This window comes from Ictidomys tridecemlineatus, unplaced genomic scaffold (genome assembly GCF_052094955.1).
Source record: "Ictidomys tridecemlineatus isolate mIctTri1 unplaced genomic scaffold, mIctTri1.hap1 Scaffold_261, whole genome shotgun sequence".
NCBI classification, from domain to species: domain Eukaryota; kingdom Metazoa; phylum Chordata; class Mammalia; order Rodentia; family Sciuridae; genus Ictidomys; species Ictidomys tridecemlineatus.
In genome coordinates this window covers 34,351-292,163 of record NW_027522274.1, presented here as the reverse complement: position 1 = coordinate 292,163, position 257,813 = coordinate 34,351, and the positions used below count along the sequence as shown (strand labels likewise).

Sequence of the window (257,813 nt, the reverse complement as noted above, 5' to 3'; positions counted from 1 at the left end):
GGACTCCAACAGCTTCAAAAGTGAGGTCGCCAACTGACTCAGGCTTCTCTGTGCAGATTCCAGCCAGGAGCGCATCTGGATCCACCAGGACTCTCCTCTCCCCCACCTGCCAGAGACATCAGAGACTCTCTTCCCTCAGACACTTCCCCCTGCCCTGCTCTTCTCTGCCATAGCCGAGATGGTTCTTAATAAATTTGTTTCTCATGAATTGAATGATAAGATTGACGTTCCAATGATTTATTTAAAAAACAAACATGTTTAAAGTAGGAGGAGGAAGAGAAAAAGAGGGAGGCCTCAGGGCAAGGAAGGAGTCCAGCAGCCATCATGCTGCCCAAGGCCTGGACTGTTCAGTGTAAATAGAGACCCCTGCCCCTTGAGCCAAGGCACAGTGGGACTCAAACACCTTGGGCCAGTGTAAATGGGGACTCTCTTGCCTTAAGTCTGTTTGAGCTGATCGCTTTGGCTGTGAAGAATCCTGTTTGTGGGCATCAGGGTGGGTGGCAGCCCTTGGAGAAGACACATGTGTCAAGGCACTGGAGACTCCAGAGTGTTCTGTAGCATCATCTCCATGTTCCCATTTGCACGCAAGGGAGAGGTGGGTCAGTGGGCAGGGGTGGGCCTTCCAGCACCAGTGACTGGGTGCTTCGCCACATGCCATGCAGCCTCTGTAGCCCAAGTCTCCTCTTGGTCACTGCTAGAGGTCCCTGAGTTTGAGCACCCGGGATTTGGGGACTGGAGATGTTAAACCATCCCAGGGTTGCTACTTACATCAAAGCCAAGTGCACTCACATGGAATTGCTCTTCTCTTTGGGTTCTAGGGACTCTGAATTTTGTCAAGTGAAGTGCACATCAACAAAGAGAAACCCTCAGGTCAGTCAGGATGGGAGGCTTCGTGCACCTTTAAGCCCTGGCATCTCCACAGGGCTGAGACTGGCACAGCTGCTCTAGCAGTTTCTTCCTACCCTTCCCTTTAGTGGGCAGAGATGGATACCTTACAAACAAACAAACAAGAAAAGTTTGTGCCATTTGTCCTATTAAATGTTTGCCATTTCCTAGGAGCGCCTCTAGACTTGTAACATTATGAGCAGCTTAGAAGTTTCTAAAAAGTAAAGTCTTTGAATAGTTTTCTAAACAAAAAGAAGAGCATGGAAAATGCCCCTAAGGTTAATCCCCTTCCCAGCTTGAGGCAGGACACACTGTGTGCAGCCTGGAAAGGGAAGAGTTTGGATCCAGCCTTGCCCTTGGGACTGGATTGTCTAATTGCTGCCTGAAGGTTCTGGGAGGCAGGAGAGGCATGATGAGGGGAATGGGGCAGTGTGCTTAAGGAGGAAGCTCAGGGCCAGGCTCTCAGAAGGACAGCCACAGTGGATATGCAGGAAGTCTGAGGAGGGAAGGGAGGCAGGGTAGAGGAGGAATGCCTTTGCCCACCTTGTATGCCTTTGTCTGGGAGGTGGAAAGGAAGGGTTTCCTGGTCTCTCTTCTTGTAGACCTGGTGCTGGGCAGGGCTGGGACTTGTCTGATAGGTTTTCTCTCTGTTGCCCCTACAAGGAGAAACTGTCCTTCTTATGGTGCACATGGTAACAGTTCCTGTCTGAGAGGTGGGAAAAAGAAGGGCTGTTTTACTTACTGCATTATACAGTTATGTGAAGGCTGAGCCCCTTCATACTGAGACCCTGCCAACAAGTAGTCTAAAACCATGGGCTCCATTCCTACAGCCAACACTCACTTGCCCACCATTGTCCCTAAATGCCTGTTCTCCCTGAGGCCTCCTTTGGTTCACCACTTCCTCAGCCTCTTCTTGCCTGCTGCTGACAAGTGCAGCCAAGAGAGAATGGGCGTTTGGGTCAGTGCCATGTCCACAAGTCAGAGGAGTTCATGGTTAGCTGTCCAGAAACCCAGAAGTGGCAACCATCTTCACAGACCCTGAATAGAAGTAGGCCTCAGTGTGCTCAATGAGAGCAAGACTGTGGCCCTGGGAGTCATTGTGCTTAGGTCATCCAAGAGACCCAATGTAAGTGAGCCTGTAGACTGATCAGCAGCATTTGCTCAAAGCAAAAAACAGAAGAAAGTTTTGTGTTGTTGTTTCCCCTGCTGCTGCTGCTGCTGGTACTGCTGCTGCTGCTACTGCTGCTGCTGCTGATATTCTTAATAAATAAAGCTTCAGTGACCTGAGACGGCCTAACATTAGTGTCATCAGAGATCCCAAATGAGAGCTTGGAGTATGGCACATAAAATAAGTATGTCTCAATTTTCCAAATGTGATGAAAGACATGAATCTACAGATTAAAACAGTCTAGCAAATCTCAGTAGGAGAAACTCGATGATTCCATGCCCAGGTACATGGAGAACTCTAACCAACCATGGATGGAGGAAAACACTTGAGTCATCCAGAAGAAAACAATAGCTTATTAACAGATATGGAACCATTGAAGTGACTGTGGAATTCTTATCCCAACTTATGCAAGACTGAAGGCGGTAAAAAATAATATTTTTGAAGTACTCAAAGGAAAAACATAGTAAAAATCAAAATTTTTCATTTGGAAAAAATTCTTCAGGAATGATAGTAAAATAAATGTAATTTCATAGAGAGAAAAGCTAGGGGACTAGGAAAAGGTGATAGGACAGATGTATAGTTGCTGTATGGATTGGTGCAGAATAATTATAGGACCAAATTCAACACCTAATGATAAAATTTCTCAGGGAAGTAGGACCAAGGAGTGTTATGGATTAAATTCTATCCCCAGAAGACAGGTGTAGGTTCAAAACTCCACACCTAAGGACAAGTTTCTCCCCCCACCCCCAGAATTGTCATTATTATGGTATGATTACCTAAGATGAGGTCCTTAGGGGCTAGCTTGAGTTCAGCCTGGCTTGGGTCCTTACAAGCAGAGCAGGGCAAGGTTTGATTCAGTGTGACTTATGTCGTTCTATGGCTCTCTTCTCTTCTGTTCAGTTGATACATGTGATGAAACATTTAAATTTCTGTACCTCTCACTGTGGCTATGTCCTATAGTTATTTCTTGTGGTTCCCACTGGGAGTTCCATTTAATAGGAGAAAGGAACACCACCCTGATGCAAATCTGCAGCAGGGCAACTTCGGTAGTGTAGAGAATGCTGCTGCTGTGCCTCTCCATCCCCACCCCTCAGCTGGTGATGTCACAATGTTACATGCAGATGCACTATGTGTTCAATACCATACAACACTGTTGGGGTTTTCTGTTACATTATTATCTTCCATCTTGTAGAAAAGAAAAAGTGGCACTAGCTTTTATAATGTCACAAATTTGCTTTACCAGAGATCTTTCTGCCTTCATGGAGATCTGAGTTCCTAATTCAGTGTCCTGCAGGTTGACTTGAAAGACTCTCCTCTCACAGGGCACATGTAGTGGCAACCAACTCCCTGGGATCTTTATAAATTTCTGTTTCTCACAAATGTATACTAAAATCGAGTTCCAAAGATTAACAAAAAGTTGGTTTCAAAAATATTTTCCCACTTTTCCCTCAGGATGGGGCAACATGTGGAACCTCAGGAAAGCTAAGCAGGGATCCAGTTTCCTGAGCAGACTCTTTTGCCAATATTATTGTTAACTAAACCTCACTGCATTCCCTCAGGATTGGGTGGCAATATTATGTTTTGATGGAAATGTAGAACAGATGGAGGAAAGGTAAAATAAAATCTTACCTTTCACAATGAAGATCGAGGAATGTTCTTTTTTTATGTTTGTTTGTTTGTTTGTTTTTTGTGTGGGTTTTTTTTTTTTTTTTTTGGTGGTGCTAGGGATTGAACCCAGGGCCTTGTGCATGCAAGGCAAGTACTCTACCAACTTAGATATATCCCCTGCCCCAGGAATGTTCTTTTATCCCAGATTTGCAGTGGTCTGTAAATCCAGGATAAAGGACTGGGGGTCTGTAGGAGTGGGGAGGTCTAGCCAGCTGGCTCTCGGCCAGGCCTCCAGAGGCTTTGCTGAGCTGAGGGCAGAGGCCCAGGGCCTGGTCCCTATGTCAACCTGTAGCTGCCTTACGAGTCCTGCTGTTTGGGAAAGCCTTAGGCACCCCCAGTAAAGGTCCTTCTACTCCCATTGCATGAAGAAGAGGTGCCAAGCCAGAGCTATCACCTCTGGATGGGCTTTTCTGAGTCACTCCAGCTGGGGTGATCAGGTACCCCATAGTCCACCCTGAAGGTAACGGGCTCCCTCTAGGCCAACACCCTCTTTCGGTGCTCTTACCTGCCCACTATTCTTGACAGTTATGGTTTTAGGTTATTTAAACAAACAGAAGAATAAAGCCAACCACAAGAGTAATCCTGAATCTAATGAGAATCATAATTCAAAATGAGCATTTTCCCCTCTTGGAAGTTCAGTTACTTTGCAGATGAGAGGCAGACACTGGTGGCCCAGTGGTAGGGCACCTCAAGACAGATGCACCGGGGGCCCCTGTCTGGCCCTGGCCTCTTCTCCTGTCCAACCTATCAGTCCTCCTCTGCCCTCCCCAACATTCCCAAATGTGAGTTTTGAGGGATGTGAAGACTCTTTAGGCACAGAGCCCTGCCCCATGCACAAACAGCATTGCTCATCATTTTTTTTTTTCTTAACTTCAGCCCATAAACTTCCTCAAAGACAGCTCCTGGGACTACAGCATCAAAATGCCTTTTACCCATGAGTGCTATTCCTCAGAACATCCTTCCTCTTCCTGGTGTTTCAGCAGGTTGCTCACAGCAGCGTTCTCACCTGCTGCCTCCTGGTCCTAGCCCCACAGACAGAGGGACCTTAGGAAACTCCCTGGGACATCCATTCCTGTGCCTCAAATCCTTCTTCAGCTCCCAGAACCTAGAGCAACAATGCCGAACACTCAGCTGTACAGAATCACCAGGAGCTTTGAAAGGTCCATGCTTGAACCCCACCCAAAAATCAGACTTTGAGGGGCAGGCAAAAAAGCTCTTAGGTAATTAAAATGTGCAGCCTGAACTGGACATGTGCCACATACCTGTGATCACAGCTACTCAGGAGGCTGAGGCAGGAGGATCACAAGTTCAAGGCCAGCCTCAAAATTTAGCAGGACTCTATCTCAAAATAAAACATTAAAAGGGCTGGGATGTAGCACAGGGATAGAGCACCCATGGGTTGAATTCCTAGTATGAAAAAGAAGTAAAAATCAGTCGGGGTTTAAGACTACTGGGCTAAAAGGTAAAGGTGAGAGGGCAATGCCTCTCTCCAGAAGTAGGCTGATAGCCAGGAGGAACACAGAATTGACCCATCACCACTTGTCAACCCCCAGGAGAGATCAGGCATGTTACCAGCTGCTGAGACCAGTAGGAGAGAGATATTTGGGTTCAGGATATTCACATGGTCTCAAAGTATACCAATGAAAGGGAAAGGGACCCTTTCTGTTAGAGAGATTCAGCTGGTCTGTCCTAGCCAAGGTGTTAAACCCAGAACCACTAATGCTGGGACAACCTCATGTCACCTGCCCCTTGAGGTTGATACAGAGGAGACACCACCATCTGTAAAAATTTTTGCCAAAGATGTTTGACCTGAATCTACAATGAGGTTTTCATACTCCAGAACAGCACTTTTCTCAAAAGGTTCTGTGATGAAGTAAGATTTAGGATGTTGAAAACAGCTGTGGTCGTTTCCTGCAGGACTCATCAGGTCTTGGATGCCCTGGGGGACATGGGGATTCTCCAAGGAAGGGTTGCAGGGTGAGCACAGGATTTCCTAAACAGTTCCCAAGAATTTTTTTTTTAACCAGATAATTTTTCTTCCCAAATAGCTTCTGTTGATACTGATCTAAGTTCATCTCATTGCTTTACAGACGGGAAAATGAGGTCCAGTATGGCGAGTGATCATACTTAGGGCTCTGTGGGGTATTAGGAGTGGAGCTGGGGTTAGAACCCATTCCTCTACCATCTCAAAGGGAATGGAAAATGGTGTTGGGTGTTTCCCGATGGCTTTTGAAATAGGAGGGGGCAGATACTGGCAACTAATTGGTGGCCCAACTTGTTTCTCCAGTGGATACAGGTCCCACTCCACCCATTACATGGCGGCCACTCTGCAAGCCCCGAGTTGTGTGCATGACTCCTCCTTCAGCCTGGCTGCCTATGAAGCTCTAGAAATGAGGACATGTGTATGCACGGAGGTATGGTCCTATTAGCCTGCAGTGCCAGGGCTTTGTGCGGGCAAAGAAATGAATGGGACAGCTTGGCACCAAAGCCACCCACAGGCATGAAGAAGAGAAGAGTATCCCTGTCCTGCCTAGGAAATGCTTCATTTATCCTAGCAAATTAAGTAGATGTAGTCCCACTTCTCAAAGAAAGCTCTTCACTTTCTGTGCTTGTGGAAAAGATAGTGAATAGAAAATGTTTCTCAGCGAAGAACAGGCCCATGGCAGGCTAGATGAGGCTGTTTGCATGGTTTGCTATTTCAAGCCCTGGAAACATAGTCTTCAGGCTTCAGTGACTAAAAAAAGAAGCCCCAAACCATACAAATAATCATCATCCATCCACTAACCATGTGCCCATTCACTCATCTGTACATGCAAGAAAAATATGCAAGGAATTGTACAAGCATTGGTCTGCTGATACATGCATAACCACCTGCTGTCTGGAATCAAAAGTCCTGGCTTGTGGCATTTGCCAATTTCTGTGGTATAATATAATTTACCAATGTGGTGTCACCATCATGGAGATGGGAGAAGGTGCATGGTAGTGCACTTGGACTTGAACATGTAGTGTTCCCACAACAGATAACTTCAAGAGGACAGAGAACAAAATGCACTAAAGTAACTATGGTGAGTCTTGGATATTGATTACCTTTGTTTTTAAGAGAATTTATTTACTCAAAAATTTATACAATGCAATTTGTAATAGCGCTTGTTTTTAACAAGATGGAAAGATTCCCATAGAATGAGCAGCCAGCTCTCCCAAGCCACCATGAGCCATTTCCAGTACACAGTCCATGTGGGCACAAGCCAGGAAGCTGTTCTTCACTTGAGCAGATGTGAAGAGGTGATCAAGTGATTAGTGAGTCGCTCCCTGTACATCCACAGTGGGGGAGACAGCCGCCTAATCTGTGTCTAAAGCATACAGTTTAAAATGACATCTTCAGTTGTATTGCAAACATGTCCCAAGAATCATTTCAATCCTTACTTTATTTTCCAGGACCACAGGATTCGATTAAGTACTGCCTCCTTCTTGAACTACTTTCTTCTCTTGGCTCCTCTGAGCCCCTCACTCTTTTCCTCTGTTAGCTAAAAACAGATTGATATCCAGGTCAAAGGAAATAGCATCCATGTGGGGAAAAAGCATTACAGTTGTGGCACACTGAATCAAGGCAGCTCCAAAGAGTGGCCCCTGTGGCAACTGCAGATCTTTACAGGAGACAAGAGTCCACACTAGTTGTTTCAGGAGGCAATTCAGTGGCTGGGCAGAAATCCTGAATTGTAAACCTGTTCTGGTGGGTGATTTGGTGAAGGTACTCCCAACTGTGACCAAGTCTTCTGGATCATTGCTGTATCTCTGGTACCCAGAACCATGTTTGGTACTTAGTAGGAACTCAATAAACACTTCTTGAGGGATACAATACTTTGGGGCTAGAAGTCCTCTGCCCTAGTGTAAGTTATTTGCCACGTAAATATCTCTGCCTCTCTAAGCCTCAGTTTCCCCGTTATGTACTGTGGCAATAGTTCTTTTCCCTTCTATTTTATTGTTGGTCGCTGCTGTAAGGTAAGCCAAAGTCATGCAGGTGAGACCCTTCCATAGTGCTTGTTTTGAGCAGTAAAGTCCTGTGAACAAACAGAGGTCAGGAGAACCACTCTTTTTCCACTGCTCCCTCACCCCCGTCACCCCCACTGACCCCAAGAGGCCTGGACAGGAGGAGGGGGGCTGGGGTTGCTAACCTTACCCCGAGTAAAGGGCGCACTGCCATGTGTACAGCAAGAAGCAGGGGCCTGTTCCTCAAGAGGGCTGTGGTGTTTCTGGATGCCTTTTTAAGGAGAAATCACAGCACATTCTGACTGTGGTCAACGTCCTGGATAGGTCAGGATAGTTTCTTGTTCATTTTGCTAAGGTCATTCATCTTCTTCCTTTTTAAGAATCAACTGTAATTTTTAAAGAATATTGTATTGCGCTTTCAAAAGCTCCTTTTATTAAACGCTTCCTTTTCAGGGTTGTGGCCCAGCCACAAGTGTGTGGTTTCATCTGGGAACTGACCAGCCCAGAGGCAGACCAGCCCTCCCACCTCTGTGTCCTTGTTTGCCTTTGAGGTACCAGGAGTGCTTTCTGTGGTGTGTTTTATAGGAACTGAGATGACTAGGGAAAGAGAGGGTGATGGAGGATGGAAAGCCTTCACAGCGTCTGCTCCCACAGTTATTTACAGAGGAGCAGGAAGCTGGGGCCTGAACAGTCACAGGGGCAGGAAGTAAAGGTTTCCCAATGGGCTATGCAGAGGATGGGTGGGAGGTGGGTTTAGAGACGTAGCATCTCGAGCTCCTCCTTCTCTCTGCTCCTCTTTCAGGAGGCCCCGAGGCCTCTGTGGCACACCTCCAATTGCCCCTGGGCACTTCTCCAGGGCCAACTGCACTCCAAGGATCCCCCACCTGGGCCACACTCATCTGGGATAACAGTACATTTTAGGGCACCTTCTAGTCAGATACTGGGAATTTTATGGGCAAAACAATCACCTAGGAGACAGTCAAGTTCCAGGAATTTATTAAGCTAGATGAGAAGAAAAATGTGACTGCAGAGATATCCCTTAGTGGGGACAGGGCGCCCTTCCTACCTTCAGTGTCTGTTTCTGGGCCTCCATCCATACACCCCAAATTTGCCCTAATGCTACATTCTCTCAATTGCCCAGGGTCCTCACTCCTCCCTCCTTTGCCCCTTCCTGGGGCATCTTACGAGGAGGGTGATTCCGGGCCTGACCCCACTCTTCCCTCTAGCTCCTGCTAAGTCTACTGTGACCCCTTCTCTCCTGATACCAAGGCATAGTCTCCTCTTATTCAACTAGTCAAACAAAAAGTTATCAAGTGCCCATGATGTGCCAAGCAGTGTGGGCTGGTGCTGGAAGCACAGAGATGCCACCATTCCTGCCTTCAAGAGTGCCTGGGGGATGTGGGGAAAATGGTTCATTCATACACTGCTGGTAGGACTGCAAATTGGTGCAACCATTCTGGAAAGTAGTATGGAGATGCCTTAGAAAACTTAGAATGGAACCCCCACTTGACCCAGCTAGCCCACTCCCCAGTATATACTCAAAGGACTTAAAATCAGAATACTACAGGGACACAACCACCTCAATGTTTATAGCAGCTCAATTTACAATAGCTAAGCTATACAATCAACCTTGATGTCCTTCAACAGATGAATGGATAAAGAAAATGTGATATATATATATATATATATATATATATACATATACACACACACACATACATACATACATATAATGGAATATCATCATTTAGCCATAAACATAAAGAAGAATAAAATTATGGCATTTGCCAGTAAATTGATGGAACTGGATATTATCATGCTAAATGAAGTAAACCAAAGGCTAAATGTTCTCTCTGATATGCAGATGCTAACACATAATAAGGGGGTGGGAAGAATAGAAGTTCATTGGATTAGACAAAGGGGAATGAAGGGAAGGGATGGGGAATGGTAATAGGAAGGACAGTGGAGTGAGTAGGACATAGCTTTCCCATGTTCATGTATGAACACACCACCAGTGAAACCCCACGTCATGTACAACCACAAGAATGGGAAGGTGTACTCTGTGTGTGTATAATACCTCCAAATACCCTCTACTGTCATGTGTATCTAAAAAGAACAACAACACAAAATACCCTGAGCAGCAGGGGTGGGGCTGAGGGCGGCGGATTTCGCCAGCTTCTGGGCACCTATGTCGACACCTATGTCGCCCACACAAACCCTGGGCCCTGGAGCCTGGGGAGGCTCCAGGCAGCACGAGTGCAGCAGTCAGGATGGAATGTAAGTCGGGGCCACTTGTGCTCCTTGCCAGGAGGCCCCACGGAGCACCTCCTTGCTACCAATGTCACCACCCTGTTCTCTCCTCAACACTCTTCCTATAGCCTCTCATGTGCTCAAACCTCACTCACGACCCTTCTTAAAACAGGCCCTGACACTTTTCCCAAGCCTCATGGCCTCCGGCAGGCCAGAGACCATAGGGTGGTACTGGCCACCAGTCCCAGAGCCCCATGTTCCAGGCCTCTCACTCCCTCAGGAGGTGTCCATCATCCCACTGTTTTATCTTACAAGAAATCCTTGACAGAAGAGATTCTCCACCACACTTAAGGGGACACACAAGGTGGCACAGGGGACAGAAAGGGACTCCCAACACCAGCTGAAGGCTTCGAGCTGGGGCCCCACAGAAGAGCAGGCGGTGGAAAGGAGGTGGAGACAGGAAGGGCGGGCTGCAGAGGCTCTGGGCACATCCAGGGAAGGCACTTTGGGAAGTGCAAGGACTGGGCTGTTGTTCCTGAATCCTCAAGGGCCACTGCCTAGGTCTGAATTCAGCTTGCTCTCTGCACAGGTGCAGGTGAAGGTGCCCACACAGACTTGAGTCGGGGGTGGGGGGTGCTCTCTTCCCTTCACACAATTCCCACGTTCTTTCTATTAGTACCAAGACATCCCATCCCAAGACTTCAACCCTCCTGCAGGACCAACAACCTACAACTCCTAGTCCAGATGCCCCAGCCTGAGAAGACTCAGGGCCACCACCCAGGCCCCATCTTGTCTCACCCAAACCATGCCTGTGTGGGCTGATTCCCTGCAACATGAGGATGCTGACTGTGTATAGAGGTTTGTTTCCCCCTCCGTGTTGAACTGCAGGCTCTGACTGACTCCTTTCTGTTGTAGAAGAGGCCAGCAAGGGCCAGAGGTGAGAGTGACTTGCTCACAACAAGTTATTGGCAAGGCAGGTTTCAGAATCCTAGTGGCTGCAGTCCCACCGGAGCCTGGACAGAACACAGCTCACATTTATCTACAGAGTTCAGGTAACTTCCTCATTCCCAGAACACAGTACCTCCCTGTGTGGAGTTGGGAATCTAGGTGTGGGAGAGAGACTCAGAGGTCAATTCAAGGACACACAACCATGCTGTCTCTCACAGGGGCACATTTGGGGGCTTCTCATCATGTCCTCAAGGAGACATCCTTCACCCTAGTGTGAATCGGGGGTACCCCTTTCAGTGGACACTTGGCTCCCGCTCAGAGCCCTTGCCCAGGCAGTGAGACCTCCTCGCCATGTAGGATGTGTCATCAGGATGGAGATGGTCCACACTTGTCACCACTATAACTCCAGAATGAATCCAACCAATGCTCGGGGCTGTCACAACTGGGATACCAACTTGAATTCTCTCCCTCTAAATCTGTGCTCTTTCCATGAAATCCAGCCCCCATCCCCACTGAACAGAGGGTAGCCCTGGAGGAGGTTCACAACACTGGCATCATTCCCGGAAACAGCAGGGCTCTTAGCCCAGGGAGAACACAGGTCACCTGCCACCAAGGGGGCTGAAGCCCTGTCCTTCTTGCTGAGCAGCATCCCTATAGCCTGTCTTTGTGTCCAGAGCCATCACAGAATCACTGTGGACCTGTGGGCTCTGGAAGGAATCCAGTTTTTGAGTGAAGGGACAGAAGGGAAGGATCTTGTTTCCTGCAAACAGCAGATGACCTTCCCTGGGGCTACCAATGGGTCAGCCTGACACCATGGGGCACGCTGGGCTGTAGCAGTCTGGGCAGGGTCAACATGGCAGGCCTACACAAGGAGCTCAGGTAAGGACTCTCCCGCTCTGGGGCGGGGTTACTAAGAAGCCCCAAAGAGGTCAGAGTAGAAGCAGGAAATGCCCCGGGCTAAAGGCCTTTGAGGGGAGAGTGGTTCAGAGGGAAGCCAAAGAGGACAATACAGAGGGGGCTGTGGGCAGCCGGGCCTGCAGGGACAGGGCTCCTGTAGTGGACACTGTGGTGTGCTACCCAGAACCCCATCAGGATGGGACCTTGATGCCCTGAACTGTTGGCTGCTGATGGCTCAGAGTGAAGTTCTAAGGATTATCCTGGCTGAAGCCCAAACCCTGAGGCCAACGGATGCCCAGTGACTGGACAGGCGAGTGTTAAAGGCCTTGAGGATCCTCATAGCCCGAGTCATACCCAGAGTCTAGATGAAACAGAGCTCATATTTCCACAGAGCTCAGGTAAGGTCCTCATTCCTCATTGCAAATCTATCCCAGCTCCCTGAGTGGGATGGGCTGAGGCCTGTGTTGGACTCCTGCACAGCTCTCTGCCTGACCCTGCTTCCCTCCCCTCCCACAGCACTTCCTGGGACACTCCTGCACACGCATCCCCATCTCAGAGTCCACCCACTGGCAACAGCAGAAACCCAGCAGGGGGAGGTGGGAGTGGGGTGGGTGCCAGCAAGACAGTGGGAGCCCTAGCTGGGACCTTTCAAAGCTTGTGGGGTGGCAAGAGGCCCCTGGGGAGGGCGACAGGGCTGGGAGGAGAGGTGGAAGTGGAAAGCCACCAAAGAGAACTTCCTGCACAAAGAGGGCTACCTGCTTCCCAGGCAGCGCACCTTGCCAGCCCAGGCCCTCTATATACGTCCAGTGGGAAGCCTCGGCCTCAGCTCTACACCTGTGCAAAGCTATTCTGGGCTCTGGGAACAACCTGGGCTGGACTGGGCTGGGCTGGATGGGAGACGAGCCTCCTGGCTTTGCCTGAATGTGGGTGAGGGGTGCCCTGAGTGAGAGCAGGGTACCCTGATGCATGAACACCAGGGTGGGGCCCAATGACTAGGGCACTCCCTGGCTGACCACAGGGCTTTCACAAAGGTTCTGGAATCAGAGGCCTGTGGCACTGGGGACCAGCCAGGGTGTGAGGGAGCGAGGGTGTTCTAGGGGCTCCAAGGTGCTTTCATATGGGTTACCCCTCCTTCCACTCACAGCAGCTCTGGGAGCACAGCGAGCCTTGGAGCCAAGTGGGTTCTCCCAGGGGGTGTTCCGTTGGCCCAGGGCATCCAGTGAAGACTGAGGACTGGAAGAGAGTCTTGCCTTCCCGTCCAGCCTCTTCACACAGAGCATAATAGCAATCACACAGAGGCAGTTTTAGCTGGGGTCACATGCTTTGGAGGACAATGATCATGGCCCACAGATGAACAAGAGCACAGGCACAAAGAGAGAGCAGTGGTTCATGCTGGGGAAGGTGGAGAGGGGGTTGCCACTCAGCAGCTGGCACCTGGGTCAAACCTAGCTCAAAAATAGAAGCACCTGTATCCACCTACCTTGTGATCGGGCAGTTTTGCTCCTACAACATGAAGAACTTCTCACCGGGGTCATGAAGAGCCAGGACAAGGATGATGGGGCTGGGGTGAGGGCGTGGGCCAGAGGTTTGGGCGTCCATCTACCTGAGCAAGGTAGGGGAAGAAGGGGAGGGCGTTGGAATGGGGAAGCAGAACTGTGGGGGTCTGACAGGCGGTACTTGAGTGGGGAAGGAGGGAGCCTCAGGCATTACCTAGATCAAAACACGAGGACTCCAAACAAGAGTGCCACGCTGAGAACACAGAAGGGTACACAGTCACACATTGGAATGATGGTCTGCTGGGGGCTGGGAGTGGGATGCAGTAAGAAAAGGGAATAAATAATAACAATGGAGGTGCTCACAGGAGACAGTGGTGTGCCATTAATTTGTTTCTGTTGAGGGGCCAGAAAGGCTCCCAGGCCCCATGCCCACGTGATCCTACACAGGCCAGTGCCCAGTGTCAGCAGCAAAGGCCTGTGGGGCTCAGGGTGGGGCTGGAGCTATGTCTGCCTTTCAGGAAGGAGCTCAGTGCGCCAAAGGAGCACACACTGGAGAACCCACCTGGCTCCAGGGCTTGCTGCGCTCCCAGCAAGTACCTCTAGGAAAGTACCTTGAAGCCCCTAGAACACCCTTGCTTGGCCACAAAGGCATGCAGAGCCCCTCTGGCTCTGACACTGTGTGGTTTTCAGCTGGCTGCTGAGTGTCTGCATAGGGGGGTCCTCTTCCCTTCAGAATGGGGATACAAGTAGACATTCTGTGGGCGCTGAGCTCACCCCCATGGCCAGCAGCCTGCACTTCGCTCTAGAAAGTTTTTCTGCCCTGCACAAGCTACTCAGAGAATGGTTGATCGGGTGCTACTTGGCGTGTCCTGTAGAGCAGCTCTCCTGATCTCTCTGGGAAGGCCTTGGGACTCAGCCATTTTCCAGGTGTGTCCTAAGGGCTGTGAGTCTGTATACCAAGAAGCTCCACCTGGGAGGCCCGGAGAGCTGGGCACATGGCCAAAAGCTAAGACAAGACTGCAGCTGGCACAGCTACCAACTGACCATAAGTGGAGGGGCTGGGGCCCTTGGAGGGAAGCTCATTTTCTGCGGGGTCCATATAGCCCTCTAGAGCTAGTCTGCACCCCTCACTTTGCTTGTCCAGAATGTTGTGGGGTTTGGGGGCACGCTGTGGGCATTGACAATAAATTTCATGTGAGTTTTAGTGTGCATGGGCAAAAACTCCAAGTTGGTGAATGTTGGGCTGAGGTCTGCAGGGTTTCTGAGATCTTGACTCCCTACTACAGCATGGATGAACCCCGTTGTGCTGCTCCAAACAGAGCTGGGGGTAGAGGTGCTGCTCAGAGACCTGGTCAATCAGTTACTCCCACCACCTTCGTTTTACAAAGAAAAACCTAGGCCTAGAGCCGAGAAGCGTTTATCCAAGGACCCGCTGAAAAATTACCCATGAGCTGAGGCAGCTTAGCCCCTGACCGCTTAAGACACACTCGATAGGCTACCGGTGAGCTGTGGTCGCCTTTGACCTCTGCATCCCCAGACCTCTGCAGAGTGAGGTGGCTAAAGAGAACAGTGGACAGCCTCCAAGCAAGTACCTGGCCAGGCACTGGGCTTAGGGAGATGCTACCAGCACATTGTATGAGCCCCAGATGCCTGTCATTTCTTATTTTTAAAGAATATTTTAAGTAATAATTATCAGAATTCTTCTTACTTCTCTGCATTATTTTGTCACTTACCAAGTTCTTATATATCTCTTTTCTCCTACAACCTTCCTTTGAGCCCATGAAGAGCCCCAGCGCCCTGCTTATTACCTAAGTCTAAAAATGGGTACGATGTGAACTTGCTTGTCCAAGATGGCTCAGCTAGTGAGAACAGAGGGTGGATTCAGAGATGGGTGCCTGTCTCAGGAGTGTGGCTCTCTCCACTACACCACACTGCCTGCTTGGAGATGTCTGACCTGCCAAATCCAGACTTAGCCCAATTTCTGGGCCTCCCAAACTAAGATCAGCCAGTAAGAGTTTAAAATTAGCAAAGGTTCGGCTTTTATTCAAAGCAGGGACCAAGCCCCAGCTGCCCCAGCACCTGGTGTGCACTAGGTCATGAGCCCACTGCACCAACATGTTATTCTGTGGCTTGAGGAAATGCTGTTGATGGGGAGGCTGTCATCTGCCTGGCTTGACACACAAAAATAAACCTCAACAACCAGCCCACAAGCTTTCCAAAGGCCATTATCACTTGTGGAGTGGACCTTGTGTACACACAAAAGATGACAGTATCTGCAAGATGAAAGCAGGCTCTGGAGCTGCTATTATTAGATTACTTTTATTTAGAGAAACAGGGCATCCATTGGGAAAGTTGAGGACTCAGAGCCTTCTTGACCTAGATTATGTTTTCTTAGGTCAGCCACAGCCAATCACAAGCTGAAAAAAGGTCAGCACTACTACTTGCCTTAATTGCAGAGGAGTGTAGATAAAAGTGTGTGGCATTAGATTAATATTCATTATTAAAACACAAAATATAGATGAAGATTAAAAGTAACTTAATATTAGTACCCAGAAATATTCTCTTTTCAGACTTTTGTTCTTTTCATGAAAACCACTCAATAGTGAAAGTGTTCATGAAACAAATTAAGTACAGTGCAATTAATTACGTTTGCATTACACTTGTTCCAACAGGACCCCATGCAGGAACCAGCACTCCAAGATTTGTCAACTGTGTCTTTGCTGGGTTTCCTCTGGTGTGTGATTTTGTCATTCACCACAGGGGGTACAGCCACTGGGGACAGAGGAGAGGGATCTCAAAAGTAAGTAGGCGATGCTGTTGGGCTTCTGATCATTTTTAACAACAAGTTTATTAATTTTCTTTGCAATAACAAGAGATACTCATAGCTTTAGAAATACTTTAATTATTGAAATTACTGCAGAAAAATCCTTGATTATTGTTACTCCAAAATTTTCTAGCCTTTAATCCACTTTCCTCCCGACACTGAGAGTTTTTTTTCTGTTGTTATTTTTTTAATTGTGATATTTGAAACACATGGCTTTTTAGGAGTTCAACTAATGAACTACAGCAGAACAGGCTTGACCTCTCGTCTCTTTTACACATACTGAGTTTAATGTGTGTGCTTATCTGTTATGTATACAAACTCATACCGATATTTTAAAAATTACATAGATTTATGTAATTTCCAAAATAAAGGCTCATGTCATATAAATCTTATATTTTCCATCTATTTTTACTCAATAGTACACTGTAAGCATTTCCTGATGCATTAAATATTCCTTCAAATATGATTTTTAATAAAGTCTTCCATTATGTGACCACAGCATACATTATCTATTTCCTTATTCAATATTTTAAGTGGCTTCCAGGCTTTTTCATGTTGTGTGTGACTCTAGCCCTGTCTCTTACATTTTCTTACAGTCAATTTCAGAATCAGAACCACCTTCCTGAGGTTTTCATGAGTATAATCAACAGCATATATAAATCCCCCTCATACAGTGCTTTGCTCACAGCAGGCGCTCAATAACTGGTAGCTATAAATAGGAAATCAAGTAACCACTGACTGTGCCACTGCAGAGGGCTGGGGAGGCCATGCTCCCCTCATCCACTCAGGGCTCAATGGAATGGGGAAGGTGGGGCTGGGAAGCTAGAGGCAGGGGTGGGGAGTGAGGGTGGTCCTGGGGGTGGGGGTGGGGTTGCTCCCAGGAGCAGACAGACCCATCAGTACCTAGAATGAAATCATTCTGCATTTTGAACCCAACAGACACCTACCTCCCTGATGCCCTCAGACACGCCCTCTCTTTGGTCTTAGAGACCAGCTGTGAGGCTGCAACACCTAATCAGGTGAAGAGGGGACCTGAATGATATTGATGGCACTCCTCCTTCAGAAGCTTCATGTGGCTGAATACTGTTTGGAGAACAAACAACATGAACCACCGTGTTCTCAAAGATTATTTATTAGCTATTCTCATCCATGATGCAAAAAAATTAAAATGTAAACAAAATTAAAATAAGATGAAAATCCTACAATATTTCTTGCCCAAGGACATCAGCTCAAGTACAAAATGGGACCCCAGGGCCTTCATGTCTGCAGCTGACCTACAGTAGAAGCCCTCACAAGAAGAAAGACAACCACACTGTAATGTCTGCTCAGGTACAGGGTCTGGTGTGGCATGACAGAAAAGTACAGTGATTTTTTTTAAACAGAGACTAGAATAATTAGAAGCCTATGAGCAACACCCCTTCAGAGCCCACTCAGGTGCCCCTGGGAACTGCTGGGCTATTCTTTGGAATGAGTCTTCCCAGGCCTGATGATTGCACTGCATGTCCTTGGGGTGGCCAGTCTCTGTTCTTTGATAGTGGACTTGACTTCCTAGTACAATCAGGTCTCCTGGAGTTGGTTTGGATGGATAGGCGACAATGGAATTCTCGGATGTTACCGGGGGATAAAGCTTTAAATGGTACAGCAAGGAAATTTTTAGGTGGGCCCCAGCTGGCCTTGGAGGCCTTCCTCAGAAAGGTGGCAATCTTGCAGCCTGTGCCATGCCACGTGAGTGTCTTGAGGGAGCACACAGCTCCTGAGGTCAGGACATGGAAGGTCAGGCCTCCTTCGGAAGCTTCAGCTCTGGACTGCTTGTTAAAACCCTGGCTCATTCATCCAGAGCTCAGTGGGAACCACAGTGGTATTGTTTATTCTTTCTAATAAAATAGAGGCCTGCCAATTTAAATTTATATTTGGTCCAAGAAAGGCAGTTTCTCAAAGGATTCTGGCTCCTTGAGGACCTGGGCACCATTTTCTTTCCTTCCCTCTCTTCATATGCTGTTCCCAGCCTACAGGAAGATGTCTATGTGTGCATACTTCTTGATGCCTGGTCCCCTGAAGGAAGAAGGTCCTGAGCACCAGCAATGCAAAGGCCAGTCTTCATGGGGTGGCCTCAGGACAGTGACCAGCTAGGTGAGAGATCTGCAATGCCATGATCCTGGAGGATGTCTCTGCAGAGTCTTTCCAGGGGGTGATACTTCCCTGGGGCCTGCCCCAGAGCAGAAGCAGGCGGTGCAAATGCACCTAGTCGTCCAGGATGGGGGTGTTGCAGTTCCCGTGGTAGATCTTGACGTGGCCCTCGCAGTGGAAGTAAGCGTCAAAGACGTCGCTGTAGCCATGGTCCCTCCACCAGGTGCACAGCTGCCGGTTCCAGGTACAGTCCAGCACATGGAAGAGCTCGGGGTGCTCCATGCCGATCGTGGTAAAGAAGTCCTGGTCCCCGAGGTGGCCGCGGAAGTGGTACTTGCTGGCTAGCTGCTGCACGTGCGTGGGCTCCACCAGGTGGCTGTAGAGCGGGGACTGGCGCATGGCCTCCAGGCTCAGCAGCATCACCCCACTGTTGAAGCCAGGGAGCCCATCGGGGGGGAGGGGCCCCCACCCTGGTCGTGGGGTTCTCATGGCGGAACTGCCAGAATGTGTGCCTGTGGAGGGGAAAGGAGAGACTTAGCCCCATGGAGGTGAGTCTGCCTGTTAGCCCTGCTGTCTGTCTCAGGGCATTCGAGACTCGAAATCTACTTCCCACCACCAATGAGTGCAGAGCAAGTCTGACCCCAGGTCCCCGACTCTAACCCTCACGCTGTTCTACCATCTATGCCACCTCAGGAGGATGATGTTGGCGTAATCATCTTCATTGTCCTCGCCATACACCTGTACAGATTTAGCACGTGCTAGGCACTATAATACCTTAGCTTATTTGCTCCCCACAACAACCCTAAGAGATGAGGGCTCTATGAGATGACACATCACTTCATAGTTGAAGAAAATGAGGCACAGAGAGGTTATATAACTTTCTCAAAGTCACACAGCTGGGAAATAGCAGAATTAGGGGCTAAATCCTATCATCTTCTGGCTCAAAGTCAATATTCTTCAGATGGTAACGGCAAAGGAAGAACTTTCTACCTTTATCTGTGATCTTAAAGAGGAAGAAGGTAGAAAGGAGGAGAGCTCCTGAATGGTGAGCTGTAAAGATATAGGAAGTCAATCTCAGGCTGAAAGAAATCAATTTTCTGCTTTGGAATAACCCTTATTCAGGGAGATCCAAAGTCTACCATATCTGAGAGGCTGGGCAAGAGCCAGGGACTTGAGACCGCTCTGGACACACACCTATGAGTTAGGGTGAAGCAGCTATAGAGAGCCAAGTGGGCCTTGGCTAACTGGGAGGATATGTCACTTCAATGTCAATCTCCATGTCAGATTTAGAAATCCAGTCTAGGCTCATGGTGTGTTAGAGCCAGAGGGACCTGTCTACGTCCTCCATCCAAACGCTTCCTTTTGGAGGAGGGAAGAAAGAGCTAGAAATCTCCTTTTGAGTAACATGGTTACAGTGCTGGCCACTCTGGTTTCCAGCCTCCTTGGTGTCAAGGACTTGTGTGGTGCAAGAGTGGGCAAGAGAGGGCTGGGGAGCTGAGCCCACGCCACAGAGCGGAGGCCAAGCAGCACAGCCCTGCCTTGGATGAAGGAGCAGAGCTAGAGGCCTGCTGTGGGCAGCGAGGGGCAGGGCTAGACCTGGGTCCTCAGAGTAGGGAAGGTATCAAAGCCTCATCCACCTGTTCCCCAGTCTGCAAATGCCACCCCTCTGCCTCTTGCAGAGATACTGACCCCAACCAATGGCAGGACAGGATCTGGGTGGTGACATGTAAGGCCTGGTGGAAATCAAACAGAGCCCAGCCCAGGGCACCTGCTGCAGGGCCATTCTCCAGATCCAGAGCACTTGTCCTGTTGGGGAAGAGACAAGCCTTCCTTGTGGCCTCGCATAGCACAAAGGGAGCCCAGCATTTGATCCTGGTGAGGGAAAAGCTTTCCCTCAGGACACTCACAGGCAGAACACTCAGTCCATTGTTTGAGCTCAGCCATAATCAGTCTGTGAGTGGAGCAGGGCGCTGGCACCTGCCTGCTGATAACAGCTGCCCTGGAAAACATAAGCTGCTAGAGCACACTGAGATGCCATGGTCCTTCCAGCCACAGGAGCCTGCGGTGGCAGGATCCCAGTGCTGGGATGCAGTCTGGCAACTGCTTGTTCATTTTGCCATACTTCCTCCAAGCGGTTAATCTCAAGCTAGGATTCTCCCAGGCAGATCTAAGCCACTGCAGCATGGCAGAGGAGGGACCCTCCACCCAGGGTGCACCCCCACCAACTCGCTCACTCACCTTTCAGGTGCATCTACCAGAGAGGAAGCAGGGAAGCAAGAAGCAGGTCCCGCCGTCCTTCCTTCCACCCACCCTACCCTCTCCTCTCTTCCCTCCCAGAGGACCCAGAAGAGGGCAGAGCTGGTCCAGCTCCAGGGCCAGGCACAGCAGGGCCTCAGGAAAGACAAAGTGACTGACAAGGGGCAAAGGAAAGTAGGTGTGGGTGAGATAGCACAGGGGAGCAGGACGAGGACATGGTCTTACCACGGCCGAGCCTGTGGTTTCACTGAGCACTCCATCTCCCACAGAGAGGGTACTAAGGGACTTCAGCCCTTCACCAAGCTGGGGGCAGGCAGGCCGCCCATAGCCCTGGGCACCTGCCAACCTCTAGCCAAGACTGGCAGCCTCCTCACACCTTCCCTGCCAGCAGAAGAAGTGATTAAAGGGTGACCTGCTGGGCTCAGGAGGGGAGCCAGATGCTGAGGGAGGAGGACAGAACATCCTCTGAGTGGAGGCCACAACCCTGGTGGCTCTCTGGGAACATGAAGCCCAGTGTGGCCATACAGGCAGCACCAAGAGGCATTTTATAACAAAGGGCCAGGCCTGGGGCATCAGCACATTATGAACTATCAGGAGCAAAAGAGGGAAAGGAAATTGGAAATCCAAATTTCCCAGCGTGTTTGCCGAAGCAGAAACAGCCTGAAAAGGAACTGATGATTCTCGAAGCACAAAATGATGGTTCACAGTGTTCCAACCATCCTAAGCGAACCACAAGAACACAGGGCATGGAGCACTCTGGGGAATGGCAGGTGCTCTGTCCTTTATGCCAGCTGCTTCTCTTGCCTGAGCCACACTGGCTCAGGCTCGGGAGAACGACATGATATGGGGATGGGCAAGGGCCAGAGCTCATGCAAGGAGTGCTGCAGTTACGCCACGGGGCTGTGGGCACTGGCCTTGCAAGGCGTTGCCACAGCTCCTCACTTCAGAGTCAGAGGGCAGCAAAGCCTGCTGACATTCTTCCCAGACACTGCTGTCTGCACTGAACAGAGAGAGAACAGAGGTCCTCGGTGTGTCTGAGCCAGAGATTCTAATCTCCAAGGTCCCCTTATTTCTGACCGCCTCAGAACCCACAGGCTAATGTTCTAAGGAACGGCACTTGGATTTCAATCTCATTTCTGAATTTGGCTGGCACAGCCTGAGGCTAGGGGCACTAGGGATGAGACCATCAGGGGATACAGCTATCACTGGCACTTCACGGCTCAGGGGGCAGATCCAAGAGCTGCTCCGAGACAGGTCACAGGGGCCTGGGTCTGACCACATATATTCATGGGCACTGCCAGTGGCACACTCTGAGGCTGCAGGAAACCTCTGTATGAGTGTGGGTACCTGGTTCTGAATCCTGGAGCTGCCAGGATTTCTTTGTTTAACTTCCCGTGCCCAGACCTAGCCACTTGGCCCTAATAGTGTAAACTCTGTGGCTTGTTCCCATCCTCCATGGTCACCTGAAGAGGCACAGCACAAGGGACAAGATTCCTCCCCCTCCTTGGAAATCATCTTAACTAATAATCATTTTAAAAGACCATTAAGACTAATGAACCAGCCTTCATGAAGAAAACCCATCTTAATGGAAAGGGTATTTGAAATAATTTTGAAAAGCAAGTCACTTCCTCCTTTGAATCTTTCCCTGATGATCACAGTCACTGCGATCAGGGCTCCCACCAGAGGCCCTGGGCAGAGAATCTAATACCCATGATCCCCAGGAAAGAGCACAGGTTTCCCACCACCCTCAGTCACAGGCCACTTGCCTCTGACTTTTCATGACTTACTCCTCATGTGGTCTTTCTTGGACCCTGAGGCTCAAGAGTGACCCCACTGTCACTTCCAAGAAGGCAGAAGCAAGAATGGGAACACATGCTGAGCCCAAACAGTCTGCCTGAAAGTCCACAGGAAGGTTCTAGAAGGCTGTGCTGACTCAGGCTGGCTTTAGACTATAGGCAAAGAAGACTCGATGTTAGGCCTGAGATGCACAAGCGCCACACCAAATGTGGCACGGTGCCTTGCTGGGGCTTCCCCACAGGGGTTCTCCAGCCCTGAGTGCAGGTCTCTAGGGAGCAGGAGGCTGGCCCTCCCCTGGAGGAAGCTTGCTGCCTGCATGCTCTCTAATCAGGAAAGCCTGGAAACTGGGAACCTTATTTTCCCTGTGCCCACACATCTCTTCCAGGTCCAATGAGCTCTGTTTACCTTGGAAGGCCCCCATTTTCCAGTCCTTAAGATGAAAGGCCAGGAGTAAAAGGTGATGCTCAGTGGCTGTCCCATGTTCCATCTACCTCAGGTCCTGTGACCTGGGCATACTGGTTCAGATGCCCTCAGGATGCCCTTCTAGCTGGCTAGGTGACAGAGGCTAATTCCTGGGTCCTCCTGAGTAAAGGCTAAGTCAACCTTAGGTATGGACCCTTCCCTGTGATGAAGAAACCTGCTCTGTGATGTCAACCAGGAGAGAACATGGACTTCCTAAAGCTGTCCATTTCCCTCGGGCAAAGAGTCACAGCTGACCTGTGTTAGGATATATTGATAGTGGGGCCTGAAGCAGACTTAGGTGTCCTATTCTGCTGGACAGAGGGTAAGAAATATTCCTGAAGTCACTGGGCTATTCAGTGATAAGACTCAAGGGACCCCTCACAGAAGCACAATCTACCTGAGCGTGGAGAAACCAAGAGATGCCTGATTCACATTCCCATTTAACAAATAAGGAAATTTAGGTTAAATGGCCCTGCCAATAGTTCATTTGTGGACAAACATAATGGATTTGCCTATAGGGACCCCATATTCCCAGGCAAACCCTTTATGCTTGTCCACATTTCCTATACTCAGAAAAGGCAACTGTAACCACCAACACCAACACTATCAACACCACCACCACCACCACCACCACCATCACCACCATCACCATCAACAACACCAACACCACTACCATAACCACTACCACCACCAGCACCACTCCTTGCTCTCAAAACAGGCCCCATGGCAAGTGAGGCAGCGCTCAGAAGGCTTTCCCACCCTGCAGGATGGCCCCCTCCACCTCACACATTCCCAGCTGGAAGGAGTGTGTGCCCAAATGACAGAGCTGGCATGGGGTGGCAGAAGGAAAGGACAGCTGGTGGGGCACGTGCCTGCCCTTATCTGTAGAACCTTGGAAGAGACATGTGGGTGGCAAGCACCAGTTCTGTTTGCAGGCCAGCAACTGAGTTTCCAAACTACAAAATCCCTCACAGAAAGACAGAGGGGTCAGCAAGCCCTCTGCTTCCCAGGCTGAAGGGCCCCTGGGTGGAGCTGGGGCCAGGAGCTTGGTGTTAAAACCAGGAGGTCTGGCAGGAGAATAGAGTAAGTCTGGGGGACAGAGACACAACAGACAAGCTGCAGGGGTTCATAAGCTTCCTCTAGGCCCTCCCTACCCCTCTCACCCCTCAAGAAGGACAGCCTCCATTCCAGCCTCCACAGGGCCTCTCTCTGCACTGGAGATTCTCTGCCTCTCTCTGCACTACAAGATTCCCTGTTCTGCACACTCCTGGCATCTCTGTGCCACCTGCCCAGCCTGGGAGTGGGGATTCAGGGAAGAGACAGAACCTGGAGAAAGTCTGAGGGAGAGGGTGAGTGCTGTCTGCTGATTGATAGGATTAACATCCATCCACACACAGGCTCAGAACCGACTACGGTCAGCCCAGGGGTTGGAAGGCAATTGTATGCATTCCCAAAATCTGTGTCTTGGAACTTTGTCCCATCAGGGCTTTTGGCTGGGGAGGGAGATTTGAACAGGGCACTGGAGTGCAGCTAATACAAGAGCCGAGTTTTCTAGAGAGCCACCTCCAGCATCAGCAGAGTGGGCACTTCCTTTTCCCCACAAATCCACCCAGCTCTCTGGGGTAGTGTGCTCAGGCGCCAAAGCAAAGTCAGCTCCAAAGGCAGGCACTTACCTCCTCCTGCTTCTGGTGCTGCAAATTCAAGATAGTGGGGCCCTGGGAGGAACCTGCTGCTGTTGCCCTGGCATCTGGCATCTCTGGCCCCTTCACAGGGATGCTCCCTATGTGCAGGTGTCTTTGTGTCCATAGACCTCTTTTTATAAAGACACCAATCATTGGATTAGAGGCCACTTTACTTCAGAATAAACCTGTCTTCATTATATCTGTGATGACCCTACTCCTTCTAGAGTACCAGGGGTCAGAACCTGAGCATACAGAATTCTGGGGAACACAATTCAACCCATACCATGGCAGCAATGAAGACAGAGAAAAACATCACAGCTCACCTTCAACTCATTGCCACACTGGAGGACACTGGTGGGGTCCAAAGCTGGCAAATTTCCTGCCAGCTGAGAGAATGAGTCATGATGGGCCTGGCAGCCCTGTCTAGGAGGGTGTCAGAAGGAGGCAGGCACCCATGGCTGAAGAAGGAAAAGGCAGAGCAGCTCGGAAATGTGGGCCTCAGGTAGTGGCATGGGACAGCCAGCAGGCAGATGTCCAGAGCCCACACGGTAACAGGTCCTTGTTCTATGAGACACACAGGAGCAACCAGAGGACCCTCAAGGAAAGGAGGGATCAGTTACCAACCCCTGAGCATTCACCAGAGCACCTCTATGCCCAGCAGATAGAGGCGTGAGAACACCCTGTACCCCAGAGATGCTGACAGTCAAACAGGGAGATAAGATGCCCCACGTGAACTCCCCACAGTGGGACATCTTCAATCCGGAACCTAGAAGCCTGGAGTGGGCCACCAGGCCTACAGGTAACATGGGGGTGGGGGTGAGGATGGGGTGATATCCCCCATAGGTCAGCAGTGGGCCTCTAGAAGCAGAGGAGTGCATGGCGCTGGGGTTGTGACTCAGTGGTAGAGTGCTTGCCCCTCACTTGTGAGGCACTGGGTTAGATCCTCAGCACCACATAAAAATAAATAAACAAAATGAAGTTATTAAAAAAAAAGAAGCAGCAGAGGACTGCAGACTATGTCTACCTGTGCCCATAGGGAGAGTGGCCTTGCCTGTCACTGTGGGTACTCAGCCACAGAAGGGCCGATGCTACAAATAGGCCTGCCTGCCAGGCTCCTCTCGGGGTGTGGTGGCACCTCAGCAACCAGCTTCTGTCCACCCAGCCAGTTTGGAGGTTTCTGTTTCATCATATCTTCCTGCCCTGGGAGTCTGGCATGATAAAGGTGACCTACATTGTCTGTGGTTCCCCAAACTGCACCTGCTATGAGCAATCTATCTCTGTGGGAATAGAAACTACCATGGTGCTAGAATCCTGGAGGGCAAAGAGGCCTGACAGAAGACCTGACCTGCTATAAGATGGCACTCCAAGTACCAGTGATCCTCCTCTTCTCCAGAGCCCTGTGGTCAGCCTCAGGCCTTCCCAGGGCCAGGCCCAGCCAGAGCCCTGAGCTGCTGCTCCCGGTGGCCCTTAGGAGGTGTCACCTTCCTTCAAAGTTTCAGGCCTTTGGAGTAGGCTTGTCTCCTTGTGAACAGCTCCCCATGCCTGGCCTGCCTGGGCATCTTGGTCACTCAGATGTCTTCCCACACCTGTCCCGGGAGCTGTGGGGCCTGGGGAATTCACTGTCATCAATCTCACACACAGCTGCAGTGCAAAGAGGTGCCAAGCTGGGCTAGGCTCTGGGTGGGCTGCATGGGGAGGACCTGGGGAGAGATGGAGAGCAGTGGCTTCCTTCAAGGTGGACAGAGCTAAAAACAGCAAAGGCTGGGAGGAGGAGGTCTGGGCAGGGGGCAAGGGGAATGTCCCATTCAGTCTCTATTGGTGCCAGCAAGAAGAATAGTGATATGAAAAAGTTCAGGTCACTAGCAGATTATAAAGCAGATATGACAGAATTCTGGAGAGTTCTGATATTCAGCAGGTGAAAGAAGAGGATCCAAGAAAGATATATGGCCTTGGTATACCCCACCCACCTGTCCCTTACACTGACAACCTACATGGCTGGTACAGACTCAGGCTTGGGGTTCTTTTTCTGCTATGGGGATCTTGGAGGAACCACAGGGCCACATGGACCTTCCAGCTGGACCTGCAGGCCCCAGTGTGCCCATTCCAACTATTTTTCACCTAGCTCTGTGACCCAGGTACCTGGTAGAGGTACCTCCAGCCAGCCTTCCTCTCCCACTCCTCATCCTCTTCCAAAATAGTTCTTCTCTAGGCCTTCTCTACTGGATGATGCCTTTGAAAGCCTTGCACTGGTGATACAAATTGCCTATTTTGGAGAAGTGGCTGCAATTCCATGCAGAGAAAGCAGAAGCCAAAGCCAGTCATCGGCTGGGTGAGCACCGTGGCCAGGATCGCCATCCTCAAGGTGGTGACACAAGATCCAGATTCTGCAGCAGCAGGCCAATGACACAGAGGAGAGGTAGGCAGTAGAATAAAGGTGGCTGGGGAACAGGATGAGGCTGAGGCAGCCTCCTCGCACCATAGGGCTCATCTTATTGAAGGGGAGCTGACCTGTGCCCAGAGGTGCCTGGCTATCATCCTGCAAAAGCTGGAGAAGCAAAAAAGCTGCTGATGAGAGTGAGAGGCCCGAAAGTTAGTGAAAACTGGGACCTCAAAGATGAGGAAAGGATGGAACCACTGGAAATCCAACTCAAAGAGGCTGAGCATACCACAGAGAAACAGTCAGAAGTGTGAAGAGGTGGCTCTTACTTAGCGATTACTGAAGGAGACTTGGAACACATGGAGGAATGAGATGAGCTGTCAGAGTCCCATTGCCCAGAGATAGATGAGCAGATCAGATTGATGGACCAGAGCCTGAAGTGTGTGGGTGATGCTGAAGGAAAGGACTCTCAAAAGGAAGACAAGTGCGAGCAGAGAAAGATTCTTACTGATTCTTACCTCCTCAAGGAGGCAGAGACCTGTGCTGAGTTTGCTGAGAAAACTGGAAAAGACAACTGATGATTTGAAAGATAAGCCAAAGTGCACCAAAGAGGAGACCTCTGTACACAGAGGATGCTGGGCCAGACTGCTTGACCTGAATGAGAGCCAGAGCTCCAGGTCCTGCTGCTCCTGACTCTGAGCTTGACCTGCCTGAAACCAGCCAGCCCAAGCTGACCTTGACTGAGGACTGATCTTCAACAGGAAGGCTGCTTTCTCTTTTCAGCAGTCCTCTTATTCCAAACCCCTTGTCTCTTTCACCAAAATGTCTCTGCCTTTTCCCAGAGATTCCAGCTGGGCTAGAGGCTAAAAGCCTTCAGAAAAAGGGAATGAGCACCATGCCAAGTGACTTTAAAAGCATGTTGTGATGTCCACATTTTGTAATTGCATTTTTTTAATTGTAATAGCAATCATCTATGAACCATTCCAAATAATTCCACAGCTCTGAGGCAGCAAGCTCATTCCTTTCTCATTTTTGGAAGGTAACTTTCCAGCCTAATCCATATTGTTCTTTCCATAGGATAGAAAAGGTATGGGCCAAACACAGCCCAGGGAAAGACTCTGCTATGGGAAACCTCATTACTGTGCATGAAATACCAGCCAAACCAGAAAGGCCAGGACAAGTTAGCCGAAGACCAAAACCTACACTCTTCAGGTATGTTTTTTGGTTTTTGAATTGGCTTTAAGGTATTTTTAGAAAACTTTATTTTTATTTTTCACTTTTTCCATCAGAAATGAATAAACTAAGAAGGGGAGATTTCTGCAACTTTGCAAAATTTATTTATTTATTTATTTTGTGGTGCTGGGAATTGAACTCAGGGTCTGGCATGTGTTAGGCAAGGGATCTACCACTGAGCTAGATCTCAGACCAAATTTTTTTCCCATTTCTACCCTCTTCCCAACTACTCACAGAAGGGATCATGGGCCTCTCAATGTGGAGGTGACTGCTAAATTGCTCTTCTGCTGTCTTGAAAGAAAGGCTGTTTTTGCCACTGACTTGGCTATGAAGCTCATCTCATCACCCTTGTCTGCCTCTGAAGCTGCCGTCCCATTCTGCCATCTCATTGTGTTTGTTCAATGTTTATGTACAACATTTTAAAATTTTATATTAACTTGAAACTTTGCTTTTTGGGGGTTGGGATATGCTGGCAGTATGCTGACCTTTCAAAGTTTCTTTCCCCACCAACTCCACTCTGAGCTGAGGTTTCTGTGAGGCCTGCAGGTACACATTCTGAAGCTTACTGGTTTAATGTACTCTACTTTGTTGTAGTCTCTTCAGGACAGTTAGGAGAAAGAGAAACCAATAGTGTTTTGATGCTGAATGTTGACGAGTGTCCTTTTGAAATAAAGAACCAGTTCCTCCAAAACAAATAAACAAACCAAAAAAACAAGTTGCCCATTTTAAAATTAAAAACAAAATGGTTTGTTTTGGCTCACAGTTCTAGAGGCATAAGGTCTAGGGACCTCATATGGTGATGGCCGTATTGCAGAGAGTCCCAAGGTGCTGCAGAACATCACATAGCAGGAGACAGGGAGCACCTGTGTGCATGGAAATGGCCCACTCTGCCTCTCATTCAAAAGCTCTGATTGTGCAGAATGACACATCAGCGAGCACCAAGGACCTCAATCCCCCATCCACAATAGAAAGTAACCCTGCTGCAGTCTCCTTGGTCCCCAGGGATGCACATGACCCCACTCTCCAGGTGTCCACAGCTGCCTTCCCACCATCCATCACAGCCCTGAAGCTATAGTGTGGCACCTCCTTGCCCATCATTGCTACTCACCACCCACATCCTCTTCCTCTGCCCCAGCTGTAAGGACACCTCTGCTCCTTCCCTTACCTTGGCCACAGGTCTTCAAACCCCATTTTAGCTATACACTGAGCCCTCCATAAATCTTGTCCCCAGAGGCATCCTGCTTCAGTGATGAGGAGCTAAGACAGATCTCTCTGTGTCAGCAACACCCCATCCTTACTCTCTGAAACTTTCTCATGGACCCCTTGGGACTCTGGGCCCACTTCTTCCTATTTTCTGCACCAGCAGATGCTCCTGGATCTTCCTGGCTTCCTCTCTGGTCTAGCTGGCCTGAGGACCTCACCACAAGCTGGAAGCTAAAGAGGGTGAGAACTTGACAATGTGCAGGAGGTCACAGTGACCTTCGGCAGAGGTGGCCAGTAATGACCAAGAGGCCATGTATATTGTACTGGGAGCACATGAAAAGCAGGGAACAGATACAGGGAAGGCAGATGGCATCACTTTGTAAACAGAGGTCAAAGGGGAAAAAAGGAATGTACACACCAGAGAAGGACAGACAGAGACGTATTGGGGGAAAGAGCAGGAATGATAACAGTGATGGTTAATATTTAGTGAACACTTATCATATGCCAGGCCCTGTTTGAATACCTAACTGCAAGAACTCTAATATTTGAATGACCAAATAAGGTCAGTCTCATGGTCTCTAGCTTCTAGTGAGGAAACTGAGGCAGTAAGAAAACATCAGCTCTAAGATCAGGAAAAGCAGAGGAGCCAGGCAGAGGAGGTGCCAAGAAGAGGGGTACCCTGGGGCACATCTGAAGTTAGGGATAGTGAGACCCTCAGGAGAGTGAGAGGTGAAAGATGAGCTGGGGTGTGAACAGGCTTTGAGGAAGAGAGAATCAGGTGCAAGGGTCTCTGGGTAATACTACCAGAAATCAATAACGAATGAATAAAAGGGTTCTCCGGAGTACTGAGGGCATGAGTGGGGGGTAATGGGTTGATAACTGGAATGTCCCTCATTCATCTTTATGTTTTACTGCATCTGAATGACAAAAGTTACCTTAGAACTGTTGGTTTCAAATGGATAGACTAATGAATGAATGAATGAATGAACAAAGGACTCAGAAATTCTAACACTAGAGGGTAAAAACATAAAAGAGGAGAATGTTGAAGAAAGTGCTAGAATAATAATTTAGAAAGGCAGCTAAGGAGCTGAGTGTGGCAGCCAAACCTATAATCCTAGCTACTTGGCAGGCTGAGACAGAAAGATCACAAGTTCAAGGGCAGCCTGAGAAACTTAATGAGAACATGTCTCAAAATTTAAATAAATGCATAAATAGGACTGGGGGTATAGCTTAATGGTAGAGCATCCCTGGGTTCAATGCCCAGAACTAAGAAAGAAAGAAATCATCGAGAGGAGAAAAGGAAGAAGGAAGGGCGGAAAGAAAGAAGAAAGGTAGAAGGAAAGAAGGAAACAAGAAAGGCAGTTGGGGAGAGGAGCACGTGCTCCTGGTCTGTCTGGAGAGCTGATGAGGGGTCTTCACTAGAGGAAGCCTGGCCTCTCACAAAGTGAGGACAGAGAAGGTGAGGCAGAGGAGCTGGCCCCAAGAGCCCTGGAATCCCTGTCTATATATAGTCAGATGCTCAGTGTGACAGAGACTAGGCATGAAGAAGCCCAAATGGAACCTGACCCAGGCAGGCCTAACCCTTTGGACATTACCCTTCCTGGCACCAGCCGGAAGACGCCCAGCCTGCTCCCACCAGGGCTTTTATGTTACTGTCAGGCAGCAGCTCAATTCTGACGGGAGCAGTGAAGACCTGTGAGCACTTGGGCAGGCCTGGGGCGCAGGCCCCAGCTCAGTGCCCTGGCCCTGTCCTTCCCTGAGTTTAGGCTAAGGGGAGGGATACTAGTCAGAGTGAAGATAAAGTCAGAGAGTCACCTTCAGAACTGGCTCACTGCTTCCAACAGCCCCACGGCACTAGAGGTCACAGGAGAGAGTGCCTGGAACTCACGGTGGAGTGTTTTCCGGGACAGCGAGCAGAACGCAGCAGGAGCGGTAAAGGTGGTCAGGGAGGGGTGTGTGGAATTTAACCTTGTGTCCCCATTTGAACTCAATTCATCCATACCAACACCCTTCACCCTCATAGATGGGGGTGTTCCACCCAAGAGCCAAAGGGTGTGGGGTGTCCTGGTGGGACTCCCTGGGCACAAAAGCACAGGATGGCATGGTGCTGAAGCAAGGGCAAGCAGGCTGTGGCGAAGTGTGTGGCTTTTCAGGCCCAGAAAAACATCTGAGCAACCTTCCACTCCATCTAAGCAGAACTCCACCTTGGGCTGCCTCTACTTGCTGTCCTGAACATCTGTGGCATGGGTCTCAGTCAAGGTAAAAAGAGTAATTGTCGTGCTGACCCCAAACTGAAGATCTCCTACTTGTCAGGCAAGAGCAAAGCACTGCAGGGTAGAGTGATAGGCCAGACCCAGGTCCTGCTGGCAAGAGTCTGTCAAGGGCAGTCCTTCCTAGACATGCCATGGGTGAGTGGGATCCTTGGGGTCTTGTTAAATGCCAATTCCTGTCCAGAAGCTGCATCTCTGACAAGCTCCCTGGGAATGGCAAGGTCACTACCAGAGGACCCTATCAGGGGAAAAAAGAGACTCTTATCATTTTTATGAAGAGATAAAGATTACAAGACTAACAATGACATCATTTCATTCTGAAAATGACCATAAAATAGGTAGTATAGCAACTTGCACATTTTATACTAATTCCGTGTTCATGCTTGATTCTATGCTAATGCTTGCTGTACCTTCTCACTTTGTGAAGCCCTAGGCAGGCCCCTGGGGAGATGCTTCCTGAAAGCAGCATGCTCATGAGTGCCAGGAGGGCCCAGCATCATCTCCTTCCATTGCCAGAGATCCGCAATCAGCTGGGGTGCTGGGGAAGGAAGGGCAAGGAGGAAGGTATGTGTTAGATTCCAACTGCATGGAAAGAAAGTACTTGGGCTGGGGATGTAGCTCAAGCGGTAGCACACTCGCCTGGCATGTGTGCGGCCCTGGTTCGATTCTCAGCACCACATACAAACAAAGATGTTGAGTCCGCCAAGAACTAAAAAAAATAAATATTAAAAAATTCTCTTTCTCTCTCTCTCTAAAAAAAAAAAAAAAGAATGTAGGTTCTGGGGCTGGAGAAGTGGAGCAAGCAGTAACGCACTCACCTGGCATGCGCGGGGCGCTGTATTCTATCCTCAGCACCACATAAAAATAAAATAAAGATGTTGTATCCACTGAAAACTAAAAAACAAATATTAAAAAATTCTCTCTCTCTCTCTCTTTCTCTCTCTCTCTCTCTCTCTCTCTCTCTCTCTCTTTAAAGAAAAAAAAAGAATTTAGGTTCTGGGTGTAGGTGGTCCCAGACCAGGGCTCACATCCTGATCCTCTGCTTATTACGCTGGAAAATGTACTAAAACTCTCTGTGCTTCTAGCTTCTCAACTATAAAGTTTATACAAGGTCACTGGAGGATTTTATGAGGTAATGCAGGTGAAATGCCCAACACATCTGGATGAGATCATGGAAGCCACAGATGCATCAAATTCATTGAGAAACAGTTTTGAATAGCTATCTCATACACACACACATACACACACACACACACACACACACACACCTTGCCCTCTCAGCAGGCACAGCCTGCACACCCACCAGCAAAGTGACTTTGGCCAAGTCACTTCCCCTCAGGGGCCTCAGTTGCTGTTCCTGTTCAAGGGGCTCAAGGATCCTTTTCAGTTCTGATATCCTCTGGTTCTGTCAGGATTAGGGTTTGCCAGTCATGAAGCTTGCAGGGTAAACTTCAAGGGAACATAATGATTACTGAACTCCAGAGATAGGTCTCTTTTGCATGCCACCAGCATGCAAGTACAATACAGGTTTTGGTGTGTTTTGTTTTGCTTTTAGTTACTTGCTTTGTCAACATTTGTCAACAAAGTCCCATACTTGTCCAGTGTTGTGCATGTGGTTTTTAATAAGACCCTCAGCCACATGCTGGTGTGTCAGGGCAACACCCTGGAGGTCACTATACTGGCTCATTTTTGTAGAGTCCTAAGTTTAGTCCACTGTGTCTGTAGGAACAGGTTTCAGGAAATAAGGGTGGACTGGTCCAGGTTTTCCACCTCCATCCTTCTCTCCCTGGAGGTCTTGTTGGATGGTGGCTCACACCTGCCATTTTTACCTCACTATCTGGGAAGCTGGGCAGGAACAGGAGGAAGGGACAGGCAGTTTAGGAATGGTTCCTGTCTCTCCAGAACTTCCTTCTTTGTTATTCTGGCATAAAAAGACAACACTGTGGGAGTGGAAGTCAAAGCAACAGATAGAAAGAAAGACCTCTCCCTACATGTCCTAAGCCAGGGAGCACACTGTCCTACTACTTACAGCAGAGCTATGGACACCTGCCCTCCCCAGGTCACAGGTGGCATGGGTGGCACAGACACTGGCCTCAGCTAGGAAGCCCAGCCCCCCTCCCACCCACATGGAGATGATCCCTGGGGCCTCTACTCAGGTGTCCCAGCACCACACACCTCTCTCCTTACTCACTCCTTCTCTAAGTCAAGACCATCCAGACACACAAGTCAAAAGTAAGTTTGTTCACAGCCTGTTGTGAACCAAGCCCTGTGCCTGAAACAAGGAAGGTCGGGAGTCCAGTGGCCTGCGCTCCTGTACTCAACTTCAAATGCATCACCTCAACCCCTCCGGGCCGCCATTATGGCCAGAATTACTGCCAACTTACAGATGAGGGCTTAAGTAATATGTTCAGGGTCACACAGCCCTCCTGTGAGGCCAGGCCCAGAGGGAAGGTTGCAGGGAAGGAAGAAGTGGCCCTCCAGCTTGGCATTTTGCTTCAGGGGGCACAGCAATGTGAAGCATCTACAGGGTGAGCTCTTGCTAGGTTCAGAGCTGGAGTGAGAAATGACTTCAGAGAATGGTTTCACTGAGGGCTTTTCTTCTCAGGGAAGTTCAGCTAGTGGAAAAGAAAACAAGAGATGGATCTAAATTTCACCAGGACAGTTCCAACACCAAGAAGGATGTGGCAGGGTTGGGGGACAGCAGGTGGCCAGTGTGCTCTCTGTCCCAGGAGCAGGTGGAGGTACAAAGCCACTTCCAGGCCCTGCCCTGCCCCACATCCCAAACCTTACAGCTGAAGAAATCTGCAGAGGTCATCTGTGAACACAGAGAATAGAAGCAACTTGTGCAAGGACACCCAGCTAGGACCCAACAGGGCGTGCCCACGTACACACGTGCGCACACACGCAGACATACAGGCACTCTCACCACGGCCCCACAAAGACTGCCTGTGGCCTTTCTCATACAAGTCAGGCAGCAGCTTCAGCTTGTTTTGTCTCATGTTTTCCAGGTTTTTTCAGAGGAAAATCATTCTCTTGTTAAGGTCATGGCACCTCCAATTCTTTCCCTAAAATACTCTGGTCAGCCCTTGCTGATTGCTCCTCACTTGCCATATTCTAATGACTTCAACCAACCAACCAAGAATAGTCTCAGCAAAATGCTCACCATGACCACAATCAAAGGACCCCATAGCCTTTGAAACCAGGCCACAGTAAAACACTCTAGCCCATTAGTGCAATCAGGCCTCAGGGGCTGAGGACACACAGGGCAAGGGATACCAAGGTGGATCACACAGACACTCCTGTGGAGCCCACCCTGGATGGGACAATACAGCTCAATACTCAAAGATGGCACAACTTGGCTCTCAGCAGGAAAATTTCTCTGAGGGGATCCTGGAGAGCAGCTCGTAGAAGTAGAAGCTGAGAGAAAGGGAGGCCAGAATGGCAGCACTCCAGATTCTCTCAAAATGCTGAAACCTCCAAGTGCACTTCCTCTGAGTGGCTGCAGAGTTTCTATATGGATGTGACCTTCTCCCAAACAAAGTTAACACCCACGGGACCTCCAATAGTCACACATTCTAAATCTTGCAGGAGGTCAGTAGGAAGACAAAGAACCACTACTTGAAAGTTCATGTTCTGGACCAAAGAAGGCCTTGTGAGGTCCCCACAGAATGGTTCAAAGGACTGTGGGATTTGGAGTGAGTCTGCCAGCCTCATGGGTGCACCCCTTTCTGACCTCTCTTACCTCTTTGGGATGAAGACTGGCACTGGTGCTAGAGCCCTTGCTGCCCAGCTCCAACTATGCAGTACAGCCAGGGCGAGAGGTGGCGGAGGCTCACCTCCACATGCTCCCACACCACTGAGAATCCAGTCACAGACATGGGCTATGGTGGTGGTTATGAGACCCCATCTGTGTAGGTGACAATCTTAGCTGAGTCCAGGACTGATGCAACAAGACTACTCCTGTGCTCAGGCCCATGCTGCCCGAGACTGGTTAGGGTTTGGTCCAATATCCTCAGTCACTGGCTGTGGCAATGCCTAGCTGCTGTGAGCACAAACCCTGTACTCCACTCAGGAAAAGGCAACCTGCAAGGCCAGCCTCCTCACCTTCCCAGGGCCAGCCTCAAGGTAGGCCCCCCCCCCCCAACACCTCTGCCCTCGACCAGAGGAGGTCAACTCAAGAGGCAAGGAGATCCATTCCTATTTGTCACTTTTTAAACTCACCTCATTCAAGGGCTACCCAGGGCTGTGCACAGGAGAGTAGCTGCTTAAATGCTATTTGCATAAAAAGAGCTCACCTGAGCAGCCTGAAGCTGGCCTCCAGCCCAACAGTCCCCTAGCCTGCCCCACTTGTTGGAGTCCCCAATGGTTAGCTGCACTGAGCCCTGAAGCCTTGCAGCTCAGCTATGCTGTCTCTACTGCTCCCTCCCTCCCTGCTTCACTTTTTCTTTTTAGGGAAGGGGGATGTAGAGAGCCTTTTCTTCCTCTCCCCCACTCCCTTTTTCTTTTTTCTTTTTAGGGAAGGGGGATAAGGAGAAAATGTATAAAATACTCTGTCCTCCTGACAGACCAGCTCAGATCCCAGCCATGCTAGCTCAGGGAGCCACATTACTAGAGGTTTAGGTGAACTGTCTGGTTCAGAAACTACACAACTTAACAGACCTTAAGTCTCAGCTGCTCCCCATCCCTCGCCCCTGGAACTGAGGCCCTTCCTAGGCTCTGAGCATGCCAGTGCGTCTCAGCAGATGCATCAGATCTGTGGGGTAGAGCTGGACCAATTCTATCCAACAAACACACAGGTTAAAGCAGGGCTGTGAAGCTAGAGACCTGGGTTCAAGTCTCAAGACTGCCTTCCTAAAGGAAGACTGTGGCCAATTATGGAAACTATGACTCATGGTCACCTATGAAACTCAGGTGACAATATCTTCTTCAGGGTCCTAGAGAAGCTTACATAAGATAATGTACAGAAAGTGCCAGAGGAGGGAGGGCCTGGCACTTTAACTCATTCAAGAAGTTCACACACCTGTGTGCTGGCTACTGTTCTAGGCCCTAGAAGAAAATACCTATAAGATATGCACACACATTAAACTCAGTATGTGTAAAAGAGACGAGAGGTCAAGACTGTTCTGCTGTAGTTCATTAGTTGAACTCCTAAAAAGCCATGTGTTTCAAATATCACAATTAAAAAAATAACAACAGAAAAAAAACTTTCAGTGCCGGGAGGAAAGTGGATTAAAGGCTAGAAAATTTTGGAGTAACAATAATCAAGGATTGTTCTGCAGTAATTTCAATAATTAAAGTATTTCTAAAGCTATGAGTATCTCTTGTTATTGCAAAGAAAATTAATAAACTCATTGTTAAAAATGATCAGAAGCCCAACAGCATCTCCCACTTACTTTTGAGATCCCTCTCCTCTGTCCCCAGTGGCTGTACCACCTGTGGTGAATGACAAAATCACACACCACAGGAAACCCAGCAAAGCCACATTTGACAAATCTTGGAGGGCTGGTTCCTGCATGGGGTCCTGTTGGAACCAGTGTAATGCCAACTTAATTAATTGCACTGTACTTAATTTGTTTCATGAACACTTTCACTATTGAGTGGTTTTCATGAAAAGAACAAAAGTCTGAAAAGAGAATATTTCTGGGTACTAATATTAAGTTACTTTTAATCTTCATCTACATTTTGTGTTTTTATAATGAATATTAATCTAATGCCACACACTTTTATCTACACTCCTCTGCAATTAAGGCAAGTAGTAGTGCTGACCTTTTTTCAGCTTGTGATTGGCTGTGGCTGACATAAGAAAACATAATCTAGGTCAAGAAGGCTCTGAGTCCTCAACTTTCCCAATGGATGCCCTGTTTCTCTAAATAAAAGTAATCTAATAATAGCAGCTCCAGAGCCTGCTTTCATCTTGCAGATACTGTCATCTTTTGTGTGTACACAAGGTCCACTCCACAAGTGATAATGGCCTTTGGAAAGCTTGTAGGCTGGTTGTTGAGGTTTATTTTTGTGTGTCAAGCCAGGCAGATGACAGCCTCCCCATCAACAGCATTTCCTCAAGCCACAGAATAACATGTTGGTGCAGTGGGCTCCCGACCTAGTGCACACCAGGTGCTGGGGCAGCTGGGGCTTGGTCCCTGCTTTGAATAAAAGCCAAACCTTTGCTAATTTTAAACTCTTACTGGCTGATCTTAGTTTGGGAGGCCCAGAAATTGGGCTAAGTCTGGATTTGGCAGGTCAGACATCTCCAAGCAGGCAGTGTGGTGTAGTGGAGAGAGCCACACTCCTGAGACAGGCACCCATCTCTGAATCCACCCTCTGTTCTCACTAGCTGAGCCATCTTGGACAAGCAAGTTCACATGGTACCCATTTTTAGACTTAGGTAATAAGCAAGGCGCTGGGGCTCTTCATGGGCTCAAAGGAAGTTTGTAGGAGGAAAAGAGATATATAAGAACTTGGTAAGTGACAAAATAATGTAGAGAAGTAAGAAGAATTCTGATAATTATTACTTAAAATATTCTTTTAAAATGAGAAATGACAGGCATCTGGGGCTCATACAATGTGCTGGTAGCATCTCCCTAAGCCCAGTGCCTGGCCAGGTACTTGCTTGGAGGCTGTCCACTATTCTCTTTAGCCACCTCACTCTGCAGAGGTCTGGGGATGCAGAGGTCAAAGGCGACCACAGCTCACCGGTAGCCTATTGAGTGTGTCCTAAGCGGTCAGGGGCTAAGCTGCCTCAGCTCCTGGGTAATTTTTCAGCAGGTCCTTGGATAAACGCTTATCGGCTCTAGGCCTAGGTTTTTCTTTGTAAAACGAAGGTGGTGGGAGTAACTGATTGACCAGGTCTCTGAGCAGCACCTCTACCCCCAGCTCTGTTTGGAGCAGCACAACGGGGTTCATCCATGCTGTAGTAGGGAGTCCAGATCTCAGCAAACCCTGCAGACCTCAGCCCAACATTCACCAACTTGGAGTTTTTGCCCATGCACACTAAAACTCACATGAAATTTATTGTCAATGCCAACAGCGTGCCCCCAAAACCCACAACATTCTGGACAAGCAAAGTGAGGGGTGCAGAGTAGCTCTAGAGGGCTATATGGACCCCGCAGAAAATGAGCTTCCCTCCAAGGGCCCCAGCCTCTCCACTTATGGTCAGTTGGTAGCTGTGCCAGCCGCAGTCTTGTCTTAGCTTTTGGCCATGTGCCCAGCTCTCCGGGCCTCCCAGGCGAGCTTCTTGGTATACAGACTCACAGCCCTTAGGACACACCTGGAGAATGGCTGAGTCCCAAGGCCTTCCCAGAGAGATCAGGGGAGCTGCCCTACAGGACACGCCAAGTAGCACCCAACCAACCATTCTCTGAGTAGCTTGGGCAGGGCAGAAAAACTTTCTAGAGTGAAGTGCAGGCTGCTGGCCATGGGGGTGAGCTCAGCGCCCACAGAATGTCTACGTGTATCCCCATTCTGAGGGGAAGAGGACCCCCCTATGCAGACACTCAGCAGCCAGCTGAAAACCACACAGTGTCAGAGCCAGAGGGGCCTCTGCATGCCTTTGTGGCCAAGCAAGGGTGTTCTAGGGGCTTCAAGGTACTTTCCTAGAGGCACTTGCTGGGAGCGCAGCAAGCCCTGGAGCCAGGTGGGTTCTCCAGTGTGTGCTCCTTTGGCGCACTGAGCTCCTTCCTGAAAGGCAGACATGGCTCCAGCCCCACCCTGAGCCCCACAGGCCTTTGCTGCTGACACTGGGCACTGGCCTGTGTAGGATCACGTGGGCGTGGGGCCTGGGAGCCTTTCTGGCCCCTCAACAGAAACAAATTAATGGCACGCCACTGTCTCCTGTGAGCACCTCCATTGTTATTATTTATTCCCTTTTCTTACTGCATCCCACTCCCAGCCCCCAGCAGACCATCATTCCAATGTGTGACTGTGTACCCTTCTGTGTTCTCAGCGTGGCACTCTTGTTTGGAGTCCTCGTGTTTTGATCTAGGTAATGCCTGAGGCTCCCTCCTTCCCCACTCAAGTACCGCCTGTCAGACCCCCACAGTTCTGCTTCCCCATTCCAACGCCCTCCCCTTCTTCCCCTACCTTGCTCAGGTAGATGGACGCCCAAACCTCTGGACCACACCCTCACCCCAGCCCCATCATCCTTGTCCTGGCTCTTCATGACCCCTGTGAGAAGTTCTTCATGTTGTAGGAGCAAAACTGCCCGATCACAAGGTAGGTGGATACAGGTGCTTCTATTTTTGAGCTAGGTTTGACCCAGGTGCCAGCTGCTGAGTGGCAACCCCCTCTCCACCTTCCCTAGCATGAACCACTGCTCTCTCTTTGTGCCTGTGCTCTTGTTCATCTGTGGGCCATGATCATTGTCCTCCAAAGCATGTGACCCCAGCTAAAACTGCCTCTGTGTGATTGCTATTATGCTCTGTGAGAAGAGGCTGGATGGGAAGGCAAGACTCTCTTCCCGTCCTCAGTCTTCACTGGATGCCCTGGGCCAACAGAACACCCCCTGGGAGAACCCACTTGGCTCCAAGGCTCGCTGTGCTCCCAGGGCTGCTGTGAGTGGAAGGAGGGGTAACCCATATGAAAGCACCTTGGAGCCCCTAGAACACCCTTGCTCCCTCACACCCTGGCTGGTCCCCAGTGCCACAGGCCTCTGATTCCAGAACCTTTGTGAAAGCCCTGTGGTCAGCCAGGGAGTGCCCCAGTCATTGGGCCCCACCCTGGTGTTCATGCATCAGGGTACCCTGCTCTCACTCAGGGCACCCCTCACCCACATTCAGGCAAAGCTAGGAGGCTCGTCTCCCATCCAGCCCAGCCCAGTCCAGCCCAGGTTGTTCCCAGAGCCCAGAATAGCTTTGCACAGGTGTAGAGCTGAGGCCGAGGCTTCCCACTGGACGTATATAGAGGGCCTGGGCTGGCAAGGTGCTCTGCCTGGGAAGAGGTAGCCCTCTTTGTGCAGGAAGTTCTCTTTGGTGGCTTTCCACTTCCACCTCTCCTCCCAGCCCTGTCGCCCTCCCCAGGGGCCTCTTGCCACCCCACAAGCTTTGAAAGGTCCCAGCTAGGGCTCCCACTGTCTTGCTGGCACCCACCCCACTCCCACCTCCCCCTGCTGGGTTTCTGCTGTTGCCAGTGGGTGGACTCTGAGATGGGGATGTGTGTGCAGGAGTGTCCCAGGAAGTGCTGTGGGAGGGGAGGGAAGCAGGGTCAGGCAGAGAGCTGTGCAGGAGTCCAACACAGGCCTCAGCCCATCCCACTCAGGGAGCTGGGATAGATTTGCAATGAGGAATGACACCTTACCTGAGCTCTGTGGAAATATGAGCTCTGTTTCATCTAGACTCTGGGTATGACTCGGGCTATGAGGATCCTCAAGGCCTTTAACACTCGCCTGTCCAGTCACAGGGCATCCGTTGGCCTCAGGGTTTGGGCTTCAGCCAGGATAATCCTTAGAACTTCACTCTGAGCCATCAGCAGCCAACAGTTCAGGGCATCAAGGTCCCATCCTGATGGGGGTCTGGGTAGCACACCACAGTGTCCACTACAGGAGCCCTGCCCCTGCAGGCCCGGCTGCCCACAGCCCCCTCTGTATTGTCCTCTTTGGCTTCCCTCTGAACCACTCTCCCCTCAAAGGCCTTTAGCCCGGGGCATTTCCTGCTTCTACTCTGACCTCTTTGGGGCTTCTTAGCAACCCCGCCCCAGAGCGGGAGAGTCCTTACCTGAGCTCCTTGTGTAGGCCTGCCATGTTGACCCTGCCCAGACTGCTACAGCCCAGCGTGCCCCATGGTGTCAGGCTGACCCATTGGTAGCCCCAGGGAAGGTCATCTGCTGTTTGCAGGAAACAAGATCCTTCCCTTCTGTCCCTTCACTCAAAAACTGGATTCCTTCCAGAGCCTACAGGTCCACAGTGATTCTGTGATGGCTCTGGACACAAAGACAGGCTATAGGGATGCTGCTCAGCAAGAAGGACAGGGCTTCAGCCCCCTTGGTGGCAGGTGACCTGTGTTCTCCCTGGGCTAAGAGCCCTGCTGTTTCCGGGAATGATGCCAGTGTTGTGAACCTCCTCCAGGGCTACCCTCTGCTCAGTGGGGATGGGGGCTGGATTTCATGGAAAGAGCACAGATTTAGAGGGAGAGAATTCAAGTTGGCATCCCAGTTGTGACAGCCCCGAGCATTGGTTGGATTCATTCTGGAGTTATAGTGGTGACGAGTGTGGACCATCTCCATCCTGATGACACATCCTACATGGCGAGGAGGTCTCACTGCCTGGGCAAGGGCTCTGAGCGGGAGCCAAGTGTCCACTGAAAGGGGTACCCCCGATTCACACTAGGGTGAAGGATGTCTCCTTGAGGACATGATGAGAAGCCCCAAATGTGCCCCTGTGAGAGACAGCATGGTTGTGTGTCCTTGAATTGACCTCTGAGTCTCTCTCCCACACCTAGATTCCCAACTCCACACAGGGAGGTACTGTGTTCTGGGAATGAGGAAGTTACCTGAACTCTGTAGATAAATGTGAGCTGTGTTCTGTCCAGGCTCCGGTGGGACTGCAGCCACTAGGATTCTGAAACCTGCCTTGCCAATAACTTGTTGTGAGCAAGTCACTGTCACCTCTGGCCCTTGCTGGCCTCTTCTACAACAGAAAGGAGTCAGTCAGAGCCTGCAGTTCAACACGGAGGGGGAAACAAACCTCTAAACACAGTCAGCATCCTCATGTTGCAGGGAATCAGCCCACACAGGCATGGTTTGGGTGAGACAAGATGGGGCCTGGGTGGTGGCCCTGAGTCTTCTCAGGCTGGGGCATCCGGACCAGGAGTTGTAGGTTGTTGGTCCTGCAGGAGGGTTGAAGTCTTGGGATGGGATGTCTTGGTACTAATAGAAAGAACGTGGGAATTGTGTGAAGGGCAGAGAGCACCCCCCACCCCCGACTCAAGTCTGTGTGGGCACCTTCACCTCCACCTGTGCAGAGAGCAAGCTGAATTCAGACCTAGGCAGTGGCCCTTGAGGATTAAGAAACAACAGCCCAGTCCTTGCACTTCCCAAAGTGCCTTCCCTGGATGTGCCCAGAGCCTCTGCAGCCCGCCCTTCCTGTCTCCACCTCCTTTCCACCGCCTGCTCTTCTGTGGGGCCCCAGCTCGAAGCCTTCAGCTGGTGTTGGGAGTCCCTTTCTGTCCCCTGTGCCACCTTGTGTGTCCCCTTAAGTGTGGTGGAGAATCTCTTCTGTCAAGGATTTCTTGTAAGATAAAACAGTGGGATGATGGACACCTCCTGAGGGAGTGAGAGGCCTGGAACATGGGGCTCTGGGACTGGTGGCCAGTACCACCCTATGGTCTCTGGCCTGCCGGAGGCCATGAGGCTTGGGAAAAGTGTCAGGGCCTGTTTTAAGAAGGGTCGTGAGTGAGGTTTGAGCACATGAGAGGCTATAGGAAGAGTGTTGAGGAGAGAACAGGGTGGTGACATTGGTAGCAAGGAGGTGCTCCGTGGGGCCTCCTGGCAAGGAGCACAAGTGGCCCCGACTTACATTCCATCCTGACTGCTGCACTCATGCTGCCTGGAGCCTCCCCAGGCTCCAGGGCCCAGGGTTTGTGTGGGCGATACCTAACATGGACCAGAAGCCTGTGAAATCCGCCGCCCTCAGCCCCACCCATGCTGCTCAGGGTACTTTTCTGTTGTTGTTCTTTTTAGATACACATGACAGTAGAGGGTATTTGGAGGTATTATACACACACAGAGTACACCTTCCCATTCTTGTGGTTGTACGTGACGTGGGGTTTCACTGGTGGTGTGTTCATACATGAACATGGGAAAGCTATGTCCTACTCACTCCACTGTCCTTCCTATTCCCATTCCCCATCCCTTCCCTTCATTCCCCTTTGTCTAATCCAATGAACTTCTATTCTTCCCACCCCCTTATTATGTGTTAGCATCTGCATATCAGAGAGAACATTTAGCCTTTGGTTTACTTCATTTAGCATGATAATATCCAGTTCCATCAATTTACTGGCAAATGCCATAATTTTATTCTTCTTTATGTTTATGGCTAAATGATGATATTCCATTATATGTATGTATGTGTGTGTGTGTGTGTGTGTGTGTATGTATATATATATATATATATATATATATATATATATATATATCACATTTTCTTTATCCATTCATCTGTTAAAGGACATCAAGGTTGATTGTATAGCTTAGCTATTGTAAATTGAGCTGCTATAAACATTGAGGTGGTTGTGTCCCTGTAGTATTCTGATTTTAAGTCCTTTGAGTATATACTGGGGAGTGGGCTAGCTGGGTCAAGTGGGGGTTCCATTCTAAGTTTTCTAAGGCATCTCCATACTACTTTCCAGAATGGTTGCACCAATTTGCAGTCCTACCAGCAGTGTATGAATGAACCATTTTCCCCACATCCCCCAGGCACTCTTGAAGGCAGGAATGGTGGCATCTCTGTGCTTCCAGCACCAGCCCACACTGCTTGGCACATCATGGGCACTTGTTAACTTTTGGTTTGACTAGTTGAATAAGAGCAGACTATGCCTTGGTATCAGGAGAGAAGGGGTCACAGTAGACTTAGCAGGAGCTAGAGGGAAGAGTGGGGTCAGGCCCGGAATCACCCTCCTCGTAAGATGCCCCAGGAAGGGGCAAAGGAGGGAGGAGTGAGGACCCTGGGCAATTGAGAGAATGTAGCATTAGGGCAAATTTGGGGTGTATGGATGGAGGCCCAGAAACAGACACTGAAGGTAGGAAGGGCGCCCTGTCCCCACTAAGGGATATCTCTGCAGTCACATTTTTCTTCTCATCTAGCTTAATAAATTCCTGGAACTTGACTGTCTCCTAGGTGATTGTTTTGCCCATAAAATTCCCAGTATCTGACTAGAAGGTGCCCTAAAATGTACTGTTATCCCAGATGAGTGGAGCCCAGGTGGGGGATCCTTGGAGTGCAGTTGGCCCTGGAGAAGTGCCCAGGGGCAATTGGAGGTGTGCCACAGAGGCCTCAGGGCCTCCTGAAAGAGGAGCAGAGAGAAGGAGGAGCTCGAGATGCTACGTCTCTAAACCCACCTCCCACCCATCCTCTGCATAGCCCATTGGGAAACCTTTACTTCCTGCCCCTGTGACTGTTCAGGCCCCAGCTTCCTGCTCCTCTGTAAATAACTGTGGGAGCAGACGCTGTGAAAGGCTTTCCATCCTCCATCACCCTCTCTTTCCCTAGTCATCTCAGTTCCTATAAAACATACCACAGAAAGCACTCCTGGTACCTCAAAGGCAAACAAGGACACAGAGGCGGGAGGGCTGGTCTGCCTCTGGGCTGGTCAGTTCCCAGATGAAACCACACACTTGTGGCTGGGCCACAACCCTGAAAAGGAAGCGTTTAATAAAAGGAGCTTTTGAAAGCGCAATACAATATTCTTTAAAAATTACAGTTGATTCTTAAAAAGGAAGAAGATGAATGACCTTAGCAAAATGAACAAGAAACTATCCTGACCTACCCAGGACGTTGACCACAGTCAGAATGTGCTGTGATTTCTCCTTAAAAAGGCATCCAGAAACACCACAGCCCTCTTGAGGGACAGGCCCCTGCTTCTTGCTGTACACATGGCAGTGCGCCCTTTACTCGGGGTAACGTTAGCAACCCCAGCCCCCCTCCTCCTGTCCAGGCCTCTTGGGGTCAGTGGGGGTGACGGGGGTGAGGGAGCAGTGGAAAAAGAGTGGTTCTCCTGACCTCTGTTTGTTCACAGGACTTTACTGCTCAAAACAAGCACTATGGAAGGGTCTCACCTGCATGACTTTGGCTTACCTTACAGCAGCGACCCCCAATAAAATAGAAGGGAAAAGAACTATTGCCACAGTACATAAAGGGGAAACTGAGGCTTAGAGAGGCAGAGATATTTACGTGGCAAATAACTTACACTAGGGCAGAGGACTTCTAGCCCCAAAGTATTGTATCCCTCAAGAAGTGTTTATTGAGTTCCTACTAAGTACCAAACATGGTTCTGGGTACCAGAGATACAGCAATGATCCAGAAGACTTGGTCACAGTTGGGAGTACCTTCACCAAATCACCCACCAGAACAGGTTTGCAATTCAGGATTTCTGCCCAGCCACTGAATTGCCTCCTGAAACTAGTGTGGACTCTTGTCTCCTGTAAAGATCTGCATTTGCCACAGGGGCCACTCTTTGGAGCTGCCTTGATTCAGTGTGCCACAACTGTAATCCTTTTTCCCCACATGGATGCTATTTCCTTTGACCTGGATATCAATCTGTTTTTAGCTAACAGAGGAAAAGAGTGAGGGGCTCAGAGGAGCCAAGAGAAGAAAGTAGTTCAAGAAGGAGGCAGTACTTAATCGAATCCTGTGGTCCTGGAAAATAAAGTAAGGATTGAAATGATTCTTGGGACATGTTTGCAATACAACTGAAGATGTCATTTTAAACTGTATGCTTTAGACACAGATTAGGCGGCTGTCTCCCCCACTGTGGATGTACAGGGAGTGACTCACTAATCACTTGATCACCTCTTCACATCTGCTCAAGTGAAGAACAGCTTCCTGGCTTGTGCCCACATGGACTGTGTACTGGAAATGGCTCATGGTGGCTTGGGAGAGCTGGCTGCTCATTCTCTGGGAATTTTTCCATCTTGTTAAAAACAAGCGCTATTACAAATTGCATTGTATAAATTTTTGAGTAAATAAATTCTCTTAAAAACAAAGGTAATCAATATCCAAGACTCACCATAGTTACTTTAGTGCATTTTGTTCTCTGTCCTCTTGAAGTTATCTGTTGTGGGAACACTACATGTTCAAGTCCAAGTGCACTACCATGCACCTTCTCCCATCTCCATGATGGTGACACCACATTGGTAAATTATATTATACCACAGAAATTGGCAAATGCCACAAGCCAGGACTTTTGATTCCAGACAGCAGGTGGTTATGTATGTATCAGCAGACCACTGCTTGTACAATTCCTTGCATATTTTTCTTGCATGTACAGATGAGTGAATGGGCACATGGTTAGTGGATGGATGATGATTATTTGTATGGTTTGGGGCTTCTTTTTTTAGTCACTGAAGCCTGAAGACTATGTTTCCAGGGCTTGAAATAGCAAACCATGCAAACAGCCTCATCTAGCCTGCCATGGGCCTGTTCTTCGCTGAGAAACATTTTCTATTCACTGTCTTTTCCACAAGCACAGAAAGTGAAGAGCTTGCTTTGAGAAGTGGGACTACATCTACTTAATTTGCTAGGATAAATGAAGCATTTCCTAGGCAGGACAGGGATACTCTTCTCTTCTTCATGCCTGTGGGTGGCTTTGGTGCCAAGCTGTCCCATTCATTTCTTTGCCTGCACGAAGCCCTGGCACTGCAGGCTAATAGGACCATACCTCCGTGCATATACATGTCCTCATTTCTAGAGCTTCATAGGCAGCCAGGCTGAAGGAGGAGTCATGCACACAACTCAGGGCTTGCAGAGTGGCCGCCATGTAATGGGTGGAGTGGGACCTGTATCCACTGGAGAAACAAGTTGGGCCTCCATTTAGTTGCCAGTATCTGCAACCCCTATTTCAAAAGCCATCGGGAAACACCCAACACCATTTTCCATTCCCCTTGAGATGGTAGAGGAATGGGTTCTAACCCCAGCTCCACTCCTAATACCCCACAGAGCCCTAAGTATGTTCACTCGCCATACTGGACCTCATTTTCCGGTCTGTAAAGCAATGAGATGAACTTAGATCAGTATCAACAAAAGCTATTTTGGGAGAAAAATTATCTGGTCAAAAAAAAATTTCTTGGGAACTGTTTAGGAAATCCTGTGCTCACCCTGCAACCCTTCCTTGGAGAATCCCCATGTCCCCCAGGGCATCCAAGACCTGATGAGTCCTTCAGGAAAGGACCACATCTGTTTTCAACATCCTGAAACTTACTTCATCACAGAACCTTTTGAGAAAACTGCTGTTCTGGAGTATGAAAACCTCATTGTAGATTCAGGTCAAACATCTTTGGCAAGAATTTTTACAGATGGTGGTGTCTCCTCTGTATCAACCTCAAGGGGCAGGTGACATGAGGTTGTCCCAGCATTAGTGGTTCTGGGTTTAACACCTTGGCTAGGACAGACCAGCTGAATCTCTCTAACAGAAAGGGTCCCTTTCCCTTTCATTGGTATACTTTGAGACCATGTGAATATCCTGAACCCAAATATCTCTCTCCTACTGGTCTCAGCAGCTGGTAACTTGCCTGATCACTCCTGGGGGTTGACAAGTGGTGATGGGTGAATTCTGTGTTCCTCCTGGCTATCAGCCTACTTCTGGAGAGAGGCATTGCCCTCTCACCTTTACCTTTTAGCCCAGTAGTCTTAAACCCCGACTGATTTTTACTTCTTTTTCATACTAGGAATTCAACCCATGGGTGCTCTATCCCTGTGCTACATCCCCAGCCCTTTTATTGTTTTATTTTGAGATAGAGTCCTGCTAAATTTTGAGGCTGGCCTTGAACTTGTGATCCTCCTGCCTCAGCCTCCTGAGTAGCTGCGATCACAGGTATGTGGCACATGTCCAGTTCAGGCTGCACATTTTAATTACCTAAGAGCTTTTTTTGCCTGCCCCTCAAAGTCTGATTTTTGGGTGGGGTTCAAGCATGGACCTTTCAAAGCTCCTGGTGATTCTGTACAGCTGAGTGTTTGGCATTGTTGCTCTAGGTTCTGGGAGCTGAAGAAGGATTTGAGGCACAGGAATGGATGTCCCGGGGAGTTTCCTAAGGTCCCTCTGTCTGTGGGGCTAGGACCAGGAGGCAGCAGGTGAGAACACTGCTGTGAGCAACCTGCTGAAACACCAGGAAGAGGAAGGATGTTCTGAGGAATAACACTCATGGGTAAAAGGCATTTTGATGCTGTAGTCCCAGGAGCTGTCTTTGAGGAAGTTTATGGGCTGAAGTTAAGAAAAAAAAAAAAATGACGAGCAATGCTGTTTGTGCATGGGGCAGGGCTCTGTGCCTAAAGAGTCTTCACATCCCTCAAAACTCACATTTGGGAATGTTGGGGAGGGCAGAGGAGGACTGATAGGTTGGACAGGAGAAGAGGCCAGGGCCAGATAGGGGCCCCCGGGTGCATCTGTCTTGAGGTGCCCTACCACTGGGCCACCAGTGTCTGCCTCTCATCTGCAAAGTAACTGAACTTCCAAGAGGGGAAAATGGTCATTTTGAATTATGATTCTCATTAGATTCAGGATTACTCTTGTGGTTGGCTTTATTCTGCGGTTTGTTTAAATAACCTAAATACATAACTGTCAAGAATAGTGGGCAGGTAAGAGCACTGAAAGAGTGTGTTGGCCTAGAGGGAGCCCGTTACCTTCAGGGTGGAGTATGGGGTACCTGATCACCCCAGCTGGAGTGACTCAGAAAAGCCCATCCAGAGGTGATAGCTCTGGCTTGGCACCTCTTCTTCATGCAATGGGAGTAGAAGGACCTTTACTGGGGGTGCCTAAGGCTTTCCCAAACAGCAAGACTCGTAAGGCAGCTAGAGGATGACATAGGCACCAGGCCCTGGGCCTCTGCCCTCAGCTCAGCAAAGCCTCTGGAGGCCTGGCCGAGAGCCAGCTGGCTAGACCTCCCCACTCCTACAGACCCCCAGTCCTTTATCCTGGATTTACAGACCACTGCAAATCTGGGATAAAAGAACATTCCTGGGGCAGGGGATATAGCTCAGTTGGTAGAGTACTTGCCTTGCATGCACAAGGCCCTGGGTTCAATCCCTAGCACCACCAAAAAAACAAAAAAAAACCCACAAAAAAAAACCCAAACAGAAAAAAAGAACATTCCTCGTTCTTCATTGTGAATGGTAAGATTTCATTTTAACTTTCCTCCATCTGTTCTACATTTCCATCAAAACATAATATTGCCACCCAACCCTGAGGGAATGCAGTGAGGTTTAGTTAACAATAATATTGGCAAAAGAGTCTGCTCAGGACACTGGATCCCTGCTTAGCTTTCCTGAGGTTCCACATGTTGCCCCATCCTGAGAGATCAAGTGGGAGAATGTTTTTGAAACCAACTTTTTGTTAATCTTTGGAACATCGATTTTAGTATACATTTGTGAGAAACAGAAATTTATAAAGAGCCCAGGGAGTTGGTTGCCACTACATGTGCCCTGTGAGAGGAGAGTCTTTCAAGTCAACCTGCAGGACACTAAATTAGGAACTCAGATCTCCAGGAAGGCAGAAAGATCTCTGGTAAAGCAAATTTGTGACATTATAAAAGCTAGTGCCACGTTTTCTTTTCTACAAGATGGAAGATAATAATGTAACAGAAAACCTCAACAGTGTTGTTTGGTATTGAACACATAGTGCATCTGCATGTAACATTGTGACATCACCAGCTGAGGGGTGGGGATGGAGAGGCACAGCAGCAGCATTCTCTACACTACCGAAGTTGCCCTGCTGCAGATTTGCATCAGGGTGGTGTTCCTTTCTCCTATTAAATGGAACTTCCAGTGGGAACCACAAGAAATAACTATAGGACATAGCCACAGTGAGAGGTACAGAAATTTAAATGTTTCATCACATGTATCAACTGAACAGAAGAGAAGAGAGCCATAGAAAGACATAAGTCACTCTGAATCAAACCTTGCCCTGCTCTGCTTGTAAGGACCCAAGCCAGTCTGAACTCAAGCTACCCCCTAAGGACCTCATCTTAGGTAATCACACCATAATAATGACAATTCTGGGGGTGGGGGGAGAAACTTGTCCTTAGGTGTGGAGTTTTGAACCTACACCTGTCTTCTGGGGATAGAATTTAATCCATAACACTCCTTGGTCCTACTTCCCTGAGAAATTTTATCATTAGGTGTTGAATTTGGTCCTATAATTATTCTGCACCAATCTATACATCTGTCCTATCACCTTTTCCTAGTCCCCTAGATTTTCTCTCTATGAAATTACATTTATTTTACTATCATTCCTGAAGAATTTTTTCCAAATAAAAAATTTTGATTTTTACTATGTTTTTCCTTTGGGTACTTCAAAAATATTATTTTTTTACCGCCTTCAGTCTTGCAGAAGTTTGGATAAGAATTCCACAGTCACTTCAATGGTTCCATATCTGTTAATAAGCTATTGTTTTCTTCTGGATGACTCAAGTGTTTTCCTTCATCCATGGTTGGTTAGAGCTCTCCATGTACCTGGGCATGGAATCATCGAGTTTCTCCTACTGAGGTTTGCTAAGCTGTTTTAATCTGTAGATTCATGTCTTTCATCACATTTGGAAAATTGAGACATACTTATTTTCTGTGTCATACTCCAAGCTCTCATTTGGGATCTCTGATGACACTAATGTTAGGCTGTCTCAGGTCACTGAAGCTTTATTTATTAAGAATAACAGCAGCAGCAGCAGGAGAAACAACAACACAAAACTTTCTTCTGTTTTTTGCTTTGAGCAAATGCTGCTGATCAGTCTACAGGCTCACTTACATTGGGTCTCCTGGATGACCTAAGCACAATGACTCCCAGGGCCACAGTCTTGCTCTCATTGAGCACACTGAGGCCTACTTCTATTCAGGGTCTGTGAAGATGGTTGCCACTTCTGGGTTTCTGGACAGCTAACCATGAACTCCTCTGACTTGTGGACATGGCACTGACCCAAACGCCCATTCTCTCTTGGCTGCACTTGTCAGCAGCAGGCAAGTAGAGGCTGAGGAAGTGGTGAACCAAAGGAGGCCTCAGGGAGAACAGGCATTTAGGGACAATGGTGGGCAAGTGAGTGTTGGCTGTAGGAATGGAGCCCATGGTTTTAGACTACTTGTTGGCAGGGTCTCAGCATGAAGGGGCTCAGCCTTCACATAACTGTATAATGCAGTAAGTAAAACAGCCCTTCTTTTTCCCACCTCTCAGACAGGAACTGTTACCATGTGCACCATAAGAAGGACAGTTTCTCCTTGTAGGGGCAACAGAGAGAAAACCTATCAGACAAGTCCCAGCCCTGCCCAGCACCAGGTCTACAAGAAGAGAGACCAGGAAACCCTTCCTTTCCACCTCCCAGACAAAGGCACACAAGGTGCACCAAAGGCATTCCTCCTCTACCCTGCCTCCCTTCCCTCCTCAGACTTCCTGCATATCCACTGCGGCTGTCCTTCTGAGAGCCTGGCCCTGAGCTTCCTCCTTAAGCACACTGCCCCATTCCCCTCATCATGCCTCTCCTGCCTCCCAGAACCTTCAGGCAGCAATTAGACAATCCAGTCCCAAGGGCAAGGCTGGATCCAAACTCTTCCCTTTCCAGGCTGCACACAGTGTGCCCTGCCTCAAGCTGGGAAGGGGATTAACCTTAGGGGCATTTTCCATGCTCTTCTTTTTGTTTAGAAAACTATTCAAAGACTTTACTTTTTAGAAACTTCTAAGCTGCTCATAATGTTACAAGTCTAGAGGCGCTCCTAGAAAATGGCAAACAATTAATAGGACAAATGGCACAAACTTTTCTTGTTTGTTTGTTTGTAAGGTATCCATATCTGCCCACTAAAGGGAAGGGTAGGAAGAAACTGCTAGAGCAGCTGTGCCAGTCCCAGCCCTGTGGAGATGCCAGGGCTTAAAGGTGCGCGAAGCCTCCCATCCTGACTGACCTGAGGGTTTCTCTTTGTTGATGTGCACTTCACTTGACAAAATTCAGAGTCCCTAGAACCCAAAGAGAAGAGCAATTCCATGTGAGTGCACTTGGCTTTGATGTAAGTAGCAACCCTGGGATGGTTTAACATCTCCAGTCCCCAAATCCCGGGTGCTCAAACTCAGGGACCTCTAGCAGTGACCAAGAGGAGACTTGGGCTACAGAGGCTGCATGGCATGTGGCGAAGCACCCAGTCACTGCTGCTGGAAGGGCCACCCCTGCCCACTGACCCACCTCTCCCTTGCATGCAAATGGGAACATGGAGATGATGCTACAGAACACTCTGGAGTCTCCAGTGCCTTGACACATGTGTCTTCTCCAACGGCTGCCACCCACCCTGATGCCCACAAACAGGATTCTTCACAGCCAAAGCGATCAGATAAACAGACTTAAGGCAAGAGAGTCCCCATTTACACTGGCCCAAGGTGTTTGAGTCCCACCGTGCCTTGGCTCAAGGGGCAGGGGTCTCTATTTACACTGAACAGTCCAGGCCTTGGGCAGCATGATGGCTGCTGGACTCCTCCCTTGCCCTGAGGCCTCCCTCTTTTTCTCTTCCTCCTACTTTAAACATGTTTGTTTTTTAAATAAATCATTGGAACGTCAATCTTATCATTCAATTCATGAGAAACAAATTTATTAAGAACCATCTTGGCTATGGCAGAGAAGAGCAGGGCAGGGGGAAGTGTCTGAGGGAAGAGAGTCTCTGATGTCTCTGGCAGGTGGGGGAGAGAAGAGTCCTGGTGGATCCAGATGCGCTCCTAGCTGGAATCTGCACAGAGAAGCCTGAGTCAGTTGGCGACCTCACTTCTGAAGCTGTTGGAGTCCGATTCCTGACGGTGCTGGCGCCATGAGTCCTGATGCTCCGGCTGGGGGTCTTCTGGCTGTCCATGGGTCTGTCTCATGTGGGCATGTTCCCTGGAACCACTCTATTGTGGAACCTATGGGGTCTGTGTCCTGCGCCCTTTGGAGCCACTCTGTTGCAGAAGGTGGGCCCACAGAAGCACAGCAGGCAGCAGCACAGTTGTTGCAGGAAGGTGGCCATCAGTCTGGTGACACCCCCCTTCAGCCCCTGCTTCTCTCACCAGGCTGCTCTGTGGAGCCACCCTGGGAGGCCAGAGGGTCTTTCTGGGAGGATGGCTTGGAAGGGGGTGTCTTCACATGGAGAAGGTGGAGAGGACAGACAGGCATGCTGGCACATGTGGTGCCCTTCTACCTGGAGGGCGTGGCTTTGTCAGGTGGCTGCTGCTCACAGGGCAAAGCAAGGGCAGGCTCACTGGGGCACTTGTTGGGGTGGATGCTGAAAGGATCCGCCCCGGGGACCTGGCGATGCCCAGCCATCCCATTATGCACAGCCTTGGCCCAGAGCGCACTGGCCGGCCCCTGGATTCTCTGGTGCTGGAGGAGGAGGTAGGTAGCCATGGCCCCATCGAATTGAAGATTTGCCAGGGACAATCAGACTTTGTACGGGTTGTAACCCATGTTGAGCATTAAGGTCATGATGCTGGGGGGTCTGGCCGCTTGGGGAGTGGCTGGCTGGGAGGGCTAGGAAGGTTGGATGAGGAGTCCTCGCCCTGGATAGCCACGGGGTGCCCCATTACCTGCTCTAGGGTGGGCTTCTCCATGGGGTCCACCACCAGGATTTGCTGGATGAGGCTGCGCTCTCCTTATTGGTGAGCACCCTGAATGGTCTTTTTTTCTGTCAACATAAAATAAAGAGTGACGTCCAGGCTCCAGACATCTGCTGGGGGACCCTCGAATTCCTTCCCCTGGATGGCAGAGTGTCCCTGAACTCATCCAGCTTCTGCCCAGGCGTGAAGCTGGTGCTCAGGCCAAAGTCAATGAGCTTGGGGTGGCGCACCCTGGAATCCACCATGAAGTTCTCAGGTTTCAAGTCAAGGTGCACCACGCTCTTCTGGTGGCAATATTGCAGGACGCTCACCATCTCTCTGAACAGCCTGCAGACCTTCACCTCCCTTATGCCACAAGTCAGGGGGATGTGACTCAGGAGCTCTCTTCCATGTGCACGCTCCATGACAAGGTACATGTTGTCCATGGTCTCCATGACCTGGAAGAGATGGATCACGCTTGGGTGTTCCAGGACCTTCAACGAATCCCTTTCGCATAGCAGGGACTTGTCTTCCTCCTTGTTCCACAGAACGTTCACCGCCACCTCGACCCGAGTCAGGAGATGGCAGGGCCAATTTTCTCTGATGGGCTGCCTCACCTTGGGCTCAGAACAATGGAGCTGGCCATGTGTGCTCTCAGACCTCTGACCCATGATCCCCAGGTACACTTTTCCTCCTCTATGTTGTTCTTGTTGGATGTCTTGGCCACAGCAGTGGAGAAACTCATTAAAACACCACCATATGCCACTGCTCCCAGCTTGACAAAAGTACTTGTGTGTGTGTGTGTGTGTGTGTGTGTGTGTGTGTGTGTGTTGGGGATGTGCTTGGAAGTGAACCAGGTCCTTGCACATGCTGGAGAAGCACTCTTAGGGGACACATCCCATCCTATGGGTGGAGCCCATGGCCTAACCGCCTCCTCCAGGCCCACCTCTCAATGCTGTCATGTTGAGGCTGAAGGGTCAACAGGAATTTTGGACAGACACACACATTCCAACCACAGCACCAGACAGACAAGAGCCCAGGGAATTGGTCCCCACCAGATGTCTCCTGTCAGAGAGGGTCTTTCAGGTTGACCCGAAGGACACCAGATTTAAAACTCAGATCTCCAAGAAGACAGAAACATCTCTGGTAAAGCAAATTCATGACAATTAAAACTAGAGCCACTTTTGTTTTCTACAAGATGTAAGAGGTTCGTGTAGCAGAAAACGCCAACTGTGTTCTATGGTACTGAACACACAGTGTCTACACAGGTAACCATTGTGACATCAGCAGCTGAGGGTGTGGGATGGAGAGGCACAGCAGCAGCAGTCTCTACACTACTGAATTTGCCCTGCTGCAGATTCACACCAGGGTCATGTGGTTCTCATGTTAAATGGAACCACAAAGAAAGGGAGCTACAGAGAAACATCTAGAGGACAGACCCCAGTGAGAGGTGCAAATACTAAAGTGTTTCGCCACAAACATCAACTAAACAGGAGAGAAGATGGTCACAGAACAGCTTAAGTTATACTGAATCAAAACTTGCCCTGCTCTCCTTATAAGGAAGAGGCCACACCGAATCAAGAGTCTACCCTGCTCTCCTTGTAAGGACACAAGCCAGACTGAAGCAAGAGTGTACCCTTAGACCCTTATGACCCCATCATAAGTAATTACATCATAATAATGCCACTTCAGAAAAAAAGGAGCTCATCCTTAGGTGTGGAGTTTTGAACCTACGCATGTCTTTGGGGGATATGATTTATTCCATAACATTCTCTGGTCTTACCTGTCAGAGTTCTTATCAATGGGGGTTGAATTTTGCTGCATCATTATTCTAATCAATCCATACCATCATATGTCTTCCTCAGGTTGTCCACAAAGTGCCTTGTGTAGGGACATGTGTATCTACATTCACGATGGAATTGGGTCTGTAAATTTTGGTTTCTTTCATGGTTTTATCCTGGCACCGTCTTTTCTGGGTTCATGGCCAGGTAATGAAAGGTTAATAATCTTGAAAACTGTTTGCTAATCTTGTTCCCAGAATGTGCTGTCCCCAACTGCCAAACTGCAGAATGTACTCGCTTACCCGGTTGCATGCAAACTGCCCACTCTCCCTGACCTGTCAATGATCTTCCCTCCCTGCCCTCTCCAAGGAAAGTATATAAGCTCTGCTTCAGCTGTTCTCGGGGCTCTTTGCTCTATTCAAGTGAGCTCTGAGCCCCAGCATCCTGGACCCCCAATAAACCCCTTGCTGTTGCATGAGACAGTCTCTTGGTGGTCTCTTCCTCCGACGCTCGCCCGACCTTTACAGTAATACCAGCTTCATGAAATACACTGTGAATCATCCCCTCTGCTTCTACTTCCTAGAAATGTTCATATACAGCTCGTATTAACCCTTCTTCAAAGGTGTGGTAGAATTCTAAGTGATGTGGTCTACACCTGAAGACCTTTGTGGAGCTTTTCCTTTTTGGAACTTCATTTCCCTGATGGTCACCCAACCATCTAAATGTTCTTGAGGTAGCTCCTACTTCTCCAGAAATCTTCCACTTCATCCACATTGTACGGGTTTGTACAGTGTCATTGAAGTTATTCTTCGTGTTTATTTTTTTCCTTGTGCTGGTTTTGGGTTTATTTTCATCACTTTTTCTGTTTCTGAAAGGGGTCGTTTAGATTATTGATTTGAGAACTTCTACTTGCCTAATGTAAGTATTTGGTGCTATGAATCTCTAAGCAATGTTTTCATTGCATGTACAAACTTTGATACGACATATTTTAGTTTTTGTTTGGTTCCAGATATTTTTCTTAATTTTCCCTTTAATAGTGAAAACATATCTTAAAGAGCTTAAAAAGATCTTGTATTTACCTGTATATTTGTTATTTGTTTATATTTCTCTTTATCCCTGATGCCCAAGTTTCCTTCCAGTATGATTTTCTGTCTGTCTGAAGGACCAATGATTATTTTAGCTAACAAGTCTGCTGGCTCTTAGCTTTACTTTATAGGAAGATATATTTATTTTTCCTTCCTATCTGAAGAACACTTTTGGTATACGGGACTTTGGTTTTCCTTTGTTTTTTTCTTTGGGCACTTTAAAAATGTCACTTCACTGCCTTCTGTCCTACCTAATTTCTGATAAGAATTCCATAACCACTTAAATGGTTCCCTGTCCGACATTAAGGTATCATTTTCTTCCAGTTGACTTCAAGTGTTTTCCTTTATCCTTGGTTTCTAAGTGTTCTCAATGTGTCTGGGCATGGACTTTTTGGGTTTATCCTACCAAGGTTTGCTGAGCTGTTTAAGTCTACACAATAATGTCTTTCATCACATTTGGAAAATGGAGCCCTAATTTCTTTCTGGGCCATACTCTACCCTCTCATTTTGGATCCCTGATGACATTAACCATAGACCAAGTCACAGGTCCTGAAAGCTCTATTTAGTAAAAGTCACAGCAGCAGCTACAAACTTTCTTCTCTCCATTCTTTGCTTGGAGCAAACTCTCTTGATCCTTCAGGTTCATCTACATGGGGCTTCCTGGGTGCCCACACAGGGCAGCTCTCAGGGCTATGGTCTTGTTCTCACTGATCACTGAGGCCTGCTTCTGTTCAGAGTCTGTGAAGATGGTTGTTACTTCTGGCTTTTGGGACTGCTAACCCTAAGCTCCTCTGAGTTGTGGACTTGCACTGACCCAAACATCCTTCCCACTCTCCCCATGACAAGGTGCCTTGTTGCTATGTCCTCACATATTGGGAGGGGCTCAGTGTTGAACACATTCACTCAAGCCCTGCTTTTGTTTGTTTCATTTTATGTTTTGTGTTTTTTGGACAAACTGGCCATTGACACCAAGGCCTCTGAGTTTCAGAAAAGTCCTCTACAACTAAGGTACTTTCCCAGCACTTTTAATTTTTATTTTTTAAGCAGGTCTCACTCTGTTACTCGGGTGGGCTTCCATATGTGATTCTGGCCTCCTTTCCACCTCGGCTAACACTGTCCCTGCTCAGAACCTATAACTAACACTACTCCTTCCATCAATCAGCAATGGATCTTGGGGACAGTATAACAGTGGCAGATTGGAAAGACACCTTTGGGGTGAATATCAGGTCTGAGGAAAGCATGAGGCATGCTCTGGAGCCTCTCTCCTCTTTTAATTCTGAATTCATAACTTGGTTCAAATTTCTTTTATAACTTTGCCACTGCATTAAGAAATAAGGCCCAACTGTGCACAAAATTTTAAATTAAGGGTCACATCAAATGAGAAAATAGAGGTTATTAAAATGTGCTTTTTAGGAACTAAAATGTCAAAGTAATGAGGAATATTGAATGAGACAAGACTAAATGGGGTATAATTGTCAGCTAAGCAAGTCATTAATTGTCACTTCATGGTAAAAAGCCATAGCACATTTGAGGACAGGCAGAGGAGTCAGCAGAGGGAAAACTCTTTTGTGTGAGAACTGGTTTGTTCTTTCTTTAAAGCTACTGTCGGGATCCCAATCGCCAACTGTGGGACCCCGGAGATCCAGGCCCACTGATTCGTGGGGCCTGCCCTGCGGCTACAGTAGGTGTGGCGCCCCAGGGAAGCCATTAATTAGCAAGCAGGGAGAGGCTCGGCTGCGATCAGGTGGAATCCCACCAGCCAAGCCCTCACTGACCCCCGGGCTGAGTACGGGAGTTTAGACGGGGAAGGAAGCGGTACAGTCCCATCCCCCACAGCGGACACCCCACCAAGGGAATCAGCAGTCAGCATCTTGAACAGCTGATATATCCACCGCCATTCTCCGACAGATCTCAACAACAAAACAGGTGTGTGGCACTCAGCCCATCCCCCATACATCGGGAACTCGCATAAATTCTCTCCTAGGCTTGCCGGGGGAGGGAGAATCAGAGTGAGCCTGCATAAAGACTAGGGGGGAACTAGAGGCACCTGACCTGCAACCCCCCCTACCCATCTGCAGCCAAAAGGAAACCTGTCTAGCTAGAGCTGGGGGAGGGGCAAGCAGGAAAATCCAAAGGACAGAGTGCCTGGGATCCCAATTGCCAACTGTGGGACCCCGGAGATCCAGGCCCACTGATTCGTGAGGCCTGCCCTGCGGCTACAGAAGGCTAGCAGGAGAAACCAGGAGGCTAGAGGCAAGGCCCTCGAGACTGGGCAGCTGGAAATTGCAGGCCCGCCGGCGACAGTTCACCCACTGCCCGCATAGCTGGGCGGTAGGAGAACACCCGGCCGCAGGTGACCGATCACCCGCCCTCGGCCTGTGATACTGGGCGGCTAGAGACCGCCTGCCTGCCGCGACTGGGAGCTGAAATCAAACAGAGACAGTCCAGTCACACCACCTCATCAGGATACCCAGGCAAGGAACTGGGGCCGGTCATAGCAAAGTAGTGTCGTCACTGGAGCTCGGACGTCGGATCTTCCTTCACAGTGGAATCCACGTCAGCAGGCATAGTTTAACAACACTAAGGAGAGGCATCAGAGTAATACAGAACCAAAACAAATCTATAGAAGAGAGTAGAAACACGACAATCAAATAGAGCTGGAAAGCAACGGGGACAACATGAGAAAACAAGGGAAAAAAGGAGTACAAACAATGCAAGACAACTTAATTCTACAAGAGGACATAGAAACATCAGAAGCAGGGATAGGGAAAGAACTCAAGGCATACCTAACTCAAATGGAAAGGAATATTAGAGAAGACATGAGACAGCAAGTCCAAGCAATAAAAATATATTTTGAAAATGAATTAAACAAACAAATTCAAATGGCAAAGAACGAGCTCTACCAGGAGATAGAGATCTTAAAAAAGAATCAAAATATAATCCTAGAATTGCAGGAGACTATAAACCAAATTAAAAACTCAAACGAGAATATTACAAATAGACTTGATCAAGTAGAAGTCAGAACATCAGATAATGAAGACAAGGTTTATCAACTTGAAAAGACTATAGTCAACACAGAAAAGATGCTTAAATCCCATGAACAATCTATTCAAGAGATATGGGATGTCATTAAAAAACCAAATTTGAGAGTCATCGGGATAGAAGAAGGCACAGAGATTCAAACCAAAGGAATGGACAGCATATTAAATGAAATAATTGTAGAAAACTTCCCAGAGATGAAAGATGGAATGGATTGCCAAATCCTGGAAGCCTACAGGACCCCAAACATTCAAAAGTATAATAGACCAACTCCAAGACACATAATTATGAAGATAGCCAACATACAGGACAAGGAGAGAATATTAAAAGCTACCAGAGAAAAGAGACAGATTACATTCAGGGGTAAACCAATTAGGTTAACGACTGATTTCTCAGCACAGACTTTGAAAGCGAGAAGATCCTGGAACAATGTATTTCAAACGCTGAAAAATAATGGATTTCAACCAAGAATACTGTATCCAGCAAAATTGAGCTTCAGATTTGACAACGAAATTAAAATCTTTCACGATAAACAAAAGCTAAAAGAATTTGCAGCAAGAAAACCAGCACTGCAAAGCATTCTGAGCAATATACTACAAGAAGAGGAATTGAAAAATAGTGCCCAAAACTAACAACAAGAGGTATCTCAGTAAAGGAGGAGGAAAATAACCAAAAAAGTAAAACTAGCCAAACTAAAATAAATAAATAAAGAAGCATGACTGGAAGTACAAATCATATATCAATTGTAACTTTAAATGTTAATGGCCTAAACTCACCAATCAAGAGACATAGGCTAGCAACCTGGATCAAAAAAACAAATCCAACAATATGCTGCCTTCAGGAGACTCATATGATAGGAAAAGACATACACAGGCTGAAGGTAAAAGGTTGGGAAAAATCATACCACTCACATGGCCCTCGGAAGCAAGCAGGAGTGGCCATACTCATATCAAATAAAATCAACTTCAAACCTAAGTTAATTAAGAAGGATAAAGAAGGACACTATATACTGTTAAAAGGGACCATCCACCAACAAGACATAACAATTATCAATTTGTATGCACCAAACAATGGAGCTGCAATCTACATAAAACAAACGCTCCTCAAGTTCAAGAGTCAAATAGACCATAACACAATAATTACCGGTGACTTCAACACACCGCTCTCGCCATTAGACAGATCCTCAAGACAAAAGCTGAATAAAGAAACTATAGAACTCAACAGCGCAATCAATAACCTAGACCTAACTGACATATATAGAATATACCAACCATCATCAAGTGGATACACGTTCTTCTCAGCAGCACATGGATCCTACTCAAAAATAGACCATATATTATGCCATAAGGCAAATCTTAGTAAATATAAAAGTGTGGAGATAATACCATGCACCATATCTGACCATAATGGAATGAAATTGGAAATCAATGATAAAAAAAGGAAGGAAAAATCCTACACCACATGGAAAATGAACAATATGTTATTGAATGATCAGTGGGTTACAGAAGACATAAAGGAAGAGATAAAAAAATTCTTAGAGTCAAATGATAATACAGACACAACATACCGGAATCTATGGGACACAATGAAAGCAGTTTTAAGAGGGAAATTCATATCCTGGAGTTCTTTCATCAAAAAAAGAAAAAACCAACAAATAAATGAACTCACACTACACCTCAAAAACCTAGAAAAGGAAGAACAAAACAACAGCAATTGTAGTAGAAGACAAGAAATAATTAAAACTAGAGCAGAAATAAACGAAATTGAAACAAAAAAAACCATTGAAAAAATTGATAAAACTAAAAGTTGGTTCTTTGAAAAAATAAATAAGATAGACAAGCCCTTAGCTATGCTAACAAAAAGAAGAAGAGAGAGAACTCAAATTACTAATATACGGGATGAAAAAGGCAATATCACAACAGACACTACAGAAATACAGAAGATAATTAGAAAGTATTTTGAAACCCTATATTCTAATAAAATAGAAGATAGCGAGGATATCGATAAATTTCTTAAGGCATATGATTTGCCCAGATTGAGACAGGAAGACACACACAATTTAAACAGACCAATAACAAAGGAAGAAATAGAAGAAGCCATCCAAAGTCTACCAACCAAGAAAAGCCCTGGACCTGATGGGTATACAGCGGAGTTCTACAAAACCTTCAAAGAAGAACTAATACCAATACTTTTCAAACTATTTCAAGAAATAGAAAAAGAAGGAGCTCTTCCAAATTCATTCTATGAGGCCAACATCACCCTGATCCCAAAACCAGACAAAGACACTTCAAAGAAAGAAAACTACAGACCAATATCTCTAATGAACTTGGATGCAAAAATTCTCAATAAAATTCTGGCGAATCGAATACAAAAACATATCAGAAAACTTGTGCACCATGATCAAGTAGGATTCATCCCTGGGATGCAAGGCTGGTTCAATATACGGAAATCAATACATGCTATTCACCACATCAATAGGCTTAAAGACAAGAACCATATGATCATCTCGATAGATGCAGAAAAAGCATTTGACAAAATACAACATCCCTTTATGTTCAAAACATTAGAAAAACTAGGGATATCAGGAACTTACCTCAACATTGTAAAAGCTATATATGCTAAACCTCAGGCTAGCATCATCCTAAACGGAGAAAAACTGAAGGCATTCCCTCTAAAATCTGGAACAAGACAGGGATGTCCTCTATCACCACTTCTATTCAATTTAGTTCTCGAAGTACTAGCCAGAGCAATTAGACAGACAAAAGAAATTAAAGGCATAAAAATAGGAAAAGAAGAAATTAAATTATCGCTATTTGCAGATGACATGATAATTTACTTAACAGACCCAAAAGGATCTACAAAGAAGCTGCTAGAGTTAATAAATGAATTCAGCAAAGTGGCAGGATATAAAATCAACACGCACAAATCAAAGGCATTCCTGTATATCAGCAACAAAACCTCTGAAATGGAAATAAGGAAAACCACTCCATTCACAATATCCTCAAAGAAAATAAGATACTTGGGAATCAACCTAACAAAAGAGGTGAAAGATTTATACAATGAAAACTACAGAACCTTAAAGAGAGAGATAGAAGAAGATCTCAGAAGATGGAAAAATGTACCCTGTTCATGGATAGGCAGAACTAACATCATCAAAATGGCGATATTACCCAAAGTTCTCTACAGGTTTAATGCGATGCCAATCAGAATCCCAAAGACATTTCTTGTAGAAATAGATAAAGCAATCATGAAATTCATATGGAAAAACAAAAGACCCAGAATAGCAAAAGCAATTCTAAGCAGGAAGTGTGAATCTGGAGGTATAGCGATACCAGAGCTCAAACTGTACTACAAAGCAATAGTTACAAAAACAGCATGGTACTGGTACCAAAACAGGCAGGTGGACCAATGGTACAGAATAGAGGACACAGAGACTAATCCACAAAGTTACAACTATCTTATATTTGATAAAGGGGCTAAAAACATGCAATGGAGGAAGGATAGCATCTTCAACAAATGGTGCTGGGAAAATTGGAAATCCATATGCAACAAAATGAAATTGAATCCCTTTCTCTCGCCAGCCACAAAAGTTAACTCAAAATGGATCAAGGAGCTAGATATAAAAACAGAGACACTGCGTCTGATAGAAGGAAAAGTTGGCTACGATCTACATATTGTGGGGTCGGGCTCCAAATTCCTTAATAGAACGCCCGTAGCCCAAGAGTTAATGACAAGAATAAACAAATGGGACCTACTTAAACTAAAAAGTTTTTTCTCAGCAAGAGAAACAGTAAGGGCTGGGGATGTGGCTCAAGCGGTAGCGCGCTCGCCTGGCATGCGTGCGGCCCGGGTTCGATCCTCAGCACCACATACCAACAAAGATGTTGTGTCCGCCGAGAACTAAAAAATAAATATTAAAAATTTTCTCTCTCTCTCTCTCCTCTGTCACTCTCTCTTTAAAAAAAAAAAAAAAGAGAAACAGTAAAAGAGGTAAATAGAGAGCCTACATCCTGGGAACAAATTTTTACCCCTCACACCTCAGACAGAGCCCTAATATCCAGAATGTACAAAGAACTCAAAAAATTAAACAATAAGATAACAAATAATCCAATCAACAAATGGGCCAAGGACCTGAACAGACACTTCTCAGAGGAGGACATACAATCAATCCACAAGCACATGAGAAAATGCTCAACATCTCTAGCAATCAGAGAAATGCAAATCAAAACCACCCTAAGATACCATTTCACTCCTGTAAGATTGGCAGCCATTACGAAGTCAAACAACAATAAGTGTTGGCGAGGATGTGGGGAAAAGGGCACACTTGTTCACTGCTGGTGGGACTGCAAAATGGTGAGGCCAATTTGGAAAGCAGTATGGAGATTCCTGGGAAAGCTGGGAATGGATCCACCATTTGACCCAGCTATTGCCCTTCTTGGACTATTCCCTGAGGACCTTAAAAGAGCACACTATACGGATACGGCCACATCAATGATTATAGCAGCACAATTCACAATAGCTAGACTGTGGAACCAACCTAGATGCCCTTCAATAGATGAGTGGATAAAAAAATTGTGGCAGCTATACACAATGGAGTATTATGCAGCACTAAGAAACGACAAAATCATAGAATTTGCAGGGAAATGGATGGCATTAGAGCAGATTATGCTAAGTGAAGCTAGCCAAGCCCTAAAAAACAAATGTCAAATGTCTTCTTTGATATAAAGAGAGCCACTAAGAATAGAACAGGAAGGAAGAGCATGAGGAAAAGACTAACAGTAAACTAAGACGAATGGGGGGAGAGAAAGGAAGAGAGAAGGGAAAACATATGGAAATGGTAGGAGACCTTCAGTGATACACAAAATAATAAGAGGTTATGAGGGGCAAGGGGGTGGGGGGAAAAAAAGGGGAGAGAATTGAACAACAGCAGAGAAGGTAGAGAGGGATGTTGGGAGGGGAGGGGAGGGGAGGGGGGATAGTAGGGGATAGGAAAGGTAGCAGAATACAACAGTCACTAATATGCCATTATGTAAAAATGTGAGTATGTAACAGAAGTGAGTCTGTATTATGTATTTGGGGAGTTCAAAACCCAATTGAGTCGAATGTATGAAAGATGATATGTCTTGAGCTCTGTAATGTTTTGAACAACCAATAAAAAAAAAATAAATAAAAAAAAAATAAAAGATAATGGATGGGGTTGGGGAGCCATTAACATAGAAAACGTTTTTAGATCAGTCCCCTCTGAGAGTCAACATTGATTTAGCACAAAAGTGGTGCTAGAGATTCAACCCAGGGCCTTGAACATGTGAAGCTTATGCTGTATGCACTGAGCTATACCCGCAGCCTGAGAGACAACAGGCTGATGTATTGGAAGGGTCCAGGCATCAATGTGGGCATCTTTACATGAAAAATGTGAATGTGATGTTTGTGTGTGTACATGATGTGTGTATTCATGGTTTGTATGAGGAGTCAGAATATAGAGAACATGTGCAGAAGAACCTTGGATTTCATTCAAAATGTAATAAAAAATCCTTAGTCAAAGTTTTCAATATAGTAATCTGTATAAATCCTATTATTTCCCTGGGAATAGAGGAGTTTACCCAGAGAGATTGTGTCAAAAGAAACAGAATAGAAACAGAATCAAGGTCTGGGCAACTCCCACATCTAGAGAGGAGGTAGTAAAGAGCAAAGTAAGAGAGATGAAAGGACTTGCCAGAGATATTAAGGGAAAAGAAAAGAGTACAGTTTTAGAAGTTGTTGTTTTAAGAAGCAAAAATTTCTCAAATTTTGAATGCTATTTAGAAACTGTGAGAGGAGGACAGAAGAGACAAGGACAATCAGTGGACAGAGGATGTGAAGCCAGATTGGAATGGAAGGTGCAACAATGCAGAAAAATGTGGAACATTTGGAAGTTGGAGTTATGGTTGTATAAAGAATAAAGAGTCTTTTTTGTTGTGCAAAAAAAAAAAAAAAAAAAAAAAAGCTACTGTCGGTCAATTATCTCACAGCCTAACCATCTCAGAGTGAAAAAATCAATATGCACCAAGGCAATTATATTCTGTACATCTTGATACTGAAATGGCAATGAGTTTTCATGGCCCAATTAGCTTTTAACTTAAATCAATAACAGTTTCTATTTTCTTCTGGAATATTTATTTACAACAAAAAATGCAAGCTATTTTGAATTGTTTTGGGGAATCCTCAAAGGATGGGCAGAGAGTCAAATATCAGTGACATGATATTAAAATGTTACTCTGATATTTATTCTTAGGACACAGTTTTCAGAAAGAAAAACTATGTACCTGAAGATAACCACAGGCATCAAAAAACAAATTACAGTTTTGTAAAAAGGGGAACAATTATATATCTGCTCCACCCAGGCTCACACTCCTTGCTGTTCCCATGTGCCATGAGCTTCACATTGCTAAATGCAGCCCTTACCTATCACCAGGATTTGACACAGCTGGTAGCTCTCCCTCCAAAATGGTCAACACCACCCTCCATCCCAGACCAGAAGCTCACTTTGTAAAACAAAGTCACAGTTTCTTCTAAGTACTTTGAGTTTCTTTTCTTACATTTAAATCTTTAATCCATTTTGAGTTGAAGCGGGGCCAGTTATAGGTCCTGAAGCTCTGTTCATTAAAATCACAGCAGCAGCAGCAGCAGCAACAACAACAACAAACTTTCTTCTCTCCATTCTTTGCTTGGAGCAAACTCTCTTGATCCTTCAGGTTCACCTACGTGGGGCTTCCTGGGTGCCCACACAGGGCATCTCTCAGGGCTGCAGTCTTGTTTTCACTGATCACTGAGGCCTGCTTCAGTTCAAAGTCTGTGAAGATGATTGTTACTTCTGGCTTTTTGGACTGCTAACCCTAAGCTCCTCTGAGTTGTGCACTTGCACTGATCCAAACATCCATCCCACTCTCCTCATGACTGACATGAGGGTTTCTAATTCTTTATTTGGGTGAACTTCCCTTTACACAATTCAGAGTCCCAGAACCTAAATAAAAGAGTGGTTGCACATGGGTGCCCTTGGCCATTAGATTAGTTATCAATCCTGAGCCAGTTTAACATCTTCAGTTCCTAAAGCCCATGTGCTCACTCCCTGGGACCTCTAGCAGCCACCAGGAGGAGATTCTGGATACAGAGGCTTCATGGCAGGTGGTGAAGCACCCAGCCACTGCTGGTAGCAGGCCCGCCCCTGCCCACTGACCCACCTTTAATTTCCCTGCACACAGGATGGGGCACAGGATGGGGATGAGGCTACAGAACACTCTGTAATTTCCAATGCCTTGACACATGTGTCTTCTCTAACAGCTGCCACCCACCCTGACACCTCAGGAGGGGCCTGAAGACTGGGAAAGGGAATTGTTTCTAGCTAAAGCTGTTGGTTCAAATGGAATCAAGTCTTCAGTGGCTCAAGGGGACAATCTCAGCATACACTAGGTCAAGGGGAGCGAGTCTCTGTCTACATTGGCTCTAGGACCCATCTACCCTGACTCAAGGTGCATGACTATCAACCCTGAACCGGAGAGGGAGGCATAGTGCTCCAGACCTTGGACTGGGCTCCTTGCCCTTCCTCAGATGCCTTTCTCTCTTTTTTTCCCTTCCTCTTTTTCTAAACCTGACCCACCCTCCCTTCCTTCCTTCCTTCCTTCCTTCCTTCCTTCCTTCCTTCCTCCCTCCCTCCCTCCCTCCCTTCCTTCCTTCCTTCCTTCTTTCCTTCCTTCTTTCCTTCCCCTTTGGAACATCAATTTTGTCATACTGTAAAAATTTCTTTAAAAACTGGAAGTTTGCTGGCAGCTGGATCATCAGCCGGCAGCTGGAAGTTTGCTGGGGCCCCTTTGGCTGTGGCTCTCAACACCCCTCGGCAGGGGTGGCAGGCGTCAGGCCGCCTCTGATGTTCTTTCCTGCTGGGGGTGCTCTGTGCACAGAGGCATGGGGGATGGAGGAGAGAGGCAGAAAGGGGACATCTGATGAGGACTTGGGCCACTTCCACAGAGCCCTGTGTCCATTTGACCACGGGCTATCTTTGGCTGGCCCCTCCTTCTGCCAGACTCCTTTTCCTGCATGATGTGGAGAGGAGGGGACTCTGTGTGGCCTCTGATCTCCTTTTGTTCTGATCATCTGGGGTTCTGACCCAGAGGAATGAAGGTTGGCTTCTCTGAGGCCCTAAGCTAGGAGCGGAGAGAGTCATGCCTCCTCCCCCAGCAGCAGGGAAAGACACTCTGCCTTGGTCCTACCTTTACTTCTCCACCTGGACAGGTATGCCTGACCATGCCCTGGGCTCCTTCACCTGTGATTCTCTTGGCATTTATCTCCCTGTGCGCACCGCCCATCCTTCCATGTCTTTCTGGGCTTGTTCTTAGGTTCCTGCTTCATCCCACTTGGATGTGATACTTTACCGCAAACCCCCCTCTTCCCTCAGCATACACTCCTAATAAGACCTCTTTTGGTCTTGAATAGAGATATTTGGGGTCTGTTCTGATTTCTGCCTCAGACTGAGACCCTTGAGGTATAGGGGCTATCTCTGGTTTTCTCTCGGTAAGGACCTGGCCCTGAGCAGATGCTCAGTGTGTATATTCCAAAGGAACACTAGTGGAATGGGACAAGTTTTAGGACTTCCAGAGTGTGGATGGATTTAAAGCCTTTGTGGGCCTCCTGGTCAGTCTCTGGTGGCACTCTCTCCAGAGCACAAAGAGACTCCATGCTTTCCCAGGGTACTTCATCTCCTGCAGGTACACCCTTCTGAAGACCAGATGGAGGGAAAACGAGTCTCCTTAAATCAAGAAGGGGTGAAGTCCAGAGATGCTGTCTGCAGACAGCCGAAGGCCCACCCTGTTGAGAGCCACAGCAGAAGGGGCCTCAACAAACTTCTAGCTGCCAGCAAACTTCCAGCTGCCGGCTGATGATTGGCTCACAGCGGCCCCAGCAACGTCTAGCTGATTGGCTCCTCTGTGGTGATGCTCATTGGGCTGTTTCCCTGCCCTTTCAGACCATGGAGCTGCTCATTGGGGGACTTCTTTGGCTCCGCCCACGCGACCAGGCCAATCGGCCTCAAGAGCAGGAGGATTGTGGGAGTGGGGGAGGTTTTTTTTTTTTTTGGTGAGAGAGGCTTGTGGGAAGCTGGTGGTGACAGTTGGGCTCTGAGGGTTTTTCCTGAGGAGCTGTTTTGTTTGGCGTGTGGTTCTAAAAATAAAGGTAGTTTCTTTTGACAAGTGGCTCCTGAATTGTGCTCAGCCAGACTGCGGCACCACCGCATTAAGCAGCCATGCTTGTTGGTCCCCAACATTTGTGTTCCCCTCTTCCACAGATTAGTTAGGACATTATTGGCTTGAGACAAGCACTCTGAGTTCAGGACAGCCTGGAGTCACACAAGGTCATAGCAACCAGCTGTCTGTAGTAAACTTGGGGTCTGGGCCAGCTGTACCTCCAAGCACCAGGTCTTGGCCAAAGCCTAGCTACTATGGGAAGGACACTTCTGAAGGTGAAAGAAAAGATATGAAGTAGACATGCATCCAGGCCCTTGTCTTTGTCCCTTTTAAACAGAAGAGGCTAAAACCATCTCCCCACTCCATAAAGATCTACCCTGCCAGGAAGGCAGAGAACACTAGAAACCCCCTGTGGTTTGGATGGCAGCTGTGGGTTTCCTGTAACCTAAACACACATCTCTGAACCTTGAAAGTCAATATTACAGCACTTTCCAGATTAGAAATAAAATGATCAATTTTTTGGTCCAATTAAGGAAGGCTCTCTAGGAATGCAGTGAGGATGGCATCCTCTCTGCTTCTCTTTTAAAGGGTGAAGCCAGCTCCTTCCCTTCAATCCTGGCTGGCTCAAGGTTCACCTCACCAGGTATGTCTGCCTAGGGCCTGTGAACCACTCCCTGGCCCACCTGTCCCTGCTCAGCCTCACCAAACTTCCTTTCCCAGATCTGCTGTTGCTAAGAGGCTCTAAAGACTTCACTTCAGGGGAACCAAAGCCTGCTCCCATAGCCTCGTCTCTCATGCTGGCAGGAGACTCAGGGACTCTGCTGAGGACTTTCTCTGTGACTAAAATCCTAGATTTTTCCTAATTCCCTTTTTTTTTTAACATCTTAACTTTTTATTGAGAATATTTTGATGCCTAAGAAACAGCGAAACACATGTTTAGTTTTGATTGACATCTGCTATATATACAGAAAAGTGTAACCAAGCAGGCAGCTGGAAACATCTGCACAAACCAAACACACCCGTGGAACATATGGCCTTTTAAAAAGTCCCAGTGAATCAAAATAAGATACCAGCCTAACTGTGGGTAATAAATTAGAGCCTGCATTGGGCTCAGCTATCCTTTTGTGAGTTGGAAGGTAGCTTTAGCTGGCTCCCTGAAGCAGAAGAGGAAACACAGCTGAGGAAAGTGTGGCTACCTGGCTCCTAGGTCAGAAGTGACTGGACCCAACCCACCTGCCCCCCTGCCTGTCCTCCAGCACAGCTGACTGTATTGTAGAACCTTCTCTCTGGCCTCCTCAGAGCTGATAAGCCCAGAGTATCATAGCTCTGGGGATAGTGGATGGATGACAGATGGACAAACAGGTGATTAGATGGATGTGTGGGCATGGGGGTGGCAAGGATAGCAAGTCTGTACTTTCCTTCACCTGCAGCTGTCCTTAGAAGGCCTTGCACTGCCCAGTTGAGGACCCTCATTCATGTGGCTTCCTGGGATCAGGCAGCAGACACCACCTCCCTTCCTTGATGAGAACTTCTCCAGTCCACTGGGAGACCAGAGTTCCATCCACCAATTCTCAGGTGATTGGCACACTCACCAGGCTTCTGCTGTCCCTATCCATCACTGGCCTAGAGCTGCTCTATCACTCAGACATCTAACAATGGTAAGGTAAGGACACTAAATCAGAAAGACACAAGTTGCTGGGCTGTAGCTGAGTACTAGAGGCCCTGCAATGCCAGGCATTACCCTTATGTGGCTGGACGGTAGGACACCTGGCAGAGATGTTGGGCCCAGCAGGGGGTGGGGGTGGAGGGGGCAGGGTCCTCTGGGGCTTAGGCCATAACTGTACAGAGGTACTATTGTCCCTCAGGATCCATGGGGATTGGTTCTAGTATTCCCAAGGATCCCCAAATCTGTAGCTACTCAAGACCTTTACAAAAAAATGGTGAAATATTTGGATATAATCCATATAAAATCTCCCATACAGCTTAAATTAACTCTAGGTGACTTATAATACCTAATACAATGTAAATGTTATATAAATAGTAGTTGTACTGTGTTGGCCAGGAAAAATAACTAGGAAAAAAAATCTATAGATGAGCAGTATACACAATTTTTTTTCCCCTCAAAGGTATGTGATTCACAGTTGGTTGAAACTATGGATACAGAACCTGCAGATATGGACAAACAACTCTACTTCAAAACTTCAACATCAGCCTGGACACCCCAGAGCATCTTGACTGACTGCCAGAGATTTGGGGAAAAAGGTCTATCTCTTGTCCCAGGGAGCTTACAGCCCAGCAGATGAGACAGGCTAAGTGCTATTTTGGAGAAGAGTCAATGCTTGGTCTTCATAGGTCAGTCCCTTTGTTCATCTGTCCATGCATGTGTACCAATGGCCAGCTGCCTGTCAGGCCCTGGAAGATGGGTGCAGATGGCTGTGCCCTTAGGATCCCAGCCATAGCTCAGCATCCCCTTTCCTATGGGTTGAGGTGCTGGGTTTGAGATGAATTTTGTCGCAATGATAGTCTTACAAGATCATCTTTTCTAATTTTTCATCTTTTCATGTTTCAGATGAGGAGGCCAAAGTTCACACCAAGGGAAGGGCACCCTTCAGGCCGGAGACACATTTTGGATGGTCTTCAGCAGCCTCCATAGTTCTCTGTGGAACTCCTAGCTCCTGATAGGATCTGATAAGGGTTTTTCAGGACCTTTGCAGGGATCTTCTTAAGAAGTTACATAAGAAATCTTGTGGCCTGTTCTGTTCTAAAGGCCCAGTCACATTGCTGCTAAGTCATGGATTTACCTACCCAAGTTGAAGTGATCTCCTTTCCTTACTACAACCAAGACATTAACTTAAAGGAAAAATGAGATTTTGACATGTCTCTGTGATTGTTCTATGCTTCTGGACACAGAAGAACCTAAGCCTGCTTAAAAGGAGAGGATCAAGAACTTATCAGGTTCTCTGAGCAGCTTTGGGTCCTTCCCATCCTGAGAGGCACTCCACTCTCCAAGTGTCCTGGGGCACTAACATGCCCCTACCCTGGGCCTTTTTCTGCCACATTTGTGTCTATAGGAAAATTCCAAGCTTCTCTGGAGACCATTTTAACTGCTTGGAATCCCGCCCTTTGACCTGTCTGGGCTGGCTCCATCCTGGGAGAAAAGTAAAGTAAGAAAATCTAAATCTGTTTGGTCAGAGGCAGAACATTTATCTTTCAACAGGAAGCTGTGAGGAAGAACAGCAAAGGGGTTTGGAGTGAGAGTGTGGGTTAGCATTGGTCTGGCCCACCAGATGCAGGATGCCGCCTGGCTGTGAGGGGCATTGTGGTCGTGCTGGGCCAGGGCTCTGCTAAGCCCCAGCACTGCATGGGCACCCCTGGGCCCTGTCCTTCTCCCCCAGGACCTCCAAGGCTGTATTGCCCTCTGGACCAGCAAGGGAAACTGATGGCCTTGGCCAGCCTCTCTGGGGCTTGCTAAGTAGAAGAGGAAATGGTCTTCACCACTGAGGCCAGCAAGCTGGCCATCCTCCAGGAAGCTCAGGTTTTCCTCAGGGCTTCCAAGTGGTGTGGGGGTGGCAGTGTGTGGGGGTTACCAAACTCAGGTGTTCCTATGGTATGTCACCTGACCTTTCACGATCCCAAAAGAGAAAGGATCTGGGCCTTGGACATCCCCTTCCTGGGTCACTTGCTGCACCCTTCAAGTCTTTGTCCTAGTCCTGCTTTGACTTTTTGGATTCTGAAGAGCGGTAAGGGTCAGAGGAATCCTTTCCTAAAGCTCAGAGAAACCAGGGGTTCTGGCAAAACCCACTTGCTCATCAGCTGGTGAAAAGGCATGGGTTTCTCTCTGCAGTTCCACACAGGATGTCCACCCTGGCAGGCCCAAGGGGCTCTGAAGCTCTCCCACAGAAAACTGACTGCAAATGCCCTCTTTCCTCCTCCTGCTTCACCCCTCCCTCTCTGGCTGCCTGAGCACTTGGAGTCATTCCACATTTCGCCTATCTTAGTGTGCTCAGCTGCTATAACAAGATACCCCAGGCTGGGAATGTTTGCTCACAGATGCAGTGTCTGGATGTCCAAGATCAAAGTGTCAGTAGACACACTGTCTGGTGAGCCCAGCCTCTGATTCATAAATGGCACCTTCCTGTGATATCTTCATGTGCTGGGAGGGTGAACACACTCCGGTGGGCCTCTTTTACAAGGGCACAAATCTGTCCTTGTGGCTTAATGGCCTTCCAAGGACTCCACTTGTTTGTATGACAAAAATAGGAATTAGATTTCCACAAAGGAATTTTAGAGCAACGCGATATTCAAACCATGGCCTCCTCTTGACATTAAATTAGAATCCAGGTGTATTCGTTAGCTTTCTGTCCCTGTAATAAAATTCCAGGGGCAATTAACTATAAAGAGGACAAAGTTATTTTGGATCATGGTTTGGGAGATTCTAATCCACAGTCAAGTGGCCCCATTGTTCTGCGCCTCCGGTGAGGGCACTGAACGGCAAAGTCAGGCTGCGCAAAAGCTCAGGAGCCCAGAAGCAAAGAAGGAGACTAGAAGAGGAAGAGACTGGGGTCCTAATGTCCCCTTCTAGGGCACATCCCCAAAGACCTACCACCTCCCACTGGGCTGTACCTCCTCTAGTTTCCATCACCTCCCAATAGTGCCAAACTGGGGATCAGTCCTTTAACACATGGGTATTTGGGGGCCACTCATTCAAATTACAGCACCAGGCACTAATCTGATGTCCCACAGACTCTCTTTGAGATCAACCTGTTTTACTTGATTTACTTATATTGATTTCTCTTCATTCATTTCAGGTACTTTGGAAGTGCTGGGCTCTGTGTGCGAGTTAGGTCACAGAGGGAGGAAGGACTCAGGTTGTGGCTATAGGCTCAGCTGCTGTGTGACTGGCACTCCTGCCAGTGGGAGGAGGGGCACCGGAAGGGAGCTCTCACTGTCTGGACGTCAGGCCCACACCTTGCCTATGGGTCAGAATGTGGACAGTTGCAACAGGAAACATGGGCCTCAAAATCATTGTCAGTAGAAACACCATGAAGATGTGGGAAAATAGGATACAATGAGCTCTGTGGGAGCCAGATGGTTTTTAGAAAACGAAGTTCATTCAGGAAGCTTGAAGGGTAACTGAATTAGGTCAACTGGGGAGAAATCAAACAGCAGCAGCCCTGTGGCCAGACCCTGTGCTGAATGCACCACATACATCAAATGAAATCCTCAGAAACCCAATTTGCAGATAAGGAAAGAACATCTCAGGCTTTATGTGTTTTGCCCACGTCACAGAGCTCGGAGCCAGGATTCAAACTCGTGTGCATCTGGCTTCCATGTTTCTGCCAATCATTGCATGGGAAGGAGTCCTTGTCTCTGCCAGCTTCCTTTTAATCAAGGAAGATCAGGCCTTGAATCTAGCCTTCAAACACAGTGATGTTTATTTAGCACTTACCGAGTAGGATAAGACATTACATGTTGGTTGGTCTTCTGGAAACTGTTGGCTATTCCCAGCCAATCTTATCTCATATACTCGTTGAAATCTCAGCCCATATTTGCCTTGCTCACATAATGGTTCTGGAATTGGAGGGAACTGGAAGTCACATGATCGATGTTGTAATTCTGATCTTGTAGAGGATTAGCAGCATGACCTTGGAGGAGTCATTTTTCTCTGTACGAGAAGAAAAGTACCCAGGCATCAGGAGCATGCCCAAGGATGCTCACAGCAGCTCTGAATGAGAGCATGAACAACTGAAGACCACCCAGGATAACAGCAATGAACCATGGTGACCTGTGTGGTGGCCAGCCTCCAAGTTGGTGCTCAGCCACCTCCACCTCTGGTATTCCCCCAGGTGGTAAACCAGGGCCAATCTAAATAATCAATAGCACATGGCAAAAGGAATGGCAGGTCACATTGTCAGGACAATGGCTTCCATCCTGGGATTTTTTTTCTCCTCCTTTCTCTCTAATCACTTGCTCTGGGGAAGCTGCCTTGTCCTGAGCAGTCCTGGAGAGAGCCCATGTGGATAGAGCAGAGTCCACCTGCCACCAGCTATAGGAGGGAGCTGCACCAGGAGTCAAAGTTCTACACAAGCCTCCCAGTGACTGGAGCCTCTTCAGAGGACTCCAGCCCCAGCCCACAGCTCAACTGCAACCTCACCCAAGGCCCTGATCTACAACCACTGGGAGAAGCTGCTCTAGGATTATGGACTCAGAAATGGTGTGAGATGATACACTTTTGTTGTTTTAAGCTGCCAACTTTTTGAGGGGTGATTGGTTACACAGTAATAGATCACTAATACGCCCCATGCTGTAGAGCATTATGTAAAAGTGAAAACAGTGGGCTAGGTCTGGTGTGCTGATAGGGACAGATTTCTAAGATGTTTGGTTAAGAGACAGTAATAATTGCAGAAAAACACATTTAGCCATCTCTCTAATGTCAAATGGCATCACCACTCACTATGTTTTCTATTTATTTATATATGCATATATATATCTAGTTAATAACTCATTATGATATACTAACTATGAACATTAGTTTATCTCAGTAAGGAAGTTGGAGGAGGAAAGAGCAAAAGGAGATTTTTGTTTTCATTCAACATATATTATCATACCTATATCATAATCACACATCATTGATCACATATCAATGAAAATGAAGGAGTATAATAAATATAAAAATAATTTTTATATTCAAAAATTCTATTAACTAAAGGTTTTGACTATATGATTATTGATGTGTCTCAACTCAATGTCTTAGAGTCCTTTTGGAAGAGTCATTTGAATACAAATTAAAAGAATGAGGTAACACATCACCTCTTTGTGGGCAAACATTAAAAGTTTGTTAAGTCAATTATTGGCAAAGATGTAGCTAAATGAGTACCCTCATATCCTGCTGCTGGGAGAATCAATTAAAAATCAATTGAGAAAACTGGTTTGGATGAGACTAAGGCAATATCAACTACAACTCAAAATATAGACTCTGTACCTTGAGGTCTAGTACTTCCACTGGCATGTGTTCATTTTTCTACATAGACACATGCTCTAAATAAGAAAAAGCATCCTTATTTTGAACTGCTAAATTGTGGGGGGTGTAATTTGTAAAAATAGAGATGTGTTTATATAGATGCTATATCATAAGTAACATTCTGTGACATACTCAAGGATGGGCATGGCCCTGAGCTTACAAGTACAAAATTAGAAATACTCAAAATGTCCATAAATAAATAAGTCAGCATATTCTCATACCAGAAATACTATTAAGGTATAAAATAAATGAACTAGACTTATATGTCATAATGCAGAGAAGGCTTTTAAGATTTTTAAGGGCAAACTGCACTGCAGACAGAATGTTACATATGGCATGATCCCCACAGCATCTCATTTCCTAATGCTTCTTTGAAAAATGATAGCAAAAAGGCTGTAAGGGTACAGGCCAAAGACAGAAAGGTGAGTTTCTCCAGAGAAGAGGAGAGAATATAATTGAGGGATTAATTAAAAAGGACTTAACTTTGAGCTGTAATGTTCTAATTTGATTAAATAGAGATAAAGCACCAGTGAGCATTATGTGAGGAATGTTTTGAAGATTCATGTGTCATTAAAAGTTAATTTAGAAATAGCCACTTGTCCACATCAAGAGCTTGGCAGGATGGATATACTCTGGCATTTTGAGATCAGTGTAGCTCAGCTCTCACTGGTTGTGCACCAGAATTACCAGAGCTTTAGGGGGGAAAAATGGTGCTAGTCCTGCCTCCAGCAGGGACTCTGATGTGACTGGTGTTGTGGCCCTGGACTTGATGCCTTTCAAAGGCTCCCCAGGTGATTCCAGCAAACAGCTGGGGCTGAGACCCATGCTGGGACTGGAAAAATGGTTGTGATGGTCAAAATGCAGGTGGCAGAAGGTTGTGCTACCCTGGGCTGGACGCTGGAATAGAAGAGGGCCACAGTGAAATCTGATAAAGTCAACGAGTGGCTAACAGCCCATCTCAGCAGTAGCATCTAGGTTTGGGAAGTGTGTGATCAGGGAAGATGTGAGGGTTGTGACAGCCAGTGAACAACACAGGAACCTCTGACCTGTTGCCACACCTTTCTTGTAGATCTAGTTATTTCCAGATGAGATGCTTCAAAGTTCTACACAGTTGGGGTAATTTTCCAGGTTGTATCTTAACTATTTTTAAACAGACTTTAGAAAATCTTTTGAATTTTGTATTTTAAGATGTGGGGAGTAGGAGGCTGGTCTTTATTGGGCAACCTCCTGTGCCAGAAGGAGCTGGAATTCAGCGGGGTGGGAGGTGCTAGGTGGAGATGAACCCTCTTCAGGGTCTCAGGCTGGGGATAAGTACAATGAACGAAGCTCAAACTCTACAGAAAGCCTTCACTTCAGGCTCAGGGGTGAGAACTGGCTGAAAAGCTTGCTGTTTGTTCTGGAACCAGAGATCAGGAGAGAGGGCCTGCCCCTGGGGAAAAGTCACTCGCCCTTGGAGCTGAGGAAATCACAGGTCTGGTGCACTCATTGCACAGACTGGGGGAAAAGAGGCCAGGGAGATGGGAGGCCAGGTTGGCCTTCACGCCCAGCTCTCTTGATCCCCGAATGGAGGACCCTTGCTACTATTTTGCTATATCCCTGTACTCACCGAACAGATGTCTGTGTTGGCGGAAACTTGTCTCTGGACTTCGGAGAGCCCAGAACTGGAATCATGGCTTCTTGGATCTCCCTTTGGTTTTGCTGGGGAAGATTTCTCATTTTCCATTAGTTAAAAGCTCCCTTCGAGGGCTTGCTCCAGTTTGCCAGCTGCTCACACTTCACGATTCCAAATCATTCTGTTGAATGTATGAATTCTGAACTGGCTTCTACCCCTGAGGCTGGTGCCCAGCACTGCCTCATTTATTGGATGTTGGTGGCCATCTACTGCTCCTTGGGAAGGGAAGGTGGAGGCCGCTCTCACCTGACTAGGGTGTCCAGCTGAGATGAATGGGCTTTATTGCCACGAAACTTACCCGGAGTTGGTGCCACACCCCCATTCTAATGTCAGACCCTGCAGGGACCTAAGGATTGGCCTGTCCAGCCCTGTACATCTAATCATCTTGGGTTGGTCTTGGGAACAATGGCCTGCAGAAATATGATCATGTGTAAAATCATTCACAATAAAATGCTCTTGAGTCATCTTGCTCGGGGAGAGAAATAAATGCTGGGGGAGAGAAATAAATGCTCCTGGCCTAAGATTCTGAGCAGGAGTGACAGGGGCAGCTTGGAGAATTGAAATCACCTGTTCTCCCCGCATCTGATTTCATTGAGTTGGGGCTCAGGCATGGGTAATTTTTGAAAGCGCCTCGTATGACTTTATTAAATAGTCCAGCTGAGAAACTAGGGACTGGGGAAGGAAACAGGAAGGGATCGTTGTGGTCAGTGGATGGAATTAATTATGTTTGCTCAGTTAAGATGCTCTGTAGAGAGGAAAGTGACTTGCTCACAGTTTTGCATATTGTTGGCCAACTAAATTCAAGTTTCAGTTTAATAAAGACCCACGGACCACCTGCCCTGTGCTGAGTATGGATGGAAACTGGGATGTTCGGGCTGTCACTGCAGCCATTCACTAGGGCTAACTCCAATCAAGAGCCAAAGAGAGAAGCAGAAGTCCCTCCCACAGCTCCTGTGGGCCTAGCTCCTACCAGGGCCTCCTCACCTTGCTTCTCCTGCACAGGGCTACAGACCTGAAGAGTTGGGTGTGACTGCCTCCTTTGACCATCCTCTCCTCTGAGAAGCAGGAGAATATGAGAGCAGATTGCATGGGCCTCTGGAAACAGATTGCCAGGTTTGCTCCAGTGCTTCTTGCTGTGTGACCTGGGCATATTACGTAATCTCTCTGTGCTTCAACTTCCTCATCTATAAAATTGGGCTAAATATAGATCACAGGGTTGTGAGGGCTAAGCAAGTGTGCAGTGTGTGCAAGAAGTGCTTAATGCAGATTCTGGCACAAAATATGCACCAGTGAGATTTCAGCTGTTGTCCCTGAGCTTGTGTGCCTTCTGGTTGAAAGGAAGGAAAGTTTCTCTGCAAACTCTCTGTGTCCTAGACTAAGGTAACTAAATCCTGTTATTTGGCACGAACAGTCTGTCCAGCCAGTGGGGCACACGCTGCCTCACTCTTGTCCTTTCCGCCACCTGCTCTCAATGCATCTGGGCCCAGTTCTGCATCTGTGAAGATCTGTGCTCAGCTCTCAGCTACAAACAGATTCCATCTGCAGCCTTTTGTCTGCCTGAGCCCACAGATTCACCTGTCGCCACCTTGAGTTTGTGTTCCAGAAGCATCTTTTTTTTCTTCTTCTTTTTAAAAAATTTGTTCTAATCAGTCAGAAGCATCCTAATCAAGGGCCTCTAAAGAGGTTAAAAAGAGGCTGATAGGATGGGCCCTAATCCAATGTGAAGGGCCCTGATAAGAAGAGGAAACACAACCTAGGGAGAAGGCAGCCCATCTAAAGCTGAGGATAGTCCTCAGGTCCCTTGACCTCAGACTTCCACCCTTTAGAACTGTAAGAAGAGAAAATCCCCTCATTTGTTCAGCCCTGTCTGATTATCTGTTAAGCTTCTGTGGTTTAATAAACCCCTCTGGTGGCGTTTTGTTATGGCAACTGGAGCTGGGACACTTTCCCAGATGGATGCTTTCTAAGGCCCTGTCACTGGATGTCCTTCAATTTCTTTTGTGTCCTCTCAGTTAATTATTGAAAATTGTTTCTGGACATTAGGGGACTCTGCAAGGGGGTGGCGGGTGCTGGAGTTGGGGGTCCACCTCTCCCAGGCTCAGGGACTGGGAAGAATGGGGAAGTAGCTGCTTTTCCAGAAGTGGTGTTGAGTTCGCCCCTTCATCTCAGAGCTGCCCTGATGAGCTGGCTCTCCAAGCGAAAAAGAAATGCTTCACAGCCTACAGCAGGCAGAGAGGGGATGCAGCCTGGTCGCCCAGGCAGGCCATGCTTCCCACCCATGGGTAAAGGGTCAGACTAGCCTCTGTGATTACCAACCAGCTTCTCCGTGTAGGTGGTTCTTCAAGTCCACTCAGCAGCACACCAGGGGCAGGCTGGGCCCTGTGCTGGCCATGAGCTTGCCCAGAGGCCAGCCCCACCATCCTTCCCCACAGCCCACCTACTTGTTGGCAGGACCCTTGCAATTGCAAGTCATAGAAAAATCAAACTAGCGTGGCCAATGAGGAAGGGGTCTACCAATTCACATAACTAGTGAGTTGATAACTAGCTGACTCCTGTAACTAGAAAGTCTGGAAGGGTGCAACTGGTTGAAGACTTGATTGGATTCAAGGGTCCAAAGGACACCATCAACAACCCATTTGTTTATCCTTGTCTCCTCCTCACCTGTTTTCCCCTTCTGTGATTTTATCCTCCAGTAGCTTTCCCTGTGTGATGGCAAAGGGGCTAACAGGAGCTCTAGGCTGATATCTGAATAAGCTCAATGAGAAGATTTGGTGAAGACAGTTTAGCTCTGCTTGGATCATGTGTCAACTTATAAACATTAGTAATATTTGTAATATTTAGAATTATGCTATTATAAGAATGGCAGGGAAGGTACTCTGGCTGCGCCAGAGTCCAGAGTTGCCATGTGCCTTATAGGAGGAAGGAAGGCACTAACCATATGGAATGGACTCCCACTTTCAAGGAAGGATTTCTGTAGCAGGAGGACAAAATTAAAAAAAAAAAAGTGTGGTGGTAGGAAGGATTTGGTCTAGCAAAACCTCAGGCTGTTTGTGGTTTTGGTGTTAAGTTCTTTGAGTTCTTTATATATCCTGGAGATTAGTGATATATCTGATGTGTGTGTGGCAAAAATTTGCTCCCAATATGTAGGCTTTCTCTTTACCTCGTTGATTGTTTCTTTTGCTGAGAAGAAGTTTTTAGTTTAAGTCCATTCCATTTATTAATTCTTGATTTTATTTCTTGTACTTTAGGAGTCTTTTTAAGAAAATCAGGGCCTAATCCAACATGATGGAGATTGGGGCCTACATTTTCCTCTATTAGGTGCAGGGTTTCTGGTCTAATTCCCAAGTCCTTGACGCACTTTGATTTTGTGCATGGTGAGAGAGAGGGCTTTATTTTCATTTCGTTGCATATGGATTTCCGGTTCTCCCAGCACCATTTGTTGAAGAGGCTATCTTTTCTCCAATGTATGTTTTTTTGTGCCTTTGTCTAGTATGAGGATAACTGTATTTATATGGGTTTGTTTCTGTGTTTTTTATTCTGTACCATTGGTCTACATGTCTATTTTGGTGCCAATACCATGCCATTTTTTTTTTACTATAGCTTTGCAGTATAGTTTAATATCTGGTATTGTGATTCCTCCTGTTTCACTCTTCTTGCTAAGGATTGCTATGGCTATTCTGGGTCTCTTATTTTTCCAAATGAATTTCAAGATTGCTTTTTATTTCTATAAGAATGATGATGAGATTTTAATTGGAATCACATTGAGTCTGTATAGCACTTTGGGTAGTATGGCCATTTTGACATTAATAATTTTGCCTATCCAAGAGCATGGGAGATCTTTCCATCTTCTAAAGTCTTATTCAGTTTCTTTTTTAGTATTCCATAGTTTGTATTGTAGAGGTCTTTCATCTCTTTTGTTAAATTGATTCCCAAGTATTTTATTTTTTGAGGCTATTGTGAATGGGGTAGTTTTCCTAATTTCTTTTTCAGATGATTCATCATTGAGGTATATAAATGCATTTGATTTATATACATTCGGTCAACAAATATATGAAAAAAAAAGGTCAACAGCTCTAGTAATTAGATAAACACAAATTAAAACTACTCTAAGATTCCATCTCACTCTAGTCAGAATGGCAGTTATCAAGAAAACAAACCAAAATAAATGTCGGTGAGGATGTGGGGGAAAAGGTACACTCATACACTGCTGGTAGGACTGCAAGTTGGTGAAACCAATCTGGAAAGTAGTATGGAGATTCTTTAGAAAACTTGGACTAGAACCACCATTTGACCCAGCTATCCCTCTCTACCTAGGTCTATACTCAAAGGACTTAAAATAAGCATATTACAGAGACACAACCACATCAATGTTTATAGCAGTTCATTTCACAATAGTTAAACTGTGGAAACAACCTGGATGCCCGTCAATAGATGAATGGATAGAGAAACTGTGGTATATATACCTAATAGAATATTACTCAGCATTAAAAGAGAATAAAATTATGTGCAGGTAAATGAATGGAGTTAGAGAATATCATGCTAAGTGAAGTAAGCCAATCCCCAAAAACCAAAGGCTGAATGTTCTCTCTGATAAGGAAAAATGGAGGAACTTTGATGGGGCAAAGGGAGGCAGAGGTGAGGAAGGGGCATGAGGATAGGAAAGATGGTAGAATGAGATGGACATCATTACCCTAGGTACATGTATGAATGCACATATGGTGTGACGCTACATTGGATACAACCATGGAAATGTAAAGTTGTGCTACAGTTGTGTACAATGAAACAAACTGCATTGTGCTGTCATATTTACCTAATTTAAAACACAAAACAAAAAAAGAAAACCTAAGGCTAGCATGGTCTGCTCCAAACTCAATAGACCCGTTGTTATGATTCTTGTACCACTTGTGACCTTTTTCCATGACCAATGCATGTCATCCCTTCTTCTTGTGCTACAACAGAAATTGACATAAAATTTGATGGTAGACCATGAGCCAAACATCACTGCATTCTCAGTAGAAACACAACTGCCCAAGAGAAATCTGAAAAAAATGTTCAACATTACTAATCCTTAGAGAAATGCAAATTAGAATCATAATGAGATACCCTCTCACACCTATTAGAATGGCTATTATCAAAAAGACAAAACAACCAGTGGCACATTCCTTCATCCCAGTAACTCAGGAGGCTGAGGCGGGAGGATTATAAATTCAAGGTAAACCTCAGCAACTTAGTGAGAACTGATCTCAAAATAAAAAGTAAAAGGTCTCCGGATGGATATCAGGGCTAAAGTACCCCTGGGTTCAACCCCCAGTATAAATAAAAGAAAAAGAAAGAAAGACAAAAGATATTAAGTACTGGTCTGGATGTGGACAAACTAGAATTATTGTACAATGTTTTGGGGAATGTAAGCTAGTACAGTCATTATGGAAATAAGTATGGGAAGTTTCTTTTAAAATTAAAAATAGAGCTCAGTTGGTAGAGTGCTTGCCTTGCATGGAAAGGCCCTGGGTTCAATCCCCAGAAACAAGCAAACAAACAAAAAAATTTCCTATGGTCCAACCATCCCACTACTTGGTATATATCCAAAGGAAACAACATCAGTGTGTTTATAGACATCTGCACCCCATGTTCATTGCAGCAATAGTCTCAGAACCTAGAAATGAGAAAAGCTGTGCCTATCAGTGGGTGAGTTGATACAGAAAATGTGGTTTAGAAATATAAGGGGTCACTATTTAGTCTTTAAAAAAAAATTAGGAAGTCCTGTCCTTTGTGACATTGAATGAGGCCAAAGGACATTTTACTGGGGGAAATAAGCCAGGCATAGGACAACATGTGGAATCTATAAAAGTTGAACTCATAGAAACAGCAGAATGGTGACTGCCAGGGGCCCAGGAGTGGCTGGGCGGTGGATGGGGGAGATTCTGGTCCCAGGAGGCCAAATTACACTTTGATGAGAGGGATGAGTTTAAGGGATCTATTGTACAATAAGATGACTACAGTTAATAATAACATATAATAGAATGAGTACAGTTGATAATGTTATATGCACTTGAAAATGACTCAGAAAGTAGATTTTAAGGGTTCTCACCACCAAAAAGAATATGAAATAACGTATATGTATACATGTTTCAAAATATGTTTTATGCCATAAATATGTACAAATTATTATCATTATGTTATCATCATCATCATCATCAGGGATTGTACCGAGGGTTGCTTAACTATTGAGTCACATTCCCAGCCCATTCTATGTTTTATGTTGAGACAGAAGTATGTCATAAAGCCCACCCTGGAAGTGAGGGAAACTGGGAAGATATTTAGTTGGTAGATTGCTACCTCCTCCCCAAACTGGAGCTCTGTTACAACAAAAAGGAAGAAGTGGAGCTAGGAAAAGTGAGGAGCACTGCCTACTTCCATTAGCACTGGGCCTGAAAGGGGGATAACTAACCATCACCAAACTTCTCCCCATAAACCATATGACATGGTCTCTGTATTAGCTGCTTTCTGTTGCTCTAACAAAATACACAAGAATGGGTACTTTATGAAGAGATGAGGTTTATTTAGCACAGAATCCAACATTTGGCAGCCCCTGAGACTGATCTTTGGTGAGAGTGATCACAACATGGTGAATGGCATCATGGTAATAGGACATGCAAGGGGTAGAGACTGAATGGTCAGAAACTGGGGAGGATGAGTCTTGTTCTCTTTATGACACCCCCTCTCACAGGAACTAACAGGGACCCATGAGAAGTTTATTACTCCCTTCCAAGGGCCTCATCCCCAGTGGCCAAATTACCTCCCACTAGGCCCCACTTCTTGCAGGTTCTACCCCCTCAACACTGCCGCACCCAGGACCTAGCCTCCAGCCTATGAACCTTTGGGGGATAAACTACATGCATCCTCACAAGCTCCAACAAAGCCACATTGTAAGAGCAAGATGTCCCCGTCCAGAAGTGTGTATGTGAGGCCAGGGGAAGGTTGATATCAGTGGGCACAGGAAGCAGCCAGAGCCCCCATTCCGGAACTCTCTGATGTCACACTTGTAGTCATGGTACTCTGGGTGCCAAGCCAGGAGAAGGAGGGGTTGGCTCTCATTTGTTTGAGAGCAGGCATCGCAGCATGACTGTACCAAACGATTTATTGTCCCCACCCCGACCCCCAGCCAGATCCTGGCTATTCTCAAGCCTCTGGGCTTGTTTCACTGTGGCAGCCCTTGTGTCTCTAAGTGCTGTCTTCTTTACATTTCCGTGAGTCTCTGGGCCAGCTGTCAGGTTCTCACCAAGAGACAGAAGGAAAGTGCAGAGGCAGGGAGGTGGAGGGAGGCCAGGAGGGGAAGGAGGATATTTAGTGGGAAGCACAGAGATGTGGGGAGCCTGAGGATTTGGGGGGACTATGGGAGGCTGGTAATGCTGGTGACATTTAGTGGAGGGAATGGGGTCTGTCTCTAGCCTGGATATTCAGATCTGTCCTTAAGGTGTATGGGTCTGACCTCAGGTGAGCCGGGCCTCATGGGGGCTCCGGGTTGCCCCCGACTAGAACTGAGTCTGGCTCTGGTTTCAGAGGCCGAGCACTGGCGCAAGATGGAGAGTGGGCCTACCCAGTGGTCTCCGGACTTCTCTTCCTCCTGAGTTTGTACAGCCTCATTGGCATGAATTTTTCGGACCCAGGAATCTTACACAGAGGTAAGGCCTCAGACTCCTGGGAGAGGGAGGTGGCACCCCAAGGCTGGTGCCTACAGGGGTCATTTGTAAAGGGCTGACCCCACCTGTGGCCTCAGGATTCCTTCTTACCCTGTCACTGTTACTTGGGCCCTGGCACTTCATTTCCCAAACCACTGAAGTGTGAAAAACAGAATCCTGGAGGTTTTCCAGTTGCTTTAGAAGGGAGGACAGGGCAAGAGAGGCAGCAGGCTCTTCCAACCATGCAGTTCCCCCTTCCTCCTTCCCATTTCACACTCGACTCCAAGCACTGATCACTATTCCACAGGGGGAGCTCCATGTGAAGCTCCTGTGCTGGACAGCCCTTCTCTCTGACTGCTGCCCATCTGAGTGGTCAGCTTGCTCAACAGGGACCAGGGTTCCCCTGCCCTCCTCCTCCCCACCTTCTTGATGCCCAGTGATGCTATGGGGCTGCCCTGAGCATCACAGTGATACAAGGGCCTCCTCCACTGCCCACACCTCTCCTCCTGCCAGGCGCCTTCGAGCAGTACCCTGAGACTATATACAATGCACGAGTGAATGGCAGGTTGTACCACATGCCGTGGTGTCCCACGTGTTATTTTCACCGCCCACCCCAAACCTTCCACTGCAAAAGGTGTGACATCTGTGTGGAGGTGAGTGCTCCTCCTGCCTGTCCACTCACCAACCTATCTCCGTGCACCTGGCCAGGACCAGGAACCTCACATCATGAGTGGGCCAAGTGGGGATATCAGACCATGTTCCCAGAGTGCTTCAAGTGGCTATCAGCCACTGTTGGTCACTTATATATGTCATCACCTCTGTGTCTGCACCTGTCCAGGGAGACTGGCCTTGCTTGCACAGGTGCTGACATACAACAGGCATCCCCTCTGTGCGGAGCCTGGTGGAGTCGGGGGAAGAAAGGCAGTGACTGTCCCCTCCCCTGGCTTGCTGATACTAGATCCCCAGCCCTTTAGGCTGACTGCTGCCCTGTCCTGGGGATCTTTGCCCATCTTGGTCTTGTGTCCCAGTTGGAGGGTTTCCTGGGTTCTGAGTGCGTTTCTCTGATGTGCCCACCCTGCTCCGGTTCACAAGTGCAGACAGCCGGTAGTGGAAGGGCATTTTTTCATCCTTTTCCAGTACTTGAGGAAATGGAGGCCCAGAGTTTTTATGTCCTGGTCCACGTGACACCAGGCAGGTCTTGTCTCTAAAGACCTCACTCAGGACAGGTGATCTGATGAGCCATGGGGTCCTAACTGTGCTCTCACCATGGAAATGCCAGGTTCTCGCTGACATGGGAACACTTATGTAAGGTCAAGAGCAGGCGGCCTAGAGGGCTGCGTTAGGGGAGGTCTCAGGATTAGGGGGTGATGGAGGCCAATCCAGAAGGACCCTCAGACCTGTCTCCTCTCCCCTAGGAGTTCGACCACCATTGCAGATGGGTGAATACCTGCGTGGGGCACCGAAACATCCGGCTCTACCTGCTACTCCTCATGTCCCTGTGCCTCTATCTGGGTACCGTCCTGGCCACCTGCGTGGTTTTCATCATACAGAGGAGGAACATGGCGTTTTTGGACAAAATCATGACGTAGCCACACAGTCCCAAGGGCCCACACTGGGAAGAGCTGGTGTGGTGGGGAGGGAGGGGCAAACAGCCCAGTAGGGTCAGGGTGGCAGGGGAGGGGCTGACGTGAGCGGGCCTAGAGGGAGAAGTCACTTGGCAAGACCTGTGAAGGACAGGTGGAAGGCCAGTGGTGTTAGGGACATGGGCCGGATAGGATGCCTGTGGAGTTAAGAATCTAGGGGCCCATAGAGTAGGGTAATAAAAGTTGAAAAGGGACAGGTGGGAGGACAGTGTGGTGGAGGGAGGTTTCCCTTGGTTGTACTGGACTAACTGTCCAGTCCAGGGAGGGAGAGCCATGAGCGGTGCTACCTGGGGCGGGAGGGAAGGAGGGAGCAGTGGGGTCCAAAGCAGGGCCAGGGAGGAGCTCTTCCGTGGCTTCCCTTCTTAGCCTGTGCACAGCATCCTAGTGGCTGTACCCGCTGGGGCCCTCCTGGTCCCGCTCATCCTGCAATTGTTCATCAAGGCAGTGGCAGTGAGCACTGCCAGGCGACCCTATGAGGAGAAGGTAAGTGGTGAGTGCGTGTGCCCTTGGCTGTGTGGAGGCATCTTGCACCTCTTCAATTAGACACTTTGTGCACTTTATCCACTGCCCTTGGCCCTGATGGTACCTCATGAGTCCTTCCAGACCCACCTCTGAAGATGTAGCTCAGATATTTCTATACCCTGGAGCTTGGGTCCATTCTGCCTCCTCAGTGCATTGCATTGAAAGCCTACTGTGTGCTGGGTGTGCTAGGTGGCGGTTATTTGAGGGATGGGTGTAGGGGTGAGTAAGTACATCATGCACTTGTATTGGTAAGCAACCTGCCATCAGAATAACACCCGGAGACACCAGGGACACTCTGAGCAAGGGGTCAGTCCTGAGTGATGTAGCCGACTGGAAGAGACTGGGAGTTTGGCGAAGCCCACGCTGTAGAGGAGAACATGCCACTATCTGTGTCCTAGGTGTGCTTTTGGAGAGGCATACACGAGGGCATTGACTGTGCGAGGTACAATTTTGAAAAAAGGCACAGAAATCTGAAAGTAGGGTGTTAACAGAATGACGAAGAAGTGGATCCTAGTTCAAGCATAAGGTGACATGGGCAATGAGGTTGACCCCATGGGAGTCAAGATTAGAAAGGCCCAGAAAGCCAAGCATGGAATTTTGTTTGGAAGAACTGGAAACCTGGGAGCCATGAAAAATTCTGTGAAAATGTCATTCATTGAGGGGTAATTAGAAACAGTAAATTCACCCTTTTTCATCTATAGTTAGGGATTTTGACAGATGACATTGTGTACTCTCCATCAAGATCAAGGTTAACCAGTTTCACTATCCCAGAAAATCCTTTCATTTCTTGTTGTCATTTTCTCTCCCTGAGTCCTTGTGGTTTTTCTCTTTCCGGAATCATGCATCAATGGTGCTTTGGGCTTTCTAGTCTGGCTTCATTCACTGAGCAGGATGCATTTGAGATTCATCTATGTAGTTGCTCACATCAGTAGTTTATTGTCTTTTGTTTCTTTGTAGTATTGTATTTCCCTACAGACTATTTGTACATTCACCAATTGAAGGATTTTTACTTTGCATCTAGGTTTCGGCAGAATTTTTGTTTTGTTTTTGTACCAGGGATTGAACCCAGAGGTGATTAACCACTGAGCGACAATCCCAGCCTCACCCACCCCCACCCCCAGCACCTTTATGTTTTCTTTTTGAAAAATTTTTAAAATTTTGAGAAAGGGTCTTACTAAGTTGCTTAAGGCCTTCCTAAGTTACTGAGGCTTTGAACTTGTCACCCACTTGCCTTAGCCTCCCAAGCCATTAAAGTCATGGGGAACTGTGCCCAGCCAGTTTCAGGCAGTTATAAATAAAGCTGCTACAACAACCATTGATGCATAGACATGTGGACATAAGTTTTCATTTCTGTTGGGTAAATTGTTAAGGGTGGCATTGCTGAGTCATAAGATAAACATATGGGATGCGTTAGAAAACAACTCTACTGTTTCTATTTTGTACCAGCAATGAATGAGAATTCCAGTTGCTTCACATCCTCACTAGCATTTGACACTGTCATTGGTCACTATTCTTTTTTGTTTTCAAATTTTAGCCTGTCTAATAAATGAGTAGTGGTGTATCACTAGGGCTCCACTCTGTATTTTCCTAATGACTAATGATGTTGAGCATATTTTCGTGTCTTATAAGCCATGGGTATATTGATGGTGAAGTGTTTGCTCCAAACTTTTCCCCATTTTTAAAAAAAACTGTGTTATTTTTTATTGAGTTTTAGGAGTTCTGTATACTGGATTCAGATCTATGTGTTGCAAATCTTTTCTTGCAATTCATGGCTTGATATTTCATTTTCTTCATCACATCTTCCAAAGAGCAGGAGTCCTTAGTGTTGATGTTTTTCCAGCACTGAAGATCGAACCAGGGGTGCTCAACCACTGAGCTTCTTCCCCAGCATTTGTTGTTGTTCACTCTGAATGGAACTTCATGTCCTGTGGAGCAGTTTCATTGCTTTCTTCCCCATCTATCTTTATTGCTTTTTCTTTGAGCATCCACTAGGAATCATAGGAGTGGGCATCTTTACTCTGGGATTCCTTTAGTGTGGCAATCACTTGACTAAAGGCTCTTTCAGGAAGATTGGTGGGCAGCATCAGTGGGAGAGGGGAAGCTGCAGAACCAGATAGCAGAACAGACAGAGGAGCCTGTCTGCTCATCACCTCTCATCCTTTTAGTCACCACCCCACCACTGCCATATTTGGTTCCCTCTCAGCTGTGACTCCTGTGCTTGGCCCTTATTCCTCAGCCCTGTGGTCTGCCTGTCTTCTCCTCTCTCCAGCTTCTAGTATCATCATTGAGTTTGCCTGGCAGCCTGTTCCCTTCCTCTATCCTGTAGTTTTTCCATCCCTAGGTCAGGCCATAGTCCATTGCTCTTCCTCCTCTGCTCAGAGTGAGGCCTTCCAAGTCCAGGATCCCCAAGTCTCAAGGGACCTAAATGTGGTTTGCATTCTAAGATTCACCAGACAGCGCTCCTTTCTATTAATGGCAGCACTAATTTCAGGCACTGATCCCATGTTCCAACTTTCACTCCCACCATTCTCCATTCCCTGTCTGCAACTCCTTCTAGACTCACTTGCTTGGTGGTTGGTGGCAAAGACTCTGGTGAAGACCACATAAGTTCAAATCACAGCTCTAGAACTGAGCAGCAGGGAGACCTGGGGTATGCTACTCAGCCCCTGGTCACTCAATTTCCCTATCTGTAAAACAGGGAATTGTGGGTTAATTCATGTAAACCTCATAGAACAGTGGCTGGTACCAGAGAGTGCCATGTGTGCTGCTGTTACATCACTACCATTCCTTCCCATGGTCATCTTCACATGTTTGTGCTCAGCTTAAATGTCACACAAGTCCCAGCCTTATCATCCCAGGCCTCCACTCCACCTGTTGTACCTTCTGGGCCTTATTTCCTGAAAGAGTTGACCTTGTTCACTAGCTCCCCCTTCACTTCCTGGCCCAAGTCAGCCCAGCCCCTGCTGTCAGGATGATGCTCTCATTAATGGCCAAATTCAGCAGACATCTTCAGACTACTCTTTCTGGTCTAGACACAGCCTCTGAAACCAGAAGTCGCTGTCTCAGCACTTAATTCTCTGGGCTTCTCTTCTGCATGTACCTGGGTGGTGTGAGCTGGGTTGCCTACATGGTTCCCATGATACTCTCTCTCTGCTCTTCCCTTTCCACTCCCCTTGGTGCACAGGGGCTCAGGTTGCAGCAGCTGCCCTCACCCACTGAAAGTAGGTTGGCCATGCTGTTTGCAGGGTGCTTTCCATCCCCAGTGCAGTGACGGGGCTTTGTTTCTTTGCTACTCTGTATTAAACCCAGGGGCACTTTACCACTGAGCTACATTCCCAGTCCCTGCTACTTTTTATTATGAATCAGGATCTCACTAAGTTGCTGAGGCTGGTCTCAAACCTGCCTTAGTTTCCCAAGTCACTGGGATTACAGGTGTGTGCCACCATGCCTGATTGAACAGAAGTATTTTTGATGCCCTGAAATATTTCTGATGGGGGTGCATCTCAGTGGTAGAGTGTGTGCTTAGCTTGTGCAAGGCCCTGAATTCTTCAATCCCCAGCACACAGAGAAAAGACAACTGAATCAATGAGTGAACCATCAATCAGAAGAACCAAAATTTGGGGATAGAAGGAAAGAGGAAAGGAACTGAGAGAAGCCTGGTGCCCTGACCCCCCAGGATAAGGGGAAGAAGGATAGGCAGCAGGAAGTTGGGCAGAAAATGGGGCAAGAAGAAGATGCCGCTGGATTTTGGTCCTGTGGAGTGTGAGGGTGTTTGAGACACAGAATTGGAGCAGAAGCCCCAAGAGTGGAGCCAGTGAGAGAGGCTGGTCTGGGTGCCTCAGAGCTGTTGGATTCCAGTTGTGTGTTATAGGGTTGCATGTGGGGGGAGGATGGTATTCACATTTACTGCTCAGTTCTTAGAAATTTACTATCATTCCTTAAACATTTTCTATACTTTATGTACAATCAATATTTTCTACACATGATATATATCTAATCAAATATTCTTTCTCAAAGTTTAAAGATTCTGTAATTTTTTAATGCTCTGCTATTAATTAATTTATTTCTTCTGGTACTAGGGATTGAACCCACAGGTGCTTTACCACCAAAGCTGCATCCCTAATCCTTGCTCTATTTTGTTTTGAGATAGGGTGTCACTAAATTGTTGAGGGCCTTGCTAAGTTGTTGAGACTGGCCTTGAACTTGGGATCCTCCAGCCTCAAAATCCCAATTTTCTGGGGTTACAGGTGGGTGCCACTGTACCTGGTGGTATACTCATTTCTTAAGTACTGTGAACACCTTAAAGGAGGCAGAACCTCATAGAGGACATTGATTTGAGTTGCTTTTTGGACATATTCCAGAGCTGTTCTGATGTGGAATCATCTTTCCTTGGGGGGAGAAGAGTGTTGAAGATGAAAGTCTTCTTGTGTAGGCCATTGGAGACTTGGGGTGGATAGAGGTGCTGCTGGGCCACTTTCCATTATAACAGAGTATTTGCTACTTAAAGCTCATGAAGTTGGGGTGAAACTCAACCTGGTCTGGAAGGAGGAGTGGTTGAGACTGATGGATGGACTCAGGGGAAAGAGAAAGTAGATTAAGGGAGAGGAGAAGCCAGTCAGAGTCCTGGGAAGGACATGACCTTTGAGCTTGACCTTTCCTGCTTTGTGTACTGAAGGTCTTCGGCTCAGATTTTCTTGGAAAATCTGATTTTTGACTAGGGAAATATGTCTGGGCATCCCCTGCTGCCACTGGTCTCCCAGATAGTGAAACTCAATGAAGGTAGATTTTTAGAAAAATCGAGAGGTAAGAGAGTCAAGTGGGAGTGGGGTGGTGACACGATCTTTGGATCAGTTGAGCAGAACAGCACGAGACAGACCTTAAAAGGTACCTGGAAGGATGAGGTGAGAGGACAGGTGAGGCCAATGGAGACAGAGCAAGGATCCTGCAAAGGGAAGCGCTAGGGAATGAGGAGCCCTGAGAAGGCAGGAGAGGTGGGTGCTGGGTCAGCACTGTCTGGGGACAGCTGCTCACAAGTGGGTCGAGGGAGGTCACACTTCCTGGGAGCCTGGGAAGGCAGGAGGCCCTGGGTCACTCTTGGGCACCCCTGTACCTAGAACCTGGCCACAGGCCCAGGTTGAGCCCTGGATTGACTGACCAACTTAGCCAGGGTCCCTGGGAGATGGCCGTGCCCAGTCCTGCTGATTCTGAGCTCCTCTTCCCCTCCTCATCTCCCTCTAGTATGACAAGGCATTCAATTTGGGCTGCCCAAGAAATTGTTACATCGCACTCTGTGCACCCTTGGGACCTAAGTAAATTGGTAAACCAAGGGCTCAAGTGGTGGACCCTGGGGCTGGTGGTGGGCGGGTGAAGCTGGATCTATTTCCCTGGTCCCTGACCCCAGCTCCCAGCCTTAACACTCCTGTTCCTTTCTTTTGGGGTTTTCCCCAGGGAACTCTGGAAATTTCTGGGAATTTCACTCTTCCTTGGTGTTGTAGGTTCTTGCCCCAAGAAATGTGCTCGAGGGGAATGGCAGCCTAGATAAGGCTCCTGGATGAGAGCCCTGGGCTCTGTGCTTTCCCAGCTGAGGGTGAGAGTGTTCAGGGAGACCAGGCCAAGGTGGGTGGTGACTCCTTGCATTTGGCCTGTTGCTTCCCAGGTACATGTCCGAGGCGGTCTGCATTCAGGTGGACCAGGGGACCAACTGGGAGCCAAAAGAACACCTTAAAGACCTCCTTTGGCCCAGGTGCGCCACTCAGGTCCCCCCAAGGAGTGGCAAGGCTGCACCTGTACAGAAGGTAAGGAGTATCGGGTGTGCTTTGAACCATGAGTGTCTGTGGTTGCACATGTGTTGGGAGAAGCCCCGGATGTATGGCTAGCCCTAAAGCTGAAGCACTTGGAGCATAAGGAGTGGGATTATGGACCTGGAGGGTGCAGGGTCCAGGTCACAGGGCTTCAGAGCACACCCAGGTGTCCCTGGATAGAGAAAGAGAAAAGACTAAAACACACTTTCTGGTTGGCTTTGTGCCAGTCCTTACTTTTTTGGTCCCCAGTTTCCTCATCTATTAATGAGGACTGAGACTAGTCCAGTAGTTTATGTTTTAAAGAAAATTCTGTTTCTTTTATATGTGTGTGTGTATGTGTGTTGTTTGTGTGTATGTGTGTATGTATGTACATGTATAAATAACAGTTGTAGATGGACACATATATTTATTTTATTTGTTTATTTTTATGTGGTGCCATGGATTGAACCTAGTTCCTCATGCATGCTAGGCAAGCACTCTACCCCAGAGCCACAACCCCAGCACTCCAGATTCTTTATTTATGGAAATTTTTGACATACAATGTGAAACATTTGTGTGGAGCATTAGGTGTACAGTGGGGTGGGTAACCCACAGTGCCCCCCATGGTCCCTTGCTGTGATGTGGTGCCAGCTCTCTCCCTTGTCCTGCCTCTAGGCATCCAGGGACTTGACTGTGAGCTGTGGGGTGGAGGATAGGGAGATCCCTCATGTACTGACTCTGATTTTAGCTTTTCATCAGCCCGGTGGTGCATTGGGAGGCTTCCAAGGGAGGATTGGCCTTTTATTCTCCCTTCACACCCAGCAATGCCAGGACAAGCAGCAGAAGTTCATCCCCTGACCCCCATGTGGGGGTCTCTTGTTCCTGTGTCCTCACTCCCCTGTTGAGAGTGCCAAGACCCCCATGTCTGTTATATACACATATTTTGTGCTGCTTCCTATGGCAGCTGTGCCTATGTGTCCTAGGTTCAGGGAAGTGTGGGTGGAGGCTCTGAGGGGCTGGGACAGAGCCCTGCTGGAAGGGGAAGATCCTTGCTCTCTGGAGACTCAAGCTCATGAGCCAACACTGCCTGACTCTTTCCCTTGGGCAAGACATTCAGCATGTCTCTCATCCTTAAATAAGGCAACAGTAATAATCACAGTGACTGACCTGGCTGGCTTCCTGGCAAGGGCTGCAGATGGACAATACCCACCAGCATGGGTAATACCAAGTGCACCAGAAAGGATTCCATATAATAGGAAGGGAACTTGTTTATTATGAGTCCTAATAGGGTAGTAGATTACTCAGAAATTACAAAGTTTCAGTTAAACATGAGTAAGTTTTGGAGATATAATGGTCAATAAGGTTGTTCCAGTTAATTTACTGCACACTTGAAAAGTGATAATACAGTTGGGTACAGGGGTGCCCATCTATAAGCTCAGCTACTCAAGAAACTGAGGCAGGAGGATCACAAGTCAAGGATCAGTAACTTAAAGAGAATTATTTTCTCTATCAAAAAAAGTTTGGGGGATGTATGTCAATGGTAACACACCCCTGAATTCAATCCTAAAATGTGGAAAAGGAAAGAAAAATTGACCATCAGTTTTGTGGGTTTTCTGTTTGTTTGAGGTGGAGTTCCCCATATGTTGGCCAGGCCAGTCTTGAACTTCTGAAGTCAAGCAAACCTCCTATGTCAGTGTGCTGAGTCCTGGAAGGCAGGTGTGCACCACTGGACTGGCTAGAAAAGGGATTGTAAACTGGATTTGGTGGCACATGACTAATTCCAGCAACTCAGGAACTGAGGCACCTTTAGGCCAGCCTCTACAATTAGCAAGACTGTATCTCAAAATAAGAAGAGCTAGGGAAAAAGCCAAGTGGTAGGTTGTCCTTAGGCTCAACCCCCCAGTGCTGGGGGAAAATGTGTGTATACACACATACACACACACACACACACACACATACACTCTCTGTCTCTCTCTCTCACACACACACACACACATAGATATAAAGATATATATATATATATTTCATTATATAGGAGGATTAGGAGATTTTAGATTTCTGCTTTGGGGCTAGTATGAATAAGCATGAAAACTCATGTCCTTGAGCATTCTAGGCAAGAGCTCTACCATTGAGCCACACCAGAGACCTTACATTTAAATTTGGGTTATTTTCTCACTGTTAGTTATTAGAGTACCCCACTTTAATCTCTTTTTTTTTCATTTTTTTTGGGCGTGAGGGGGCTTCCTCTGATGCTCAGACTGGTCTCAAATTTGTGGGCTGCAGTGACTCTCCTGCTCCTGATTTCTGAGCAGGGGGGATTACAAGTGCATGCCACCACACTTGGCTGTACAATCTCATATTGATAAGACATTTTACATGTGATAGGAATCCCAGAATAAAAAAGAGCAATTTAAGATGACTGGGCATAGTGACGTCTGCCTATCATCCCAGTAGCTCAGGAGGCTGAGGCAGAAGGATCATAAGTTTGAGACCAGCCTGGGCAGTTTTAGCAAGACCCTATCTCAAAGTAAAAAGGGCTGGGAATGTAGCTCAGTAGTATAATGCTCCTGGCTTCAATACCTAGTGCTTCCAAAAAACAATTTAAAGAATAAAAACATTAGGGCTAGGGATGTGGCTCACTGTTACAGTGCTTTCCCAGCAGGCATGAAGCCCTGGGTTAGAGCCTTAGCACTATATAAAAATAAATAAAATAAAGGTATTGTGTCCATCTACAACTAATATATATTTTTTAAATAAACATGAAAGCTGGGCTTTGTGGCACATGCCTGTATTTCCAGCTACTCTGCAGACTGATACATAAAGATCACTTGAGTCCATGAGTTTGAGATAAGCCTGGGGAAAATGGTGAGACTGTAAATCCCAAATAATAATAGTATTAATGATCATAATAATAATGATAATAACTTGTGTAGCCAAGCACCTTGGTTCACCCCTGTAATCCCAGAGGCTCCACGTAGTGGTAGGATGATCACAGGTTTGATGCACGTGTTGGGGTCTTAACAAGACTCTTGTCCCAAATTTGCAAAAGGGTAGAGGACTGGGGATGAAGCTCAGTGTTAAAGCATCCTTGGATTCAGTCCCCAGTCCAGCAGATGGGGGAGGAAAAAAGCCAATTTGACTCCATAACATTAAGACCTTGGAACTAAAGGTAACTTGTGGTAATGTTTAGCAGGTGCTTACCAGCTTGATGCCCTGGGTTTAATCCCAAATACCAAACAGCAAAAAATAAAAAATAAAAATAAAATAAAATAAAAATAAATAAAATAAAAACCCTTTATGTGTATATCCCAAATCACAAATGAATATCTTACTTTTTCAAATACATACATTTTGACTCAGAAATGTAATATTTAGCATGTGTGTCCTTGGGGAACCAGAGAACAGCACATATTATGGGTTTTGTCCCATTATTTAGCTAGCAAAATGTTTTAAAAAATCAACTCAAATATCATTAGTAGTAAATTGGTTAAAAATATGGCATGACCATGTAATGTACTACAAGATTATTTGAAATGAATTTAGGGGAAAAAACTGTAATGTTTTCCTGGGTTCAGAGGAGCATGATTGTAATCCCAGCAGCTTGTGAGACTGATTTAGGAGGTTTGCAAGTCCAAAGCCAGACTCAGCAACTAATCGAGAAAATAAGCAATTTAGTGAGACCCTGTCTCAAAAAATAAAAAGGCTGAGGGTATGGCTGAGTGGTTGAGTGCCCCTGAATTTAATCCCTGGTACTCCTCCTCCTCCCCACCAAAAAAGATCTTAAACAGTAATCACTGTATAAAGTGGGTTCTTGGTTTCAAAACCCTACATTAGTATTCCCTGAATTGCTGAGGTTGGAATGAGCCTGCCATCCTGTGTTCTCTGTCTAAAGCCTAGAGAAGAACCAGACATAAGAAAGGATCCTTCTTTCTTTCTGCTGTCCCTGACTATTGCTCTTGGCTTAAGCCTTTTCCATTAGGAGCTACTCTGATAGGTGAAGAACAACGGGAAATACAGGTTTGCCACTTCTGTCCCTTTCCTGTTCATTTGCAAGATAAATATGGAAAAGTAGAGTATTAGAAAACGAGACCATTTAGATTTTAGTCAAATCTAAAATTATGTGTATGGGTTTGTTTTATGTATGTTGATGTTTATGTCTGAAAATGGATAGTATTAAGAGCAATTCAAACTACAACTCATGTCTGAATTCCTCTTTGTTAGGGCATGCCAGAGCAGGGGGCTCAGTTGCCACAAACCTTCGGGGTCCTCAAAGGAAGGCCAACGGAGCATCCTCTAGCTGTGCGGGGTGTCAACAAGTATTATAACGCCAGCACCTTGAAGAAGAAAAATCTCAGATTTCCTTCTCCTGATGAGACCTCAGACAGTGGTAAAAGACTGAATCCCATGGAAACTTGTGAAGCACTGAGAGATAAAAAGATCATTTCTGGAAAAATAAAAGGATAAACTTTATTGTTCCTATTTCTCCTACATAGATACTGCTTTTTGTCAACTATCTGGATGTCTCTTGAACATCATCTGGAGATTGAGGATTTCATTGATCTCATAATTTTGTTAGAAATGGAATTGGATCTGTTACATTTTCCCCCATATTTCTTATACATTATAATTCAACATGTTAGTGGAATTCACACTTGTTCCATGTTGTTACATTTACTTGGGTTTTTTTTTTTCCTCCTCACGGGTTTAAATGTTTTTTAGTTGAGAAGGAAAAATTGTTGATTTCTAGACATGTTTATGCTAGAGATATGTTTATTGTCAGTGGCCTAGAAGGAATTTCTGCTTTATAATTGTATAGACCTTGAAATAAAAAGTATTTTCTATTCAAAAATTATAAAATTAAACATCTTACCTCAAAAAATTTATTCTTCAGAATTAGAATCTAAGTGGGTAAGAAGTAAAATATACTGGATTTTTAACAACAGTTTGTGTAAGGCAGCATTGGAATGAAGTCCACAAGGTGCAGTTGGTTGACTGATCCCTGGTATGTCTTTGGAGATTTAGTTAGACTCCCCTTCTCCTCCCTGGTTCTACTGCTTTCTCTTCTTTGCACTGAACTTTAAAAGATGCAACATCATTTCTCTCATTTCTCTCTGTGCAGATTTTGCCCATTACAACCCCAAGATATATAATTTTTATTTAATATGCTTTCCATCTCTAAAGTCATTATATAGTTTTAAAAATAATCTAAGTATGCAAAAATTATATGTGGTTGGATTAATTATATTTAATATGTTTACATCATCACAGAAAGAAAGGCTACGTTCAAAAAAGAAATAGACTTCTTTGCAAGTAATAATGATCTTGACGTTTTCTATAAATAACTTATCTGGTATCCTTAGGAAAAGCTCGTACTTTTACCTAGAACTTCTGAGTCAACTAGTAGGTTGCATTTTACAAAGAAACAAACCATGTGAAAAAGAATTCTTTTCCCAGTTGCCATGTTTGGTGGCTTTATATCCCCTTGCTCCTTGATACTCAAGAATATTTATCATATCACCTTTACTGCTTAAGAAAGTATCTTAAACAAGGAATGTATTATTTTAATACAGCTTGGGTGGGTATGGGTTTCATTACACTTTGGTGGGGGCAGGGTACCGGGGGTTGAACCCAGGGGCACTCAACCCCTAAACCACATCCCCAGCTCTGTTTTGTGTGTTATGTAGAGGCAGGGTCGCATTGAATTTCTAAGCACCTAGCTAAATTGCTGAGGCTGGCTTTGAACTCAAGATCCTCCTGTCTTTGCCACTTAGGCCGATTGGATTGCAGGCATGGAAATACCAGGCCAGGGCTCCATTACATTTAAATAACTTCATTGAAGTATAAATTACATACCATGAAATCCAATCATTTGAAAGATCAATTCAGGTTTTACAAAATGTATTTTTAAGGTTTCCTTAAGATTATAGAGTTAGTAGCTGAGTCTTATTAAATTATTATTTTTGTTACTATTACTGTCATATTTCTAGAGAAGTAATTCTACTTAAAATGAAATCGGTTTTAACACATTTCAGATGCTCCTCATTTATATTATTTATTATATAATAGAAAAGTTTTCTGTGGTACATTGTTAACTTTCCTTTCCCTTTCACTTTCAGAGAAGGATTGCTTCCCTTCTGGAACACCAGCAGTAAGTTGATGATGAATTTCTTATAGTTCTTGCTCTAATTAATGTTATGAAAACAAATCTGTTTTTCATTTTTTTTAATTTCTAAAATAAGAGGTAGGGCTGGGGTTGTGGCTCAGTGGTAGTGTACTTGCCTGACATGCATGAGGCACTGGGTTCCATTCACAGCACCACATACAAATAAATAAAATAAGGGTTCATCAACAACTTAAAAAATGTTTAAAAATATAAAATAAGAGGTAAAGAAATGATTAATGTTTCTAAATAGCACTCCAGAATATTTATCATAATGTTTATTTACTTTTCCATATTTCAGAAAATCATCTTTAATTTTAATTGAATATATTGGAACCAGTGAGGATTAATCATTTAAAAATTAGCTATGGAAAAAATAACTTCTTAAAGTTTGTTTAAAAAAAAGAGACCTGGTCACCTTTTAATCTTTGACTTTTCCTGGCTTGTCTTCCTTTGCTCCTGAACACAGCTGAACACCAATGGACCGGAAACATCAGCAATAGTAATAGAGGCAGATGATGGTGATGGAGAGGTGCAGCCTTTCACTGCCCCACAACATGGCCATACAAGACCAGTGAGTGACTAATGACCTGGTGTGCACATCTGTACATGTGTGTTTGAAAAGCAGCTGTTTGCATTTCACTTTCAGAGATAATTTCAAAAAGCCTTCAACTTTAACATATTTTTCTATGAGAAGATTAATTTAAGATTAGAGTTTTTACCTAAAGAGTACTCATCAAAAACCACTTTTTTGAAAAATAAAAATCAATGGCTTCTTTAAAAGTTAGAATACTTAACTCACTGAATTTTTTCTTTCCATGTTTTGCCCCCCTTTCCAGAGAGATCATCTATTGCTGTGTTTTTTCTCTGTTTCATAATGTGGGTAACTCTTCTACCTAAAACTTAGATGTTTCTTCTTCCCCAGATTATGTACTTTATTTCTCCTTTTGACATTTCTCTCAAAGCATTGATGGCATTCTAAAGACAGTTGAGAGTGGAATTCCTCACCTGCTGAGGGAGAATTTCAGCAGTAATGAGCTCAGGTGGAGCCAGGGAGAGAAGTACTAAGGGGGCTGGACTGTGATGCGGTGGCTCTGAGAACCGCCATTTGATTCCCATCTCATGACAGAAGGCTATGTTTTCTATATTCCTTACAACTGGCTCTTTGAAGTGAAAGGGAGAGTATGCAATATATTTGTGTAAAATGTTATGAGACTGGATTAATGATAAATTATTGTAGTGGAAACTACCACAGTGAAACATAAAGATAGAAATGAAAACAACTTTTAAATGCAATAGCATCAGTGAGCTGTGAGACAGTTTCAAGGGTTTTCATGATGTGTAATGAAGTTCTGATAGAAAAAATCAACCCAAAAAATCTATCTCCCAAAAGCTATTAATCGCTTCTTCAAATAAAGTAAAAAGCACCTCTACCAACCTGAATAAATAAATGTCTTGTCTCTTATAAAATTATCTTTAAAAGATAAAACCATTTAACTAAAAATAATAACAGTAAAGGCAGGAGATATGCATATAAAATGACAATAAGAGCTTCCAGGCCAAGAACAACAACCCTAAGATTATTGTCCTGTGTGACATGGGGTGTCACATGATGGTGGAGGGTGATCATTCAAAGATGCAAACATTCAATAATAAGAGGGAGTCTTACCTAATCACTAAGCAGCTTAAGGCCCTGGGTTTAATCCAAAACAGCAAACACCAAAAAAAAAAAAAAAAAAAAACAAGAAGAAAAAAAAATTGTTCAAAAATCCCATCATGTATGTATCCCAAATCACAAATAAATATGTTACTTTCACCTACATACCTTTTGACCCAAAAATGTAATTTTTAGCATGTGTGTCATAGGGAAACCATAGAACAGCATAGATTATGGATTGTGTCCCATTATTTTGATAGCAAAATGTAGCAAAAAGTCAACTCAAATATCATTAGTAGTAAATTAATTAAAAATATGGCATGACCATTTAATGTACTACTAGATTATTTCAAATGTATTTAAGGGGGAAAAAAGCTGTAATGTATTGCTGGGTTCAGTGGAGCATGAATGTAATCGCAGAAGCTAGTGAGGCTGACTTAGGAGGTTTGCAAGTTCAAAGGCAGACTCAGCAATAAGCAAGGAACTAAGCAATTTAGTGAGACCCCTGTCTTAAAAAATAAAAAGGCAGAGGGTATGGCTGAGTGGTTGAGTGCCCCCTGAATTCAATCCCTGGTTCTCCTCCTCCCCGCCTAAAAAGATCTGAAACAGTAAACACTGTATAAAGTGGGTTCTTGGTTTCAAATCCCTACATTTGTATTCCCTGAAGTGCTGAAGTTGGAATGGGCCTGCCACCCTGTGTTCTCTATCTGTGTAAAGCCTAGAGCAGAACCAGATATAACCAAGCATCCTTCTTCCTGTTTGCTGTCCCCTGACTTATGCTCTTGGCTTAAGCCTTTTCCATTAGGAGCTACTCTGGTGGGTGATGAACAAGAGGAAATACAGGTTTGACACTTCTGTCCCTCTCCCCAAACAAACCCAGCACTCCCTTCCCATTCCGCTGTTTGGATCTTTCCTGTTCATTTGCAAGATAAATATGGAAAAGTAGAGTATTAGAAAAAGAGACCATTTAGAATTTAGTCAAATCTAAGATTATGTGTATGGGTTTGTTTTATGTATGTTGATGTTTATGTCTGAAAATGGATAGTATTAGAGCAATTCAAACCACAACTCATGTCTGAATTTCTCTTTGTTAGGGCATGCCAGAGCAGGGGGCTCAGTTGCCACAAACCTTCAGGGTCCTCAAAGGAAAGCCAATGGAGCATCCTCTAGCTGTACGGGGTGTCAACAAGTATTATAATGCCAGCACCTTGAAAAAGAAAAATCTCAGATTTCCTCCTACTGGTGAGACCTCAGACAGTGGTAAAAGACTGAATCCCATGGAAACTTGTGAAGCACTGATGGATAAAAAGATCATTTCTGGAAAAATAAAAGGATAAACTGTATTGTTCCTACTTTCTCCTATATAGATACTGCTTTTTGTCAACTGTCCGGATGGCTCTTGAACATCATCTGGAGATTGAGGATTTCATTGATCTCATAATTTTGTTAGAAATGGAATTGGATCTGTTACATTTTCCCCCATATTTCTTATACATTATAATTCAACATGCTAATGGGATTCACACTTGTTCCATGTTGTTACATTTACTTGGGTATTTTTTTTCCTCCTCAAGGGTTTAAATGATTTTTAGTTGAGAAGGATAAATTGTGGATTTCTAGACATGTTTATGCTAGAGATATGTTTATTGTCAGTGGCCTAGAAGGAATTTTTGCTTTATACATGCATAGACCTTGAAATAAAAAGTATTTTCTATTCAAAAATTACATGCAAATACATAAAAATAAATACCTTACCTCAAAGGATTTATTCCTCATAATTAGAATCTCAGTGGGTAAGAGTTGAAGTATACTGGATTTTTAAAAACAGTTTGTGTAAGGCAGCATTGGAATGAAGTCCACGTGGTGCAGTTGGTTGAGCGCTCCCTAGAATATCTTTGGAGATTTAGTTAGACTCTCCTTCCCCAAGCTGGTTCTCCTGCTTTCCCTTCATTGCACTGTACATTAAAAGATGCAACATCATTTCTCCCGTTTCTCTCTGGGTAGATTTTCCCCATTACAACCCCAAGATATATAATTTTTATTTAATATGTTTTCTGTCTCTAAGTCATATATATAGTTTTAAAAAATAATCTAAGTATGCAAAAATCATCTGTGGTTGGATTAATTGTATTTAATATGTTTACATCATCACAGAGAGAAAGGCTATGTTCAAAAAAGAAGTAGACTTCTTTGCAAGTAATAATGATTTTGACTTTTTCTATAAATAACTTACCTGGTATCCTTAGGAAAAGCTTGTACTTTCACCTAGAATGTCTGAGTCAACTAGTAAGTTGCATTTTACAAAGAAACAAACCATGTGAAAAAGAATTCTTTTCCCAGTTGCCATGTTTGGTGGCTTTATATCCCCTTGCTCCTTGGTACTCAAGAATATTTGTCATATCACCTTTACTGCTTAAGAAAGTATCTTAAACAAGGAATGTTTTATTTTAATACAGCTTGGGTGGGTATGGTTTTCATTACACTTTGGTGGGGGCAGGGTACTGGGGATTGAACCCAGGGTCACTCAACCCCTGAAGCACATCCCCAGCTCTATTTTGTATCTTATGTAGAGGCAGGGTTGCATTGATTTTCTAAGCACATAGCTAAATTGCTTAGGCTGGCTTTGAACACAATATTCTCCTGTCTCTGCCTCTTGAGCCCTTTGGATTATAGGCATGGAATTACCAGGCTAGGACTCCATTATATTTTAATAACTTGATTGAAGTATACTTTACATACCATGAAATCCAGTCATTTGAATGATCAATTCAGGTTTTTCAAAATGTATTTTAAGGTTTCATTAAGATTAAAGAGTTAGTAGCTGAGTCTTATATAAATTTTATTTTTAAGTTACTATTACTATCATATATCTAGAGAAGTAATTCTACTTAAAATGAAATGGGTTTTAACACATTTCACTTGCTCTTCTTTTATATTATTTTTCTTTTTGTCATAGAAAAGTTTTCTGTGGTAAATTGTTAACATTCCTTTCCCTTTCATTTACAGAGAAGGATTGCTTCCCTTCTGGAACACCAGCAGTAAGTTGATGATGTATTTCTTATAGTTCTTGTTCTAATTAAGGTTATGAAAACAAATGTTTTTTTTAATTTCTAAAATAAGAGGTAGGGCTGGGGTTGTGGCTCAGTGGTATTGTGCTTGCCTGGCATGCATGAGGCACTGGGTTCCAGTCTCAGCACCACATACAAATAAATAAAATAAGGGTTCATCAACAACTTTTAAAAAATGTTTAAAAAATAAAATAAGAGGTGAAGAAATATTTAATGTTTCTAAATAGCACTCCAGAATATTTATCATATGTTTATTTACTTTTCCATATTTCAGAAAATCATCTTTATTTTTCAATTGAATATATTGTAACCAGTGAGGTTTAATCATTTAAAAATTAGCTATGAAAAAAATAACTTTTTAAAGTTTGTTGAATATAAGGAGACCTGGTCACATTTTAATCTTTGAATTTTCCTGGCTTTGTCTTCCTTTGCTCCTGAACACAGCTGAACACCAAGTGGCTGGAAAAATTAGCAATTGTAATGGAGGAAGAGGATGGTGATGGAGAGGAACAACCTTCCACTGCCCCACAACTTGGCCATACAAGACCAGTGAGTGACTAATGAGCTGGTGTGCACATCTGTGCATGTGTGTTTGAAAAACAGCTGTTTGCATTTGACTTTCAGAGATAATTTCAAAAAGCCTTCAAGTTTAAAATGTTTTACTATGAGAAGATTAATTTAAGATTAAATTAAAGTTTTTACCTAAAGAGTACTCATCAAAAACCACTTTTTTGAATAATAAAAATCCATGGCTTCTTTAAAAGTTAGAATACTTAACTCACTGGGTTTTTTCTTTCCATGTTTTATCCCCTTTTCAAGAGAGATCATCTATTGCTGTGTTTTTTCTCTGTTTCATAATGTGGGTAACTCTTCTACCTAAAACTTAGATGTTTCTTCTTCCCCAGATTATGTACTTTATTTCTCCTTTTGACATTTCTCTCAAAGCCTTGATGACATTCTAAAGACAGTTGACGGGCTGGAGATGTGGCTCAAGTGGTAGCGGGCTCGCCTGGCATGCGTGTGACCTGGGTTAGATCCTCAGCACCACATACCAACAAAGATGTTGTGTCCCCCGAGAACTAAAAAATAAATATTAAAAATTCTCTCTCTCTATTCTCTCTCACTCTCTCTTTAAAAAAAAAAAAAGACAGTTGAGAGTGAAATTCCTCACCAGCTGAGGGAGAATTTCAGCAGTAATGAGCTCAGGTGGAGCCAGGGAGAGAAGTACTAAGGGGGCTGGACTGTGATGTGGTGGCTCTGAGGACCAACATTGATTCCCATCTAATGACAGAAGGCTGTGTTTTCTATATTCCTTACAACTGGCTCTTTGAAGTGAAAGGGAGGATAGGCATTATATTTGTATAAAATGTTATGAGACTGGATTAATGATAGATTATTGTAGTGGAAACTACCACAGTGAAATATAAAGATCCCCAGCTCTTGCCACTCAAAATCCGGTGCCGGGTTGACCTGATCAGATTGCCCATCAGAATGTCGGAGCCCCTTCAGAGTGTGGTGGATCACATGGCCACCCGTCTCAGGGTGTCCCCAAGCAGAATTCTTTTGCTCTTTGGAGAGACAGAACTGTCCCCTACGGCCACCCCCAGGACTCTGAAGCTTGGAGTGGCTGACATCATTGACTGTGTGGTACTAGCAAGTTCTTCAGAGGCCACAGAGACATCCCAGCAGCTCCGTCTCAAGGTGCAGGGCAAAGAGAAACACCAGATGCTGGAGATCTCGTTGTCTCAGGATTCTCCTCTCAAGACCCTCATGTCACATTATGAGGAGGCCATGGGACTCTGGACACAAGCTGTCTTTCTTATTCGATGGGACAAAGCTTTCAGGCAAGGAGCTGCCAGCTGATCTGGGAATGGAATCCAGGGACCTCATTGAGGTCTGGGGCTGAAACCCTGTTTGGAGGGCCCTCCAGGACTTGGGGACAAAGCTTTTTTGCCCTCTCAGGGTTAGCAGAAGCTGAGTTAGAACCTATCTTTAAGCTGAGGCAAAATCAAGGAATGAACTTTGACTCTATCTCCTATTGACTCTGGTCTCCAGCCTAGCTGCTTGGTTAGTTGTGTAGTGGTCGTGGCTGCCCTGGGGGGCCTGTGGCTGCATGACAAGTCCTGCTGAATTGTGCAGCCCCCAGGACATGGAGAAGATGTCTCCCCCCTCATCTCTCACCTTCATCTCCCGTCTCTTCCTCCAAATGTCTGTTCTATGAACTGTTGCTCTTATTCAAAGAGTGACTTGAAGTAAATGAGGGTTGGGTTATGGGCTTCCAGGCCTGGGACACAGGGCCTTAGATCACATCAAGGACCAACAGTGGCCTTATCCTCATTTGGGGGCTGGGAATGCAGTTTGCTGGGGGCACGTTCTCCAGAGTGGTGTCTGGGCTGCAGCTTAAGCCCTGGAACACTCTCGAAGAACAAAGGTACTAGGGTCTCAGCCATGGCATCTCCTCTCCCAAGGACCCTTTAGAGCCCCCTTTCTGGCACACACTTCCTGGTGCACACATTTGAGGCAGAACTGAGCACAGCCATTTGGTTTTGGACTTTGGGATCACAGTCCCGTGCAAGGATCCTGGTTTTGTGGCGTTTCTGCCTTTCTTCCCACCATCCTTTCCCATCGGCACCCTGTTTGTTTATTCTATATCTTTGAATATCACTGTGTCCTTATAGGATACGGTGTTCAGGAGTGAATATGCTTTTACTGTTGTGTGAGATTGTGGTGCAATAGGTTTCACTCAGTATGTGTGGAGCTGTAGCCTCTGCTCATTCTAGATCTGTCACGTGGTACCCCATAGGGGCATCGACGCATTTCACTCACACGTTGCCTTACGTAGCGGACACCGGGGTGCCACCACCTCCTGGCACCACATTCCAGGCCACGATCAACATCCTTTTTGGTGTCCCTTCTGAGCTCGTGTGAAACTTCTCTGGCATACACACCCAGGATGGGGTTACAGGTCACACAGGCTAATCTCTCTGGCCTTCCACTGGAGGCTTCCTTCCTCCTCATCCTCCCTAGCACTTGGTACTGCCCAACTGTCTGGTTTTTGCCAGCCTGGTGGGCCCAAGGGGCACAGCATTTAATGTATTCCCATTGGATCACCAGTAATTTGGGGGATCTTGTCGCTTGCCCCTCGGCCCTGCTGGCTGCTCTAGGAATGAATGGCTCCTTTTCCCACAGGACTTCCTTTTTGTGTGTTGTGTGTGTTTATTCTGAGGAGTTCCCTATATATTTCTGGGTAATTACAAATAACTCAGAATGGCACTTTGTGAATCTAGGGATCCTTCACTGAATAGACATTCTTAATTTTAAGGTAGACACATTGTTTTGTTTTGAAGTTTGTTGCTTTTTGATTTATTTCAAGTTAGTTAAGATATTTTCATTTTCTTATGTTAGCTCATTTCTTTTCCTTTCACATTGAGTCTGCAGAGTTCGGCTTGGTCCAGCTAGGACACCCTGGGCAGTGCCCTGGTTGGCCACTGTTCTGAGCGATCCAGCACTGGTTCTCACTTGTTAATGCCAGGCTCTGCTGGTTGGAAAAGATTAAACATCACCTTTAAACTATTTGATATGTACCTTTGTGTGTGAGACCAAGTTTTATTTTTTATCATAGAATGAGCCATTTTTCTCAGTTTTGTCTACTAAAAAAAAGCTATTAAACTTTCACTGATATGTGATATAATTTTTTCAAAATTATGTCAACTCCTTAAAAATGTTTTTGTTGGACTTCAGCATTCCTTTGAATTTTATAGCATGTAAATAATCCATGTATAGTCTAGCTCTCCATCTTTTTTTGCAGAATTTTTGTATCCATTAGTAAGTTGAGCACATAAAAATTATGTATTCAATCTCAACAGAATAAATAGGAGTAAACTTGTATATACTTAAGGATTTCCATCTTTCTGGTCCTCATGTGACCCCTCCACTAAGATACTTGTGACAGAATCCATTATTTATTCCCTCACATCCATTCTTCTCCCTTCCAAAGTAACAGAACTCATGGCTTTTAGTGAAATACAGAGAACCTCAATAAAGAGTCATCAGCTCTCAAAAAAAAAAAAAAAAGAAATGAAAACAACTTTTAAATGCAATAGCATCAGTGAGCTGTGAGACAGTTTCAAGGGTTTTCATGATGTGTAATGAAGTTCTGATAAAAAAAAAACCCAAAAATCTATCTCCCAAAAGCTATTAACCGCTTCCTCAAATAAAGTAAAGTCAAAGCACCTCTACCAACCTGAATAAATAAATGTCTTGTCTCTTATAAAAGTATCTTTAAAAGATAAAACCATTTAACTAAAAACAATAACAGTGAAGGCAGGAGATATGCTTACAAAATGACAATAAGAGCTTCCAGGCCAAGAACAAGAACCCTAAGATTATTGTCCTGTGTGACATGGGGTGTCACATGATGGTGGAGGGTGATCATTCAAAGATGCAAACATTCAATAATAAGAGGGAGTCTTACCTAATCACTAAGCAGCTTAAGGCCCTGGGTTTAATCCCAAACACCAAACACACACACACACACACACACACACACACACACAAAATTTGTTTAAAAATCCCTTCATGTATCTATCCCAAATCACAAATGAATATGTTACTTTCACCTACATACCTTTTGACCCAGAAATGCAATTTTTAGCATGTGTGTCCGAGGGAAACCATTGAACAGCATAGATTATGGATTGTGTCCCATTATTTTGATAGCAAAATGTAGCAAAAAGTCAACTCAAATATCATTAGTAGTAAATTAATTAAAAATATGGCATGACCATTTAATGTACTACTAGATTATTTCAAATGTATTTAAGGGGAAAAAAAGCTGTAATGTATTGCTGGGTTCAGTGGAGCATGAATGTAATCGCAGAAGCTAGTGAGGCTGACTTAGGAGGTTTGCAAGTTCAAAGGCAGACTCAGCAATAAGCGAGGAACTAAGCAATTTAGTGAGACCCCTGTCTCAAAAATTAAAAAGGGTGAGGGTATGGCTGAGTGGTTGAGTGCCCCTGAATTCAATCCCTGGTTCTCCTCCTCCTCCCCGCCTAAAAAGATCTGAAACAGTAAACACTGTATAAAGTGGGTTCTTGGTTTCAAATCCCTACATTTGTATTCCCTGAAGTGCTGAAGTTGGAATGGGCCAGCCGCCCTGTGTTCTCTATCTGTGTAAAGCCTAGAGCAGAACCAGACATAACCAAGCATTCTTCTTCCTGTTTGCTTTCCCTGACTTATGCTCTTGGCTTAAGCCTTTTCATTAGGAGCTACTCTGGTGGGTGATGAACAAGAGAAAATACAGGTTTGACACCTCTGTCCCTCTCCCCAAACAAACCCAGCACTCCCTTCCCATTCCGCTGTTTGGATCTTTCCTGTTCATTTGCAAAATAAATATGGAAAAGTAGAGTATTAGAAAATAAGACCATTTAGATTTTAGTCAAATCTAAAATTATGTCTATGGGTTTGTTTTATGAATGTTGATGTTTATGTCTGAAAATGGATAGTATTAGAGCAATTCAAACCACAACTCATGTCTGAATTTCTCTTTGTTAGGGCATGCCAGAGCAGGGGGCTCAGTTGCCACAAACCTTCAGGGTCCTCAAAGGAAAGCCAATGGAGCATCCTCTAGCTGTGCGGGGTGTCAACAAGTATTATAACACCAGCACCTTGAAGAAGAAAAATCTCAGATTTCCTCCTACTGGTGAGACCTCAGACAGTGGTAAAAGACTGAATCCCATGGAAACTTGTGAAGCACTGATAGATAAAAAGATCATTTCTGGAGAAATAAAAGGTAAACTGTATTGTTCCTACTTTCTCCTACATAGATACTGCTTTTTGTCAACTGTCCGGATGGCTCTTGAACATCATCTGGAGATTGAGGATTTCATTGATCTCATAATTTTGTTAGAAATGGAATTGGATCTGTTACATTTTCCCCCATATTTCTTATACATTATAATTCAACATGCTAGTGGGATTCACACTTGTTCCATGTTGTTACATTTACTTGGGTATTTTTCTTCCTCCTCATGGTTTTAAATAATTTTTAGTTGAGAAGGATAAATTCTGGATTTCTAGACATATTTATGCTAGAGATATGTTTATTGTCAGTGGCCTAGAAGGAATTCTTGCTTTATAAATGCATAGACCTTGAAATAAAAAGTATTTTCTATTCAAAAATTATGTGCAAATACATAAAAATAAATACCTTACCTCAAAGAATTTATTCCTCAGAATTAGAATCTCAGTGGGTAAGAGTTGAAGTATACTGGATTTTTAAAAACAGTTTGTGTAAGGCAGCATCAGAATGAAGTCCACGTGGTGCAGTTGGTTGAGCGTTCCCTGGAATATCTTTGGAGATTTAGTTAGACTCTCCTTCCCCAAGCTGGTTCTCCTGCTTTCTCTTCTTTGCACTGTACATTAAAAGATGCAACATCATTTCTCCCATTTCTCTCTGGGTAGATTTTCCCTATTACAATCTCAAGATATATAATTTTTATTTAATATGTTTTTTGTCTCTAAAGTCATATATATATTTTTAAAAATAAATCTAAGTATGCAAAAATCATATGCGGTTGCATTAATTATATTTAATATGTTTACATCATCACAGAGAGAAAGGCTATGTTCAAAAAAGAAGTAGAGTTCTTTGCAAGTAATACTGATCTTGACTTTTTCTATAAATAACTTACCTGGTATCTTTAGGAAATTACTTTTACCTAGAACTTCTGAGTCAACTTGTAAGTTGCATTTTACAAAGAAACAAACATGTCAAAAAGAATTTTTTTCCCAGTTGCCATGTTCTGTGGCTTTATATCCTCTTGCTCCTTGGTACTCAAGAATATTTGTCATATCACCTTTAGTGCTTAAGAAAGTATCTTAAACAAGGAATGTTTTATTTTAATACAGCTTGGGTGGGTATGCTTTTCATTACACTTTGTTGGGGGCAGGGTACCGGGGATTGAACCCAGGGGCACTCAACCTCTGAACCACATCCCCAGCTCTATTTTATGTTATGTAGAGGCAGGGTTGCATTGAGTTTCTAAGCACCTAGCTAAATTGCTGAGGCTGGCTTGGAACACAAGATCCTTCTGTCTCTGCCTCTTGAGCCCCTTGGATTATAGGCATGGAATTACCAGGCTAGGACTCCATTATATTTTAATAACTTGATTGAAGTATAATTTACATACCATGAAATCCTGTCATTTGAATGATTAATTAAGGTTTTTCAAAATGTTTTTTTTAGGTTTCATTAAGATTAAAGAGTTAGTAGCTGAGTCTTATTTAAATTTTATTTAAGTTACTATTACTATCATATTTCTAGAGAAGTAATTCTACTTAAAATGAAATCGGTTTTAACACATTTCACTTGCTCCTCTTTTATATTATTTTTCTTTCTGTCATAGAAAAGTTTTCTGTGGTAAATTGTTAACATTCCTTTCCCTTTCATTTTTAGAGAAGGATTGCTTCCCTTCTGGAACACCAGCAGTAAGTTGATGATGTATTTCTTATAGTTCTTGTTCTAATTAATGTTATGAAAACAAATCTGTTTTTTTTTTAATTTCTAAAATAAGAGGTAGGGCTGGAGTTGTGGCTCAGTGATAGTGTGCTTGCCTGGCATTATGAGGCACTGGGTTCCATTCTCAGCACCACATACAAATAAATAAAATAAGGGTTCATCAACAACTTTAAAAAATGTTTAAAAAAATAAAATAAGAGGTAAAGAAATATTTAATGTTTCTAAATAGCACTCCAGAATATTTATCATATATGTTTATTTACTTTTCTATATTTCAGAAATCATCTTTATATTTTAATTAAATATATTGTAACCAGTGAGGTTTAATCATTTAAAAATTAGCTATGGAAAAAATAACTTCTTAAAGTTTGTTTAGTAAAAGGAGACCTGGTCACATTTTAATCTGGCTTGTCTTCCTTTGCTCCTGAACACAGCTGAACACCAAGGGGCCGGAAACATCAGCAATTGTAATGGAGGAAGGTGATGGTGATGGAGACATGAAGCCTTTCACTGCCCCATGACATGGCCATACAAGACCAGTGAGTGACTAATGAGCTGGTGTGCACATCTGTGCATGTGTGTTTGAAAAACAGCTGTTTGCATTTGACTTTCAGAGATAATTTCAAAAAGCCTTCAAGTTTAAAAGGTTTTACTATGAGAAGATTAATTTAAGATTAAATTAAAGTTTTTACCTAAAGAGTACTTATCAAAAACCAGTTTTTTGAAAAATAAAAATCAATGGCTTCTTTAAAAGTTAGAATACTTAACTCACTGTTTTTTTCTTTCCATGTTTTGTCCCCTTTTCCAGAGAGATCATCCATTACTCTGTTTTTTCTCTGTTTCATAATGTGGGTAACTCTGCTACCTAAAATTTAGATCTTTCTTCTTCCCCAGATTATGTACTTTATTTCTCCTTTTGACATTTCTCTCAAAGCATTGATGGCATTCTGAAGACAGTTGAGAGTGAAATTCCTTCCCAGCTGAGGAGAATTTCAACAGTATTGAGCTCAGATGGAGCCAGGGAGAGAAGTACTAAGGGGGCTGGACTGTGATGTGGTGGCTCTGAGGACAGCCACTGGATTCCCATCTCATGACAGAAGGCTGTGTTTTCTATATTCCTTACACCTGGCTCTTTGAAGTGAAAGGGAGGGTAGGAATTATATTTGTGTAAAATGTTTTGAGACTGGATTAGTGATAGATTATTGTAGTGAAAACTATCACAGTGAAATATAAAGATAGAAATGAAAACAACTTTTAAATGCAATAGCATCAGTGAGTTGTGAGACACTTTCAAGGGTTTTCATGATGTGTAATGAGGTTCTGATATAAAAAATCAACCCAGAAATCTATCTTCCAAACGCTAAATAACAGCTTCCTCAAATATAGTAAAGTCAAAAATAATTCTAGATGCCTGAATAAATAAATGTCTGTCCCTTATAAAAGTATCTTTCAAAGATAAAACCATTTAACTAAAATAATCACAGTGGAGGCAGGAGATATGCATATATAAAATGACAATGAGAGCATCGGGGCCAAGAACAACCACCCTAAGAATCTTGTCATGTGTGACATGGTGTATCACGTGATGGTCAAGTGTGATCATTGAAAGATACAAACATTCAATAATAAGATGGAGTCTTACCTAATCACTAAGGAAAGAAAGAATAAAAAAGTGAAAAATGAGAGATGGAGCAACAGGAATGCTCCTGCATTGCTAGTGGGAGGCTCCACTCCAGATTAGGGTTTTTTCAGTTTCCCACAAAATAAAACATGACCTTACCACCTATCCCAGCAATGTGTTTCCAGGTATTTGCCCCCATGCATTGAGATGTGTCCACACAAAAACCTGTGCAAAATTTTTATAGCATCTTTATTCATATTTGCTAAATCTATAACAAGATGTGTTTCAAAAAGTGAATGTGAGGACTGTGTGAAGCTCAGTGGTAGAGCACATGCCTAGCTTGCTGAGGCCCTGGATTTTATCCCCAGCACCACAATATAAACAAAAGAAATCCAATGTATGTGCTACATCCATACAATAGAAATAGGATTCATGGATAAAAACTGAGATATAATAACACCAAAAGGCATGAAAGAATTTTGTCTTATCTATTTATTTATGACAGGAAAATAACTTGTATAATTGACTACATGCCTATGGCATGGGCATATTAATCTCTGAAAGATCTTTTAGAGCATAGTGCTTAGTGGTGCCCTTCCATCTAAAGGGGCTAGATGCTCTTCAATTGCAAGTGTAGCATGTGGGCTAGAAGTGTTCATCCATGCTAGGGCAGTGTCTAGCATGAATGTTTAGGACATCTCAAGTTTGAGGAGTTTTATAAAATCATTGATTGCAGGGATTCAGAGGTGTGAAGAGAATGAGTAGTAGGTTTTTAGGGCAGTGAATTTATTCAGTATGATATTATAATGGTAGATACACAGGACAATATTCATTTTTCAAATCCCATAGAATTATATAATCCAATACAAAGAGTGAACTCTAATGTCTAAAGTGTCAGCTTTGGATTTTTTTTTATTGATTGTTCAAAGCATTACAGAGCTCATGATATATCATCTTTCATACATTTGACTCAATTGGGTTTTGAGCTCCCATTTTTACCCCAAATACAGATTGCAGAATCACATCTGTTACATACTCACATTTTTACATAATGGCATATTAGTGACTATTGTATTCTGCTACCTTTCCTATCCCCTACTATCCCCCCTCTCCTTCCCTCCCCTCCCATCTTCCCTCTCTTCCTCCTCTGCTGTTGTTCAATTCTCTCCCTTTTTTTCCCTCTCCCTTGCCCCTCATAACCTCTTATAATTTTGTGTATCATTGAAGGTCTCCTACCATTTCCATATGCTTTCTCTTCTCTCTCCCTTTCTCTCCCCCCATTCGTCTTTGTTTACTGTTAGTCTTTTCCTCATGCTCTTTCTTCCTGTTCTGTTCTTAGTTGCTCTCTTTATATCAAAGAAGACATTTGGCATTTGTTTTTAAGGGCTTGGCTAGCTTCACTTAGCATAATCTGCTCTAAAGCCATCCATTTCCCTGCAAATTCTATGATTTTGTCATTTTAGTGCTGCATAATACTCCATTGTGTATAGATGCCACATTTTTTTTTTTATCCATTCATCTATTGAAGGGCATCTAGGTTGGTTCCACAGTCTAGCTATTGTGAATTGTGCTGCTATAATCATTGATGTGGCCGTATCCAAATAGTGCGCTCTTTTAAGGTCCTCAGGGAATAGTCCGAGAAGGGCGATAGCTGGGTCAAATGGTGGATCCATTCCCAGCTTTCCCAGGAATCTCCATACTGCTTTCCCAATTGGCCTCACCATTTTGCAATCCCACCAGCAGTGTACAAGTGTACCCTTTCCCCCATATCCTCGCCAACATTTATTGTTTTTGACTTCATAATGGCTGCCAATCTTACTGGAGTGAGATGGTATCTTAGGGTGGTTTTGATTTACATTTCTCTGATTGCTAGAAATGGTGAGCATTTTTTCATGTAGTTGTTGATTGATTGTATGTCCTCCTCTGAGAAGTGTCTGTTCAGGTCCTTGGCCCATTTGTTGATTGGGTTGTTTTTTATCTTATTGTTTAATTTTTTGAGTTCTTTGTACATTCTGGATATTAGGGCTCTATCTGAGGTGTGAGGGGTAAAAATTTGTTCCCAGGATGTAGGCTCTCTATTTACCTCTTTTATTGTTTCTCTTGCTGAGAAAAAACTTTTTAGTTTAAGTAAGTCCCATTTGTTTATTCTTGTTATTAACTCTTGGGCTATGGGTGTCCTATTAAGGAATTTGGAGCCCGACCCCACAATATGTAGATCGTAGCCAACTTTTTCTACTATCCGACGCAGTGTCTCTGATTTGATATCTAGCTCCTTGATCCATTTTGAGTTAAATTTTGTGGCTGGCGAGAGAAAGTGATTCAATTTCATTTTGTTGCATATGGATTTCCAATTTTCCCAGCACCATTTGTTGAAGATGCTATCCTTCCTCCATTGCATGTTTTTAGCCCCTTTATCAAATATAAGATTGTTGTAACTTTGTGGATTAGTCTCTCTGTCCTCTATTCTGTATCATTGGTCCACCTGCCTGTTTTGGTACTTGTACCATGCTGTTTTTGTTACTATTGCTTTGTAGTACAGTTTGAACTCTGGTATTGCTATACATCCAGATTCACACTTCCTGCTTAGAATTGCTTTTGCTATCCTGGGTCTTTTGTTTTTCCATATGAATTTCAAGATTGCTTTATCTATTTCTACAAAAAATGCTGTTGGGATTTTGATTGGCATCGCATTAAACCTGTAGAGAACTTTGGGTAATATCGCCATTTTGATGATGTTAGTTCTACCTATCCATGAACAGGGTAAATTTTCCATCTTCTGAGATCTTCTTCTATCTCTCTCTTTAGGGTTCTGTAGTTTTCATTGTATACATCTTTCACCTCTTTTGTTAGGTTGATTCCCAAGTATCTTATTTTCTTTGAGGATATTGTGAATGGAGTGGTTTTCCTTATTTCCATTTCAGAGGTTTTGTTGCTGATATACAGGAATGCCTTTGATTTATGCGTGTTGATTTTATAACCTGCCACTTTGCTGAATTCATTTATTAACTCTAGCAGCTTCTTTGTAGGCCCTTTTGGGTCTGTTAAGTATATTATCATGTCATCCGCAAATACGATAATTTAATTTCTTCTTTTCCTATTTTTATGCCTTTAATTTCTTTTGTCTGTCTAATTGCTCTGGCTAGTACTTCAAGAACTAAATTGAATAGAAGTGGTGATAGAGGGCATCCCTGTCTTGTTCCAGATTTTAGAGGGAATGCCTTCAGTTTTTCTCCTTTAAGGATGATGCTAGCCTGAGGTTTAGCATATATAGCTTTTACAATGTTGAGGTAAGTTCCTGTTATCCCTACTTTTTCTAGTGTTTTGAACATAAAGGGATGCTGTACTTTGTCGAATGCTTTTTCTGCATCTATCGAGATGATCATATGGTTCTTGTCTTTAAGTCTATTGATGTGGTGAATAGCATTTATTGATTTCCGTATATTGAACCAGCCTTGCATCCCAGGGATGAATCCTACTTGATCATGGTGCACAAGTTTTCTGATATGATTTTGTATTCGATTCGCCAGAATTTTATTGAGAATTTTTGCATCCAAGTTCATTAGAGATATTGGTGGTCTGTAGTTTTCTTTCTTTGAAGTGTCTTTGTCTGGTTTTGGGATCAGAGTGATGTTGGCCTCATAGAATGAATTTGGAAGAGCTCCTTCTTTTTCTATTTCTTGAAATAGCTTGAAAAGTATTGGTATTAATTCTTCTTTGAAGGTTTTTTAGAATTCCGCTGTATACCCATCCAGTCCAGGACTTTTCTTGGTTGGTAATCTTTTTATGGCTTCTTCTATTTCTTCCTTTATTATTCGTCTGTTTAAATTGTGTCTTCCTGTCTCAATCTGGGCAAATCCTATGCCTTAAGAAATTTATCGATATCTTCACTATCTTCTATTTTATTGGAATATAGGGTTTCAAAATACTTTCTAATTATCTTCTGTATTTCTGTAGTGTCTTTGTGATATTGCCTTTTTCATCCTGTATGTTAGTAATTTGAGTTCTCTCTCTTCTTCTTTTCATTAGCATGGCTAAGGTCTTGTCTATCTTATTTATTTTTTCAAAGAACCAACTTTTAGTTTTATCAATTTTTTCAATGGTTTTTTGTTTCAATTTTGTTGATTTCTGTTCTAATTTTAATTATTTCTTGTCTTCTACTACATTTGCTGTTGTTTTGCTCTTCCTTTTCTAGGTTTTTGAGGTGTAGTGTGAGTTCATTTATTTATTGGTTTTTTCTTTTTTTGAGGAAAGAACTCCAAGAAATGAATTTCCCTCTTAAAACTGCTTTCATTGTGTCCCATAGATTCTGGTATATTGTGTCTGTATTATCATTTGACTCTAAGAATTTTTTCACCTCCTCCTTTATGTCTTCTGTAACCCATTGATCACTCAATAACATATTGTTCATTTTCCATGTGATGTAGGATTTTTCCTTCCTTCTTTTATCATTGATTTCCAATTTCATTCCATTATGATCAGATATGGTGCATTGTATTATCTCCATGCCTTTATATTTACTACAAGTTGCCTTATGGCATAATATATGGTCTATCTTTGAGTAGGATCCATGTGCTGCTGAGAAGAACGTGTATCCACTTGATGATGGTTGATATATTCTAAATATGTCGGTTAACTCCAGGATATTGATTGTGCTGTTGAGTTCTATAGTTTCTTTATTCAGTTTTTGTCTAGAGGATCTGTCTAATGGCGAGAGAGGAGTGTTGAATTCACCCATAATTATTGTGTTGTGGTCTATTTGACTCTTGAACTTGAGGAGAGTTTGTTTTATGAACATTGCAGCTCCATTGTTTGGTGCATACAAATTGATAATTGTTATGTCTTGTTGGTGGATGGTTCCTTTTAACAGTATATAGTGTCCTTCTTTATCCTTCTTGATTAACTTAGGTTTGAAGTTGATTTTATTCAATATGAGTATGGCCACTCCTGCTTGCTTCCGAGGGCCATGTGAGTGGTATGATTTTTCCCAACCTTTTACCTTCAGCCTGTGTATGTCTTTTCCTATCATATGAGTCTCCTGAAGGCAGCATATTGTTGGATTTGTTTTTTTTTTTTTTGATCCAGGTTACTAGCCTATGTCTCTCGATTGGTGAGTTTAGGCCATTAACATTTAAGGTTACAATTGAGATATGATTTGTACTTCCAGTCATGCTTCTTTATTTATATATTTTAGTTTGGCTAGTTTTAATTTTTGGTTATTTTCCTCCCCCTTTACTGAGATACCTCCTGCTGTTAGTTTTGGGCACTATTTTTCAATTCCTCTTCTTGTAGTATTTTGCTCAAAATGCTTTGCAGTGCTGGTTTTCTTGCTGCGAATTCTTTTAGCTTTTGTTTATCATGAAAGATTTTAATTTCATTGTCAAATCTGAAGCTCCATTTTGCTGGATACAGTATTCGTGGTTGGAATCCATTATTTTTCAGCGTTTGAAATACATTGTTCCAGGATCTTCTCGCTTTCAAATTCTGTGATGAGAAATCAGTCTTTAACCCAATTGGTTTACCCCTGAATGTAATCTGCCTCTTTTCTCTCGTAGCTTTTAATATTCTCTCCTTGTTCTGTACATTGGCTATCTTCATAATTATATGTCTTGGAGTTGGTCTATTATGGTTTTGAATGTTTGGGGTCCTGTAGGCTTCCAGGATTTGGCAATCCATTCCATCTTTCATCTCTGGGAAGTTTTCTAGAATTATTTTATTTAATATGCTCTCCATTCCTTTGGTTTGAATCTCTGTGCCTTCTTCTATCCTGATGACTCTCAAATTTGGTTTTTTTATGACATCCCATATCTCTTGAATAGATTGCTCGTGGGATTTAAGCATCTCTTCTGTGTTGACTATATTCTTTTCAAGTTGATAAACCTTGTCTTCATTATCTGATGTTCTGACTTCTACTTGATCAAGTCTATTTGTCATATTCTCGTTTGAGTTTTTAATTTGGTTTATAGTTTCCTGCAATTCTAGGATTATTGTTTGATTTGTTTTTTAAGATCTCTATCTCCTGGTAGAGCTCGTTCTTTGCCATTTGAATTTGTTTGTTTAATTCATTTTCAAAATATAATTTTATTGCTTGGACTTGCTGTCTCATGTCTTCTCTAATATTCCTTTCCATTCGAGTTAGGTATGCCAAGTTCTTTCCCTATTCCTGCTTCTGATGTTTCTATGTCCTCCTGTAGAATTAAGTTGTTTTGCATTGTTTGTACACCTTTTTTCCCTTGTTTTCTTATGTTGTCCACGTTACTTTCCAGCTCTATTTGATTGTCGTGTTTCTGCTCTCTTTATAGATTTGTTTTGGTTCTGTATTACTCTGATGTCTCTCCTTTGTGTTGTTAAACTATGCCTGCTAACGTGGATTCCGACGTCCGAGCTCCACTGACGACACTACTCTGCTATGACGGGCCCCAGGCTCCTTGCCGGGGTGTCCTAATGGGGGTGTGTGACTGGACTGTCTGTTTGGTTTCAGCTCCCGGTTGCAGCAGGCAGGTGGTCTCCAGCCGCCCAGTATCACAGGCCGGGGGCGGGTGATCGGTGGCCAGCGGGCGGGCTTTCTCCTACCGCCCAGTTACGCGGGTAGTGGGTGAACTGTTGCCAGTGGGCCTATGGTTTCCAGCCGCCCAGTCACCAGGGCCTTGTCTCTAGTCTCCTGGTTTCTCCTGCTAGTCGTGGTTTCTCCTGCTAGACCAGATTTCCCCTGAGTGATGGTTCTCGGCAGTTCAAACTGTACTGTGGGCCTGCTGTTTGTTGGGTGTGGAGGGTGGCTATTGGGAACCCCGGCACTCTATTGTTTTGTTTCTGTTGTGGGGAATAGAACTGTACCAATTCCTTCCCCCTCTGAAATCCCGTACTCAGCCCGGGGGTCAGTGCGGGCTTGGCAGGCGGGATTCCACCTAATCGCAGCCACTTTTCTCCCTGCTTGCTAATTAATTGCTTCTCTGCAGCTCCATGCCTTCTGTAGCCACGGGGCAGGCCGTGCGAATCAGTCAGCCCAGATCTCCGAGGTCACACAGTTGGCTATTGGGATCCCCTGCACTGTATTCTTTTGATTTTTTCTGCTTGCCCCTCCCCCAGCGCTGGCTAGACAGGTTTCATTTTGGCTGCTAATGGGAGGGGGAGTTGAAGGTCAGGTGTCTCTCGTTTTCCCCTAGTCTTTTTGCAGGCTCACTCTGATACTCCCTCCCCCGGAAAGCCTAGGAGAGATTTTATGCAAATATCCCGATGTCTGGGGGATGAGCTGAGTGACACACACCTGTTTTATTGTTGTAATCTGTTGGAGAGTGGTGGTGGATACTTCAGCTCTCCAAGATGGTGGCCGCTGATTGCCTTGGCGGAGTGTACCCTGTGGGGGATAGGACTGTACCGCTTCCTTCCCCATCTGAAATCCCGTACTCAGCCAGGGAGTCAGTGCAGGCTTGGCTGGCGGGATTCCACGGAGTTGCAGCCACTTATCTCCCTGATTGCTAATTAATCGCTTCTCTGCGGCGCCACACTTTCTGTAGCCACGGGGCAGGCCGTGAGAATCAGTCAGCCTGGATCTCTTGGGTCACACAGTTGCCTATTCTCAGCTTTGGATTAATAGAATTACATCGGTATTTGTTCATTTGAGGTAGAGTGCTTGCCCGGCATGCACGAGCGCCATGGTTCAAGCCCCAGCACCTCCAAAAAAACAACAAAAGTGTATTAATATATAGATTTGTATCCACAATAGGTATCATTGTAGTAAGTATACTGTACTGTAATGCAAGATACCAATAAGAAAATGAGGAGCCAACATGGGAACATTTCATGTCACAGGCAACTCAGCGAGGATCTCTATTGTTTGCTCACTTTTTATACCTAAAATTTATACTAAAGAATCCATTAATTAGAAGTAATTTCACTTCTAGAAACTTAAACAATTAAAAAAACTGTTTTCCAAACAGCTTATAAAAGTTATGGTTGTGACTAAGAGAGGTTTGTGGCAGGTATTAAAATACTTGTTGCTTAAGTCAATTGTATTCATAAGTAGTCTTCAGGCCTTAGTTGAAAGAACATAAAACGTTTTGCTTCTAAATTATGCACTTTTTGTTTCCTCTCTTTGGCAGCACCCACTCCTGAACATGGCGAAAGGGCTCACAAGTTAACTCCTCACATCTTGGCAGCCAAGGAGGTTCTCCAGAAAAACTATGAATGGCATCCTACTCTTTTAATATTCTGGAAAGGAAAATGTTAAAAATTTTAATAATTAAAGTGTTCTTTGTTTTAAAGGACTAGTACCATTAAATTTGCCATTTTAGCCCTGTTAAGTAGACAACTCAGAGGCATTAATTACACTCACAATATTGTACAAACTTCTGTTTCCAGCACACTTTTGTCCCTCCAAACAGAAACTCTGCCACCATGTATGTAAGAACTCCCATTCCTCCTCCTCCACCCCTGGCTGCCACCATGCTTTTTTCTTTTCTTTTATTTGTTCTAATTAGTTATACATGGCAGTAGAAGGCACTTTCACACATCATACACAAATGGAGTATAGCTTCTCATGTTTCTCGTTGTATGTGATGTAGCATCTCATCAGTCATGTGGTCACACATGCACCTAGGGCAATAATGCCTACTCTTCTTCCTACCCCATACCTGGCTCCCCTCCTTTCCCTCCCCTCTGCCTAATCCAACGTAACTTCATTCTTCCATAGCCACACTCTTTATTGTGAATTAGTGTCAAAATATCAGAGAAAACATTTAAACTGTGGTTTTTGGAATTGGCCTATTTTGCTTACTCTGATATTCTTAACTTCTACTCATTTACTGGCATATGCCATCACTTTGTTCTTCTTTAAAACTGAGTAATATTCCATTGTGCATATTGACCACATTTTCTTTATCTGTTCGTCTATTGAAGTACACGTAGGTTGGTTCCATAGTAAAACTCTTGTGAGTTGAGCTACTTTATAGCATTGATGTGGCTGCATCACTGTAGTATGCTGATTTTAAGTCTATTGGAAATAGATTGAGAAGTGGGATAGCTGGGTCAAATGGTGGTTTCATTCCAAGTTTTCTGAGGAATCTCCATACTGCTTTCCATGATGATTACATCAATTTGCAGTCCCACCAGCAATCTCTGAGTGTGTCTTTTCCCTCACATCCTCGCCAACATTTATTTTTGCATATGCAGTAAGTCAGGAGAAACCTGAATGACAACATTTTAACTTCTCAAACAGCATCATGCTAACTGAATGATCAACATTACCTGTACTGGACAACAGATGTTAAGTTTCCCACCCCCTACTCCATGAAATAAGTATCATCTGTCCAATTCTTGTAGAAAATGTTTTGCCTAAAACAGATCATGAGGAGGCAATCAGAAACATTCAAATTCTGCAAAACAACTGTTCAGGACACTTCCACAATGTCAGTGATGTATAAAAAACAAATGTCAGAAAACCATTATAGATTACAAGATTCTAAAGAAAAATGACAACAAAATGTAACATGTGATCTTTGATCATATCCTGTATATTTAAAAAAATCCAGCTATAATGGATTTAGGAAAATTTGAATATGGACTATATACCTTGATAGAAGTTTCATATCAATATCAAATTTCCTCAAAGTGATATTAGTATGGTGGTACAAGAGAATTTTCCTATACATAGCAAAATATTAAAATTGATGAATTTAGCTGAATTCATATGGGTGTCATGCTAATCTTCATTTTTGCTTAACATCATATACATATAGAAAAGTATACAGATTATGGTGTACATCATTTTACTGTTCTCGAAACTTTCCTATAGGATTGAACATTTTAAAATAGCATTTAGTGAACAAAAAAGCAGTGTTCAGAGACAAAGTTCTACATAGTCTGAGTTAGTTGCACATACCTAAGCACACAGACTCAAACTAACTTTGCTTCTACCAGATGGCTCTTCTCCTTGGGGTAGTGCTCTGAGGACAAGGTAAATTGCTTTGCCTCTTACTAGCCCTTGCCTCAAGCCTCAAAAATCTCTGGGAAGTAAAACAGTGAAACATCACAGGTCCACTATGTCTTGTGGAAGCTTTCTACCATAGACAGAATTCTCCATAGCCAAGGAGAAGAGTTACACCTAGGATTGTTTACCACATGGAGATTTTCTTAGCCAGGTGTGTGTCCCTCCTGCACCCCACTTCCCTACTTGAGGGACAGGGCTGGCAAATTTGCAGAAGTCAGGGAGCTCAAAAGCAATCCTGATTTCTTCCTTTTGAAAATTCACATGTTGGAAGTTCTCTGGTGGGCTGAGATGACCAAGTGTGGGGTCAGCTGGCAGGAAAGCACTCCAAGTAGCTCCTTCCACCTCCCTCCAAGCTCCCCTGGAGAGGCCAGGAGAAGCAGCATATGCAGTCAGAAAACAAAAGGACCCCAGTCTTCCCCAAGTGTGGGCTCCCTGCACTGGTTGGTGTGAAAGACTGAGGGGAAGCAGGGAGTCTCCTCAGGCAGGACCCTGTGGGTTTCTTCCTTCCCCTCTTTTGCCAGCACCAAGCTCCTAAAGGCAAAGAGAGCTGGAGAGAATTCTTGGGCAAACCCAGTGGGAATCCTGAAGAAAACAACATTTCCCCTGAACTTGCCTGTGGGGTGGCACAGTGATTAGTTAGAACTTTACAAACAGATGCGGGCATATTTATCTTCCAAGCTGGTAAAGCAAGTTTTAGTGTAGCAGGGGTCAAAGTCATTTCAAAGTCAAATGTTATCAGTCTATTCCCCATCTGCCAATCATAAACCCATGCACTCAGAGCAAGCACATATGTTCCAATGCTCACTTGCCTGTCTCCCCCCTCTGCCATCTCTCCATACTTTGCCTTCCTCCCAGGTGGACAGGCTGTGGAAATACTGACTGTGCCCAGTGAAAGACAGGAAGACAAGTCTCAAAGAACCTGGAGCTTGCTCTAATAACTTGGCTTCTCCTTCAAAGAGCCTTCTAAACTCCCTCCACTCCTTTCCTCCCACTCAATGAAGAACAGTAGAGTTCAGATTTTGCATAAAATTCTTGTTCTATTAAAAAAAATCTGTCCTCTCTTATTCGTAAAGCAATCCAAGAGATGGATTATGCATTTGATTGAATTGGTTGGTTTTGTATCATGTCTCTGAGACAGGACAAACATTTTAAGTAAAATCACACATTCAAATTTTGTTTGTATAGGCCAGTTTCACCTGGAAAAGTCAGTATGTTACTAAGAATATTTTCTTCCATCTTCAAAGTGGTGAAGTATTTGGAGGCCAGTACCCAGAGTTGTGAATTCTTCCCTCAATTTCATTATTTCATTTGAGCTTCTTTATAGCAATGTAAATATATGTATTTCAACAGTCCATCCCAGACAACAGCACATTGTATAATTTTACTCTTGACAACATCTCTATGGCACTGACTAGAAAGGGTTTATGTTTACCCTGGGAAGAATATCAATTAAAAGTCAAATGTTCTCAAAACTCTTTACACTTATGTTGGAGCTAAATAGCACAAGAGCTACCAGAATTCTTCCTGCTACTAATATCATGGTTTCATTGTAAGACCAGGCACAGTATGTAGAAATAAATTTTACTAGCAAAGGTAGGTCCCTCTCTAACAATATATATATATATATATTTCAACATAGAAGATAATTCTAGAAGAAGATAATGCCTGCATTCCAGCTATGGGGCTGTCCTGAGCAGCAGAGTGATAGAAGGGGATCTTGTCACTGCCCAAACCTTTTCCCATGCTAGGTTCCATCAAACAGAACCCTGAGGGCAGCATATGTGGCCTGGATGTATCGAAGGACCTTTCAAATACCCTGGTGCCCACATTGCTCCTCCCACTGCCCACCCAAGACCTTCCACTGTCCCTATTGTAACATCTTTGTTGAAATGAGTGTTCCACCTCCCTGTCCACTCACCAACCCATCCCTGGACACCTGGTCAGGACCAGGAAACTCACAACATAAGTGGGCCACAGGTGGGTATGAGACCATCTTCCCAGTCTGCTAAAAGTGGCTCCCAGCCACTCTTGCTCACTTCCGTCTGTTATGCCTCCAGTTCTGCACCTGTCCTGGGAGGCTGGCCTTGCTTGCACAGGTGCTGACATGCAAAGGGCATCCCCTCTGTGCTGAGCCTGGTGGAGTCAGGGGGAGGAAAGGCAGTGACTGTGCCCTCCCCTGGCTTGCTGATACTAGATTCCCAGCCCTTTTTGCTGACTGCTGCCCGGTCCTGGGGATCATTGCATGTCTTGGTCTGGGTGTCCCAGTTGTAGGGTTTCCTGGTTCTGAGTGTGTTTGTCTGATGTGCCCACCCTGCTTGGGTTCACAAGTGCAGGCAGCTGGTTGGGCAAGGGTGTTTTTTTCATCCTCACCCAGTATCTGAGAAAACAGAGGCCCAGAGTTTTTATGTCCTGCTCCAATTGACACCAGGCAGGTCTTGTCTCTAAAAACCTCACTCAGAACAGATGACCTGATGTGCTATGGGGCTAACTGTGCCCTAACCATGGAAACGCCAGGTTTTCCCTGAGATGAGAAGATGTGTGTAGGGCCAAGAGCAGGCAGCCTAGAGGGCTGAGTTGGGGAAGACCTGAGCATTTGGGGGTGATGGAAATCAGGTCAGATAGACCCTCGAGGTCTGCCTCCTCTCCCCTAGGAGTTGGACAACCGCTGTGGGCAGGTGAGCAACAGCTTGGGGTATCTGAACATCTGGCTGTTCCTGCTGCTACTTGTGTCCCTTTGCCTGTACCTGGGTGCCCTGCTGATGATGTGCATCATCTTCCTTGTGGCCACCACAGTGATGTCATTATCCTTGGACAAACCATGGCTAGCAACACAGTCCCAAGGGCCCACACTGGGAATAGCATTCCTACAGAGTATTTATACATTCACCAATTGAAGGATTGTTCATTGTATCTAGTTTTTCCACAGTGTTTTAGTTTTGTTTTGTTTGTACCAGGGATTGAACCCAGGGGTGCTTAACCACTGAGCTGCATCTCTGATCCATCTGCCCCCTTTATTTTTCTTAAAGGTTTTTTTTTTTCTTTTGACTCAGGGCCCCATTGAATTGCTTAGAACCTTGCTAATTTGCTGAGGCTGGCTTTGAACTTGCAATCCTCCAGTCTTAGCCTCCCAAGTGGCTAGAACTTAGGCACGGGCCACTGTGCCTAGCTAGTTTTTCACAGCTATAAAGAAAGCTGCTACAAACATTGATGTACAGGCATGAGAACCTAAGTTTTCATTTCTGTTGGGTCAATTCTTAGGGGTGGCATTGCTGAGTCATAAGGTAACTGTAGGTGGAACTCTGTAGAAAATTGCCAAATTTTTCTTTCAAAATCACTGTACCATTCCTAATTTCTACCAGCAAAGTATGAAAATTCCAGTTGCTCCACATCCTCACCAACATTTCACACTGTCATTTGTTCTTGTTTTGTTTTCTCTTTTTATTGAAGCCTTTCTAATAAATGAGTAGTGGCATCTCATTTAAGCTCCAGGTTATGTTTTCCTAATGAGCAATGATGTTGAGCTTATTTTTATGTCTTCTTGCCCATTGGTAGGTCTTTGGCAAAGTGTTGTCTCCAATCTACTTCTCTTTTAAAAAATATTGTTTTCTTTCCTTACTAAGTTATAAGAGTTGTGTACACTGGGTTGAGATCTATGTTTTCCAATATTTCCTTGCAGTCTGTGGCTTTTCATTCAATTTTATTCATAGCATCTTCCGAAGAACAGAAGTTCTTAGTGGTGTTGTTTTTCTAGTTCTGGAGATTGAATCGAGGTGCTCTGCCACAGAGTGTTATTTATTCTACTTGGAAAATCATGTCCTCTGAGGAACAGTTTTATTTCCTTCTTTCGAACATGTGTGTTTTTATTTCTTTTTCTTCTTAGTGTTGACTAGGAATGATAGGAGTGGGCATCTCTGCCGTGAGATTACTTTAGTATGGCATCCACTTGATTAAAGGCTCTTTCAGGAAGACTGGTGGGCAGCATCAGTGGGGGAGGGGAAGCTGCAGACCCTGAGTCAACTGAAAAGACAGAGGAGCCTGTCTGCTAATCACCTCCCATCCTTTTAGTCACCACCCCACCACTGCCATATGTGGTTCCCTCCCACCTGTGACTCTTGAGCTTGGCCCTTATTCCTCAGCCCTGTGGTCTGCCTGTCTTCTCCTCTCTCCAGCTTCACTCCATCATTGAGTTTGCCTGGCAGCCATTTCCCTTCCTCCATCCTGTGGTTCTTCCAGCCCCAGGTCAGGCCATAGGCCCTTCCTCCTCTGCTCAGAATGAGGCCCTCCATGTCCAGGATCACTATTCTCAAGGGACCTAAGTGTGGTCTGCCCTCTGGGGTTCCCCAGTCAGGACTCCTTTCCATTATTGGCAGCACGATCTCAGAACACTGATCCCATGCTCCACCTTCACTCACTTTCTACTCTGCCCCCTGACTGCAACTCCTCCTGGAGTCCCTTGCTTGGTGGTTGGTGGCAAGGACTCTGGAGCCAGACCTCATAAGTCCAAATCACAGCTCTAGAACTAAGCAGCAGGGAGACCTTGGGTAGCTACTTAGCCCCTGGTTACTCAACTTCCCTATCTGTAAAACAGGAATTGTGGGATAATTCATGTAAACCACATAGAACAGTGGCTGTACCAGAAAGTGCCCTGTGTGTTGAATACAGATCACAATAAATGTTGATGAGGATGTGGGGGGAAAGGTACACTTATACACTGCTTGTGGGACTGCAAATTGGTGTAACCAATCTGGAAAGCAGTATGGAGATTCCTTAGAAAACTTTGAATGGAACCACCATCTGACCCAACTATCCCTCTCCTAGGTCTATACCCAAATGACTTAAAATCAGCATATTACAGAGACACAGCCACATCCATGTATATAGAAGCTCAATTCACAATAACTAAACTGTGGAAACAGCCTGGATGCCCGTGAATAGACGAATGGATAGAGAAACTGTGGTATATATACCTAATGGAATATTACTACTCAGCATTAAAGAAAATAAAATTATGTGCAGGTAAATGAATGGAGTTAGAGAATATCATGCTAAGTGAAGTAAGCCAATCCTCAAAAACCAAAGGCTGAATGTTCTCTCTGATAAGAAAAAATGAAACAACTTTGATGAGGCAAAGGGGAGGCAGAGGTGAGGAGGGTGCATGGGGATAGGAAAGATGGTGGAATGAGATGGACATCATTACCCTAAGTACATGTATGAATGCACATATGGTGTGATGCTACATCAGGTACAAACATAGAAATGTAAAGTTGTGCTACAGTTGTGTACAATGAATTAAAATGCATTGTGCTTTCATATATACCTAATTAAAAACAAAACAAAACAAAAAAAGAAAACCTAAGGCTAGCATGGTCTGCTCCAAAGCTCAATAGACCCCGTAGTTATGATTCTAGTACCACTCATGACCTTTTTCTAAGACCCAATGCATGTCATCCCTTCTTCTTCTGCTAAAACAGAAATCGACATAAAATTTGAAGGTAGACTGTGACTCAAACATCATTGCATTCTCAGTAGAAACACAATTGACTAAGAGAAATCTGAAAAAAATGTTTAACATTACTAATCCTTAGAGAAATGCAAATTAGAATCATAATGAGATACTCTCCCACACCTATTAGAATGGCTATTATCAAAAAGACCAAAGAACAAGTGGCACATGCCTTCATCCCAGTAACTCAGGAGGCTGAGGTGGGAGGATTATAAATTCAAGGTAAACCTCAGCAACTTAGTGAGACCAGATCTCAGAATAAAACTTAAAAAGGTCTGCAGTTGTGTATTGGGGTAATGTCCAGGGGTACATTACCCCAATACAATAATAATAAATAAAATAAAAAGAAATACAAAAGATATTAAGTACTGGTCTGGATGTGGAGAAACTAGAATTCTTGTACAATGTTTGGTGGAATTAAAATTAGTCTAGTCATTAGGGAAATCAATATGGGAAGTTTCTTTAAAAATTGAAAATAGAGTTCAGTTGGTAGAGTGCTTGCCTTGCATGGACAAGGCCCTGGGTTCAATCCCCAGCACCAAAAAAAAAAAAAAATTACCCTACAGTCCAGACATCCAACTACTTGGTATATATCCAAAGGAAATGCCATCAGTGTATTAATAGATATCTGCACCCCATGTTCATTGCAGTAATATCCTCAGAACCTAGAAATGGGAAAAGCTGTGTCTATCAGTGGGTGAGTTGATACAGAAAATGTGGTTTAGTAATATAAGGGGACACCATTTAGTCTTTAAATAAAATTAGGAAGTCCTGTCATTTGTGGCATTGAATGAGGCCAAACGACATTTTACTGGGGAAAATAAGCCAGGCATAGGACAACTATCACATGATCTCACCTACATGTGGAATCTATAAAAGTTGAACTCATAGAAACAGAGAGCAGAATGGTGACTGCCAGGGGCCCAGGAGTGGCTGGGAAGGGGATGGGGGAGATGCTGGTCCCAGGAGGCCAAATTGCCCTTAGATGAGGGGGATGAGTTTAAGGGATCTATTGTACAATAAGATGACTACAGTTAATAATAGCCTACAACAGAATGAGTACAGTTGATAATGTTATATACACTTGAAAATGACTCAGAGAGTAGATTTTAAGGGTTCTCAACACAAAAAAGAATATGAAATAATGTATATGTATACATGTTTCAAAATATGTTTTATGCCATAAATATGTACAAATTATTATCATTATGTTATCATCATCATCATCATCAGGGATTGTACCGAGGGTTGCTTAACCATTGAGTCACATCCCCAGCCCATTTTATGTTTTATGTTGAGACAGAAGTATGTCGTAAAGCCCACCCTGGAAGTGAGGGAAACTGGGAAGATATTTAGTTGGTAGATTGTTACCTCCTCCCCAAACTGGAGCTCTGTTACAACAAAAAGGAAGAAGTGGAGCTAGGATAAGTGAGGAGCACTGCCTACTTCCATTAGCACTGGGCCTGAAAGGGGGATAACTAACCATCACCAAACTTCTCCCCATAAACCATATGACATGGTCTCTGTATTAGCTGCTTTCTGTTGCTCTAACAAAATACACAAGAATGGGTACTTTATAAAGAGATGAGGTTTATTTAGCACAGAATCCAACATTTGGCATCCCCTGAGACTGATCTTTGGTGAGAGTGATCACAACATGGTGAATGGCATCATGGTGGGAAGACATGCAAGGGGTAGAGACTGAATGGCCAGAAACTGGGGAGGATGAGTCTTGTTCTCTTTATGACACCCCCTCTCACAGGAACTAACAGGGACCCATGAGAGGTTCATTACTCCTTTCCAAGGGCCTCATCCCCAGTGGTCAAATTACCTCCCACTAGGCCCCACCTCTTGCAGGTTCTACCCCCTCAACACTGCCGCACTTTATTTTTAGAACTACAAACGCCAAGCAAAACAGCTCTTCAGGAAAAAAAACCCTCAGAGCCCAACTGCCATCACCGGCATCCACAAGCCTCTCCCTCACACAAGCCTCACCACCTCCCACAATCCTCCTGCTCTTGTGGCCGATTGGCTGGGTCGCGTGGGCAAAGTCAAAGAAGTCCCCCAATGAGCAGCTCCGTGGTCTGAAAGGGCAGGGAAACAGCCCAATGAGCAGCTCCATGGAGGAGCCAATCAGCTAGATGTTGCTGGGGCCGCTGTGAGCCAATCATCAGCCGGCAGCTGGAAGTTTGCTAGCAGCTGGAAGTTTCCTGGGGCCCCTTTGGCTGTGGCTCTCAACAGGAAGCACAGAGATGTGGGGAGCCTGAGGATTTGGGGGGACTGTGGGAGGCTGGTAATGCTGGTGAAATTTGGTGGAGGGAATGGGGTCTGTCTCTAGCCTGGATATTCAGATCTGTCCTTAAGGTGTATGGGTCTGACCTCAGGTGAGCCGGGCCTCATGGGGGCCCGGGTTGCCCCTGACTAGAACTGAGTCTGGCTCTGGTTTCAGAGGCTGAGCACTGGCGCAAGATGGAGAGTGGGCCTACCCAGTGGTCTCTGGACTTCTCTTCCTTCTGAGTTTCTACAGCCTCATTGGCATGAATTTTTCGGACCCAGGAATCTTACACAGAGGTAAGGCCTCAGACTCCTGGGAGAGGGAGGTGGCACCCCAAGGCTGGTGCCTACAGGGGTCATTTGTAAAGGGCTGACCCCACCTGGGGCCTCAGGATCCCTTCTTACCCTGTCACTATTACTTGGGCCCTGGCACTTCATTTCCCAAACCACTGAAGTGTGAAAAACAGAATCCTGGAGGTTTTCCAGTTGTTTTAGAAGGGAGGACGGGGCAAGAGAGGCAGCAGGCTCTTCCAACTACGCAGTTCCCCCTTCCTCCTTCCCATTTCACACTCGACTCCAAGCACTGATCACTATTCCACAGGGAGGGCTCCATGTGAAGCTCCTGTGCTGGACAGCCCTTCTCTCTGACTGCTGCCCATCTGAGTGGTCAGCTTGCTCAACAGGGACCAGGGTTCCCCTGCCCTCCTCCTCCCCACCTTCTGCCCAGTGATGCTATGGGGCTGCCCCGAGCATCACAGTGATACAAGGGCCTCCTCCACTGCCCACACCTCTCCTCCTGCCAGGCGCCTTCGAGCAGTACCCTGAGACTATATACAATGCACGAGTGAATGGCAGGTTGTACCACATACCGTGGTGTCCCACGTGTTATTTTCACCGCCCGCCCCGAACCTTCCACTGCAAAAGGTGTGACATCTGTGTGGAGGTGAGTGCTCCTCCTCCCTGTCCATTCACCAACCTATCTACGTGCACCTGGCCAGGACCAGGGACCTCACATCATGAGTGGGCCAGGTGGGGGTATCAGACCATGTTCCCAGAGTGCTTCAAGTGGCTATCAGCCACAGTTGGTCACTTATATATGTCATCATCTCTGTGTCTGCACCTGTCCAGGGAGGCTGGCCTTGCTTGCACAGGTGTGACATACAAAGGGCATCCCCTCTGTGCTGAGCCTGGTGGAGTCAGGGGGAGGAAAGTCAGTGACTGTCCCCTCCCCTGGCTTGCTGATACTAGATCCCCAGCCCTTTAGGCTGACTGCTGCCCTGTCCTGGGGATCTTTGCCTGTCTTGGTCTGGGTGTCCCAGTTGGAGGGTTTCCTAGGTTCTGAGTGTGTTTCTCTGATGTGCCCACCCTGCTCCGGTTCACAAGTGCAGACAGTCAGTAGTGGAAGTGCATTTTTTTTATCCTTTTCCAGTACTTGAGGAAATGGAGGCCCAGAGTTTTTATGTCCTGGTCCACGTGACACCAGGCAGGTCTTGTCTCTAAAGACCTCACTCAGGACAGGTGACTTGATGAGCCATGGGGTCCTAACTGTGCTCTCACCATGAAATGCCAGGTTCTCGCTGAGATGGGAACCCTTATGTAAGGTCTAGAGCAGGTGGCCTAGATGGCTGTTTTAGGGGAGGCCTCAGGATTAGGGGGTGATTGAGGCCAATCCATCCAGAAAGACCCTCAGACCTGTCTCCTCTCCCCTAGGAGTTCGACCACCATTGCAGGTGGGTGAATAACTGCGTGGGGCACCGAAACATCCAGCTCTACCTGCTACTCCTCATGTCCCTGTGCCTCTATCTGGGTACCATGCTGGCCACCTGCTTGGTTTTCATCATATGCAGGAGGAACATGGCGTTTTTGGACAAAATCATGATGTATCCACACAGTCCCAAAGGCCAGGGAGGAGCTCTTCCATGGCTTCCCTTCTTAGCCTGTGCACAGCATCTTAGTGGCTGTACCCGCTGTGGCCCTCCTGTTCCCGCTCATCCTGCAATTGTTCATCAAGGCAGTGGCGGTGGGCACCGCCAGGCGACCCTATGAGGAGAAGGTAAGCAGTGAGTGCGTGTACCCTTGGCTGTGTGGAGGCATCTTGCACCTCTTCAATTAGACACTTTGTGCACTTTCTCCACTGCCCTTGGCCTTGATGATGCCTCATGAGTCCTTCCAGACCCACCTCTGAAGATGCAGCTCAGATATTTCTATACCCTGGAGCTTGGGGCCATTCTGCCTCCTGAGTGCATTGCATTGAAAGCCTACTGTGTTCTGGGTGTTCTAGGTGGTAATTATTTGAGGGATGGGTGTAGGAGTGAGTAAGTACATCATGCACTTGTGTTGATAAGCAACCTGCCATCAGAATAACACCCGGAGACACCAGGAACACTCTGAGCAAGGGGTCAGTCCTGAGTGGTGTAGCTGACTGGAAGAGACTGGGAGTTTGGTGAAGCCCAAGCTGTAGAGGACAACATGCCACTCTCTGTGTTCTAGGTGTGCTTTTGGAGAGGCAGACAGGAGGGCATTGACTGTGAGAGGTACAATTTTGTAGAAAGGCACAGAAATCTGAAAGTAGGGTGTTAACAGAATGATGAAGAAATGGATCCTAGTTCAAGCATAAGGTGACATGGTCAATGAGGTTGACCCCATGGGGGTCAAGATTAGAAAGGCCCAGAAAGCCAAGCATGGAATTTTGTTTGGAAGAATTGGAAACCTGGGAGCCATGAAAAATTTTGTGAAAATGTCATTCATTGAGGGGTAATTAGAAACAGTAAATTCACCCTTTTTCATCTATAGTTAGGGATTTTGACAAATGAAATTGTGTACTCTCCATCAAGATCAAGGTTAACCAGTTTCACTACCCCAGAAAATCCTTGCATCTCTTGTTGTCATTTTCTCTCCCTGAGTTTTTGTGGTTTTTCTCCTTCCAGAATCATGCATAAATGATGCTTTGGGCTTTCTAGTCTGGCTTCATTCACTGAGCAAGATGCATTTGAGATTCATCTATGTAGTTGCTAACATCAGTAGTTTATTGTCTTTTGTTTCTGTGTAGTATTGTATTTCCCTACACACTATTTTTACATTCACCAATTGAAGGATTTTTACTTTGCATCTAGGTTTTGGCAGAATTTTTGTTTTGTTTTTGTACCAGGGATTGAACCCAGAGGTGATTAACCACTGAGCGACAATCCCAGCCTCACCAACCCCCACCCCCAGCACCCTTATGTTTTCTTTTTGAAAAATTTTTAAAATTTTGAGAAAGGGTCTTACTAAGTTGCTTAAGGCCTTCCTAAGTTACTGAGGCTTTGAACTTGTCACCCACTTGCCTTAGCCTCCCAAGCCATTAAAGTCATGGGGAACTGTGCCCAGCCAGTTTCAGGCAGTTATAAATAAAGCTGCTACAACAACCATTGATGCATAGACATGTGGACATAAGTTTTCATTTCTGTTGGGTAAATTGTTAAGGGTGGCATTGCTGAGTCATAAGACAAACATATGGGACGTTTTAGAAAACAACTCTATTGATTCTATTTTGTACCAGCAATGAATGAGAATTCCAGTTGCTCCACATCCTCACTAGCATTTGACACTGTCATTGGTCACTATTCTTTTTTGTTTTCAAATTGTAGCCTGTCTAATAAATGAGTAGTGGTATATCACTAGGGCTCCACTCTGTATTTTCCTAATGACTAATGATGTTGAGCATATTTTCGTGTCTTATAAGCCATGGGTATATTGATGGTGAAGTGTTTGCTCCAAACTTTTGCTCATTTAAAAAAAAACTGTGTTGTTTTCTTATTGAGTTTCAGGAGTTCTCTATACTGGATTCAGATCTATGTGTTGCAAATCTTTTCTTGCAATTCATGGCTTGATATTTCATTTTCTAGATCGCATCTTCTAAAGAGCAGGAGTCCTAAGTGTGCAGTTTTTTCAGCACTGAAGATCGAACCAGGGGTGCTCGACCACTGAGCTTCTTCCCCAGCATTCGTTGTTGTTCACTCTGAATGGAACTTCATGTCCTGTGGAGCAGTTTCATTGCTTTCTTCCCCATCTGTGTCTTTATTGATTTTTCTTTGAGTATCCACTAGGAATGATAGGAGTGGGCACCTTTGGGATTCCTATATTATAGCAATCACTTAACTAAAGGCTCTTTCAGGTAGACTGGTGGGCGGCATCAGTGGGGGAGGGGAAGCTGCAGACCCCGAGGCAGCTGAAGAGACAGAGGAGCCTGTCTGCTCATCACCTCCCATCCTTTTAGTCAGCACCCCACCACTGCCATATGTGGTTCCCTCCCAGCTGTGACTCCTGTGCTTGGCCCTTCTTCCTCAGCCCTGTGGTCTGCCTGTCTTCCCCTATCTCCAGCTTCTAGTATCATCATTGAGTTTGCCTGGCAGCCTGTTCCCTTCCTCCATCCTGTGGTTCTTCCAGCCCCAGTCAGGCCATAGGCCATCGCCCTTCCTCCTCTGCTCAGAGTGAGGCCTTCCAAGTCTAGGATCCCCATGTCTCAAGGGACCTAAATGTGGTCTGCACTCTAAGATTCACCAGACAGGGCTCCTTTCTATTCTTGGCAGCACTAATTTCAGGCACTGATTCCATGCTCCAACTTTTACTCCCTCCATTCTCCATTCCCTGTCTGCAAATCCTTCTAGACTCACTTGCTTGGTGGTTGGTGGCAAAGACTCTGGTGTAAACCACATAAGTTCAAATCACAGCTCTAGAACTGACCAGCAGGGAGACCTGGGGTATGCTACTCAGCCCCTGGTCACTCAATTTTCCTATCTGTAAAACAGATAAAACCACATAAAATAGTGGCTGGTACCAGAGAGTGCCGTGTGTGCTGCTGTTACATCACTACCATTCCTTCCCATGGTCATCTACACATGTTTGTGCTCAGCTTAAATGTCACACAAGTCCCAGCCTTAACATCCCAGGCCTCTACTCCACCTGTTGTACCTTCTGGGCCTTATTTCCTGAAAGAGTTGACCTTGTTCACTAGCCTCCCCTTCCTTTCTGGCCCATCTCAGCCCAGCCCTTGCTGTCAGGATGATGCTCTCATTAATGGCCAAATTCAGCAGACATCTTCAGACTACTCTTTCTTGTCTAGACACAGCCTCTGAAACCAGAAGTCGCTGTCTCAACACTTAACTCTCTGGGCTTCTCCTCTGCATGTACCTGGGTGGTGTGAGCTGGGTTGCCTGCATGGTTCCCATGATACTCTCACTCTTCTCTTCCCTTTGCACTCCCCATGGTGCTCAGGGCCTCAGGTTGCAGCTGCCTTCACCACTGAAAGTAGGCTGGCCATGCTGTTTGCAGGGTGCTTTCCATCCCCAGTGCAGTGACTGGGCTTTGTTTTTTTGCTACTGGTTATTGAACCCAGGGACACTTTACCACTGAGCTACATCCTGAGTCCCTGCTACTTTTAATTGTGAATCAGGGTTTCACTAGGTTGCTGAGCCTGGTCTTAAACCTGCCTCAGTTTCCCAAGTTATTGGGTTTATAGGTTGGACAGAAGCATTTTTGATGCCCTGAAATATTTCTGATGGGGGTGCATCTCAGTGGTAGAGTGTGTGCTTAGCATGTGCAAGGCCCTGAATTCTTCAATCCCCAGCACACAGAGAAAAGACATCTGAATCAATGAGTGAACCATCAAACAGAAGAACCAACATTTGGGGATAGAAGGAAAGAGGAAAGGAACCGAGAGAAGCCTGGTGCCCTGACCCCCCAGGATAAGGGGAAGAAGGAGAGGCAGCAGGAAGTTGGGCAGAAGATGGGGCAAGAAGAAGATGCCACTAGATTTTGGTCCTGTGGAGTGTGAGGGTTTTGAGACACAGAATTGGAGCAGGAGCCCCAGGAGTGGAGCCAGTGAGAGAGGCTGGTCTGGGTGCCTCAGAGCTGTTGGATTCCAGTTGTGTGTGATAGGGTTGCATGTGGGGGGAGGATGGTATTCACATTTACTGCTCAGTTCTTAGAAATTTACTATCATTCCTTAAGCATTTTCTATACCTTATGTACAATCAATATTTTCTATACATGATATATATCTAATCAAATATTCTTTCTCTAAGTTTAAAAATTCTGTAATTTTTTAATACTCTGCAATTAATTAATGTATTTCTTCTGGTACTAGGGATTGAACCCACAGGTGCTTTACCACCAAAGCTGCATCCCTAATCCTTGCTCTATTTTGTTTTGAGATACTAAATTGTTGAGGGCCTTGCTAAGTTGTTGAGACTGGCCTTGAACTTGGGATCCTCCAGCCTCAAAATCCCAATTCCCTGTATTACAGGTGTGCGCCACTGCACCTGGTGGTATACTCATTTCTTAAGTGCTGTGAACACCTTAAAGGAGGCAGATTCTCATAGAGGACAATGATTCAAGATGCTTTTTGGACATATTCCAGAGCTGTTCTGATGTGGAATCGCCTTTCTTTCTGGTGGAGATGAGTGTTGAAGATGAAAGTCTTCATGTGTAGTCCATCAGAGACTTGGGGTGGATGGAGGTGCGGCTGGGCCACTTTCCATTATAACAGAGTATTTGCTACCTAAAGCTCATAAAGTTGGAGTGAAACTCAACCTGGTCTGGAAGGAGGAGGGTTCGAGGCTGATGGATGAACTCAGAATAAAGAGAAAGTTGAATAAAGGAGAGGAGAAGCCAGTCAGTGTCCTGGGAAGGACATGGCCTTTGAGCTTGACCTTTCCTGCTTTGTGTACTGAAGGTCTTCAGCTCAGATTTTCCTGGGAAATCTGATTTTTGACTAGGGAAATATGTCTGGGCATCCCCTGCTGCCATTGGTCTCCCAGATAGTGAAACTCAATGAAGGTAGATTTTTAGAAAAATCGAGAGGTAAGAGAGTCAAGTGGGAGTGGGGTGGTGACACAATCTTTGGATCAGTTGAGCAGAACAGCATGAGACAGACCTTAAAAGGTACTTGGAAGGATGAGGTGAGAGGACAGGTGAGGCCAATGGAGACAGAGCAAGGATCCTGCAAATGGAAGCACTAGGGGATGAGGAGCCCTGAGAAGGCAGGAGAGGTGGGTGCTGGGTCAGCACTGTCTGGGGACAGCTGCTCATAAGTGGGTCCAGGGAGGTCACTCTTCCTAGGAGCCTGTGAAGGTGGAGGCCCTGGGTCACTCTTGGGCACCCCTGTACCTAGAGCCTGGCTACAGGCCCAGGTTGAGCCCTGGATTGACTGACCAACTTAGCCAGGGTCCCTGGGAGATGGCCGTGCCCAGTCCTGCTGATTCTGAGCTCCTCTTCCCCTCCTCATCTCCCTCCAGTATGACAAGGCATTCAATGTGGGCTGCCCAAGAAACTGTTACATCACACTCTGTGTACCCTTGGGACCCAAGTGAGTTGGCCAACCAAGGGCTCAAGTGGTGGACCCCGGGGCTGGTTGTGGGGGGTGAAGCTGGGTCTGTTTCCCTGGTCCCTGTCCCCAGCTCCAAGCCTTAACACTCCCTGTTCCTTTCCTTTGGGGTTTTCTCCAGGGCACTCTGGGAGTTTCTAGGAATTTCATTCTTCCTTGGTGTTGTAGGTTCTTGCCCCAAGAAATGTGCTCGAGGGGAATGGAAGCCTGGATAAGGCTCCTGGATGAGAGCCCTGGGCTCTGTGCTTTCCCAGCTGAGGGTGAGAGTGGTCAGGGAGACCAGGCCAAGGTGGGTGGTGACTCCTTGCATTTGGCCTGTTGCTTCCCAGGTACATGCCCGAGGCAGTCTGCATTCAGGTGGACCAGGGGACCAACTGGGGGCCAAAAGAACACCTTAAAGACATCCTTTGGCCCAGGTGCGCACTCAGGCCCCCCCAAGGAGTGGCAAGTCTGCAGTGTGCAGAAGGTAAGGAGTATCGGGTGTGCTTTGAACCATGGGGGTCTGTGGTTGCACATGTGTTGTGGGAAGCCCCAGATGTAGGGCTGGCCCTGAAGCTGAAGCACTTGGAGCATAAGGAGTGAGATTATGGACCTGGAGGGTGCAGGGTCCAGGTCACAGGGCTTCAGAGCACACCCAGGTGTCCCTGGATATAGACAAAGAGAAAAGAGTGCACTGCTAACTAGCTGGTTGGCCTGGGACAGTCCCTTACTTTCCTCAGCCATTAATGAGATCTGAGACTAGTCCAGTAGCTTCTAATGTTTTAAAGAGATTCTTTTTTTTTTAATTGGAAATTTTTACTCAGTCATATGTGAAACAGATGGAGTGGAGTATTAGGAGTGCAGTGGGGTGAGTAACCCACAGTGCCCCCCCAAGGGCCCTTGCAATGACTTGTGGTGTCAGCCCTCTCCTTTTTCCTACCTCCAGGAGCTAAGGGACTTGACTGAGCAGTGGGGTGGAGATTAGGGAGAGCCTCCATGTACTGACTGTGTTTATCTTCCCATCAGCCCAGTGCTGCAACATCCCACCCGGTGATGCCAGGATGTGAGCCCTACAAGGAGGTCTCTAGGGCTTGAGCCCTCACTCAATGCCCTGTTGGGGGTGCCATGACCCCCAAAGTTATCTAATCCTTATAAAATATATTTTTTGTTAATTTTTATCACTTATTTGCCTGTTTGTTCTACGTTCAGATAATTGGGTTTCCTGAGGGTGTGGGGAGGCTCTGAGGGGCTGGGACAGAGCCCTTCTGGAAGGGAAGATCCTAGCTCTCCGGAGACCCAAGCTCAGGAACCAACACTGTCCGGCTCTTGGACCTTGGGCAAGACACTTAGCAGTTTTCTCATCCTTAAAATATGGCGACAGTAATAATCACAGTGACTGACCTGGCTGACTTCCTGGCTGGCTTCCAACCCAGGGCCTGCCTCACATGTGCTAGGTAAGCGCTTTACCACTTACATATGACACCAGTCTTTGTATGGGGTTTTGTTTACTACGTAACATCATAACTCTATGGATTCAGATGATAACAAACAAGAATTCAAAAAGCTTTTTGTATTTGAAAACTACAAAAAAATTCAAAATACATGGTGCTAAAATCAATAGATTAATGAAACTAAATGTCCACCCACAGACTCTAGAGATCAACATGCAGGATGTTTACAGGGAATGATTTGGAAATAAACCTCCCTGGGAGGAAGGGAAGGGGAGGAGAAATGCAAGACTGAGCAGAGAGGAGTCACCTGAGGTAGGGGTCCAATAAAAGCTCAGCAAACCCAAAGGTCACGTGTCCCTTCAAAATTGCCCTGCTTTGGGGTACAGTGGCTGGTCCTGTATGCCTGTAGTGACCACTCCTTGGATACAATCTGTCCCTGGAAGGAGGGGAGGCAAGACCCAGATTTGGGGCTGTCTCCCACCCACACTCCAGCAGCTGGGCGGGTAAGTTCTTCATTCTGGAGGGGAATCTGGGAGGCACCTCCCAGGGTCCACTCTGAAGATCTGAGTGTATATGAAGAACTCGGTGCCCGTTTAAGTGTTGGTCATGAATCCGGGAAATGAAATCTACTTGATAAGTGATGCTGGAAACATTGATTGTAACCATGGGGAACACACATGGATTAGAGTGTTATCTCATCTTACCCGACATTAATTTCAGATAGACTAAAGAATTGAAAGAAAAAAGAAATGATATACCTAATGCTTACCAGCTTGAAGGAGAGGGAAACGCAAGTAAACTTAGATGATGCCAATAAAATGATTAATAGATTTAATCACATAAAACAAACATGTTGCATTCAAAATTTTACACAAAATTAAAAGGCAAACAAAATTGAGAACATGTTTGCAATAAACACACTGAAAACATTAATATGTATTCATTTATATTTGATTGGTTCTTTATGTCATCCTATCCTTTCCTCCCCCTTTCCTTTATTTTACTCCACCTTCTGCATTGACAGAAATCATTTGACCTTTGAATTTCTGAGTTTGGAATTTTTCACTTAGCATGATATTCTCCATTACCATCCATTTATTGGCAAATGCCATAATTTTGTTCTTTTTAAAAAGTGATCTTGCAACTAAAAAAGAGAAACCCAGTACTTGGGTCAAAACTATAATGAGCTACCACTTCACACCCACTAGGGTGACTATTATCAAACAAACAATCAGCCAACACCAGGAAACAAAAAGTGTTATCAAGTATGTGGAGAAACTGGATCCTCATGCATAGTTGATGGGAATATGAAATGGTACAGCTACCGTGGAAAACACTATGGCAATTTCTCAAAGAATTAAGCAGGTAATTCCCATATGACCCAGCAATTCCACTCCTGCAGATAGATCTGAAAGCATTAAAAGCAATGACTTGAATAGGTGTTTGCATATCAACGTTAGCGGCAACATTATTTATAGTAGCCAAAATGTAGAAGCAACTGCAATGTTCATTGGCAGGTGAATGGATAACAATATGACATAGAATGGAATATTATTTATTCTATTCATCTATATAGAATGGGCTATAATTCAGCTTTAAAAGAAATGAATTCTAACTTATGTTCCGATATGGACAAACTTGAAAGTACTATTATGCTAATGAAATAAACCGTACCCAAAAGGATAGCTTGTATGATTGATCCATTTATCTGAGATCCCTAGAATAGTCACACTTACAAAGACAGGAAGTAGAGCCGTAGGGGTAGAGGGAAGGAAGAGGTGATGAATAGGCACAGAGTTTCTCTGTGGGATGATGAAAAAGTTCTGGAGGTGGATGGTGGTGATGGTTACCTAACAAGGGGAAGGTACTTTATGCTGCAGAACCAGACACTTATAAATGGTTAAAATGGTAAATTCTATATTAGGTAAGTTTACCATGATAAGAAAAGTAAATCCCAGCACATCCACACCAGAATGTATCCAATCTTGCTTTCAACTTGTGATCTTCCTGCATCAGCCTCCTTAGTTGCTGGGATTGCAGATGTGCACCACCATGCCTGGCCATTAAAATTTTAAATTTCTTTTTAAAAAAGAAAGGAATAAAAGAAAGAAAAGGAAAAGAAAAAAAGCCAAAAGTAAAACATTAAAGCACAGTCCAGGAAGAGGATACTGTAGGTGACTGAATTCCTGTGATCCCAGAAGAAAAGCCAGGTTTCACAGGTTCACCATCAGTCACTGGGAGACTGAGCACACTCTGAAGAACAAGGGGTGGAAGCCAAAGCAAGGTTAAGATAGAAGTAGAAAGCAAGGGCAGCAGACAATTAATGTGCATTTAAGGCTGTTGGTAAAACTCTAATCTATTTTCTGTTCTTTTCTTGCTCTTGGCACACAGGAAAAACGTTTCTTAGCCCCTTGGATTTAGAAGTTGTTATTGCTTCTCCTACTGTGACAAGAGGAAGAAGCCTGGCTTTGAGAAGGTGGGCATGTCAGATTAGAATAGCTTGCAATTCTGGGTCCCTGCACCAAGGACAGTTGTTCTAAGGAGTCACTTTAGTCTTTAGAAGACCTTGCATAAATGAAGAAAGATTTGGGGCATTTCTGTGCTCAATTTGGGGCTGTTTGTCATAGCAGCGTAACCCAGCTTATTCTAACTAATGCAGATGGAGCCTTGCTGAGAGGATCAATAGGATGAGGAGGGGCTTTTTTTTTTTAAACTAACCATGCAAGAATGAAAACAACCTTCCTAGTTATCATTTCTACCTATCCATTTGTTCCTTTTCCCTGAGAGAAGCCACTTGAATGTCACACTCCCTAGAAGAGGCATTCTTAAGTATAGGAAAGGCTTGAAAATTTTCTTGTACTGAGAATGATCCCAAAGAGATGGAGAAAAGGGCTTGCCTGGTCATTCAAATTTAACAGATGACAGCAGGTATGCAATTCCCAACAAAAGAGGAAAGTTTACTTTGCCTTAAGAAGAGAGACACTTCTTTCTTGGTGTCTTGGTCCATTTTGTGCTTCTATAACAGAATATCTGACATGGGTAATTCATAAAGTACAGACATTTGTTACAGTTTTGGAGAATGAAAGTTCAAGGTCAAGGGGTCCTTATTTTGCTAGGGCCTTCCTGCTGTGCCATCCCACAGTGAACAGTAAAGAAAGTGGGAGAAAAAGATCAAGAGAGAAATAAGGTTGAAGAGAATATACTTCTGTGATACTCGGCCCACTTATGCTATAACGGCTTTAATCCCCTCATCACCTCTTCAAGGTTCCACGTCCCAACACTGCCATATTTGGGATTGATCTTTCAACAGCAGACTTCAGAAGACACATTCAGGCCACAGAACTTGGGTACAAGTGGGAAAGGAGATGAGCAATGGATGAGAGCAAGAGGGGAAGAGAGCTGATAGCTTTTGTTTGTGGTCTTCATTTCCTCTGGAAATAATGGTGCCTGGTGAGAGGCAGGACAAAGTGATGTGACAGGACTTGAGACAAAGGGAAAAGGTTTGGGGAAACTCCCAAGGAGTCAGTCAATGGTGAGCGAAGCAGAGAAGCCTCTTCCGATAGCTCAGCGTTGAATTGTAGGGAATCTGATGTCTGAGAAGCTGTGGTCTGGTGAGCAATAGGTAAACCCCCCCAGCCTGCTGGAAGGAGGGGTGAGCCTTGTCACTGCAGCTGGTGAGGCTGAGCTGGCAGGGCCATTGGCAGGATATGATGAAGGATATCGATAATCAGATGGGATAAAGGACTTTTAAGTTCCCTTCCAACCTTGAGATTTTATGATTCTCTAATTCCATGTGTTGTAAGGAACTTAACAAAATCAAATGACTTCCATCTTATTCAAATTATAGTGGCCTGCCTTTCAGCTTCCCAGAGGGAGTGGATTTAAGGACATTGAGCACTCAGAGTTGATTATGTGGCTGCCACACTCTCATTCCAGGTCAGTTCTCCTAAGTACCAGGGTAATTATGAGGGCACATCTGCTCCTCATCTTGAGGACTGATGAGTTAGCTCAGCATTTCTCTCTCCTGTGCAGACGTGACGAAGCAGCCTAACAGAACAACATTCTGATGAATATTCTTTTGGTTTGAGGATGACTTTTCGAATTTTCTATTATTATTAAAGTTACATTTTCCTTGTTGACTCTGGGTTGTTAAAGTTTTGTATTCTTTAAATAATTTTATATAGCTCTTATATCTTACAAGCAGCTTTATAAATTGGGCAGCAAGCAAGATTGGAGATGCCCTGGATGGCCCTGCTGCAGAGTTCCCACAGTCTCTCCTGATGGCAGGACCCCATCTAGTTACTGTACACCCCATGTGTTCTGGAAAGAGAGAGAGAAAGAAAAACCGTCCTAATGTCATGAGGTTGCTTCATACTGAGACAGAGCTATGGATGGCCCCAGCCTGGCTCAGAGTAACCTTGCAACAAGGCTCACTTTGGAAGTCACAAGATCGCTGAACATTTTGCAATTTTATTCTACTTTTAGTGACCCCCGCCCCTGCCAACTACTTCCATCACTCTAACAACTGTCCACTTGGTGACCAGCAGAAGATGGATTTTTAGAAAAAAATGGGAGGCATTGGCTCATTAACAAGCCCTCCAGAGATGCCCTTCAATAGATGAATGGATAAAAAAAAAATGTGGCATCTATACACAATGGAGTACTATGCAGCAATAAAAAATGACAAAATCATAGAATTTGCAGGGAAATGGATGGCACTAGAGCAGATTATGCTTAATGAAGCTAGTCAATCCCTAAAAAACAAATACCAAATATCTTCTTTGATATAATGAGAGCAACTATGAACAGAGCAGGGAGAAAGAGCAGGAAGAAAAGACTAACATTAAACAGAGACATGAGATGGGAGGGAAAGGGAGAGAAAAGGGAAATTGCATGGAAATGAAGGGAGACCCTCATTGCTATACAAAATTTCATATAAGAGGTTGTGAGGGGAATGGGAAAATAAACAAGGAGAGTAATGAATTACAATAGATAAGGTAGAGAGAGAAGATGGGAGGGGAGAGGAGGGGGGATAGTAGGGGATAGGAAAGGTAGCAGAATACAACAATTACTAATTGGGCATTGTGTAAAATTGTGGATGTATAACCGACGTGATTCTGCAATCTGCATTTGGGGTAAAATTGGGAGTTCATAACCCACTTCAATCTAATGTATGAAATATGATATGTCAAGAGCTTTGTAATGTTGTGAACAAACAATAAAAAAAAATTTAAAAAATAAAAAAACAAGCCCTCCAGCCTTATGAGGAGAGGTTTAAGCCCTTTTCTTTCTAAAGTGGCTGGTCACATCCTCCCAACCCCTGACATGTTTCACACAGAACAGGGCCTCCCAAAGCTCTCCAGCATAAGAAATGCCGCCTTCAGTCCTCATCAGAAACCAGGGAATAGCAACAATGCATGAGTCCCTCATCCAGTGGGAGTCAAATGTTCTAGGAGTGCAGGGATTTTTGCCCTGTTGAATATTCAGTGAACTTGGGTACATTATGATAAAGAATGAAAGGGTACAACTCTTCATCAAAACCCCAATCTGCTGGAGTCAGGGCCAAAAAGAGCTCCTCATTTCTGGTGAAGGTCAGCCCCACCAATGTGGCCTAAAGTATTTCATTACACCCTCTTGACCTTCTGTTCCCTCTGAAAACATTGGGATTGAATGAAAATCTCTCTACTGATATCATCCTTGGCTGTTTTGACAATGGATGTTAAATGGCTCAGTAAAAGAGCCACCATCCATATGATTCTTTAACCAGAATAGAAGGAGAACCGAGTAGCAAAATGGGAAGAGAAAGAGATGTATTGGACTTCCAGCCTGACTAGAGGATCCATGACAGCCACCAAAATTAACCTTTCATGTGTTTTTAACTATCTGTGAGATTCTCCACCAGCCTACACCCCTACAGTTCTCATAAGGAATAATAACTTGTGTTTGTCAAACATGTCCTGGACAGACAGAAGCTAGAGTGGTGATATGAATCGCCATAAGGCTCAGGAAGAAAAAGGACCATGGGAAATGATGGATAACATAAACTCTTCTGCAGCACATACCTGGATAAGACATTACCAGAATTATTAAAAATAAATGGACAAGTGCATGAGCCAGAAAGGAAGAACACCAGCCAGCACCAGAAGCAAGGAGGGAATTGATAGCTGTTGCAGACATGACTGAGATCTGCCTATTCCTGGAGAAGGTGGGAGGAGCTGTTGGGAGAGACTGATGCTGGAGGAGCATATGGTGGTCATGATATCACAGCTTAGGGCTTCATACCCACACAGGGCTTCATGCCCACACAGTAGCAGGAGAAGAGCCTGGGCCCTGTAGAGGGAAGCCAGCTGGAACTAGACCTTTTAGCTGGTATGCTGGAGGTCACACCCCCAGGGAGAATATAGATTAGGAAAGGTCCTGTGCACTGGTACAGCTGGGTGACAAGGAAGCAAGTCTGTGTCTGCCAGGGCTCAGGGTGAAAAATTATTCCTTAAAAAATCAAAACTCAGGGCCTGTATGTCATGTAAATTTAAGTTAGGATTTGTTATTTAGAAGTGTGGGAAACTCCAAGCTTTAATATAAGATGGGTCCCGGGCTATTTTCAATTTGCATGGAGAAGTAAACACAGCAAGCTTTGGGGGAACTCTTTCATAAGGTAGGATGAAAGGAGTTTTGCAAAACACACAGCTACATTGAAGCTGAGGAGAACACACACCACGCACAAAAGAATGAGGGCACAGCAAATGGAAGGACAAGAGTTTCAGAAAATCAGGGGAATAGAAAGATAGATGAAGAATGCAAGTTTGTCTACAATTAATGAAGAAAGATCTTGTCCTGGTCAAGAAGTGACTATGTACAAGAAGACTACAGTACTATTTGTAAGGGAAAGAAAAAAAATGGAAACAGCTCACATTCTTCCTTGGAAGACTGATTTAATTTAAAAAAAAAAAAACATGATCCGTCTACACAAAGCACTGTTAAGAATGCTCTGTGTCTGATGCATACCAATGTGAAGAGAGGGGTGTGTTATTAACTGAAAAAAGCAAACAAAGAAAACAGTATACATAGCTAGTCTCTTTTTATCTAAGAAAAGGGGGCAGGGAAGAAACAAAAATTTATATCTGTGTCTGAATTTATATTAACACTGAAAAATACATATAAAACTAATAAATATTATTGTTCATAGAGATTGAGGTATAGATGTTGTGTGAGCAATGTGGCCAGGAGTGAGACTTTTCAACGTTTATGTTTTATGCTATTTTGATTTTTGAACCATCAGAATGAGTTACCTACACAAAACTTAAATTTTATTTTAGGAAGGAAGAAATAAAACTCCAAAATAATAATGAAGCTGTGAAAAATTATAAGCAGATTTGAAAAAAGGAGTAAATATAACTTATGAAAAAGTGTATTTGAATTTAAAAAACCTACTAGATGAGTTAGAAGACTAAATAAGGTTTAAGAGAAAATTAATGAAGTGGAGGGCAGTTACAAGAAACTTACAAAATGAAGCACAAGGAGGTTAAAAAGATGGAACTCACAGAGAAACTTTAAGAATTTCAATAGTTTCTTTTGTTTCAATTTCATTAATTTCTGCTCTGATTTTAATTATTTCTTGCCTTCTGCTACATTTGCTGTTGTTTTGCTCTTCCTTTTCTAGGGCTTTGAGATGAAGTGTGAGCTCATTTATTTGTTGGTTTTTTCTTTTTTTTGAGGAATGACCACCAGGCGATGAATTTTCCTCTTAAAACTGCTTTCATTGTGTCCCATAGATTCCGATATGTTGTGTCTGTATTTTCATTTATCTCTAAAAATTTTTTGATTTCCTCCTTTATGTCTTCTGTAACCCATTGATCATTCAGTAACATATTGTTCATTTTCCATGTGATGTAGGATTTTTCCTTCCTTCTTTTATCATTGATTTCCAGTTTCATTCCATTATGATCAGATAAAATGCATGGTATTATTTCCACCCCTTTATATTTACTAAATAATTAAAATTAGAACAGTAATCAACGAAATTGAAACAAAAAAACCATTGAAAAAATTGATAAAACTAAAAGTTGGTTCTTTGAAAAAATAAATAAGATAGACAAGACCTTAGCCATGCTAATGAAAAGAAGAAGAGAGAGAACTCAAATTACTAACATACAAGATGAAAAAGGCAATATCACAACAGATGCTACAGAAATACAAAAGACAATTAGAAATTATTTTGAAAACCTATATTCCAATAAAATAGAAGATAGTGAAGACATCGATAAATTTCTTAAGTCATATGATTTGCCCAGACTGAGTCAGGAGGATACACACAATTTGAACAGACCAATATCAATGGATGAAATTGAAGAAGCCATCAAAAGACTACCAACTAAGAAAAGCCCAGGACCGGATGGGTATACAGCGGAGTTTTACAAAACCTTTAAAGAAGAATTAATACCAATACTTTTCAAGTTATTTCAGGAAATAGAAAAAGAGGGAGCTCTTCCAAATTCATTCTATGAGGCCAACATAACCCTGATTCCGAAACCAGACAAAGACACCTCAAAGAAAGAAAACTACAGACCAATATCTCTAATGAACCTAGATGCAAAAATCCTTAATAAAATTCTGGCTAATCGAATACAAAAACACATCAAAAAAATTGTGCACCATGATCAAGTAGGATTCATCCCTGGTATGCAAGGCTGGTTCAATATACGGAAATCAATAAATGTTATTCACCACATCAATAGACTTAAAGATAAGAACCATATGATCATCTCAATAGACGCAGAGAAAGCGTTCGACAAAGTACAGCATCCCTTTATGTTCAAAACACTTGAAAAACTAGGGATAACAGGAACGTACCTTGACAGTGTAAAAGCTATCTATGCTAAGCCTCAGGCTAGCATCATTCTGAATGGACAAAAGTTGAAGGCATTCCCTCTAAAATCTGGAACAAGACAAGGATGCCCTCTATCACCACTTCTATTCAATATAGTTCTCGAAACACTGGCCAGAGCAATTAGACAGACGAAAGAAATTAAAGGCATAAAAATAGGAAAAGAAGAACTTAAATTATCACTATTTGCAGATGACATGATTCTATACTTAGAAGACCCAAAAGGGTCTACAAAGAAACTACTAGAACTAATAAATGAATTCAGCAAAGTGGCAGGATATAAAATCAACACGCATAAATCAAAGGCATTTCTGTATATCAGCGACAAAACTTCTGAAACGGAAATGAGGAAAAACACTCCATTGACAATATCCTCAAAAAAAATAAAATACTTGGGAATCAACCTAACAAAAGAGGTGAAAGATTTATACAATGAAAACTACAGAACCCTAAAGAGAGAGATAGAAGAAGATCTTAGAAGATGGAAAAATATACCCTGTTCATGGATAGGCAGAACTAACATTATCAAAATGGCGATATTACCAAAAGTTCTCTATAGGTTTAATGCAATGCCAATCAAAATCCCAATGGCATTTCTTGAAGAAATAGATAAAGCAATCATGAAATTCATATGGAAAAATAAAAGACCCAGAATAGCAAAAGCAATTTTAAGCAGGAAGTGTGAATCAGGCGGTATAGCGATACCAGATTTCAAACTATATTACAGAGCAATAGTGACAAAAACAGCATGGTACTGGTACCAAAACAGGCGAGTGGACCAATGGTATAGAATAGAGGACACAGAGACTAATCCACAAAGTTACAACTATCTTATATTTGATAAAGGGGCTAAAAGCATGCAATGGAGGAAGGATAGCATCTTCAACAAATGGTGTTGGGAAAACTGGAAATCCATATGCAAAAAAATAAAACTGAATCCCTTCCTCTCGCCATGCACAAAAGTTAACTCTAAATGGATCAAGGAGCTTGATATCAAATCAGAGACTCTGTGTCTGATAGAAGAAAAAGTTGGCTCCGATCTACATATTGTGGGGTCGGGCTCCAAATTCCTTAATAGGACACCCATAGCACAAGAGTTAATAACAAGAATCAACAAATGGGACTTACTTAAACTAAAAAGTTTTTTTCTCAGCAAGAGAAACAATAAGAGAGGTAAATAGGGAGCCTACATCCTGGGAACAAATTTTTACTCCTCACACTTCAGATAGAGCCCTAATATCCAGAGTATACAAAGAACTCAAAAAATTAGACAATAAGATAACAAATAACCCAATCAACAAATGGGCCAAGGATCTGAACAGACACTTCTCAGAAGAGGACATACAATCAATCAACAAGTACATGAAAAAATGCTCACCATCTCTAGCAGTCAGAGAAATGCAAATCAAAACCACCCTAAGATACCATCTCATTCCAGTAAGATTGGCAGCCACTATGAAGTCAAACAACAACAAGTGCTGGCGAGGATGTGGAGAAAAGGGTACTCTTGTACATTGCTGGTGGGACTGCAAACTGGTGCGGCCAATTTGGAAAGCAGTTTGGAGATTCCTGGGAAAGCTGGGAATGGAACCAACATTTGACCCTGCTATTGCCCTTCTCGGACTATTCCCTGAAGACCTTAAAAGAGCATGCTACAGGGATGCTGCCATATCGATGTTCATAGCAGCACAATTCACAATAGGTAGACTGTGGAACCAACCCAGATGCCCTTCAATAGATGAATGGATAAAAAAAATGTGGCATCTATACACAATGGAGTACTATGCAGCAATAAAAAATGACAAAATCATAGAATTTGCAGGGAAATGGATGGCACTAGAGCAGATTATGCTTAATGAAGCTAGTCAATCCCTAAAAAACAAATACCAAATATCTTCTTTGATATAATGAGAGCAACTATGAACAGAGCAAGGAGGAAGAGCAGGAAGAAAAGACTAACATTTAACAGAGTCATGAGATGGGAGGGAAAGATAGAGAAAAGGGAAATTGCATGGAAATGAAGGGAGACCCTCATTGCTATACAAAATTACAATAAGAGGTTGTGAGGGGAATGGGAAAATAAACAAGGAGAGTAATAAATTACAGTAGATGGGGTAGAGAGAGAAGATGGGAGGGGAGGGGAGGGGGGATAGTAGGGAATAGGAAAGGTAGCAGAATACAACAATTACTAATTGGGCATTATGTAAAATTGTGGATGTATAACCGACGTGATTCTGCAATCTGCATTTGGGGTAAAATTGGGAGTTCATAACCCACTTTAATCTAATGTATGAAATATGATATGTCAAGAGCTTTGTAATGTTGTGAACAACCAATAAAAAAAATTAAAAATTAAAAAAAAATTAAAAATTAAAAAAAAAGAATTTCAGAGAACAGAAGGAGAAGTGAAATGTACACATTTAGGAGTCCCAAAAAATTATAGAAACAACAAGGGCAATAAAATATTTACAGAGATAATGGCTGCATATTTTTAAGAATTAACAAACCTTACATAAAAGAAACACAGGCGATCCCAGGCAGGATAAATAAAACAAGGTCCACACTTAGAGACATCAAAGGAAACCTCAGGACAGCAAGAACAGAGATAAAATTTTAAAAACAACTTGTGAGAAAGACAGATTGCCTACAAGGGAGAAAAAGAAGGTGGAAGACTTCTGGACATCATCCTAATCATCCAATGGAATAATAGTTCAAGGATGAGGGCAAAATAAAGACATATACAAGGTCTAATAGAAATTTCCACCCAAACCTTAAATATTTCAGAAAGAAGGAAAATCAAATGGGAAAAAGGAGAGTAATGCAGGAAACAATGATGAGCAGGAAAAAAATGGTGACCAACAACAGGAAATCTAAACAATGAGTATAAAATAATAGCAAGGATAGAATATTTAGAAAATCAAATGAAGTCAAACTAAAATAGTGGAAAAACTAACATACAACATGGAAACAGAGGTAAAGTCCTAAGGAGGGCTAGAAATAATTGGTGCTTACCTTGGGCCCAAAATGTAAAGGAACATCCAAAAAGTCAAAATTAAGATAAAGGACATTTTAAGGCGATATTTTTAAACCAAAAACTAATACAAAATTCTATGATGCACAAATATAAAAATTTCAATAAGCACAAGATCAATGTGACTGATTGTTTTTCCTTTTGTCTCATATTCCAATATGGCCTGACATGGTTCTGATTCTAAGGTTCTTATTTTTTCTGGGAAAGGCTAGAGTAATTAATGATCTTTGCACATTGTATATCAAGTATGAGTCTTAAAAAGTTTTAAGTGAAACAAATAGACTAATAGAAACATAATGTAGAAACATTAAGCTGTTAAATAGGTAAATAAAGAAAAATTCACTCCGTTCAATGGAAGCTAGAAAAGGAGGTGGAGAAAAATCTGACAAAAAATAACACCAACAACATGATAGAAAAAAGTAAAATTACCTCAATTAATAGAGTAAACATAAGTGAAATGATCCTAACCAGTAAAAGTCAGAAGCTCTCAAATTGGATTTAAAAATAATTAAAAACCTAAAGGCAGCTATAGGCTATTGATCAAAGGCAAACCTAAAACACAATGGCACAGAGATTAAAGCAAACAAATGAAAAATACTGCATCAGGTAATTATTACTAAAAAAAAAATAGTGAGCTAATAAAACTGATAGCAGATGAAACAGACTTTAAGACATAAAGCATTTTTAGGAATTGTGAGTCAGAATATAAAGAGAAATGGACAATTTACTGCAAAAGAAATAACATTTTTGAACTTGCATGAACCTAATAATAAAGCTCCAAACTGTATAACTCAAACTTGACAGAATTACAATGAAAAGTTGGCAAAGACACAACCAAAGTTTTTATTTTAAAACATGACCTGAAAATTAATGAGCCAGATTATCATTTAAGAAATCAGCATAAGCATAAAAGAGTACCTAAAGAAAGTAGAAAAAAAGAAATGAATAAAGGTGAGGACATAAATAATAAAACTAAATAAACATAAGAGCGATCTTTGCAAAAATTAATAAAATAGACACGCCTAAGGCGAGACTGTTGAACAATACATGAGAGAAGGCCCAAATAACTCACATCAGGAATGAAAAAGGGGCTGTCACAAGATGCTGAGATATTGCAAAGATAGCTCAAGGATATTATGAGAACATTTGTGCCAATAAGTTAGACAATTGAAAATAAATAGGAATTCACCCCAAACTTCTGAGGTCTGAGAGATAACAGGCCTGTCAGGCTTTTGAACATGGAGCAGTTTAAGTTACGGGGAGGAGAATGCTTATTCTGGAAACAGAATAAACTTGGATGTGGGAAGAGGCAGGGAAGAGCAGTGGGTAGGGCAGGTCTGGGTAGAGCACCTTGGAGGGAGGGATGTGGCACTGGGGACACCACTAGGCACTGGGGCCTGGAGAGAGCTCCATGAGAGGATGAAGGATTTCGGTAGCCATTTTCTCGGGGTCTGGGTCACTTTTGCAGTACTTGCCTCCTCTACCCTGAATTGTTGTCCTGAACTGCTGTCACCTGGCCTGCAATCTTAGGAAGCTCCTTCTCCTCTTGGGGTTTATGGTTTCCTTCTTTTGTCAAGTGAGAGAATTGGGCCAGATTACGTCTGTGGTTCTTTCCAACCCTAGATTCTATGAGTCTGAGTTGTCCTATTATCTAGTAAGAGATATGAAATATAAAGTGTTTGGTGACATTGCAGGTCCTCCACAAGTCCAAGTAGGACTAGAAGTTGGAAGGGACATTGTGCAACTCTCCTGCTTCTAGTTAGGGGCTCCATCTTATGTGCAGAGCCGCCCAGACTATCAGAGGGCTTCATCTGGCAGTCATCTCTGAAGACACATGTCCAGCTGCTGTGCTCCGGGTGGCCTCTTCTGGAGCCTGAGAAACACAACAAGGAAACGACGGTACGGAAAACTGCACTGTGACCCCTGGGACCCTGGATGTGAGATAGCATCAGGAGATGAGCTGGGCACTGAGGCCTAGTGGGCTCAATAATTGGAGCCATCACACAGGCCCAGTTAACTTGGCTCTGCACTGTCCAAGCAGTGCTCTGGGCCAAAGGCACATTTATGAAATGCCCCCATTCATTTCCTGCCAGAGATCCTATCTGAATCCAGGGTTCTGGCCTCCTAGAGATTTAGCTGTTCTTAGAACACACTCCCTCCCACTAAGATTCTGAGGGAGTATTGGGGAGGAAAAATCCCCATTTGGCAAAGCCAACTCCATTGCGGTATGTTTCCCATATATTTTCTTAAGTATACCTCTTTGCTTGCCTAAACATCTGGAATAAAGTATTGGCCCAATTTAATCCTGCATCATTTCCTATCACATATTTAGGTTGATCTGAGAGATTGGACTTAAAAGTGCTGGAAACGATCTGAGTCACTGTGAATGCTGCTGCCACCAGTGGTAAAAAAAAGCAGCTGGATTCTGAAATTGCGGATGTAAAGCTGTCTGAGACGTTTTGCCTCTCTGCTAGGTGCTCTCACTGAGACTGCTAATATTCCTGGAGGTGGAGGCAGGGTAGCAAGTAACGTCTCAGTTTTTGCAAAGCAACCTTGCAGCTAACCACTCATGTCGACCAGCTCACAGAATTGGTTAATAGCGTGTAGTATTGCTCTTGGCCATCTATCCTATAATGACAGAAGGATCAATAAAATCCAGTCATTAAATGGGGTTGGCTAACTTGTCCCTGGCCTGAGCCTGTGGGAAATCCTTCATTGTGTAAATCTGGTAGAAATTCTCCGGATTTAAAGTCGAGAACCAAGGTTCAGAAGTCAGAGCTTTGATTGACAATCCTGCATGACCCCTGAGTTTGATTGCTGGGATGATCATGTGCTTCCCAGCCTCAGCCTGGGTTGGGCAAGAGCTGGGGGAGACAGATATTCCCCTATTCTGCCCATGGCTTCTCTGAGGCAGCACAAGCAGCAGAGGGACCAGGATTGCAAAGCCAGGGCAATGCCCTGTGGGACTGCCAGGGAGGCTGGGTATCGGAATGGAGGGACAATGAGTGTTTCTGAAATTACAATACTATGTATGGGAAAATAGACAAAATTAGACAGCCTTTCCCCAAAACAGTACCTCCAAGAAAAGTGAGGTCACCTGCCCAATTCTGCCCTGATCACCCTGTAGCCTGCAGCTCTTCCCTTTGCTCTATCTCCCCTTCCTAGGGACTCTATCCGATTCTCTCTGCCTCCACTAGCTGCTCTCACTGTTTACCTTGTGTTAAAGGCCAGGGCCTGGATCTGAGGTTAGAGACAGTTCACCTTCGTGCTGCTCTAGATAAGTACAGAGGGTGAGCTCTCGGTGCCTGAGCTCAGGAGTTGTGCCTGTGCCACCTCTCCTCCATGTCCTCGGCACACAGTAGGGCTCAGTAAAGGGTTGTTAAATCGAGGTTCCAGAAAGTAAGCTCTGAGAACCCTCTGCAATGGCCTTTTGAATTTGCCCCTGGATCCCTTGCATGCAGAGAGGATACTTTGTCACTTAGCCTGTGAAGTGGGTGACTCACTTTCCTAAAATCCGGGAGTTTGGCTCTGCACCTGACTGGATTGCTCTTGTGCCACCTCCTGTTTCAATGCCCTCGCTTCCCCTCCTAGGCTGATGGAAGGAGGCTCACAGCCACAGCTCCCAGTGGCTAGACCTCAGGCTCCATTCTCTAGGACTCACCCTGAATTCTCACTGAGGTCCCCAGGGAGTGCAGTGGGAAGGAATGGGGGTATGAACAGCAGGCCTTCTCCTGTAAGACCAGGACTCCTTCAACAGGTGACTTTGGCTCTAAGACCCTCTGTTGGGGGTGTGAGCCTCATCCTCCCTCACCAACCCCCTTCACAGGAGATCAGCATGGTGGTCTACAGCCTCCCTTTCCTTTACCCTGCGTAGGCCTCTTTCCCGTTAGTCTCTTGTGCCTCTAAACTCGTCATGGTGTCTGCTTCTTGGAGGCCCTGAACTAACATCTGTACATTATGGCTTCCTGTGTCTGGTTCTGTGGGGCATCGCCTATTGATGAGACCCACACAAGAGGAGGCAGGAAGCAGGAAGTCACTTGCTTCAGATACAGCTGATGCCCTCTTCCATTTGCTGAGAGAATTGTGGCTTCAGAATCTTCCAGGTCCTCTAGTCCCAAATCTCAGCTGGGGCACAAGTCCCGACAGCATCTCTGACAGATGATTGTTCAGACATAGACTGAACGTTTTCAGCGAGGGGCCACTGTCTCCTCTGTTAGTCCACTGGAGTTCACTGAACTAGAACATTCTTTCCTATGTTAGTCCACAAGATGCCTGACCCTCCTCCAGTGGCGTATTTGACAGAAACCATTTGTTCTCTTATCTGTGAGAGGGCCTTACCTGTGTTGCCATCTAGAGGACTTGTGTGCTACCTCACTTCAGGGAGGGGAGGAGCAGACAGGAGATTGACAGTGTCCCAGCCCAGCGCTTTTTTTCTGAACAGCAGGGACTGGCAGAGGTGAGCCTTTGGAGATGGCAAGAGGAAATGAGGAAGGAAGCCAAGTGCCTCCATGAAGACTTCTGCAATGGCTGCCTGAGTGTCCTCCCCGACTCCTTGAAAATAGAACACCCCCCTTCTCTAGAGGGAGAAAAAGGTCTTGTTGATCCCTTGTTCAATGGGCCCAGGTTGATGTCCTAGCCCTAATTCCCAGAAGCACTGTGACCCTGAGTACATCATTCTAACACTCTGCCCCTTGGTTTCCTCTTGTTTGAAATAGGATAATAGGAGCTGCCTCCCAGATCTCTTTGAAGATTCAAAATTTGATGTTTGTGGAACATATTTTGTGGAAGGCAACTGTTGGTTACCATGGCACCCAGGCAGCAGCCTGTTCACAGTTAGGAGGTCTCAGCTGGTTCTGGGTGTGAGTTTGGTGTGTGCACTCTAAAAAATTATGTTCGTGTCTTCGTTCCTGGAACCTGTGAATGTGACTTTATTTGGAGAGAGGGTCTTTAACGATGTAATTAAATTCAGGATCTGGAAATGAGATCATCCTGGATTATCCAGGTGGGCTGTAATTCAATGAGTGCCATATAATAGACAGAGGGAGAAGATTCTGAGAAGAGAATAAGGTCATGAAAAGACAGAGGCAGGGAGAGAAGAGATGTGGACAAAAGCCAAGGAGTGTCTGCAGCCACCATAAATTGAAAGGTGCAAGGAAGGATTCTCCTTAGAGCATTCAGAGGGATCATGGCCTTGCATCACTGTGATTTCAACTTCCAGCTTCAAAAGTCTTGTTGCTCCCTTGTTCAATGGGCCCAGGTTTATGTGAGAGCCACTGTCTTTGTAAGACACTTAGCCTGTGGTAATTTGTTATGATAGCTCTGAGAAACCAAAATAAAAGAAGGGACATGCCTTCTTTTATTAGACTCTAAGGAACAGCCTTCTTTTAATATTTAGTATGTTTCTTGTCTTTGCTTGCCAGTTTATTAACTTTTTAACATATAATCATATTTCTCTCTTAGAGATAAGAAGTGACTTGTCTTATCTCTAGGGGAGCCATAAAATGGTCACTTTATAAGTGTTATAGGTGAGGTGTTTAGAACTCAGGGAGCTGAGGAAACGAAGTTGGCACAGCAAGCTGCTGCCAGAGGCACAGGACTGGCACAGTGGGGCCTGTCTCAGGCTCTGCTTGGATCATCTCTCCGGAGGATGTGGGGAGGATGTGGGGAGGATGTGGGGAGGATGATGCTTTCAGAACAATTGGAAGTTCCAGTTGTGCTTTTATGATAATGAGACAACAGGCAAGGCAGGACCAAGTCAACCCTGAAAAATGAAGAATGGGGCATTCCTGGAGCTGACTTTGTCACCTGTGAGAGGAGCTGCTCTTCACTCGGAGATGAAAAAGAATCCAGGACTTGGTCCAGGATATTGAATCTATTGTTAATGCAGAAATTTTCACTAAAAGAAAAGTGAGCAAATTATCTCACATCCAAATTCAACAAGAAAAGCTGTTTCTAAGAAGCAGATTTTCATGTTCTGGTCAACTAAAAATGTCTTAGTGAAAATTGATTTCAGTAATTTCATTCTCTATTCTTCCACCCACAGCATTTTTTCTGCAAAGACCATGGGAGAGGGGTCACCTCTTTTTACATTTGCACCCTCATCTACAATTTGAGCCCCCACTGGACCACAATCAGGTGACCCTGCAGGAGGGAAATATTGGGGACAAGCAGAAGGAACTGTGTAAGAGTCCATCTAGGGTCGGGGCTATTCTTAGCCATTCCATCTTCCTGCCTGCCAGAGCAGATGGCATGAAAGGCCTGCTTGCTTTGGATATTCATGTCTTTGTAACTGGTAAAACCTCATTCTGGAAGCAGAGAGTTGTAAAATGAATATTATATAACATCTTGTATGTGTGAAGAACCAAAGAATAGGCTCCACAGAGGTTGTTGGAAGTCTGAGTTTGAAGAAAGATCTCATTCATAATGGAAATATCAACAGCCCTCTTCCTTCCTCCAAAAAATTTTTGTTGAGCTTCCAGTTTGTGCCAGGCACTGTAGTAAATGTTAGGGACAAAACTTCGAACAAAGCAGGTCCATTTTTCTTCTCCCAGGGCATTTAACAGATACTCAGATGAATAATTTTAAATTGTGATAATGATGTGTTATGAATTGCCTTGGTGCCTTTGTCAAAATCAATGCCCACATCATGCAGGCGGGGCTCTGCTTCTGGGCTCTCTATTCTGTCCCGGTTGACCTGAGGCTGTCCACAAAACCATCCCATCAGCTGCTGGGTGTAGTCCTCTAAGTTTACTCTTCTTGTTCAAAATTGTTTTGGCTATTCCGATGCCTTTCTTTCCTAAACACATTTTAAAATCAGCATTCTTGAATCACTCACATAAGTCAAAAGTTATGAAGGTGCAATTTAGGGAGCAAACAATTTTTCTTAAGTGGAGCTTTTCCCAATTGTCAAGTGGACAATTCAAAGTCAAAGGACACGATAAGGTCAAAGTCACTCCCTTTTTCTTTTTGAACTTTGTTACATGAGATTTTGAGATTCTGTGATCCTTCCACAAATGATATGGAATAGCAGATGATTGAACTATTTAGAGACACCCAAAGCATCCTTTGTATATTTTTGTTTCTTTCATTTCTTAATAAAACACCTATATGAGGCTGGAGATAGGATACTAAAACAGAATGTTGAGGAGAGTGGGAAAGATTTGCTGGACCATAGCCTGAACCTCACCTTGCAGGATGATGGGCTCACCTATCCAACCCATCCCATGAGGGCCATAGTCCAGTTCCAGAAGATACTCTGTTCAGGGCACTGTGGTCATATCTGGCAAATTCAGAAATTAGAGAAATGGCCTCGAATGTGGCCAAACAGGAAGGCTGCCTCTTGCTCAGGAAGCCCTAGTGACCCTTGCAATGCTGGGAACTGCAGGTTCAATTTGCATCAGCAGCTTCCTGGCCCTGGCTCCTCCCAGATCCCACCCCTCCAGTTCCTGCTGGGAGTGCACAGGGCAGAGAACTGGACCCTGAGCTGGGCACTGCGCGAGCTGGGCTGGGAGCTGGTGCTCACCACTTGCACCCAGGGTCTGTACCACACCTTATTTATTGCAAGAAAGACCTGGAAATGTACTCTGGTTGTGCACCTCTGGACGAAGAGGTAATCAGCGGTTTCTGCTGCACTGGGATCCTTTTTCCTCCTTGTAAAATTAAATGGAGTCACAGCCTCACCATCAGAAAGGGTCTGTGGAGGAGGAGGTGGCATGGCCTGGATACTGGAAAATTGGTAGCTTCTGTAGCTTCTGCCAGAGATGAGTTGGGCGGATGCTGTGGGCCCAGGGTTCCATATACTTGGAACTCTCTTCAGCATCCCACAACCCTAGGGCACATGGTGCAGAGGGATCCTACCAGCGACCTAGGATGGAGCAGGCTCATTAGGGAGGACAAGGAGGACAGCTTACACCAAATCTTGCGTGTTTCCTGAGCTGCACAAGTAAGCACAAACTTCCCTTCTTCTCACAAGGACAAAAAAAAAATGGTCATTCTGAGTCAATAAGGTGCTTTTATAACCCATAATTACATATTTATTGGGGAAATGTAATAAAAATCATTCCTCTCATTTACTTCGATGTGATTTTTCTGTCGTCATTATGTGATTACTGGTATATTTCAGTAACATTATTAAGAATGAATGAGCTACTACTTCTTAACTGTGACACAAATGTAAAATTCTGATTAGAGAGGGAGGGTGGGGAAGAAAAGGGACCACTTTTTAGTTCCCGGTGGTGCTCAGGGCACTTTGTCAGGCTATTTGGTGTGAGTGACCTTAGGTGCTTTCTGGTGTAGGGCTGCTTCTCGTCCCTGCCCTCCCAACCCACTCCAAGAGCAGCTCAGGGGGTTGTTCTCCGTGCTTGGTTAATGGAGGCTTGCCTATGGTCTGAACCCCCAGAGTCAGGGCCCCAGAAAAGGACAAGCTGAGTGTATATGATAGAACTTCTCCTGCTGTGTCCTTTTCCCCAGCTATTCCTTCTCTTTGATGGCTGGGATGGAGATCGATATTCTTTTTCTGAGAATATTGTTTTAAACAGCAGGGCCTGTTTCAGAAGAGCACATCTGTGGCCACTTTGAACCATATGTGCCCCAGGGCTGCACAGCTGTTCCAAAGGCCCTTAATTATTCACAAGAAACATGAGGTGAATTGCGGTGGGGTTTGGGGACAGGGACCTTGCACTGCACAATTCCAGAGGGAACCACTCACACGGACTTCAGTGTGTACCACCTGCATGGCTCTAGGCAGGTGGACCAACTGCAGAATCCTGGACACAGCCCAAAGTACAAGAAGGCCCCCAGGAGCCCCCAGGCTGCTGTGGACAGGCTTTCTCTAATTCAGTGATGTAAACATGAGCCACACCTCTGTCAGGGGCTGGCATGTAGGCAACACTGTGTAGGTGGTAGAGCTTGGGAGCCATCAACTGACTTTCTGCCTGAGCAAAGCCATGCCACTGACCTAGAGACAAGGTAAAGCTATGCCGAGAAATACGAATTTGGGGGGCTCAGGGTGATGAGGGTTTGTGAGAGGGCCTGGAGGGCTGATGGGTGGAAAAGCTGAAGAATTTGGTGCATGAATCTAGATTTAAAGCTTGCCACAGCTTGATGCCAGACTCAGGTAGGACAGTCGGAAGCCAGTGAGTGATCAGATTATATTCTTTTACATGAGATTGTTTCCTATTCACCGAACCCTCTGCGCCAGGGACTGTGCCAATGCATTATCTTATTCCATTTAATCCTTCCAGGCCTTTGAGGAAGGAACTTCTGGAATCCCCATTTTAGAAATGAGGAAACTGGATGCATGGAGAGGGTCAGTAACTTGCCCAAGAATGCACAGCAATACACAGAGGAACTGGGATTTGCACCCAGTCTCTCTGCTCCAGAGATTCATTTCCAACCCTTCTTCTCTTCTCCTGTGTTCAAGGTTTACTGAGCAATAGTTAGTATTTGCTTTAGGAAAGTGAGATTAAAGGAGGTGAGATGGACAGCCACACCTGTCTCCAGACACCCTGATCTAGCGGCTCTCAATTCCTCAACATCCTCTCCTCCCTTTCTCATTTCCTTTCTACCCTCTTTAGGCTCTTTCATGCCATACCACCAACCCTGCTTCCAGACAGGCTAGCCTTTAGCCCCCTGCTTTTATTGGGGGACAGCCTCGTCATTTTTTCTGTCCTCCAACAAGATGTCTTCCCTTTCAGATTTGGTGTCAAATCCGCTGCCTTCAAGAAGCCTGCACAGGTTCGCTTCCTCATCCCTTCATTCAATACTCACTGAGCGCCTATTTTTCACTGGGGACTCTTTCAATCCCTGGGATACAAAAATGAATGAACGGTGAGATTTACTCTTCAAGCACTCACTGTCTAGCTGGGAGGCAGATCCGTGAATAGAGCAGATGTAGAATTGACTAGGAGCAAATGAGTCTCCGGGGGATTAGGGTGACAGGTCTGGGTGGACTCCCGTGATCTACTGTTCCAGAAGCTCCCAGGGGCTGCTCTGCCACTGCAAAGAATCATCTTTCATGTGCTTCTTGGATGCTGTGACAAGAACAAGCACCCTGTGCCTGGAGGAGCAGGCACGTGCTCCCACAGGGAATGGAGTTGACCGAAGATGTCCTGTTCAAGGCCAAGGGAAGTGGGCTCTGTGGCCTCCTGGAGGTAGAATGCACTCAGAACTGCCCCAGAAGCTGGGACAGCTCTGTTTCTACCCCAGAGCGCAGAGTCCATCTGTTCTGTCTTGACTTGCTCTGGAACAGTCCGTGTTTATGGGAAGCCTGGAGGTTTGGGGTAGGAGTCGGGCTATGATCCCTTCCAGCCCCAACCCCTTTAGGAGTGTGTGATTCCCACCCAAACCAGCAGAACAGTGCCATGTTTTTTGGAGTACTCCTAGAGTCTGGTAGACAGAAGGGATCCAAGAAATGATACAATTCCATTCCTTCCTTTCACAAATGAGGAAGCAGATCCTAAGACTGATGTGGGAGTAAAGGGTGGGTGGATAATTTTGCAAGATCACATGTTGTGTCGGGGGCAGACCCCAGGCCCTGGGGCTCACAACTGCCTCATGGGGTCTGTGCACTATGCAACGGCAGAGGGCCCCATTCCAGTGCCTTCCTTGAGACCGCTCCATGGAGCCGAGCCACAGCGAACTGCTTCTCATGGTCCCTAACTGACGATCTGAATGAGACAACTCGCCTGGGGGAGAGTGGGTAACAGAACCCTTCCAGGAGGAACTGGCAACAATCAAAATAAAGTATTTGCAAGTCTGCCAAATTCTCAGACAGGCAAATGATCAAATCCTAGTAATTATCATCACATGGAGATCAGAGTAAACACAAAGTCTCTCTCTTTTTTAATTTCAAGTGATTGATGTGAGCAGTGTGGTATCCCTGGTGCTTCCAGTACAACAAAATGCAAATGGAACTCAGTCCTCCATGTGGGTTCACTGAGGTCATGCCATCTGGCGTACACATGCAAATGACTCCTTGCACCCACCCACAAGATCAAGCACTCACCCGCGCGTGTCCCCTGTATAGGCATGCACAATTGCACATACCTTTGCACATCCTTCAGTACTTGAGAATGCTGAGGAATAATGCTGTACCTGGTAGAAGGTGCTGGGCATGATGGGTGCCCAACAAATGCCCACGTGGGTCCCTGAAAAGCAAACCAGTGTATGCTGTGAACTGAGACCAGCCCTTTGAAAACTCAGCCTTGCCTCTCCCCTGAGGATTAACTGCGTTGACCTCATCAGTTGTTTAATTAATCCACAGCACAGCTGGCAGATGGAGAGCTAAAGCTGGAGTGGCATGAATGGAGATTCCAAATATGTCAACAGGCTTTCATGGTCATTGCCATCAGGAGGCCTTGGTTAAATAAACAGGTTTAGCAAGAAATGCCCATCCGCACAGAACGTTTCAGGTGCTCACCTGCAGGGAGGCACCCACCTTCCCCTGCCATCCTTGGCCACTGTCCAGGCCAGCCCTTCTGTTACAAAGGGATTAGGAGTCCCTGCCCTGCCCAGCTCATTCAGGCAGCAGACCCCACTCCTGCCAGCCTTTGAGGGTCCCCTTCTGGAATCTTCTAAGCAGCTCCTCCACGCCCCTCTCTCCAGGTGAGTTCTTCAGACACTTTCTGAATTTCTGCAGAGGGGAGTACTGAGACCCAGGAAGCCTCCAGTCAAACTGGGAAGACAGATCTAAGCCCAGGAAACTCCAATTCTTCTTGTGGGCTGAGGGTTTCTCTTCACTTCATCCCACAGTGTCAGCCAGGACCCAGCAGGACTCAGTGAAAAATCTGTCATGAATGTGACACTGACCAAGTGCTCTGGGAGATTGCAGCGCCTGATGAATTGGGGAAGGCTTAGCTTTGCTGGTTTAGGGTCCTACCCAAGGGTGGTAGGTGGGGTCTGCACAAAGGGCTGGCTGGAGTGTTGGGAGTCTGGGTTGGGGGAATGGGGGAGGATGGAGAAGAAGGTAGGTGGGCCACACAGAATCTTGCCCAGCCTGTGGAAGAGTTTGAACTTTACTGTGTAGGGGCAGCTGGGAGCCAAGAAAGGGAGCTTCATCAGATCAGTGGCTACTGTTGCCACTGACGAGCAGGGACATGGTGGCATGAAGGTACAGGTGGAGCAGTGACATGACCAAGGAACAACTATGACATATGATCTTAATATTAGAGTGGCACTGTCATCTTGGGTAGAGGGCCCCTAGGGCACATGTATTTCTTTTCTTCTGCCTGTTGGAATTTACATGAACGCCACTAAGAATCACTGGAGTTAGGGAGTTAGGGTTGGTTAAACTCAAGAACACGCCTGGGAACTCCCAGGAGTCCTTGGTCCCTCAGTTGAGACATACTGTTGTAGCTACTCTGCTGCTTCCCTCCCAGCTAACAAAGACCACCAGAGATCTGCAGAGATGAACTGCAGGGTTTTAGTCCAGGACAAATGGATTTCACCACATTGTGCTTTGCTTAGTGCCACTGACCACTGTTGGGGCTAACGTGTTAACTGAAAAAAGTTAAAAATTTGCTCATAAAGTACTAGAGTACCCTCTCTTGAAGACCCACGTGATAAATTCCCTTGGGCCTTTGAGCCAGGAGGAATGACTTTTTCCTAAAGAACTGGTTTATCTTTGCTAGCTCCATGCTCTTAATAATAAAACTGATTGCGTTTTGCTCCTGGTATTGCTTGCAAGAAAGCTCACAGGCAAAATTTTGGCCCACTTTCTGTCAGAGTGAACAGGGCTTGATCATGCAGCTTAGACTCTAATTTTATTTTAGTGTCCCAATTGGCTCTTCTTTTCCCTGCAATTTCCTCACTTAACTTTTTAAAATCTTGTGCCAAATTTAATTTTGTAACCCACCAAGAATCACAGAAATTCTGAAGTCGAGCATAATAAAATGAAAACGAATTAAAAGTCATGGACAGGAAACTGGAGGAAACGTTAGAGAAAAGATGGTTCAGTTACAGAGAACACAATTAAGACTTGGAGAGGAGTATGGTGTCCAGTAACTTAGTGAACCCAGGGGCCTTGGGGAATGGCCGGGACTTCTCCAGAAAAGGATTTTTCTCACTGTTTTCACGGAGTCTCATGAAACCATCTGTGTTTCAAATAATCAGCTCAGCTTGCTGATCTGCTTCCCCTGGGGGATTCTCTTTGCATCACCAGCCAAATCAACATCCCCCAAACACTCTCTGTCCAAACCCAAGGGAAGGTGAAATTTTCTGCATCACAGGGAGGCAGGAAATGGGCATTTAAAAAATGACCTGTTTTAAATAAGATCATTCTGATGCGTACTCTAGAGCCCAGAGAGAGCTGGCTGCCTGTGCCAATTAAGAATCAAAGCAGGGAATGCTCATTTCTCTCAGTTCTCTCTCTGAAACCGAGTAGGGGAAGGGTGATCCATGAGGACCCTGAGAGAGAGATGGAGAGAGAGTTGAGAATAACAGCTTCTGTCCCCTGTTGACACCAGCAGCAGTGCATCATCCTCTCAGCCCCATCTGGAAACTGTAAACAACAGCATTAGCATAAAACCACCAGGGAAGAGATCCCCAGCCTGAGAAGTGGGAGGCCCAGCATTGGAGGAAAGAAATGGTTCTTCCTTCCTTTCTTCCCAGTGCCATTAAAACTAAATGAGACTGCATCTGCCTCCGAAGCTAGCTAACTGCCAGCCTTTGGTCGGGTGCTCTGAGACCTTCTGTTTCCGAGGCCTCCAGTCCCTGAACAATGGAGTATTTCTGGGCTTTATGATTTTGAGGGCTGAGTGATGTAGCTCTTTGTCCTGTTGTTGAAGCAGATAGAAAACCACATGGGCCTCTTGGACTGGGAAGTGGGTGTCTTGGCTGGTGAGTAGGCTTGGGCTTGTGTCATGGGTGCCAGCTCTGGGTAGCTTTCTTTTTTATGTTTGCATGTTTTGGAGAGTTTTCTTTTTTAATTTGTTCTTTTTAGTTGTACATGACAGTAGGATGTATTTTGGCAAATTAGACTACATAGAGTATAACTTATTCTAATTAGGATCCTATTCTTGTGATTGTACATGATTTGGAGTTACCTTGATCATGTATTCAAATACAAGGCTAGGAAAGTTAAATCTCATGAATTCTTCTGTCTTTCCTATCCCCCTCTCCCCTCCCTCCCCTTCATTCCCCTTTGTCTAATCCAAAGGTCTTCTATTCTTCCCTTCCCCATCCTCTCTTGTTTGGGGTTAGCATCCACATATCAGAGAGTACATTCTGCCTTGGGGTTTTGGAAATTGGTATATTTCACTTAGCAAGATATTCTCCATTTCCACCCATTTACTGGCAAATATCATAATTTCATTCTTCTTTATGGCTGAGCAATATCCCATTGTGTATATATATCACATTTTCTTTATCTATTCATCTGTTAAAGGACACCTAGGTTGGTTCCAGAGCCTAGCTATTGTGAGTTCCACGCTTCCTGTAGCTCTCTCCAGAATTCCATCCTGACCAAGTCTCACCATACCGTCTACTTCTTATTTTGAGAGTTGCAGATTTACATTAATTTGTGGAATGGTCCATTTAATGTCCTCCAAGGAAACGTGAACTCTGCCAGGGTCCAGAATGCGATGGGCCCTAATGCCTTGCACTCAGGGGCCTGCACATCCAGGCTGCTCAATCGATATATTTGGTTGAATGAAAAGTGATTGAATGAGCTAGTTCCTACACATTGTTAAGCCTCTGCTGTACTTGATCCCTTGAGTTAGGCCTGATAACCATTGAGACTAGGATTGGGAAGGGAATTTTCCCTGTCATTAACCTTGGGTAGGGGTTATTCTCAGGTAGATGGGCTCAGGCTGTGATGTCTGTGGTTATGGGAGAAAAATGGGAACCCCAGCCCAGGTCATCCAGGAGAGGCCTGGAGACAGAGCAGACCCAGGGGCGGGCACTGAGCAGGGGGTGTCTGAGCAGTTGACTGCTCTGGACCACTGGTCTAGGTTTTTATTTCATATATTCTACAAAGAGGTGAGGGACTATAACCTGAAGTTTGTATGTATACTTTTAATCTGTTTTTTTAATTTTTATTTTTAATTTTTTAAATTTATATATGTCAGCAGAATGTATTACAATTCTTATTACACATACAGAGCACAATTTTTTATATCTCTGGTTGTATACAAAGTATATTCACACCAATTCGTGTCTTCATACATATACTTTGGATAATAATGATCATTACATCCCACCATCATTTATATCCCATGCCCCCTCCCTTCCCCTCCAACCCCTCTGCCCTATCTGGAGTTCATTTATTCCTCCATGCTCCCTCTCCCTATCCCACTATGGTTTAATCTGGTTTTTTTATGATTAAAAAAGTTAATAAAAACCTGAGTGTCCAAAATGTCTATGAAACCTCTTTGATTATTATAGCAATGCAAATTGAAATGAAAATGAGACACTATCTCCCTCCATTAGCTTGACAAAAAGTAGATGGCCTGACAGTGCCAGTACTGGTGAAGTGTGGGGACATCCTCATATGCCACTGGTGGGAAGCAAACCATAAACTGCTTAAAGAGCCCCTTGAAGTATATGGTGGACATGAACATTGCATTTTCAAGGACAGAGTGATTTCATTTCTAGCTAGGTGCTCTAGTCCAGGACCCTAGCTCTCAAGCTTGCATCTGGAAGCTTGATTAAACAGCAACAGGCCCCAGTGAAACTCTGGGACAGGGCCTGAGTATTGCATTTCTACCAAGTTTTCAGCATCTACTGAGAACTTGGTAGAAATGCAATACTCAATACTGGTGCTAGGGCTAGACCTTGAGGACCACTGTTCAGTTGAACTCTTATTTATATTCACAGAAAAACATGGGCTAGTAATGTTCATTGTATCATTTCTCAGAGCAAAAATTAGAAGCAACCCAAAAGCCTATTGGTAGAGGGATAATCATGGTGGCTCATTACATAATAGAAAAGTCGGTATGGTATTTCACCACATAATTGTTGCAGATTTTATGCCAATTTTTTTTGCAAAAAAATGTGGTATATATACACAATGGAATATTACTCAGCATTTAAAGAGAATAAAATCATGGCATTTGCAGGTAAATGGATGGAGTTGAAGAATATAATCTAAGTGAAGTAAACCAATCCCCCAAAACCAAATGCCAAATGTTTTCTCTGATATAAAGAGGATGATTCATAGTGGGGTTGGGCGGGCATGGGAGGAATAGACAAACTTTAGATAGGGCAAAGGGGAGGAAGAAGAAGAGAGGGTACATGGGGTTAGGAAAGATGGTGGAATGAGATGGACATCATTACCCAAGGTACATGGCTCTTTTTGTGTACAACCAGATATGAAAAATATGTGTATTATGAACTGTAACATATTTTATGTCATATATAACCCAAAAAAGGTGTGGTGTGACCATTCTGTGAAGCTTTTGTTAAAAAAAAAAAAAAAGATTGCTCCTATATAACTTAAAAATAATTTTTTTACTAAACTGTCTTTGGTTCAAGATTAGAATGCATGGAATACTCATGAATATATGTTAAAATTGAATAGTCCAAATTTAAATGCATCATTGCTTCAGGACAGTTTAGAGAATATTTTTCTGGTCTGGAAACAAAAAGTTAACACATTATTTGTTATTGATTTGTGCATTATAGTTGAAATATTATACTAGAAAAAATTTACTACCTTGTTGCAAAGTATGGATTTACAAAACTTAATCTTCTGTGTCTAAAGATTCTGGGCCGCTATTATCGGATGTGTTGTCCTCAGCACCATTGGTAAGATGTGTTAACCACTAGCACTGCAGTGTGCTACACCAACCATGCACTTGGCCTTTGGAAATATACTAAGGAATTGCATGTGTACCAAGCATTCTAGAATCACACATACAATGTGCGAGTCAAAAGCGCATCCATATGCCATTGATGAATACATTGGTGCTCTGTTTACCTTTTAAGTGGTGTGATGATTATGCCATGAAAGTTTATGACCCAACTTTTTAAACTGAAAAAATAGGGTGCCATGATTATGCAGTAACATGCTGTAGTTAAATAAATGAAAGGTGTTGCGACCCCTTGCCTGCAAGGAAGACGCAACTCGGGAATCTTCTTTCAACGGTTTATGCAGGCCCTTGATATTTCTTCTACTAATCCCTCAGATGCCCCTCCCAGCGTTAATAAAGCATCTCAAGCCCCAATGCGAAGCTGCCATGTGGAACTTTCTCATAGGGTGCTGAAAAACCATGCGCCAACTCTCCCAAATAAGGAGTTGTTTGTCACATACCACAGCGGAGCCAGCGCCATCTTGTAATGTCGACCATAATCTGCATAAACAGCAGAGGCGGCTCACCACAGAAAGGAACATGTATATTTCTATATCAAGAGCTCTAGAAAGATGTAAGTTACGGGGTGTTAGAATAATATGGTATCATTTTTGGTAAATGTTTTTAAAGTTTAAAAACAACTTAAAATCCAATTCTATTTTCACTGCATAATCCAAGTATAAAAACATAGACCAGACATCTAATCTAGAAAATGTTTCCTCTGGAGAGGGAAGGGAGATCCTGGTGCTGGGCAAAAGAACATGGAGATGTTAATCTAATCTAATCTGCTGCTGTACGCATTAAAAATAAAGTCTAAATATGATTTTTCTTCATTTTAAGGAGGAATGATATGGCTTTTGTTGTATTATCCTTCGTGCTTTTCTACACTTTTTAAAGAATTTTTTAAAAGAATTTCTTTTTTAGTGGCAGACGGACACAATACCTTTATTTTGTTTATTTTTTAATGTGGTACTGAGGATTGAACCCAGTGCCTCCCACATGCTAGGCAAGTGCTCACCACTGAGCCCCAGCCCCAGCCTCTTTAAAGAATTTTAAAACACAGTAATATATGCTTATTGTAGAAAATGAAGAAAAGAGTAAAGCCAGAAGTTAAAAGCATCCACAAATCTACTGTAAATATTTTGGTGTTTTTCCAGTTTGGTTCACCTATACAAAAAGAAGGTAGGGATTGTACATAGTATGTACACTTTTTTTTCCATGCTGCTTTTGTGGTTTAATATGATATTAGAACCATTCCTCCATTCATTAAGTTGTTTTGAGTGATTTTCTTTTAATTGGCTACATAGCAATCCATCCTACCGTGATCCTTGGATTTAACCCAGCCCCCATTGGTCTTTCAGGTTTCCCGTTGTTTACTGTTATAAATAACAAGGTGGTGAATATCTTCATTCAGCTTTATTTAGGTCAATTCTTCTCTGTCAGCAGCAATTTCCTTCAGCTTGGGTTCACACAGCAGGTGACCTGGTCTGTGCCACTGGGCCTGGGATGCGGTATTTCGGGGTATTAGTGAAATAGGTCTGTGTAGGAGTGGGACTTAGGAACCAGGTACGTTCCTGGAGCCCTGGGAGGTCTGAGCCGATGAGACCTGTAGAGTGAGGCTGCTTCCTCCACTCCTCTCTCTATTCATGCAGGGCACACAGGATTCCACGATCCTGTAAGACCCTGGTATAGGGACATGGGGCCGTCAGAGATGCCAGGCCCTAGATGAGAGACACAAGCAGAGTCACAGGCATCACAGGCATCACAGGTTGCTATGGTCTAGATAAGTTAATGTTCCCAAGAGACCCACTTTTTAAAGTAGCAGTGTCATGGGGAGGTGGTGTAACCTTTAAGAGGTGGGGTCTGGTCAGAGGAAGTGAGGTCCGTGGAGGCTTTCCCTTGAATGGGACGTTGGGACCCCAGCCTCTTCCTCTTTTTCTCTTTGCTTCCCACCAGCCATGAGGGAAACAGGCCTCCTCTGCCTCATGCTCCTGCCATGATGTACTGTGCCGCCACAGACCCAAAGTGAAGGAGTCCACAGATCAGGAAAGCTGTGAAGCATGGAGCCAAAATAAACCTTTCTCCTTGTAAGTTGTTTATCTTAAATAGCTTGTCAGTGATGGAAAACTCACTGACATACAGGTTCAAGTACAGAGTGGGGGAAATCAAGGCAGGGCTGCGGGGAGGGAGCTCGGGGCTCCAGGGAGGGTGCTCAGCTCAGAGCCATGGAGGCAGCTGGGAAGAGTTGGGAAGGAGGTCATGTGAGCTTGGGGGAGGTTTTGTTGTTGTCTTTGTTTTGTTTCATTTTATCTTTATTACCAGCTTTGTTGAGATCTACTTTACAGATCATAAAGTTTAGCCACTTTAAGTATATGATTCGGTGATTTTTTAGTAACTTTACTGGGTGGCACAACCATCACCATAAAGCTGTTTAAGAGCATTTTCATCCCCTCAGTGAGATTCCTCATGATCATTTATACTAAGCGCCCTCCCGGCCCATCTCCAGGCACCTGCTAACCTACTCACTGGCTCTAAATTCACAGGGTTAGAGCACATTTTAAGGATGAAAGCAGGATTTTAGATTAAAGTAATAGCAGGGAAATGGCAAGACCTGGGGACAAGAGGGCCGTCTATTTATAACAGAGAAGCAGCTCCACAGCCTTTAACTTGAATGAAACTCCACCTTGAAAGCTTTAACAGTTACTAGCTTGGCATCTGCTGGAAGCAGCCTCTGCCTTTAGTGGGGTAAAGTTTTTCTTTCCTTTAACCTCTGGGATGGCTGGATTCCTGTTCTTCCCACAGTTTCTAAGCTCATTCAGGTGGATCAGCTGGGCTGGGGGTCCTGGTGGAATCATGCTGAGAGGCTGGAAGGCCTGCTAGGAGCTGCAGCTGAGCCATCTCTATAGCACAATGGGGTCTCTACTCACTTGATATTATCTGACCTGGTCCTGCTGTGGTGGTCCTCATGATCTCGGCCCACCTTAGATCCAAATAGTTTCACCCTGAAAATGAAAAGAATATGGTGTAGCTCAGTGGTAGAGATTGTGCTCAGCACATTTGAGGCCTTGGGTTCTAGGCCCAGCACCAAAAATGAAGAGAGATCACCTGTGTTGAGTCTACCTTCCTTTACATAACCAGGTAGGCTTTCAGATGCTAGATACAAGTGACTTTAAAATAATGTTTAAAATATTCTTTTTAAAAAGTTTGCAAGCCTGATGCAGGAAAAGAGCACAGCACAATAAAAATCCAAGGTTAAGTGTATGATTTCATCCAGTGACAGCCACTGCTGCATTTGGGGGTATATACTTTCTATCTCTTTATTTATTTATGTTTTAACTTTCTTGAGACTTTATCCGCTTCCATTAAACCCCTGTGGTGGTGAAAGAGGTGTTTAAGACCATCAGGGCCCCAGCCTGGCTCTCACTGGTCTGGGCTCTTGTTCTGGCTGAGATAGGGCTGCTTCTGGTACTTTGAACCCATTGCTCAACCTGCTCTCACTTCCCCTCTGCCTTTGAGCAAGGGGCTGAGCTCTGGGAGAGGCGCTCTGCTGGGGCATCATCTGCTGTGTAAAGGAAGAGGCAACCTGACACCATTAGCAGCTAGAAACTCTCCAAAGAGTGTTTAGGCAGCAGACGGCAACATATCCCAGGATAATTCAATTTTTACAGAAGCTATTCCCATTAATCACCTCCTAATGACTTTCCAATTGAGGCAATTAAGAAGACCTAGGATTTAAAAAAAAAAAAAGCCCTATATTCATTTTACATCTGTCTAATTACCCCGAAGTTCATGCAGCCCAGAAGAATGTGAAAAATGGAGTCCATTCTTCTCCTTTGTACTTGGCATTTTTCTCTGGGTTTGGCTTCAGCCCCAAAGGGAGGCAACCTCAGGGATATGTGTGTGTTTGTGTGTGTGTGAGTGTATGTGTGTGTGTGTGTGTGTGTGTGTGTGAGAGAGAGAGAGAGAGAGAGAGAGAGAGAGAGAGAGAGAGAGAGAGAGAGAGAGAGAGTCACCCAGGGGCCAGGCTCAGAAGATCAGGGGTTCTTGGTTCTGCTAAGTGAGGAAGGCTTTGAGGCTGAGACAGGAGCTGGGGCAGGAGCAGTATAAAGACAGGGAGCCCAGAGAGCCAACCTGCTGAGATCCCTGTGCGGATCCCAACACTGAGCTGAAGAGCAGGTCACAGTGGGATGAAATGAGTGCCCCAGGCATCTTGTGTCCCAGGCACTGCCTCAGGCACCTTGATGCATACTCCTATTTACTCCTCCCCCAACTCTGGAGTCAGACTCCTGCAACCACAGTTTGAACCTGAGGAAAAGAGGTGAAGTGACTTGCTGGAAGTCACATTATTGATGGAGGGATGCAGGGCAGGGATCTGACTTCAGTGTCCTGCCCTGGCACTTCCCCTGGTTCACACAGTTGGGGACTCCAAGACTCAGCCTCAGAGGAACCCAACAGTTTTGCTTTTCCACTGCTCTGGGAATAAAGCTCTCCTGCCTTTTAGGAAATAAAGGGTAACTTAGAATTCTGAGAGGTATTGGAGATGGGAAAGAGACCCTCCTGGGCTTCCCCTGGGCTTTCATTTCCCGCAGGTGGGAACTGAGCTGGCCTCTCCAGCAGCCCCTCCCACCACAGTCCTTGGTTTCCCAGAGGGTGAGTTCAGCCTCCTCCAGGAGAGGCTGGACTAGGAAAAGGAAGCCCAGCAAGAAAGTGCAGGGCAGAGAGGACAGGTGGACCTGGATGCGGAGGACCCTAGATTGATAAGTTGAGATCATATTCAGGATGCCAGTGCCTTGGGGCAGTCATGTTCAAAGTGAGTGGGGCCACACGGGAGTCTGGAGGTGGATCCATTTGAATCAGAGCAGGATCCACAGCTTCTTGCTGTATTTTCGCTAAAGTGGATCTCCCCGAATCACACCTGATCCTCTGAGCCTTTTTTACCTAAGGAAAGCAAGGTGCCCTCATTCTTCCAAGGTTGGGAAAACCTCCCAGGCCACTAAAAAAAGGGGAGCTGTCCTTTAAAACTACCCAAGTCACCCAAACCCCCAGCCCCAGGCATGAACCTTTTCAGGTCTCATACACATTTCTGTTACAGGGTGAAGTCTGGTTTTGGAAATGGGGAATCCGGACATAGTGGTGATATTCTGAATCTAGATATAAAGTAGGGGGGTTGGGGGGTGCTGTAGCAATTCTTGTTGAAGAACTATAATTCTCCCATCCCTTGATATAACTCTAATTTTTCCTAGGACTATCCTGTTTTTCAAGATAGACTGAAAAAAAATACAGATAAAACTTTAATGTGATGTCTTTCATATTTGTGCACATTATTTAATAAAGCAGTTAAGAGTTATTTTATCAAGGCATGCCATAAATTATTTATTCCAGAGATAATCAATCCTCAGTTTGTTTCATCTTATAAAATATTTCATATTTTCTACCTCCCATTTAAAATATGCTGTTAACCAATTAATTGCCCTCTTTCATGTAAAAACATAGAAATTTTTATCATAAAGCCCATTAAAATTAATAGGATACTTAATTAATTCCCAAAGCAGCCAAAGTTCAAATAATTATGTTGGATCAAAATGTGAACCTTGATCTGATTATTTTTAGGATATGATCAGATTTATTCCAAATTTTATTTTCTAGTTTTATAGTATTTTTAATATTCTTCTTATTAGTATTTTCCTAAGTTTTACAGTATTCTTTGAAATGCCTATTATCACATTTCTAAAGTCAGACTTTTTTTGAAAAAGTATCCTAATTTGATTGACAGGTTTAACAGTAAGCATGGGTTTGATATTTAAATTACATGACATTTTTGATAAATAAACTAAATTTGCTGTTTCTAAGTTTGGTGAAAATGTATAGTTTTATGATTGGAAATTCCTATAATAATTTTTTCATGTTCTTATTGATACATGATAATTATACTTAATGGTGGGATTCATTGTTATGTATACATATGTGCACACCAAATGTTGTCGTAATTTGGTCAATTTCATTTCCCAGTATGAAAATATACTTTTAACAAGCAATCATACAAAAATATTTTATTAAAAATACTTAGTTCGGGGCTGGGATTGTGGCTCAGTAGCAGAGGGCTTGCCTAGACACTGGGTTAGGCACTGGGTTCGATCCTCAGCATCACATACAAATAAGTAAAAAAAATCAAGGTACATCAACAACTAAAAATTATCTTTAAAAAATACTTTGTTGGCAAAATTTAGTTAAATTAATAGTTTGCTTTCCCAAACTTCTCTGAAAACAAAGGATTAAATTAAGTGCCTCTAAGGGAGAGAATAAGAGGTTTCATAAATAATAATCATTTCATAAATCTTGTAGAACTTTTTAGTGTTCTTCCCAACAAGTGACCAAAAAAAAAAAAAAAAACTTTATAGAGACTGGGAAAAAATTTCAAATCAAACAATTTTTCAGTTTTTTGTTTTCATCAAAATCAAAGAGTAGTTTACTATATAATTTTTAGGCCTATAATTCAGTAACTGAGAGAATGAAATGATGGTATTGCTAAAACAAAACTTCCCCTCCCATCTACTGACATGAGTCAAGTTTCCCAGCACGTCTATTTAAACAATCAGAAAAATAAGTACAGAACTAGTACGCCTCATTAGAGCAGTAAGTCACATTCATCAATGGATACATGACCTAGTTGGAAAAAAGCCAACCCCATTTATCTCATTAAGAAATGCACTTGTGGGGCTGAGGCTGTAGCTCAATGGCAGAGCGCTTGCCTAGCATGTGTGAGGCATTGGGTTCGATCCTTAGCACCACATAGAAATAAAAATAAATAAAGGAATGGTATCCATCTACAATTACATAAATAAATAAATAAATAAATAAATAAAGATAAAGAAATGAACTTGTAATAAAGTTTGTTTTTATAGTTTCATAATTGTTAACTTTTATGTATTTGCTTTGATCAATCACATACTAGCAATTTTAATAACTAAATCCAGAATAAAATATTTTAATACTTAGAACTATAGCCATAAGAATTTAAAAATTAAAATTAGATGACTTAATATATACTTGTGATTTGGTACAGAGGGGGACAATCCAAAACACATCTTTGAGAATAAAATTAGGTTGTGTAAGGATAAAATTCTGAGTGAGAATGGAATGAAAATCAGTTCAAAGAGGAAAGTGAACATGTAAAATTTGAATTTTACAGGGCTTGTCCACATATTTTTAAGTAGAAATTCATCTTCATAGAGACATGAAGTGGAATGGTGGCTGCAGGAGCTCAAGTGGGTGCCTCTGGGAGAATGCAGAGTCATTGTTTAAATGGGTAAAATTTCTGTTTTGTGAGATGCAAAGAGTTCTGGAGATGGATGGTGGCGTCGGTCGCAAACTTAACAATCAGAATGGTAATATGTTTTGTGCATTTCACCACAATTAGAAAATTAGATGGGAACAGGATCAAAGTGTTAGGCTATTTAGATGCTATTAGATACAGTCAACAGAACAATGTAACGATTTCATTTTTAAATGTCAATATTTGCCCTGTGCCAGAAATCACATGCTTTGCAAGTATTTCACTTACAATGGAGAAAGTTTTGGTATCAACCTAAAAGGTGTAGAGCATCCATAGATTTTTTGAAGTTATTTTAGGGCATTCTCCAGCAGAAACATATGAAGGTTTTTGCTCCAGGAAACTCGGGTTCCCTGAGGTATTCCTACAGTTCCACCAAACTGAAGAGTTTTCCACTAAAAGTGAAGATTTAAAATGCCTGAGGGAGTGTCACCTTTTTTATGAATTTATGTTGGAGTTCCCCATGACATTTTATGAGAGGAGTAAGGGAGGCAAGAGGAGGGAGAGAGGGAGAAAGGGAAGGAGAGAGAGGGGGGTAGGGGAGAGAGAGAGGGAGAAGATGAATTATGTTTTCAAAATAAAAATGACTTTAATTTGAAATCACTGCTCTGCAGTAGGCTTCTGGACAGGGCACCAAGACCAAGACAGGGCACAACATGACCAAGAGTGTCTGACCCTGTCCCCTGTGCAAAGACTGATGTTGCCCTCCTCTTCTCAAATATGCCATCTCCACCTTCCCAGTGACCTGGCCTTCAGCCTCCTCTGTCACCTCTGTGCTGGTCCTTTCGCTTTAGATTCTTTCTGGTCTGTCACCACTTGCTCCCCAGTACCAGGACAGGAAAGGAAGGTCATCATAGCGGAACCAGGACCCCTACTATGAGGTCAGCTCCTTCCAGTGAGTGGGCACAGGCACCAGGCATAGATGTATCCAAGGGAGCCATATCTAACATGAAGCCTTGGGTTCAAGGCTTCGTACATGAGGGTAGAACCTGTAGAGCCCAGGTTACCCTTGGAAAATCCCCTGGGAAGTCATAATATCAGTCAGACACTGTCTCTCTGGAACTCCCACAGCCAGCTTTTCCTCTAGCACTGACATTGTTAGTTCTTTGAGCATCAGAGGAAATAGTGGACATGTGTCTGGGGACTGTGCACCATGGAAAACATGTCTCTTTAGGATCATACTCTGCCCAGAGAAAGGCTCTTTCTTTGATAATGGATTTGTGGGTTCCACTGGTTACATCTGTGTGTGACACAGTCCTGATACCAGGTGGCTGTTGTAGAGCGCAGTCAGTGTTTCGTTGCTCTTCACGGAACACAACCTGTTTTCTAATGCGTGCCTCCTGCACCAGGTTGCAAATGGTCACTAGTGTAGGTCACAAATGGCCACAGTTCTTCCAAGCTCCTCTCATGGAGTCCGTTTTCCTGCTCCTTGAACCTGGCCTTGTCTTAGAGTACAGAGAAAGGCAGAAATGGTGCTCTGTGGGTTCCAAATCAAGGCCTGGAGAAGCTGTAGTATCCTGCTTGTGCTGCCTTCCAGTTCTGTGGCCACGGGAGCGAGGTGGCTGCTGAGGTCTCGCGAGAACTGTGAGCTTGGTGTCTGTGAGGCTGCCAGAAGACCACCCAGGCCCAGACTAGCTGTCAGCTGACTGGAACTGCACAAGTGATCCCAGGTGAGACCAGCAGAAAAGTCACTGCCAGGCCCAGCCCAAATTGCTGACATGCAAAACTGTGAACCAATGTCAGTTGTGGGAGGCCTTGTGCTTTGGGATGGCGTGTTAGCTGTTGCAGTGATGGCTGTTTATAAAAATTTGTGCTCCCCTTCCATAGTCTGGCCTTGTAATTAGCAGTTGGCTCCATTTCCCAACTCCCTCTGTATCGGATATGCCTCCGTGGAACTGGCGCTCACCAGTGCAATGTGAGTGGAGGTGACATGCACTTCCTCTGGGCTGAGGCTGTAGGAGTCAGTGTTGACTGGCAATGGAGGACTTCTAGGCCCTGGGGGATGGTGAAACTACAGGATCCAGTGTGCTTGAGATCCTGGTCAACATGTGGCAAATTTCCCCTCAATAAGGAATACCAGCACTGGATGTTACAAGTGATAAACTTGCATTTTGAAGACTTTGAAAGATTGAGATGTTTATTCAAGCAGGTGACTCACACAAGAGCTCACAATGACAAATCACTGTGTTGGGCACTGTTCCAATCACTTTACATTCATTAACCTACTTCATCCTCCAGGCTACTCCATAGGAAATTAGGACCATCTCACTTTGCAGAGGAGGAAATTGAGACTCAAAGGGATTATATGACTTTCCCAGGGGCACATATCTACAATACAGTGGGGCTGGAATTTGATCTGGGAAACTGGTGTGGTAATTTGTGTGCTAGAGTCCTGGTACCTGCCTTGCCATGGATTCACTGTGTTCATCTGCTACCTTTGCCTCTGAGTATCTTGTCTATAAGATGGATTGGGAGCAAACCAGCTAAAACCCACAAACTTTCCTCTATGGCTATGAAATCCTGGGTTTCTATGGTGCATTAGTCTTTTTTTCATTATAATGAAATACCTGAAGTAGGCTACTTTTGAAGGAAAAAAAATGTTTCTTTAGATCAAAGTTTTAAAGGCGGAAAATCCAAATAACATGGCACAGAGACTGGTGAGGGCCCAGTGATACATAATAGAAATGTATGTCAGGGAGGAAGGATCACATATCAATGTGGGAAATCAGAGAATGACTCAAGGGAAGATCCAGGCTTTTATAATAGATTGCTCTCCAGAGGACTCACTTCAGGATACTAGTATTCCCTATTTAGGATGGTGCCCTCAACGACCTAAAGAGCTCCCATTAGGCCCCACCTCTTAAAGGTTCCACACCATCTCCCAGCACTGTCACCCTGAGGACCAATCTCTCAGTGCAGAAACTTCTGAGGGAACAAACAACATCCAAACTATAGCGTGTGACGTAAGGGGAAAGGTGAGTCATGTCATGAGGAAATTAACAGCAGGGCAAGAGTAAATCTCTGCTTCTCAAGCCATTAGAGGCCCATTCTGTCTCTGAACTCTTCTGTAGTCACCAGGGTGGCTAGGGAACACGGATGACTTGGCCAGTTCTGAGAATCCACAGTTTCTCTGATTCAGAAGGCAGGATGTATGATGCTGGCACACTAGTGCTTCTCCAGGAAACCCCAGGCCTCACATGTTCCTCCTCAGCACTCTGGGAATGTTGGTCCTAGAGTTGCCTGGTGGGGTACTGACCCAGGGGTTGGCAGTGTCAGACTGTGCCTTAGATAAGGAAACTTGAGACAGCAACTCTGGAGTCTTGAACAGAGAGTTACGAAGCTTTTTCCCTATGTGTTAAATGAAAAGCAAGAGTCCAAAGAGGCTAAGAACTTACCCCAAGTTTCCCAGCTGGTTGTGGGCCAGGCCTCCAGCCCAACTTTGGTGCTGGTCTGGGTTTTCTTTCCTGAATCATGCTGCCTGCCCAGTTTGGGCTGGGCTTGGCACATTGAGGTCTTTTGGTTGTGTATTTTCCCCCTAAGTGTATGATGCAGGGAAGACGTTTTTTAAATACAGCAAGAAGAAGCCCCTACTGTTGGGAAATCCCATACAAATGGCCTCAGATGGAGAGAAGGGCCCTGAAGTGCTGTTGAGTCTGGGCCTCAGCTGCCCTGTTCCTCTCCGAGGGCCTTGTAGACCTGGTGACACTGATGTCAGAGGGCGTGGCCTGCAGCCTCTCTCTGCTTTCCACACTCAAGGTTTCAGTTCATTCAGATGCCTGACATTTGGAGAGGAGGCCTGCACTCTCCTCCCAGCTGCACAGATCATTGAGAATCCGTGATTTCTCCATCTTGTGAGGTGGGGGGATGGGAAGCAGACTGAATTAAAAAGTCTATAAAATGCCCGTGACCCATTTCTACAGGAAGGAAAAGGTGTACTGGTGTGTGTGTGTGTGTGTGTGTGCATTTATATGAAATATTATGTATATATTATATATGATAGATGTTAATATGTATAAATTTCCTAGCAAACTTTGAAGTCCAATGTTTCCAAAATAACTTGAATAGAAAAGAAGTGATAGGAATCCAATCCTGTGGTTACATAACACTTACTATCTACACATTTCCTCACATAATCGGGTAGAGGAGAAACTACACAGGATTATGCTCAGGACCCTAGGATGGAGGCTGGGCTGTATTTTGACTCTTTGTTGCTTAGTTTCATCTTTGATTTCACGTCTTTGACCTGATCCTGGTTCAGCTATGGTTGATGGAGCATCTAGACCGCAGCTGGGCCCACTCACATGCAGGATGCTTATGAAATGCTGTGGTGAGGCAGAGATGCTGGAGTGGGCTGCTGTACCTGGCGAGGAGCCTGCCTAGACAAGTCCTGACTCACCTGGGCTCTAGACTTTGATCTGAGAAGTGTTGCTTCAGCCATATTAGTCAGGACTCTTTGGATTGAATGTGCCAGAAATCCAATTCACACTGGTGTGGATGCAAAGGGGAATTTTTGACTCCAGAAATTGGGAAAGATGGGGTGGGGCAGACTCCAGGCATGACTGAATTAAGGGCTTGACAATGTTGCCTGCTCCTGCTCTCTTCTTTCCAGGGCTCAATCTTGTTTCTCTCTTTGTGAATTATTCCCATCATTCTTTATTAAACACAGGATTACCTGGGATGGGGAACCAGGGGGTGGGAGTGGGGGGGAGTGGCCCCACTGCAGATCACCCCAGTTGGTGGTCCTCGAAGAAAGAGACCTCAATGTATACAAGGCCCTAGGTAAAGGCTCCACTTAGTTACCTTGTGCTACAGTCCCGCCTCTGGGATCAGCATCATGTCCAGGCCAGGTTAGGGCAGAGGGTTCTGCCATTGCCCTACAAATGCTTCATGTGGGAGGGGCAATTTTGTCAATGTGGGGGATTGTTATTGAGTGGGGATCAGAGGGATCTTGTGAGAAGCTCTAAACAATGGGCATCCACTAGAGAGGTGGTATCAGAGCTGGGTGTGGTGCACACCTATAATCCCAGGAATGTAGGAAACTGAGGTGGGAGGATGGCAAGTTCAAGGCCAGCCTCAGTAACTTATCAAGGCCCTCAGCAACTTTGTAAAACCTGTCTCAAAAAAACCAACCAACCAATACACAAAAAATCCCCACAGGGACTAGGTATATAGCTCAGTGGTAAAGCAAATGTGGTTTTCAATCCCATTTAAAAAAAAAAAGATATGGTATCAAGTGCCAGTAATAAGAACAGATGGAATTTAATATAAAGAAGTGTATAAAGACATTGGCCAGATAGCTTAAAGGGTAAATGGAGACCCCTAAGTTGTGACAGAGGTAGAACTACAGAAAGCAGGCACCTTCCCTATGGCTAGAGAGAGTACAGTGGGGGAATTTGGACATAGAAGAGGGTCCTATAGGGATGAAATGACACTTGAAGAGGAGCCTCTGCTTGGCCATACTTGGGAAGGGCCCTCCAAACTCAGACAAGGGTCATGTGCTTGGCACCCAGACATATGAGCAGGGAGTCCAGCCAGCTGCTCATGGTATTTCTTTGGGGTCAGGGGGTGCATCTAGTTGTGTGAGAACTGTTGAAGCTGCAAACTGGGCTCAGCTGCTGCTACAGTTTGAACTGCCTGCAGAAGGCTGGGTAGAGACTGCACCCCAGAAACGGGAAGCCTGCCAGAAGCAGAAAGCAATATACAGGAAAGAGCAAGTCTGTCTCCCTCTGCCAGCATTGCAGCCTCTGACTATCAGAGACTAAAGGGAGCAGCTGAGAAAGTGCAGCTATGGAGGCAGAATCCCAGCATCACCAAGGGACACAGCAGAGTGGGTTTGGGGCACAGAGGCAATGGCTTCATGACTGGCCCCACATCCTCTTTCAGTCTTCTAGTTGGTACAGCCTCCTGAGCAGCAGTCTGGGGAGGGGGCAGCTATAGTTCAGGACATGTCTGAATGGACATCCTCCTCAGGACCTGGAACTTGTCCATGGCAGAGTGGTCCCTAGTGTGTATTATGCACAAATAACTTGTGTGGCAGGAACCCACACAGGGAAAATGGGTCCTGAGGCAACTTCACAACCCTCCCTGCCTAGGCTTTAGAGTCAGTCTGTCTGTCTGTCTTTCTGGAGGTGCAGGCTTTTTCTGGAGTCCTGAATAGGGTGTGGGAAGGGGGTGTTGCACCTGGACTGGAATGACTAGGGGCAGGTGTGGCCCAGGCCTGGTGGATGTGCCCTCAACTCTATTCTCACCCACTTTCTGATGGAATCAACAAGAGGATCCCAGCTCCACAACTTAGAAGCCACTGTGTGGCTTTGGCAGGTTATTGGACCATTCAGAGATACAGTTTCTCTAGAATGGCCCCTCAGTGCCTTAATCTCTACACCAGGAGGCAGGGAGAGACTCGTGGTCCTTTTCATCCCATTCAATCCTCTCTTCTTCCCCCTGCTCCTCACAGGAGTGATTTTTTATCATGTTGTATCATTTTTTTTGTTTTGTTTTTTTTGTTTGTTTGTTTGTTTGTTTTTGCTTTGAAGGTAGTTAATATCAGCTTGGAAAAAAGTGAAGATCCAGGATAATGGGTGAGACTTGCTGGGCAGAGTTGGTGGACAGTCCCAGGTTAAGGCAGGACCCCAGGGTGTGGAAAGGGGGAGCAAAAGAAGAGAGAATGCTCGATGGTAGGACTTCTGCACCCACCTGAGGGAAGCAGGGGACCAGGAGCACACCAGGCCCTGGGTTCCCTATGCATTTCAGTGCAGTAGAGCTTTTTAGTAGACTCTTCATCTGGAGGCTTAAGCCTCCCAGGCTCAGCTATTTCCCAGCAGAACAGTAAGAGATGGGCAGGATAAGGGGCCCAGAAAGATTTATGCACCATGTGAAAATGGGATTAAGCCATATCTCAATACAGAGTAAATGCTCTAACCATAAATGATAACTTTTAGCTCCTTCACAGTGAGGGTGGGCAGAAGGATCAAAGTACAGGGCCTCTTTTTTTCAGGCAGGGAAGGGATCATTGAAGAGCTCCATGTCCCAAAGGATGATCATTGGGTCCTGAGGACTGAAGGTTGTTTTGAGACCTGCTTGGCATCCTTCCAGCCCTGGAGCACCTGCTCCTCCAAAATTCATTTAGTTTCCCTTTGTTGTTTGCAGCTCTTGTGTGAGGAGTGGTTTAGGCTATTTCCGTCTTTTCTTTCATTTCATGAACCACTCTAGTCGGGAGAGTCTAGTTCCTGGTCACTTAGAACTGAGGCTGATGGACTGGGTCAGAGTGACATTTCTCTGAGGCCTTAGCACAGTGAGCACCTGTCCCCCTCCATCTGCTTAGTTCTGGCAGAGTTTGGACTTTTCTCCTTGGAATTGGTGGGTGGGGCTGGCCATGGGGAGGTGTCTGATCCCAGATTCCCAGCATTTTTTCCTTGGACCTTGACATACAGTGGGCATACTTCTCCTTCCTTTCCTGCTTGATAGCTGTCCCTGTTGGGCCACTCAACTTGAAACATGGGGCCGTGGATGTTGTCGATGGCTCTGGAGTTGCCTGCCTGGATCTGAATCCTGACTCCCACTGTAGATTAACTACATCAGGGAAATATTGGGAGGCTCAAGTGAGATGCTAAAGGTTAACGGTTGGCACGGGGACATAAACCTGATGGAAGTGTTACCAACTTTTATTATTAGGAGGGCATATGGATTTCTTGTGGTTGTTTAAATGAACTGTCATAGGCAGGGTGGCTTAAAACACCACTTTTTCTCTGGCATTTAGAAGTCCAAACCCCAGATGGTGGTGGAGCCGTACTCTCTTTGGAGGTTCTGGGGACAGTGTGTTCCCAGACTCTTTCTGTTGCTGGTGGCTGCTGTGCTCCTTGGTTTGTGTCCTCAACACTGCAATCTTCAAAGCCAATGCTTCAAATCTCTTCCTGATCTAACTTAACATGGCCTCATCTCTGTGTGGTCAAATCTCCCTCTTACTCACAGAGATACAAGTGGTTGCATTCGGGTCCTACCCAGGTAACCCAGGATAATAATTTTCTATCTCTAGAGCCTTAATATTATCTGCCAAGGCTTTTTTTTTTTTTGCCATATATGGCAACCATCATAGCTGCTAGGAACTAGAATGTTGTAGTCTCTTAAGTGGCCAATTTTCAGCCTACTGAAGAGGGACAAGTGGGAGGGAGGGGGAGAGATTTGAATGTTTTGGGTGATTGTCTTAGGACAGGTTCCCCACTAGCAGACTCTTGGATGAGGATTCCCAGGCATTAGGTTTATTAGGAAAGTGTTTCTGAGAGAAACTGTTTAAGAGATGGGAGAAGCAGAGAAGGGGAAGAGCCATAGATGAGAGGTGAGAGGTGAAGTGCCAGTCTCACCCTAATCCCACTCAAAGCCTTAAGAAAAAACTCACTGGTTGGCACCCGTGTGTGGTAGCACATGCCTATAATCCCAGCTACTCAGGAGGCTGAGGCAGGAAGATTACAAATTAGAGGCTAGCTTGGCAACTTAATGAGACCTTGTCTCAAATAAAAAAATAATTTAAAAAAGGGCAGGGATGCAGCTTACAGGTGGCACCCCTGGTTCAATCTCCAGTACTGTATGAAGAGAGAAAAAACTCACTGATGAAGTTGAATCTCACTTTTATCAATACCCGATCCTACTTCCCCTCTTCCCTTTCTTTAGGAAATTATTCTTATAAATTTGGTATTTTCCTTCTTGTCCATTAAAAAGAAATTTAGTGTATATCTTCTTGTAAGCAATATGAAATATTGCCCTCATATTTCCAGAAAACTGTATAAATAAATGATATCTCACTTTATACATATTTTTGCCACATTGTTTTTGCACTTAGTGTAGGGTTTGGGGAATCTGTTCATGTTGGGAGATACATATTTAATTCATTCATTTTAACTGCTTCAAATTAATATATATCACTTTGAGTTGAGTCATTATTTTCTTGGTGAAAATTCAGGTTGTTTAAAAAATGTTTTCATTCCTACAACAAAGTCAAGGTGTCTCTTTCCCCTTGTAGAAGAGTTTCTTTTGGATTGCTACCTTGGGAATTTTCTGGAACATAAAATACATGCATTTAAAATTTTTAATAATGACTGCAAATCTGTTGACTGTCTTTTTTTGTACTGAGTTATAGAAGGCTTTTATATATTCTTGAAGCACTTCTTTGCTATTTTATGTTGCAAATAACTTTGAATCTGTCATTTTTTTTGACATCTTCCTGTGACTATTTCAAGTATGAGTGTTTTGGACTTATAATTGGGTTCATCCTGACAAACCTACTATAAATTGAAAATTTTCTATGTTGAAAATGCATTGATGGGGCTGGGGATGTGGCTCAAGCGGTAGCGCGCTCGCCTAGCATGCGTGCAGCCCGGGTTCGATCCTCAGCAGCACCACATACCAACAAAAAGATGTTGTGTCTGCCGAGAACTAAGAAAATAAATAAATGTTAAAATTCTCTCTCTCTCTCTCTCTCTCTCTCTCTCTCTCTCTCTCTCTCTGCCGCTCTCTCTCTCTGCCGCCCTCTCTCTCACTCTCTCTTTAAAAAAAAAAGAAAGAAAGAAAATGCATTGAACACACTTCCTGGGCATCCTCATTTAGCCACACAAAGCACCAGGAATGCGGGTGGTTTTCCTCATGATCTCAGGGATGATTGGGAGCTGCTGGTGCCCAGTATGGTGCGAGAGCATGGTGACATAGATCACTAGCCCAGGAGAAGATCAAAATTCAGAATTTGAAGTACAGTTTCTACTGAATGTTATGGATTTTGCACCATCTGAAAGGTGAAGAGAAAATTCAACCATTGGAAGTCAGGGACTGTCTGTAGAATAACGCCCTGTGTTTTTAAACTCCTCAAATTGATGATGATGATGATTAAATCTTTAATTAGATCCTACTGATTTCTCTGTTAATAACTTATTGTTATGGACTGAATCATGTTTCCTTAAAATTCAAGTTGAACCTCCAGTACCTCAGAATGGAACTGTATTTGGAGATAAGATCTTGAGAGAGGTAACTAATTTATGTGGTCTTTAGGTTGGGCCCTAATTCAATGACAAATGTCCTCACAAGAAGAGGAAATTTGGACACAGACATATGTATGCACAGAGGACACTGAGAGGTGGCCGTCTGCCAGCTCAGGAGAGGGCCTCAGCTGAAGCAGACCTACTGACACCTGGACCAGACTTCTAGCCTCCCAAACTGGGAGAACATAAGTTTCTGTAGTTCAAGCCACCCACTGTGGCACTTTGTCAGGAGAGCCCTAGCAAACAAGGACACATGACTTTTCTTCTTTCTTTCTTTTTTTCTTTCCTTCTCCCTCTCTTTTTCTCTATCTCCCCTCTCTTTCTCCCTCTCTTCCTTCCCTTTGCATTGCTTACTAGTTCTACTTCTTTCAGGGAGGATCTTAGTGTTTATTTCACCTCCCTCTAACTAATACACCTGATTTCTCTCAAGAGGTAGTTTCAATGGATGCAGAAGTTAGGCGCGATGCACACAGTTCTAAATCAGTCTAGATGCAGCAAGCCCCACCCACCAAATTGCACTTCCCCTCCCCATGATTCTCTTTGGTCATTTCCTCAAAGGGACCTGCCAAAATACATAAGGGCTTGTTTACAGTAACGTTGGCCCTTTCAGTCTGGATATATTGAAAGAGGGGGAGGGAGGAAAATGACCTACCTTGCAATCTCTCTGAGGGTATTTTTCCTCAGCACTTGAAGATGCGAGTCCCCTTCTCACAGGGTCCATGTGGATGGAGCTCTCCTGTTATCTGATGGTCATTCTCTTGTGGGTAATTTATAACTAGCTTTTATCATTTTTTTTTCTTTGTAGATGTGGATGCCTCTTTCTCCTGCTTCAGGCTTTGTATGCTTATTCAATGTAAGGCCACATGTCCTTCTGAATCTCTGAAAAAAATCTTAGCCATTATCTCTTGGGGAGAAGAACTTCCCTTAGGCATAATGAGTGACTCTCCGCCTCCCTCAATGTATCTTACTCCCTCATATTTCATATCTCTTTATATCTTTATATCTCTGTGATTTCCTTCAGTGACTAGTAATTGTTTAACCTGACCATACTTTTAAAGAATCAATTATTATATTGTTCATTTCTGTAACTTTCTCTTTGACACCTTCTATTATTCTGTTGATCTCTTCCAATATTCTGCTTTTGCCTTATTTTATACCTTCTCTAATTTCTTTGAACACTTTGAGTGTGGCTGTTTTAAAGTCCCTTTCCAACTTCGGTATTTTCAGTGTCTGGCTTGTGTTTATTTGTTGAATCTGCTGACTTTTGCTCCTGGCTTTGGATTTCTTCACATGGTTGGCCGTTTTGTGGGGTCCTGTGTGTGCCTTGACTGTGGAGATGCTTCTCTGGAGTAGCATTGTGATGACATCGACTGTCCCCAGTGGATAAACGGTCCCTGGGCTAGCATTCAGGTGAGTTCCTAGTCTCAGAACACCACAGCCTGCTGCCAGCACAGCATCTGTCCTCATGTCACGCAGACTAGATGTTCAGCTTATGTGTGATTATTCCCATTTTAGTGTAAGGTAAGTGGTTCATTTTGTGCCTATTATCCAGGCCAGGAAGCAGAGTTTTATAAATCCCAGATCCTGGCTGGGAGAGCCCTTTCCTGACTGCTGACTTTATTCAAGGTATTCATCTTCAGTTGCCTTGCTATTTGCAAGACAGTGCTCCTATCTGGGCTCAGTGAGCCTGCCTGTCATCACAGCTGCTTGGGAGACTCAGGCAGGAGGATCCCAACTTCAATGCCAGCCTCAGCAACTTAGTGAGGACCTGTCTCAAAATAAAAAGTAAAAAGGACCAGGGGTGTATCTTATTGGTAAAGCACTCCTGGGTTCAATCTCCAGTACCCCCCCCAAAAAAAATGAATGTGCTTCTAGGTAAGAACTAAACCTGCAGGCTCTTATACACTCTAAGGTTCCTTTCATATGGAATTCTGGAAAAGCCCAAACTGTAGGGACAGACATAGATCAGTGGTTTCCAGGGACAAGGGGTGGGGAAAGGGAGAGACTACAATGAGCAGAGGGGAGTTTGGGGTGACAGAACTATTTTCTATCTTGACTAGGATAGTAATTATATGGCTGTATTTGTCAGAACTCACAGACTATACACTAAAAAGGTTGAATTCTATTGTGTGTGAATTACGCCTTCATCTCATTTTCTAAAATAGTTTTTTAGTTGTCGGTGGACCTTTATTTTATTTATATGTGGTGCTGAGAATCAAACCCAGTGCCTCACACATGCTAGGCAAGTGCTCTACCACTGAGCCCCAGCCCCTTCATCTCATTTTTTAAAAAAAGATATAAAATAATAATCTGTATATACAGGTAAATATAAATTACACAAAGACTATTTGTAAACTTGATAATTTGTAAAAATCCTAGCCTCTGAAGCATATGGTAGTTCAACCTCTGATCATAACCAAGAGTCTCCTCTTTTTTTTTTATTGTTGGTTGTTCAAAATATTACATAGTTCTTGATATATCATATTTCACACTTTGATTCAAGTGGGTTATGAACTCCCATTTTTACCCCGCATACAGATTGCAGAATCACATCAGTTACACTTCCATTGATTTACATATTGACATACTCATGTATGTTGTATTCTGCTGCCTTTCCTATCCTCTACTATCCCCCCTCCCCTCCCCTCCCCTCTTCTCTCACTACCCCTTCTACTGTAATTCATTTCTCCCCCTGGTATTATTTTTCCCTTTTCCCCCACTTCCTCTTGTATGTAATTTTGTATAACCCTGAGGGTCTCCTTCCATTTCCATGCAATTTCCCTTCTCTCTCCCTTTCCCTCCCACCTCTCATCCCTGGTTAATGTTAGTCTTCTTCTCATGCTCTTCTTCCCTACTCTGTTCTTACTCTCCTTATATCAAAGAAGACAGCTGGCGTTTGTTTTTTAGGGATTGGCTGGCTTCACTTAGCATAATCTGCTCTAATGCCATCCATTTCCCTCCAAATTCTATGATTTTGTCATTTTTTAATGCAGACTAATACTCCATTGTGTATAAATGCCACATTTTTTTATCCATTCGTCTATTGAAGGGCATCTAGGTTGCTTCCACAGTCTTGCTATTGTGAATTGTGTTGCTATGGACATCGATGTAGCAGTGTCCCTGTAGCATGCTCTTTTTAGGTCTTTAGGGAATAGACCCAGAAGGGGAATAGCTGGGTCAAATGGTGGTTCCATTCCCTTTAATACCAGCTCTGGGAGGGCTTCTCCTAGCTCCCACCACCAGCCACCAAATGCAGTAACGAGGTTTACTGAAGAGGCTAGCAAGAGGGAACATGCCAGGGAGTAGACTTTCATTGAGAAACAAAAAATTCCAGGGAAAATCCCATCCAATGAAGGTTAAGGGGGGCAGCAGCCCAAGGTCAGGGGCAAGGATTGGGTCTTCGGGGCAGTGACCAGACACGCCTCTGCACTGACAAGCCCTCGGACCTAGAGAAGGATGGGGAAATCTCTGACACAGCTGTGTCTGAACGCCTCTCACCCAGCCATGGAGGTAACTCAAATCACGTGTGAGGATGGCCTCCCACAAATATTGTTTTGTTTTACTTGACTGTCATTTACTTAGTTGGAAGCTGATTTAGTAAGTGGTGTTTTGTTTAGAACAGCCTTTCACCTTTTTTCTCTTGAAGCAAAATGTTGTTAGAGGACTGTATCATGGTATTTCACTATTTCCGTTCAGATTAAAACCTGAAATTAGATTTTTTCAAGTTGACTGGTATAAGACATGAACTATATGAGAAAATATTCACCAATAGTAGTTAGGGCAAAAGTAGTTCTGGATAACAATCAGTGAGTGATCATCAGTTCATTTTATACAGACCATAACTTCGGAACTTTCATCCACTCGCTTAGAGAAAGTAATATTTTATGCTGGCAAGTAAGGACTGATTTGACAACCAGTGTGACTCTTGAGGGAAAACAGAATTATTAGATTTATTAAAAGTGTAGACTTTCTTTTGCAAGACCCGAATTTTTTTATTTATATTAATTTTGGGCTCAAGTATCAGGCAGATTCTTCACTGTGCTTCAAATGTTTTAATAGAGCTGCTTCTTATTTTTAAGAAGGAGGTTATACTACTACTTTCATTTTAGGTTTAAATGTATACTTTAAACACATGCACACACACATTTAGAGAGCATATTTAACATTTGAATGAAGCTTTCACTATAGTTAGGGCATTTTTAATACATGTTCATTCTTGGTCTCTATTGGGTAAAACTTGTTCAAAGTGTTCTCTGTGTATTGGTGCAGGTTGGCCAATTGTCACTTGTTGGCAATGATATAGAAGTTGAAAGTGAGCAGTTCAAAAAACTTAAAGTAGTTTAGCAGAGTCATTTTATGAGTATCAAATCTAAGAATACCAAAAGCTGAGAATTATGTGTCTGATTCTTTTTTCAGTGTCCTAATAATTCATGTGTATTTTACAAATATCTCCTCAAAAACCAAAGACTAGGTAATCCTTTATCAGTGAACCACAGCAGAATGCAATTCTAAATTTCAGGAAAATGGGCATCAAATATAAAAGACAGGAACTGGGGTTGTGGATCAGTGGAACAGCCCTCACTTAGCACATGCAAGGTACTGAGTAGGATTCTTAGAACCACATAAAAATTAATTAATTGATTGATTGAGTGATTAATTAATTAAAGGTAGAAGAAGAACTCAAAGATGAAGAACACAAAGAAAAATAGAAGAAGGAGGAGGAGGAGGAGGAGGGAGGAAGAAGAAGAAGAAGTCATCAAGATGACTCAGGGAAAATGGGAACAGAGTAAGTTTAAATTGTGGTTTCCAATTCCAAAATGTTTCCTGAGAACTGCAACTTTCTTTGTCTTTGAGATCTCCTACTTCCATGACATGTTTAGTAGTGTTTTCTGGTTTACTCTTAATATGCTCTAGTTATTGTTTTATGGGAAAACTAGTTGACATGCCCCACAAGACTGAAAATCAATGAAAATCTTTCATTAAGCATAAAGTTCCTTTCACATTTGCTACAATCATAGTAAATACACTTCTTTCTATAAAGGGACTGCCTTTGTTGGGCATTTAAAATATCCCCAAAGGCTAGATGACATACATGAAAATCCCATTGTTGTTTATAGAATAGTGGATTAATCAAATTCAATGCTGGAATCTTTAGAGTAAAACAGAATGGAAATAATTTATTCATAGTATCATATTTAAACCATCTTTATTTCCAAAATACTATCCTAAGAATTATAGTTTTATTTAGCTTCAATCGGAGCAAAAGTATAATCACTTATTTAAGTAAAAGCAATTACTTAAAAACTAAAAATGAGAGGTAAGTCAAATTACTTTCGAAGAGAGATCAAAAACATCAGGTTTCTTGTTGTTGTTCAGTAGCAGGCTCACTTGAAGGCGGAATGAAGCCTGAAGGGCACTCACTTCTACTTTCAGAATGCAGGGGTGGGGGGAGGACATCCAGCTCTTGGGGGAAGGTCATGAGGAAAATACCTCCATTCATAGACATCTGGCATTGGAAAAAATGGAGGGGGTGGTGAGCCCAGTGGAAAATAATCTCGAGGTGCCCCATACCTGTTTCCTGGAGGAGGCGGAAGGAAAAATGGTCCTCTTCTCATGAACTGACTCCTTGGGTCCACAGGAAACAATTCACCTCTGACTGGAGGAAAAGGTGCCAAAAATGAGCCGGAGCCAGTTGCTTGGTTTTCAGCAGGGAGAGATGAATCGGGCACATTGGAATCATCAAGATTGATTTTGGTCTCCTTTCTACTGGATTGACTTTCTGAAGACATAGGCCCATCCTTTTTATCCAAAGAAGGCAGATTAGAACCTCTGAGTTCTGCTGGTCGCGATGGTCTACCATAATTCGAATAACATCCACCTTGCCAAGGAGGACCCAATGGTGAGGGACCATTGGGGGAATGCTTTCTGCCCAATGCCACATTTGAAACACCAAGTGCACAGGGATCTTCCTCTACAAGTTCAAATTGAAGCTCCCTTTCAGTTAACTTTTGTCTATTGCGAGCGTTTTGTTTCATGAAATAATGGAGGTTTCTTTCAGCAATCCAAACCGCCAACTCACTCTCATGTGCTTTTTTCTCAGAGTAAATAATCTTCCCCTGACAGGACTGAATGGTTCTCTCCAATTCTTCTTTAAGATATTTGGCTCGCTTTCTGTAGGTCTCCAGCTCTTCTCTTGTATGGCCCATCTCTTCTTTGACCTTGGAAAGTTTCTCCTCTTGCTCCACCTGGTAATTTTCCTCTACTCTGAGTTTCCTATGGAGTTTCATCATATTTTCTTGATAGCATTCCATCATGACTTTAAATTTCTGCTGAAGGTTCTCATTCTCACCTTCAAGCTGTGTATTTTCTGACAGCAAGTTTGCCTGTTCGGTCTTCAGACTTCTAATCTGTTCTCTAAGGTCTTCCTTTGTTTTCTCTACTTCAGATAAGGAAGCACAAGTTTGATATCTTTGTCCTTCTAAGGTTTCTAAGGAGGCCTTTAGCTTAGCGCCATCAACCAGTTTCTTCATAGCTCCTTTGGGCTCATCATCCAAGTGAGCACCAATTCCTGATTCACTTGTCATTCCCCATTCCAAGTTCCCAGTGACTGTTTGGGCTCTCTTGGTTGGAGAAGACCTATCTTTCATCTTCAGCAAGCCTTCAGTCAGAGACTCCATGTGATTATCTTTATCAGTTTGAGCTTGTTTTGCATGGAATTGAAAGTCTTCCAATGTGGTGCTCTCTTTACATTGGACACGTCCTTGTTCCCTCCATGCTTCAGCGTCTCCTTGTAAGATCGGTTTCTGACTTTGCTGAAGCTGGGAACATTCATCCAAGGCTTCCTTCATTGCCAGCTGAAGTCCTTCCTCACTCATTTGAAGCAGTCTCAAGTTTGTTTTAGTTTTAGCTATTTGTGAGCTGATTGATTCTGATTCACCTTCAAGGGACTTTATCCTTCTCGATATATCTGCCATGATTTCATCCTGTTTACAATGTTTGGCCTTTTGTTCTTCTAGCTCTTTTTCTAGAAAGAGTCTTTCATCCCCATGGCTAGGTTTGGACCTATGCAGCTTTTCATAGGTTGCCTCCAAATTTAGGACGTCTCTTGGACCCTTCTCAGAACTGCTGCCCTTTAAAGTTGACTCTAAGCCTTCAAGCTCTTTTTGAACAAGGCTGACTTTTTCAAGTAGTTCACATTTTTCTTCAATTCTTCTAGAAAGTTTTAAAGCCAGCTGTTTTTCTCTTCCCACATAAAGCCTCCTTCTAACACAATGAAAACTTCTCCACAAAAACAAGAGAAGAGCAAAACATCCAATAGCTCTACACATCACCAACTCCGAAGGAACACCATAAGGATTAGGGCCTGGCGTCATGTCTTCAGACAATGCTGCCACAACCCTGCCTACTTCTTCCAGGACCACCCGCTAATATGGCTGTAGGGCAGTCCTTGGTGCCTCCATCAAGCTAAGTTGGCTTTGGCTCTTGCCACCACAACCACAGCCTGCCCAGGCAGGCCAACGTAGGCTGTGAACACTCAGGTGTTTGGTGAGGAACTCAAACCTGCACCAGGCAACGGAACAGACCACTGAGAACCCCTGCAAGGGGGGGGTTGTGATGGTGGGGAGCTGGGGTGAAGGACTCCCAGGAGCCTTGTGGTGCTCAAGTGCCCATCAGGGGAGTCTTGGCCCCTTCCTTCCCTAACCAGTGCATCCTGAAGTGTCATGGGTTCAAGTCCCTTCCACTCCAGCCAGACAGGAGTCCTCTCTATGCCTCCCACCCCTGAGTTTGGTTTAGGCCAGGCCAAGGAAGGTGGAGCCTCTTAAGTTTCTATACAGTCATAATGCCACTCAGTTTGATGTCATACAAATTCTAAAGCGTTCTAAACTGTCTCAACAGATTTTATGCCATATATTTATATTTGTACTGCTTGCCCTTTTGCTTTAATGACTCATTGCTTTCCCTGCTTTTGTTCTTTCCCTTTTTTCTTCCTTCCTTCCTTCCTCCCTCCCTTTCTTCATTTTTTCCTTTTTTTCTTCCTTCTTTACTTCCTCTCTTCCTCCCTCCCTTCCTTCTTTTTTCTCCCTTCCCTCCCTTTTCTTTTCTTGCAGTATTGGGCTTTAAACTCCAAGGCCTTCTGCATGCTAGGCCAGCCCACTACCACTCAGCTCTATCCCCAGACCTGCTGACTCTTTCTAGGAAGGTCATTTGAATTATTTCTAAAGGAGAAAACTCTCTTGATACACTACTTTCTTTCTTTCTTTCTTTCTTTCTTTTTAAAGCTGGGTTAATGACTTATTTTTCTTTTTTTTAAGTTTACCCATAACATTGTTTTTATTAAATTTTATTTTTTATAGAGCAAGCAACCATAAAAATTAAACAACTGGTTAAATAAGAACTGTTATTTTTGATCATTGTACTGTCTTTTTTTTTTACTTTATTTTAAAATTTTTTTTAGTCACACATGTCGGCAGAATGTATTTTTACACATAATACATACATGGATTGTACATACATCAATCATATTGTCTATTCTATTCTGCTGCCCTTCCTATCCTCCTTACTCCTCCCCTCCTCTCCCATCCTTTCTATCTATCCAATCTAATGTGACACACTTTTTTTCTTTTTCTCATTAGAACATCATATATGTATTCTGTATAACAATGTGCTTCTCCTTCCATCTTCTGTGCAACTTTCCTTCTCCCTCTTTTTCCCTCCCACCTTTCTTCCCTATTTAGTGGTAGTCTTCTTCTCATGCTCTTCCTCCCTATCCCATTTTGAGTCACCCCACTTATATCAGAGAAGACATTTGGCATTTGTTTTTCAGGGATTGGCTCACTTCACTTAGCATAGTCTGCTCTAATGCCATCCATTTGCCTGCAAATGCCATGATCTTGTTATTTTTTAGTCCTGAGTAATATTCCATTGTGTATAAATGCCATATTTTTTTAATCCATTCATCTATTGAAGGGCATCTAGGTTGGTTCCACATTCTAGCTATTGTGAATTGTGCTGCTATAAACATTGATGTGGCTGTGTCCTGTAGTATGCTCTTTTTAGGTCTTTTTGCTCTAGCCCGAGAAGGGGAATAGCTGGGTCAAATGGTGGTTCCACTCCCAGCTTTCTAAGGAATCTCCATACTGCTTTTCAAATTGGCTGCACCAATTTTCAGTCCCACCAGCAAAGTATGAGTGTACTTTTTTCCCCGAAACCTCGCCAGCACTTATTGTTGTTTGACTTCATAATGGCTGCCATTCTTATTGGAGTGAGATGGTATCTTAGAGCAGTTTTAATTTGAATTTCTCTGATTGCTAGAGATGGTGATCATTTTTTCATGTATTTGTTGATTGATTGTATATCCTCTTCTGAGAAGTTTCTGCCCAAGTCCTTGGCCCATTTGTTGATTGGGTTATTTTGTTGTTGTTGTTTAACTTTTTGAGTTCTTTGTATACTCTAGAGATTGAGCTCTATCTGATGTTTGAGGGGTAAAAAATTGTTCCCAGGATGTAGGCTCCCTCTTCACCTCAGATATTATTTCTCTTGCTGAGAAAAAACTTTTTAGTTTGAATTTGTCCCATTTGTTGATTCTTGGTTTTAACTCTTGTGCTATAGGTGTCTTATTAAGAAGTTTGAGGCCTGCCCCCACATGATGAAGATTAGGGCCAACTTTATCTTCTTTTACATGCAGAGTTTCTGGTCTGATTCCTAGCTCCTTGATCCATTTTGAGTTGACTTTTGTGCATGGTGAGAGAAAGGGATTCAATTTCATTTTGTTGCATATGGATTTCCAGTTCTCCCAGCACCATTGTTGAAAATGCTATTCTTTCTCCATTGCATGGTTTTAGCACCTTTGTCTAATATAAGGTAGTTGTAATTTTGTGGATTTGTCTCTGTGTCCTCTATTTTGTACCCTTGGTCTACCAGCCTGGTTTGGTGCCAGTACCATGCAGTTTTTGTTACTGTTGCTCTATAGTATAATTTAAAATCTGGAATTGTGATACCACCAATTTCACTCTTCCTGCTTATAATTATTTTAGCTAATCTGGGTCTCTTGTTTTTCCAGATGAATTTCATGATTGCTTTTTCCATTTCTGCAAGAATGTCATTGGGATTTTGATGGGAATTGCATTGAATCTGTAAAGTGCTTTTGGTAATATGGCCATCTTAATAATATTAATTCTACCAATCCATGAGCAAGGTAAATCCTTCCATCTTCTAAGGTCTTCTTCTATTTCTTTCTTCAGGGTTCTGTAGTTTTCATTGTATAGCTCTTTCACCTCTTTTGTTAAGTTGATTCCCAGGTTTTTTTTTTTTTTTTTTGAGGATATTGTGAATGGAGTAGTTATCCTCATTTCCATTTCAGAGAATTTGTCACTGATATACAGGAATGCCTTTGATTTATTGGTATTGATTTTATATCCTGCACTTTGCTGGATTCATTTACTAGTTCTAGAAGTTTCTTGGTTGAATTTTTTGGGTCTGCTAAGTATAGGATCATGTCATTGGCAAATTTGCATCCACACACCACACCAGCCTGCAGGGATCCTGATGTTGTATCATCAAACACTGATCCCAGTTTCCCAGAACATGTGTTGGTAAATGTTTTACTTATTTTTTCACACAACACCCCACTCTTCAAAGGGAACTGTAGCAGCAGGAAGGGGTGAATCCTAGGTTGATCTGCAGATTGTGGGTTTGGGGCTGGTGTCTGGAATCTTACTGGCAAACAAAGCCTCTGGGTTCTGCGTTGTGCTTCCCACTCTGGTAGAATCTGTGAGAGGTTCACTGTATGGTGTCCTGTCACATGCTCTGAAATGTAGCTTTTCCATCATGGCAGGACCTGGTGGAGAAGCATTTTGACTGTTTTCTCGGGTCCATGTGCAGAGCCCCCAGACACAGTATCTCCTCTACTCTGACATCTTAGTTCTCTCCCTGAAAATCTCATCTGGTTTTCACTTTCTAAGAGGAATACCATTGATCGTCATTGATTTTGATCGTAACTGCATTAAATCTGTTTAGTGTTTTTGGTAGTATGGCCAATTTGATAAAATTAATTCTGCTTAGCAAAGAGCAAGGTAGACGTTTCTGCCTTCTAAGGTCTTCTTCTATGACTCTTATTAGGGTTTTGTAGGTTTTGTTTTATAGATCTGTCACCTCTTTCTTTAAATTCATTTCCAAGTGTCTTATTTTTTTCAGGTTATTGTGAATGGGGCAGTTTCATACATTTCGGTCGCAGAGGCTTATATGCAGAAATTCCTTTTATATATTGGTGTTGATTTTATATCCTGCTACTTTGCTGAACTCATTTACTAGTTTTAGAAGTTTTCTGATGGACTTTTTAGTTCTTCTAGATATAGAATCATATGATCAGCAAATAGTACTAATTTACCTTCTTCTTTTCCTATACTCAGCCCTTTGATTTACTTTGTCTCTCTAATTGTTCTGGCCAGTGTTTCAAAAACTATGTTTAATAGAAGTGGAGAAACAGGGCATTCCTGTCTTGTGGCAATTTTTAGATGGAATGCCTTCCTTTTTTCTGTATTTAGAATAATGTTGGCCTGAGGCTTCGCAGAGATAGCCTTTATGATGTTGACATGAGTTCCTGTTATCCCTAGTTTTTCCAGTGTTTTGAACATAAAGCAGTGCTGTATTTTGTCAAATGCTTTTTCTGCATCTATTGAGATGGTCATATGGTTCTTATCTTGAAGTCTATTGATGTGATGAATTATATTGATTGATTTCCATATGTTGAACAAACCTTGCATACCTGGGAGGAATCCCACCTGATCATGGTGCATGATATTTTTTATATGTTTTTGTATTCAATTTGCCAGAATTTAATTGAGGATTTTTGCATATATATTCATTAGAGATACTGGTCTGAGGTTTCCTTTCTTTGAGGTTTCTTTCTCTGGTTTGGGAATCAGGGTGATATTGGCCTTATAGAATGAAGTTGGAAGTACTCCTTCTTTTTCTGTTTCCTGAAATAGATTGAAGAGTATTGGTATTAGTTCTTCCTGAGAAGTCTTTTAAAACTTGGCTCTATATCCATCTGGTCCTGGGCTTTTCTTGGTTGCTGATCTTTTTGATGACTTCTTCTAGGTCCTCACTTGATATTGGTCTCTTTAAGTGATGTATGTTGGGGATGCAAATCAAGTCAAGATGGAGCCTGGCAGTTTGACAGGAGGAGTGGTTTGTTAAGCAATGCAAGCGAGCCATTAAAATGATGAGGATTCCTTATTGGCTGACTGCTGTATCTAGATGATGTTAATTGAGTCAAGCTGTGTGTAATTAGTTAGGTATATATACCTCTGTTGTCCTGCAGAAAAGCGGTTCCGCTACCTTAGGAGCCCACTACTTTGAGTTCTTGCTCAGTTCCGCTGAGTTCACTTGCAATAAAGTAGTTCCCACTTCAACCTTCAAGTTGCTTGTCACCTCCCGGTTATTTGCCAAGCTGGACTGTAGCATGTATATCTTCCTGGCTCAATCTGGGCAGGTCATATGACTTTAGGAATTTACTGATGCCTTCACTATCACCTATTTTATTAGAGTTATGGTTTCAATATAATTTCTAATTATCTTCTGTTTTTCTGTAGTGTCTGTTTTGGTATTTATTTTTTCAAAATGTATGCTAGTAATTCGGGTTCTCGCTCTTCTTCTCTTTGTTAGCATGACTAGCATGAATTCCAGTGAAGACTATTTGTAAACATGTTAAAGACCCAAGTCTGGGAAAGACAGAGCTGAGTATCAGAAAGGTCAGAGCATGACAGGGTGAGCGAGGCGGCTGCACCCATTGGCTGAGCTGGTCTTTGGGGGATGGTGTGAAGCTGTACCAACTATGACTTTGCTAAGTGCAATCCTGGGAGCACTTGAGCTCGGTCTGAGGTGGGGAGGGGGTCCTGGAGCAGAAACCCTGTGCAAAATCCACCATCACAAATATTTCCAAAGGACCTGTCACATCCAGTCCTTGTTAGCATGAAAGACTCTCAATAACGTTTGCAAAAAAATTGTGTCATGTTTAATTCGCAAATAATTACAAAGGGCTAGGTGTGTATGTGAGAGCAGGGTAGCTGGATTGTGGTGTTGAGTAAAAGAAGACATTCTGCCAGTTTTAGAGCATTGCCAAACTGGTGCATTTCTAAAAACAAAATACATATTTGTTGATTGACTTGATTGTTAATTATAGTTCTGCCTGCCGTTCACACAGCTACTCCATAAGACACACTTAATCATTGTTGATGTTTTTCTAAGTGTAGTATTGGCAGAGTTTAGAGTCTTTGAATTTTTTTTTCTAGGCAAAGAGGCTTTTTCATGCTGGGGATGCTGAAAAGTGTTCAGTGTAAAGGTCTAAGTACTTCATGTGACACAAGCTTTATTAAGATACACTGTGATAAGCTAAAAATGATTTTATTAAATTGCCAGGTCTTAGGAATGGGAGCAGATTGGGGAGCCTTGACAGAGAGACTCACAGTGCTCTCTGGATGTCTGAGGCTACTTGAGTTGTGGCCAGGCCTAAGATCCTGTCCCTAAGGCTGGGGTTTTACACTTGGCATGTGCTCCTTGCTCCTGGTAGCATCTGTTTTTATAGCATTCCTCAGTTTCAGCACTGCTGGGAAGTACTCTATGTACCCCGGACCTCTCTTAAAAAGAGAAAATTCTCTACCACTAGCAACACATATATGGGTCGAATGTTATTTTAAAAATTTCACATTGAGCAGGAACCTGCTCTGCAGAGGAGCATACCACACTGGAAAAAGGATATTCTTAAGTATGCTAGTTGCTGAATGAGTGGTTTATTGGTGTCCCCATTGCTCATCTAGTGAAATTTATTGTTTGTTTTTTTTAAATAGAGGGCAAGTGTTATTTGACTATTGTTGCACAACAAATCACCCAACAATCAGAGGCTTAATAGCTCTCATGGTTTCTCTGGGCCAGAGAGCCAGGAGTGGCTTGGTGGGGCAGTTCTGGCTTGAAATCTCCCCTGAGGCTGCAGTCATCTGGAAGCTTGTCCAGGGTAATTCACTGTCAGACTGTAAAGTGGGTGCTGACTGTTAGTGGGCACATCAGCTCCGCTCCAGCCCATGGAGATGCTTGAGTGCCTTCCGATCATAGTGGCTGGCTTCCCCAGAGTGATCCGGAAGGTCACAAAGGAGGCTGTAATGTCTTTTATGACCCAGCCTTGGATGTCACATACCACCTCTTCTGCCATATTCTTTGACACCCAGATTAGCTATGATTCAATATGAAAAGAAACCACATGAGGCTTGGCTGACCAGGAGGTGAGGATCAATGGGGACCATCTTGCAAGCTGGCTGCCATGGTCAGTATAGAAAGCAGATGCACTCCTAGGAGCCACCAATTCTGCCTGAATGCCCTCAGTCAGTACCAACATTAGTTCCACAGGGCCATGGAGTTGGATTACTTCCCAGTGTTATAGAGCCATGTTTTTTCTAAATCGAGGCTCTGTACTACCTTAAACGAGACCTTCTTTGCTTCTCTGTGTTTGTGGTGTTGCTCTGAAGAACAGCAAACATTTTTCACCCAGGTTTTGTCTAGATTGGAGTGCTTCATTGCCTGTAGGGGTTGCTTTCAACTAGAGAACTTTGACAGAGATCAGTCAAAGCCCAGCATCTGTTTAACCTTCTCATCCTTAGCACTTGGTGTTATCACATTAAAGTCTAAATGTTGCTATTGCATGTGAGTCAATTATAAAGGAGACATTTCTTAGGAAAAGAAACATCATCTTTGGCTAGTCAAGGTACTTAATTGCAACAGTAGAAAGCAGTTATGCTAATTTAAGCGCAAAAGGAACTTCCTGATATTGGATCCTTTTCCACATCATTGGGAAAGTCAGAGATCTGAGCTTAGAAAATGGACAAGAACAGAAAGGTGGACAGCACTTCCCAGACAAAACATTGCCCAGAACCAGACTGGGGAGGATGTTATTGCTACAACTGCTGGGAACCACAGAGCCTCAGCTGGCATTTCTGCTACCCCACAGCTGCCAGGGACACAGTGCACTCATTATTGCTGCCCCTGCTGCCACCCTTCGACGCAGTACCATAGCCAGGTTCCTTCATCTCTAGAGTGTTTTCCCGTTGACTCTCGTGTTCTTCATCCCGTCTGGGGCAGGTGGGATTCTGATTGGCTGAGTCTAAACCATGTGCTCATGTCCTAGTTATGAGGGAGACAGGAAAGACATCATCTGGACTTCTCAGCTTCCATGGTGGGAAGAGGATTCAGCTTCCTGTGAAGACTCATAAGTGGTAGATGTACAAACAGAAGAGCTATTCCAGTTGCTGGTCCATCAAAACAACATGATAAAGCAATAATTGCGCAACACAGAAATGACCAGTACGATTAGTTCCTGATTTTGTTTTTCACCTGGAAAACATGTGAGAAATTGATCTGGGCTAACTGATTTGTCAAAAGACCAAAGAATGTCTTAAAAAATGTCCAGTGAGAAATAACATCAGGGCTGGCTGTGTAGCTTAGTGGTACAGCATTTGTCTAGCATATGCAAGGCCCTGGGTTAAATCTCTAGCACCACAGGGGAAAAAAAAAGGAAATGACAGCAACATCAAAGTGAGAAGGTGTACAATTGGGGCTGGTGATGCAGAGTGCTTGCCTACCATGTATGAGGACCCATCCCCAGCACAAGGAAAGGAAATGGAAAAAAGAAATACAGCTCAAATAGAAGGACAAGTAGCCCAACTTAAAAACTGGTCAAAGTATCTAAATAGACATTTCTTCAAAGAAGTTATACAAATTGCCAATGAAAGTTGCTCAATGTCATTAGCCATCAGGGAAATACAAACCAAAATCACAGTGAGATACCATTTCACATTCAGAAAAAGGGCTATAATAAAATGACAGATAATAATAAGAGTTGGTGAAGATGAGGAGGAATTAGAATCTTCACATGTTATTGGGAGGTTATATAAAATGGTGCAGCCATATTGGAAAACAGTCTAGCTATTCTTCAAAAGAGTCAACATAGGCTTATCGTATGACCTAGCAATTCTATTCCTAGAAAATAACCAAGAGAAATAAAAATGTATATCAAATTGGGCAAAAACATGTACATAAATGTTTATAAAAACATTATTCATAATAGCCAAAAGGTAAAAACAACCCAAACTTCTATCAACTGATGAGTCAATAAATAAAATATGGTATGTCTATACAATGGAATATTATTTGACCATAAAAAGGAATAGTATAGAGATATTTGCTACATTACAGTTGAATCTTGAAAAATAGTAAAATATGCCAGATGCAAAAAGCTAGGTGTGGTATGATTCCATTTAATGACAGATTCAGAATAAGCAAATGCATAGAGAGATAGTAGATCAATGTTTCTTAGGTCTGCGAAGGGATGGGGAACTGGGAAAGATAGCTAAAATGTATAGGGTTTCCTTTTAAGATACAGAAAGTGTTCTAAAATTGAGTTGCCATTGTTGTATGTAACTATGGATATATTAAACCCCGTCAAATTGTGTACTTTTAAAGGGTGAATTCTATAATGTAAATTATATCTCAATAGTACTGTTATTCAAAAAGAAGAAATACTTGCTTATGATAGAAAAGTAAAAAGGAAGAGAAAAATAAAACTTTATAAATATTAACATTTGGAGTATGCCTTTTGTTTCTTTTCTAGGCAAAGCTTTCTTAAAAATTTATTTTATGTATTTTAAGCATAGTACATATTTAATTTTGCCCAGTTTTTTCCTAACATAAATATTTCTCTTGTTTGTATTGCAATCTGTGATGCAAACATTGTTTTTAGCGATTGCACAACATATTTCACCAAGTGGCTGTTATTAAGCCCCTCAAGCATTTGCTCCTGTTGGCCATTTAAATTATTTCCTTTTTTTTTTTTTTTTGGCTATCATGCCTATACTTTGATGAGCATCTTTGTTCATGAAGTTTATTTGAGATTTAAAATCATTCCTTGGGGCAGATTGAAATAGAAGGATTTTTGGGTTAAAGAGCTTGCATATATTAAGGCTCTTGATACATAGGGCCAGCTTGCTTTGTAAAGGAGATTTTCCCTCTTAAAAAAATGCCCTTTAAGAAAAAAAAAATCTCATGCTTCACTTCCCCTCAACCCCCGTGGCCTAAACTCAGCTTTTTCCTTTGATCCTCTGCGTTTTCCTTCTCCCTCCTCATTTCTGTTGGAAATGGATCTCTGCTGTGACATATGCGGTCAATACTGGAGGTTTTTCCACCTGGGCCTCTGAGTTGATGGCTGTCCAATAACATTTAAGTCATCGTATTGGATTTTTTCAAGGCATAAATGCACAAGGGCAAATGGCACAGGAGAAGAGCCAGCCAATGACATTTGGAAGCTGAGGAGCTACTGCCAAGTGGTACCTGACCTAGCAGACCCAGTGAAGCTGAGCTTGAAGTCAGTGGGGTTTGGGGAGACACAGCCCAAGGGGGGCAGTCTATGGGTGGGACGCTCAGGAATAGGGCCACCTTGAAAGTGACTTCTAAAAGTGACTGCACCGGCAGGACTCAAAAGAGAGACCACTTGTGATCTGATGTGCAAGATCACCTTGCCCACTCCATGTCTGCTCCACACCTCTGCTGAAGAGTGTGGAATTATTCTCTGGAAAATATAAAACAGAGGGTGCTGGACTGGGGACCTGGGGCCCAGATGACGGCAGCAGCACTGTATTGACCACAGGAGGATTATGTGAAAGTCTAGATGGTCAGCAATGAGGTACCACACCCTTCTGTCCCTCCTTAGTTTCCAGAACTCGACTGCCGGGTATATGTACTGCATGCAGGAGATGCATAAATCTTTTCCAGTCTCTGGGCTGAGAAAATCCCCCCGAAATACTGCCATCGAGATTCTGAAATGGCCTGGTTAGCTCAGCTTACTGTGAAGCCCACAGTCGACAAGCCCTGGACACACACGTGGTGCTTTCCATCAGCACGTTCCTGCAGCACCCTGAAATATGATCAGCCTAGGACTATTTAATCTCCCATTAAGATGCACAGTATGTCTCACCTTGCATCCAAGTCATTTAGGGCTCTTTAAAAAGTTTTATGTTTTATTGATGCCTTGCACATTAATTTTTAATTTCATTTCTACATTTTGTTATCAGTTGTAAAAGTAACTTTCCTCCACGTATTTTCAAACTAATTGTTGGCTACATTTGTATGACAGTTATTGCTTTTTGTATTTCTTTTATATCTCACTACTTCACCCAGCTTTCTTATTAATTCTTAAAATTTTCAAATGAATCTTGGGTTTTATGTGAAGACGATTCCACCATCTGCACATTATGACAAGGTGTCTCCTCTTTCTTTTCTGTAGTTATACTTATTTCTCCTGGTTTCTGTGCCTTGGTTCCAAATTTCAGAAGAGTGTTAATTGGTGCTTAATAGCCATCACTCTTGCCTGTCCTTGACTTTGATAAGATGGCTTCTAAGTGCCTTGCCATCAGTTACTATGTTTGAATTTGGTTTAAGAAAGATATTCTTTGTTATATATAGGGAGCATTTTCTTTTCTTTCCTCTATCCATTCTAGAAATATATGTGAATTTTATCCAAAGTCTGAGTACTTACCAAGTTGTGCATATCATTTTCCTTTGACTTTCTGATATGTTCTGATGAATAAATTAGTGTCCCCTCAGGAACCATGCCCTGAATGGGTTGATTAGACATAGTGACAGAATCATGAGAGGACACAGGCTTCCTGGGTCCATCCCCATGAGCAGCATCCCTGTGGTCCTCCCTCCCTGGCTATTTCTGCCACCTCCAAAGTCCCTGAAGGACCTCTCAGGAGAGCGAGGTCATTCTAATCTCTTACCACCCAAAATGTGGTTCACAGACCCTCTACTTCAGGATCACCACGAGATTATTAGAAATGTAGAATCTCAGACCCCACTTCAGACCTACCAAATCGGAATGACATTTACTGAGTGAGCTACCACCCACCTCCCAAAGAGATTGATGTGCACAAGGAAGTCTCAGAAACACTGTTCTCACATAGGGAGGGATACAATGGCTTCGTTTAATTTCTCTTATGCCAACAGGACAGCCCTCAGTCCCACACAGCAGATATTGAGAGAAGTTCTAGGGTGCTCATACCAAATGTGTACACATGAGGAAAGAGGTGGAGCCCGAGAGAGGGAGCAGGCCCTGGGATGTACAAACATGTGCACAAATCTTTTTAGGATACCTGGGCAAGAGTCATGAGAGATTGGTACTCAAAGGTAAGATGAACTGTTCACGTCTGTGGCATGGGAAAGGGGTGCCTGAGTTAAGGCAGGCAGGAGAGCAGAGAGAGAGAGAAAGGGCAATAGAATTTTCTAAAAAGGGGCACCTGATGATTTGCTGTAACTCACTGTATATGGTGACTCCTAAAGTGCCTGAGCTGTGGAGGAGGGGATGCTGGTGGTTAACCGTCTCCAGACCTGATGGTTAGCAGCCCTGAGAGGTAGGATTTCTTCTGGTTCTCTCAGAACATTGATCTGGTTAAGACGACGTACCCATCAAGATCCTGCATCTGTCTTCTTTGGAAAGCATCTGGCCTCTGTATGTGCTCCCTCCTTTGTAAAAGAGACAGACATCCCTACCTCCAAGCCAAGCTCCAAGAGGACTTGGTGATGGTGAGGACCAATTAGACTGCACAGAGGAAGTACACTGTGAGCTCCAAGTAGGGAGGTTGGTGGTGAATCAAAGCCATCTTCAGCAGGAGTGGCAACCGCAGGGCAGTGCCATCACCACCAGACACAAAGGATTCCTCTTGCTTCTACAGGGAGCTCAGAGGAAACCAGCAGAGTGCAGAGATGTCTTTTCAGCTGCTCCCCAGGTTCACGTGAGAAAGAGCCATCTTGCACAGCATCATTTTAACCCTGGAAAGTAGACTGGGTCGACTTCAAAGAGGCTTGAATGTCAAAAGCATTTTGATATTAAGTTTTACAAGTCAGATCAGAAGTCATCATTTAAGACAGCACTACAGAGAGTGACTTGGTGACACAGCTCTTATAAAACTGGGGGAGAGACCAAAGAGGGAGATTTACCCTCTACTATTCAGATGGAATTGTATAGCAGGCACAGGGGAAATAATCCTGCCGAGGAACTGCAGTTTTTCAAATTGCCAGTCATCTTTGGGCAAGGACATGGGGAAGGGACTAACATGACAGAGCCTCTGCCACTGGCCAGCGCTGTGCTAAGCAGCCTATGGCCATGTGTGCTGGTTCAGACATGTCATGTGTCCCAAAGGCTCATGTGCTGGATACTCGGTCTTCAGTGTGGCAATGTTAGAGGTGGTGAAACTTTTAAGAGGTGTGGCATAGTAGAAGGTGATTCAGGGATTGGGGACACCACCCTCAGAAGGAATTAATGTAATTATAATGGGACTCCAGTTAGTTTCTGTAAGAGTAGGTTGTTTTAACAAGAGCAAGCCTAGCCCTTAACTCTCTGGCTTCCTGGCTCACCATGTGACCTCTTCTGAATAATGCTCCTACCATGATTCTATTCACCATGAGGCCCTTTCCAGAGATCAAAAGATGAGAACACTTGAACTTGGGCTTTCAGCCCCCAAAACTGTGATATAAATAAACCTCTTTTCTTTATAAAGTACTCAGCCTTTGGTATTTTAGTATAGAAACAAAGCAGACTAAACACTATGCTTCCCCAACTTTAACATGCACTTGCATTAATTAAACAACACATTTGGGATTCAAGGTCAGCTCTGGAGGCCACACTCAAATATACCAGACTGTCTTATAATCTCCCATAAAATAGTGCCCTCAGACTTCAGTGGGCTTTTTAATCACTGAGGATCTTGTTTAAATGCAGGTTCTGACATGGGATGTTTGGGATGAGGCCTAAGATTCTGCATTTTTACAAGTTCCCAGCAACTGACACAGCTAGTCCTTGGTCCATAATCACAAAAGCCTGGCTTCCAAGAGAGTCTGCTCCAGGGTTTCACAGCTTTGCATGATACCAGATTTATTTTTATTTAATTTTAATCTTGTATTGAAATCTCCCAAACCATGAGCAAAAATGAGCTTTTATCCTTGTATATTAAGTTCATTATCTCAGGTATTTTATTAGAGTAATGGGAAGCTGACTAACACAGACACTAGAGTCATAAATAAAGACAGTCTTAAAAAATTAATGGAAAAAAAACCCCAAACCAGTAAAAAGTTGTGATTTGTACCCTCAGAAAGATCAAAAATGTATTGCTTCCATGAAACAAGAGTACGATATTGTGTAAAAGTTGTCTGTGGAGAAGAAACAGAGCTTCTAGAAATTCAAAGCATAACTGGTAAAAATAAATGTTCGATCAGATAAGCTGAATAATGTAACAGATGAGGCTAAGAACCAATCTAACATTCTAAAACAGAAATCTCTAGAAACAAAAGCAAAATACAAAAATAAAAATCAGAGAAAAACCAAGAGAAATAGAAAAATAGATCAGAGGTTTCAATACCTATCTAATAGTAGTCTCAATAGGATATGGACATTGAAAGAAGTAGAAGAAAAATTTCGTGAACTAAAGAAAGCAGGAGTCTTCAGATTGAAACAGTCCAGCATGTCAGGAAGGGTTTATGTAGACACACTCTGGCCCAGTGACAGGACTCTAAGGATAAGGAGAAAAGTGTACAGAGCTTTTCCACAGGACATCTTGAAAAATAGGACGCAGGCTGGTGTGAGAGTTCTTCTCATCAGCTGAACTAAATGCCAGAAGCCCGGGCTGTGATGTTCTCTCACCATTTTGGAGCATGGAGTGTGAAATCCGTATCACTGACCAAAATCAAGGGACTTGCAGGGCCCCCTTCCTGCTGAGGTGGGCTGGGGGAGCCTTCCTTGCTTCTTCCAGCTTCTGGAAGCTGCTGGCAGCCCTTGGCTTGTGGCTCCACTGCTCTCATCTTGGAGGCCAGTGTCTTCAAATCTCTCCCCACCCATCCTCATGTCACCTTCTCCTCTGGGTCTGTGTGAGGAGTCTCCATTACAGGGACACCTGTGATTGCATTGAAGACCCACTTGAATATTGCAGGAGAATCTCTTCATCTCAAACCCTTTCCTTTAATCACACATTCAAGGACCCTTCTCTCTCTCTCCCTCTGTCTCTCTTCATGAAATAACAGTCACAGGTTCCAGGGATGAGGATGGATGACTTTGGGGAGACTAGCCCACATAATCACCAGCCATATACCTTACACTAAAACAGATTTTGAGGACCCACTGCAGCAAAACTAAAAGCAAATTTTAAAAGTGGAGAACATGGGAGAGGAGAAAAAGTGCAGCTGTAGGCCGAGAAGGAGAAACCTGAAAGGAAGCACCGTCTCTATGTATCAGGGTTCTCCAGGGAAACAGCACCACAGGATGTGGATGGGTACATAAGAGGAGATTCATTATGGGAATTGGCTCCTGTGATTAGGGAGGCTGAAAAGTTGCATGAAGTGCCATCTGTAAGTGGCAGGCCCAGGAGAGCTGATGGTGAGACTCAATCCAAGTGTGGAGGTGCAGCCAGTGGTGTGACTTCCAGTCTAAGGTCACAGGTCAAAGGGGGTGATGGTTCTGAGGATGCAAATCCTGGACTCCAAGGCTGGAGAGCCAGGAGCCCCAGTATCTGCAGCAGGGGAAGATGGATGTCCCAGCTCAGGAGGAACAGAGAGCCAGTTTGCCCTTCCTCTGCCTTTTTGTTCCCTCTGGGCCCTCCACACATCCACAATGCCTTGGTGAAGATGATCTTTGCTCTGTCCACCAATTCAAATGCTAATCTCTTCCAGAAACAGGCATTCTCAGCCACAGGCATCATGGCAGGGCCTTGATGGATTCTGCAGCCCAGACATTCAGGCAGACACTGCTCTCCCAGAGCCATGACCGTGAGCCATTTATAAAGGCAGCTTCCACAAATCACACCACCATGCTTGCAGGGACGTGACCAGCCACAGGCCAGAAACCTGCACCCCATGCCCTTCGCCCACAGCGAGCATCACGCTGGAAGAGGAGGTGTGATCTGGTTTTCTTCCAAAGCATTTAACTGCAACTGGCCGTGCGTCTTTCTCCATTAGGCACTGAAGTTAAAAGAATACCTAAAACTGAGTGATTTTAAATTAACAGAAATTTATTTCTTATGATTCTAGAGACTGGGAAATACGAGATTGAGGGGCTGGTGTGGCTTTCTTGCTATGTCATCCTGGGGCAAACGGTGAACAGTGGAAGGGCAAGACAAAGTGTGTGTGCGTATTGTGTGCATGTTGTGTGTGTGTGTCAGCGAAAGCACAGGAGCTGAACTCCTCATGATAATCCTGTTCTCCCACTCGTGGAACAACCGAACTGCTCTTGTGATAAAGACACGAACCACTACGAGGGCAGAGCCCTGGAGACCTCTTACCTCCCCAAACTGTTCCAGCACATGAACTTTGGGGGCCACATTCAAATCACCACCTGAGGTCTCAACAGAGTCCTGTGTTCAAACAGTAAAGCGGTAGCATCCTCATCAGGGCAAGGTCCTTGGTGCTAGGACCTGAGGGGCTCGGCAAGAGGCTCAGGCGGACCCTGGGAGCTCCAGTGCCCTCCTCTGTCTGGCCCAACTCACCAGCAAGAGTGTTTCTTTAAAAAAGACACCACTGGAGGGGCTGGGATTGTGGCTCAGTGGTAGAGCACTTGCCTCACATGCATGAGGCACTGGGTTCGATTCTCAGCACCACACATATAAATGTATGAATAAAACAAAGATCCATCAACAACTAAAAAAAAGAAAAGAAAAGAAAGACACCACTGGAAAGCTTCACTCACCTCCCTGTGAGCCCCAGGTGGCTCAGCATCCCTGGGTGACCCTGACCACTTCACAGAAGAGTAAGAAGGTGGGTAACAAGATTTGAGGAAGCTGGGAGGCTTTATGGTGGCTCTTTCTTCATTGTTTTTCTTGAATGTTACAGATTTACTGAAGGTCAGTCTCACTATGTACCCACATACGCCAAGCAAGACCCAGGAAGTGGAATTTAGGAATGCAAGAATTTAGGAATTTGCCACCCTAGGTTTCTTCTCATCCAGGACAGGGTGAGCATTCTTGCTTCTCACATTCGGTGGCCTGCCCCTCCCAAGGTCACACCCATGGCCTTGGCTTGGTGGAGATGGTGAGTGTGTATGTCTTATGGCTCCTGCCAGACTGGGCAGGGATGGGGGCAGGAATGGTCATGGAGGATAGGGATCTTATCCCTCCTCCACCTCTTCAAGAACTAACCCAGAAGTTGATACATGATTCACTAAGTTAAGCTTAAGACTGAACAAATGCATAAACATCTCCTTTCTACCGCCTCACAGGGCACAGGGACCAAAAAGCAGCCCCTGGAAGTGTTGGGGACCTGTATCTATTCCTGCCCAGTGGCTATGCCTGTCTTCTTACCACCTCCTTTTTTGGTCATTCTCTCGTCCCCTCTACCCACTTGGATTTCCTTGCTCTTGCTGATAGGATTCAGGACTGGCCTGGAGGATGGTCCTGGGTCCCTCATAGTCATTTCTCTCAATTGGGCAAGAGAATCCTCTTCTAAGACTGTCACTACCTCCATCTTATCCTCTCCCAGGGGTCCTCATGTTTACTTGCTCTTGCCTGAAGATAAGTTGTCCAGGGACTGTGGCCCCTGGAAGGGATGTATGTTGAGAAGAAAGTGCCAAGTCTCCTGAGTCAGATGGATCAATTCCCAGTTCTGCCACTTTTTAGCTTTGGCAAGTCAACCAATCTCTCAGGACCTCAGTTTCTCATCAGAAATGAGTTATTGCGAGGACGCAGTGCTATAATGTACTAGAAGATCATTCAGCATGAGGCCTGGAAAGTCAAAGGTGGTCAATCATGAGAGCCGAGAACAGACTGTGGCACCCTGGTCTGGATTTAATATAACCCCCCAGGATTCTGCATCTGATGACTCATTTATTTAGTAAGGACATCAATCATCATCTAAGCTTTTCCTTAGCTTGCTGAGGTCCCCTATATTATATGCTCCTTAGAGCTAAAATACTTAACAGAGTTATGGGTAGATGAAAGCATATGATCACAAGTTAGAATATTTGTTTTTTCCAAAAACATTTCTCATTTCTGATATTTCCATTAGAGACTGAATAAATAAGCTTTTACATTAGAAAAAATACAAATTAATGGGGCTGGGGTTGAAGCTCAGTGGTAGAGCACTCGCCTAGATTGTGCAAGGCCCTGGGTTCCATCCTCAGCACCACATAAAAATAAACAAATAAAGGCATGCTGTCCATCTACAACTACAAAATTTTTTTAAAAAAAGAAAAAAACACAAAGTTTATAACTTCTAACTATTACAGACTTGCTGAACAGAGTGCTTGTTCTGAAAGTCCAAGTACAGAGCAGTGGTGAACAACACAATCTTCAGGGCCAGACTACACGGGTTAAATCCTGATTCTACACTTGATGACCATGTGACCTTGGCCATGTGGAGTAGCCTGGGACCTTTGTTGGCTTCTCGGCTGGGTGGGTCTCCTAATAGGACAGTGCTTGGAGTCTCTGCAAGGCTTGGGAAAGAGTGAGATCTGAGCATGGTACACCCAGACAGAGGTAATCAGCACCTTCAGGCTGGCTGAGAACTGTGAGGTGGGATTTGGAGAGATTTTTATAAATGACTTGTCATGTCTCTATTCACTCAATCATAAAAGATACGGTTTTCAAAATGCCTCAGTAGAGATGTTAGGGGGAAAAAACGCTTCTGAAGGATTCATTTAACTAATATAAGTTTTCTAGTGTCATTCTAGCCACTGGCCCCTCAAGAGTTGGGGTGGGGTACTGAGAGTGAGTGGTAGCCGCTGGGAACCTTCAAGTGCTGAAAGCAGCTCTCAAATACCAAGACGGACATGGAGCTCAAGGCTGGCCTCTGAATGAACAGGAGCACCGTTGACTTCAGTACAGGGAGGTGGACAGCTAGTTTTTCTAGATGCCTCTATTTCATGAAGGATTCTACTAGAAAAAAGAGAAAAGGAATGAAAATGCTAACACAGGTCAAATGTCCCCCTGCTGTGTCCTCCACCCTCAATTCACCATCTCCTTGCACACTGATTATCTGCCCACACAAAAGCTAAATGACACATTGAGGCTCCAGTAAAGACAGGGAAGGCAGTGCCCTGTGCCGGCTCCTGTGTGAATGTAGCCCAGGCCCTACACTTGGACGAACCATCTCACCACAGACTCAGCCGAACTTGAGCTGACCCCCGTCTGTGAGAAGGAGCGGACTGTTCAAGCTCTTGATTTGAGTTTTCTGTCTGCTGGCCACAGAGCCTTGGCAAGCTGCAGTCTTCCTTCTACTTATTCTTTTGAGGCCAGATAGCTACTGAGTACAGTTATGGACTAGGTGCTGTGACAGACCCTGGGGCCACAGAAATGAAAAAGCCCCACGACTCTCGTCAGCAGTGTGCCTGGTCTGACATGCCAGGCCAGCTGTGCTAGTGGAGGGTCCTCTATGCACAGGAACACCTAGAGGTGCTGACCAACTGGGGGAGGGGAGTTCAGGGTCAGTGACCAAGAGGAGGTGAGCAAGGCTTGCCACATGACAGCCCTGATGTCCTGAGTTCCTGTTGAACATCATTTCACTGCTTTAGAGCTCTGCCTTTCTGTGGCTCTGTAGGCGGGTCTGGTGGCTCTCCACTACTTTTGTTCCCTTTCAATGTGGAATATTGCCATGGGCAGACTAAGATGACTGGGCTTTTCTCTCCACTCTGGCTGGAAGATGCCTGCCAGACAGGGCACTGGAGTTAAGGTCAGCATAGCTGAGGAAGGCTTGTAGTCTTGGTTGATCAGACGTGGGCCAGCTGAGGAAGAAGCTTCTTGGAACATGCAGGTGAGGCAGTAAGCATCACCCAGTACCAGAGACAATGGCATGCTGGTGGCTTCCAGATGGTGAGAGGCAGATCATGCAGAAGGTTGAGGATCCATGGGGGTGGAGGTGAGGGAGCAACAGTATGGGCTATTTTGGGGGACTGGAAGATAATCCTGGGGAAGAGCAGGATGCTGGGTGCCCTGGGTCTCTGTAGCTCTGAGCTAGAGTAGACATCACCAGTGTTATACATTTCCAGAATTCTACAAAACGGGCCACTAATGTCCAAATTTCTGGAGCAGCTTTATGAATGACCCAAGAAGATGATGAGCACTGTTGAGAGATGCACCTGCAATCAGACCCTTTTGTTAGTCACAATGATCACAAGAGGCTTCAAGAAAGTGTTGCTAAAATAGTGGGGTCCCCAGAAAGAGGCCTGCAAGTTATTGGTGGGAATTGGAGTTAATAACTAAAAGGGGTGAGGACTTAGCAAAAGGTGGTATGTGCCAGCCATGTGTAGAGTCCAGAATCATCACTGAGGGAAGAAGAGTAACTGGGAAAGGTAAGTCAGGTTTCTAGAACTAGGGCTGAAAACCATGGATTTGGCTCTTTTGGCCCATGGCACATCCCCAGCCACACAGACCACTTTGCTACCACCTTGTTCTAGGCCCTCACCTTTTCTCCCCTGGACTTGCAATACCTTACTAACTGGGCTCCTTGCCCCAGAGTAGGCCCACATCCCTCTCTGGGACCCCTCTCACTCCCCAGTCCACCATCCACAGTGATCTGCTCTGAGTGTTCTCAGTATTCTGGGCTTTCAATGCATTCCAATTCCATGAAGGGGCTCAGAAGATGACCTTTGCCTGGGTGAATGAATGATGTGACAAACGAACTAATGAGAAAAGAGGTCAGGTGCACGCCCATCAAAGCACACAGCATTGAGGTAAGCACAGCAGTTGAGGACCAGGCTAAAGCTCTCTGAAGGCTTGGCTTGGAGGAGAGGCTGCACTGGGAGCTGGGACCTGGGTTCTGTCTCTCCATCTAGGAGAGGTCAGAACATAGCTTGGGACTCTCCTGGGTCTGGTGTGCTGGAGTTCCCAAGCTTCTTCCCTGGGCAGCTCTTTGAGCTGCACTGAGAATCATTTGGGATGTGAGTTGTAACAATATTGTGAGAAGCTAAGCCAAGCTTTGAGAGAGAGAGAGAGAGAGACAGAGAGAGAGAGAGAGAGAGAGAGAGAGAGAGAGAGAGAGAGGCTGCAGAGACCCCAATCAATCCTCCACAAAGACACATTGGCACAGAGGCACCACACACCCATCAGGTCTGAGTAGCCCCTTCTCCTGTGCCAGCAGAAAGGTCTTTCTCAGGCACACACCTGCTCAGGTCCTTGGGGTAGCTGATAAGAAAGTGAGGGGGTAGGGGCTATTTCCTCCTCTTTAGAAAATACTTCCAGATTCCTTGTCTGGAGTCTTTGATAGGAACTGGGCAGAGGTTTGGAATCTAAACCTTTGCCAAGTCTAGACTCAGTAGAGGATAGCAACATCAGGAGGGAGACAAGAGTGGGAAGGCAGGGCCATCTCCTGCATCCAGGGGCCTGCCTGGGTCCTTCCCCAGATCTCACTGCATTGAGGCCTGCCGGACTATTGCTGCTTCTATCACCTACAATTGTCAGGAGTTAAGTCTGAGAGCCCCAGAACCACGACAGGAGGGCAGGGACTTCTCATGGAGCTTGCAGCTATTTCCATGGGCCCTATTTCCATATCATTCACATATTAGGTCAAACAGAATAATTCGTTCTTTAGATTCCCAAGGACTATTAATTGTAGAACCTATTAAAAACTAGCACTCCAGTACCTACCTGAATATAACTCAGTGAATCCCACCATTGCTTACATCCACAAGAAATCCATTTAAAAAATAACTGTGGTTAAGTTGCAGAAAGATCAATAGGTGGAAGAGGGCAGGGAGTCGGGGAAGGAAGGGAAAGGGAAATACTGGGGATGGAATTAGAACAAGATCTATTCCTTTCTTTCATAATGGATTCTGTTCTAGAAAGAACCAATTAAAAAAATATATAACCAGTACTCCAAAGTACATTGATTAGTTATATATACAGTTCATGCAAAGCCAGTGAACATTACATAGGGAAGTTAAGGGATGATTTAGAATAATAATTAGTCTAGCAATGCAAAATTGATTACATGTGTACTAAATGTTTTTTTTAAAACAAATAACAAGCCTCGTAAATGTTTTTAGTGGACTGAAATGAAAGCTAAGGAAGGAGAGGAAATTCACAGAATGGAAACTGGTTGGTATAGGCACACAGCACAGTCACTGGAGTTGGCACGTCAGTTGGTGGCATGTGGGCAACAGAGACAAGAACACAGGCAGGAATGCCTGGTCTTATGGGGACACAGGGTGCTCAAACCAGCTCACTGAGGCTTCAACAATGGGGAGTTGGAAGCTCTTGAGGTGAAGGAAAGGAAGTGAAATTTATAGGAAGAGGTGATAATAACTAAAAACATTAATTGAGTATTTGCTAAGTGCTAGGCACACTGCTGAGTGGTTCCTGTGCCTCATCTTGTTTCATCTTCTACAACCCTTTCAGGGGTGATGTGATTGTTATCCCCTCTTCTATTTATAAATGAGAGGCTGATGCTCAGAAAGCTGAAATAACTCACCCAGGTCACGTATAGCTGCCCAGCCCTAGGCAGGTTTTGGAACGTGATGGCTGACTCTAAAGTCCAGGGGATTTATCACCACATGATACTGCTTCTGTAAGGTACTAGTTCCACATTGAAGCACCCAAATTTCCTTCCTTCTGGCCCTATGTTATGTCTTTCATTAAGTGGAGGGTCTTTTAGGGGGAAGGGAGAAAATATTTGAAATATGTGTTTATTTAGATCCAGGTACTAAACTAATAATGATTTCCATTTATAGAAAACATACCTGACTAGAATTGCTGGAGAAAGGCTTGCCCTTGACTTCTGTAGCCAAAACCGGACATCACAGTTCCAGATAGAGGACCAAGGAGGGCTGCTTTGGAAGCCAAACTAGTCACCTGTAGCAAATGTCCTCATCATTACATAAGCATTTAAAAACTTCTATAAATTATATTTTACAATTTTAAGAGATTTTTCTCTTAACAAATGATGGTACCTCTGACTGGAACAGAGGGCCATGCGCAGACTCACGTACTCCTCCACAACCAGCAGGAAGGAGGATGCTTATTTTGTTTTTTAATTGCTGCTTGGAGTGTGCAGTTGGAGAGGGTGGCTGCCAGATTTGCTCATTCAGTGTTTGGAAATTTTTGCTTAAGCCCATACGACTCCAGTCATAACTTACTCAGAAGCGTGCCAGGTGTCGACACGCTCATTTCTCTGCTCTGCCTCGTGCGGGCCTGGTGGGCCCCAAATGAATTTCTGTTGATATTAGTGGGGATCTGCCACCTGCTGGAAGAGCCCCCCCCCCCCCCCGCCGCAAAGTTCAGGGATTTAACTCAGTGACAGCTTCTTTCTCAGACACAGTCCAGAGCAGGTGAGGGGTGGAGGGCTCTGCCAGGCATCTCCTTTCAGAACCTGGGCTCCTCCCTTGTGTGACTTCCCCATCTGCCTGGCCTTGGGGTCATCCGGTGGCTTCATCAGTCTGGCAGGCAAGGGAGCAGGGATTAAGTCACAGAGTACTTAGAGGCAGGCAGAATGGAGACTAGGTTACATGTGCCCATTTTGAGAGTTTGAGAGTGGTGAGGATCACACAGAGGATCAGGAAAAGGATGATAAGTGATGGGATGTCAGGTCCTCATCAGGCTCTCTAGCTCCAGTGCATCCTTGTTTTGGCTGCCTGAATCTCTGATCATTTGCTAAATTTATACTCAATTTGGGGGCTTTTGACTCCCCTTTCAGTCCTTATCAGCTATCATGGGATTTCTCCATGACATCATTTACCATGGGGTCAGAAACATCTGGTCTGTTGGTCTCTACCCTGATCTTCTCGACTTTTCCTCTGATCAGGAGAGGACAGCCTGCCAGGGGCTTCACTCTGTGTATCAGGGTGAGGAGAAGTGACTTGTCTGAGGGCCATATTGGAGGCTCTGTTAGACGTGCCTAATGAGGCTGCAGTTTTCAAAGAGTTTTTTATATGGAGTTGCTGAGGCTCAGGCCTAAGGCCATCCTCACAGCTAGTAACTGCCCCTACCTGGTGTTTTTTGTTTTCCCCAGAATCAGAATTCTGGACCCTGCCTTATTTTGGTTTGCTTCCTCAGGCCTTCTTTCTCAACTTCATGGTGGCTAGCTTGAGGCTATTAGGCCTGATAGAAAGGTAGAATCCAAGAATTGATTTTTGCCTCAGGCCTAATTCTCTGTGTTTACTAGAGAAGGAAAAATTCATTGGGTCTTCATCACTCAAAATCTGTTAAAATTCAGACATTGAACAGTATCTGAGAATTTATTGAATGAAACCCCTGAGATTTGGGGATTGTTACAGAAGTTAGTAGATCCCCACTAATACAGGGATTAATTTTATCTGGGGAGGTAGAAAGAGCCCAAACCGGAGAGTTTCATAGGAGTTACCTTTTTTTCCCCATTGCTGCAGACCCTTGGTTTCTGATTCTTTCTTTTTCATTTGCTTTCTTCTTGGGAACTGATCAGTTCTTTATTGAGCTCATCTTTTTCTTGCAATATCTTGCTGATTGCAGTCAACAGACACGGCATGGCACTGGTTTTCATCCTCTTCCCCCAGAGACTGTATGACTTCCAGGATATCCCAGGCAACAGTTTTTACCAAATGTGTTATCTGAGGCTACCAGAGATCTCTGGTTATCTATTTGCTATATCTCTTTTTTTTGTCTAGCTTCCTATTTTCATTTTTTAAAAATGGAAGTACCTCTCTTCAAGAAGAAAATTCTTGTTATCAGTCAGAGAATGCTAACTGCTGAAACAAATAGCTACCAAATCTCGGTGAATATAACAACTGATACAAATACAAGTTTGTTCTTCCTCATGTCAACTGCACAATGTTGATTGACTCAGGGTGGAAGTGGGAGAAGCAAGAGCTCTGCTCCATGCTGTCACTCAGGGATTCAGGCTCTTCCCATTGCTCGACTTGAGTATCTCTTAAAACACTGGATCCCTTTGTGAATTCTGATATCTGGTTGCAGGTGAGGAAAGAGCGATCACAAAGAAGCTCATTAGAGGGGCTGGGGCTGGGGCTCAGTAGTAGGGCACTTGCCTTACACCTAGGAGGCACTGGGTTCGATCCTTAGCACCACATAAAAAATAAACGAATAAGTAAAGATATTGTGTCCATCTGTAGCTTTAAAAAGAAGCTCATTAAATTTAGGGCAAGCCTGAAATGGCCTATCCATTGGCAAGAGTTATTTTCCTGGCCCCACTTGGAAATTCAGTTTACTCATCTCCCAGGAAGGAAATGAGACACACATAGCAGTGTGTGGATGCATTCCCTGCATATTCCCGGGTACCCCTGCGGTCTCCCATGCTACAAGTGTTGTGGACACAGAAGTAGGTCACTCAATACTCCCTTTAATGAAGCAATTGTTGCTCCAGCTGTAAGAAGGTCTGTATACTGACAGCTTTCAACTCTTAGCCTTTTCAAGAATCATCTCAGCTGCAAAGAGCCACCTCGCCCAAGGTCAAGTCCCTCCTGGGGTATTCCACATTCAATGACTTATTACAACTGTCCCCCTCTTTCCCACAGGTGTTAATCCCAGAGACACTTCCCAAGAGACATCCTGCACACTAAACTCCATCTCAGAGGCAGCTTCCTGGGAGAACCTATCCTTCAGCAATGGCTACATTCATAAGAACTTCTGTTAAGTTTCTTTTCTAGTATTGTACTTGTTTGCTGTTCTCTGCTGTGGTCCCAGCATCTGCAAATGGTGCTTGATGCATAGTATGTGTTCCCTAACATACATTTTAAATGAATGTCTATTTAAGTATAGTTGCATACTTGCCATTCTCCTTTGCCAGGTTATAACTTCCTCAAGGACAAAGCCTATATGGTCATCCTGCCTTGTCACTAACTCCTAGCTGAATGCCTGACAATCATTCTCTCTCTCTCTCTCTCTCTCTCTCTCTCTCTCTCTCTCTCTCTCTCTCTCTCTCTCTCTCTCTCTCCCTCTCCTCCCTTATTGGTGAATACATAAATAGTTTGAGAATAGTAGGAAAGAGCTTTTGAGACTAGGGTCAGTCCTGAATTTATATGTAGGAAAGAAAGACTTGAAAAGAAAACTGGTGGTGGGGGATATGGGTATTTATTGATTTATCTTGAGCTGATAGTTGCTATATGGGTCTTCTTTTTACCTACAATGTTCTTATTTGGGGCTGATACTGGAGATTACTAGGGAGTAATACCTGTTCCAGGAGCCCTTGATTGTGTCACTACCTCCAGTTGGAGGAGTTCCACCAGGCAGGGAAGGATGGATGCCTGGGTGGTGGGTAAGAGGAAAAGCCAACTCAACACATCCATTTCCTGAGCACTGCCTTCTGGCCCATCAGAAAGGACTAAAGATGAGGTGTCCTTGAGGAGAATAGCTTCTGGGGCCCATTCCTTAAGACACTCACAGGGAAACTGGGAATATAAGATAAATTTGTCATGAAAAATTGAACACCACTGGGAGAGTAAGGGAGACAATATACATAGATATAATACAGGTACTCTTGGAGGTGGCCTCTGAGGCCAAGAAGGAACTCAGCAGAATGCCTCTGCTCTGAAATAGAGCCTTTTGTTATCCATTGGTTTTCAGCACCATGGACATACAGAGGTGGATGTCAAGAGAAAAAATGGGATAAATAAAGGTTTTAGATGGAGTTGAAATAAGTAGAATAGGTGATGGATGAGGGAAGGAGTAGAAAACCAAATTGTGAGAAAATCAATCAGTGAGAATTTCTAGAAAGTGGGAGAGAGGAAAGAGAGTGCATGGGAGACCTTCCTCAGGCCTCAGAACAGATCCTCCCCATGCTGTCAGACCAGGACTGTTCCTCACATACCCTCCCCAGCCTTGTTTGGGGCTCAAGAAGTGAAAGTATGGTCCCTGTGCCAGTCCTAGGGCCCAGGAGACTTCCCCCTCCTCCTCACAGCCCTGACAGTCTCCAGGGAGATCTGGATCCTGTCCTACATTTACTGCGCCATAATCTGGAGATAAAACCAACAATCTCTTATTCTGGACAGGATTAAAGAAAACCAATGTGGGATGGAAAAGACCCCTGGGCCCCTATGGACAAGTAAGGAAGGGAGTATTAAGAACTCAAGCTGGCTGTGGCTACTGAGTAGGAGCTGCATCTTTGTGGGAGATTCAGTTAGCCTGCAGTGACCCTGCAGGAGGAAGCTGAGGGTGTTAGTACCCTGAACTCTCTCCTCTTCTGCCACCTGTCTAATGCTGATCCTTCCAGTAGCTTGTATGGTTTTCCACATCAATTCTGCCATTCTCTGATTCTCCAACATCAACTGGGCAATTCAATTCTGATACCAACTCCGAAGTTAGCCCAGATCACACCCCCCCCCTTTAAAGTCTTAATCCTACAAGACTGCCCCTATTTCAGATGTCAGTATGAGTTCCAGGTCCCAGGGCTTCCACTCTTCTGTCCAACTTGGCGACCAATCCAGGAGGTCCCCTAAACCTTGCTTAGGTTCAATAATCCACTAAAATGATTTACAGAACTCAGAAAAATACTTTGTTTATCAGTTTATGATAAAGGATTAAAACCCAGGAACAATCAAATGGAAGAAATGGGCTGGGGAGGCACTGTGGGCTATAGGAACTATGGGGGCCTGGTACAGAAACTTCCATGGCTTTCATGCTTCCCCTGGACAGGTCATCTTCCCAGCTCCTAGATCTCATTTATAACCCAGTCTCCAGCTCCACTCCCCTTGGTGGAGGTCAGAACAGGGCTGAAGATTCCCACCTTTTAATGACATGTTTGGTCTCTTCTGATGATCAATCTTTATCCAAAAGCCACCTGGAGGCCCCAGCCTGAGTCACCTCATTAGCATAAACTCCAGTGAGGTAAAATGGACTCATTATGAATAACAAAACATTTCTTATCACTCAGGAAATTCCAAGGGCCACAGGAGATTCCTGCCAGCAACCTGGGGACAAAGACCCAATTTAGTTTTTTATTATCCACACAGAGGGAACCCAGTAGAACCCAAAGGTGAGTCAACCAGGCTGACTGTCCATGGAGTCTCCTCCCAAGGCACAGGGCAGGTGGAGAAGGGCTGAGAGTAGGTCAGGAGTGGCAGAGTAGAGGACACCCAGTCCATTCTGTACCACATACATCTGCTGTCCCAGGGATCTGACACCTCAGTCTTCCCACAGGCCAGGGTAGAGAGGAGAAAATTCACAGACCTGGTACATTAGTGGGGGCAGTGGACCCCTTGCCTGGTCCAAACTTTGCAGGGTCACAAAATAGGTTGAGGCAGGGGCCTGAGTCACCTCCTTCCCCCTACAGCCCCTCTTATCCTGGCTGAGAGATGGAGCAGAGCCTTTTCCTTGGCTGGATGCCCATGGCCTCTTTCCCTCTTGGTTCTCACCCCCAACATTGCAGCCCCCATCCCCTCAGTTCCTGGCTGGGCTGCGGCCACTGCCTTATAACTGTTCCTCCTAAGGCCAGCCTCTCAGGCCAGCAGGGGTACCCCACAGCCCCAGCCTAGACTGTCATCTAAAGCCTGTCGTCCCATCTTGTCATTTCCCATTGTGCTCAATTCTGGTGCTCCAGATAAATCCAGCTCCCACCACATCCACATTCTCTGTGATGCTTCCTTCCCACTGAGACTTTGCTGACTACTTACCCTCCTCAGGAACACTTCCCCCATCTCACCTGCCTGCTCCTCCAGGAAACCCTTTCTACCTCTCAACCTCTACTAGGCCCCAGCCCTTTAGATGCTCTCAGCTTTCCATCTGCGAAGCTTTCACAGTGACCTTGCCTTTGTTTCCATTTATTTTAATGTATTCTCCCAGCATTTGTCTGTGGGGTCCTCACTATGCCAGGCACTCAACAGAGAGCAGAGAGGCCCTTGTCCTCCCCTCGTGGGGCTTCCCACCAGCCTTGCTGGGTGTTGTAGTCAGCTTTTCTCTGCTGTGGCTAAAAGAACAGTTGTAGAGGAAGGAAAGTTTATTAGGGGCTCATGGTTTCAGAGATCTCAATCCATAGATAGCAGGCTCCATTCCATGAGGCTCAAGGTGAGGCAGAACATCATGGCAGAAGAGTGTGGAGGAGGGAAGCAGCTCACATGATGATCAGAAAGCAGAGAGAGAGACTCCACTTGCCAGATACAAAATATCTACCCTATAGGCATGACCCTGATGCCCGCCTCCTCCAGCCTCAGCCTATCTGTCTTCAGTTACCACTTAGTTAATTCACTGATTGGGTTGAGGCTCTCATAAGCTAATCATTTTTCCTCTAAACCCTCTTGCACTGTTTTACACGTGAGCTTTGGGGGAACATCTCACATTTGAACTGTAACAGTGCACAACACACGATAATAAAGTAATCAAGCAGATGACTGTACATTTTCACCAGTGGCAGGAGATGCTAGAGTGGAACATGGGGCCAAGAGGGCATATAACAGGAGAATTGCCTGAGTCACCAAAGGCAGGGAACACTTCTCCAAGGAAATGACATTGAGCTGAAAGCTGAGGGAGGAGCAGGGAAAGTGAATTAGGTGAAGGGGCAAGGGAAGGGTGTTCTAGACAGAGGGTGTGGGGTGTGCAGAAGCCTCATGTCATCGTCACCTCTGTTCCTGTCTTATCCTTGAACTGTTCACTGTGACCCTTTGAGGACAGATCCACTTCTGGTTATGACTAAACCCGGCCCAGAGCCTAGTTCTTATGGGCACTCAGTAAACCTTAAATGAGTTTCAGTCAATTAAACTGAATACCTACCCCTAAATCAGAGCACTGCCCTCCCTAGAGCCGCCTCCCCTGCCTTCCTGGGCTTAGGCACAGGGCATTATGCCACCAGCCTGAATGCCACTATCATGCCACATATGACCCTCAAGTGGGGTCTTCAGCCTCAGGCATCAGCTGTGGGCTGACATCTGTAATTGCTAGGGGTGCTACAGGTGGAATCAAGGGCAGGGACTGGAGCAGACAGCATTATCCTGATGCTGCTCTTGACCAAAAGATGACATCTGGAGAAAAAGCTTTGCTTACCCAGGCATTAGAGCAGTTTCTGCTTTGAGCAGCTCTCCTGACCTTGACTGGCTAATGCTTCTCCTCACCACTGCAGGATCAGACCCAGGACCAGAGTTCCAGAGAGGCCAGGGAGGCACCTGAGGCCCTGCTGCAAATCAGAGCCATCAGGGAATAGGCATTGTGATCAGAGAGCTGACAAGGCTACTGTCTGCCAGAGAGAGCTGCTTAAACCAATGATCAAAAACATAGCTCGCAGCTCCCTTGAATGTAGAAGGAAAGAGGCAGTTTAGGGCCCATTCTAGGGACATCACCAGGCACAGCTGTCCTAATCCTTGGGCCAGGTCTGGGGTAGGCAGGGCTGCTCACACTAGAAGGAAGATTTGGGGATGGGATGGAGGAGAGTATACATACCCTGGGGGTCCTGCAGGCCTGTTGTCCCCTTCATAATCAATGTGCTCTGCTCATATCACCTGTTAAGCAGCCAATGACCCAGGCCTGTCACTAAGACATGAGGAAGAGTACTGGAATTCAGGATCCAACAGATGGCCTATACTCTCTCAATCCAGGGCAGCCCCAAACATTACAGGCTCTCCTCATCAGCTCATAAAGAACCCTAGCAATGGAAAATTCCATTCACAAGTACCATTTCCCACAAGCTCCCTCAGGCACCTGTGCTCCAGCTACACTGGCCCACGCCCTCCTCCCCAGCACACCCCTGCTCCTGCTCCTGCAATTTGGAGAGTGCCTGTTTCATCTCAGCACATCTCAATTCTGCCCAGCCCAAATCCTGTATCTATATGAGACCTTCTAGGATCTCTCCAATTAGAAGCAATGGGTCACTTCATATTCCTCAGCCTGGCTCATGGCTACTTGTGTCCTTGTCTGCTCAGCCCTTCAGGCAGACATGTCCCTCCCTGCTCCATTACCTTCCTCCCTGTACCCTGCAGTACAGAATAGTGCTTTGGCCTCACTGAGCACCAGTGAATGCTGGTGTAAGCTTTGGGGGCTCCACCCTGGAGGCACCCAGACAGTGGGTCATCAGCATTTGGGAGGGCTCATGGGTCCCTGAGCCCTCACAGTCCCTCTCATCCCCTAGAGGGGGTTGAGTCTTCTTCCCCACTGGAGGGCATAACTAGGAGGAGGCAGTGCCTTCTGGGCTGTCAGTTCTCCCAGTGGTCACTCTGAATCCCTAGAAAGGCTGTGCTTAGGTAATTTTTCAGGGGGAAAATGTATAACCCAGAGCAAGGCTGGTTTTGGCAGAGGCAATGGCCAAAGAAGCCAAGGCCATTTATCAAGAGGGGAGGCAGCATAGAAGGCTTTTCCACAGCTGCTCCTCCCAGGGGACAAGTAGATCTAGCTCCTGCCTTTAGCCTCTCTTGCTTTCCTGGTGGTCTTGAAATGTTCCCATTCTGAACATGCTGATCCTTAAACCTCCTCTTAATCTGATAGGAGAAGAAGACAGTCTGGATGTAGATGGCCCAGGAGAGTGAGTCTTTGAGCCATAGCTCCTTTGGAGAACAGGGATCTTCTTTCTATTTACTTATCAAGTTGTTCTTCTCTGTTACAAGTGGGGTCATGTGAGTGATGTCAGCACCTGTGACAGTATTATCTGCTGCTCCTTATGCCTACCACGTCCGAGCACTGTGCTTGGCTCCAGATGTTAATAACACCTCTGTTTCTTTGGTAGTACTGAGGATTGAACCCAGGTAAACCCAAATCCCAGCCCCTTCCCTTGTGCCCTTTCAGGCTTCTCCTGACCAGATTTTAATTGAATCCTGTCTCTCCAGTGAAGCCACTGGAATCAACTCTCTTCATTGGGTGGGGGTGGGAGGGTTGCTGCAAGCTGGGCAGCAGCATGAATCCTGCGCTCCTGGAACCCCATCAACACCACTTCCTGCCAGGCAGCAGTGTCCATGTTGTCACCCAAGGAATGACTCATGTCCCTACAGAGCCATGAGTCCCAGAGAGGAGCAGGGCCCTGTGAAGCTCTTTAAACATAATCCTTGCTCAATTTATCTTAACCCTGTATTAATGAATTGATTTATTTCCTGAAAAAAAAAGAAAAATCTCTTGCTGTCATATTGGGACTAATGAGACTGTTGGCTCAGTGTGGCCTGCACTGCACAGAATCCTCCCCAGGATGTCACTAGAGGCATAGGATGGAAGTAAAGTTTTCTAAGGCCAGAACAAACTCTAACATATATTTCTTAAGTAACAAAGTGCTAAAGTTGCGTTTCCAGAATCCGCTTAAAGATTATTTAAAACCAGCTTTTCCAAAATGGACTAATGCAGAAAAGCCAGCCCAACAGGTCAATCACATTTTTTAAAAAAATATTTTTTAATTGTCAATGGATTATTTTTACTTTACTTATTTATTTATATATGGTGCTGAGGATAGAACCACAGATGCCAGGCAAGTGCTGTAACACTGAGCTACAACCCCAGCCCCTCAATAACTTTTTTGACATTTAAAGTTTAACCTTTCTGCCACCCCACGGAACTTGATCACTACCTGGAAAAAAAAAATGTATGACTCAGAGGCAGATCTGAGCTTAGTGCTCTGAATTTTTGCTAGCTGGCTTTACAATAAACCTCACTCATTTTGCAAAAACCTATGCCATAGTATTGACTTCTATGTGCCTAGGTAGTGAACTTTTACCAGTATCATTAGAAGCACCCTATAATGCCCCAGGGATAATATTACCTCTTTGCTCTCAAGATTTTAATGGTTGGGTGTGTTGGATTCAGGACAAAGAAGATTAAGTGCTCAGGAGATTGTCCCAGCTCTTTGGCCCTCCTCAGAGCCCCAGCTTCTCCCCATCCATGAGGGTCTAGTCTGGTTCTGAATTTTCCAGGCAGTGGGAGAATGGGAGAAGAGTAAAATGTCTTCCATCATGTCTGTAGCTTCCAGAGCTTTTCTCTCCATCCCGGGAATCTGGATGTATTAGCTGTGTGTACAACGGTAGCTTTCACTGAAACTCCTGGCTGTGAGGGCCTGAGGAACAACTGGGGCAGAGAGGATTACGAAGTTTGGCAAGGGATTTGGGACAGATGATTTACCTGCATGGCCCAGAATTGGCCAAAAAGAACCAGGATCCAGAGCTAGGCATTTTCAGGGGAGTCCAAGACAGGAGATGTCCAAAATTCTGCTTAGGGAAGTCCTGAGGCCAGGGGTCGTTCTGTCAGGACTCATGACCTAAGTCCTCACAGGTTCCTTGTAGCTGTGGGCTCTTGGATTCCTGCAGGAGCATTGGACACTGTGATGTGTACTTTAATTGTAGGAGTCAGAGAAGACAACTGAACTCAATTTCTGAGAAAAGGAAATGGATGAGTCCCCAGATATAGCCATATTCAAAGATACTCTGGAGTGGCAGAACAAGCAGGTCTCTTTGACCAGTCCCCTCCTGGGGAATTCCCACCCAAATACCAATCCTGCACTGAGTTCTGAGGACCCTCATATTTCTGTCCTTTCTCCTAAGATCACCCACAGGCACAGCCTAATTTTTTTCCCAAACCTAAGAGTACTCCTCCTAATTCAGAGACATGAAGGCTTTCAGTACATAGGACTGGCTGTGGACACGGCTGCAAGGTCAGTGTGAGGACACGGAATTGTCACTCCAAGTACAAGCAGAGCTGTGCTCCACGTAATGATGCATACACCCTTGGCCTGGAACTTTAGACTGCCCTCAGTGACAGCTTGGAACACAGAGAAAGCACCCATGGCTAACCCCCTCAGCCCTGTGTGCTCCAACATACCTGAACTAGACCTCCTGCAGTTTGGTCCCCTGTTGGTTGACCCATGACTGTTTGAAAAGCAGTTCTTCTCTCTATTATAGGTGTGGGAAATTATTTCAGATAATGCAGCAGCTGCTCGTCTGCAGACCTCAGTGTGAGAAAAAAGGGTCTAGAACAGTTCCTTTCCCCTAAAAATGGTTGGATCCCAAATCTACAGATTCAGAATCTGCATCGCAACAAGATCTCTCAGGGGACTGATAATGCACTCTTGAGAAGGGCTGGCTAGGTCCAAATGGTCTCACTTGTGTCAATTCTTACAACAAAACCAAAAAAGTAAATGCAGCTGGGAGATTTCAAAGGAAGTGTTCTTATGCAGGTTTGCCTGGTTGTAACCATCACGAAAGACTCTGCCAGAACCTGAGACCTGCAAGAGGCCACCACAACCTCATACAAAAGATACTCCTGCCAGGACATCTGCTCAGCAATCATGTGTTCATCTTCAGACTGGAGCTGTTCTTCTTATTAATCATTTGTAATCAAGAATTATTTTCTTTAAATACTTGATGTCATCCTCGTTTTGTATTTAAAATCTTCCTCTCCCTTCAACCTCTTTGAATATGCTTGTAGTTTACCATGGCACACATATCCCCATTACTATGCTTTCCTATTCCCAAATAAATATCATTATTCTTTCATGGGTGGGTACCAGGGATTGAACTCAGGGATACTGACCACTGAGCCACATCCCCAGCCCTATTTTGTATTTTCCTTAGACAAGGTTTCACTGAGTTTCTTAGTGCTTTGCTTTTGCTGAGGCTGGCATTAAATTTGTGATCCACTTGCCTCAGCCTCCCGAGCTGCTGGGATTATAGGCATACACCACTGTGCCAGGACTTTCCCCCCCAAAATCATTATTCTTTGCAGAATCTTTCTGCCTCTAATTTTTAAAAGATTGATACCTGTTTTAAATGAAACTCTTCAATGTTCTCCATTAATTTAGGTGGTAGTTCCTTTCTCAGCAACCATCAGAGGCCCAGACAGAAGGGCACCATCTGGGAACTAACCTGCAGGGGTCCTTTTAGGGCAGCCCCACCATCAGGGGTTGGCTTGCAGGCACAGTTTCAATGACGAAATCACAATGTGAAATATCAAAAGACTTTTTTTGTTTATTTTTTTGTTTTCTTTTCTTTTTTAACTTGCAGATCCTCAAGTTATGCAGGGTGACCACAGGGAGGTAAAGAGTAGTCCTCCCTCTAGGTCTCATGTAGCAACAGTGAGGATGCACACAGGAAAGGATTTCCCCTATTTTAGGATCTTTCAGATGGGGTTACTTTTTTCGGGGTACTCCAATCGACTCTGGTGGCAAAGAAACATGAGCAGTGTAGCATGAAGCTGGCATTAAAACAGGGCTCTGCAGAGGCACTTCTTATGGATCTTCATCATCCTAGGCAGCAGTCAATTATGAACTTTCCATTACTCCTAAGATGATTGCCCCTTAGAAACCTAGGCCTAATCACTTGGACCAAGGAGGTAACAGAACCCACCAGGAAAGCCCAACCTACATGTGGTGGTATACATTTTAAGGTAACTAGGATAAAAATGCCAATGAGCATGCAGAGGAAACTTAGAATCTGGCTCTCACTAGCCTCCCCAGCCCAGCTAGTGGCCTCCTCACCAATACATACCTTAATTCTTCAGGAGTAGGTGCATTCCCTGGGATAGCTCAGGGATCGTGGTTAGTGGGTACTCTCGAAGCAAGTAGCACATAGGAGCCCCATTTCAGCATTCTCACTGAGGTTTTGGGTTCCTTCTTCTGAAATAATGCTTTTCAAATTCTAATGTGCAATGTGCACATGAATTGTATTGCAATCTTGCTAAAATTCTGATTCAGAATGTCTGGGTTGTTGGGCTGGGGTTGTGGTTTAGTGGAAGAGAGCTTGCCTGGCATGTGTGAAGTCCTGGGTTTTATCCTCAGCACTGAATATAAATAAATATTTAAACAAACAAATAGATAAAAGATCCATTGACAACTAAAAAATAAAATAAAATAGAAGATCTGTGTTTGGCCTTGAACTTCTGCAATTAAATCTATCTCCCAGTGATGAAGATGCTTCTGGTCCACAAGTACATTTTCAGTACTGAGAGTCTACCAAGTTCCAAGGAAGTTAGGGCTTTCAAATATATTAATTATGCAGTCAAAGCCTGCAGTTAACCAAATCTAGAAAGATATTAACACTCCCAAGACAACACAATGTATCCCAGCTGAGCATCAGTGATTCTGGCCAGATCAAGCCGTGGTTTAATCCTCCTTCATTTAAGGTATTGTGTACAATATGCCTTGCTTGTTCCCCAGGGCCTGTCAATGCACTGTGGAGAGCCATTCTCACATGTGACTGGGTGACTCCCAGTTTGGGTCTGAGGCTTTCTGGCTGTGTGGGAACTTTCCCAGCCCTCTCCTGATGAGAGAACCCGTCTGTGTGGGGGTGTGACTGACCACTGACCCCGGGGGCCCAATCACTGACCCTGACCTTGGAGTGCAGCCCCCCCCTCAACCTTCATTGGATGGAATTCTCCCCTGAATTTCTTGTTCCCCAATAAAAGGCTACTCCCTGGCGTGCTCGCTCTCTCTCTCCTGCTAGCCCTGAGTAATTCTTGGTGCTCTGCCTGGCGGTTAGAGGTGGCAACCAGAAAAGGGGAGCCGTCTCTGACCTGGTCATAGGAAAAGGTAACTGAGTCTGTGTGTTTTATTTCTATCTCTGCTAGCTAACTTTTATGCCAAGAACCTCATTAATGAAACCATTGGGCTGGCTGCATGGTCAAATGCACACAGATGATGTGTGTGACTTTTTAATGTATAGACTACCTCCTTGCAGAATGACTTTTGCTTCTGCATCTGGGCTATGTTTTGGTCTGGTGGAGCTGCTGATGGCCTGTCTTGGTCATAGCGGTGGTTCACAGCTCTAACAATGTGTGGAAATAACACAACTGTGCACTTAAGTGGGTGAGGTCACCAGATCTAAACTATACATTTCAACTCTTTTCTTTTTTTTCTTTTTTTTTCCCCAGAGTATCTGTGAAAGAAATGTTGAATGTTGTCATAATCAAAACAGAATCACTTATGTCAAACCTAACAAAAAAAAAAGAGTAAACAAAGCCAGGAGGTTACAAGAAGGACTCTTACACATGATTCACTTGATTGCCTGATAGTTACCATCATAAACCACTCTTCCAGGGCTGGGAATGTGGCTCAAGTGGTAGCGCGCTTGCCTGGCATGCGTGCGGTCGGGGTTTGATCCTCAGCACTACATACAAACAAAGATGTTGTGTCTGCCAATAACTAAAAGATAAATATTAAAATTCTCTCTCTTTCCCTCTCTCACTCTCTCTTTAAAAAATAAAAAAATAAAAAATAAAACACTCTGCCCGAATCATTAGCTTGAATAGGGGCTGCCACAACCTTATCAAAAAGTACTGGTTTAAGGATATCTGCCCAGAATCTGTTCACCCTTGGACAGATACCATGCTTATTGTTAATCACTGTGGCCAAGGATTATTTGCTTCAAAATATCAGACATAATTCTCATTAAAATCTTCCTCTTGACTCAATTTGTGTGTAGGAGAGACACACAGGCAGAACCCAAAGGTACTCAACCAGTGAGCTACATTTTATTTTATTTGAGACAGGGTTGCTAAGTTGACCAGGATGGTGTCAAATTTGTAATCCTCCTGCCTCAGCCTCCCACATAGCTGGATTACAGAGGTGCACCACGGTGCCCACAGTTTACTATGACATGCATATTCCCCTTGCAAAGCTCTGTTATCCCCAAATAAATGTCAATATTCTTTGGAGAATGTGATTTTTAAAAAATTATATAGGTTGACACATCTAACCCCAAATGCTGTTGGACTTCCCAACTGCTCAGAAATTTTCCTCCTCCCACTTCTTTTTTTTACTGTTTTTTAAAAATAGACTTATTTTATTTTTTCTAATAAGTTATACATGGCAGTAGAATGTATTTTGACACATCGTACATGAATGGAGTGTAACTTCTCAATCATCTGGATGTACAGGATATAGAGTTACACAGGTCATGTAATCATTTGGGCACATAAGGTAATATGTCTGATCCATTCTACTATGGTTCCTACTCCATAACCCCTACTATCTCTTCAATACCCTGTATCTAGTCAAAAGTTACCTCTATACTTCCCAACCCCACCCCTTGTTGTGAATTAGCACCTGCATATCAGAGAAAATATTAGGCCTTTTTTCTTTGGAGTCAGCTTCTTTCACTTAGCATAATATTCTCCAGTTCCATTCATTTACCAGAAAATGCCATAACTTCATTCTTCTTTAAGGCTAAGTAATATTCTATTGTGTGTATATACCACAGTTTCTTTATCCATTCATCTGTTGAAGGGCAACTAGGTTGGTTCCATAGTTTAGCTATTGTGATCATTGATGTGGCTGCATCAGAGTAATATGCTGATTTTAAATACTTTGGGTATAAACCTGGGAGTAGGATGACTGGATCAAATGATGATTCCATTTTAAATTTTCTCAGGAATCTCAATACTGCTTTCAAGGATGGTTGCACCAATTTTCAGTCCCACCAACGATGTATGAGTGTACCTTTTTCCCCATATCCTTGCCAAAGTTTATTCTTGTACTCTTCATGATTGCCATTCTGACTGGAGTGAGATAGAATCTCAGTGTAGTTTTGCATTTCTCTAATTGCTTGAGATATTGAACATTTTTTCATATATTTATTGATCGATTGTATTTCTTCTGTGAGATGTCTGTTCAGTTCCTTTGACCATTTAGTGATTGGGTTATTTGTGGTTTGGGTGTCAAATATATATATTAGTTGTAGGTAGACAAATACTTTTATTTTACTTTTGTGTGGTGCTGAAGATGGAATCCAGTGCCTCACATGTGCCAGGCAAGTGCTCTACCACTGAACCATAGCCCTAGCCCCTCAAGTTTTTTTAATTTTTTTGTATATTCTAGTGATTAATGCTTTATCTGAGTTTATTGTGGTAAAGATTTTTTCCCATTCTGTAGGCTTCCTCTTTATGCAATTATTTTGATTGCTGTGAAGAAGCTTTTTAGTTTGATTCCATCTCATTTATTTATTCTTGACTTTACTTCTTACACTTTAAGAGTATTGTTAAGGGCTGGGGATGTGGTTCAAGTGGTATAGTGCTCGCCTGGCATTTATGTGGCCTGGGTTTGATCCTTAGCACCACATACAAACAAAGATGTTGTGTCCACCGAAAACTAAAAAATAAATATTAAAAAAAAATTTAAAAAAGAATATTTTTAAGGAAGACAGTCCCTAAGGCAACATGGTGAAGATTTGGGCCTACTTCCATTAGGCTCAGGATTTTTGTTCTAGTGTCTAAGTCTGTGATCCATTTTGAGTTGATTTTTGTGCAGAGTGAGATATAATCCCTATTTCCTGCATATGGATTTCCAGTTTTCTCAGCATCTTTTGTTGAAAAGCCTATCTTTTCTTCAATGAATGTATTTGGTCCCTTTATCTAGTATAAGAAAACTGTATTTATATGGGTTTGTCTCTGTGTCCTCTAGTCTATTGGTCTATATCTCTATTTTGATGCCAATACCATGGCATTTTTGTTACTATGGCTCTGTGTTATAATTTAAGTTCTGGTATTGTGATGCCTCCTGCTTCATTTTTCTTGCTAAGGAGCGGTTTAACTATTCTTGATCTCTTATTTTTCCAGATAAATTTTATGACAACCTTTTCTGTTTCTATGTGGAATGTCATTGAGATTTTAGTAGAAATTGCATTAAATCTGAACAACACTTTTGGTAGTATGGCCATTGTGGCAATGTTAATACTGCCTATGAGGAACATGGGAGATCTTCCCTCTTCTCAGGTCTTCTTCAATTGCTTTCTTTAGTGTTCTGTAGTTTTCATTGTAGGGGTCTTTCACTTTTTTTGTTATATTGATTTCCAAAAAAATTTTAGGCTATTGTGAATGGGTTAGTTTTCCTAATTTCTCTTTCAGAAGATTCATCATTGATGTATAGGAAGATATTTGATTTATAGATATTAATTTTATATACTATTACTTTGTTGAATTTATTTATTAGTTCTAGAATGTTTCTGGTGGAATTTTTTTTGATCTTCCAAATATAGAATCATGCCATTTGTGAAATAGTAATAGTTTGAGTTCTTCTTTCTCTATTTGTATCCCTTCAATTTCTTTCTTCTAATTGCTCTGGCTAGATTTTTGAGGACAATGTTGAATAAAAGTGGTGAAAGAGGCCATCTCAGTCTTATTCCAGTATTTAAAGAGAATGCTTTCAATTTTTCTCCATTTAGAATGATGTTGACCTTGAGTTTAGCATAGACAGGTTTTCAATGTTGAGGTATGTTCCTACTATCCCTAGTTTTTCTAGTGTTTTGAACAGGAAGGGGTGCTGTATTTGGTCAAATGGTTTCTCTGCATCTAATGAAATGATCATATGATTCTTGTCTTTAAGTCTACTGATGTGATGGATTATGTTTATTGATTTCTGCACATTGAACCAACCTTGCATCCCTTGGATGAACCTTATTTGATCGTGGTGAACTATCTTTTTTATATGTTTTTGTCTGAAATTTGCCAGAATTTTATTGAAAGTTTTTTCATCTATGTTCATCAGGGATATTGGTCTGAAGTTTTTTTTCATTTATGTGTCTTTGTTTGGTTTTGGTATCAGAATGATATTAGTTTCACAGAATGAGTTTGAAAGGTTTTCCTCCTTTTCTATTTCATGGAATAATTTGGAAAGTATTGGTGTTAATTCTTCTTTGAAAGTCTTATAGAGCTTGGTTGAGAATCTATGTGGTCCTGGGCTTTTCTTAGTTGGTAGGCTTTTGATACCTTCTTCTATTTCATTGCTTGAGATTGATTTCCTCAAATTGTGTCTGTCCTCCTGTTTGAGTTTGGTAGGTCATATGTCTCTAGAAATTTGTTGATGTCACCAATATTATAAATTTTCAAAATAGTTTCTAATTATCTTCTGTAGTTAAGTAGTGTTCATTTTGATATTTCCTTTTTCATCATAAACTTTAGTAATTCCTTTTATCTCTCTCTCTATTAGCATGATTAAGGGATCATCAATTTTATTTATTTTTTCAAAGAACCAACTTTTTATTTTGTCAATTTTTTAAAAACTATTTTCTTTCAATTTCATTGATTTCAGCTATGATTTTAATTATTCCCTGTCTTCTATTGTTTTTGGTGTGAATTTGTTCTTTTTTTTCTAGGGCTTTGAGATGTAATGTTAGGTCTTTATTTGTTGACTTTCTATTCTTTTAATGAATAAGCTCAATGCAATGAACTTTCCTCTTAGCACTGCCTTCATGGTATCCGAGAGATTTTGATATGTTGTATCACTATTCTCATTTACCTCTAAGTATTTTTTTTATTTCATCCCTGATTTCTTCTGTTGTCCATTCATCATTCAATAGTGTATTATTTAGTCTCTACTGTTAGAGTGGCTTCTATTTTTAATTTTATCATTGATTTTTTTCTCTTTTTTTTTCCTTACGGGTATTTTTATGAAGATCCAGTCCTGCATACTAAAATTACCATATTTTTTACCACTTTGACTTAGGAAAATGCAATAGAAAAAATAAACTTTTGGTCAAAACAAACACTGAAGTGGATGAAGCCACCATCATGTATCCCCACACTCAACACCAAATTGAATTTCAGTTAGAAGAATGAATTCAACTAGTGGCTGGAATGGTACCCAAACTAGTTAGGAAATGAACCCAGCTCCCAACCAATCAAAGTGGTATCATAGGCATATCCACAAGAGCCCATAAATTACTATCTGACTAAACCTGCTGCCCAGTGAGACTTCTTTTGAAAACCAGCTGAAGTGAAAACCAATAAATGCATCACAATTATCTCCATCCACATTGGACCTTCTTGTGAAGCAAGCTCCTGCTAAGTAGGGATATTTGATGATGTTTGTTTCTTGCATTTAAAGCAAACCATTTCTAAGTCAAGAGATCAGAAAGGAATTTAGATTTTCAAAGTTAACAGCTGCTGGTGCTGAGGACGCCAGCAGGTGGATGGACAGCCTTCCTGGGCATCTGTCTCCCAGCTGTCATGGCTGCAGGAAGGCCACACACTAGCCAGCTTTTCCTTCCCTGAATGAAAGAGGTTCCATAGGAAAACCTGAACAGCTGACAACTTTAAAATGAGGTATTGTCAAAATTCCTCAATCATACTACAGCTTTGGCTGCTCAAAGGAAAAAGAAATCCCACGACTGATCTGAAAATAGCAATTGCAGACACTGCCCACTTGGTTAGTCTCCCTCATAGGGCAAGTGCCTCTTACCACCCAGCTTCTCTTGGAGAACCAGATGGCCTGAATGGCATTTCTATATTTCAGCATTTTAGTCCCTCCCTGTCAAGAGTTCAGCCTTAACCAATCATCAAATTAGGTGGTTCATCTGATGTTTTTTGACCTGTTTCATTTCACAGGTGATCATGAGGATAAGTAGTGACAAGTACTATTCGTTGTGCCTGTACCTTCTCTGCACATTTATTAGAAAAAGCTGGCAAGGCAAATGGTCCTGTTGGGGAGGGAAACAGCACTCTGACATTCAAAACTCTTCTGTCACTAAGCTGTTCAAGTTTACAGCATTTTCAGTAATGTGTAATTTACTTATCTCATGAATGCCAATTCCAGGGAAAGTTCTTCCCACCATAGATACTAAGCTTCAATCCTCTAAGGTCCTGGCTGAGCTGGAAGTGCCGAAATGTGCCCCACTGTCTACCATTAGTTCTGGCTGAAAGCGATGTGACCAGATTGCTGAAAAGACCCAGGCTTCAGAGGAATGGCTGAAGATCACTGTTCAGAACACAGAGGTCCAGATGGAAAGTTGGTTAGAGACTCTCTTAGGTCCCAGAGAGAAGAAAATGTGTGTGTGTGTGTGTGTGTGTGTGTGTGTGTGTGTGTGTGTGTGAGTGTGTGTGTGTGTGTGTGTATGAAGTGGGGGACACACAGAGAAACAGCAAGACAGAGGGGGGAATGAACACTTGGCCCCACAAGTTACCGAGGTTTACATCCTGCGTCACCTTCCTGGCCAATGGCCCTTGTCTACATGAGTAAACCCAGGAGTGGCCAGGCTCACCTGGAGAAATAATTCAAAGACAGGAAGGGGTGTTGACCATTTTCCCCAGCCTCTTCCTGTTAGGCAGGAGTATTGACCTAGATTCGTCTGCCTCCTGGAGCTGTTGTACATTATATGGCTCCAAGAGAGATCAGATGGTCTTGGGACCTCAGAAGGTGGGAAGCAAGCTATAAATCCAGACCCTCCTTGTGAAAATCAGGGCAGGGCAGCCCGGTGACCAGCTGGGTGCATCAAGCCTGGCTTCATGGTGGAGATATCGAGGACTAGGACGAGTGTCTTCCTTCAGGAACTTCAGTTCAAACACCAGGCATGAACTTTCCCCTGCATACAGGAGGGAGGTATTGGGAAGGGACAGGGATAGAAACTGGGAGGATTGAGTTCCAGCTACATTTTGCTACATATGTGTCCTTGAATGAGCCACTGAACACCCTGAATCATCGTGACCCAGAAGACCACCAAACCCTGTGTTCCCGGCATTGGCAGGCTTCACTGCACAGTAACAACCCTCTTCTTACTGCAAACTATTGTTGATTTTTTATTTCATTCCATTATGTTCTGATATAGAGTACTATCTCTGTTTTTGTGTGTGTGTTTCCTAAGAGTTGCTTTATCCATAGGATATGGTCTATTTTAGACAAGGATCCATGTGCTGCTGAGAAGAAAGTGTATTTGCTCCTTGATGCATGAAACAGTTATGTAGTGGGAGAGCCAATTCTTAGGCCCCTATGTCACCTGCAGACCCCACATTTCCTAGTTTCGGGTTCAGTCTTCAGTTTCTCCAGTCCCAGCCCTTCCAAGTCCTGGGCCAGGTGTGTCTCTCCCAGCTGGTCCTGCAAGTAGTCAGATTGGAGGGGGAGGGGTAAAGCTGGGTGGGTTTCCTTGACCACTTGTCTCCTGTGTGAAACTCTCTCCACCTTTGGTCTTCTCGTGTCACTTAACCACACTTTATGTCATGCAGCATGTTTTCCTAGGCCTGTATTTCAGACCAAACTCAGGTTTTCCAGGAATTGAATTCCTGAGCCACTGGATCCCGTGACACAGCTGCAGAATGGCTCTTGTCTTTGTCCTCTCCACGCTGCCTGGAGAGATGGTGGCTTCTCTCCCCACATGTGGATATCATCAGCATGTCCTTCAGGTTTGCTGGGCAATGTCCTTGGTCTCTAAACGCTCCCTACGCAGACACACCTCGGGCCTCCAGAACATGCGTGTTCTTTTAATTCCCTCGTCCCTCTACTGTGCTCATGGGGGACCTCTCTGTGTCCCTGATCTGCTTTGAATGTCCAGTTTTAGGTTCCAGTAAAGCCCCCCTGCCTTGTTGTTGTTGTTGTTCACCCATCTCGTGGAGAAGCTGCCTGTCCACTTACTTGGTTTCACACCATGGAGCAGTCAGGAAAGTGACCTCTTTTCTGTCATTTTGGATCTCTCTCTCCAGACTGACCCTCTAGATAGGGATGGGAGAGTCTTCCTGGACCATTTACTGTCCAGGCTGTGCAGACCAGGGGCTCTGCTGTGGAACTGACAATTAGCTTAGAGCACTGTGATGAACACAGGTGTTGCACTGGCCCACCTGAGGCTCCAGGCCCACCTGAGGCTCCAGGCCCAGCCAGCCCTCTCCAGGGACGGAGGGAGCGCCTACAGCATGCTACACCATAGCCAGCCAACTGCATGCCAAGCAGCATCAGAGTTCCATGGCAGTGATGGCCATGTGCAGCCTTGGTCCCCTGAGTCCCTCTGATGTTGAAGTGAGTCTTGGCCTCTCCATAGCTCCAGAGGCAGGACTCCAGGTCAGCAGCCCGCAGGCACCCTCTCCATTTCTCTGGCTCCTGGCCATTCCTCCCACGCCCACTGTGTGAGCACACAACCAGGGGACTCTAATCCCTGGCAATGCCATAGGATACTCAGGACACCTGTGTCTGCCCAGGAAACGTCAGGCAGTGGGGCTATCCCCGAGATTGGGGGAATCCGCCCTCTCCCTGTGGATGAGGCATAAGGCCTGAGAAGCAGCCACCTGACTACAAAAGGCCCTGAAGCTGCAACTCACAGCCTATACCACAACCCCTGCCCCAGCTGAAAAGTACCTAAGGTTCCCCACCCAGACCCTCTGCCCACCCCTCACAGCCCAGCCCCACCACCTGGAGGTAGGAGGACAGCTCAGAGCCTGGGAACACACTGTGGAGCCAACCCATGTCCCCATCCTGGCCACACACCTGCTTCCTGTGTGCTCGATGCCTGTCTTCTCATCTGCAAATTGGAGGGAACATCAACCCCTATGAGGCCAGGGAGCCTTGAGAAGCATAGAATAACCTGTGGAGTGTGGCTGCCTCGAGCCCTGGACATGTGTGCTGTCCTTGCAGTGGTTATTTCCCAGATGCCAAGAGCTGCCCACATGGGCTCTCCCCTTCTTCACTTCTCCCACCTCCTGCTCTGGCTCTTCCCTCCTCACCACTTCTCGCTCTCTCTTCCCACTGTCCCTGCTCGACTTGGTCCTACAGAGTCCCTCCTCTCTCCTCACCCCATCTTGCCCCTTCCTGTGCCCTCTTGTCCTCCACTGTCCCTCCCAAGCTGTGTCCTGGGATCATCCCCTCCTGGATGTTGCCCAGTCACCTTCTACCAAACGGTTGAGTTTCTCCTGTTCCAAGCCTGCTCCTTTTCATTCTCCCAGTCACTTAACAATGCACCTGGCATCTGCAGCAGACTTCTGGTGCCCCAGCCCCACAAGCTGCCACTGGTGGGCTGGTCCAACAGCACCTCACTGCCTCCCACCTGTCCAGCCCTCCATCCCAGCAGCCTAGATAAGGCCCTGCCATTTCCCCTCTGTCCTGCCCTCCGACCTCCCATCCTGGCTGCAGCGCACCTCTGACCTGGTCACTGCCCTGCTCTCCTACAGGGACTTTTTACCCAAGGAGTGGTCGTCTCTCCCACCAGAATGAGACCAAACTCCTGGGGCCCCATTGAAGCTAAGAGGCCCTCTGAGACCCGTGACCCACTTCACTCTATCTTTGGACCTTTTTCTGAATGCTTTGCTGTCGCTGTTGTGTTTCTCACCACTGAAAACAAATTATAAACACAAACAGAAAAACACACAAAAGCTCTTACATGAACTTTTACACAGGGATACACCCCTGCAACCACTCTCCTAAAGTTCCTGTGCTATCCCTGCCCCATAACCACTGTTCTGATTTCTGTCGCCAGCTCACAGTCTTTTCTATTTGGGAAACATCCTCAAGTAGAATGTAGGAGTGAGGCTGCTCTGAACTCGCTGTGGACTCGATGCTGTCCCTGTGCACCATGGTCCTGTCTCCTCTGCTCTGTGCTGCTGACTGATGTGCTGTTGACAAGTGTGTCACACTGGGTCCATCTTTCTTCTGTTGATGGACAGACTGGAAATAAACACACACAAGTCCCTGGAGATACTGACTTTCATGCCTTCTGACTGTGTGGCTGGGAAAGCAAGTGCTGGGGCACAGGGAGGCTGATGTGGAATGTGATGTGGAATGTGAGAGTCAGCTTTCCATTGCTGTAACACAATGCCTGAGGAAAGGTTTATATTGTCTGACAGTTTAAAAGGGTTTCCATCCAAGGTTGCTTTGGGGCCTGTGGTGAGGCAACATATCATGGAGGAGCCTGTGGCAGAGCAAACTTCACAACTCATTTCTAAGATGCAAGAAAGAAAAGGGAAGAAACAGGTCCCTTCAAGTTATATATACACCTCAATGACCTGAATGAAACCTCCCACTAGGCCTGACCTCCTAAGTTCCACCACCTGGCAGAAGCACCATCTGGGGACTGGCCTTTAACACGTGGGCCTGTGGGGCACTCCGTCCTCCAGGGAGTCCTGCTGGGATCCATTCCTCTTGCTGCATGAGACACACCTACACTAATCAATTATTCTTGTTTCTGTGAAACCCAGATCCCACCAGTGCCCTTTCTGCTGAGGCAGGCCCAGGGCCTATGGGGTTGCCGATCTTCACCCTGTGGGGAAAGCATGAGGGCTGCCACTTCAGGGCAGGACAGAGCCACTGACATTTCCTGTTTCACTTGCCATCCCCATGGCTACCCCAGTGTCTGTCTCAGCCAGAGCCTTCCCTGCCTCCTGGATGACATGGCCTCCCTCAGCCTCTTCACCCATCTGGTCTAGGCCATAGGTGACTCCAGGCCTTGGAAACAGCAGGAAAGGCACAGAGCTCTCAGAGCAGATGGGGGGCACAAAGGTGGCCCTCCTCTCTGGAATCTCCCTCCAACTGTGCCCCCAGTGACTGTGCCCCAGGGACCTGCCCCAAAGCCCAGGAGCAGCTTGGGGTGGCCTGGGAAGGTGGGGCTCTGCCCTCAGGAGGACTTGCTGTGGGAGTCTGGCAGAGGAGGAGAAGGAAGAAATGTGGGGGTCCAGGAGGGGACTGAAGAGACCCTGGAAGCTCAGACACTGCAGGTCCAGGCTGCTCATGGCCACTGGATGTGCAGGGAACATGGACAGCACCTCAGTGAGGGGCCCAAGGTCAGTAGCCTGGGGACACTTGGGAGTCCCAGCAGGGTCATAGGCACAGGAGAAGAACTTTTGTCTTCCTGGGGCCCAAGAATCTGCAGTCCCTGCTGATTGACTGGGGTATTGGCCAACATCAGAACCAAAAAAAGACAACAAAAAAGGAAAAATGAATTTAATCACAATTTGGCCAAAACAGTGGAAGAAGCTGACCTGCATCTGCCTGTCCCACAAACACTGCCACCTACAGGAAAGAAGCCTGGGGACACAGATGGGTGGGCCCTGGGGACCCTGCTAAGGAGCATGGTCAGTCCCCTCCAGCCCTACTTTTCTTCCTGAGCCAGGGCTTTGGCCTGGCAAAGGCTTCCATCTTGGACAAGGAACGCTAGCCTGCAGGGAGCTGGGACACGGCAGGAAATGGCAAGGACGGAGAAAAAAGAAACTAGGAGCTTTTCTTTGAAATTTTCTGATTTTAATTGGGCGGTGTCACTGTCCTCCGTCTTGTCCATCCCACAGTCCTGAGGGATGTCAGGCTCCATGTCATCTGGCCCTTTATTGAGGGGGTGATGCCAAGATCCCCTTAAGGGCACCCAAACCTTGTGAGTGAAAAAGCCAACCTGCAAAGATGTCCACTGGCTCCACCTAGTGGAGGACATGGGAACCCTGCTCCAAGCCTTGACAACACCTGGTTTGGGCCATCTTCATTCTGACAATTCCCGCGTCTCTGAATAATTTTTTCTGAAGACATTACTGATTGTCCACCAAGTGGTCTGAGCCCATGTCACCAGGATGGACTTGTCCCGTCATTTAGACTGATCTAAATGATCTTTTTAAAGGGGAAGTGACAGAATGCTAAGAGTCAGTGTCAAAAGATCAAATTTTAGCCAAATTTCAACAACAAAACAGGCTTAGAGCAGTTCCCAGGCTAAGATTTTACCTGAGTCTTAAGCACCTGCCTGTGTGAGAGGCCATCCTCACATGTGATTTGAGTTACCTCCCTGGCTGGGTGAGAGGCACTTAGACATATCTTTCTGTCCAGAGCTTTCCCCACCCTTCTCAGGTCGAGGGCTTGTCTGTGTGGAGGTGTGTCTGGCCACAACCCCTGAAGACCCAATTGTCGCACCTGACCTTGGGACACTGCCCCCCTTAATCTTCATTGGATGGAATTTTCCCCAGAATTTTTTGTTCCCCAATAAAAGTCCACTCCCTGGTGTGTTCTTTCTCTCTCGCTGGCCTCTTCAGTAAACCTCGCTACTCTAATAGGTAGCTTGAGGCTGGAGGTGGCAAGAAGCTGTCCTGGAGCTGGTTTAAAGGTAACTAGAGCCTGTATCTTTAATTCAAACTCCCTTTTGGATTTGCCTCATAGCCGAACCTTCATTTATGAAGCCTCTGCTGGCCAAGGGCTAAATGCCTGGGGTCTGCCAGGTACAGCACCAGGAGGGCTTGCAGAGAAGGAGTGGCCCTGGTCAGCATCTGCCCTCGTGCCCAGCCCCAGGCTCCAGGCTCCCTGGCTGCAGTCACTGTCCTGTGCAAGTTCCCAGGACCCGCTTTCACAGAATGGGACTCTACTTCTCTCCAGGGCTCTGTGGGTGTCCACCAAGAAGGTCACTGAGGAAGTCTGTGAGGACATGGGGCTCATAGCAGGTGCTCAGACCCACCTCCCATCTCATTCCCCATCCTCCCAACCCTGGGTGCATGGAGAACTTTGCCATCTGAGCCCTCACTCTCTCCTCATTCACCCTTGGGCTACCTGCACCTGAATGCAATGCCAAAACCTAGACACTTTCTCTAATGGTAGATGCTCTAACTCACATTCTCTCCCTCTTCCCCTCCAATCCTACTGCCTCTCTCCCCCTGCAAAAGAAGGCTCAGTTCCATGCCTTGAGCTCCTGCACCTCCTGTGCCTCATCCTCCCCCTTAAAAGTGTGGATCCAGCGGCTCTAGCTGGGAGTCCATCTGTGATCAGGAACAGGCTTCCGGAGGCCCCAGATGTGGGGTCAATGAGGCATCAGCAGAGTGACCCAGTGACGGTGGCTACAAACTCACACTCAGGGTCTTTGGAAAAACATTTTATCTGCAATTAAATTCTATCTTTATTGTGTTTCAAAACAGCACACGTCATTGGGGAAAGTGGAGAAGGTGAGAGCAGGAGGAAGCAGTGGGCTGCATGGAGATGCACAGGACACCTCAGCCCGGGAGCCAGGTGGGCATCTCTGCAGTCTGTGAGCAGGGAGATGGAGCCCAGCAGAGCAGCCAAACCTTGAGCACTCCGCTGCTAAAGCTGATCAGGAGGCACTTGGTAGACGCCTCCACTCCACCTCTGACCAGGGCTGCATTGGCCTTCGCCTCCTTTCCACGTGGCAGGGCTGAGCAAGGCCATTGTCTTAGGGCAGGGGACATCTGCAGTCTGGATTTTCCAAAAGAGCCAAGGCTGCCTTTCCATGTGAAGATGGCTTGTGTTACCTGTCACTACAGCCACTTTTTCCCTGGAAGGGCAGAAATAAGAACCTCTCAGGTCAGTGACATCCCTCAAGCCAGTGGATCAGATCTTTTCTCTAGTTACAGTCCCCCCATCAGTCTATCCCTTTCATCTATGGACTAGACCCATCATCTCAGGCCTGGTCAGCAACACAATCTGCAGCCACACACTCATGTGCCAAGAGCCAGCATTAGGATCCAGGATGATCCCAGACCTGCCTGTGGAGGAAGCGAGTACCCAGCACACCACGCCTGTCTCTGCCTCAGCACGCCTGGTCCTGCTGCCTGTCCACTGTCAGCTGAGCTTGGCTCAGGTGTGTCTAGGATGGGGTTGCCCTGGTCTTTATCTTGGCATTTGTTTTGTCTTGACCTGGCTCAGCTCAGCCTGGACTTGCTCTGGGCTTTTATTCTTGTATGGACCCTTGGCCTTGTGACTTATCCTACTCTGTTTACACAGGCTTCTGTGTGCTCCTAGATTTAACTTCAGTCTAGGTATGTCCAAGTCTCTGAATGAGCTCCCCAACCCATGGAGCTCCCTGGGGCACAGCTGCTTGGTAAAGCGCCTGTCATCTCACTGGAACAGTCAGGCAGAACAGCCTCATAGGCCACAGGACAGGACTCGGCCTCTTCTTAACCGGCCCCTGTCTGCATCCTTCCCTGGAGGGTGCTGCTAGTACCACACAGAGCATGGGCCCGGGGGGCAGATGGGCCTGGATTCTGGTACCTGCTCTGCCCCTCGTTGCTTGAGTTCCATTGACAAAGTCACATCAATCCCCTGAGCTCCTTTGCAATTTGGAAACTGAGGGAATCCCTGCTCCCTTACAGACTTGAGGCAGGTGGTCCATGACATCAGGTGTGTCGAGCATCCTGCTGACTCGGGGCAGGAAAAAACCTCTCAACTTCGGAAAGCTCTTTACTCCCCAGTTTTACCCCAGGATGGAGCCAGAAGCTCTTCCTACCCCTGTGCCTTTTCAAATCAGACCAGACCTATGATGTCCCTTCCCAGTGACCCTCAGTTCCTGCTCCCACGCGGCCGACTTGCTCTGTGCTCACATCCTCTCTCTGTGTCCCTCCAATCCTACTGCCTCTCTCCTCCTGCAAAAGGAGGCTCAGTCCCACTCCTTGAGCTGGGTGCTGGGGCAGAGGCCAGTCCTGCAGCTCAAGAGAGGGCCCTGCTTGTTCTGGAGGGTGATGGTGCCAGCTCTGTGGCTGTGCCCTTCTTGAGGGTGGCCTGCAGGTCTGGCTGAGGGATGGAGCTTGCACAAGAATGCTCCAGGGGGGTGGGCTGGGGATGTGGCTCAAGCCGTAACACGCTCGCCTGGTATGTGCGGGGAACTGGGTTCGATCATCAGCACCACATAAAAATATAATAAAGATGTTGTGTCCACCAAAAACTAAAAAATAAATATTAAAAAAATTCTCTCTCTCTCTCTCTCTCTCTCTCTCTCTCTCTCTCTCTCTCAAAAAAAAAAAAAAAAAAAAAGAATGCTCCAGGGCTACTGGGAGAGAGCTTCAGAGAGTGGCAGGCAGCAGTGCAGGGCTCTGGAGGCACAGGGCAAGCAGCCAGGGCAGAGGCCTGTGTGGGAAAGGCTCCTATATACCATCTACTAGACAAATAGACCTTCCCCCAAACCAGCTAATGAATGCACGCATCATATTCCACAGACACGTACCTGTGGACTGTGGACCAAGGGACACAACTCCAAGGGCAAAACTTCAGAACCAGAACTATGCAGAGAGGGGGTGCCTTGTTCTGAGACCATCTGACAGCTGGATCTGTTCCTGTTCCCTGTGGCCTTCTGTGCAGCTGCACCATGTTCTGCCCACTCTGTCCAGCTTCTCAGCTCCTTCACCTTCACTCTTCATCACATGGAGTTTCCTCCCTGGGTCTGAAACAGAATTTTCTTATCACACTGCACTGCCCATTTCACGGGCTCATCCTGCCTTACTGGATAAACACTTCCTCCTGCCCCTTTCAAGTGCTTTACAATTTCTAGAAGTGGACAAGTGAGCCAGAGTTCCTTCTGATTGTTCCATCTGCATTATTCAGCCCAAGGCATGTGTGCTGAGGCTGGGTTGTGTGCTGGTCCAGACATGAAATTACTTTCGATATACTTCCTACTAGCTTCTTGGCCTGTAGTTTATTTGGAAATATCCATTTCAACTCATCCTCAGTGACACTTGATATTTTCATTTTAAGAAATGACTTTGCTGATTAGAGGGTGGCTTTGCTTTTATTTATGTTTCTGAGTGCCAGATCCTAAAGCCCTACTAAGGTGGATGCGTTTGCCCAATCTCTCAGTTTTCAGCGATTTCTTTTTCTCCTGAAAGTCCCTGTTGGTTGCTCTGAATGAAGGTATATATGGTTTTCTTAAACTCTAACTTCAGGTTCAGAGGAGCCCTGCAGAGCCCAAGCCAAGCTGTGATCTTTGGTTTGGGTTCTTCTAGAGGGAAGCAGTGGTGGAGGCTCCAGGAGAAGAGTCATTTGGAGGGACCAGAGGACCAGGAGAAGCCTGGGGAGGGAGAGCAGCCCTGGAAGCTGGATGGAAGCAGGGGAGACAGCAAAAGGGTATTAGCCTTCATAGCTGGGCTCTAGGACAGAGCTGGCCCTGTGGCCCCAAACCCTGCCAGTTCTGCTGCATCCTCGCTCAATGCCATGTGCATATTTCCTTGTGCATGGGAACATGCGGTAGAAGCCATGCTCGGCCATGGCAGGGCTCATGCTTGGACATTTCAGCCCAGCCTAGGCTGCTAGGACCAGACTCCGGGCCTCCTGTTCCCTGCTATTCTCATGGCTTATGACCTGGGAATCTCTCCACCGAGTCTTGCTATCACCTGAGTCTTTTTCAGTTGCAAACATGCCGTGCTCTACTCCAGGTCCCTTCATAGCCATGCAGAGTACAGGTCGCATGAGGCATCTACAAAAGGAAAATCAGCAATCACCACCTGTTGCAGGCTGGTTTGCTGTTTTGATAATTGTCTCAATTTAATGATGAGATGGAGAAAAGGGTAATAATGCAGGAATGTTTATGTCGGTAGTTATTCCATTGTGAATAGCTACAAAAGTGTGTGGAACTACACTTCCAGTACTCAACACTAGCATCCATTCAACCAGAACACCCCTTTGCCCTACACAAAGTAGTGCAATGCACATGAAAGTTCTGCTTGCTTTGTTTTTGTCTTATGTATAAATGAAATTATCAACCAACATTCTTGTCAGAACTACACTCAATATTAGCCAGTGAACACCACCAGCATATTCTCTCTTGAATCAGATAGCAGTGAAGCATTTGCTATGAGATTGATCTCATCAATGGTGGTTCGGTGGCAACCATCAGCTGGCTACAGATACACAAATCCAGCCAGAACTGAAGCATTTGGTGAAAAGCCCTTGATCTGTGGAATTTGCCCAATCTTTCAGTTTGGGCAAAATAAATCAAGAGAGGTTTATTTTAAGATGACTTGTGAAGTGCATGTACCAGTGAAGTTAATAATGAGTCCACAAGTGCTCTTCAGAAAGCCTGCTGATCCACATCCAATGGAACCACAGGTAGGGTGCAGGGAGGGGCCCACTGATGACCTCTGAAGTCCCAGGAGGGCTAAGGGGCATGGCACACCACTGGGTGAGGCCCAGGACAAAGCAGGGCCGAGGCCCACCCCACTCAGATCCTTTCCCCACTCACCTGCTAGGCCTGGAGCTCTTGTTCCTCCCCTCAGTGCTGCTCCTCTCACTGGGTACAGAGCAGAAAATGGCGAGTATGTCCCCAAAATGCTGGACTCAAGATGGGAAAGGAGAACCCACTCTGAAACCCAAACACTTCCTCCAGAAAGGAACAGCCAGGACAGCCAAATGTCTCCAGCAAGCATCACAAGCTGGGGCCATGAAGGTCAGCTACACATTTAGAGCAGCCATGCACCCCACCATGGGCAGCCAAGAAATTTAAACTCCCAGTATCTCAAGAACCCAAAAGAAACCATATAACAAGCTCTACAAAAAACAAGCAAAAAAGGAAATACTCAAAAGAGTCCAGATGGCTGAGTAGGAAGACCATGAGACTAACAGTGGCTGTAGTCAGAATGTCCAGGTGACTGAGCACACAGACCAAGTGAATGAGAGCCCAGTAAAAAAGAGGACCCGGGATGAGGACAGAGGAGGACACTGGCAGGCAAGCACCACTTACCCACAGGGCCCAGGGCATCACCAACAGGCCTAGAACAAGACCCAAGGAAACTGCTGGGTGAAGGGCACTCACCCCCACAGGACCCTGGAAAGATTGACCCAGGAGAGCTAGGACTCCAGACACAGAGGACACTGGGCCCTGGCAGGCAAGGGGAACTCCGCCAGAGGCCCAGAGGACACTGAGTCCTGGCAGGCAATGGGCGCTCACTCACAGGGCCCAGGGCAGACTGAGCACTGGCGAGGGAGGGGCAGCACCCACGGGCCCCAGAGGAGACCCACTGGGCACTGCTGGGCGAGGGGCGCTCACCCCTCAGGACCCAGAGGGGACAGAGCCAGGGGCGCTCAGCCTGGGGACACAGAGGACACTGGGGACCAGCGGGCGAGGGGCGCTCACCCGCGGGCCCCAGAGGCCACTGCTCCCTGGCGCGCCTGGGGGGCTAACCCCAGAGGCCCCGGCACACCTAGGACCCGCGGGCGAGGGGTGCTCACCCGCAGGCCCCCGGAGGACAAGGAAGCCTGCTGGGCCCCCCCACACACACACACAAGGCAGGGGGCTCACCCACAGGACCCTGAGGACACTGGCCACTGGCGGGCGAGGGGCGCTCACCCGCAGGACGCAGTGCAGAATGAATGCCAGGGACCCAGGGGCCCTCCCAAGCAGGACCCTGGGGAAAGTGAACAGGGCTGGGACCCCCGGGAGCTGGGGGCGGAGGCCTCCAAGCACGCACCAACAGCACCCCAGAGCACACTGAGCAAGGCAGGGCGGCAAGGGGCACTCACCAGCAGGGCCCAGAATGCCCTGGGGACTGCAGGCCGCCTGGGGCAATCACCCACAGCCAGCAGGCCAGGCCCAGCACTGTGGAAGGGAGGGGTGCTCACCCCCAGGAACTAAGGAAGCCTGAGCCCGCCCCCCAGGGCCAGGCCGGCTCCCCTCCACACTCAGGGCCGCCCGGAGCACTGCTGGGTGAGGGGCGCTCACCCCCAGAACCCCGAGCAGCCTGAGCGCTGGGGGGCTGAGGGAGCTCACCCGCAGCAACCCTGGAGAATGAGTGCCAGAGGGGGAGGGGCGCTCACCCAAGGGGCTCAGAGTCCTGGGCTCCTTTTGCGGAGATGCCCTCAGCCCCAAGTCTCCCTTACCTGGGCCAGGGCGGGACAGTGGTGCCCTTTTCACGGGTCTCAGCAGGTCCTCCATGAGGGTGGGGAGAGGTCCTCTGCCAAATCTCCCCCCTTGCTCCTGCCCAGGTGGGCGTTGCTCCGGATCCAGGGCTCCCACAGGGTTCTTCCCTGGGGCCCAGACAGCGCCTGGTGGCGCGTCCCAGGAGATCCCCACAGGCCTTGGAAATTGGCCCCGCATCCACTGGTGCCAGGGACCTCCGCAATCCCGGGCAGGTGGGGGTCATGCACAGGAGCGCAGCCCAAAGCACAGAAAGTGGTGTGTCCCGCGGGATGGATCCGGGGTCCTGGGTGCCCTTGCAGTTGAGGTCCCCTAACAGTGTTCCTGGGGTCGCAGGTTTCCAGCACAAGCCTGCCTGCAGGGCCGCACCAGAGGCCAAAAGCCAGCTGTTTGCCAGGAGGAGCTCTCCACCTTGCTCCAAGTCTCCAGGGTGGCGTCCTCCACAGGGACTCTTCACCCCTCAGGCCAAAGAGGGTGTCCCAGCCTGGGAGAGGATGACCCCAGCCACACAGTTCACTCCCCAGGCGCCAGGTGGCCTTAGGGCTCAGAGGAGACTGGGCCCTGGCGGGCAAGGGGAACTCCCCCACAGGCCCAGAGGACACTGAGCCCTGGCAGGGGAGGGGCGCTCACCCACAGGGCCCAGGGCAGACTGAGCACTGGAGAGGGAGGGGCAGCACCCAGGGGCCCCAGAGGAGACCCACTGGGCACTGCTGGGCGAGGGGCGCTCACCCCTCAGGACCCAGAGGGGACTGAGCCAGGGGCGCTCAGCCTGGGGACACAGAGAACACTGGGGACCATCAGGCTAGGGGCGCTCACTCACGGGCCCCAGAGGTCACTGCTCCCTGGCGCGCCTGGGGGGCTAACCCCGGAGGCCCCAGCACTCAGAGGACCCGCGGGCGAGGGGCGCTCACCCGCAGGCCCCGGAGGACAAGGAAGCCTGCTGGGCCCCCACCACCCCCACAAGGCAGGAGGCTCACCCACAGGACCCTAAGGACACTGGCCACTGGCAGGCGAGGGGCGCTCAACCCCAGGACATAGTGCAGAAGGAATGCCAGGGACCCAGGGGCCCTCCCAAGCAGGACCCTGGGGAAAGGGAACAGGGCTGGGACCCCTGGGAGTTGGGGCGGAGGCGTGCTCTGAGCACCAGCAGAACCCCAGAGCACACTGAGCAAGGCAGGGAGAGGGGCGCTCACCAGCAGGGCCCAGAGTGCCCTGGGGACTGCAGGCCGCCTGGGGTGCTCACCCACAGCCAGCAGGCCAGCCCCAGCACTGCTGAAGGGAAGGGAGGGGTGCTCACCCCCAGGAACCAAGGAAGCCTGAGCCCGCCCCCCAGGTCCAGGCCCTTTCCCCTCCACATTTCCCTTAGGCATAATGAGTGACTCTCAGCCTCCCTCAATGTATCTTACTCCCTCATATTTCATATCTCTTTATATCTTTATATCTCTGTGATTTCCTTCAGTGACTAGTGATTGTTTAACCTGACCATACTTTTAAAGAATCAATTATTATATTGTTCATTTCTGTAACTTTCCCTTTGACACCTTCTATTATTCTGTTGATCTCTTCCAATATTCTGCTTTTGCCTTATTTTATACCTTCTCTAATTTCTTTGAACACTTTGAGTGTGGCTGTTTTTAAGTCCCTTTCCAACTTCGGTATTTTCAGTGTCTGGCTTGTGTTTATTGGTTGAATCTGCTGACTTTGGCTCCTGGCTTTGGATTTCTTCGCACGGTTGGCCATTTTGTGGGGTCCTGTGTGTGCCTTGACTGTGGAGATGCTTCTCTGGAGTAGCATTGTGATGACATCGACTGTCCCCAGTGGATAAAAGGTCCCTGGGCTAGCATTCAGGTGAGTTCCTAGTCTCAGAACACCACAGCCTGCTGGCAGCACAGCATCTGTCCTCATGTCACGCAGACTAGATGTTCAGCTTATGTGTGATTATTCCCATTTTAGTGTAAGGTAAGTGGTTCATTTTGTGCCTATTATCCAGGACAGGAAGCAGAGTTTTATAAATCCCAGTTCCTGGCTGGGAGAGCCCTTTCCTGACTGCTGACTTTTTCAAGGTATTCATCTTCAGTTGAATACCTTGAATAAAGTCAGCAGTTTATTTGCAAGACAGTGCTCCTATCTGGGCTCAGTGGGCATGCCTGTCATCACAGCTGCTTGGGAGACTCAGGCAGGAGGATCCCAACTTCAATGCCAGCCTCAGCAACTTAGTGAGGACCTGTCTCAAAATAAAAAGTAAAAAGGACCAGGGGTGTATCTCATTGGTAAAGCACTCCTGGGTTCAATCCCCAGTACCCCCCCCCCAAAAAAATGAATGTGATTCTAGGTAAGAACTAAACCTGCAGGCTCTTATACACTCTAAGGTTCCTTTCATATGGAATTCTGGAAAAGCCCAAACTGTAGGGACAGACATAGATCAGTGGTTTCCAGGGACAAGGGGTGGGGAAAGGGAGAGACTACAATGAGCAGAGGGGAGTTTGGGGTGACAGAACTATTCTCTATCTTGACTAGGATAGTAATTATAGGGCTGTATTTGTCAGAACTCACAGACTATACACTAAAAAGGTTGAATTCTATTGTGTGTGAATTACGCCTTCATCTCATTTTCTAAAATAGTTTTTTAGTTGTCGATGGACCTTTATTTTATTTATATGTGGTGCTGAGAATCAAACCCAGTGCCTCACACATGCTAGGCAAGTGCTCTACCACTGAGCCCCAGCCCCTTCATCTCATTTTTTTAAAAAAGATATAAAATAATAAACTGTATATACAGGTAAATATAAATTACACAAAGACTATTTGTAAACATGATAATTTGTAAAAATCCTAGCCTCTGAAGCATATGGTAGTTCAACCTCTGATCATAACCAAGAGTCTCCTCTTTTTTTTTATTGTTGGTTGTTCAAAATATTACATAGTTCTTGATATATCATATTTCACACTTTGATTCAAGTGGGTTATGAACTCCCATTTTTACCCCATATACACATTGCAGAATCACATCAGTTACACTTCCATTGATTTACATATTGACATACTCATGTCTGTTGTATTCTGCTGCCTTTCCTATCCTCTACTATCCCCCCTCCCCTCCCCTCCCCTCTTCTCTCTTTACCCCTTCTACTGTAATTCATTTCTCCCCCTTGTATTATTTTTCCCTTTCCCCCCACTTCCTCTTGTATGTAATTTTGTATAACCCTGAGGGTCTCCTTCCATTTCCATGAAATTTCCCTTCTCTCTCCCTTTCCCTCCCACCTCTCATCCCTGGTTAATGTTAGTCTTCTTCTCATGCTCTTCTTCCCTACTCTGTTCTTACTCTCCTTATATCAAAGAAGACATTTGGCGTTTGTTTTTTAGGGATTGGCTGGCTTCACTTAGCATAATCTGCTCTAATGCCATCCATTTCCCTCCAAATTCTATGATTTTGTCATTTTTTAATGCAGAGTAATACTCCATTGTGTATTAATGCCACATTTTTTTATCCATTCGTCTATTGAAGGGCATCTAGGTTGCTTCCACAGTCTTGCTATTGTGAATTGTGCTGCTATGAACATCGATGTAGCAGTGTCCCTGTAGCATGCTCTTTTTAGGGCTTTAGGAAATAGACCCAGAAGGGGAATAGCTGGGTCAAATGGCGGTTCCATTCCCTTTAATACCAGCTCTGGGAGGGCTTCTCCTAGCTCCCACCACCAGCCACCAAATGCAGTAACGAGGTTTACTGAGAGGCTAGCAAGAGGGAACATGCCAGGGAGTGGACTTTCATTGAGAAACAAAAAATTCCAGGGAAAATCCCATCCAATGAAGGTTAAGGGGGGCAGCAGCCCAAGGTCAGGGGCAAGGATTGGGTCTTCAGGGCAGTGACCAGACACGCCTCTGCACTGACAAGCCCTCGGACCTGGAGAAGGATGGGGAAATCTCTGACACAGCTGCGTCTGAACGCCTCTCACCCAGCCATGGAGGTAACTCAAATCACGTGTGAGGATGGCCTCCCACAAATATTGTTTTGTTTTACTTGACTGTCATTTACTTAGTTGGAAGCTGATTTAGTAAGTGGTGTTTTGTTTAGAACAGGCTTTCACCTTTTTTCTTTTGAAGCAAAATGTTGTTAGAGGACTGTATCATGGTATTTCACTATTTCCGTTCGGATTAAAACCTGAAATTAGATTCTTTCAAGTTGACTGGTATAAGACATGAACTATATGAGAAAATATTCACCAATAGTAGTTAGGGCAAAAGTAGTTCTGGATAACAATCAGTGAGTGATCATCAGTTCATTTTATACAGACCATAACTTCGGAACTTTCATCCACTCGCTTAGAGAAAGTAATATTTTATGCTGGCAAGTAAGGACTGATTTGACAACCAGTGTGACTCTTGAGGGAAAACAGAATGATTAGATTTATTAAAAGTGTAGACTTTCTTTTGCAAGACCCGAATTTTTTTTATTTCTATTAATTTTGGACTCAAGTATCAGGCAGATTCTTCACTGTGCTTCAAATGTTTTAATAGAGCTGCTTCTTATTTTTAAGAAGGAGGTTATACTACTACTTTCATTTTAGGTTTAAATGTATACTTTAAACACATGCACACACACATTTAGAGAGCATATTTAACATTTGAATAAAGCTTTAACTATAGTTAGGGCATTTTTAATACATGTTCGTTCTTGGTCTCTATTGGGTAAAACTTGTTCAAAGTGTTCTCTGTGTATTGGTGCAGGTTGGCCAATTGTCACTTGTTGGCAATGATATAGAAGTTGAAAGTGAGCAGTTCAAAAAACTTAAAGTAGTTTAGCAGAGTCATTTTATGAGTATCAAATCTAAGAATACCAAAAGCTGAGAATTATGTGTCTGATTCTTTTTTCAGTGTCCTAATAATTCATGTGTATTTTACAAATATCTCCTCAAAAACCAAAGACTAGGTAATCCTTTATCAGTGAACCACAGCAGAATGCAATTCTAAATTTCAGGAAAATGGGCATCAAATATAAAAGACAGGAACTGGGGTTGTGGGTCAGTGGAACAGCCCTCACTTAGCACATGCAAGGTACTGAGTAGGATTCTTAGAACCACATAAAAATTAATTAATTGATTGATTGAGTGATTAATTAATTAAAGGTAGAAGAAGAACTCAAAGATGAAGAACACAAAGAAAAATAGGAAGAAGAAGAAGGAGGAGGAGGAGGAGGGAGGAAGAAGAAGAAGAAGTCATCAAGATGACTCAGGGAAAATGGGAACAGAGTAAGTTTAAATTGTGGTTTCCAATTCCAAAATGTTTCCTGAGAACTGCAACTTTCTTTGTCTTTGAGATCTCCTACTTCCATGACATGTTTAGTAGTGTTTTCTGGTTTATTCTTAATATGCTCTAGTTATTGTTTTATGGGAAAACTAGTTGACATGCCCCACAAGACTGAAAATCAATGAAAATCTTTCATTAAGCATAAAGTTCCTTTCACATTTGCTACAATCATAGTAAATACACTTTTTTTTCTATAAAGGGACTGCCTTTGTTGGGCATTTAAAATATCCCCAAAGGCTAGATGACATACATGAAAATCCCATTGTTGTTTATAGAATAGTGGATTAATCAAATTCAATGCTGTAATCTTTAGAGTAAAACAGAATGGAAATAATTTACTCATAGTATCATATTTAAACCATCTTTATTTCCAAAATACTATCCTAAGAATTATAGTTTTATTTAGCTTCAATCGGAGCAAAAGTATAATCACTTATTTAAGTAAAAGCAATTACTTAAAAACTAAAAATGAGAGGTAAGTCAAATTACTTTTGAAGAGAGATCAAAAACATCAGGTTTTTTGTTGATGTTCAGTAGCAGGCTCACTTGAAGGCGGAATGAAGCCTGAAGGGCACTCACTTCTACTTTCAGAATGCAGGGGTCGGGGGAGGAAATCCAGCACTTGGAAGAAGGTCATGAGGAAAATACCTCCATTCATAGACATCTGGCATTGGAAAAAATGGAGGGGGTGGTGGGCCTGGTGTAAAATAATCTCGAGGTGCCCCATACCTGTTTCCTGGAGGAGGCGGAGGGAAAAATGGTCCTCTTCTCATGAACTGACTCCTTGGGTCCACAGGAAACAATTCACCTCTGACTGGAGGAAAAGGTGCCAAAAATGAGCCGGAGCCAGTTGCTTGGTTTTCAGCAGGGAGAGATGAATCGGGCACATTGGAATCATCAAGATTGATTTTGGTCTCCTTTCTACTGGATTGACTTTCTGAAGACATAGGCCCATCCTTTTTATCCAAAGAAGGCAGCTTAGAACCTCTGAGTTCTGCTGGTCGTGATGGTCTACCATAATTCGAATAACATCCACCTTGCCAAGGAGGACCCAATGGTGAGGGACCATTGGGGGAATGCTTTCTGCCCAATGCTACATTTGAAACACCAAGTGCACAGGGATCTTCCTCTAAAAGTTCAAATTGAAGCTCCCTTTCAGTTAACTTTTGTCTATTGCGAGCGTTTTGTTTCATGAAATAACGGAGGTTTCTTTCAGCAATCCAAACCGCCAACTCACTCTCATGTGCTTTTTTCTCAGAGTAAATAATCTTCCCCTGACAGGACTGAATGGTTCTCTCCAATTCTTCTTTAAGATATTTGGCTCGCTTTCTGTAGGTCTCCAGCTCTTCTCTTGTATGGCCCATCTCTTCTTTGACCTTGGAAAGTTTCTCCTCTTGCTCCACCTGGTAATTTTCCTCTACTCTGAGTTTCCTATGGAGTTTCATCATATTTTCTTGATAGCATTCCATCATGACTTTAAATTTCTGCTGAAGGTTCTCATTCTCACCTTCAAGCTGTGTATTTTCTGACAGCAAGGTTGCCTGTTCGGTCTTCAGACTTCTAATCTGTTCTCTAAGGTCTTCCTTTGTTTTCTCTACTTCAGATAAGGAAGCACAAGTTTGATATCTTTGTCCTTCTAAGGTTTCTAAGGAGGCCTTTAGCTTAGCACCATCAACCAGTTTCTTCAAAGCTCCTTTGGGCTCATCATCCAAGTGAGCACCAATTCCTGATTCACTCGTCATTCCCCATTCCAAGTTCCCAATGTCTGTTTGGGCTCCCTTGCTTGGAGAAGACCTATCTTTCATCTTCAGCAAGCCTTCAGTCAGAGACTCCATGTGATTTTCTTTATCAGTTTGAGCTTGTTTTGCATGGAATTGAAAGTCTTCCAATGTGGTGCTCTCTTTACATTGGACACGTCCTTGTTCCCTCCATGCTTCAGCGTCTCCTTGTAAGATCGGTTTCTGACTTTGCTGAAGCTGGGAACATTCATCCAAGGCTTCCTTCACTGCCAGCTGAAGTCCTTCCTCACTCATTTGAAGCAGTCTCAAGTTTGTTTTAGTTTCAGCTATTTGTGAGCTGATTGATTCTGATTCACCTTCAAGGGACTTTATCCTTCTCGATATATCTGCCATGATTTCATCCTGTTTACAATGTTTGGCCTTTTGTTCTTCTAGCTCTTTTTCTAGAAAGAGTCTTTCATCCCCATGGCTAGGTTTGGACCTATGCAGCTTTTCATAGGTTGCCTCCAAATTTGGGACGTCTCTTGGACCCTTCTCAGAACTGCTGCCCTTTAAAGTTGACTCTAAGCCTTCAAGCTCTTTTTGAACAAGGCTGACTTTTTCAAGTAGTTCACATTTTTCTTCAATTCTTCTAGAAAGTTTTAAAGCCAGCTTTTTTTCTCTTCCCACATAAAGCCTCCTTCTAACACAATGAAAACTTCTCCACAAAAACAAGAGAAGAGCAAAACATCCAATAGCTCTACACATCACCAACTCCCAAGGAACACCATAAGGATTAGGGCCTGGCTTCATGTCTTCAGACAATGCTGCCACAACCCTGCCTACTTCTTCCAGGACCACCCGCTAATATGGCTGTAGGGCAGTCCTTGGTGCCTCCATCAAGCTAAGTTGGCTTTGGCTCTTGCCACCACAACCACAGCCTGCCCAGGCAGGCCAATGTAGGCTGTGAACACTCAGGTGTTTGGTGAGGAACTCAAACCTGCACCAGGCAACGGAACAGACCACTGAGAACCCCTGCAAGGGGGGGGGCGGGTTGTGATAGTGGGGAGCTGGGGTGAAGGACTCCCAGGAGCCTTGTGGTGCTCAAGTGCCCATCAGGGGAGTCTTGGCCCCCTCCTTCCCTAACCAGTGCATCCTGAAGTGTCACGGGTTCAAGTCCCTTCCACTCCAGCCAGACAGGAGTCCTCTCTATGCCTCCCACCCCTGAGTTTGGTTTAGGCCAGGCCAAGGAAGGTGGAGCCTCTTAAGTTTCTATACAGTCATAATGCCACTCAGTTTGATGTCATACAAATTCTAAAGCTTTCTAAACTGTCTCAACAGATTTTATGCCATATATTTATATTTGTACTGCTTGCCCTTTTGCTTTAGTGACCCATTGCTTTCCCTGCTTTTGTTCTCTCCCTTTTTTCTTCCTTCCTTCCTTCCTCCCTCCCTTCCTTCATTTTTTCCTTTTTTTCTTCCTTCTTTACTTCCTCTCTTCCTCCCTCCCTTCCTTCTTTTTTCTCCCTTCCCTCCCTTTTCTTTTCTTGCAGTATTGGGCTTTAAACTCCAAGGCCTTCTGCATGCTAGGCCAGCCCACTACCACTCAGCTATATCCCCAGACCTGCTGACTCTTTCTAGGAAGGTCATTTGAATTATTTCTAAAGGAGAAAACTCTCTTGATACACTACTTTCTTTCTTTCTTTCTTTCTTTCTTTCTTTCTTTTTAAAGCTGGGTTAATAACTTATTTTTCTTTTTTTTAAGTTTACCCATAACATTGTTTTTATTAAATTTTATTTTTTATAGAGCAAGCAACCATAAAAATTAAACAACTGGTTAAATAAGATTATTATTGTTATTTTTCATTATTGTACTGTCTTTTTGTTTTACTTTATTTTAAAAATTTTTTAGTCACACATGACAGCAGAATGTATTTTTACATATAATATATACATGGATTGTACATACATCAATCATATTGTCTATTCTGCTGCCCTTCCTATCCTCCTTACTCCTCCCCTCCTCTCCCATCCTTTCTATCTATCCAATCTAATGTGACACACTTTTTTTCTTTTTCTCATTAGAACATCATATATGTATTCTGTATAACAATGTGCTTCTCCTTCCATCTTCTGTGCAACTTTCCTTCTCCCTCTTTTTCCCTCCCACCTTTCTTCCCTATTTAGTGGTAGTCTTCTTCTCATGCTCTTCCTCCCTATCCCATTTTGAGTCACCCCCCTTATATCAGAGAAGACATTTGCATTTGTTTTTCAGGGATTGGGTCACTTCACTTAGCATATCTGCTCTAATGCCATCCATTTGCCTGCAAATGCCATGATCTTGTTATTTTTTAGTGCTGAGTAATATTCCATTGTGTATAAATGCCATATTTTTTTAATCCATTCGTCTATTGAAGGGCATCTAGGTTGGTTCCACATTCTAGCTATTGTGAATTGTGCTGCTATAAACATTGATGTGGCTGTGTCCTGTAGTATGCTCTTTTTAGGTCTTTTTGCTCTAGCCTGGGAAGGGGAATAGCTGGGTCAAATGGTGGTTCCATTCCCAGCTTTCTAAGGAATCTCCATACTGCTTTCCAAATTGGCTGCACCAATTTTCAGTCCCACCAGCAAAGTATGAGTGTACTTTTTTCCCCAAAACCTCGCCAGCACTTATTGTTGTTTGACTTCATAATGGCTGCCATTCTTATTGGAGTGAGATGGTATCTTAGAGTAGTTTTAATTTGAATTTCTCTGATTGCTAGAGATGGTGAGCATTTTTTCATGTATTTGTTGATTGATTGTATAT

General features: G+C 44.8%; 1 protein-coding gene, 2 long non-coding RNA genes and 4 pseudogenes across 4 annotated transcripts; 4 read left to right on the top strand and 3 right to left on the bottom strand.

The window, feature by feature from the left end:
• Positions 1-17,239: 17,239 nt before the first annotated feature.
• Positions 17,240-18,794, bottom strand: LOC144373149 (xyloside xylosyltransferase 1 pseudogene; annotated as a pseudogene).
• Positions 18,793-27,517, top strand: LOC144373148 (uncharacterized; annotated as a pseudogene).
• Positions 27,518-91,977: 64,460 nt separating this feature from the next.
• Positions 91,978-154,931, top strand: LOC144373154 (uncharacterized). Of its 2 annotated transcripts, XR_013432904.1 has the most exons (6): positions 91,978-92,722; positions 93,070-93,208; positions 142,162-142,246; positions 143,618-143,706; positions 153,380-153,584; positions 154,851-154,931. It is a non-coding gene; the product is annotated as an uncharacterized LOC144373154 (long non-coding RNA). The 2 variants fall into 2 exon arrangements; XR_013432903.1 differs by lacking the exons at positions 91,978-92,722; positions 93,070-93,208 and adding an exon at positions 138,675-138,806.
• LOC144373153 (serine/threonine-protein kinase PAK 2-like) lies at positions 99,286-121,428 on the top strand. Its single transcript, XM_078036271.1, has 7 exons — positions 99,286-99,341; positions 99,823-99,927; positions 102,105-102,252; positions 104,017-104,048; positions 104,523-104,627; positions 112,032-112,136; positions 121,315-121,428. The coding sequence occupies exons 3-6, from the start codon at positions 102,108-102,110 to the stop codon at positions 112,116-112,118; spliced, it is 369 nt and encodes a 122-aa protein (XP_077892397.1). The 5' UTR covers positions 99,286-99,341; positions 99,823-99,927; positions 102,105-102,107; the 3' UTR covers positions 112,119-112,136; positions 121,315-121,428.
• A 9,838-nt stretch (positions 154,932-164,769) lies between the features above and the next one.
• Positions 164,770-229,893, top strand: LOC144373146 (uncharacterized). Its single transcript, XR_013432902.1, has 4 exons — positions 164,770-165,521; positions 170,429-170,559; positions 190,492-190,610; positions 218,337-229,893. It is a non-coding gene; the product is annotated as an uncharacterized LOC144373146 (long non-coding RNA).
• Positions 191,178-193,212, bottom strand: LOC144373147 (melanoma inhibitory activity protein 2 pseudogene; annotated as a pseudogene).
• A 23,907-nt stretch (positions 229,894-253,800) lies between the features above and the next one.
• Positions 253,801-255,835, bottom strand: LOC144373144 (melanoma inhibitory activity protein 2 pseudogene; annotated as a pseudogene).
• Between the last annotated feature and the right edge of the window lie 1,978 nt (positions 255,836-257,813).

What these genes read in the sequence shown, in the direction of transcription:
- LOC144373153 (XM_078036271.1), top strand. Translation starts at nt 102,108, where the DNA reads ATGCCAGAGCAGGGGGCTCAGTTGCCACAAACCTTCAGGGTCCTCAAA. An exon ending in TCCCTTCTGGAACACCAGCA is followed by an intron (nt 104,049 to 104,522) that starts GTAAGTTGATGA and finishes TCCTGAACACAG; the next exon opens with CTGAACACCAAGTGGCTGGA. An exon ending in AACTTGGCCATACAAGACCA is followed by an intron (nt 104,628 to 112,031) that starts GTGAGTGACTAA and finishes TCCTGAACACAG; the next exon opens with CTGAACACCAAGGGGCCGGA.